Source organism: Hyperoodon ampullatus (assembly GCF_949752795.1).
Source record: "Hyperoodon ampullatus genome assembly, chromosome: 9".
NCBI lineage: Eukaryota > Metazoa > Chordata > Mammalia > Artiodactyla > Ziphiidae > Hyperoodon > Hyperoodon ampullatus.
In genome coordinates this window covers 49,106,481-49,350,273 of record NC_136922.1, presented here as the reverse complement: position 1 = coordinate 49,350,273, position 243,793 = coordinate 49,106,481, and the positions used below count along the sequence as shown (strand labels likewise).

Here is a 243,793-nt window from a genome sequence, read left to right as displayed (position 1 = left end):
CTCTTCGGGGCCATAATCCTAACCCTAAGGAGAACGGTTCTAATTTGTATTCAGACTTGCTTCTTCCTCCACATCAGGTTAGTGTTGACCAAATCCCAGCAAACGTCAGACACAAAGGTTTGTGAGCAGAGGCCCAGAGAATAATTATGAAAACTTTCACAATGATCTAGGTTAAGAAACCACACAGAAAATAAATGATTTCACCTTATAAAAAGCCTCGACTTGAATTTAAACAGGAGATGGAAGTGAAAGGAATGAAGTGTTGCTTCAATCCAAGATGGGGAGTTCTTCATTGCAGTAGCAATAAAGCCACAGCAATAGCCCAGGGACGGTCCTACGGGCCTCTACCAATGGCTTGTGAGGTAGATACTGACGGCTCGAAGAGAGGTAGGTAAAGCCCAAATTTGTTTTCAATCCCTGCAAACGTCGCAACTGCCAGTCTGTAGCCCCCAGCGTGATCGGGGTTGGGAGCAGGCAGTGTGACCCTGGACTTAGGAACTGGCTCGGCTCCCACGGGCTTCCTAAAAGGAGAGAAAATAGAGCGAGAATCTGAGTTTTTGTTTTGTTTTTTAACTTGGTAAAAACAACGTTCAAAAACTGCTAAAGTCTGGATCAGAGAGGAATTGTGGAATTCTAGTTAGCTGTATATTTCCTTTTGAAATGAGTCTGATAACGTGACTTCAGTATTTTCCTACATCTTTTCGACTTCATCATAGGGACTAAACAGACATACCTTTCTCAATGACAACAGAGTATCAGAAGCAGCTGAAATGTAGCAGGATACTTACACTCCTCCAAAATCAATGTAGAACCATCGCTGCAGCAATTCATAGGTCAGCAAAGTTACACCAAACTGGGGGGAGGAACGAAACACACGAGCTTTGAAAGAAATAAGAAATAACAGATGCAATGAGATTTTAAAAATTCACCTGATACCAAAGGTTTAGTTAAGAGCAAATTATTTCCATACCGCCAGCTCCTTTCCACAAAGCTTTTGGGCCTTCTTCCCGAAGGATCTTCCTAAAGCAGTCTATCACTCCGCTGTAAGTGGTCTGGCCGGCCCGGGCGGCCACCTGTAATCGAGTCTTGATAACATCAGCGGGGGTCACTAGAGATGCCGCAGGCATACCTGCAGGAAAGACAACACCTTCGCAGTCCAGTCACATTCTCCCTATATAAAAAGAACTGTGCTTTGAACTGCCGGCCGTGGAAAGAAAGTTAAGAATCGGATGAAATCAAATGCCTCTTTGCTGTCCCCTCTGGGAAGCACAGCTGTGACTCTCGTCCGCAGTGAAGGAGGCTCCAACACACCTAGAGGAGCACACGCCTCGTCTCCAGATCACCAACCTCCGTTTGTTATGCTTATATTCTTAAATAGTTTGAAGGAATTATTTATCAAGACGATGACTTCGAGTGGTTGAGAACGGAGAAAGATTTTGTTTGTTTGTTTTTTCTTTTGCTTTCCTGTGGAAATCAGAGTTACTAGGTCTGAGTTTTCAGAGGTGAAGCTTGTTATCCGTCTCCTCTTCCTGCTTTTCTGGCAGTCGGCGGTGCCTTGTCACATACACTCAACCACCCCCCACCTTCCAAACCCTCACCTCTTCATTTACATCAGAGAAAGACTTTACTGACAGCTAAACAAACTGTGTGTGTGTGTGTGTGTGTGTTGTGTGTGTGTGTGTGTGTGTGTGTGTGTGTGTGTGTGTGTGTAGTGACCTGAAGGGGAGGCGCCCACAGATAACACTTCAGGATTCCTCTTTCCTATGACTGACATCTCCAGAAAAAAATATGACAGAAAGCTTAAAATTTACATTGGCTGATAATCAATGAAAAAGAAACAACAACAACAACAACAAAAACCCTCCCAAAATTACCAATGGGAAATTTTTCAACAGTCATTTTATCCAAACTGGGGCAGCCCATGTTTAGATTTTTTAAAAGCGAGACTGTACTCAGAAGACACTGTCTCTTATGGTTTTATTACTTTTCCATTATGAACCTATTCCAAACCAAAATGGTCAAATGCAGATGCATAAATCTCCTTTGCTTTTTTTAAGGCTTAATAATTCTGTAAGAATTTCTGTCCAAACCAACGTGGTCTGGCTCACAACTCCATCTCATCCTTCTAACAGACAGCTTTAAAGTTACAGTGTGTGCGTATGTGCCCGGGGGGAAATCTGCAGAGTACACGTTTGCATTTATATCAGTAAGCTGTATCTTTTCCTCTTCCATCTATACTAAGCTCCTCAAACATTCATTTTAACAGTTTTTATTAAAATGCATCACGTTTTTGCATGTGAGAAAGCTCACTTTATATCCAGTGCTTTACTGGATAAGTCATACTGAATTTCCTATTAGCTTAGAGGAATTATTTCAACTTTGAGCCAGGAATTTATCCTCCAACATAATGGAAGGAAACATGAAAAATGCTTAGAAACCCACTGTGTTCACACCACCAATTTTGTTTCACTTCCTGGTTTAGAAAGAGTTTAGCAAGGCTGTCTGCTTTAGACACGCAATAAAATCCTCCTTACAACGGTGGGGAGGCATGTCAGAGTGTGAATGTGAAAGACATACAAGCAATAAAATGGGTAAAAAGTTTCCTTCAGTTAGGGCAGTTTTCATAAATAGCTACTTGTTATGAAAAAAGAGAGAAGTATTGGGGAGGGCAGGGAGGAAAGACATTTATCAGTGGAATAAAAATGCCAAGAGAAACGTGTAAGATGTTAAGCAAGTTGTCTGGTAAAAAGTGATTGGTGTGTGTGTTGGCGGGGGCGGGGTACTGGAAACATGGCGGCCTGCACACGACTCTCATCCTCTCCACCCCCTGCTCCCACCTCTCCTAGGAGGACAGCTGCCAGGGCCTCGGAGGGACTGTGGATATCCCTGTGGACAGGGGATTTCTGGTGTGGAGATTTGCTAAATTCACCTGGAGAATAGCATCAGGCTGCTCCAAAGCAAGGCCAGGAAGGCAGCATCCACCGGGAAGAGCTTGGCCACCAGAGATGTGTTGATTTGGGGGGTCAGGGATGGCAAAGACTCTCAGCCAATTTGCCTGGTCCCTCCCGGCTTGCAAAAGGGTAAAGACAATGCTGAGCAAGAGGTCAAGTCTTGGGACTACCCTGGTGGTGCAGTGGTTAAGATTCCGTGCTCCCAATGCAGGGGTCCCGGGTTTGATTCCCGGTCAGGGAACTAGATCCCACATGCATGCCGCAACTAAGAGTTCACATGCTACAAATAAGGAGCCCACGTACCATGACTAAGACCCGGTGCAACCAAATAAAAACAACAACAACAACAACAAAAAGAGGTCAAGTTTTCTCTCTTCCCAAAGATGGGAGAACAAGAGAAGGCTAGGCAACAGGGAGGCAGCTTTTAGGTTCCTCAACAGGAAGGGGACCACTGCCCAGCTGGTGCTTCAGAGATGAGACAAATGGTGAGAACTTGGGGCCACCTGCTACCTGTGTGACTGGAACAACTTGGGTGTTCTCCAGCCAATAAAATAATTATAACTCTTGGGCTTCCCTGGTGGTGCAGTGGTTGAGAGTCCGCCTGCCGATGCAGGGGACACGGGTTCGTGCCCCGGTCCGGGAAGATCCCACATGCCGCGGAGCGGCTAGGCCCGTGAGACATGGCTGTTGAGCCTGTGCGTCCAGAGCCTGTGCTCTGCAATGGGAGAGACCACAACAGTGAGAGGCCCACATACAGCAAAAATAAATAAATAAATAAAAATTAAAAAAAATTATAACTCTTTAAGGGGGTGCCCAGCAGCTAGAGAGTAGAAGGTCATTTACAACAAAAAGAAAGCATGATTGGCAAAACACAGCTTTGGTACAAGGATATGTTGTATAACACAGGGAATATAGCCAATATTTTACAATAACTACAAATGGAATATAACCTTTAAAAATTGTGAATCACTATACTGTACAACCGAAGCTTATATAATATTGTACCTCAACTCTACCTCAAAACACACACACACACACACACACACACAAAAACAACCCAGGGGCTTCCCTGGTGGCGCAGTGGTTGAGAGTCCGCCTGCCGATGCAGGGGACACAGGTTCGTGACACGGTCCAGGAAGATCCCACATGCCGCGGGGCGGCTGGGCCCGTGAGCCATGGCTGCTGGGCCTGTGCGTCCGGAGCCTGTGCTCCGTGACGGGAGAGGCCACAACAGTGAGAGGCCCGCGTACTGCAACAACAACAACAACAAAAACCCAGCAAGGACCAATGAAAAGATATCATATGACAAAAAATACGACTTTGGGGTAAGTCAGCCTTAATTTTCACAAATATCCCATTAGTATTTGTAAAAAAAAAAAAATGTGCTTCTCTGTTTATGGGATACAGTTAATATCTATGTATTTTGGATCAAGATTAAGTTTGCAGAACCCCTTTGCACCCTTATTTATATTATCTACTTGATGTATCAGTTTCGAAAAGTGTAAAGATTTTCATTTAGAAAGAGAAAATACCACATTCTCGTCATACTTTTAACTTGAGGTTTTATAAGACGATATTATGTTGATAATACAGAGAGGCTTCTTAGTGAACTTTACCTTTTCTAAGTGTAAAATATGCCTCTGTGCTTCTGAATGCTATTTTTAAACCCTGAATTCCATTTAGTTTGACATTAATATTGCTACACTTGCTTATTGTTGGTATTTGCCTGGTACATATTTTTCAATCCATTCTCTTTCCATCTTTCTATGTCACTGTTTTCTCGAATTTCAGATGACTAGATTTTCTTTCACAACTTGGCTAAAACTGTTTGTCTTTACTAGGGGCACTGAACGCATTCAGTTGTGGCTCGCAGACTGATTTCTGCCATCCTGGGTTAGTTACGGTTTTTATTTTCTCTGCTTCTAGGTGTTTCCCTTTTGATTTCCACCCTTTCCTGACTAATTCAATTTGTCTAAATATCATGAGCGTTTGTTACACAGGTGTGAGTTACAGTGTGTGCAACGAATGAGCACTGACATCTCTGCAAGCTGAGGAGGCGGTGCCCCCTCCCTTTGTCTCCCTTTCTATGTTACTTGCCTCCCAACGACGCTTCTGGTACAAAAACACATAAGCCAAGGTTAGCAGTCATTCAGACCGACTCTCGGGTTTAACTTTTATCTGCTCTGTTTCATATACCCCACAGTGTCCTCTTTCTTAAGTTCGCTTTTCATTTGGCCTCCGAGAGGTCTGTGAGGGGCACCTGTGAGTCCTGGCTGGGAGGGACTACCCTGGTTTGGCCTCTGCTCCTGAAGGCAAGCGTGCCTGCTGGGAACATAACTGCAGATCAAGACCTCCTCTCCTCGGCATTTTGACGGAAGCCAGCACCGCAGATGAGAAGCCAATCTTCCATTACTGATTGGTTTTCTGTCCGCTTTTCCTTATTGCTTCTCCCTGGATAACTCCTATTAAACAGATGTTAGACCTCTCAGATTCATCCTACATATCTCTTAAATTTTCTGTTATTTTTCATTTATGTATTTGTGATCCATATTCTAGAGTTTTTTGTTTGTTTTTTCCCATGACTTTATTTTCCATGTGTCAAATTTGGTGTGTGTTTTTTTTTATGGCTTTCTAAGTTTGGCAATCTTTTTATTAACTTTCAAGAAAGCCTCCCTACTGAGTGTTTCTTTCAAATCTGAGGACCCTAATTATAGTTCTTAAAAGTTCTCCTGTATTCCCTGAATTGCCTGTTTTCTCTGTAATTCTTCTGTTTACTTACCTTATTGCTCCTTGTTGTCTGAGGGGACCCCTGGCTGTCTACTGACATTCAAGTTCAAAGGACAGGCTGATTTGTGCTGTGGACAGCTTTCCGCTGCACTCTGGGCCAGCCTCACCCACAGGCCTCTCTCCTGAATGGAGAGAGTTTGTGAAATGGGTGAGGCCCGTAACTGCATGCAGGGGCTAAGATAGGCTGGCAGGGCAGGGACCTTCCGAATCCTGCAATGCGGGGTGCTTCACTCTGGAGGTAGAAGGAATTATTTTCTACCCCTCTTTGGAAGAGCTGCTGTTAGTTCATTTCTTTCCCCCCACCCCCCGCATCTGCGGTAAAGGTCTGGAATTACCGTTAAGCCTTGCCCTGCTTTCTTTCAGTTCTTTACAACCGCCCTCTCCAGGCAAGTGTTCCCTTCCTTTAGAATACAGCTCTGGGCTTTTAGCCTCCTTTCAAATGTTGCCTGAAGTTCCATATAAAAAGGAGAAGAGAGAGGAGCAAGCCGACCTCCCCACGGTAAATGCAGTTCCTTAACTCTTGTTAATGATTTACCCTAAAACCTCCCCCAACACTCAAAGCATTTTATCTATTGTTCACTCTGAGGTTAAAATTATCTGGTTTTGCTCTTAAATTAATAAAAGTAGTTTCTCCTGCTGGTGTTCTGGGCTGTGGCATTTTTCACTTGTTTCAGGTTTTGGTTCCTATCTTCTGAAGGCTGGTGCTAATAAGGAGTTTTTTTGTTTGTTTGTTTGTTTGTTTTGCGGTACGCGGGCCTCTCACTGTTGTGGCCTCTCCCGTTGCGGAGCACAGGCTCCGGATGTGCAGGCTCAGCGGCCATGGCTCATGGGCCCAGCCGCTCCGCGGCATGTGGGATCTTCTCGGACCGGGGCATGAACCCGTGTCCCCTGCATCGGCAGGCGGACACTCAACCACTGCGCCACCAGGGAAGCCCAATAAGGAGTTTTTTAACATGTATTTTCTAACATTTTAAGGTATTTGGGAGGAGAGATGGATCAACATGTTCAGTCCATTACCTTGATCCAACCTCTCCATTACTTTTTTTTTTTAAGGATCTAAGAATTGCTTTTAAATTATCTTAAGCTTTATGTCTACTTAATTAAAAAATTGTTAACATTTTATATAATTATGTGCCAATGGTACTTTTCTCCTAACTTAATTCTTCTAATACATTTGTAAAAGCATCATGATCAGTCACACACATAACTCTTCTAAAGATATTCCTGAATTACGACTTAGTCTAAAGCTAATTAATTCAAAGACAAGATCACAAGACCATCCCTGCAGTCTGACTTGTCCTCTACCTCACCACTCTGACAGGATCATCTGGGATGAGCGGTCACTCTATAACATTTGAGAAGTATTAGATATCCTTCATTTGATATTACCCATAAACCATAGTGAAATGCCCTTCACTAATCAAAAACGTAACACTTAATTAGAGTGAGTCAGAATTTGGTTCCTTAATTTCAGGCCCCTTGCTTCAACCCTCACCTTCTGACAACACATGAGGCACTTTGGCTAATGAACATAAATTCAAATATCTGTTGGTCTTAACTCGATCCTGTGAATTAATGGAGATGTTCCCAGTATCTAAATATCTTCCCAGTTTATCACTAGATACATAGACCTAAAAAAATTTAATATTCTCTACGTTTTAAGATACTAACAACCACCTGTTAAAAAGCTGTATATTGGGTTTCCCTGGTGGCGCAGTGGTTGGGAGTCTGCCTGCTAACGCAGGGGACGTGGGTTCGCGCCCTGGTCTGGGAAGATCCCACATGCCGCGGAGCAACTAGGCCCGTGAGCCACAATTACTGAGCCTGCGCGTCTGGAGCCTATGCTCCGCAACAAGAGAGGCCACGATAAGTGAGAGGCCCACGCACCACGATGAAGAGCGGCCCCCGCTCACCGCAACTAGAGAAAGCCCTTGCACAGAAATGAAGACCCAACACAGCTATAAATAAAAAAATAAAAAAATAAAAAGGCTGTATATTACTAAAGCAATCTAACTTTAAATCAAATCAAATTTTTGGAGAAAGTAAGGTAATACTTACTGAATAACTGAAATTCCTGTCAAAACATAAAAGGTAAAATCATGTTCACTAAACCCAGATCCATCTTATGTATAATAGTATTGTTCAACAAAAAATATACGTATCCTGTATAAGAGATAAATTGAAATATAAAATATAAAAATATTTTATATTAAAATGTGTATTTTACATAACATAAAAATAGCATTAAGACATTTCTTATAATAAATAAGTTAGTGGTCAATTACTGTTCCTCATAGCTTATTTTGAGATCAGCTTTTCTCCTTTCTCTTCATGACAACAAAGATCACTCTGGCCCTGGGACCTACTTCCTGGGCTTCTGTGCATACCCACCCCATCACTGTGTCCTCTCCTGAGGAAATGCCTTTCTTCCCCTGGTATCCACAAGAGGAACATGGGGTCTGAACTGGCTTGCAACCAACAGCCCACACACGTGTGGTGCATTTTGTGCTCACTGCCCTTCTTGATGGTATTGCACTGGGCACACTTCTGACCAGTCTTCTTGCCCTTTCCATACTGAATTCGGCTCCCCGGCCGAGCACACCTGCAAGGCTCTACACTCAGCAGATGGTGGCCCTGCTTCCTCCCAGGACATCAGTTAACTGCTTATCACTGGATATAGATTTTTATGTTTATCTTACTAAAAAAAAAAAAAATTACTAATCTTCCTTATTAATTCTGATATTTTTAGGCATTTTAATTTGGATTTTCAGGTAAACAATCATTTTCAAATAATGATAGATTCATTTCTTCTTTTCTAATATTTATGCCTCTTCCTTCCTTTTCATATTTACCACATTGACTGGAACCTCCAAATAAGGCTAAAAAACTGGATAACAGAAACATCCCTAACTTTAATGAGAATAGAGGTTATGACAGTTGCCATTGGCTTCTGATATCTGTTATGAAATTAAGAAAGTAGCTTAGTTCTCATTACATAGTTTATACAGGTTTGTGGAAGATAAAGACCATCAAGCTTTGTGGCTTATGTGTCCTTTCAAGAAAAAACCAGTGACACAGTCTGTCTTATATTGTCCTGTCTTACAGGGAAGGGGAAGATGGACAATAAAATGAAGGTAAACGTTCTATAGTCAGCGTGGCAGTTCACTCCCAAATGGGCCTCAGTGATCTTCACCTGCTGGTGCTCACACCTCTGCCTCTGCATGGTCTTCGTGCACGTTACGGAGGGCTGATCAGCAGGACTAATAGGACGGTGTGGAAATGAAGGAGTACGACTTAACAAGGCTTGGTCATAAACACACTGCAGCTTCGATTTGCTTCTTCTTCTTCTCACCTTCCTCCCCCAACTTCTCCTGCCCTGTCCCTCCCTTTCCCTCCTCCCTCTCTCTCTGGTCTTGCTCTGGGGGAAGCCAGCCGCTGTGTCACGAGGACATCCAAGGACCTATGGAGAGGCCCTATGGCAAGGAACTGACGGTCTGCCAATGCCGTGGGTCCTGCCAATGCCATGCGTGCGACTGAGCCGTCTTGAAAGCGCGTCCTCCGACCCCAGTCAGGCCTTCTAGAGCCCTGGCTAACATCTTGACTGCAACCTCCTGACAGACTCGAGCTACAGGTCCCCAGATAAGCTGCTCCCAACCCACAGAAACTGGGATAATAAACATTTGTTGTTTGAAGCTGCTAAGTTTGGGGTAACCTGTTATGTGGCAACAAGTAACTAATACAGAAGGTATGTGGAAAACAACTCTGAAAGACAACAGGATGGCTAGAGGGCTAAAATAATAGCAGAATGGGGATGTAAAGCAGTTCAAACTTTCAAGAAGGACATGGCAATGCCTTAAAAACAATCATAATTTTTTTTTTAAACCAGCAAACTCACATCAGAGAATTAATTTCTCCCAAGAAAACAATCCAGAATAGGGGGACAAGCCTTATGTACAAAGATGTTTTTTAACAATACCATGTATTTAAATTTTTTTTGAAAAAAAAGTTTGTTATCTAAGATTGAAGATGATGTAAGTATGCAGCAAATTAAAAATTTTGTTTACAAAGTTTTAAATGACATAAGAAAATTAATATTATTATTGAACATTTAAAAAATAATTATTATGTGCCGGGTGCTTTCCTGGATCTTTATATCCATTAATTCACTTAATCCTCATAATAATCTTATAAGACTAAGACTATTCTTATTTCCATATAGAGGTGGAGAAACAAGCCTAGAGGCATTAAGTAACTCATTCAGGTCATACAGTTCTCAGCAGGGAAACTGGAATTTGAACCCAGATAGTCTGACCCCACAGCACATGCCATGAACCATTTTGCTGTGATGGTGAACAACGCTTCCGAAACGATACTAAGTGAAAACCACATACCCATAACGTGATCACAGTTCTGTTAAAAACCATCCAAGGGGGGGAGAAATTAGCAAAAATATTAAATGGTGATTATCTTAGAGTCATGGAATAATGGATACTGTTATCTTATTTACGTGTTCCGATACTTTCCAAATATTTTACAATGGTCAATATTTTCATAATCCAACAAAAAATAGAAGACAATAAACTTTAAAAGAGAAAAAAAAATCCACTCGTAATTTCTACTGTAGAAATTACTGATCTGCAAGATCACCCAGGAAAACTTGTACCCAGAGACAAAAATTATGTCTGGGTAGCTATCTTCTCCAAGGGAAGAGTTAAAGGCAATATTTTTGTGGTTCAAAGAAAACAAAGCTTGGAGAATGTCCTAGACTTTGATCTGAGCTCTAATACTTATCTTCTGATGTTGCAGCTGATTTTTGGAGTGAGTTACAGACAGATTCTCTTGGATTCAACATAATGATGGCTAACACGTACTGAGTATTTACTCTCTGCCAGGCTACAGGCTAAGTCCTCCACATGGGTGCTCTCACTAGAGCCTCATAGCCACTCTCTCCCGTCAGTACAATTACCATCTCCCTTTATGGCTGAGGAAATCAAGCCCAGGGAGCTTAAGTAACTTGCCCGAGGTCACATACTACTAAGTGGTATGTCAGTTCTCCCCAGTAGGTCCTACCTTATTTCAAGTAAATAACTGGAAATAAATTGTATTATATACACCCTTTTGGTTCAAAAGATATTATCATTTATACATCTGTAAATGACATATAAAGGACACAGTGAGTGAGTCAACGGCCAAACTGGGATTAAAACAGGGAATCTATGGTTGAGTCTTGAGATCATGATTTTCTGATTTAGGTAGAGTGGTCCCACTGCTACTCATACAGTGAGGCTCCCTGAGCAGCCAGGAAAGGACAGCCCTGCCTCATACACCAACATCACCACCTTTGAAGAAAAGGGATTAACCAAGAATTACAGAGGAGCCCCATGGGTTCCCGCCTCCAGGGCTCCCCAGGCTACAGGCAGGACACGGGGCTCACAAAACAGCAAACAACTCCTCAAAGCAGGGGGTAATTCTCAAGAGGCTCAAGCCACATGTCTGATGAGAACAACACCTGTATCAAAATTGTTTGGACCCAGGCACCCCATGACTGCCTTAGGGTCTGTTAACTCATTAAATGTTTGTCACCACCTGGAGAGCTAATCCAGATTGTTCTAGCCTTTAGGGTCTCTAAACAAGGAGAAGCATCAAAGAATGAACTCATTCCTGCTGGGGCTATAATCAAATTTCCTCTAAGGATTTACACTGGGAATGTAGAAGCCAACGTCTGCGTCTATTTTCTTCTGTTGATACTTTCACTGTAGCACTATCGAAGACAGTCATTTCTCTCTGAGATTCAATACACGCCCCCCCGCCCCCAATCTTACAACCTTACACAGCTAGCAGGAATCAGGTATCTAATAGACCCAAGCTGTTTCTAGTTCTATTACATTTCTTTTCTCTCAATGACAATAACTACTGCTTAAATTTTGGACAAGTTTTAGGTACTGTTTTGGTTAGACACCTTTAAGGCACAAGTATTAACGTTTTAAAAAACTTCTGACTGAACAGTTCTTGTTCTTACACCATGAAGTGAAACTATGAAATGACACGGAACCTGAATTGGAATCCAACAATACTACAAATGCACCAATTTTTAACGAGCTTTTTTTGGAGTTGAGAAATTAAGCTTGTCTAATAGTCTAACCTGCCAGAAGTTAAGATTCATTTCTTTCCCTTTCATTTTAGTAGCTCTTCAAAGCAATCTAAAGCCATCTCACATGTACCCTGTCGAGAACTATAAGCAAAAATTCCAGTGCAGTGGCACAGTGGGAACAGAGCTCTGAGGACACTCACCGGCTATGGCGCCAGCTAAGAGCAGGCTTCCGGGGCTAATCTGCCCATCTTCATTTGCAAGGGAAGCCTTCACATGAGCATAGCATGGGAAGTAGATGGCCGAGAAAGGAATGTCCCGCAGAAAGCATGCTTTGGCACCCTGTACGTTTGAAAAGGAAGAAAAACCACATGAAACACATATCCCATTCAGAAGATCAAACTTCTTTGGAGCTTCCCTCAGAACAAAATATTCCTGGAGAAGACCAAATTTGTACTTAACAAGTTGAAAGGGGAACAGAAAAAAATATATATAACCCAAATTCTGCAAGTAATAAATCAGAATCTTGTATTTTAAAATAAAACATTTTACTGTGTGGTATAAGCGAGAGGGGAGAGTTCTTGTTTATTCTAATGGTAAGATTTCGATGAAAACATTTTCGGAACTCTGCCTGCCACATCCTTTTAAATCCCTAATTGATGGCAGGTCACTGGCATTTCAAGGAGGATCTGTTCTCAGAAGATGGGCAACAAAAACCAAGATACCTCTGTGTTTACACACTAGGAAGTGGACAAATTATAAAGATGGTAGGGGAAGGGGTTTTTCATATTGTTTGAGACTCCGATGAAAATGTTGGACTCTTTCCCAGAAAAAATTACACATATGTAAAAAATTAGACACCTTTTCAAGGGGTTCATGGATTCCCCCAATTTAGTCATATACTTAGCCCGACTGCCCCAGGGTTTATGAAACATTGATAAATGCCTGTCCTAAAGCCTTAAAATGTTTATAATAATTCCTATATATTTAAGAGCTCGGTGTAGAACAATTAGCAACTAAGGCAAAGTCTTCACCAAATAGTTTCTGGTGCCAAAATAATGCCATGGGGAGGCCTTGAAAATTGATGCATGCCCAGAAATACGATATAAAATTCTAATGAAAACCACAAGACATATACTGTGTTTTAGGTAGGGTAAACCTACCTACCTTCAGAAGCCCCCCCTTTTCAACACAATGATTTAATACCATTTCTTTCACAGATTTCTAATGCCCAAAAATGTTCATCAAATTTAGAGATTCTTCAAGGAAAATAATGAATCCATCCAGATTCCACAGATCTAGCCAAGCCCAGTGACATTTATTGAGGTCTAGTGATGTTGGCTCTCCGGTATTTGCCTGATGTCAGCCTCCAATCTGTCAAAGTTCCTTAACACTACACATCTGTTACTGCAGCCTTTGCTTTTCTGACACCCGCATTATACTCCTGACTCACACTGAGCTTGTGGGTAATAAAGCCCTTAGTCTTTTCCATATGAACCTCTATTAACCTAGGTCTACTGTAACTTAATTAGTTGTCCTAAACAAGTAACATAAGCAGGGCTTTGTGTTTAATCCTATTAAACTTCATCCGAGTTTGGCCCATCCTTCCAACCAGAACAAATGCTTGGAATCTGGATTCTGTCATGTTGGTTGTTCTTCAATCAACTCACCCATGGATGTGTTAAGCTGCTTCTGGCCACTTTGAGTACAGATCCCCCATCACGTATGGCCAATCAGCCCACACTTCTGTTAACACCCAAACTGTTAAATGCGTAACTGAAAAGAAGAACTACAAAATTCACCACACCCAAATTCCTCATTTTATACATGTGCAAATTGATGCCCAGGACAGTTAACCTATCAATCCCACGTTTATTAAGGGCCTTGCTGTTGGCTTGCTTAAGGGACCTCCTTGGAGGCAGTGCCAGAGACAGGTCCAAAACTCAGGAGGCTCAAGTTTTTTCCACCCCTCCCAGTTTTTTCAAGGGGAAAAAGTACAGTATAACACCAGTATCCATGTAGCGTCCAATCCTTTCCTGATGATTAGTTTTTCAAAAAGTTATAAGCCAGGGAGTTACTGTGTAAGGGTAATACTATCACTCATTTGTTTGTCTATTTTCACTTCCTTTTCCTTATTTTGCCTACAAACCTTCCCATAAGTTCTGTTCGCTATTTGCTCACATGCAGAGTCTGTCCAGGAGATATTCAAATTAAATACCAAATGACCAACTCATATTAAGATCAGTTAAATCTTCTTCATGTCTGGCTCCTTCAATATAGTAAAAAAATTGCCATATTACTGACTTACTAAACAAATCACTTTGGAGTAATTTTTAGGATGATAAAATTCCTCCTCGCACAAATTTTGTTTTTAACTAAATCTATTAGTTTTTACTATGGACCTCATCTCCCACATTTCTGCATCTATAGAACTTCAGTCTATATGCTCTGCTCATTTTTTTTTTCTTCTTTTGCTGGTAATATTTTCCCTTTAACATGTTTCCCCCCATTAGAAAATATTAAGTGCCTATCACAGACAAAGTAAAGTATTAAAAATTTAAATTGCCTTAATTTAAAGTATTAAAAATTTAATTTGCCCTTAATTTTCACCAGCAAGAGATAAACACTGCAACCACCATATATGTTTTGGAGCATCGCCTTCAAAAGTAATATTATCAACCGTTCCATAGTCGGGGTCATGCTTCTGTGGTTCAGTTATGCTTTTCTTCTCCTTAAATTCATGCTATCCAGTTTTTTGGTTTTCTTTTTTGTGGGAGAGTGAGGGGGCGGTATGGTCTAACATCTCCTCAGCCATACTGCCTAAATTTCTTTTCTATATGCTGTTTTAAAAACTCCACCATCATCATGGTCTTGGCTGCCCTGTGGATCAGGCCCAGTATTGTCACCCTTCTCAAAGCTTTGTAATGACTTCACTTTCCCATTTTCCTCTCCTGGTCAGCCTGATTCCTCTCAGGTAAAGCTACTCGATGCCCCATTCATCTGATCAATCCAGGCACACCTATCACTCTACATCGTCTTTGATGACTGCTAAGCTAGGCACATCAACCTCTTAAATACCTCCTCTTCATTCATTTAAACCCAAACACCACCCTTTCCAAGTAAGTAGAAGATAGACAAGGAGCAGATTCCACATGGCTCCACACTGTCTACACTTTCTCAGTGCTGTATATCTGCCTACGTCAGTGTTGCCTATTTCAGAGTGTAAGCAACCAGGAGCCAGAAACTACTGTCTGATTTAATTTAGAAAACAAGAAAATCTTGGGCTGTTAGGGCCTAAGACATGTTCCTGGTGACACTGATTTGGCTTTGCCAACTCCCACAGAAAACACCACAACTAAAGAGAGAAATGAGAGGCTTTGGGATATACTGATACGTGACCTGAAATTAGAAATATCCCTGTGACACAAGAAGAGTAAGGCCAAGTGAAGAAGCAGCTGGGTTCTCCCAAGAAGGAACTCTGCTTTCCTGAAATCATGACAGTAAATCATGTATCAGTGTGAGAATATGAGCCTAATAAGAGGTGTGATATGCTTTAAGAGATGTCTGAAAACAGTTCCAGATGACTAAGAAGAAAAATGACTTGATCAAAACACAGATGAACAAACAAACAAAGAAAGACCACATCTAAGGAAAAGGCGGAGCTACACTGTGAAACACTAAAGGAAAAATGGTCAGAAATATGCTGTATTTTTCCTACCAGGGATCAGACAATGTGCTTAAATAATTTATGCATGCTGGAGCCAAGGTGAGACTCTGTAAGACGTTTCAGTTTTCTGATTATCTGAAAAACAGGAAGGAAAGGGAAAGTGAAGGAAGAAAGTTACCTTGTGGAATGGCCACCATCTCTGCTTCACAGAGGCAGGACCATCTAGCCAGCAAGTGAAAACGTTTAGAAACTCTAATTTCCACTGAGCAAGGTATGAAGCAGCCCTGGGACCTGAGAGAGGTACCCTCCCCTCTATGGCTGTGTGGCTGTGTAATGAAAGAGCGCTGGGGGAAACAGAGCTCTGAACCTTCCTCTCCTGTCAAAATGGCCAAAGGTTGCCTTCTTCGGGGCAGAGAGGGGGACAGGGGTTTAGGAATACACAAGGAAATAATTATTAAAGTCCCATGTAAAGTATCGAGTCCAGGACAAGTGTGAGGGACGGTGGGGATGAGGAGGTCTGTGGTCCCTGCCTCTCCCGGAGCCTGCATCCTCCCACACCCCAGCACCTGCTCAGGCATCTCCCGGCAGCACATCACTTCTCCTGAGTCATGAGGTGTCTCTCACCTCTCTCACACCCCAGGCATCAAAGCCCAGTTCCCAAGGAAAGCTAACTTCGCAAAGGGTTGAAGAAAAAGGCACAGGCTTATTATATTTTCCTGGTCTCCTCCCCTCCTCCTCCCCCGCCCCCCGACTTCCTCCAGGCCTAAGACACAAAGGCAGGTGCCAGTTTGGCACAATGAAAAGGGAGACAGGATGTGAGAAAGGCATTTAAAGTTCCAACAGTGAGAATGTTCCCCAGATTCCTTGATAAATCCTTCACTTCTCAGTGAACACCCATCCTCCAGTCCTACATCAAAACATAAACCTGTTCGACTTGAATTCTACTTGCCCCACGTACCATTTTTACTAAGTGATCAGCCATTCTGAACAGGCAACTTTATAATAAAGGGAAACATTCCATGCTGCACAAGAGCCTGCGTCAGCAACACAGAAAGAAGTACTTTGGCCATTAAAAAATTAATAAATGACAAAGTGTGTACCACCTAAAATAAATCTTTAAATGTTCCTCCCCTTAAGAAAAATCCCCACATTTCCCTGCTCTAGGCAGCCCTGCCCTTGGACATTCCCTGGTTGGCCCTGAAGTTCCTTTGTACACACAGTAAAATCACTTGGGGGAAATTAATAAATGAAAAATGCAATCATCTGATCTCTTACTCTTCGTTAAAGCACTCTTTCTCCAAAAAAGGGAAATTATTATTATTTTTTTTCCTTTTTAATAAAAGGCCCACTAATAATAGACAGGAACAATAAAAGGCATCTCAGGGGAGACCTATATGTGAATAAACTAGAACCAAAACTCAGATCTAGTTTAATTATCAACTCTGGCTCCGTTCCAATTCCATATCCCTCCAAAGTCTCTCCGTCACCATTCTAGTTAAGGTCTAGGAACTTCATTTAACTTCAGTGGTCCATGATGCACACAGGCCAATTAGACAGGTTTAGAGACGCTGGCCACTGTATCGCCAAGGCAAAGGAAATATCTGTTTTACTTCTCATGCTTTTTTGGATGTGGACACTATGGTGAAAGCCCAAAGGAGCTTTCATCAATTCTTAAGTTGCTGGAATCATCCACCCAAGCTTACTCCGGCAGCTCTGTTTGGCATGAAACTGTCAAAAGATAAAACACAACAGGATTTGTATCTTACACACATACACTGCTATCTCCAGTGTCTTTTTCCTTCCTTTAAAGCTCTTCATCTTGGATGGTATCACACCTGCCCAATGAATCTGAGGGAAAAAAAACCATCCTGAATGATGGTGGTTGATAAAGAAGTCAGGGCCAGGGCAGGTCTTTTCACATGCTAATTCCTGCTTACTCTAGCTGTACCTGCAAATACAGCTTGAAACAGACTATTTCTAATACAGGGGAAGGTAATTACACTCACAAAGGCACCTCTGTGTCAGGGCTGGGCACCAGGAGCCAGCAGGTCTGGGAGACAGAGGCTTAACAGAGACTCCTGCAGTGAATGCACATTGTCTAGCATGGGGGAAAATGCCAGACCGGGGGGAACCTGCAGCATTCAAGACAACAGTGGTGCACCTTGTCTGGGAAGGTTATTTAATGCTTCTGGCACCTGTAGTCAGAGCCACCCCTCTTTTCCTACTTTACAGGTTTAGAATTTATTTGGCATGTATAATTGTATATTTTGATCCTGGAGCTACAAACAATGGGCAGCATGTCATGTCTTGATCCCTTAGCATTCCTCTTGGTTTCTCCCAAGCGAGTTAACCCTTGTATACACAGCCTGGCAGTACCTCTCCTGCCCAGTCAAGGGACAGTTAGGGATTTGAACAGGGTGCACTTCAGTATCTTGCTGAGAAACATTACTGGTGCCAAGCTCCGTTATGTTGTGTCACTGGCGTTAAAGCCAAATCAACCAGTCAACAATTGGAGACTCCATATAAGTGACACTGAAATTACTTCAATTTGAATATAAAATATCAATGCCTACTACTTGCTTTCTTTAGTCCAGGGACTTTAAGATTATTGGTGTCTCCCTAATTTCATTGCAATTCTAACAAAAGCACCCTGGTAACTCAAGGTTTTTTGTTAGGAAATGCCACTCGTGTGCCAGCTCTAATTCTCTACTGTTCTACTATTACATGTTGCTTTGCCATCAATGATGCTCCTCATTTAGATGGACTGGAAATCCAATAAGTGGCTCAGAGTTTTATTACATGGAATTTTGGTCTCTGAGAAGCTTTGTCCCCGTCACAAAGCTAATCTGTAAAAAAGTCCCATCTTTTCAATTTTTCTTTTCTTTCCCTTCTTGCTGTCTTTCCCCCCAACTTCTCCCTGCTACCTATTTGCAAGTTGCATGGTTTGTTTCTAGTCCCAAGGTTTAGACCCTGAAATTTTTACTATAAATACTTAACTTACAGTCTGTTATCTTTACCTTCCTCCTATATAATACTTGCACATTAGACTACTTAAATTATAAGCAACCCCTCCATCTTATCATTGTTATGGACTTTAATTCTAGCTCAGATAACATTAAGCATTGTAATTACCATCATACATGCATACGTATATATGTATGCGTATATATATATATACACACACACACATTTAAATTCAGACAATGTTATTTAGACTAAATATTTACCACTTTTCTTTGCTCTTCATCCCCTGTTCCACCTCCAAACTACCATCTGGAATCACTTTCCTCCACTTGAAGTACATTCTAGAATTTCCTTTGGTACGGTTCTACCAGTGATATGCTTTCTGAGTTTTGCTAGTCTAAAAATTGTCCTTATTTTACCTTTGTTCCTGGAAGACATTTTTACAGGGTATAGAATTCTATGTTGAAAGGTTTTTCCTCTACACACTGAAGATACCATTCAAATGACTTCTGGCTTCCACTGTTCCTGTTTCTAAGTTAGCCATCAGTTCAACTGTTCCCCTTTAAAGACAATCTGCTTTTCTCTCTAGCCACTTAAGAGCTTCTCTTCAGCTTTAGCGTTCAGCAGTCTCATTCTGATTGTCTAGTCTGAATTAATTTTATTTATCCTGCTTGGGATTTGCTGTACTTCTTGAATCTATGGATTGATAGCTTTCAATGGTTCTGGAGAATTTTCAGCCATCATTTCTCCTTTCCTCCTGGTTTTCTTTTATACCCATTAGACCTCCTCACACTTTCCTGTGTCTCACTCTCTGTCTCTCTATTCTGAGTAATTCTCTTACTAATTCTCTCTTCAGCTGTGTTTAATCTGCTGTTAAAGCAAGAATTTTTGAAATGCTGAATTTTAAATTTCAATCGTCATAAATATATTCACCTTTTTAATTTTTAAAACAAAAACATTCACTTTATAGCTATGATAATTTTTAAATTTTAAATCTTTGGAGGTTTAAAATGCTGTCAGTTGTTTTTGCCGTCTCTTTTTAAAGTGCCTTGTTTCCTTGTGTGATTTGAGACTTTTGTTTATGAGCTGCCCATTTTCCTTGGAACATTATCTATGAAAATTCTTTAACATCTGGGCTGAAGGTGGGTTCCTCTTAACGAAACTTGTGTTTGCTTCTGCCAGGTAGCTGGAGGCACTACCAATTCAAGATTATTTAAAATAAATTCCCAGCTTGAGAGTTTTCATATCCCTCAAGAAATATAAATTCAGTCTGCAAACTTATGTGAGACAAGCTTGGAGTTCCTGATTCTTAGGGGTGGGTTTTCCCCTCCCCCTTCTCTCTCCCTCCACTCAGAAACAAAGCAATTTTCGTTGCTGTCCAGATAGTATGAGGGAGCATTAAAAAAATTTTTTTTATTGAACTATATTTCATTTACAATATTGTATTAGCTTCAGGTGTACTGCAAAATGATTCAGTTTTATATATATATATATATACACACACACACACACACACATACACACACACACGTGTCAAAATGTATCATCTTAAATATGGATCTATATCTGAATTCCGCCACTCCACATCAACAGCAGGATACTGCAGGAGCAAGAATACAGACTTTGGAGTCAGAGACCTGGGCTCACATGACTGCTCTGCCACTTAGCTACCTGATGTTGAGCGAAGTTCTTAAAGTCTCTGTACCTCAAGTTCCTCTCCAAAAAAAACTGAGTAATATTTGTACTGACATAAGAATTAAATTTAAATTCAATGATTAATATAAAGTACCTAGTATAATACCTAGCACAAGGATCTTCAATAAAAAGTGGTGATATAAAGACAATTACTATTATCAACGAAAAGCACACTGTCCTGTCAGGAGGTGAAAACAGAATTAGCTGATATAGTCTTTAAACAACTGGCAGCTGGAGTGTGACTCCTATATGGTTTCATACCTGAATCACAGGAGAGCTCTACATTTATCAGGCTAAGAGCAAATCTTTTATTTGGCAGAAGACCTAATCCTATCAAGTAAGCTTAAACTAGTTTGCTAAATTGATCATACTCCACATGGGACTATGGCTGTCACAAGACATATCTCCTTAATTTTAGAGTAGATGAACATTTCTCAAATTAGCCATCTTTTAAATACAGAATTTGGTCACAATTAGAAACCAGAGAAATATAAGGATAGATTAGTAGAAATATATCTGTCACTTCTGGAAAATATATTCAGAGCCCTCTATGAACAGTGGACTAGTAGCATCACTTTCAATACTTCTAAATATAAAGAACAGCATATTATATTCCAAAAGATGAACTAAAATAAAAAAGAGCTGTTGAAACCAATCCTGCAGGCACTTAGCAAAAAACAACAACAACAACAACAAAACAAAACAAAACACTAACTGGATAAAAATGTTTGCCTCTAGAAGGTTACCCACAGCATGAGGCTAGGAGACTAATGTTTTATTATTACATACTTTTTTATATCTGAATTTTCTCCTTTTATAAGCTATACTACCTGTTAAAATTAATTTTTGAAAGAACTTTATGGCACTAGAATTATTCTCTCACCTCCCTTAATACTGATCACTTTGAAGGCAAAATGAGGCCATACTCATCTCTGTAACTCAGCACACCTCATAGAGTGTTAGTCCTCAACAAATATTTGGTGAGTGAATGATAAAAAATTAACCATTTTTTAATGTTTTAAAGAATATTTTCTAGCCCCCTTCAGCACACTCCATTTCTTCCAGCACTGTTCAATAGAAATAGTATTTTTCACGATGTCTCCTTTTATTTGCTGTTCCAAATGTAGGTATCATTACTATCCTCTTTTACTGATAATGCATTTGAAACACAGGGACAGAAAGGTTTTTTAAGTCTTTTTTTTTTTTCCAGTTTGTTTTTTTTTAATGCAAATTTCTAAGCAGAAATAGGGACAGTATTACATCATTTCCAATATTAGTTGCAAGTTCACACCATGTTAGATACAAAACCTGGCCCCTTGAGGTACCTGATACCCTCTCATTAATTTCTAAAATAACTGTCTTTTAATAAGACAAAATGCCCAAAATGTTCATTTTACAGCAGATATTTATGACAAAGTTATCAGGAAGGCACAAAATTATTTTTCAAAGAACACAAATAGCTATCATTTGGGTAGCAGCTTGGCTCACTGTCAGGTGATGTGGCTCTCTGCAGGGCACGTGGGGTTTGCACTGCTACGCTGGTTAATGCAAGAGTTAAGGAAACAGAAGGGCCCTCTTGCCTCGCAATGGATAAAATCATTTTAATTTCTATAATTTAAAGAGTTGATATCAGATCTAAGGTAACATGTGCTTTAAAAAACAAAACAAAGCAAAATTGAGCCATTCTAACTAACAGTTTTTAAAAGTATTGGGTACTAAAAGGAATGAGGAAAAAATGATCATATAACTACCCTGACCTAAGCTATCACACATTCGTGCTGTTTGGTGTCCTCTCAATTCTTTTCATCTCCATTTTCCTAGCACGCTCGCATCAACAATGACACCAAAACTGCCAACTGCTCCATATCCGTGTGTAGCATAGAACCTTGTCTTTGAACTTCCCTGAATTATCTATCAGACATATGCTCTCTCTCATCTGGCTCAAGATATCTCTAGGTGATAACTCATGTTTCAAAGAGAGATTGCATTGAGTTTGAAACCCAGCCTCCCACTTCCTTACAAGGTATATGACCTTAGAAAAATTACCTAAACCCATCAAGCCTTCTTTTCCTCAACTGTAACTTGGAGCTAAAAAAACAAAAAAAACCCTATCTGCATCAGTAGGCTGTAGTAGGGATTAAATGATGTAAAGTGTATACAGCTCTACACATGGGGCCTAGCACAAAGTGAGCCCTCATCAAACATTAGCTCTAACGAGCTTGCACGCACATGTGAACAAACACACACGCTTCTAAGCCTGGACCCTGCCTCTGTCCCTCCTGAAAGTCCTAGCACCATATCTGATCTTGCTATATCTTCAGATGTTTCAAATCCTTCCATTTTCAGTGACTCTTTTTTCTGTCTACAGACAGGCATGGTTCTTCCAACAAATTAAAACAAACCACAAATCTCTCAGCCTCTTCTCCCCTGTAACGTTATCCCTCGCCTCTACTTTTTCTTCCAGTTGCTGTATGCTTTCACTTTTGTTTCTTTCACAGTAAAATCTTTAGGTTGAATGGTCTGTATCTGCTAATATTTTCTCAACCAGGTTTCTACCTCTACCATTCTCCTTAAATGGACTTCTTAAGGATAACCAGTGGCCTCCATCTTTAAATTCAAAGGCCTTTTCTTGGACTTCAGTCCCCTTGGTCTGCAGCACTTGATACCACTCAACTTCTTCCTCTTCTGCTTACATCTCATCTCTCTACCAGCTCCCACAGCACTGTTTCTTCTGGTTCTCCACCTGATGGCTGCTTCTGCTATTTTCTCCCCCATACTCACTTAACTCCTGCCACCCTAATGAGGGTAGTTTTTGAGTTCCATCATTGGTGTCCCATCGGCTTGGGGATCTTACCCACTCCCATAGCTTCATGCTCGTGGATGACCCTCAGAAGACTGTCTAAAGTTCGCATCCCTCTGACAAGGCTCTAGTCCTACATTCAACAGGGTAGAGTAAGAAGAACACCAGACAGGGAGTCAGGAGGCAGTCTCAGGCCTAGCTGTGCCCTGCCTACCAAACACCTAGCTGATTCTCCTATGATTTCTGGGCTTCGATTCCTCAATTATAAAGGTAACACCAGATAGAAGGTCTTTGAAGGTTACTTGCAGCTTCTCAAATATTACGAAATTATAAAATTTACAGTATCACCGTCCATCCAGGTGCTCAGGCCAGAAATCTGGGCTGATTTAATCTTCTTTTACTTCTCACCTTTCATCAATTTCCAAGACTTTGTGAGTCTAACTCTCACACATCCTTTAAATATATCCCCCTACTGCCTCTCCCCTCCGTGAGGCCCTGGTTGAGGTCACGGTCATCCCTCCTCCTTGCCATCCCCAGTCTGTATCTTCCTAACTGGCCTCCCAGCTTTCTGTCTTGCTCTCCCATGTGGCACTCTCCACACTGACGCTGAATTACCCCTCCTTAAACACAAACCCTATCATGCCATTTGTCTTTGCCTTCTACCTGGTTAACTATGACTCATCTTTTAATGCCATCTCCCCTTCCAAAGCCCCCTGGCTTTCTTGCTATGAGTCAGCTCCATCTCTCTTAGAACTCTGTGTGCAGCACTCTGACAGCCCTTCTCAACTGCATGTGTTGTATTCCAAAGGTCTCTTTACTTGCCTGACCGCCCCCATGAGATGGTAAACTCTTTATAAAAACATGCGCTATGGGCTTCCCTGGTGGCGCAGTGGTTGAGAGTCCGCCTGCCGATGCAGGGGACACGGGTTCGTGCCCCGGTCTGGGAAGATCCCACATGCCGCAGAGCGGCTAGGCCCGTGAGCCATGGCCGCTGAGCCTGCGCGTCCGGAGCCTGTGCTCCGCAAGGGGAGAGGCCACAACAGTGAGAGGCCCGCCTACAGCAAAAAAAAAAAAAAAAAAAAAAAAAAAAAAAAAAAAAAAACATGCGCTATAATTCATTTTCATTTTCCCAGTGCCCAGGGCAGAGCTTGCCAGGTGAATAAATGGAGCCTTCGGAACCTGGGAAAGCGACCTTTCATCTAATTGGCTGTTTCCTTTACGTTTGACCTCCCCAGTATCCTGGTCTTCTGTGGTCATTACTTGTCAACTTATTCTCTCTCCATGCTTTCATATCATTGCTAGTAACTTGGAAACACCTGGCTTTTGCCTACTATTTATTTGCTCAACAAATATTTATCAAATGTCTACTTATGTGCCAGAAGCTGTTACAAGCAGCACTGAGCAAGCTAGGTCTTTGGTATCACAGTTCACTCTGGATGAGGGAGAGACAGAGACGGACAGAACTATCAGATGGTGATGGGTGCTATGTAGAGACCTGGAAGAGGGGGATGTGACAGCGAGTGACCTGGTGTCCTTCTGAACAGGCATCTGCTGAGCTAAGATGTGAGGGGAAGAGCCTTCAGGGAACTGAAAATGAGCAGATGAGCCTGGAGTATCTGAAAAGGAAAGGTGGCCAGCATAGCTCACAGAGTAGGCGGGCGGTACAGAATGGAGGGTCAAGAGGACGGGGCCAGCAGGGATGGAACTGGGGTTCTAGTCTAAGCGCAGTAGGTTCTAGTCTAACTGCTAGACAGTTTTTCACCAGAGACACAGTTTCTGTGTCTAGGGCACACTAGCTTCTTATTTCCTCTGGTTTCTACTCAAATATCATCTCCTCAGAGAGGCCTTCCCTGGCCACCCTATTAAAAGGCAACATCCCAATTCCATCCAGCCTGCGCCCTTCTCCATCCCCTCACCCTGCCTCCTTCTTCTTCAGGGTCCTTAGCTCCACCTGATGTCATATATTTGGTTTCTTGACGGCTGACTTCTACCCACCAAAGTGAGCAGTGGCTTGGCTTTTCACAGTGACATTCTAAATGGCTAGACCAGTGCCAGGCACACAGTCAGACCTCAAGAGACGTGTGTCGAGTGACTGAATTAACCTGACTTACATTTTAACTAGATCACTCAGGCTGCTGTGGGGACTACGGATTTGACGGAATCAAGAATCAAAATAGAGAAACCCATGAGGAGGCTTTCACAGAGGTCTGGGTGAAAGGGAAAGGTGGATGAATCAGAAGAGAACTGCCACTTGGGTGGTTGTAAAACCATGTAGTGTCCCTTAGTGTTAGAAAATTAGCATGGCACGATGTCCTCAAAGCCATGACTAAACAATTGTTTTCTTCATATGGGGCCATGAGCTCATAAAAGCAGGTATTTTTAAAAGCTGCTATCTTGAGAAATTATTCTTACGTACTTGTATGCTACCAAGATAAAAGTGATAAACTGATGAAATCTGACAAAATCTACTAACACTAAAAAATGCACATGCCCCTTGACCTAACAAGTTCATTGCTAAGAATTCATTGTATATACTCACAAAAGTATGTCACACTATATGCAGGGATGTTCACCCTGTCACTATAATGTTCCCAAACTAGAAACAACTTAAATACCCATCAATAGGAAACTGCTTTAAAAAAAAAAAAAAAGAAAAGAAACTTAAAAGAAACTTATATACAGTTATTAAATAAAATGAGAAAAGAGAATTAAGACATATTGCGTGTTTAGGAGGATTCTGTTTTTGTTAAAACACATAGATACACCATTGATGTGTGTGTCTGTACAATTTTTGATAGAGAAAAGGGAGAGAGGGAGGAGAGAAATAAATACAGATTTAAATAGAAAGGTTTTCTTTTCTTAACGATATATAAAAAACATAAGCAGTGGTAATCCTTTAAAGAGAGAATAGGGTGGTCAGGGGTAAAGAGAAAATTTTACTTTCTTAAAGTCATTTCTGAATTATATCATTTTTTTGAAACATAAACTTGTATTTTACTTTAAAAGACCAAACAATATCCCTTTGAGATAACTAGCAGAATAATCAAGAACATATGTCATCACTTGCTTTCTGATATTATGAACAGCAGCTCCAATGATTCATTTATATACACACGATGAATGAACACACATACACAACACGCATGTATGTGGATGAAAATACAACTGGATGTGAAGCCTGTGGATATGGAGGGTCAACTGTATTCATTGTACTACGCCATTTTATAGAAGGGACTTGAGCATCTGTCCCCCACGGGTACCAAGGGATGACTTTCTCTGTTAAATGCAGTGGGACAGAGGCCTTTGATTAGAAAACAGTAGATAGAGCTCATATTCCTTGGTGACTTTCCATGCTTTAGATGGAAATGTTTAATTTGTGATTACACAATCTGAAAACAATTTTCAACAAAGCTTGATGGATCTTTGCCACTATTGCTTCACTGACCATTTTTTGTTCTCAACAATAGCCATGAACTACTCCATTGCTTCATAAGCATGCATCTTTTAGTCTGTCTTAGCTGTGCTGCCAATTAATGTTAAATAAGTTCTATTCCATTCAGAAGGTATAATCTTTCTCCTCCTTAAAGCTCTGTTGGCTCCTAAGGAAAAGGTACCATTCAAAAGTAGATGTGTATCACTTTCTTAGATAAGAATTTATTTTACTTATACTCTAGGGGCTTATGTAATAAAACAAAAGTTACCTAGTGAAAGGGAAATACCACCTCACATATTCTTAAGTAGTACCTGTTGCAGATTTTTAAAAACTACATTATATCCAAACAGCTCTTTCAAAGGCAATTAATTATCCTGCCTTTACTTCAATCACCTACCTACTCTAGGTTATAACAATGTCTCTATAATGGGGGTTACTTTGTTTACAGAGTTCGCTCTTTCTGCTCTAAACTATTTCTAACGTTAGGAATGTGAAATGTTTACCACATCCACTTCTTTTTTTTCAGTTGTAAATGTATTTCTAAAGCAAGTATTCTAATTACCTTTTACTGGGAAGTTGCAGAATAGTTGGGTATTTTGCAAGTCAATTTAGGAGAAAAACAGAAAGCCTGGTTAAGTCCAATTAAGTGAGGTTGAGCACTGCAGGTCTAAACACACAGACAGAGCCTACACTCAACCCCTCCTGGGTCCCGCATTGTCATGTTAACAACAGGAAACAAAAGGTCCAAGGGAGGGAAAAGGAAGATTACCTGTCCCACCTTAAACTAGGATAGAAGTTCTCTTTTTCAAGACCCACCCAGAGGGACACATATCAGATTTAAAAGTATTAGTCACCACAGGTCATTTGCATTTTTCTACCCAACCAAGACTAGGAACAGAGAAAAGCTTTACCACTGAAGAGCGCTATCTGGAGGAAAACAAACAAACAAACAAACAACGTAGTAAACTACATAGCAATGTTAAAGCTGTGATGCCCCTAAAAGGTGGGATCTAGAACCACTAAAGTGATTTCTGACCATGGAGGGGTGTGAGGCAAGGTAGGTGAGCCTGGAGAAAGGAAACTTACAAGAAACAAAACCTGAGGTTAGAAGGTGGGATAAAACAGATGAGGATGAGCTAGGGTGATAACACAAGACCAATGAGACTGAGTGGAGAGGGGAACTCTGCTGAATCAAGTCCAGCCTCGCAGGTCTCAGGGAGTTTAGCTGATGATACCAACGGCCAGCAGAATGGAGGAGACCGCCTGCCAGGTCACTCTCTCGCAATGCAATCAAGTTTCCAGAAGCTCAAAGCTCAAATTGTTAGTGACTTCACCTGGTAATTACCAATACACCAAAAGCAGTGTTTTGAAAGGCAGCACCCAGGCCTGTGGAATGCCTCTGAACTAGATTAAACCACCAGGCTAGTAATTAAACTAACTTTATATGGGAGAGGTCTCTTGCTCAAACTTGAGCAATCCTGCTCATTTCAGGAAAGCCATTTTAGTACAAAAGTGGAAACAAGAAACTTCTGAGCCTCAATTTCAGCTCAGATACCACCGTTGGCACCTCTATTCTCCTAACTACTAAATTAGGAGACCAACTACTTCCAAGGGGTGTTAAAGGGGATTAAGATTATGAAACACTGTGAAGATGAAAAGGACTAAAACTCAGTCTTGTTTCACTTGCAGGTAGTTTAACAGTCTCTGTTTCTGTGTCAGCAAACAAGTTTTTACCATTTTATCCATATAGACATTTCGATAGCAGTCACTGCCATAGTACCTAAGTGCCTTTTACCAGACAACCCACTGAAAGACTGCTTGGCAGCTTGTCAAACTGACATGCTGCTACATCGTGTGATAGCCTGCAAGAGACTAAAAATTCAGAAGAGAAGATGATTTTTCTTCAAATTGATGAATGCTATGCCTCATGACAATACTGTTTATTTCTTACAGCTGGATAACAATTTGGTAAATGAAACAGCTATCATGTTGTGTTCCACTGCACAATCACCTCGAGCATTTTAAGTGCTACTTAAAAAAAATCAGCATGTTTATTCCTAAACACTACAAGATGCCTAAATATAAGGCAAGGTTCCCCCAAAAAACTAACCTCAGAGAAGAGGATGTTACATAATATTTGATCCTCACAAAGTCTCAGATCTTGGGGTACTCTTCCAACCACTTGACCTTGAGAAGTACAGAGCTCTATTTGTGGAAGGCAGATTTACCTGAAACAACCTCAATTATTACTAATACTGGATGTTTACCAAGGTCACCTAAAAAACTGAGTTAAAAAGAAAAGGGTAAAGAAGGATTCCTGGGGAATACTTTTACAAATGCTGTGCTGAATGTCAGAGCAAGGCATTTAAAGTTCACTCTAAAAAGCAATATATTACATATGGGACCACTATATATCCATTCAGGATAAATTGGGAATAGAAAAGAAAGAAAGCAACTGTCGTAATGTTATGTGCCTGTGGGACAAAATTTCTAGGGACAATATTGCACAGAGTCCAAAAGTGACTTCCTCTTGACAGCTTGGAACGAAAATGAAGACGATGGACTTTGCAAAACCATGTGAATGGCTGATTTAAAATGTGGTTAAGTGGTGATCAAGACGCTGATTCAAAATTCATATGAGAAACTTGAATAAAATATTTCTTGATATGTGTGTATAGAAAAAAGCAATATTAATTTTATGTAATGTGATTTTATATATCTATGTGTCAATAAATGAAAACCAACATTTTAAGTAGTTGTTTGACTTACCTTCCTATATCCCTAAAGGTTTACTTATTCAAGTTGGCCATGAAACATTTTTTTTTAATCTTCTCATTGAAAAACGGTGAACACCTTATATCTGATGAAGCCTTATAACAGGGCATATATGAAGCTAATTCTAGTTCATTACAACTTCTTTGGTAGAAGAGTGTAAATAACAAATTTCAAGAATTTTCTATAATTTTGGTTTTGCGATCATTCTGAAAAACTGTTTTCTGAATGATAAATGGTTAAGATGCAAAATAATTATGAAAAGGCACACATAGGGATAGGTTTGGAATGTACAGGATCAGAACATAAATTCCTGATCTGGTATGGGCTTCGCGCGCGTAGGTAAACTGAGCTCAGCCCATCTCCCGAAAGATGGTGCCCTGTGATCCTGGCAGCTATCTTTCATAGACAACAGCACTGAGAATTAGGTTTTTATATCAGTAACAGATCCAAACAAAACTCCACCCAGTGCTGCGGCAAAGAGCTGTGCACTGAACAGTGTCTGTGGGGGGTCATGACATCATACTCATCCTTGATTTATGTTTTCTAAGGACAGTTATTTGGCAGATGGCAGGAAAGGACACCTCCTTCTAACTGGCATGAAGGTACCCTATGAGCTCCAGCAGAAGATCTTCTCTATGTATAGAAATGTGAGCAATCAATTTCATGCCTATGAGCAGTTACTAGTTTAGGAGATGAGCATATACTCAAATAAATGACTGAAAAGAGTTACCTTGTAGATCCCAAAGAAGCCCAGGTCCCTTAGGACAGACAGAGCACTGACTCGGGGACCAGTGGTGATTTCTCCAGCCACCTGCAAACGGATCTTGACAATTTCCAAAGGATTTGTGAAAATCACCTGGGAGCCTCCTGCCTAAAAGGGAGAAAAAGAAAAGATTTAGTATAAAGCAAGGTGGCTCAGAAAGAGATGAGTGATTCTCTTCAAAGGAGCTCAGAACAGTCTATTCTCAATAGACTGTAGTTTCAATCCTTGTCCCATCAATTAAAACAGCGATTATGAGTTTGAATCAAAATATAGTTACTGCCTGGGAGGACCTGGGTCAGGCTCTATTTCCTTCATGTGGAGGGTGAAAGAGAGCAAAGACCAGAGACTTAGCCCAACACAGAGAGGCTTCTTTTGGCCTCACCCAAGTCCTCACACTAAAATGACAAGCATTCCTTGAAGCACAATCAACTGCCGCCACAGGACTCAAAGCCAAGCACACAAAGGCAGCCATAAAATGACAGTCAAGTGGTATCCAAATAAAGAGACACGAATCTGCCTGTCAGAACAGGAGGGGGGCAGAGAGGACACAGGCTCTCGCATGATGTACTTCATAATTCTGTCAATATTTCAACAATTGCCAGAGGACATGCAAACTTAGATGAAAGCTATTTTTTCTTCTCTTAAAAAATCAGATCGCTCATCAAACACCATTTTATGGACTTATGTATTATATTTACGTATTATCTGTGTATAGAATTGCTCTTTTCATACAAGATAAATGTCAAAGTAGTAAAAATATGCATTAAATCAATTACAGTCCAAACTTTGAACAATGTGTGTTCATTCCAGCAAATGGCTGGGTGCCTCACCTCTAAGATCATCAGTGGAAATCTCTAAAGTGCACACTATAAGGGGAATTTTAAGCTAGCTATTTTGAAGCTAAGCCTATATTTATTATAAGCAATTACATTCTTACTGTACTTCAACTTGTTATTCCTTGTCTCAAATATAGTTTTATATCATCCGAACTAACGCTGACATAGAATGTACTTCAGAATCTCCATTATACAGCGACGTCACCGAACCAGACCACAGACATGGTGCTGACATTTACAGCTTAGCAGATGCTATCATGGTAACATGCACAGTTTGGGTCAATATCATACCAAACTACTTCTTGCCAGATCCTCTGATCCTATCAACCAACGTGCGTGCCTTCACAAAATGGCTTGTGCTAATCAAAACCAGCTGTAAGGATGGTCTTTAAAGTACTGTTTAATACCTGGAAATAAAAATTAGAAACATAAACATGCACTGGGAAGGGATAGATTAAATGCATTTGAGTATGTTCCTGAAATGAGATATTATGCTGCCAATAAAAATAAGGTGAGAAATGTTCAATACACATTGTGAAGTAAAGACTCTCAGATGCGTAAATGCATGTATGCTTCTCCTGCTGCTATCCCTGACCATCATGTAGAAGAGACACACCAATGTAGTGCTTTTGAGGTGGTGGGTTACAGATTTCTTTTCTGCTGTGTTTTTTGTTTCTTCTGCATAGATCATGTGTTACTTCTATAAAGGAGTTATGTAGCAGTATGCATTTTTATCTAATATGAGCAGCAACGTTAACCAAAAAAAACAAAGAAAAATGTTCATCCTTTTAACTCTCTCAACCAAATCGTTTTTCCATTTTTACCAACTTGATACCATAGTCAAGATACATTTGTTCCTAAAAACAGACTAGGATTTTCCCTCTCTCCACACATTCAAACTATGGAGAAGGCAGTATTCCCCTGTGTTTAGACTGCCACAGGCTCCCTCTCTGTACTTGCTTAAATCATGTTTCACCCATCACCTTCGTCTCTCCTGAGTGACTCTACAGAAGTGGTAGGAAAAACCTGGGTTGTATTCACGAAAAGGCCCACAAAAGGCCCTTCTAAAGTGGGAGGGAGAGGCTGGTGTGTTCTTCTGGTCCACACGAAGCCATTCTGCTTCCACTGCTCCCAGGGCTCAGAAGAGCCATGCTTTGTTCCCAGGCTGTTGTGACCCGCAGGCAGGTGGGAAGACCAACCCCTGCAGCCCTTGAGTATTTTGTGAGTTGGCACCTGCATCTTTCCAAGCGACACGGAGGGGGTTGCTGACGGGAGGCAAAATGAAGAGATGAAAAGGACCTGGCCTAGTAACAGCACTGAGGGTACAGCAGGGATTATGTCTGTGCTTCTGGACCTGAGTTCTCATGTTGTGAAAATGAATACAATTTAAAAAATTGTTTCATGGGGCAGAAGTGCTGGGAAAGATTCGCTGAGTTGGAATTAACCTGAGGCTGACTTTTAAAAGCTCAGAAGTGGGTAAGACTGTGTCTACCATGGGTAGAATGGCGAGCAGTCAGCGTACATATACATGGATCTTCTTGAAGAACAGAACAGGAACGCGACGCACACTCACCAAGTGCTGCCAACAGCGGCAAAGGGGCGGTTGAGTATCACATGTGACAACTGATCCTCAGTCACTACTGGTCGTACCATCTCACTTGTTATGAGGATCAAAGAGATGGCGAATGTACAGCAGCCGGCACGGTGCTCAAACAGTGACTCCAAACACATTGGTTTCCTCTCCTCTAGCTCCTAAACTGATGGCTCTCCTCCCTGGTGGCATGTTACAACTGCTTGCAGAGCTTTTCAAACATAGTGACTTCTTGATCTTACTCCTGATAAATAAGATTTCTACATTTGCCCCTTCCTATGTGATTAAAATGTGTGGTGAGAGTTGAGAATCATTTCACTTCACTGCATCATCTCTAGACTGCCTTTCAACCCTGAGAGGCTGCTTAAAGGGCTTAAAGCTGTGATTTCTAATTCCAGTTTTCTACATTCTTTCAGAGAGTAACATTTATATGTTTTACATCTGATCTCATAACAAACCTTTTATACATCTCCAAGTGGTAGCATTATTAAAGGGTATGATTGTTAGGTATAGAATTGTTATCTTATTCATTATCTGATATCATAACTAATACCCACAAAAGTTAATATTATATGCAATAAAACAAGAAATTATACTCAACTCCCTTGACTCCAAGCCAACTGACAGATACCAATCTTTTAGCATCGCACAGTGAAGTCTGTCTAATCACTAAGGATGAAGCAAAAGCTCCCTTCAGAGAGCTGCAGGGAACAGAGGCAGTGGGAAGAAAGAGTGCAGTGATACTAGGAAAAAAATAATGTCGCACTAGTTACCTCTGGTGGGCTCAGAAAGAAAGAACCTACAGACTCAAAGTGGCACATTGTAGAGGGGCTGAAGATGAATCGGCTCTTTGGAGTCAAGCTGGAAGGAAATGAGAGACTCCAAGGCACCAAGAGAAGATGCTTATCATCGGATGCATGATGTCTGGGCACCATCACGACTTGATCGCTGAGCAGTGCACCACTGCTGCTCTTCAGCCTCCTGGTCTATTATCCATTCACAGTACCTTACCCACGTCCCTCCTCTGCAGAGATCAAAGCTGAATCTGCAGACAGTGGACAGGAACACCTATTGTGCACGTGATGTCTCTGTGTCCCTCATCACTTGAAGGCTCTGGCTGTGTGAAGACACTGCTTTTTGTATGTGGGCAATTTTGTCACAAATCATTTCCCTGTGGCTTTCTGGAGTCTGTGACAAGTAGGCCAGGTGACGATTTTCCATACAGGAACTGGCTCCGTGTGGCATATTATGTTTACAGTGGGGAGACTGACTTGTCTTCAGGTTTCTCAGTATCGTCTTTGTGACTGAAATCTTAGTTGCTATTCAGTATCTGGATCCATCTAAAGAGAAACACATATACCTATTGCAGGCTCACTTCTCCTACTTGATTGTTCATTCATATATTTATCCACCAAGTATTTATAAGCAATCATGTTCAAAGTTTGTCCTAGCAACAATAAAGACACAAGATGAGTGAGAAAGAATTCCTGTTCTCAAGGAGTTTGAAACAGGAGTAGAGATAATAAATATTCCTTAAGCATCCATCATAGGCTATTAGAGTGTTGCTTTGCATGTATACATATCTTCAGTCTACTCAAAACATATGTTTTTCCAGATTTTACATAAGAGGAAATTGAGGCATAGAAAGATTAAAGCAACTATTACGGGCTGCACTGTGTTCCACCAAAATTCATATACTGAAGTCTTAGCCCTCAGTACCTCAGAATGTGACTGTATTTGAAGATAGGACCTTTTAAGAGGTAATTAAGGTAAAATGAAATCCTATGAGTAAGCCCTAATTCAACGTGACTGGTGTCCTTACAACGAGAGGAAATTGAGATATACAGAGGAAGGACCATGTGAGGCAGAGTAAGAAGGCGGCCATCTTCAAGCCAAGAAAAGGAGCCTCAGAAGAAACCAACCCTGCTGACACCTTGGTCTTCAACTTCCAGCCTCCAGAAACGTGAGAAAATAAACTTATGTTAAGTCACCCAGTCTGTGGTATTCTGCTATGGCAGCTCTAGCAAACTAATACAGCAACTTACCCTTAGGGCTACACAACCAGCAAGCAGAGGAAAGACTGAGTCCAAGAAATATACTCCTTATGAATACAAAAAATGGCACGTGAGAAAAGATAAGTGAGATAAGAGCTGAAGTCCAGACACATTGCCATGGCAATTCAAAGGAGGGAGAGATTTCTGCTGACTGGGATAATCTGGGGAGGTGCTAAAACACATAAGAGAATGCATCAACTGGTGACTGAAGTGCAATTAGGATCTAGGTAATCCAGGCAAGGAATGACACAAAGCAACAGTGACAAGAGCTTGCTACACTTAGAGGGTAAAGAGACCCAGCACCACATCTGTCCGAAGAGATTTTAATTAGAATGATAATTATGAGGAGATCAACATTATTGTCCCGTAGCATTTACTGAGTAGTTACTATGTACCAGGAATCGTGCTAAGAGCTTTGTAAGAAATTTCTCTTTTGGTCCTCATAATGTCATAAGGTAGGTAATAATATTATTCCAGTTTTATAAGTGAGCAACCAAGGCTGAAAAGAGGTTACGTAACTTGCCTGAGGTCACACAGCTAGGAACGTGGAGCCTGGATTCAAAGCTAGACCTGCTGGATGCCAGAGCCTGAGCATTTATTTCCACTGCTTATCATGGCAGCATGGAAGAATCATTGCTTCAGATGGCCTGGAAGGGGTATGAAAGAGGATGGTGAAAAATAAGACTAATGGGGCCAAATCACGGAAGGCCTAGAATGTTACACTCGGGAATGGGGCTGCCTTCTGGGGAAGTGCCTTTGTGTGGGCCTGTGGTGGGAAGAGAGCTGGCAAATGACGCTTAGGAGCTGGAGGGTGCTGTGACTAGTATTTATGTCTCAGAAAGATGACCGGGCACAGAGGGGAGAGGTTATTAGGAGGGAGAGCCCTGGGGCAGGAGTAAAAGTTAGGGTTTTAGCAGACTAGGTGAGAGCGGAAAAAAGGCCAGAATTAGAACAATTACATTGGTAATGAAGTAGGGGGTGGGCGGATGCAACAGAGATCAGCAGGGCTTGGATGCTGAATGTGGGGCAAAAGGAGTGGGTAGGGTTGAAGAAAGGAACAGAGTTTTTGCATATATGTAAAAGGGGGGAACAAAAGAACCTAAAGAGATGATACATCCAGAAGGCAATAGAAGGGTGTGTTGGGAATTAAGGACTGAGACACAGATGAGGGCGTCACCCCACATATGTGCTAACTGAAGGCAGGAGCTTGTATGGGGTGGGAGGAAGACAAAACACCAAGAGTGGAGACCGAAGAAGTGATGACAATCTTCTGCTATACACCACAGTGCACACTGATGCAGGCTCAGAAGTCAAGAAAGTCAAGATTCCCAAAGGGAGAAGAAGGCCAACAGTGGCTGCTGACACGAGGAAGAGGAGGTGAAGTCCAGCACATGGGGTGCTCTGTGATAAGGGATGGGATGCTGAGGAATTAGAGAGCTCCTGTAAGCTACATTTCTCCAGGGAAGTGGAAAAGAGAGAATGATAGTCATTTATATGGAAGCAAGCAAAGTAGAATGAAAATTTAGGGAATTAAGGAGAAAAGATCTAGGGAGAGTGAAAAGATAGAACTGGGGATAATTGTGTTTCGCTTAAGCAAAACAGCACAAGTTCTGAGTGGAGGAGGAGGAAGAGTGGAAGGTAGTTTTGTAAAGCTGGCAGATTTGCTTTAATGACACATACAGAGTTGTGGGATGATTTTGTTTCAGAGCAGAAACTACTGGTCTTAAGTCTCACTATACAGGCTTCAAAGATAAAGAAAAGAGAATCAAATGGATCAGGATTTGGTATAAGGAACCACAACTAAAGTTCTGAAGCATAAACCAAATCAACAACAAAAGAGCCCTCAGAAGCAACAGTAAAATTATACTCTGGCTCTCAAGTAGAAGTTATGGTGAAGCCAGTCTGATTTGCAACACAGACAAGAGGATGAAGCAGCTAATGACGTCTAAGGATGAGCCCAATGCAACTGCTCATGCCTTCTGTCCCTCAACTCGAAACAGGCTGTTAGATGCAGCACACAGCCAGTGTTTAAACACTGAGTAGGGCTGTTTTATCTGTGCCCGCCCCAGGGTACCCAGAGCCATGGGCAGCTCCACAGTGGTTCTCTAGGTTCTCTATTAAGAGCCGACTGTATGCACAGGACTGTAGGTGAGGAATGATTCAGTTTGGTGCTATGTGGACTCTTACCCAGGCTATTATCAGGTACTGAACAAGAATATTTTATTGCCTACTTATATTGAATACCTGCATCAGTGTGACAAAAAATTCTGTAGCATTAAAAAAAAAAATAGAGCCCGACATTCAAAAACATTATATATCTTTAGAGGAGAAATATGAAACTGCTACACCAAAAAATAAAAACTTACACATTGGGCTTCCCTGGTGGCGCAGTGGTTGAGAGTCCGCCTGCCGATGCAGGGGACACAGGTTCGTGCCCCAGTCCGGGAAGATCCCACATGCCGCGGAGCGGCTGGGCCCGTGAGCCATGGCCGCTGAGCCTGCACGTCCGGAGCATGTGCCCCGCAACAGGAGAGGCCACAACAGTGAGAGGCCCGTGTACCGCAAAAAAAAACAAAACAAAACAAAACAAAACAAAAACTTACACATTAACTTTTTTCTTTTTTAACAAGTGGCATTAACAAGAAATAACCTAATATGAAATGTATAGAACTGAAATGAAGAAAAATATCGATTTTTAAAATACAAAGGGCATACAGATTGAATACTAGAGAAACAAGTATTGTTCTTAAACTGGGAGACTCAATGTTATAAAGGTGTCATTTGGTTTGTAAATTAATTTTAAATGCAAATGTAAAAAATGTCGATTTCCTATAAATGAATGTAATAGTCCAAGGTTGTAAAGGTGTCAATTTTTTCATAAACTAATTTAAAATTCAGAGCAGTCTTCCTAAATAAAATCCCAACCAGGTTTCATGAAGATGTTTGAAGACAGGAATATTCTGAACAAAAAGTCACGTGGAGAATCCTGTGCCACATTAACACACATTTATAGTGTCGGTAACTTTTAAAATTTAGCCAAGACTAGATAAATGAAAAGATCCAGATATGCAAATGCTTCAGAGACACTGAAGTCCATAAAGAAATATGGAAGAGAGGTTTTCTCCCAGGTACAATATCACTGATTTTCATCAGATGCATCAAGTTTTTCTCTGTAGATTAGTCAATAAATCATGAGGAAGCCCGGCCAATAGGAGGTAAAATCCCCCAATCATGCCAAATCTGCATCCTTGAGGAATATTTCAGACTCAGAAATGTATAACTAGTGATCTATTTTCCATTTTATTCAAATGGGCTCAGAAAATAATTACACTAGTGTGGGTTTTACCTAAATATAGCACAGTGGTTCAGCATAGGAGCAACTGAATCAGAGAAACCTGGATTTTAATTCAGGCTTCATAATTTCCTTGTATGTGACCTTGGACAAATTCTTCAAACTTACTAAGACTTAGATTCTTTATTTATATCAAAGAGATGAAAGCATTTCACAGACTCATTGTGAGGACTAAATAAAGTAGCGTGTACCACAGCTAGCACAGTGCCTGACACAGAGCAGCTGCTTGAGAAATGGGGGACACCGCTGGGAGTCAGTATGGCCCATGGTTGACAGCCTGGGCTCTGACAAACTTCTTAACCTACACACTCCAAACTTATTTCACCTGTAAAATGGGCACAGGGACATTAATGCTCTTCATGCTTTCAACGTGCCAACTCCAGAGGCAGGTATATAGGAGTGAACAAAACTGACAAAGATCCCCACCCTCAGGGAGCCCATATTCTAGCTGTTATTTATAGGATTATGTGAGGAGTAAATGGAAACAAGTATATAAAGCACTGAGTCCAGTGCCTAGCACACCACAGTGCTCAATCAGTGGTACTGATTACCATTAATAAATACATGACGAAACCCTGTTTAGGTGAATTTAGTTTAGCAAACTCCTTCAAAGCCAGGACAATTGAGTTTTCAAATTTTTCTTTCCCTAGAAACTTGCAAATTAAACTTTCTCTCTGAGGAAAGCACAGTCACACTGAAGACTGGTAGGAAGCAGCTATATCAGATAAAAAAGGAAAAAAAAGGAAGAAAAGAACTCACGTGGGACTTCTCTGGTGGCGCAGGGGTTAAGAATCTGCCTGCCAATGCAGGCGATAAGGGTTCGAGCCAGGGGAAGATCCCACATACCACGGAGCAACTAAGCCCATGCACCACAACTACTGGACCTGTGCTCTAGAGCCTGCAAGCCACAACTACTGATCCCACGCGCCACAAATACTGAAGCCTGCACACCTAGTGCCCGCGTTCCACAACAAAGACAAACCACTGCAATGAGAAGCCCGTGCACTGCAACAAAGAGTAGCCCCTGCTCGCTGCAACTAGAGAAAGCCCGTGTGCAGCAACAAAGACCCAACACAGCCAAAAATAAATAAATTAATTAAAAAAAAAAAGAACTCATGTGAGTGAGTGATGTCGTAGAGCTCGACATAACCAGATGGTTTTTATTTAACTTAAATTCATTCAATTTTATTTAATTAAATTCAAGATGACATTCAATAAATTGTGGGTATTTTAAATTCTGAAAATTTGTTACTGAGAAATGGTTAATAATCATGTCCCGGTAAAAATGACAACGGCCAGATAGATAACCCGCATCATTTACAACACCATGTTTGTGGACTGATCTCTGTTCCATTTAGGTGTGGGCTGCCCTCAACACTGGCAAGCCACTTTGGAAATGTGCACTGCTGATCACAAAAGGGACCAAGAGAGAGACTAGATAGGGTATAGTATAGAAGATTCCCCACTGCTGAAAATGACGCACCGTGCACTCCTTCTAACCAGGTAATACAACTGCTTGAAGGAAAAGGTAACAAAATCACCCTTAATGTTCCAGATCAAGTCCTAATATTTGGACTTTAAAACTATCCCAAGTGGATGCTAGGCACCTCATCTTGCCACCAGTACAAATGAAAGTGCCCATTCTCCGTATGACAGTTCTAGCTGCGTGAGTCCTGTCTAAAGTCCATGATCTTCATAAATTCACCTTTGCATTCAGGAGGGCTGAGAGCAACCAGAAAGGGAAGCAGGGCTGTGGAAGCTACAACTATGTCAGCATGAAGCCCGAGCACCAAGCTTCTCAGGTGAATGGCACTCTTATCAACACAAAGCATCACTCTTTCCAAATGCTCGAATTTTTCACATGATATGGTCCTCAGGGCTTGAAGTAAAATATAGGTTTTTTTCTTCTAATGCCCCCTTTCTGAAATGGGCTAGACAGATAGTCTGCAAAGAACCTGAAATGTGGCTTCTATCATAGCTTTTGCTCAGTGCCCAGGTGCTTCTGTAAGCTTGATTTTTTCTTCTCTATCTCCCACTTTTGTCACCCAAATTCCTTTTGCCATATTATGTAATGATTAACTTCATCGTTAACACTTCTGCATAGTTAACTTTATTGAGGGAAGTGATACTTCTTTCTTAAAAGTAGAATTTCAAGAAATCAAATATTTAGAAAGGCAACATAATCCAGAATCTTAATGTACTGCCCAATTTCTCTAAGTATTCCAAGAACAGTGATCTTCAAAAAAATGATCTTAACATACTTTAGGTCCAATGATTGTGAACAAGTAAGTTTTAAAGTTACATGGGATTAGGGAATTCCCTGGCGGTCTACTAGTTAGGAGTCTGCGCTTTCACTGCCAGGGCCAGGTTCAATCCCTGGCTGGGGAACTAAGATCCACAAGCCACGTGGCATGGCCCCCCAACAACAACAAAAAAGTTACAAGGAAATTAAAAATGACTTGCCAAGGTCGTCTGCTCACTATTACAATCACAGGACATATCAGCAGCCTAAGTACATGATCTAGAAGACCAGCTCAGGAACCCCAGTTCATATTTCCCTATAATCCATTTTTTCTCACCTGTTATGAACTAAACAAGCCTTTCTCTAATGCTTCTTTAGGGACTGGGTGGGGGTCGAGTCAAAAGAACTCACAAGATGAAAAAGCCCTTGTGACTCCTGCCCCTCCCCCCACCATTCTCGGCAACAGTCTTGAGAATATGCAGAGAATACTAACAGTCTTGCATGTAACAACAACAAAAAATCGATTCTGTCATCAATCTGCTGTCCACAGAAAACGTAGCAGTGTATTTTTTTTTAAATAGTGTTATTCCTGCTATATTTTAAACTAAAAGCATTAACTATAACTGTAATTTAATCACCTCCCTTTAATTTGAATTCACATGGTAGATACTTATAGCTACTTAAAAAATTAAGTGGCAAAATGTATATGAAGAATATGTATCTTGATATTCTAATTATGCTCAATTGAATGTACTTAGATTTAAAGTGCTTTTCACAAGTGACATGTGCTAAGAATATCTAATTGCACAGTGACATTCTAAAATGTGTTCTTAAATGTGTCAAAAATAGATTAATATGAAGATATGGAATTTAATTTTTTTAAACTAAAACCCAAGTACATTATTTTGATTATTTTGATACAAATAAAATTGTAACTACAAAAAAAGGTCTACACTAGTAAACGTCTAATGATTTACATTACATATAAAATGAATACTCAAGTGATAATGGAATGTGATATCTGAATAAATTGGAAAACAGATTTCTTAAGAAATCTAAGCTTCAACATATTTTCCATTTACTCTCTACTCCAATGTTAAATGGAGACATGAAAATAATTTGTACGCAGTGCGGGTATTATCACGGTCTATAAAGATCACATGTACAAAACAGATATTCTGCAAATAACAGTGGGTGAATTAAATTAAAATACAGTGCCCAATAGCACTCAGCTGCTGTTCACAAATACTGAAGACAGGCAGGTGCTCAGCAACCTCACAGAGAAGCTGGCAAACGTGAGAGGCATGAGGCCGAGATGCCACTCACTCTATCAAGCTCTGAAGGGAAAGTGTCAGACCCAGTGCCCTCACGAGGGGTCATCACCCTGCTTCAGTCAAGAACTTGAGTCCTTATTGCAGTTGAGAAAAGAATCTTTATCTTAACCCCTAGTGTTATGGGCTGCATTGTGTCCCTCCAAAATTCATATGCTGAAGACCTAACCCTGTACTTCTGATGTGACTGTATTTGGAGAGAGGCTTTAAAGAGGTAATTAAGGTAAAATGAGGTCATATGGGTGTGCCCTAATTCAACATGACTGGAGTCCTTAGAAGAAGAGATCAGGATAAAGACAACACACAGATTGAGGGGTAACCATGTGAGGACACAGTGAGAAAATGGCCACCTGCAAGCAAAGGAGAGAGGCTTCAGAAGAAAATCAAACCTGCAGACACCTTGATCTTGGACTTCCTGCTTTTATAAGTGTGAGAAAAAAAAATTCTGTTGTTTAAGCCATGCAGCCCGTGGCATTTTGTTATGGCAGCCCTAAAAACGAATACACCTAGTTAAACTGACTAAATGCATGCCTCTAACACAAAGCAGTATGGGATTTTCTCCTTTGATTTGATGTGTAAATTAAGCTCTTAAGTAAAAAAATTCTGTGACTTGACTGTTAAGAACTTTGAAAATAGATTCTCACCACTTAACTGTTTTTGAGACAGATACCAAATTGAAATTTCCTATTCTTAATTTCTTAACTACATGGTAAGAGAGAAAAAGGGTACTCTGTTTACATGTTTTACGAATACTAAGTTTCAAATTTTCAACTTCATAGGGTTTTAACAGGCCTATAGAAGCCTGGCCAAGAAACCAAAGTGGAATCTGTTCAACTGACATTAAAAAGTAATTAAGTTACAGAGCTGTCAAATACATTCACATTTGGGCTCTGCCTATTATACATGTCTATTTTGACTACTACTACCAGAATTTCTTAATGATTTACAGACCTTCAATGTCTAAAGTATCTTAACTGTATGAAAGCTGTGACCGAATCTTTGTTCATATCTTCATATCATAACAAACCCCTCCCCTATTTATTAGAAAACCAGAAGGATGGTTCAGCGTTTGAACTGTGTTGAGTCAAATAACTCCGAGACTTTCACAAAGAAGGGGAAGGGAGGAAAACAGAAGAGAGACATCTGGCTGGCTCAGTGTCTATCACGAGATGAACTTGCTTCTAGTAAGATGACATTTCTGAGCCATCAAAGGCAGCCCTTAGCCAGGTAGGCCAGTGCTATGAACCCTTACTGTCATCAGATACCTTTTATTTTTGCTCCAAGTTCAAGTAAAAGTATGGAGAAAGAACTTTTCATAGAAGGAGGCAGGCCATAGAATTCTTATCGCAGCCCAGTGCCTTAGTCCTATCCCCCAGAAGACTTACTGGGCAAACTGTGATGGAGCAAAATTATTTTCATAATCCTCCAAAATCCAGAGTTTAATTAAGGTTCACTCTTGGAGTTGCATCTTCTATGGGTTTAGAAAAATGTTTAACAACATATTACCATCATTATAATATCATACAGAGTATTTTCACTGCCCTAAAAATCCTCTGTGCTCTGCCTGTTCATCCCTCGCTCCCCCCCAACTCCTGGCAACAACTGATCCTTCTGCTGTCTCCATAGTTTTGCCTTTCCCAGAATGTCCTATAGTTAGAACCATACAGTTTGTAGCAGCTGTAAAGGTTTTTGCTGAAAACATAAGTTTTCAACTTCTTTGGGTAAATACCAAGGAATGCAATTATTGGATCTTACTATGAGAGTATGTTTAGTTTTGTAAGAAACTTCCAAACTGTCTTCCAAAGTGGCTGCACCATTTTGCATTCCTACCAGCAACAAATGAGAGTTCCTGTTGCTCCACATCCTCACCAGCCTTTGATACCGTCAGTGTTCTGGATTTCACCCATTCTAAAAGGCGTATAGTGGTATCTCACTGTTGTTAGTCTTTTTTTTAAAGCCACTCTTTTATATGATTCCTTCACGATTCTGACATAATTTCACATGTTAACCATTCGATAACGTCTTTTCTACTAAGACCATAAGCAATAATGAATAAGTTATACCAAGTGCCCCAAGTTGTTTATCTTCATCCTGTTCTTAAGGTTCTGCATATATTTGTGCGTTAGTTTATTTACCATTTTTAGAAATGAAGCCAAATAAAATAAATAGAAGCTTTTTGGCTCCTTTCCTGAGTGACCAATGAAAACATTACTTGTGAAACATCCTGGGTATGTACATATGTAGGCATGTTACAGCTATTCCTTAAGGTCCATCACTTCCTGTGCCCTGCTCCAATCTCTGGAGGCATTGTGTCTTCACTGCCCATCTATAAGGAAGGTAACAGCAACAGAGTGTATCAAATGACTACCCTATGTTTACTGCCCTCATCACCAACACCTTCTAGTCAAGCATTTATTCATTCCACAACTATTTTTAAGCTTCTCCCATGTGTCAGACACAAGGCTAGATACAGAGCATAACAGTGAGACAGGAGTCCTGTCCTGCACATTTATAGATGTCTCAGTTCCATCAACATTTACCCAAGGTCCCCAGGATACAATTAGCTGTCAGCACAGTTATAAAGGAAAAGCTCAAGTGGCAAAGCAGGACCACATTTGACAAAGACAACAGGTCATACATAATACCTGATATAGTCTCTAAGCCTTGCAGTCAGTAGAGCTGGAAGTCAGGGATAAAGCATTAAGTACAGATTAAGAAAACTTATGATATGAGAATTGAAGAATTATGGGCAGTTTCTTTTGCTTTGTTTTCTACCCTAGCTTTAATATGGTTATTTTTTTCTTAATAATCACAATTATAACATATGTTGAAAGACAGAAAATGTTTATGATATGAATTTGACTAAAATACGTATATTTGGGGACTTCCCTGATGGCACAGTGGTTAAGACTCCACACTCCCAATGCAGGGGACCCGGGTTCAATCCCTGGACAGGGAACTAGATCCCACATGCATGCTGCAACTAAGAGTTTGCATGCTGCAACTAAGGAGCCGGCAAGCCGCAACTAAGAAGCCCACGAACCGCAACTAACGAACTCATGTGCCGCAACTAAGGAGCTGGCGAGCCATAACTAAGGAGCCGGTGAGCTACAACTAAGGAGCCCACGAGCCACAGCTAAGACCTGGTGCAACCAAATAAATAAATAAATATTAAATAAATAAATAAAATAAAATATGGATGTTGGGTACTATTTTCATTTGTAAAAATACAGAAATGAATGAAAAGTATCTTAAATAATGTAAAGCTTATGAAACAAGGATAAGTTAATTCACTAGAATCGTGTTGGAAGTCATCTATTAAACTATAAATTACCATTGGGGGGAAAAAACCTTACAATATGATCTTACATTTTGGGGGTATGCAAAAAAATCTCCCAGAGATACTCCAAATAATAATAACAAAATTTGAAAACAATGTAACTAACCATTAGATTTTCATTAAACTACAAATAAATTATAATGATGTTAAGCATTAAAAAAATAATAACCTTATTTCCATAGCATCATTATAACACATAATAAATCATGGCTACCTGACACGTTACACAGCAGCCTCACAGAAATACAACTTAATGACTGAGCCTCATATCATTCTATATTTATTAAGTAGTATATGTGCACAGAGACTTTCAGAGAAAACTACACCATGAGGCCACATCTCCACAGAAAACCCTGGGAAGAGAAAGATCACAAAAGTATGACTTAAATCCACTTGAGGCACTCTGACTCAACCACTCTGATTGCCAGAGCATATGTGTTCATTACATGAGGAAATTTTCTTCCTGGTTTGATATGACTGGGTTTGAAATCTCAAGTGATTTCAAGCTCAGACATAAGGAATAAGGCTTTGGGTATATTTTATAACAAAAGTACCTAAACTACTATTCACAGGATACTTACAGAATTCAAGCTAAAACCAAAATGGTACAAGAAGGGTTTGAACACATTTATAAATAGTTGAAACAAATGGATTTGTTAAGCAAAGTTATTAATATCTGGGTGGGTCATGACTACTGCTCTACAACCGGGCACACAAAGATGAGGAATGCCAATCAAATTTCCTCTCAAAAATTAAATGAAAAACAAAACAAAATGGAGCAATTAGCTAGGGCTGAGGATGAAAAGAAGCTGAAGATCATACTGTAGGGTGAGCGCCCAGCTGGCCAGTAAAAGCATGACAGGAATTCTTGAGGAAGTGAACACCATGAGGACGAGAAGAAATGGATCAGTGAAGTAAAAAGATGCACAGAACACTGACAACACCAAATGCTGGCAAGGATGTGGAGCAACAGAACTCTCGTTCCTTGCTGGTAGGGATGCAAAATGGTACAGCCACTTCGGAAGACAGCTTGGAGGTTTCTTATAAAACTAAACATACTCTTACAGTAAGATCCAACAATTGCACTCCTTGGTATTTACCCAAAGGAGTTGAAAACTTACGTTTTCAACAAAAACCTGGCACAAGGTTCTTTACGGCAGTTTTATTTACAAGTGCCAAAACTTGGAAGAAACCAAGATGTCCTTCAGTAAGTGAACAGATAAATAAACTGTGGTACACTCAAAGAAATATTACTGAGTGCTGAAAAGAAATGAGCTATGAGGCCATGAAAAGACATGAAGGAACCTTAAATGCACATTACTAAGTGAAAGGAGTCAATCTGCAAGGACTACAAAACTGTATGGTTCCAAACATAAGACATTCTGGAAAAGGTAAAACCATGGAGACAGTACAAAGATCAACGGTTGCTAGGGGTGGGGCAGGGAGGCAGAGCACAGAGGATTTTCAGGGCAGTGAGAACACTCTGCATGGTATTATAATGATGGATATATGTCATACATTTGTCCAAGCCCGTAGAATGCATGACACCATGAATGGACCCTAAGGTAAACTATGGACTTTGAATGACTAATGTGCCAATGTAGATTCATCAACTGTAACAAATGTACCACTCTGGTGGGGATGCTGGTAATGGGGAGGCTATGCGCGTGTGGGGACAGGGGGTATATGGGAAATCTCTGTATCTTTCTCTCAAAATTGTGAATCAAAAACTGCTCTTCAGAAAGTAAAGTGTTAAAAAAATATGCAGAGAGATGCAAAGTCCCTGTGAGAGAGACCAAGAAGGCCCAGAGGAAATAGAGAAAGTTGCCAGTGCACAGAGCTGCCTCAATTCTCAAGCGCCTTTGATTTCATTTCAGGTACACCCTTCAGGGAGACTTTCATTTAGTTATTGCTTTTCTTTAGTGAGTTTCTGCTCCCTTCAACCAAGAGCAATGTGGGACAGGAATGGGTTCCAGAATCAGCAACAGGTCCTTGGAGAAGACATGTGATTAACTATGAAATCTTCATAAAGTGGAGGGCAATGAGGATGTTCCCATCCTACAACACTGCTTACTGAACCCTCCAGTGGTAGTTTAAGGATTCTTGGCTACTCTTCTCATTGAGAGGTAGAGTCTAATTTCTCTCCTCTTTTTTTTTTTTTTTTTTTTGTGGTACGCGGGCCTCTCACTGTTGTGGCCTCTCCCGTTGCGGAGCACAGGCTCCGGATGCGCAGGCTCAGCGGCCATGACTCACGGGCCCAGCCGCTCCGCGGCATGTGGGATCCTCCCAGACCGGGCCACGAACCCGTGTCCCCTGCATCAGCAGGCGGACTCTCAACCACTGCGCCACCAGGGAAGCCCTAATTTCTCTCCTCTTGAATCCAGGCTGGGCTAAGTGGCTTGTTTGACCAGTAGAATGCAGAAGAAGTGCTACTGAAAGCTAGGTCATAAGAAGTTTTGCAGTTTCTGCCCAGGACTCTTAGAATGCCTGCTTGTGGGAAGCTTTCTTAGAATCAAGCAGCCGAGGTTTGAAAAGTTCAAGGTACATAATAGAGGAACGCAGTAGGTGCTCTGGACCACAGCCCCAGCTGCTCCCAGGCAACAGTGAGCATCACCGCCAGCCCAAGTGTGAGCCATCCTGCACATCTATTCCAGTGGAGCCTTCAGATGATTCCAGCCCCAGCTGCTGTCTGCCTGTCACCACATGGAGATCACAAAGGAGAACTGCCCAGGTGAACCCAGTCAGCCCACAGAACCAGGAGAGATAATAATAAATTGCTGTTTGAAGCCACTAAGTTGTACGATGACTTGTTATACGATAGATAACTAGAACACCTCTCCTCCTCAGTGATAGAGAAACACTGAAATCATTCCCATTAGGGAGAAGAGGAGGAGCGGGGACAGTAAGGCAGGTAGGGAACGTGTGTATTGGCAGTGGGGAGGGTTACAATTTTAAATTTACTCAGTATTCGTCATGAGTTTAAATGGTAGGATTGAAGAAATGACTTTAGCGAAGAAACTCCAAGTTACATAACACTTGGTTAAATAAATATACCATTCCAACTATATTTATATAAAATCATATATATCCACACATCTATAAGACATACTCATTGTATGCCAGCCACATTATAGCATTTGAAAGTAATATTCCCATTTACTATTCTTTTCTTCCAAGCAAGGCATTAGTAAGAAAAAAATGCAAAGGCATCAGTATGGGAATCATTGGGTCTATGTTCCTGTAGCACTGGGTCAGAATGAAGCATCCAAAAGCAAACATTCATCTTGCTTAGGGATACACTCAGATGTCACAAAAAGTATAAAAAACAGGCATGGGAATGAAAAACACCAATTTCAGGATGGTTTTATCTCTTGGGAGATGAGGGAGGATAAAGCTATTGGGACAGGTAAATATAAGAGGGCCTCTGGGTGCATTTGTCAAGTTTGACATCTTAAACTAAGTGTCCGGCACATGGGTGTGTCTTTTTGTTTTACAATCATAAAAATTAACTGCAATTGAACGTAATGCAAAAAAAAAAAAAAAAAACCAGTTATAAAAACGTTCCTTAAGGGCTCCCCTGGTGGCGCAGTGGTTGAGAGTCCACCTGCCGATGCAGGGGCCAAGGGTTCGTGCCCCGGTCCGGGAAGATCCCACATGCCGCAGAGCGGCTGGGCCCGTGAGCCATGGCCGCTGAGCCTGCACGTCCGGAGCCTGTGCTCAATGGGAGAGGCCACAACAGTGAGAGGTCTGCGTACCGCGAAACAAAACAAAACAAAACAAAAATTCCTTAAAAATGGTATCTGGGGCTTCCCTGGTGGCGCAGTGGTTGAGAGTCTGCTTGCCGATGCAGGAAACACGGGTTCGTGCCCCAGTCCGGGAAGATCCCACATGCTGCGGAGCGGCTAGGCCCGTGAGCCATGGCCGCTGGGCCTGCGCATCCGGAGCCTGTGCTCCGCAACGGGAGAGGCCACAACAGTGAGAGGCCCGCGTACCACAAAAAAAAAAAAAAAAAATGGTATCTGATACATGGCTGTACAAACAAGCAAAAAATACCATGTATATGAGAATCACCACAATAATGGGAACATAGGCCACAATATTAGGGTCACACTTACTTGCAGGGAAGAGCAATTAAGATTGCTCTTCATGCCATGTTTTTCCATGGTGATATTCTCACCAATCCCTTTCAGAACCAGTGATGTGAGCATGTCAATTATTCTTCCCACTTAAAATGAATATAAGCTCCCATAAGCATTAGATATACTTACACATATACCCACACCCAAATGCACATGTATGTATCTCGACAGAAAAATTACCAATAGCATTTTTCACAGAACTAGAACAAAAAATCTTAAAATTTGTATGGCGACACAAAGGACCCCGAATAGCCACAGCAATCTTGAGAAAGAAAAACGGAGCTGGAGGAATCAGGCTCCCAGACTTCAGATTAAACTACAAAGCTATAGTCATCAAAACAGTATGGTACTGGCACAAAAAAAGAAATATAGATCAATGGAACAGGATAGAAAACTCAGAAATAAACCCAAGCACCTATGACCAATTAATCTATGACAAAGGTGGCAAGACCATACAATGGAGAAAAGACAGTCTCTTCAATAAATGGTGCTGGGAAAACTGGACAGCTACACGTAAAAACATGAAATTAGAACATTCTTTAACGCCATACACAAAAATAAACTCAATATGGATCAAAGACCTAAATTTAAGACCGGACACTATAAAACTCTAAGAGGAAAACGCAGGCAGAACACTCTTTGACATAAATTGCAGCAATATCTTTTTTGATACGTCTCCTAGAGTAATGGAAATAAAAACAAACAAATGGGACCTAATGAAACTCAAAAGCTTTTGCACAGCAAAGGAAACCATAAACAAAATGAAAAGACAATCCACAGAATGGGCGAAAATATTTGCAAACAATGCAACTGACAAGGGATTAATCTCCAAAATTTACAAACAGCTCATGCGGCTCAATATCAAAAAAACAAACAACTCAATCATAAAATGGGCAGAAGATCTAAACAGACATTTCTCCAGAGAAGACATACAGATGGCCAAGAGGCACATAAAAAGATGCTCAACACTGCTAATTAGTAGAGAAATGCAAATCTAAACTACAATGAAATATCAACTCACACTAGTCAGAATGGCCATCATCACAAAACCTACAGATAATAAATGCCGGATAGAGTGTGGAGAAGAGGGAACCTTCCTACACTGTTGGTGGGAATGTAAATTGGTACAGCCACTATGGAGAACAGTATGGAGGTTCCTTAAAAAACTAAAAATAGAGCAACCATATGATCTAGCAATCCCACTCCTGGGCATATATCCGGAGAAAAACATGGTTTGAAAGGATACATGCACCACAATGTTCACTGCAGTGCTGTTTACAATAGCCAAGACATGGAAGCAACCTAAATGTCCATCAACAGGTGAATGGATAAAGAAGATGTGGTACATATATACAATGGAATATTACTCAGTCATTAAAAGAATGAAATAATGCCATTTGCAGCAACATGGATGGACCTAGAGATAATCACACTAAGTGAAGTAAGTCAGAGAAAGACAAATATCATAGGATATCACTTATGTGTGGAATCTAAAAAAAAAAAAAAAAAAAAGATACAAATGAACTTACTCACAAAACAGAAACAGACTCACAGACTTAGAGAAGGAACTTATGGTTACCGGGGGGAGGAACAGATTGGGAATTGGGGATTGACATGTACACACTACTATATTTAAAATAGGTAACCAACAAGGACCTACTGTATAGCACAGGAAACTGTGCTTGATACTCTATAATAACCTAAATGGGAAAAGAATCTGAAAAAGAATAGATACATGTATATGTATAACTGAATCACTTTGCTGTATACCCGAAACTAACACCACATTGTTGATCAACTATATTCCAATATAAAATTAAAATAAAAAAGAAAGAAAAATACAGTGGATCCATTATCAAAGGACTATTGTTCAGGAAGCATGTTCACTTGTGTTTCCAAAAATTATTATGGAATACTATTAATTTTTATTGGTACACAAATAATTTTTACTAAATACAAGCTTTATAAGACAGAGGTTTATCCTTTTTTGACATATTTTCCCACCCAGTGAATATCATTTCTTTTCTTTTCATTTCAATGTAGATTTTCATGCCAAATAAATTAATCATATTTATATCTTCCCTGAAACCAGTCATGGCACCATTTGTATTTCCTTATCGGTCAAGCTTAAGATCAAAGGATCAAAAACTAAAGATCCCAGTGCCCCCAGGAGTTCAACCCTCTATTCCACTAGAGGCATAGAAGACTTACTTTGTAGAATTTAAGGACTGTAACCTACAGACCACATGGTATTACATATGTTATTTTTTCTTAAAGTAGCAGCAATACTGCAATCACAACAACGTACTCAGAGGTAACATGTCAGGTTTAAAGTCACTGGGAACCTAACTGGAGATGGGTAGTGGTGACAGGCCCTCTGTCCTCTGCCCCATTTACTGGGAGCCTCCACCGTTGCTGACAGTGACCTCCCTAAGTCACATCTCCCTCCAGGGCTGAGCTCCTGACCGAGGAAAGGAAAGAAAGGATGGAAAAAACAGAAGGTATATATCTTGTGCAGGAACACCTGAGGCTCCAGGTCTTTGTCAAAGACCTAAACTCCTACAACTTGTCAAAACTGTTGTCAAACAAGTTGTCAAAACTCCTAAAACTCCTAGTCTAATTCAGAAAGTAGAAAACCAACTTATGCAGAAAACACAAACCACAAGACACCTTTCAGAATGAGAGTTTATAAACCCCAGTCTTGGCACCTAGTGTAGCCTTGAGCCGTGCTGAATATATCACCACTGTTAAGTGTCAATCTACAAAAATGCTCAGAAAACTGGTCAAATTTTTAATAGTGCTCTAAACTAGTGCAAAAAGTAAGTTTAATGCTAGATTCATCCTTTTACATACACCAATGAAACAAGAGTATTTAAAAAGAGTTTTTTAAGCTCTTCAGTCACAGATTTCATTATATCAAAAATTAATGAATGAGATCAATTTTATTCTTTTTCCTCCAACATTTTCCTTCAAATTTACTATCAGTCTTGTTGTTTTTCTAAAGAAAAAAAATAATAAAATAAGCCTTAGTTTAGCTAGGAGACGATTAAGGTTAGCAGACAAGGACCTCCTTGCATCTTTTCCCTGTTTTTGTAGAAAACAGATTATAAAATAAACAAAAAAGCCATCTTCAAAGAAATCAGCAGTTGAGGTTTTAAATGCAAAAGTTAGCCATATTCCTAATTCTCGGTGATAATAAAGTAAGGTGACCTCCCCAGGGACTTAAAAGGCAATGCCTGGCAATGCTTGGGTGAACTAAGGGGAACTGCCCATGCAACACTACCTTTTAAACCCTCTGTAGTCCTAACTGGACAGTGAGGCAGAGGTACTCACAAGGACTCTCTAAGGAGGTGTGTGACTGGCTCTGAACGACAGGGACAACAACTCTGTCAGAGCCTGCAGAGAAAGATGCTGCTACTGCTTTAAAAACACATGCTGAAGTGGAACCAGCCATCCCACTACCCATATATCTAAAGGACCTGGATTGTTTGCCACCAACAGAATTACTTACCTGAGAAATAAACTCTTACTTCTCAAAGCAATGACTCGGGGGGAGGGAGGAGTAGGGGGGAGTCAAAACAGGAGACTTGAAACACTGAGGACCACTGTCTCCCCACCTTTGAGATGAAGGACGGCAAACCTCACTTCACAGATATTTTAAGTAGCTGTAAAGCCCCAGTGGCTCCAATTTTAAGCCTGTGTTTAGATCAGGTTTGAAAAGGGCTGCACCACTTTGCAATAACTAGGCACCATGTCTGATGCCAATCGGTGCTTTGTGTTTGAAATGGGCGACCACATACGAGAAAACAAGACCACCTACAGCAGACGATACGTGCCACGACCAATCTCCTTGGCACCCAGGCCTGTGTGCGGGCAAAATGCTTTCATTATAAAGAAAATAAACCTCAAGATTATTGCCAAAATCTTGAGTAGTATCACATAGTTAGTTTTCCATTTTAAATTCTTAGAGAGATATGTAATCATGTCTTCTCAGAAAGTTTAAAACCTGACTTCTAAAAAAACCCCAAACCCCCCTGACCTACTGAAATGCCCTACTCTCTCGGGACCCTTGTAATAGCTTCAAGGATGGACTTAGGTATAGCCCATGGTTATGCCTATAGAAAATTAGAAAATCTAGTTATTCAACTGGAAACTACAGTTGTTTTAAAGGACGAGTACTTACCGGCAAGAGCCATTTCTGCAACTCCTAATATTCTTTTTGATTTTTATTGTGTGCCCTTTTTATTTAGGACATTAAAGGCTCCCTTTTTCCATCCTGAATGCTCCTAAAGTTACAGGACAAGGGGATCTTACCTGGCCGTCTCTGACAGGTCAGTGATCAAACAGAAAGTCAGGCTGTAGCCAAATTCCGTCCATCTCTTAAGAATTACCAGGAGCTAGGACTCTGTAGCTCCTGCTATATTCAGGGAACCCCATTCAATGTTAGGACAATAAGCCCTCTCCAGGCAAAGGTTTAATATTCTCGGGTGTTTTCCCCAACTTCTAAACTCAAGGACTTTTCAAGAAAAGATCATTTTATGAACACCATTTCCTGCACAGAACAAGTGAATTAAAAAAAAAAAAAAAAGTGACCTCATCTTTTGTACAAGAAACACAGGTGTAGATGGAAAATATACCAATATTTATTGCCCTAGTGATCAAAGACCGTTTATTTAACCAACCTTATCTTTAAATAGCACCAGTCTTTGTATAAGAGTTTAACTTACTTAAGGCATTTACATTCACATGAACAAACCTGTATATGAAATAAAACAAGACATGATGTTTTGTTGAGCCCAAGAACAAGATGCAGGTTGTTCCTCCATATAAAGAAACACTAGTTCCAAGCATTTTTGACAATGCGGAGCGCACTCAGCCAGTCACCTCCCACATCCTTCTCCTGGAAGCACTGGGAAACTTGAAGAGTTGCTGGCATTTGTGAAGTAAAGCAAAGCAGAGAGCTATGGTTGCTGATTTCAAACTATAAATTTCAGTGCCTGACCCAGCAGAGGGTGCCATGAGGAAAGAATGTACGAAAAATAAACTCTAGAAAAGGTTAGCAAAGATCTGTTCAAAGGCCAAACACTTCTGCCACAAATGACTTCTCCTGCAAAACCAACTGCTAGCAATGGCGAATTTAACAGGCATGACTTAACAGGCAGTAAGACCAGAGACGTTTACCCTTCCACCTCAGGAGTGGTCCACCTGTCTAGGAGAAGCCGAGGTGCCCTAGTAGACCCTGCCCTTGAACGGGACCTGTGGTGAACAGAAGCCTTCGTCCACACTTGTGTAGCACGGTTGTGATATGCATGTGAAACAAGTCTTTTCAATGTAGAGATCCGCAAAAGGTACTTACACAGCTTCCAGCAAGAATTTCTGCTGCGAGTGGGACTGAGCCATCTTTGCGTGTAAATTTATCCCTCACAAAATCATTCACCTTGAAGAAAAATATTTATAGAAGCTGATGACAAATATAGAGAAAGCCATTAAACACATATAAATATACAACTGTAAATAAATGTTATTTTTCTCTGTCACTGTATTGGAGTAATCATAAACTGAATAAATGAAGTATCTTAAGAGTTTGCTCTTAATAGCATATACATAGTTATTGAAAGGTAAAATATATAAATACGTATTCCTGATGTTTCACGGAGAAACAATTAAGAGAGGTGGCTTACAAGCTTAATTCAAATATGTCCTGCAATTACAATAGCATAAAAAGAGAGACATATTAACAACAGAGACAAAATTAAAACATACATTTTATAACTTAAAAACTGTTTTATAGGATTTGATTAAAAAATCACTTTCAAGTCTTCCAACAAGATTTAATCTAAAACAGCATCATCGAGACAAATTTGGCTGAGCGGATCTTTTAGCTTAGTAGAAATTCAGTATTTAAAAAACTTCTCGGGGGGCCTCCCTGATGGCGCAGTGGTTGAGAGTCCCCCTGCCGATGCAGGGGACGCGGGTTCGTGCCCCGGTCTGGGAGGATCCCACATGCCGTGGAGCGGCTGGGCCCGTGAGCCATGGCCGCTGAGCCTGCGCGTCCGGAGCCTGTGCTCCGCAACGGGAGAGGCCACAACAGTGAGAGGCCCGCATAACACAAAATAAATAAATTAAAAAAAAAAAAAAAAAAAAAACTTCTTGGGGCTTCCCTGGTGGCGCAGTGGTTGAGAGTCCGCCTGCCGATGCAGGGGGACACGGGTTCGTGCCCCGGTCCGGGAAGATCCCACATGCCGCAGAGCGGCTGGGCCCGTGAGCCATGGCCGCTGAGCCTGCGCGTCCGGAGCCTGTGCTCTGCAGCGGGGAGAGGCCACAACAGTGAGAGGCCCACATATCGCAAAAAAAAAAACAAAACTTCTCAAGGATTCTCAGAGAACATCAAGAGCATTAATTAATTAATTAAGTATAACATTCTCAAAATGGTATGTACTACAAGCAATTTTAAGGATCAAAAGATTAGCTGTCCCAAGATCACATAATAAGATGGTAAAAGAAGAATTTCAGCACCAATGCTACACAGCCCAATCCAAAAGTAAAGTTTAACTTTCTGGGACTTTATGACCTTGGTGATTAAAATGCAAATTATTTATCCATTGCACAAATACATACTGAATACTTACCACCTGTCAGACAGGAGGCAGGCACTGGAGAACCAATATGATGGAGGATCAACTTAAACTAGAACTCAGACCCCTAAACATGTCACTTTGGCAAATGTGTACAGAATACACCCCGAACATGAATTCTGTAAATAGCATGTGTACTTGAACAATATGTTTTGGAGTCAGAAAAATCTGGTTTTGAATCCTCGTCTTCCTACTAATGACCTGTGCAAACACAGGTAAATACTTAATCCCCGTGGGCCTCACTTTCCTGACTTGTAAACTGTGGGTCACACCTTGCTTGAGATTAGAACAGTAACAGATAATACATGGAAAGCACCTAATATGGTAGGTACTGAAGGAAATTTAGCTGCTGTTGCTGCCACTACTATAGTGATGATGACAGTGATGATGGTGGTGGCAACCACCAAAAATCTTGTTCAAGTATATTATCACATTTTCAGATGTTCACTGTTAAATGGGGAACAATAAAAAGCTATGTGTGGTGAGCACCTCTATGTTCAAATCAGTTAGCGCCTCTGAGGAAACACAGACCTGCTGTTTCACATAAGAATCTCTGCTAGATTCCTGAGTGTGTGCAAACTCCCTTCATCTGAAGCATCAAATCAAAAGACTTACTGTAAGTTTTATGGCCTTCTCTGGAGCGACTCCCAATAACTGTGGCAACAGACCTGAAAAACAACAAAAAGTAGAAGCATATTAAATAAATTAACATTAACTAAACACATCAACAGCTCTAAAGACGGGGATCACAATGTAAAAACTGGGGCAATCTCTGCTGCCATTTTCTGCTCTTACCTTGAATGAGAATACTTGAAATGGAACGTTTAGCTACTAAGGTCTAAGAGCCACATCAGGCCTGAGTAAATTCCCCCTCACATTCTGGATCGTTTGCACATTGGGTAAATCAACAGTATTAGTGATACAGGAAATCTCATTATTCCACAGATTTGCTTTTTTCCCTCCCGCCTCTTAAATCAGTGGACTTTAGTGAAAATATTCTTTTTCTCTGACACCTTTCTCAGCTCCTCACCCCCCACTGCCCACGGTTCAGCCATTCATACATTCAGCAACTATGACTCTGTGACAAGCTCAAGACAAACGAGGCTCCCTCTGACTGGTCTCAGATGGAAGGAGGGGAGAGGCCTTGCTGAAAAAGTTGGGGAAACATGCATTGCATTTCGGGAAGGGGAACAGACGGGGCAAAGACAGCAGAGTGGGAACAAGCCTGGTGTGCTCCAAAATGAGGGAGAGTGTCAGTACATCACCTCGCAGGAGGCAGGCACAGGGAGAGGCACAGGTGGGGCCCGATACCACGCTGCAGACCAGGACCCCGAAGCCCGATACACTCCAAGTTAGGTAAGAAGGGTTTCCATTAGGAGGAGAGTGATGTGCTACTTCATATTTTCAAAAGACCACTCTGGATGTGGTGCAGAAAACAGGGTATAGTGATGGGTGTGTGTGGGGGTGTGTGTGGGTGTGTGTGTGGGTGTAACTGGCTCTGACTGCTAGAGCTCAGTTTTTAGCACTAACGCCTGGTACAGATGAAGACGGCCGAGCTCAGTTTTGGACACGATAGGTGGAGTGGAAAATTAAGAATCAGAGCACAAGGAGGAGGTGTGGTCTTTGACAGGAAAGGGTCACTTCTAGGAAAGGCAGTTATGACAGTAGTGGACCTACATATTTGAACTAAAAAAAAAAAGTTACCTTTTTCATCTGTTCTAAGAAAATCAAATCCAAGACAGATGCCTTTCCTTGGAAACACTCAGTAAGCTAACCCCAAGGATCAGACTATATTGTTGCCGTGTCATGCTGCTGTCCTTGGGAGGGTCTTCATGGTGTTATCCGTCACCAGTAAGTACACTTTCCTAATTCGCTATATTAAAAGGTCCACCCTCAGCCTCTTCGGAGAGACCAGCCCTGCCCACATCATCTTCTTAAAGAAACAGCCTACAGCCAAAAGTCACTAGCTTGAGGGATGTGTGCATCCAGCTTGCAGATGTGTTTTGCTGAGTAGCACAGGTTTTAAACATAATTTGAGATTATATAGATAGATAGATGGCTGAATGGATGACTAGATTGATCAATTGATTGATTAATGGATCTGGCAGCTCTGGGCCTCCTTCTGACATCACAGCAATCTATCTCCAGTTGGGCGAGGCTCTGCCCTTTAGACAGGACCCAAGCATCAATTCAGCAAGGTCTCCGCCATGCCCTAACGCCAGCATGGCAATGAGGACAGGTGCCAATGATCATTCATCATTTCTTGCTCCGTTGATATCCTCACAATAGAGAAATACCTCTCTGGGCTTATGGCTTTACAAAAAGGGAGAAACTAAATAGACCAAGACAGCTTCATGTTTTAGGCAGAATTGGAGAATGCTCATTTCATTGTAAAACTAAATGATAAGGATGCTGATGCTAATCAAAATTTCCTCTAAAAACAGCCAACATATTGTTTATTGTGTGTCAGGCATCATTTTAAGCACTTTACTAACTCATTTAATCCTTAAAACCACCCTGTAGAGTGGAAACTGAGGCATATAGAGATTAAGTAATTTGTTCTCAGTTACCCAGATGATAAATAGTGAGACTGGGATTCAAATTTAAGCCATCTTCCTCAAGAGTCTATGCCTTTAGACAACACCCAACTCTGTCCTCTGCCTGACAGGCGAATGTGTACTTGCCTTTCACATCCAGCCTCATTTGTTCACTGATATAACTAAGCTGCCTGGATCCTATAAACAGTTGGGTTTGCAACGTCTTCTCTAGGCAGCCGTTATTTTGAGCCTATTTCATCCCCAAGGGCAAGACACATAAAAGATGTACAGCCAATGAGTTCAGCACCCTGGGCCCTGTGACCTGGCACCAAGAATAGAGCTACCCAGTCAGGATCCTTCTCCCAGGAGCGTGACAGAGTTCTCAAAGGTGAGAGCCAGTCAGCACAAAGGCACAAACGGAGAAGGTGCCAGATGGAGTGGGGAAAGTGGCCAGTTGAAGACATGTGTGTGATAATGCCACAAGGAAGTAGCAACTATGATACGAAAAGGAAGAAGACTGGCAGGAGAAAATGTGTAGCAAATAGAATGGAGACACCAGAGAGAGAGAAAACACACAGCCCATGAAAGGTGCACAGGTGGGAGGGACGGCCTTGACCATCTTCCGGTCCCACTGAGGCCAGATTCCAGCGAAACTCCTGCCCTGGGATCCCTATGAGATCTCGGATTTCCTTCTCTCTCATGTGAACTCTTACCAAAAGTTCCCCTATGCTTCTGCTAGCTTGAGTATGGGCTATACTCTTTTTAATCTAAATGAACCGAAACAGCGAAGAAAATGTGAATATGGAACCATCTGGGCAAAGCAAACGCTCTTATTCAAAGTAAGAATTCTCTCCTCCTAAACTATGCTCACTTATTAATCCTTTACTTATACCATGAGATAACATCTATGAGGAGAAAGGCTTTATTATTACTTTATGAAAGTACAACATTAATTTCGACCAGTAAAATTCAGGGATAAGCTGGTTAAACTACATCTTAACATTTCCAATTTCCATTCTACTCTCTGCATTCAGGTCAAGTACCAAAATGTTTAGTTAAATATTTACTTGCTAGATGTGTTACTCTCATCATTAAATTGTAGACCAAGCCATGGATGGGTTGATAGCACTGTGATTTAAATGATGATCTCTTGTCTCTTTAACTACCCTGTGATGGTCTTTTCAAGTGACTAATAAAAAACAGCCCACAGAGCCACATGACTATAGCGTTAGATACAATCACTTCAGCCAGCCTTTTAAGCTATGGAGTTTTGTATTTCTCACTACAAATTTAGTAATGCACTGTGAACAGCAGAGAGCAAAACAAAACAATAGAGAAAACCCTGCTTTTAAAACTATATATAGGGCAGCAAATACTTATTTGGTCAGGAAACGTTTACCAAATGCTTTCTGTGCCTGGTACTGGAAGAAACCGGGATGAACATCGTAAGATCTGTGGCATCCCCTGGAGCCAGTGTCAGTTTAGAAGAAAAGGGAACCCTAGGGGTCTCGCCAGAAAGGAGACACACCACCTAAAAACAGAGTGCTGAGTATCACAGCCCCGGGGCACCAAAGTACTATGGGAACACAGTGGAGAGAACCAGTTATTCTGCCTGCAGGAGGGAGAAAAGCATCAAAGAAGAGGAGGTACTTAACTTGATTCTTTAAGGATAAGCAGAGGTTCACTGGAGAAGAGAGACATGAGTAGAACAGAGGGCAAGGTGATCCAGGCCGAGGGGACAGAGCGTAAAAAGGCACCAAAATTTCTCAAGACCATGGCCCAGTCAGGGTGAGGGCGAGGTCACTGGAGGCTGTGGTGAGATCACAGACATTGTAACAAACAATGGTAGCAGCGATAAGGACAACAGCCAGTACATGCCAGGCACTTCTCTATGCGCTTTGTGTGAATCAACACATTTAATCTACACCACAGGTAGTCAATAACAATAACTCAGCACATGTTATTTTTATCCCATCAACAGATGAGGAACTGAGGCAGACTTCTCGGAGCCCGCCCAAGGTTGCTCAGCTGTTAAGTGGGGCAGTGGGGTTCAACCCTAGGTGGTCTGGCTCTAAGGGGGTGCTCCTGGCCGGTATACTGCACTGCTTCTCCCCAGGCCACACTAAGGGGGTTGGAAAAAATTCAGTAGACACATGGGGTGGCTTTTAAAGAGTCAAGTTCAAAAAGTAAAAAGTTCTGGAGGCAGGTGAAGGACAGATGGTAAGGGCAGAGACCCAAGGCACGAAGAGTAATTAGGAGGTTAAAGTAATTTAATCTAAGGCCCTGAGTTCCACTGTATTAAATGAGTAACTTCAACCCGTAAGAACAAAACCAAAGTACAAATCCATTCCTAAGACCTGGGCCAGAGGCTGGCACTCAGTGAGGTACTGGCCAAGTACCATTCTTGTGGTGACAACCCTGGCAAACTAGGGAACAAAGGGTAGCTGTGGATGACAATCTGAGAGCCAGTAGAGATGTGGGCCTTGACACCATTAGTTGTGGGCAAATGCCTGTTGGGAGGGGAGGGGCCCTGACCTGCAGGACAAGGAAAGTCAGAGAGGTGGGAATTTCAATAAACCTCCCGGTTCCTTGACCTCAGAGGGAGGAAGGGTAGTGTGGCTCGGTAAAGTGTGGCTGGTGAAGGCACTTCGACGCCATCACACTGGAGTTTAAAGCACATGTATGTTTGACGTCTGGGTAACTCAGCAGAAAAATTAGGCTTCTAATACAAGATGTTTCTGTTGGATTCTGGAAATTCATTTTAACCATTAGAAACAGAGAATGGATGTGTGTGTTGTTTCTAACCTGTCAAAACAGCAGTCTGTTTTCCAACTGCCTCAAATGAAATTTATTAGTGTGGTTAGTTTTCTAATCTTCTCATTTTAGTTCAGCTCCATCAGCACATATGGCAATGCTTCCTTGGCAAACGTCACCAGAAGGCTGCTAATGCGAGAAAAGATTTACAGGGTACAATATTAATACAGTATTTTGCCTTGAGATTTCATGGGGTTGAGATATAGATCACACTATCCCCTCTGATTCCCATTCTTCATGCAACCCAATGAGAAAGAACTGAGCTGGAGGTGTGGGAACTAAGCCCATACCACGAACCTCCACTGTAGGCTTCACACAGAACCCCAAAAGGCAGTTCCCGAGGGCAGTGTGCTGATCAGAGGGCTACTAAGCGGTAGTCTTGCTCAAAAAGTTTTTAGAAATATAATTCTAGAATCTCAGAGTTAGACGGGACTACGAAAGAAACTCATTAATAATGCTGGCCTAATTAAAGCTATTTGTTTCCAGTGGCTCGACAGCAAAATGAATGGCTTGGAGCACGGGCCATGGAGGCAGACAGACCTGGGCGGGAATCCTAGGTCTGCACCTCTTTTGTGCTGAGTGATCTTGGGGACATTATTCTTTGAACTCTGAGTTCCTCATTAGTAAACCAAGGATGCCAATTATGACTCATTGGTTTATTATGATAATGATATCAGTAAATGTATACGAGGAGCCAGACACTGTTCACAATCTATATTATGTATTCAAAAAAGGTGATGAAAGTTTCTTTCTACCTATTTGTTCAAGGCATATTCTTGATTATCCTCTTGCTTACAAGAGGCAATTCATCCTGAATAATGCTCACAGTCCGGAATTAGGTGACTATGGGAGTATAGGAACTAGGGAAATAGGTTAGGAGTACAATGCTGTTTGCCATGGCATTATGCCCGTTCTTAGAAGAGCGGTCGCCAAGCAGCGAGGGCACACGCGGTCTGACAGTGTCTAGCAGCACCACTTACTTTGGGCAAAGATAAGGAAGCAGTACAGACATAACACCACATCTTCAACTACGTCTTTAAGCTAAAATAAAATGTTTCAGTTAAGAACTACAACAGTTCTCAACCTCTGATGATAAGCCACTTCGTACCATGTCATTTCTCCTGAGGAATAGAAGAGCCGGGCGATTGAAGAGCATGGAGTCTGGAGCCAGGCTGCTGGGTTTGAATTTTCACTGTTATTTAGTAGCTGTGTAATTGTGGTTAAGCTACCCAACCTCTCTGTACCTTAGTTTCCACATCTGTAAAATAGGGATAAACACAGTACCATGTGCATGGGGTAGTTTCGAAGATGAAACAAGTTAATATACACAAAACCCTCAGAAGAGTGCCAAGCACATAGTAAGTACTACAGAGGTGTTTTTTTGTTGTTCTTCACCTTCATCAGCATCACTATCCTCCCCTTTGTCCATGGAAACTGGGCTCTAGAGAGGCTAAGCAGCTCCTCCCAAGTCCCTCGCTATTTGGTGACCGTGCTGTGGCACTGAGTTGAATTCGGGTCCATGATGCCTCCCAAAGCAGGGCTCTTCGGCCCTGGAATGCTCAGCTTTTCCCTGTGCACTCTAGTGGATTTATGGCTCCAACAAAGGCATTTCTTTCCAGCCCAGAATGTCCTGAAACTTTTCTCTGGGTGCTGACTCACGCTGGGCTAGCAGGCTGCAGGGCTGGGCCCTTTCACACAGTAAGAGGAGGGCGGCTATGTGGTGGGCCCCTACATCTGCCTCCACGTCTCTCTCTGCAGAGAATATGAGGCTCTCACAGGAGAAGGCACTGACCTGCAGAGCTGAGCTGCAGACTATAACCTGGTGGACAAGTGGGAGTCAGGGCTCAACTGGGGAACGAGGCTCAGAGAAAGCAGCGGGTCAGGAGCCGGGCTGAGGGTCCACGAACAACTGTAACCGCCATGCGGCAGCTGTCCCAACAGACCACACTGGACAAGACACGGAGGGGCACAGATGATGTCGGGCCACAGCAAGGGAGAAACCCATCATTAAAGCAGCATTTCTGTCTCAGGTCAGACAGAAAACAAGTTCAAGAGTGGCCAGCCCAGCCCTGAGAAAGGTAGCTTAAAGCACGTAAGACAGCGTCCAAGGCATCCAGGGCAGAGACAGGCAGTAGAGCTTGGTAGGGGATATTAATGCATAAAATACTCCTATTGCTGTAGCTGAAACCACATCTAGCACTTTTCTGTGTTATCTAGTTTCAACCCAGAGGCGACCCCTCCGATGTTAAATTCTTAGCCTCCTGACCTCACCATGGAGGCCCCTACACTTATCCCCATCTTCCCAGAGAGCCCTCCTTGCTTTCAACATCAGATTAACCTTTATTCTGGAGCTATCAGCACTCTGTGTGCCCTGCCTCACAGCTTTTCTTCCTGCTCCTATTTCCATGGCCTTCTCTCTTCACTTGTTCAAGCTTTCTTCTTCCCCCCCAACCCCGCCCCTCTCCTGTGTCTGTCTGCTTTTGACTCACACAGCCCCCAGGCATGAGGCATGCCCCTCCTCTCCCAACTACACTATCCCCTTTCATGGCCCTCGTTACTATCCGGTTTTCCACCAGCTCTCAGGATATCACTCCAAGGTGAGTGTACAGTGGAGCTGGCGGCATGGCAGATATGAAGATATAAATGCTTGTTTATCTGGGTTAAATATTTTTGCTCAAAATGTCAAGAACCGGGCTTCCCTGGTGGCGCAGTGGTTGAGAGTCCACCTGCCGATGCAGGGGACACGGGTTCGTGCCCCGGTCCGGGAAGATCCCACATGCCGCGGAGCGGCTAGGCCCATGAGCCATGGCCGCTGAGCCTGCGCGTCCAGAGCCTGTGCTCCTCAACGGGAGAGGCCACCACAGTGAGAGGCCCGCATACCGCAAAAAAAAAAAAAAAAAATGTCAAGAACCATCTATTATTTTAGCTATGACTCAGGAGATGCCTTTGGGAGACTGATTGTTAAAGCATGACGGAATGATACTGTTATGGTCTAGAAAAACCTTGGTTCCTGTGACTCCTCCTCTATTTGGAGGATTTCTAGAAGTGAAGATCATTGGGAAGAAGAATCATACCCTCTCCTCCTTCAGGTTTTCACTCTAGTATATGGCAACTTTCAGGGTCTTGGTTATCTTCTCTTCTATCTAAATTTCCTTGCTGCTGAGGTTTAATCTATTTCCCTTGTCTCAGTCTCAGCATTGGCAGTAGCTGGTAATAAATTATCATTCTTGAGGCCTAGAACTAATTCGTTCACTAATTAATCTTCTCTTCTCCAGGTTATATCTAGTTCCATCTTTCCCAATTTTCTAAGCTCATCATTGTTCTCATCCGGCCCTCTCAAGCCTCTGACGATATTCCCACTCACTTTAGTTCCAAGTTTTTGTCACCTTAGTCTCCCCTTTCAATGCTTTGTGCTCAGGGTAGATTTCTGGAGATTTGATTACCCAGCTCAGGAACTGTCCAAGTCTTTTGTTCATTTTCACTTGATTTCCTATAAACAAATATCTGCTTTTTGATCTACTCACAACTTAACACCCTAAATGAAAATGTGCAGAAATTGGCCAAGAAAATAAGACTCAAACCAAACCATTCTGCACTCATTAGAAGCTTTGGTGGACATGAATGGACATCATGACTCATTGCAGTGTACAGATTCACTGTGGTTTGTGCCAAGATGCATGGCTTCTTAAGTTATGCAAATAGTTGTACAAATAGACTTGTACAACCTCCAATTGCTTTATTTTGGTGATCGAATTTTTAAACTTATTTTTATCTACAAGAATTAAGCAAGAAGGAATCTCACTGTGGATCCACATAATTTGGATACTGCCTTCTATAGAACCATTAACCACACAAGAGACATAGCTTAAACTAGCTATCTGACAAAACTTCCTGAGATATCACCACAATATCCTCTAGATGTCACCTTGAGAACATTCCAGGATGGAAGACGACTGCTTTTGCACCACGCAGACAACCCGAAATAGACACACTTAAAACTCTGCAAGCCTGGTCAATGGGCTGATTTTTAAAAAAAATTTTTTTTTTTTTTTTTTGCCAACTGCCTCAAAGACTAAGTAGTACTCCAAATTAAGTTTAATTCACAAAGTGATCTAATTTCCCTTTCTGGCAGATTTTCTTTTTTTCCCATGAACAGAAATAAAAACTAAAACCTTCCTTTAGGAAGTATTTCTCCTGAATCCATCTTTCTCCCCATGGTCCTCCCTCCCCATAACATTTTCCAATTTCTAAGGGTACTCATCTCATTACCTGAAGCATCTGAGAGAGGAGAGTGTAGCAAAAATTTAGAGGCAGAAATTAGTTATTCCTGGAATGTTAAGAGCATTTAATTATGGATGATTACCCAATCAATTGTTTCTCTTTGATATGCCAAGTCTACAGCTAGCCAATAACTGACTCGTTTTTGGTCACGTAGTTCATTCAAACCAAATGAGCTGTCAGGTAATTCATTAAGGATTTTAAACACCTGAGTGCATTAAATCAATCTGGAGACTGGGGAGGAAATAGAGGAAGACTTTTACAAGTGACTTCAGGGAGATCTGGATTTTCTTGGGTGTTATTTCCTGTGATACAGATAGACTTAGCCTAAAGGGTCTGAATTTCAAAAATTACAGAAAAACCTAGGAAAATCAATAATTTTCTTGTAAAGAAAGTAGTCTGCATTATAGAGAAGGGGTTGCAGAGTCAGTCTCATAGGATTTCTAAGGGCATCACTTCTAACAACCAAACTTACCCCCCAAAGACAAGAGGCTCTGAGAGACAAAGAAGCAGGGAGCTGCACAGAAACATGGAGAAAAGACCTCACCAACTCACAACACTAAAATTCCTAGGACTCAGCATCAACTGAAGACAGTGCTAAAAATCCCCATAGCTGTTATCAGTCACCTTTTGATGATGGGGCCGTGATTCAAATGTGGTCCCTGCTTATGATGGGATAACTTCCAGGACTGTGCACAGACACTGGCAACTGCCAGAGAAAGGACAGAGGAAAACAACCCACGCCGAATGAGTTCTTCAAAAAGAGGCTTCACTCTCAGAGCTCCACAGGGAACTATTTCTAAATACAAAACCGCTTCCTTTAGAGTTCTGTATTCTTGTTGTAAGAAGGAAAAAAAAAGAGGGAGAGCGATGCTACATTAACCTTGTAATAAGGATGCATGCTGCAAGCACCTTCTTTCAGGGCCAACTGCCAACTTTTCCTCTAAATATACATAAAGATAACTGTACAATAGGGGAGAGAACTTACTTATGCAACATTCCCAAATTATACTCTTCGGGAAATATTAGCAATTATATATGTCTTGATGCAGAAAAATTACATGTTAAGCAAAATTCCATAATAGGAAAAAATAGGCTCAATATTTTGAAACAAGTTTATAAATTAGAGATGTACTCTGTCACCTTCTCAAGTATTGCTAGGTGGAGTGTGAACAGCAGCAATTCTAAATTCTCAAAATTAAAATTTAACTGTTTTCCCCTGGAATATTAAAATTTTAAACAAAATTACATTTAATAAGAAATTTATAGTCAAAGAATCACATGTTGGGGCTTCCCTGGTGGCGCAGTGGTTGAGAGTCCGCCTGCCGATGCAGGGGACGCGGGTTCATGCCCGGGTCTGGGAGGATCCCGCATGCTGCGGAGCGGCTGGGCCCGTGAGCCATGGCCGCTGAGCCATGTGCGGTCGGAGCCTGTGCTCCGCAACGGGAGAGGCCACGGCAGTGAGAGGCCCGCGTACCGTAAAAAAAAAATAAAAAAGAATCACATGTTGGGTGTTTTATATCTTTTTTTTTTTTTTTTTTTTTTTTGTGGTATGCGGGCCTCTCACTGTTGTGGCCTCTCCCGTTGCGGAGCACAGGCTCCGGATGCGCAGGCTCAGCAGCCATGGCTCACGGGCCCAGCCGCTCCGCGGCATATGGGATCCTCCCAGACCGGGGCACGAACCCGTATCCCCTGCATCGGCAGGCGGACTCTCAACCACTGCGCCACCAGGGAGGCCCGGTGTTTTATATCTTGACCTTCTACACGAAGGTTAGAATACTGATTCTCAGAAATAGTTGGGGTCTTTTTTGTTTCTATTATAAGTTTTTGCTGGTAATGATAGTTTCCCCTTTTCATCTGATCCCTCTCTTGTCCAGTGATAAGCATTTAGAAATATACAGTTACACATAATTATTAATCAATGATTATGTGCAAGGTACTAAAGGGAATTAGTCCCCAACCAATCAAGAATAGGAATAATTCATTTATGAAGCAAGACTATATATCATTTTTTCAAAAACCTAAACTGCCAGTCACCTCTTTGCTCTCAAGATCCAAATTACGAAACAGAAACTAAACAAAGCTTTATAGTACATCTTTTGTACATCTAAAATTGTCTACTAGAAGAGGTAAGAAGTCAGGGAGAAATGAACACAGGTGACTCCTAGCACTAATCATCTTATATTCACACTCTACTTATCATCCTCTGACAAGAGAACCCCTTAGGGATCAGGCACCCAAAACAGGTTAGATAAATGGCTCTTTCTAAACCAGGAAAAGGATGAGGAGCTGCTTCTCTGGTGTTCAAAGGGAGCCTCCATGTCTGCCTAACAGGCCGGCTTACTCCCCTTCCCTGAGGAGTTAAAACCAGTTCCGCCAGTCTCACTGATATAACTGAAACAGCATGAGGTTTACGGGATGGCCCACAGTAGCTCACTACTCAGGTACGCTTTAAGCTGTTTTGTCCATGGGGTCAAAAGGATAGGTTGAGGAAGGAATTCCAGATGCAACCAAGAATCAAGACCTGCCAGGTGTGGTCAAAGAGGAAAGAGAAGGGACTCAAAATTCAAACAAACCAGGTCAACGCAAGCACATTAAAGGCATTCAGCGGGACAAAAATTATTTCTTACAATTCTAAAGGCACCCTTGACGTTTAATCCAACACCAAGGGAAGCCCATAAAAGTAGTTTGTGAAGCAATGCCAAGGCTGAGACATTTGTCGGGTTTGAGGCTCAAAGCTCTCCCCACAGAAAACAACCCACATGAACAGGTAGTAGTAGCCTTTGCCTGAATCACTGCAAAGCAGGAACTGTGACATTAACCTTGTACTACTCGGGGAGACATTTCGGGAGACATTTCATTTGCGAGGTTTGTTGTCACCAGGAGGGAAAAGTATTTCAAATGAAAGGCAGTGACCCTGTAAGGGTCATCATCAATCACCTGGGGTCAAAGACCTTCCCAATTGTGAGAAGACGCAGGGGGTGAGGGAAAGAGGGCAGAGGAAAGATCAAAAGGCCTTTGATGGAGGTTATCTCCCTCCACAAAAGAACCTGCAAAATGGAACTTCTCTGGAGTTTGAAACCTCCTCATTTCTAAGGTGAGAGATTTCAAGAGGGGCCTTTGTTGTTGTTTTATTTTTAACTTGGGTGCTTAAGAGGAAGACCAGAATCAGCAGATGGCAGAAGAGGCCTAGAGGCACAGGCTTACACGGCTGCTTACACGGCTTCAAGGTCTGTCTCTGCAGAGTACTAAATACGATCTCCTGGTAGGGGAAGGGAGGCAAGACCCCGTCAGCTTTGCAGTCGCCAAATGGCAAAGTGGCTCAGCTGGAACTGCCTCACGATACTGGATTTTAGCTGATGCAAATACAGTTACTTCTCTTCTCTCTGTAGAAGGCAATCACAGAGGGAGTGGCTGGGAAGTTAAGTCATGTCCTTTAGGCCAGTGCCAGTGGTCAAGCAGTCAGGGTCTGTGGGATCCTTTCCATTTGTGATGACATACTTCTTGCTACTGTTCTTGTTGATTAATGAGCCTTAGATGATTACAGAAGCAGCTGGATAGAGAAGGACTGCCTGGCTAGAGTGGTATGTGAATCAACTCCATTGGGTTCAGAGTCAGAGGAAGGGAAAGGGGCAATCTTAACTCAGAAGAGACAGTCAAGGAACGAGCGCTGCACTGAACCCCTGGGTACTCGCCTGACAGGCATTTTTGTGGAATATTCAAGGAGAATCATTAGTCCCAAGTAGGCTCTGTCCTGTCCCCCAGCCGCCTTTCCCTGTTAGGTGGTGAGTAGAGTTAGTTCAAGAACACAAACAATACAAGCCTTTTAAAAACTCACTAGAGATGGTTATGAAAATAATTACTTTTAAGAAATAAAACATATGGCAGAGCCATATAAATGGCTTTCAGATTATGGGCTGTTTTGATTAGCCATGCCCTAGATGCCTCCAGCCTACGCCCATTAGCATGGATAATTGAGAATCTGCTGTATTTCCATTTTAACACAGTCTCTCTAATACATTTCAGGCATTCAGATGGAAAAACCAAACCTCTGACTACTATTTCCCCTTTCATGAATTTAGCACATGGCACTAACCTCTATACAGTCCAAAGAAGCCTTCATAGCGTAGCACTTTCTTAAAACAGTCCAAGCTGTTTTTATACATAAGTTCTCCCACAAAAGAGCCAGTGGATCGCTGGTTCTGCATTCGAGTTTTTACCAGATCGATAGGGTACACAGCAGTGGCTCCAACAGCTAAAATCAAGGAATAACAATATTTCAGAAGAAATTAAGGTCGGAGGAAAGGGGGAGTTGGTTAACATCAAAGAGAAGATGTGGATGGAAGAAAAAAACAAATTTTGTATATACAAGTCTTAAAACTCTCTACACCCTTAATAAATAACTGTGGATTTTCATTCAAGTCTCTCCTGATAAAAGGATATCACACACAGTTCAAATTTTAAAAAGCACATCACTACAGCCTAACCTCATTATTAACCTGTCTCTAGAAAGCCTATCTGCAGACAAATAAGAGAAAAAAGTCACTTCTAAGTCCCTGATCAGATGTAGGTACGAGGAAAAGTTCCCTTTGCTATTATCCTATCTCACAGATACAGACTGGTAACTAGCTCAGGGAAAGACCAGAGGAGGCTTTGTCCTTCAATATTTCAAGGTGGAAAATCAGAGGAAAAAGAGGAATAACAAAAATGAAAAATTTGCACTCATCCATGACTCACCTCCAGCAACAGAACCCAGACCAAACCTGTAGGCCGACTCTGCAATTTGTAGGAGAATTGGTCGAGATGAATCGACTGAGGCCTTCTTCTTTGCACGCACAGGAATTGCAGAGTGAGAAAATAGGAGACAGAAAGGAAGACAGAACAAAAATGACCACATACTATTTTTTAAAAGTTACAACTGGGTTCTAAACTCATGATATAACTAAAATGTCAAAGAGGAAGGTATGATTAGATTTTTTAAGTTCTTATTAATAAAAAGTAATTATTGCTATTAATTTTTAAAATCAAGTTTGAATATAATGAAAGCTGTTATGTGCCCCCCAAAATGTTATGAATATGAACCCATTTTCAAATGTTCAATTCTCATTAGTGATCAAAGCGATACAAATTTAAAAACATTAATGAGACATCATTCTTCATCAATCAAATTGTTAAATTGGTAGGTTTGGGGGTTTTTTGTTTGTTTGTTTAATGGCAATATCCAACCTGGTAAGAGATGATAAAAAAAAACAGAGCTTCTCAAATCTGCCATTTAATCAAGCATAAACTGAAGGGAAACTTGGCAATACACACCCAAACCCTTAAAATGTACCTGAACTTTGACCGTGCAATTCTACTTATAAAAAGTTAGGCTAGAAAATAATCTTATATATAAACAAGGATCAAGCTACAAGAATATTAAAAAGCAGTACTGTTTTAAGAGCAAAAACTCTGAGAATACCTAAATGTCCAATAATGGAGGACTGGTTAAAAATAATGCTATAGCTTTAAAACAAAATTGTATGTCATTAAAAAGCAATATTGTAAAAGATATTTGATGCTCAGAAAAAGTGTTCATAAGGTATTATAAAGCAAAAACAGGCTAAAAAGAATACGGTGAGTAGACAGGTATTCATGGTATGATTTTCTTTACCTTTGTTTGAAATGTTTCATGATAATCTTTTAAAACCAATGTTAAAGACTGTGTGTGAAAATGCTATTTTTTAAAAAGTTATTTTGGTATGTATATGCATATAATAATAACACTAACATTTTGGCTATCTCATCACCCAGAGATATCCAAATGTTTACAGTGGCTACAACTAGGTGGTTGTACTACAGGTGATTTGATACTTTTTCCCCTTTTTTGTCCATCTTTTCTAAATTCATACTTCAGGCTAGTCAGTTGTCGTATTATGATTGTTCTTTTGACCTATTATTCTTACAGTGTTTTTGATGCCAGAACATTTCAGAGTATTTCCATTCTCTGTCTACATAAATAAAATAGTAATTTTATGTCACACAGAGCTGTCACATGAGGATGGCATATAGCTGGTGCTTAATAAATACCTGTTGAATGAATAAATACATTCAGTAACATTTGTTTTTTCAAAAGCCACGATAATTAAGATTGGTGAACAATGAAAATAATGACCAATCCCAGCTATCAACCCACTGAATTTTAGTTGCTGTCAATGTAGCACAATTCTAATACAATGAGATAATTTGGAATCTCCTTCAAAGTTATTTAACTGAAAACAGCTTTACATAAAAATATGCATCTTTAAGAAAGTAAAACACCTCTTCTGCAGATTCCATGGGGTGCATCCAATGCTATCTCCGTATAGATGGATGATTTCCATCTATATCTGTTAACCACAGTAACTTCGTTTTGACAGATGCATCCGTTAGAAAGGCAATGTTTTATTTACACGGATATAAATATGCACTACTTAGAAAGGTGCTGGCATCAAAATAATGAGTGAAAATACTTTGAAAATAATAGGTTGGTGGGGAGAGGAACCTACCACTATCACTAACTCATCCAAAGACAAAATAAATGAAATCCCAGACTTTCATTTAACTTTCCTAAAGCTAGACATTTGGCGTGCTCACAAAATGACACAAGACAGACTCCTCCACCTGCACTCCTCTGTGGAGGATAAATGTTGGCACCTAGCCTACCAGGTAGGTGACCTCCATTGCTTGAGTCTGTCGATGTTGTCAGGCCCACTGGGGTTCACATAGTAAAGAATATTCCAGGCAAGGCCCCAGTGAATTGCTCTAAACCTCTAAGCAGCAGCCAATCATTTCCTGCTATAAATCTCATCAATCTCGTCTAACCCTTTCATGGCCAGGATCCACAAGCACCCATCATCTGAAACTCCCCAAAGCTGCAGAGTGCGTAGAAGAAAACTTGTGGGATACCACTGCCAGCTGGAGAACAGGAGGAATCTTAAAAAAAAAATTCTCTGCTTTTTCTTAATCCCCAAATTTCTACAGGAGCTAGTAGCACAGAGACGAAGAGATAATCATCTGGTAAGCAGTGTTTAAAAATCAAAGCGGGGGGCGGGGTGGGGGAGAGCGGAGCTGCTTCCACCTCTGCACGTGATTATACAGTTCTCTCTCCTGCACTCGGGGAAATCGGCTTCCTCTTTTAACGGCAGCCAGCTGGTTTTCCAGAGGTGCCTAGTTAGGGTTTACTGAGCGCACACCCACCGTTCTGAGTTACACGCTGCACACAAAACCTGCCGCTGCCATCGGGTGGGAAAGAGCTGAAAGGAGGGCGTCCTGGCCCGAGGCCTGCCCGTCCTAAAAATGCAGCCCGCATCAACCCATTGTGGTCAAACTGGCGTCTCTGTACAGACCCGGAGCTCCCAGCCAAAAACTGTTCAGTCTCACAGGATTCAGAGATGGCTTTGCCTTAAAGGAGGTATTTTTCTAAAACGACGCTCGTCTGTGAGTGGATTTATTTTACAAACACCATGTAAGCACAACACATGCTCTGGAGGCTTTTATTCTCTAACCCTGACCTATAGAAAGCCGAGTAAGAGTTAAATGTAAGAGGTCCCAGGTCTTCGGTTTCTGACTTCCACAAATTCAAGAGGTCGGTTTCTGTTAACCATAAAATAAAATTTAGCATTCCTCAAATTGTTTCCACATAACTTATGAGTCCTTTCACAAAGAAAATAGGTCTAAAAGCCTTCAAACTATGACTCCAGACTAAACAAAATTATCTCATTTTGATATTCGGAAAACCGGCAGGCATGGCAGTTGGGCGATGCCCTGATGAAGTGCCTCTCTGTGGGGCAGAGCCCAGCTTTCATTTCACAACACGACGCTGGGACGGTGACACCAAAACGGGACTCCAGCCCCACCTCTCCCAGCACAAGATTGGGGGAAGAAGATCTTCTGCCTCTTTTGGGAGGGTTAGGCTTCTAAGGCGGCTAAGAAATCACCCCATCTTTCACAGGAAAAGCAAATGCCAATTATCTGTGTCTCAGAACATCTCTAAGTAATTTCTCTTTCCAGCCTTTTGAAATGGTCTGGATTTTTGGTGCAAAACAAAGAAATGGTAGGTTAGAGGCCAGTGTCCAAAAGGCAATTGCATGTGAAAAAGGGTTGGGTGACCCTATCAAAGAAACACAAGGAAGCAAGTGTGCTCCCTTTTACCCACCTGCCTCTGGGCCTCGGCCAAGTTGAAGGGCAGAGTTCCCTCTTCCAGAGGAGCGATCCGTTCAATGTCGGCTAAGGTCATACGTCTAGAGGGAAAAGCAAGCACAAGCAACAACAAAATACAAATTTATTAAAATTTACGTTATGGAATTTTAAAACATTTCTTTTCTTGTTTCCCATATTTCAGAGTCATCTTTAATATGGCTTCTTTTTCTCCAGGTTTGCTGCGGTCCTCCTACCCCACCTCCTAACCTCCCTTTATTAAGCTAATTAAAAAAAAAAAAAAAAAGAGCAACTTACCCCCGTGGCTCATATAAATCTGCTAACTGAAACAAGATGTCAACTTCCATGGGTGTAACCTGACCAAATTTCTGAGCTGCCAGAACAAACTCCTCTGTATGGAAAAAGAGTTAAAAGGGAAAGATTCAAGAAGGAATAGCCACTAAATGCAGCATTAACTCAAGGCACAGGAATGAGCGAACATCACCAAACTTTATTATTAACAGTCGTAGAATTCAAGTCAATCCAAATAGGGTAAGAATTTTTGCAGTTCTTTCATTTATCTGGAAAGAGTATGCAGAATAGTTTCTCTAATATTGACTCTAAAAGCTTGGTGTCATCCAAAGGCTTTGAATAAATGACACAGGAAGCCATTCAAATTGCGGGTCAGGGAAAACCAGGAAGGAGATATGAAACTCAATATGCATAGGTCCCAGGATGTAATATTAATGAAGCTGTGGAACTCCGAAGGGAATTCTCTGTTTAAAAAAAAAATCCCATTAAAATGCTGATATCTTGATCAGAGATTGTCAATCAACACACACTGTCAGCAGTGTAAGTTTATGGAATTCCTTGTGTACTTTTGAAGGTCACTTTAGAGGATGCCAATTTAGCTCAGGTTTTAGTAAGATTTGAAAACATTTAAGAAACTTTACATGGTTCCCTCATTCAAAGACTGTCTTGGGTTTATTTAAAATGTGCTGAAGATTGTTTTGTCTGATCTAAGGGTGGAGAACACACATGCACCATATGGTTAATATGTGTCAGTGGGACAGAAAAATTTATAACATAAACTCCTAGTTGCCTTCTTTACCCTAATAATAACTCACCAAGATAGTTGCAGGCAAGAATTCAGATTCTCACTCACCTTTAGTCACCTCTACATCTTTCCTGTTGCCAGCCAGAGTGCTGTAGATCTTTCTAATGAGTTCCATGTTGTTAAGGAGTGAATTAAATCCATTAAAATAGGAGAAACTAACTTGATGGGACGTGGTACCTCCAGCAGCCTTAAATAAGTTGAAAATAAGAGGGGGGAGAAGAAAAATAAACAAAGCATTTATAGAATGAAGAAGATTCAGAAGTATGTACATCAAATGCTAGTTTTGGAAGTAATCAAGAAAACATGTATAGAAAGAAATGTTTATAAGCATTTTTCTTTCACATTAAAAAAAAGCTATAAATGATTTTTAGAAGTAACTGCAACTAATCATGACCAGAACTTGTACTCTCCACAAAGTCCTAGAAAACTAAATACATGTGTAGGATTATAACAACAGAACCAGTAGTAATTTACAGAGTTCAAATTTCAATTGGAAATGTTTTATAAGTTTGTTTATTTCATCTAATGAGCAATCCTTAAAAGCTTAGACATGCAAAACTCTATTATACACATGCACACATGTGTATTCTTATACATGTAAAACTCTATTATACCAACACAAACATACTATGAAAAGTGGTCAATCTAACATTAATATCATGATTTGTCATGTTACTTATAAGTAATAATAAATCAGCATTTAAGTACAGACTTTGTATTGGTAGGATTTCTAGCAAACAAGCATATTATGGTAAAATTATGAGATGTCATACGCTTTGATGAGGGTTAAGACTGGTCAGAATTCTGATAATCAGAATTTGTAAGAAACCATATTTCTTCACGGGGACAAGGAAAACAGACAGCATGTCCATTATGAATGGAACTTCAGTTTGAGGTTTCAAATATTTTGCCTTCCCTAACAAGGCAAAATATTTTTTATTAGGAAAGCACTTCTTTATAAGGTAACAATCACATCAATCTTCACTTACTACTCATTTGAAATAGCTGATGTGAGAGCTGGGATAGCGAAGGGGGGCCAAGAAAAGGAGCGAGATTAACACAGTGCCGGAGTGGAAAAGGCCTTGTCAGATCACCGCATCTCCAAAGAGAGAGACCAGAAAGAAAAAGAGGAAAAATGAAAAGCTCCCCTGAGTTCTTCCTTATGGTAAGCATTGTGGCAAACTCAGGGAATGGTGAAAACACTCAAAAAGTCCTCTCCCTGGGATTAACAAAGGAAGAGTTACCATTGCATAAGGGTCCCAAATCTGGGGGATCATCACAATTACCTAGGAAGCCTCAGAAATTAGATTCTAGGACCTTCCCACCTGTGGATGATGAATGGGTAGGCCTGGAAGAGACCTCAGAATCTGCACTTTTAATAACTATCCCTGATGATTCTTAAGCTCCGTGACCAAGGCTTGGGAACCACCACCACGGAATGTTCCAGGACACCCTCAGGGTCCATGAAGGAGGAGAGTGGCTGGACATCCACTAGGAGGGAAGCTCCACGACACAGGACAGCAAGGCTCCACCCACTGCATGTGCCAGTGTCGCCTCCACACACATGCTGAATGAATGAGTGAATCCAAGGGTTAGAGTTCCTGTTCTGCTGACACCTCAAATACATCTATGCGCACTACTTGTTTAGAAAAGCCACTTTGCCTTGGAGAACAGGTAAAAGCAAAGATCAGCATCTGACATACCTCAAAATATAAAGCAAATTAATATGCGATTATATGTCTGTTTTTCCTTTTTAAAAAAGCCAGTTAATACATTTCTTTAAGATAGTCCACATCATCCAGGTAACAAGTTAACCTACGCACTAAAACTGGCAAAGCACTCTCTGTAAGTTTGGTGATGGATGCAATATCACTAAGAAAATTTAAAAATGTTAGTGTTTAAACAGAAGAAACTCTGCATAATCTGTAAGACTTGTTCTTACAATCCCTTATTTACTGAGCTTACACCAGGTAGAATAAGCTATTTCATTATGGCAAGTTACAACCTAGGAGGAGGGATAAATTGGGAGTTCGGAATTGACATATACACACTACTATATATAAAATAGATAACTAATAAGGACCTACTGTATAACACAGGGAACTCTACTCAGTACTTTGTAATGACCTATATGGGAAAAGAATCTAAAAAAGAGTGGATATATGTCTAACTGATTCACTTTGCTATACACCTGAAACAAACACAACATTGTAAATTAACTATACTCCAAGAGAAATTAAAAAACAACTTACAGCTACGAGACATTCTTCTACAAAAGGTGTCAAGACATGAGGGCGGATGGTGACCATAATGTCTCGGAAGTCAATGGCTGTGACTTTTCCGGTCCTGGCATTGTCCCTTTGAAGAAAGGCTTGCTTCGCATGCTCCAACTGTATTTCCTGCAAACAAAGAAGGTGAAATACTTCATTTATGTTTCCCATTTACTACAAATGACTGCTCAATTTCAAATCGGGGTGAAGAAATATATACATTATATCTTGATTTACTAAGCCCCACACTTGTTCAATAGCACTCCCAAGCTATCTCCTTCCAAAGAGAGAACTTTGTTCAGACTGGTGAACATGTCTTGAGAAAGTACATTCCTTAAATTTCTTACCCAAAGAAACCAAATCACTTCCATGTTCTGCTCTAGTCCAAAGACACAAGGAAAATAAAAACTAGAATGAAGCTTGGCAGGCTCAAAGATCTGGACAAACCCTGCTTAGGGGATGCAGATGATCAAAGGAAAAACACCTATAGGGACATTAACCTCTCTCCAAAGAACAGAGAAAAATTTTTAACGGTAACTTGGTTCACAAACGTGTGAGGTAACAGCAGATTGAAAAGGGTGGTTCTGCTCAGGAATATGCTATTCCTCTACACTATTGGTATTTGGGGTAGGTTAAGCCTTTGTTATGGGGGCTGTCCTATGCATCCCTACCCTCTTTCCACTGGATGCTGGTAGCCCCTTTTCCGCAAGGCCACTGCAATCAAAAATGTCTCCAGAGAGGACCACATGTCCCGACTGCGGACCAACACTCTAGAATTAGGGACTGGATGGTACATGCATCAGAGGTGGCAAAACTGTGGCAGTGCCATTGGATACATGTTTTAATTCATATGATCTAAGGACAGGAAGCTCAACCTTAGATTTCTATTGCTATTCTCAGGGGATAACTGTATCAAAAAATAAAACACGGTCTCCCGTCAAAACCCATCATGTGCTATGTAGGAGAAGCATCCCTTCTGCAGAGAGTATTATATTCTCTTCCTCAAGACACTCTGTCCATTTCCCAAATGGGCCCTTAGAGTGAGATCTAATCTCTATGAAATTAAAAGGCAACCCAGATGTGGCTTTCAAGGACTTTAAATTATTTAAATTTAAAAGTTTTATTAGATGATACTGAGGAATTAACTTTTTTTTTTTAACTTTGGTGGGATAATGACTTACAGTTTTATGAAAACTAACTGTCTTCATGAAGTAGTGCAAACTAAAGTGTGGGAGAAATGACATGAATCTGAAAATGCCTTGAAGTATCCTATCTCCCTTCTCCTCCCACAGAAAGGTGGGGAGATAAAGGAAGACTAATATTGATAATAATTGAAGCTGTATAGTGGGAACACGGTGGGTCATCATATCTTTATCCTTACTTTTATGGGGTTTGAAAGTGTCTACAATAAAACATTTTTAAAGACAAAACAATAATAAGAATCAGAGTTCTTATCCTATTCAAAAGCCTCTTCTCGGTTATAGCATCTGCCAGTGTTGATCCAGCCTATCCCTGCTGGAACTCTAGTCTGGGACCCTAATCTTTCTAGTGCTTCTTCCACTCACTCCTTAAATAGGAGGCACGTGTCAGCCCTCTGTCCTCAGGTCTTCTCACTCAACTCTCCTAGGCAAAGACCTCCCTTCCCTAGGTCTTCTTATAAGATTTCTTATAAGGCTTGACTCCCAGATCCAAGTCTCTCACTCTATCTGCTGCGCCAGAATTTCTAACTGCTTAGCGAATATACTCATGGGGGTATCTTGTAAAGGCCATAAAATTACACATTGCTAAATCCACTACTATATGTCTCCCACCCAGCCCTCAAACCTGGTCCTTCTCCCATGTTCAAAGCTTAATTATTAGCATGTTGTTTTCCAGGTCACTTACCCTAGAAACTTGTCATTTTCAATTCTTCCAGCTTCCTTTCCCCCAGAGTAAACCAGTTACTACGTTAAGCCACTTGGACCTTTGAAAGTTCAGTCAAATGTATCTTTCCCTTTTTTATTCCTGACCACTGGTTCAAGGCCTCCTCAGACCACGGCTGAATGGCCACCATGGGCCCAACTGTCAGTCTGGCACTCCTCTCTGACCTCTGTATCCACCTTGCACACATCAACAGCTGCCTTTCAGCATCTCAAATCTGACTTCAATCACCCTCAGCTGAAACCTTTCATCGTAAAGATCTATCTCCAAAGCAAGGCTCTCTAGACCCTACAAGGAGTTACTCTCAGCCTGGTCTAGGGCACCCCATGCCCAGCCTGGACAGACCTTCCACACATCCGGGCCTTTGTCCACACTCTTCCCTCCACCTGGCGGAGATTATAGCCTTCTGCTCTAGCTCTTGAAATCCTACCACTTGGTGGCTCAAATGCCACCACTTAGGTAAATATAACCAGGCCTCCTAACTGAAAATAACTGATCTGATCATGTGGCCTCCTGCTTGAACCTCAATTATAAGACTTGTCTTGGGCTTCCCTGGTGGCGCAGAGGTTGAGAGTCCGCCTGCCGATGCAGGGGACATGGGTTCGTGTTCCGGTCCGGGAAGATCCCACATGCCGCAGAGCGGCTGCGCCCATGAGCCATGGCCGCTGAGCCTGCGCGTCCGGAGCCTGTGCTCCGCAACGGGAGAGGCCACAGCAGTGAGAGGCCCGCGAAAAAAGACTTGTCTTACTCCATCCTACATTATAATCAGTTATTTACATTCCTGTCTTTCCCCCGCCTTGCCAGGAAAAAGAGACTGTGTCCTGCTCATCCTACTTACGGTGTGGGCAGAATGCTTTAGATATAGCAGGTACTCAATAAACCATGGACATAATCTTCAGTGACAGGTACTGTATAAAACCAACTGAGTGAACAAATTACAATGTATTGAACAAAAAGGGGTCCCCTGTACAAGTGTCTCCAATTTAAAAGGAAGGATGAAACCAACTGTTAAACACCCCGTAGTGAAAAATGACCACAGTATGTATTCAATTGAAAGTAAATGAACACAGTCTTCTTTGAATTGCTAGACCCACTGCTAAAGCTATCGTAAGCCAAGATTACTCTCAACAATACCAGAAAGTGCGTTCAGTTATTTACCACTTCCCCTAGTTTATAACTAAAATAGTCTCGGGGCTCCTCAGATCATTCTATCAAAAGCAGCATCAGTTTCCCCGGTCACTCCAACTCCTCAGAGAGCAGGAAGCCGGAACACTAATACCAATCCATCCAGAATGTCTAACTGGGACACAGACACCCAAGTGGGGTTGATGCTCCCACTGCAGGACAGGGGGTGCGTCTGTAATGAGGACAAGTGGCCTCACTATGCATTTCTGTGCACGATTAAACATTTAGTAGCGGGAATCCCGCAATCACAGTACAAGAAAGCACTTCTAACCCTAACAAAGAACAACTTGAGAACACGTTTCCAACAGTTCTTAAAGATTGGGGACACTAAATTCCATGAAAAGCAAGGTAGATCCAGGTAGTTCTCTAATAGTAGAGTATAGTAAAAACGTTTAGTTATGTGTTTCCCCAAACTTAAAAGTAGCTCACTGAAGATGGGGGTTGCCTTCTGAAGAACATCTGTTTATGTCATGACTACTTCCTCTTCTGGGTGAGGAAATGAAAACTATTACCTCAAATGATAAAACAGCCACGATAACAGCATTTTGTAAGCATACATTACCTGGCAGTGTTCTAAAGTGCTTTGTAGTGATAAACTGATTTAATGCTCACAGCAACCCTATGAGGTAGGAACTATTATTAACCCCACTGTAGCAGTTGAGGAAACGAACGTCTCACTGACAGGAAGCAGCAAAGCTGGAATTCAAACCCAGGCAGTCCCGCTGCACTGACCTTGCTCCTAATACCTCACTATACTGCATGGGAAGCCTGGATAAAGCTGCTGTCAGGAATTTGATTACAAAATATTATTTGAGGGCTTCCCTGGTGGCGCAGTGGTTGAGAGTCCCCGATGCAGGGGACACGGGTTCGTGCCCCGGTCCGGGAAGATCCCACATGCCGCGGAGCGGCTGGGCCCGTGAACCATGGCCGCTGAGCCTGCGCATCCGGAGCCTGTGCTCCGCAACGGGAGAGGCCACAACAGTGAGAGGCCCGCGTACCGCAAAAAAAAACCCCAAAAAACCCAAAATATTATTTGACACTTACGAGTCTTCATAGCTATAAGAAGATAAACATTCAATTTGCTTTTAAAGTATTCCAGTGCTCTAGATTTTTCTGTAGCCTATTTTCATGAGAAAACAATAAAATTCCCAAAACTTTTTCATTAAGGCAAAAGTCTTTGATGCGCTCTCAAACACCAGGATTGTCCTCCTAACAACAGCAGAGACCATGGAGGAGAGAAACCAAATCTAAAGGGCCTTCTCCCAGCCTTGCTCACAACCTCAAGAGATTGAGGAGGAGAAAGACCAATAAGGAGGCCTGGGGGGAGCTAACACACAGGTACTCTATAAATACTTAATTCAAGAATGAATGACCTTTGAAACAAATAGCCAGGCTCACTATTCAGGGTAGTTTGACTTAACATCAAAGCTCTCCATTGGCACCTCTACAGCTGTTTAAGGAAAACCTAACCCTATTCAGGGCTACCAAGATGGTGAAGCATCCTAGATCTGAGTCCAGAGGGGGTAAAGCTGGGACGGCGAGCTTTTGGTATGCATGGTGTCTAGAGCATGGGTAGTTACAATTCATTTCCAAAACGAAAGGGACCAGAATGGATAAACTCGTCCTTCGTGCAGGGGAGAGGAGAACAATGGGAGAAGCAATAGTTACGTTCAAATATTTAAAGGTTTAAAGGACTATCAGGTAAAAAAGAAGTTAGACTGGTCCTCTGTATTTCTTAAAGAAAAAAAAAAATCAATGGAGAGAAGATAGAGGGATCAGGTTTCAGCACAAAACACAGAAGTATTTAACCTGACTATTTAGCAATGAAATGGGCCACCTTGCAAAGTAGGGGGTTCCCAGTCACTGGAAATACCTGTTCAACTACCGGCTGAGAAACATACGTCAAGGAATTTTATTTTTTTATTTTTTCATATTCTATTTTATTTCATTTTATACAGGGGGTTGTGGAAGCAATCTGTTATAATGACAAATCTGAAGTTTGGGACAGGAATGGGCAGAGTTCAAGTATCAGTCATGGCGCTCCTAGCTGGGAGGGCTTAGGGAAGTGTGTTTATATCTCAGAGCCTCAGCAACACCTGACTGCACTGAGTGGTAAAAACTAGACATCACGTGTGACCGGCACTTAATATAAAGTAGCTTTGATTTTGGTCAAGGTGAATGGTTTAAAAACCTCTAAAGTCCGTTCCAATATAAGTTCTTGGAGTCTTTAAAAAAATCACCTAGTAAGTAAGGAACAGCAGTTCTGCTAAGTCATTCTGAACCAACAACAGGAACAGAGAGACGAAGACCAGTTAGGGTGGAGGATAACAGTAACAGCTGAGTGCCTGAACACTTCTACAGGCCAGGGGCTCTGCCAAGAACTTCAAAGACAGGACTTCATTCAAGCCTCACGATAATCCTGTGAAGTGATAACACCTTCATCTTCCAGAGACACCCAAAGCTTAGGGAGGTTAAGTAACTAGTCCAACGTCACACAGCCAGGAGGTGGGAGAGGCTGAGATCTCTACCAAAGTATTGTCGGATTCCAAACCTGAGAATTCCAACCACTAACTTATGCTGCCTTGGGTAAAACCATAAGTAAGGGGATCATAAGTGATCTGGACAGATAACTGGAAAAGAGATTTTAAGAAACGTTTGGGTGGTGATTTATATATAAAAATGGAACAAGAGGGGCTTCCCTGGTGGCGCAGTGGTTGAGAGTCCGCCTGCCGATGCAGGGGACACGGGTTCGTGCCCCAGTCCGGGAAGATCCCACATGCCACAGAGTGGCTGGGCCTATGAGCCATGGCCACTGAGCCTGCGTGTCCGGAGTCTGTGCTCCGCAATGGGAGAGGCCACAACAGTGAAAGGCCCTCGTACTGCAAAAAAAAAAAAAAAAAAAAAAGGAACAAGAGTTTCTTAAAGAATTCTCACCTTGGATGATGGGAGAGGTAGGAGAATCTACCACAAAGAAAATACTTAAGGGGAAAGAGATGAGGTAGTTGACCACGGGGAGAAACCTGGAGTGAGATGAGCTTTGCCTCCAGCTACAAACAAAAGAAAGCCAGAGGTACAGGTCGAAATGTAAATCTGAGAAATGCAGACAACAGGATTTTAGGGGGAAAAAAACCCCCAAAAGGCTAACATTTACTGTTGTTAAGCACAGGCTATGCTCCAGGGACAGCTGTATTTTCCTGCTTCATTTTTCAATAACCTTATAAGGTGGGATTACCCACCACCTCCATTTTGTAGATGGAAAAATTAGGTAAAGAGCAGCTGAGGGTCGCGTGACGCTAAGGATGAAACTGGATATGCAGCCGGGCGGTCTGGCTCCAGAGCCATATCCTTATCCTACGTGGACTGCCCGTTCCTTTTAGGGGAAGGCCTACCAAAAACCAGAAGGAAAAAAAAAATAAAGTTGTAAAAATGGATGAGATCATCCTACAATGCATAGAAAGAGCAGGCAGATGACAAAAATGGAAGCAATACCTAAATAAGTGAGTACAGACAATAAAATCGATGGCCTGAGACCCTGTGGAAAACCCAGAGAGCTGGGATGAAGGCACGGCTCTCCCGAGAGAGCTCTTATCAGTAACAGGCCACAGGGCGCTTCCTAAACGCTGTTGATGGAGCCAGGAAAGACTATAAAGAGAAAGGGCCCTCCTTCACCTAAGGCCAGAAGGTCACAGAGCAAGGAGCTGGACGGCCACCTCTAAGGCTCCAGCACGTGAAAGGAGGCCCAGTTTCTCTTTACATTTGCCAGTGAGCTGTTTTCTGTTCCCTCTATTCCAGTACGTGATGATTAATGGACTAGGCTTCTACTGTAGCAGTTTCCAACTACTTTAACACACCCATTCAGAATGCTGCAAGAGGGGAAAAAAAAAATCAAACTCTTCAGAGTTTGCTAGCTGTACAAACTCTTCAGAGTCGCTAGCTGTACAGAAATACACATATATAGGGGTTACACCACTTTTGGTTTAACATTCATGCTTCTAAGAGTTCCAGGCCTGTCATTTCCTTAATAATCTCCAATTTTCAAGGGGGTATATTCTGAATGCAAAAATTCTCTCCACCTCTATTCAGACGCACAAGTTTGTGCTTCAGCCTGAAAACAATTTATCAGGAACCAAAAAAAAAAAAAAAAAAAAAGACCAACAGACCCTCAAAACAAGCAGCAGATCCAGATGATTTATATTAGACTTATATTATAAAGCCAAGAACACCAAAAAACACCCCTGACTACTTTGCATTTTTGTGTTTTGTACAGTTTTGAAATTAAAAAATATATATCTAAAATTTTAATAACAACAGGTTATCAACAAAGATATAATTCAAAAGAATTTCTTTTTAGGGGTGGTGGTAGAAGAATTCTGGGGAAAATGCAGGTAATTATTTATGAAAATGAGGAATAAAAATGTATAAAGAAGGTTTGCTTATAAAATATGGTATTATATTTAGCCCTATTTCAAATAAATTCTATATTACATCAAGTATCAGGACCTCTACTATTTAATATATAAGTATCATTTTCATAATCCTATGCTAATTTAGAGGAAAAAATTCTAGTTAAAATAAAGATCCACATATTTTTAAACTGAGTGAAAAATGGAACTTGGCAATGGAATAGGTAGAGAGATAAGTAGTTCCCATTCTCAACATTTTTCTGTGCTCCCCACATTCAGCCTATGCAGTCAGACTTCCAGGGTTCAGCGTGAAATTTCATCTCCAATTCACTGGGTGGGGTCTCTAATTAAAAGGGTCTTTAGTAGCAGTGCTGCATGTGACACTGCACACACAGCAACACCTTGGCAACAACCAGTACAGAGCTTTTCTATCTCAATTTCCTTCCTCTTCTGATTCAACATTAAACTTCACAGTGGGTAACAGCTATATGGTGTGTTCATTTTCACCAGGATGTTACTGTAAAAGCCTGCACAACAGGCTACTCAACAAAACAGCAAGGTGATGAACACCATGGACACAACAGCACAATGAATTCTGATTTCCTTTGCCCAGAGAGCAGAAAGTGCAGCGCAAATGAAAAGAATCCTGCGTCTAATTCTCCAAGTGACCAGGCTATTCCCCCATCTCTGGTCACTCGGCGCCAAACTAGCAGTGGTTTCCATTTGGACACAAAACACAATCTCATCTCTTGAGAAGCTGAGGGCAAACAACATTAGCTGCCTTTACTCATTATTCCATTTTGGAACATCAAGTGGTACTGTATTTACGAAGCAGTACCAAAGCTGTATCACAGACCCCATCTGGTCCAACTTAAAATCAACATAAAAATCACACCCATGTTAAGAATGCAAATATAATCATGGTCTCTGGCTACTAAAGATCCAGGGTCTAGATATTTTAACTAATACAGATGGCAAGTTGGGGTACCCGAAGGGGGGCCACAAATGGCTTGGGTTACTCAATCCTAAGTAAGGATTTTGTTAGTGGTCCACTGACCTGTTTAAACAATTGTGGCTTCAGCAAGTTCTACTACAAAGGATTGTTTTTTGTTAACACCTGAAATGCTCTTTCAATTCCAAAGCTTGAGAATTTGATGTTGCCATGGTTGAAGGTTATGTTTTCTTTTGTTTGGTGGTGATGTTGGGCTGGCAGGGGGAACAATTTCTTTTTTAACAACACAGCCTTTTGTGCTGAAAGTTTTGCCTTAAACCAGGATACCTTGACATACATAGTCGCAACCCTATGACTCAAAACAGCTCACCAGGAGCAGCAAATCTCTGGCCTCCAGAGGGACGCACGGTTAACCACCAGAACCTGCGGCTGCTGACTTACACAACTCTGCTCTCTAGGGCACAGAACCTGAAAACCAATATGTCCATTTCACACAAAAGACTTAGGTTGGTCTGTATGCCACGTTGACCCATAAACCAAAATACTGGTTGGTTTGATTTAACGAAAAGAACCAAAACTGTCAGTTGCCTTATTTGCATGCATGTGCTCTGGCATCCAACAGGGCTAGCTTGGGGCTCACGTGATCTGATGACAAGGGTCCTAACAAATATGAACGGCTGGTCGGGACACCAGACACAGCTCTGAGTCCCAGGTTCTACTCCTAGCTCTCCCAACTACGATTCACCTCTCTGGGTCTCATCATCCATCTCCTGACAAAAGGAGGACCTGAATAAAGTTATGGTAAAACACTCACACCCTTGTGATGAGGACTTTCTGTTGGGTCAGGCAACTTCATTCTTTTTTTTTTTTTTATGCTGTAAGCGGGCCCCTCACTGTTGTGGCCTCTCCCATTGCGGAGCACAGGCTCCGGACACGCAGGCTCAGCGGCCATGGCTCACAGGCCCAGCAGCTCTGCGGCATGTGGGATCTTCCTGGACCGGGGCACGAACCCGCGTCCCCTGCATCGGCAGGCGGACTCTCAACCACTGCGCCACCAGGAAAGCCCTCATTCTTAAACTCTATTTGATGAGAAGATATTAGAGAGGATTTTTAGCCCCACTCCCTCCCAAGCCAGCTATCCCATTTCTTGGCTAACTAATGGAATCCCACCTTCAAAATCTGGCCTCGCCACCAATTTAGAGCACTGCTGATTTCTGCATGAGTCTTCTTCCTACAGTAATAGGAGGAAGGCCTCTGGAAACAGAAGAAATTTCCTGGCTCCATGAAATGATCAGTGGTGATTACATGCAAAGCACTCCTCACAGGCCTTCACCAACATGTCCTCCATCCCACCCCCCTGTGCTCCCAGTCTCGGTAAATCACCACCATCCTCCCACTTGCCCAAGCCTAAAATCCAGGAGTGAACCATGAGTTCTGCATATCCTTTACTGTCCCCATCCTAACAGATCACCAAGCCTGGTCAGGCCCATCTCTTGAACTTTTCTTGAACCCATTTTCTTTAGCTCATCACCATCACCATCCAACCCAGGCCATAGTCATTTCTCTCTTGGATTGGAAAATGGCCAGATGATCCCTGTCTCCCAGTCAGATCCCTCTCCATTTGACTGTCCACACAACAGGCAGAGCAGTCCTTCTGAAACACCAATCTGATCATGTTTGCCTCTCCTAGCTCCCCATCAGCCTTAGAATGAGACCTGAACACCAGATTCTTTGCTTTTAAACAGTCAGGGTTTTGTCATCTAGACCAATGTTTCTCAACATGTGGCCCTCGGACCATTTGGAACATCACAGTTCAGGACGCCTGTTTGAAAGGCAATTTCTTAGGCCCTATCCAGACCTACTGAATCAGACCCTTGGTGGGGACAGAGGCTCAGGGCACCGCCTTTTAAAATCACTTCAGAAGCATTTTACACAAAATTTGAAAACACTGCTACAGATTTAGGAAAATTAAAACCAACTTCTGTTCCACCTGTCTCATCTTGAACAAAAACTCCTCCAAGCTTCTACGTGCTCATCTTTCATACAGAAACAATAGCAACTGCTTAACACCTAAGGCAATTGTAAAGACCAACACAAGCCAAAGCACTTTCTAAGCAGGAAAATGCTACAGGAGAGGTAGTTAACAGCAACAGTTTTCCAGTTAACAAGCATATCGCATTGGGTAGTAATCTGAGACTTTTATATCCTGAGACCAGAGCCGTTAGAAACTCCTATGTGTAGATGATTTTTAAACTGTAATAATTATATGTGAAATATATACCCATGATTATAAACCATTACCAAGAAGTAACTGGAGGGGAATTCCCTGGCGGTCCAGTGGTTAGGACTCCACGCTTGGATCCCCGGTCGGGGAACTAAGATCCTGCAAGCCGTGCGGTGTGGCCAAAAAAAAAAAAAAAGTAACTGGATGGGCTTCCCTGGTGGTGCAGTGGTTGAGAGTCCACCTGCTGATGCAGGGGACACAGGTTCGTGCCCCGGTCCGGGAAGATCCCACATGTTGCGGAGCGGCTAGGCCCATGAGCCATGGCCGCTGAGCCTGCGTGTCCGGAGCCTGTGCTCCGCAATGGGAGAGGCCACAACAGTGAGAGGCCCGCGTACTGCAAAAAAAATAAAATAAAATAAAAATAACTGGAAACAACCATAACACATACCCCTACTACGGCTTTTTTATAATCATATCTGGCAATTAATGGCCGGGATCAGGAATGCTAAATGTCCAGTAATGCATGACTGTACATCCCCATTCAGAAACATGGCCCCTTCCAGGAAGAGAAACTAACTTCATAGCCATGGCCCTGGAGACAATATAGTGGAGTACAGTGGTAATGACATCATATTTTTTAATCCCTCACATGTCTGTGATCTTATGGAAGAAGTTAAGCTCTAGAACAGTGGGTCTGTACTCTTTGGGGGTACTCCTTTGGGACCCTATTGAAAGCCATGAGCATTTCCCCATAAAATTACCTGTAAATGCAAAATTTTACCCTAGAGTCTGTTTATTCTTTTGTATATAATAGGGAATAATTATAATTACCTCTCAGGGTATTGGGGGATGCTAGCATCAGAAACAGGATATTTAAAACCACTTTGTAAATTATAAAGGTTGTTGTTATTATTACTTCTTTTTTTGAGAGTGACTCTCAGTACCGACTTTACAGAATAATTTGGCAGAAAAACTTAAGAGGCCTTTCTTTCACTCTGTGCTCACAGTTGCCTACGACTCCCATCCAATAAGAAAAAGGTAATGGATTTGAACAGACACATCTCCAAAGAAAATGTACAAGTGGCAACAAGCACATGAAAAGATGCTCAACATCATCAGTCATTAGGGAAACGCAAATCAAAATCACAAATGAGATGCTGCTAAGAGACTCTAAAGTAAAAGGCCTCAGACTCTTCATCTGTAAAATGGGTCTGTTAAATAGACCTTATAGTAGTATCTGGCCCTTTAATTTTGTACTTTGGACGGCTGCTCTAACCACACTTTGAATGTTGGTTTCAGGTTTACACCTGCCATAAGGGTTTATGCTACAAACCCTTAAGGATTTTTGTTATAAAAGAGCATCCTCATAGGGTATACATTTTATATCTGTTTGCAGTTGTGCCTTTTGAGCTGTCAGGCGAATAAACATAGGAACACCCACCCAGACTTGTACATTGTAAGTATTTCAAAAGTTGTTACCTCTGCACCTCTGAGCCTTCTGCACAAGGCCTCTTGACAAAGCCTACATCCTCAGCAAACATTAGATGAATTGGGTGGCTTGCCTCATGCGAGTAACAATCACAAAAATACTTCAAAACAGGGTAGAGAGTTCTATGTTAATATCATTTATGAACAGGAGTTCCAGCAGGTATAGAATAGGAAAATTTCTCAGAACTGTTTTCTAAATATACTGTTTTCAGTATATTAAAATCCATTTTTCAACTAGTAACCATAAAATTAGAGCTTTGCCCTGAGAGCTGAGAGTACAGATATGTTGGAAAGGCTTACAGACTATTTTAAAATACATACACGTACACTGCAACATATAAAACTATATTCACATTCACATGTACACACCATCACTCATGCAGTTAAGTGGAGATGATAGAACCCAGCACAGAAAAGATAGCAGCAGTGGATGCAACAGTATTAAGGATGGGGTAACAAGACTGTGGCTCCACTCCCTTCTGCAATCCTTCCCTACCAAGACTCTACAAGGGAGGCTTTGCATCCCTGCTACTTGCTTCAACACTATCATTTAGATACAAAGTACAAACAAGGCAAATTTAGCTCCAAGTATATCAAGCTGATTCACCACTTTATGAATTTTATAACCAAAGCACAGAAAACAACATTCCAGCTCAGCATTCAATAGATGCCCACGACCGGCACCAACCACCTCAGACAGTACCCAGACAAACATGTGGAGCCCTCACAGCCACATGGTGGCTTTTAACAAACTCACACCAGCTTCCCTATGGTAAAATATTTTTTAGGACTTCCCTGGTGGCACAGTGGTTAAGAATCCACCTGCCAATGCAGGGGACACAGGTTCAATCCCTGGTCCGGGAAGATCCCACATGCCGCAGAGCAACTAAGCCCGTGCGCCACAACTGCTGAAGCCTGCACTCCAGAGCCCACGAGCCACAACTACTGAGCCCGTGTGCTGCAACTACTGAAGCCTGCGTGCCTAGAGCCCGTGCTCCGCAGCAAGAGAAGCCACCGCAATGAGGAGCCCATGCGCTGCGACGAAAAGTAGCCCCCCAACCACTGCAACTAGAGAAAATCCCGTGCGCGGCGACAAAGACCCAACAGAGCCAAATAAATAAATAAATAAAAATAAAATAAAATATTTTTTAAATGAAGGGGAAAAAAACTGACCTTGCAGAGAATTGCACTGCTCACCAGGCACAAACACGTGCACATACATAAGCACAGGTTAACACACAAGAGTGTGAGGCTGATACCTTCTAGGCCCTTCAGTGGGATTGACCGGTGTTTTCGACAACAGGCTCCTTGAGGTCACAAGCACTGTGAAGTTGACCCTACGGCTGGCTGCTCCTCTTCCTCCTCAGGTGACAGGCAAGTGGCATGCATGGTGGCAGTTCTTTCAGGACCTTGGCACCAGCCAGGGGGCCGGTGCCTGTGTTTCTGAGCCCTGCCCCACAGCAGAAAGGCGGGCACATGCTTGATAAAGCAAGAGCCCCAAACATAGGAGATTACATTTACTTACATCTTTAAGAAGGTCCCTGCATCCAGAAAAGAGCCCCAAAGAACAAAGTGTTTGAAGTTGAGGTCTGAGGCTCTACTTTCATTCAGAAAAGACTTCAAAGGAAGCAAAGGAAGCATTTGAATGGGGGCAGTGGGACAGTGACCCAACGGTAGACACCAAAACTGGCATTTCATTGGCATTCATTCATAGCAAGTCTATCATGATACATCTATTAATTCCTTTAACTCTGGGCCTGGAGTGGGACACAAAAGCAAAGCCCTAATTACCTACCAAGACCATTTTAATCTAGTAAAAGTTTAGCACTTGCATTCTGGCTACAAAGTCAAGACTGTCCCATGCAGGACACTGAGGGATGAGTGTATTCACCAGTATAGAATGGAGTCCAATACAAGTGAATGCCCCACAAACTGCAGCTGGAAACCTAATCAGTAATCCCTGAGTCATCTCATCTTTGCCTCTGGCTTGTCCATATCTTGAGGAAGGCCTAGAAGCAGCTGAGTGGATTACAGCTGACTCAATTCGGCATAATTGATATTTGCTTAAAGGGAAACCCGATCATCCTTACCACTGCTAACATCCCATTAAGACTAAAAGTTAATTAGGCTGTGTTCCATAAAGTCAACTGGAGGCATTTGTCTCAATAGCATTATTGTAATTATTCCTCATCAAAATGAATACCACCTCCTACTGCACGCGATGTCTTGTATAAACAACAGCACAAACCTAACAACTCACACTGCATTCTCCACCTGAGTTATTTAAGCAGGTTTATGTTTATATAGAACTGCAAACGGGAATTCATAGACATTAACACATTTTAAAATAAATACAAAGGCATGTTTAAGACATCTTGTTTTTTAAGTTTTCAAAGACTGGGAAAATAAAAGCAAACTACAAAGCGTGACATTTTAGTTATCATAACAATACCAGTGAAAGTCAAAAAGAGAAGCACCTATTAAAGTCAACCTATTACATACACTGTGCCTATGAATGGAGACCACAAAATGCTGAGTGAACGAGCACACGGCACGGTGCACGTGTGTCCCTGTACCCTCCACCTCCGCCCCACAGCTGTGCTTCCAACCACTCCTCAGAAGACTCTGGCAAGGTCACAGGCACACGAAGGATGCAGGGCCACCAAGATACCCACTGCTGATGTTACTAATAACGAAGAAGAGAAGGTGTTTAGGGTAGGCAGATGGGGGAGGGTGGGGCCAAAATAGGCAAAGGAAATGAAGAGCTATAAACCTACAGTAATAAACTAAAGAAGCCACAAGGATGTCATACACAACATTAGGAATATGGTCAATATTGTAATAACTCTGTATGGGGACAGATGGTTACCAGACTTATCATGGTGAACATGTCAGAATGTATGCAAATGTCAAACCACTATATAGTACACCTAAAACTAACACAATATTGAATATCAACGACATTTCAATTTTTAAAAAAAAGAAGAAAAAGATGGTTTCCTTGGCAAATTTTTCCTCAAGACCCACGACTTAAACACAGCAAACTAATTCCCTTAAACAAGTCTTTTAAATATTATATTTAATAAAATAAAATTGTTAGAGAAACAAAACAAATGCATAAAAATCTGAAAGAAAGAGTGGTTTATCACATAGACCTATACATTATCTAGATATTGATCTCTAGTGACTAAACAATATCTGAATCAACACAGTCTTAAAATTATGCTTCAGGAGGAAAACTAAACTGTGATCATATTTTGTTACTAGCCTTCTGTTAGTATCATCAGTGGCCTAGTGAAATTATCACGAAGCAGGGAGTGAAGAGAGGAAGTCAGGAGGGACTGGGCCAGGGGCGTCCCAGAAATGTAGATAACTCCCACAGAGCTGAACCCCGGATACCGACAGCTAGTGCTCTGAACAGTGATTCTCAAACTTGGCAACACGATAGAAGTGCCTGAAAAGCTTTAAATACCCCAAGGCCCAAGCAGTCCCTCCCTGCCCTCCATCACACACACACACAAAATCTAATCTCTAGCGATGGGGGACCCAAACAACAATAGTTTTTACAACTCCCCAGGTGATTCCGATATGCAGTCAAGGTCTAGATCCAGTGTCTTCTCTATAAAAAGGCCTCAGGTGAAATGATTCTATGGTTAGATGCTGATGATGACACCTGTCCATTTCCCAAGGAAAAACAAAATACTGGTAAGTAGTTGTGGAACCAGTCATAAGCCAAGAGTTCAGGTTCTGATTTTGTCCCTCCTGATTTATGTGACCTTTCAGCAAATCACTTGATTTCCTGGGTCCTCAATGTGTATTCCATTTAAGCAGGAAGGGGTTCTGCAGAGTCTGTAAGAGTCTATTTAATCCTATAGTTTCTACATACTAATAAAGAAATACTTCCAAATAGGATGGTTTGGCCAGGGTTAGCAAATGTGCATCATGATCCTAGTTTTACTTATTCACTCTTTTTAACTTTTTATAAGGGCTAGACCCACCAGTAAAAACTGAGTGAATTCCGCATATGTCAGGTGTCTTTTTCTTTCTTTTCCAAAGTGTAGTTGCACAAATTCTGAATCCCAGTTAAATGGAATATGTTGATGAATTGTGGTCTGTTCAAAAACTTGCTTAACGTCCTCTGAAAAGAGAAAAGAAAGGTTGATTAAAACAAAGCAAATCGGGTTCTTCCTTATAAAACCTGTTATTAAATGGATATTGCTACTTTCTTTGTATAAAAAGTAACTCAACTTTAAAAACACAGATTATAAAATCACGGCAGAAATAGAACTGGGAGTCTCATGAAGTCAAAGTTAATAATGCACCCAATAAAATAAAAGGAAAAAATCAAGAAGTCACACACACACAAAAAGCCCTAAAAGGCAGTCGCAAACCAAAGTAATAAGCTAAATCTCATATCATCATCTGTTTTTGTTTCAACAAATGTTATTTTCTAGGCACAGGGGATATAATTCAATCTTTAGTGGCAGGAAACACACATATACATACAGAAACACACAGAACACTACACAAGTCTTAAATATAGTCCTCTTTAACAAGCTATTAAAATGTTTTTGAGGATTTAGAAATCAGTTAGATATAAATCTTGAAGCATATATTCAACAGCACTAAGACTATTTAAGCTTTAAAAAGTTCCACTGTTCATCAGGCCACACTTAAAGGTAATGGGAGGAACAGCCAACAGCCCAATCCTTTAACTTTATCCTGCACACTCTGGCTTGACAGAAGTTCTCAAATGGTCCAAATAATCCCATTTTAAGATGGGCTACCAAATGTACTGTAGTATTGATTCTACCCCTCTTTTTAGCCTCTACCACAAAACTGTAAGAGGACTGACAGAGAACAGAAAACAACAGTATGAAAAACCTTACTTTTCTAAAGTTTCACGTTTTTATTTACTAGTCTCCCCGCCTCCCAACATGAGTGTATATTTGGAGGGTAAAGGGACACAAATTATATTAATGAATTTGTCCTGGCCTTCACATCTTTAAATATCTCTACCAAACCTGCTCACCTTTATGAGCAAACTGTGCCTGCTACCTTGTTTTTTTCCCTTTGCAACTATTTAAAAAAAGAAGTAAATTCTTTAATTCTCTAAAGGGTGCCAAAAATCTTGGCACATGTTTCCACTGTTTCCCCCAAATTTCCTACTTCCATCCACCCTTACACTCACAAGTTTTTATTCCATGCTTTTAAAGTTTCCAGAAATTTTAAAAGCCTTGCCATGAAGAAACAGTAGTGCTGCCATCAGTATAAGATTGTGTGTGTATCTTCACGAAGAAGGCAGTAAAATATCAGAATTATGCCAGGCATAAATTTTATAAAAGATGGCAGAAAACCTCAGGCTGGCCCTGATAAGGACAACAAAATGAGAAGTTTTTAAGCATAACCCTCAATTTCTTTGAATTTATTCTGTCTTCTCCACTTTTAGGAAAAAAGAGAAAAAAAAGAGACAAAGGGCATAAGAAAAATGAAGTGAATCAAGAATTGAGGATCTGAGTGGGGGGTGATGAATGAAATGAACTAAGTAGGAGGAGACTTGGCAAGTTTCTTTTTGGCTCTAAAACCTCTGAGAAGGAATTATTGAACTGAAAGTCAAATTACTTGGGTTTAAATTCTACTACTAATAGTAGCTAAAATTTCTTAGGCACTTACCATGTGCTAGGTATTATTCTAGTGGCTATATGTGATAGAATAGATATTAACCTAGATAATCTGTAGCTCCTTTCCCATTCTAAATTTCTATGCCTCTGTATGAAGCAGGCCCAGGATAGATTCAAGGAAGGCCCACAATCTTCTAATCAATCTTCTAATCAAGACCAATAAATGATCTAATGAGAAACGATGTTCAAATGACAAAGATGTGACCAAAAGAAAAAAAAAACAACACAATTTTTTACTCTATAAAAAATGTTTATATACTATAATAAAATTTTAGAGAAACATACAAACAAAAATGACTTTGTGGCCATTTTTCTGCCAAGCTGGTGAAATAAAGATTCCTCTCTGCCAAGCATTCTGGTAAAATAACTTTTCAATGCAATAACCATGGCATAGCTGTCAAAAACGAGGTCCTTCCTTTTCTTGACCTCTCCTTCAACGTCCTATAGAAAGTAACAGAAGGTATTAACCCAATATTGGAGACATGGGTGGATGGAAGGTTAAGTAAAAGTCATAAAGAAATGATGACTCTGGAGAACAAAAAGTCCAACACTGGAAATCTTGATGAAGTTAGTGATAGAGCTGGAAAGACAGAAGTTCATGATGAAAGTTTGGTATGCTGTAATAGAAGACTTCAGAGGTGACAGGACATGAGATCTACGTGCTGTGCTGCGTATGTATGTTGAAGCCATAGCCCCTAGGACCTTAAATATGAGTATATTTTGGAGACAAGTTCTTCAAAGAGATAAGTTAAAATGAGGTTGTTGGTGGGGGGGTGGCCTAATGTCATATGACTGCCATGCTTATAAGAAAAGTAGATTAGGACACGGACAGGCACAGAGGAAGACCATGTGAAGACACAAGGAGAAGACTGTCATTTACAAGCCAAGGAGAGAGGCCTCAAAAGACACCAATCCTGCCAACACCTGATCTTGGACTTCTCACCTCCAGAACCGTAAGAAAATTCATTTCTGTCGTTTAAGCCACCCAGTCTGTGGCACTTTGTTACGGCAACCCCAGCAAACTATTACAATGAGCAACAGGAACTCCCACAGCAGTGATGAGGAAGTTACCCAAAAAGACCCTCCATTATCTCCTGCTACCACCGTAAGCAAGATGAGAGACATTTACAAAAGCAGGCATGTTATAAAAAGGGTGTGTCAGCTGGATATTCAAATCAATTAAATGTAGTAAAAATGTGTTTTAGGCTAAATATATGCAAATTACATGTATTAATACAAAGAAAAGTAATAGAAGGTATTAACCCAATATTGGCATATAAAGCTAAGGCATTTATTATCCATTTTAATATTTATATGGTATAAAACTATAAATATATATAATAAATTTAGGTTACTCAAAACTTAGTAAATGAATTTAAAATGTGACTGACTCTAACCAACAATCTTATTTTTCCTATAATTAACTATCATTCACTGCTTACTAGAGCTCTGACTTTAATTCAAAACTGTGAACTTTGAACCTTAAGTCTAGAGCTTTCTCCACTATTCCATGAGAGCTTGTCTCTCTCATGCAAATGCCTGCCTGAAGTATTGAAATCTAGTCCCCCTGAAGTATAGAGCTATACGTGATCTCTAAAACATGTTTCAACTCTACAAACTGTCAATCCTACAGACCTGCACTACTGATGTGCTGATGTGTTTTAAAAAAGATATCTCTATATAGTATTGTACAGGTATGCAGATAGGTCTGCGTGAGTATACACATTAATTATACATCTTTTCTTTCTACATAGATTATTAGCACCTTCAGAAAAAAGGCCATATTTTTCACATCTGCTTGTCCCCTTGTGCCTGCACAATGGTGGGCATAGAGCAACTATTCACTAAGTTGTGGCTGAACTTAAATGAGGAAGAAAAGGTTTACAATAGTGCAACAGGTTAAGGACAGTGGTATTAACCCTTTGAGGCACTACAGTTTCCACCCTACTGAAAAGCCATTTCAACAATCATTTCCTAAGATTTTAGTGAAGTGCAAAGAATTGTCAGTCTTCCTTGTTAAAGTCTCCAGCCCCAGGCCTAGGCTGATTCAAGTGAACTAAAGAACCTGCATTTTAATTAGCCTCCCGGGTTTTTCTAATTCAAGGGTCCAGAACCTCATTTTGAAAAACGCTGTCCTAAAGAGTTATACAAGGGTTTTTAAACTCCCCATTGAAACAGACAAAAAAATATGAAAGGAAGGAGGTAGGAAAGATTCTCCAGAAGAGCTAATGTAATGCAGTAAGTGTACACACAGGCCACTTGTAGACCCAAGGGGACGTGCAAGTTGTACAATCCAGTGACTGACATTCACTTCATGGCCTATGTGACCAGTGCTCCCTAGAGTTGGACAGTTTACAAACTACACGACCCTGAGAATGAGGTCCATTTTCAGTTCTCAGCTGTTCTAACACACTGGCCACTGTAAGAATGCCAGTGCTTAGTTAGTCAGCACAGCTGGGAGCACTGTATTAGGTCCTGCGGGAAGCAGAAGGGCAGGAGAAGACACGGTGCTGAATCCAAGTCTAATCCACAAGAAATAACTAAACACATCCAAACAGTATACTTGATTAAGTGCTAAACAGCAACAGTTCCTCTTGGCAAGGAAACAGAAGTTTAAGGAAGGATGCATTTACAACAGTGGCAGAAAAAAAAGCTTTCTGGAGAAGGTAAAACTTGATCTGGGTCCTAAAGGCTGTGGAGGATTTATTCAGATGAATCTGTGAGGGAGTTTTCCAGTAAAGAGCAACAGCATGAAGAAGGGTTCATTTCTTTTTTTTTTTTTTTTTTTTTTTTGTGGTACGCGGGCCTCTCACTGTTGTGGCCTCTCCCATTGCGGAGCATAGGCTCCGGACACGCAGGCTCAGCAGCCATGGCTCACGGGCCCAGCCGCTCCGTGGCATGTGGGATCTCCCTGGACCGGGGCACGAACCCGTGTCCCCCGCATCGGCAGGTGGACTCCCAACCACTGCGCCACCAGGGAAGCCCAGGGTTCATTTCTTTTGAAGTGAATTAAGTGTCCAATCAAAACATATTGGACCAAAGCCACTGAGACAGGACAGATCCTGGTCTAGGCACTTACAGATGTTGGCATCACCTGCCAGCAGCAAATATTATTTTCAAACCCTAAGGACTTGATGCTACATTTGTGGTGAAGAAAAGGTTGCTACGGGAAGAACAGTTGGTCATGGAATTCTGCAGAAAAAAAGACCTGGAGTTTTTTTACCACTTGATACAATCTCTACAAAATTTATTTTTCACTCTCCTAACTTACCTAACAGAGGCTTGTGTACTCAAATATCATAAGATTACCAAGTCATTCTAATTGGACAAACCAAATGATATGAGCATTATTATTACTGATAAAGAGGAAAACTACCAATATTTCTATAGCCATTTTCAAGGCTAATCAACTCTTTTAAGAAATTAAAATATTAAATTTTGTCACTCTGGAAAACTCACATTTTTTCTCTGAAAATATTTTATAGATTCATAAGTCTGAATACTTCATCCTGCTACAAGAAGTCATTCTGGGGCACTGATTTTCTGAAATGCTTGGCCTCAACATTTTCCTGTACATTCATGAAAACAAACAGCTCTAAGCCCAATAGTCACAATGGGTTCTGGAATTTCCCCCCTCACTTTGGAAGACACTGTAATATCATCTCAGGTTAATATTCTCTTTTCCTTTTAGGAGGCTCAAATAGCTTTCTCACTTAACATTTGATTGTTTTAAGATTTCTCCATGCCTTGGTGAGACAATGAGAGGTAAGAGTACTCCTTCCATCATATAGCTGGAAAATCAGAAACTAAAAACCAAAGTGATTTTCAAAACTGCTCTGTACTCTCACTTTCATGGAAAATTCCATGAGCTTTACCATAAAAGACTCTAGGAGTCCATCTTAGGGTCATCCTATCACTAAATCTTTACCATTCCCTGAGATTTTCAAACCTAACTTCCTAACTTGCAGTCCTGGAGAGGACGCTTTTTGGTCCCTTGGTTCCATGAAATAAATAAATAAATAAATAAATAAATAAATAAATACGACTATAATTCATAACGCACCTGCTGATGGCTTTCAAATAAGCATCACTTAGCAGATTTATTACTAACTTAAAAAAAATTAGAAGGTCTCTCCTAGTCCAAAGCACAAGGTCTTAAAATCTTACCCCTAGGTTGAGGTCATGTAGGCAAAGAAGCAAAACTGAATTAGCAATGAAATATAAATGAAGCACTAGATATATATTTTGGATATTTAAAATCATAGTTTTCTTAGCTCAGCCACTCCTCCTGAAAGTAAAAACAACTTAGAGTGCTTATCTCAAAGTATAATCATTGTTATTTCAATATGTGCCAAACAAACTATGTTTGGAAGGTCTATAGTTCCCATAATATCGCCAAATAATGGTGATAGTATTTAAAGCAAGACTTCACCAAATAAGCTCAAAGAGCCTTTGGGTTTATTTTTGGGGACTTTGCTTTCTCCACAAATGTTTTTAGCCTGAAAGTCTGCTGCACTTTTTTTTTAAGATTATAAAAAGATAATTACAAAGTGGTAATTGTTTCTTACCTAAATATAACCTCAAAAAGTCAACTGATTTCCCCCAATAAGTTTCCCAGGCTACACAGTATGGTTGTAGTGGAAAGAGTTGTGATTTTTAAAAGCTGGGTCATAGATGACATGATCTTGTGTATTCAAGGTCCTAAGGAATCCACTTAAAAACCAGTAGAACTACTAAGTCCAGCACTGTTGAAGGATACAAGATCAATATACAAAAATCAACTGTATCTCTACACACTGGAAGTAAGCAACCCAAAAATGAAATTAAGAAAGCAATTCAATTTACAATAGCCTCAAAAAGAACAAAATACTTAGGAAAAAATTTAACAAAAGACATGCAAAACCTGTACTCTAAAAACTATAAAACACTGTTGAAAGAAATTAAAGAAAATCTAAATAAATGCAAAGACATTCCATGTTCATAGATGGGAGGTCTTAATACTGTTAAGATGGTAATACTCCCCAAAGTGATACACAGATTCAGTGTAATCCTTAACAAAATTCCAGCTGGTGTCTTTGCAGAAATTGACAAGCAGATGTTAAAATTCATCTGGAAATTCTAGGGACCCAGAATAACCAAACCAATCTCGAGAAAGAAGAACAAAGTTGTATTTCAAATTTACCTCAAAGCTACAGTAATCAAGACTGTGTGGTATGGGCATAAAGATAGACATATAAGACAAATGGAATAGAACTGAGAGTCAAGAAATAAACCCTTACATTTATGGTCAGTTAATTTTCAACAAGGGTGACAATTCAATAGGGAAAGATTAGTCTTTTCAACAAATGGTGCTGGGACAACCATGCAAAAGAAGTAAGGTGGGACCTTACCTCACACCATATACAAAAACTAACTCAAAAATGGAGCAAAGATCTAAATATAAGAGCTAAAACTGTGAAGCTTTTAAAGGAAAACTTAGGCATAAATCTTTACGACTCTGGATTGGAAAATAGTTTCTTAGATATAGTATCAAAAACACAAGCACGGCTTCCCTGGTGGCACAGTGGTTGAGAGTCCGCCTGCCGATGCAGGGGACACGGGTTCGTGTCCCGGTCCGGGAAGATCCCACATGCCATGGAGCAGCTGGGCCCGTGAGCCATGGCCGCTGAGCCTGCGCGTCCGGAGCCTGTGCTCCGCAACGGGAGAGGACACAACAGTGAGAGGCCCGCATACCGCCAAAAAAACAAAACAAAACAAAAAAACAACCCCAAAACACAAGCAACCAAGGACAATAATATATAAATTGGACATCTTCAAAATTGAAAACTTTTGTACTCCAAAGGATACCATCGACAAAGTGAAAAGACAGACTACAGAATGGGAGAAAAGTTTTGCAAATCACATATCTGATAAAGAACTCTAGAATATATAAAGAATTCTTGCAACTCAATAATAAAAAGACAATTCATCTAATTTTTAAAATGGGCAAAGGATTTGAACAGACATTTTTCCAAAGACAAAATGGCCAATAAGCACATGACAAGATGTTCCAATCATTAGCCTTTAAGGAAATGCAAATCAAATGAGATATCACAATGAAATCACTTTACCCCCACAAGTAGCAAGTGCTGGTGAGGATGTGAAGAAATCTGAAACCCTCATACACTGCTTGTGGGAATGTAAAAATGGTGCAGTCACTTTGGAAGAGTTTGGTAGTTCTTCAAAAAGTTAAACATAGTTACCATGTGACCCAGCAATTCCACTCCTAGGTATATATCCAAGAGAAATGAAAACATATGTTCACATAAAAACTTGTACACAAATTTCATAGCAGCATTATTCACAATAGCCAAAAAGTGGAAACAACCAGAATATCCATTAACTGAAGGATGGATAAACAGTATGTGGTATACCTATACCAATGTGACATCCTCAATAAAAGGAATACAGTACTATTACATGCTACAACATGGATGAACCTTGAAAACATTATACTAATAAGCTAGTCATGAAACACCACATGTTGTATGATTCCATGTATATGAAATGTCCAGAATAGGCAAATCCAGAGAGACAGAAAGTAGATTAGTGGTTGCTTAGTACTGGAGGGGCTAGGGGAAAATGGGAGTGGGGAGTGAGGACTGCTAAGGTACGGGGTTTCTTGTTGGGGTGATGAAAATACTCTAAAACTGATGATGGTTACACAAATATGTGAACAGACGAAAAAATATTGCATCACACACTTTAAATGGGTGCATTATATCTAAATAAAGCTGTGTTTAAAAAAAAAAAAAAACTGGAACCCTCAAATCTGTTTCCTACTAATGAGTGATATTAGGCAAATTACTTACTCTGACTCCATTCTCTCAATGTGTAAAATGGGAGTAAAATAACTCGAGGGTTGTAGCCAAGTGTGCCCAGTACAATGTTCTAAACATAGTAGGTGACCATTAAAATGGTAAAATTCCAAAATCTAAAGTCTTAATTATAATGAAGATTGTTATCGGGGCACCAAATATTTACAAAAGATACAAAAAAAAAAAATCAGGCACAGTGTGATTGGAAATATCATAGTTTATACATGTCTCAAAAAGCAATAATTTCCCTCAAATACTTAAAATCATCCTCTTTTAGCTCATATATTAAAATTTTGAATGAAAAGTGATAAAAAAACTAAGTAATTTCCCATTATGTTTCTGAAAGTATGAAATTAAGAAGGATTAAGAACCACCACTCTTTACTTTGAAGATCTTTCAGATACTAGAAATATTTAATTGGCAAATTACTTGCACATGCCATTAAGTGGTTAGACTGAATTTGTTTTTACAAATTCTATGGCCTCTTATTCCTTAACCTCTACCACACTATAATCTGAAATCATCGAGGTCTTCACTTATGCAAATTTTTACTTTCTATGTTTTTGTTTCCATACAGAATAACTAAATTAATGCACTTTAATTTCCAAAAGATTCACTCTTTGAAGCTGCAAATCAAGGAAAACAAGTTTCCCATTAAAATAAAAAAGGTTCATCAAGCTACATTATTTCAAACACTGAACCACAATCTCTCTCTCATGGATCCTAAAAATTTCATTAATACAATAAACACAAAAAGGATGTTTCAGTTAAACCCGAAAGTAATCCATCCCTCTCAGAGGCAAAGGGAGAGTTGCTGAACAGTGCCCTTTATTTCTCAGCAGCTTCACTGGGGTGCTTTTTCTAATGTGTGCTAAATGCTCAAAGAAAGTTGTGGTTTCGTTCGAAGGGAAATAATATTTCACCCTGCTGATATGGTTAACAACAGCTTATATGGCCATCGTCTTTTAAGCAGGGAGCACAAGACAAATTGTTGAATTCGGAAGTTAAATAGCATAATGGAGTAAGTGGATACAGACCTATCTCTACTGCCACATGGGCCAATATCAAGGTTTGCCATTTCAAACCCTTTTGACAAGTGCCTTTTTCTATTAATCACAGTTAAGGGTCTGAAGAGGAAAGAAGTATTCTGGCTACAATTCAGACTTGCTCAAGGAAGTTCTAGGGGGAAAATGGGTGCCATTAAAACAGTAAGTACAGAATAAGTACTTCACACACTCAGCTCTTCTCATTAAATTGAGATCTCTATAAGCCCCTGTAAACTTTGTATTATTATTACTATCATTCTGAACATGCGGGTACAGTGGTGATAAGTATCTTTCAAAAAATGAGCACACAGGCAGACGTAGCGCTTGCGTACACACACACAGTCAAGCTGAGCTGAATGTTATTTCGAAGTCATCTGTGGTGTTGGTACATGTAGAAATTAAGGCTAACTTAAACCTCTTCCAGTTCTGTACGTAGAGAGGGATGGGACTATCCTGATATGAGGTCATGTGGCATTCTAGAACAGAATATCACCCATCTAGTAGTGCTGGAAGACAAAGCTGTGGTTCCTACGATACCAGTCACCGTCCCCTCTCTGTGCCTGTTTCCACATCCATGAGATAAAGCCATAAATGACGCCAGCCGTTGTTTAGCTGCAGTGTGAAACGCGTTCCCTTGGAGAGCTTGTTCAAAACACATTCCCAAGCCCCACGCCCAAATACTCTGATTCAGCAGATTTGCGATGGAGCCAGGGAGCCTGCAGTTGTCATGAACAACTCCCCCCACGCTATTACAACGAGAACTCGTGCTCTGCCTTATTGATAAGAATCCTTCCTATTCTAAAGCCTAATGGATCTATAAATCCTCAAGATTAATTCACTATGTAACTCATCACAGTGAATGCTGGTTAACAATGAAAAATGTTAAAGGCTGGCAGCTATTTAGCATTCGATATTAATCTTCTATCACATGCACTATCTAAATCAAACAGCAAGAGAGGCCAACTGAGATGTTTTCAATCTATCTGCCAGAAAAAAGTTATTTTCAATTGGACAGAATAAATCATTAGCAGTCTTTCATAAAATCAAAAGTAGGTCAGTTAGGGGCTTCCCTGGTGGCACAGTGGTTGAGAGTCCGCCTGCCGATGCAGGGGACACGGGTTCGCGCCCCGGTCCGGGAAGATCCCACATGCCGCGGAGCAGCTGGGCCCGTGAGCCATGGCCGCTGAGCCTGCGCGTCCGGAGCCTATGCTCCTCAACGGGAGGGGCCGTTGTGAGAGGCCCGCATACCGCAAAAAAAACAAAAACAAAAACAAAAACAAAAACTAGGTCAGTTAAAATGGTGTTTGGAGGTATACAGCAGACTGTGGTCACTGTCCAGATGTGTAAGCTTGCTTTAATCATCTGTTGTATTAATTATTGTTAACTTTCCTTACCACTAGAGAGTAACACACCAAAAGACTCCAACTCTTTGAAATTTTTAAAGCAGTACAAAGAATCCTAATTCATTCCCTAAATGCAAGTATAATATCTCTATTGTTTAAAACACCAATTTCCTAAGCTAGTTTCCTTAGACGGATGTTATCAAAAATAATTTTCTTGCAAAAGCATTAACATACATTTAACCCTACTTAAATGCTCAAGAGCAAATGTACTACAAATGTACACCCACAGTGATCCCTTATTAGTATAAAACTGTTTTATTTCTATTAAAATGTCTAACTATCCACCCCCAACATATACCTAAACTGTAATTTTCTCTGAGAACTTCCAATACATTCTTGATTTTGTTTCCTTTATCAACCTATCAGAGCAAAAACAGCCTTGCAACTGTTGGAAGAAATCAGTCATTAGCAGCAAGATTACAGCAAATTTTCCAATTTAGAAAAACTATATTTTTATCTCCTCTTATACTGAAAGAATAATGGTATAATTTTACTATTTTTAAGTGAGCAGTACAGTTTAAAATAGTCAAATTTTCCCAGTGCTCCAAGTTTTAGGATTTACCGTTAGCTTTCTGTTCTCCACACCTTCTTTCCTATTCACAAGTTCTCTTCTCCCTTCATCTTACACACACACACACACACCCACACCCACACACACACACACACATACACCCAGGGGCAGACATCCCCTGATTCGACCTCTCCATACCGACAGTCTTCTAAAGAACGCTTAACCTTCAGGGTAATTCACTAAGGAGAGGCTTCACATGGTTATTGTGATTTTCTCTCCAATTGACATTCCTCCACCTTCTCAACAGGCCTTTTTTCCCCGCTCCCTATTTTTAAAATGGGGTGATGAAGTAGCAAAAAGTACAATATTTTAGCCATTTGAGCATAGATGATTCTCAAATTATCCCACCAACTGGAAGTGCTCTCTGATACCACTATCTTTCAAAATTGAAGCCATTATGGTCAATCGTGCAAATCCGTATTTAGCTTTTCGTAAGTAGTAGATTTTTGACCCAATGAACTGGAACAGCTTCTGCACAGTCTCTAGGATCTCATACAAGACACTCGGTCCCTGGGCACGCCACAGTCCTCATCAATCTTGAGGTTATTTCCTCTCAAAACTCACACTGCTCTTATTCAATATTCTCATTCTCTATTGGAATGTGTCTTAAGAAAATATACGTGGGTCCCCCCAAAATATGGAATAAAATCTACTATCGGGCAATAACGTCCTCTCGCCAAAATAACTTGTTGTTTTTGTGAAACATCAAAATCAGAATGAATATTAACAAAGAACTTTGCTCAGATAATTGGTCCTTCGGACTCTCAGAACCATTTTCCCCTCGGTTATCGTTTTGAATGTTTCATTTTCCCAGTGTCTTTGCAAAGGTATTAATAAGTGACCTTCTTTGCAGTGAGCTTGAAAAAACTATGGCTAAAGTTCTGTCCTCTTCTACCCCAGTACCTGCATTCCTCTAGTTTTTTACATTTATTATTAAATTTGAGTGTCTACCTTCAAAACTTATCTGCGCACTTCTAGCTCTCATCATTTTCTGCAACTTGAATCAGAATGACTGAAGCGGTTTGTTTCCACATAGTTCCTTGTGTCATCTAGCCTGTCCGTTTTCCCAGGGCATTCCAACTCACTTTCATCACAGCAGGTGTTCCTGCACAAAATCCAACTGTGAACCCAGGAAGGACCCCTCCGAACACCAACATACACGTCAAATAATTAACTAGAGAAGGACATTAGAAATCGCTTCATTAGTTCTGTGGATTCTGTTTACGTCTCACATACAAAAAGAAAGGTAGGTTCTGTTCAAATAGCTTGACAAAGTTAATTTACTTTTTCTGCAGGACTTCTCAGAGCCTTCGTAGATTAAAACTTTGGGGCCTTATGACTGTCTAATAGGAGAATCCTCTCTCACACAACGTTAACAGGAGACACCACTTTAAAGTACCCAAACTCACAATATCACTCAATAGTTAAGATTAAAGGACAAGAGGCCACAGCAGTTTATAATACAAAATCAATACTGTGCTAGTTTCTTTTGGATTCCAGGCCAACTGACAGAGCTGAAGCAGCAAGGCAGCCAAGTCTCCCAGTGTAGCTCAGGGCAAAGATTATTTTACAATTGAAGTTTTTAAACAGCAATGCTGGAAAAGTCTTAAATAAGATATATGTCTACTCATTCAGCTGTCCCTCTTTAAAAAGCAGTTCCTATCCTTTGGCAGGACTCCTTTCAGACTTGCTAAAGGCAAATGCTCATTTAGACAAAACACAACTAACAACTGTGGCCATTCATGGACTTCCTAACACTTATCCAGAACCAGAGAGTTGAGAATCCCTGTTGCTAAAGTTCAATGAAAAATTGCAGGTGGACACACACCCACACACACACACACACACACACACCCACCCACCCACCCACCCACCCACCACCACCATGATAATGAAACTGGGTGCTTATGTTCACATACTAAGAATGCAAGCTTTACAACTGCATATAAAACATTTCATGAAATTTTGTTCAAGAGTAATGAAAAAGATAAGTCAAAGGAAAAGAAAAATGTGATGGCATTAAGCAAATAAAAATTTTACATTTCAACTTGAGGAAGTATTCTGGTATACAATATACTCTGAATTTTCAGAAGGTCAATTGTGACTTACACTAGACAAAGGTAAGATTCAGGTCCTCCACTACTATTGAGTTAGGCTATTACTGGCATCTATTGCAGATACAACTACTGAACAAATATTCATAAATAGGAATAGTTAATGTTAGATTAGCATCATGAAAAAACCAATCACTGGTGGGTGCACTAAATATATCAGATTAACAGTTTCACTAAATACACACACACACACACACTCTCTTTCTTAAAATTCCTAACAATAATGCTTTGCTTTCCCAGCATCAACAAATAAGAAACTTGGGAAAATGAAAGTGTTGGAAAACCACCCTGTACCAACTTGCTCAGAGGGCAGGTAAGTCCTTTCGAACCCTGACTTTCAGTTCTTCCACTCACAAAATGGGAGTGATCATCCACTTGCCTGTTTCACAGTGGTATGGGAAGCTTACACAAGGATCACAGACACGTCTGCCTCCGGCTTCGCCCCACTCCAACCAATGTAACAAAACCCACCTTTTCCAAGCATCATTCGGATCCTGTCCCTGTCCTCTCAACAACCCTGCAGGACTCCCAATTGCCTCTCCTATCAAATTAAAACTCCTGCTTAGAGGGCTGTGGTGGGTGCACCATCACATGGGGCCCTGGCTCCCAGCACCCACATTTCAATCAAGGGTCTCCTCTACTATCCTCAATCTGCGCAAAGGCCAACTCTCCTTCCCCTCCCACCACTCTGTAATTCCCCCTCCACTCAAAATTCTGCTCACATCAAAAGATAAAGCCTCCTGGGTAAAGCTCACAACAAGTGCATTTCAACAAATTCCTTGGACGTCTCTGTAACCGAGGCAACTTTCTACATGTACTGAGAACTCTAATCCAGGTACATTCTTCCTTATAATTACTTTCCAGTATGGTCATATAAACAAAATCTTAATTCATTCGTGTATTGTTCTCTATTTCTTCATGAAAAAATATTAAATCCCTCTAACGTCTGATAAAGACTGAAACCACAAAGGATAAATCGGCACCTATCTAGATTATAAAGGCAGGCCGTCCTCACAGAGCATAGCCATCACCAGAGGGAGGCAGTGTGGCACAGTGAGTAATGCTTGGCCGTCCTCTGGCTGCTACCTTGGCTCCACCACAGGCAACTCCAGGACCACAGACAAGTTACTTAACCTCTCCAAGGCCATTTCCTTATCAGAAAAATGAGAATTATAATAGTACAGACCTCCTAGGTTCTGAGAGTTAAATAATCAATTACATATAAAGCACTTAGCTCAGGGCGAGTTCATAGTAAGTGATCAATAAACTTCAAGATTAAAATGACAGCTATATCCCTTCTCTCGAGAGATCATGTAAAACCACATGTCATTGGAACAGAACAAACTCAGTAGCTACTACTGGGTCCCTCTTCTTTCCTTTGATCTCCTTTTTACCACAGTCAGTCAGGAGCCAAGTCATAGGATTCATCCTCTGGAACGGCCCTGGTGGGGTCCAGTCCAGGCCTGCATTACCCCTGCCTAGACTGTCAAAGCACCTCTCAAGTGACCATCACCTCCAGACCCTGTAGCTCCATCTCTTCCTGCAATACACAGCCCGTATCACGTCACCTTGGTGCACAGACTCCTCCAGGTCTGCTTGGATAGCTTCTATCCCTCCTGTCTACCTAGCCTGCTTTACCTTGTAGATAGAGAATATAAAGTATGATGTCATGTTCTATTTGTTTACTGTCTCTCTCCCTAAAATATCTGATCAGGATTTTTTAGTCTTGCCACTGCTGTATCTCCAGTCCTACAACATAGTAAGCATTCAATAGACACCCCTATCTTTACTTATTCTTCTAACTCACTCATCCAGTTAAATGGCTTCAAACACTATCTATTTGCTGATAACTACCGAATTTCTATCTCCCAAATTCCACACTCAGATATCTAAGTGCCTACTTGACATCTTCACTTAAATATCCAAAGGCATCAAACTAACATATCCAAAAGTGAGCTCCTGTTCTTTCCCCGACCATCCCCAAGCCTGCAGTCCTCCAGGTTATCAGCTGATAACTCCACCCTTCCAGTTGATCTGGCCAAAGAGTTTAGAATCTTTCTTGCCTCTTCTCTCTTTCACAGGCCACGTCCAACCTATCAGAGAACCCTACTGATTCTCTCTTCAATATATCCCTAACCTCACTCCTGCCCAAGCCACCATGATGCCTCATTTGAATTATTGCAATAGTTTCCTAACTGTTCTCTCTCTTCCTGCTCTTGCCCTTCTATAGTTTATTCTCAACCAACAGCCAGAATGATGCTGTTAAAATATAAACCAGATCATGACACTCTCTTGCTAAACAAACAAACAAACAAACCCCCTGCAATGGTTTCCCTGTTCACTTACCATCAAAGTCAAGTCCTAACCTTGGCCTACAGGGCCTTCCTTGATCAGATCCATTACTTCTCTGAGTTCCTCTCCTACCAGGACCCCCTGTCTCACTCAATTCACATAAGTCCTCCTTGCTCTTCCTCAAATGTGTCAAGAACACTCCAGCCTTCCAACCCGGGCAAAGGCCATTCCTTTCACCTGGGACAGTCTCTTCCCCTCCTTCTTCCTTATTCTATATGATCAATTGCCTTACTTCTTTCTAATTTGTGTTCAAAAGTCACTTTCTCAATGAAGCTAACCAAATCATATTAGACACAAAGAAAAGAACCTTCTTTGTTTCATAGCTCATTGCAAATACCCAAATATCACCGCAACCTACCCATTCTACTAAGTGTCTTAATCCCTAGTCTTATCATCAACTTGTGTATGCTCCTGTTAATACTCTGGTGGAAGGGTCAGCAAACTATGTTCCACTGGCCACCAGCTGTCTTTGCAAATTAAGTTTTACCGGACCATAGCTACATGCATCCATAGGAACAGCAGAGTTGAGTAGTTGTGACAGAGATCCTATGGCCCACAAAGCCCAAAATATTTACTATTTGGCACTTTAAAGAACTTTGCTGTCCCTGATCTAGAGCCCACGCTCTGCGACAAGAGAAGCCAACTCAACGAGAAGCCCGCGCACCTCAACGAAGAGTAGCCCCCGTTTGCCGCAACTAAAGAAAGCCCGCACGAAGCAACGAAGACCCAACACAGCCAAAAATAAAATAATAAATAAATAAATTTATTATTTTTTTTAAAAAAGCACTACCAATAAAAGAAAATGCTGGTAATTTGTACTACATTAAAATTAAGAACTTATGTTCCTCAGGACTCCATGAAGTGGAATAAAAGTGCAAGTCACAGAGCAAAAACATCTGGAAATATACAACCCACAAAGCCCCTGTATCTAGAAAATAGACACATAGTAAAAAGGATACTCAAGTGGCCAATAAACAGTTTTTTAAAAGTTGTACAACCCATAAGTAATGAGAAAAATGCAAATTAAAGCCACAGCATGAGATATCACTAAAATGAAAGTAACTGATAACAGCAAGTGTTTGCAAGGAAGTAGAATAACTAGAACTCTCATACACTGATGGTATGAACGTAAACTGGTACAACCACTTCGGAAAACTGTTTGGTAAGATCTACTAAAAGCTAAATATATACATTTTCTAAGACCCAGCAATTCTTTTTTTTTTTTTCTTAATTTATTTTATTTATTTTTGGCTGTGTTGGGTCTTCATTGCTGCGCGTGGGCTTTCTCTAGTTGCTGCGAGTGGGGGCTACTCTTTGTTGTGGTGCACGGGCTTCTCATTGCAGTGGCTTCTCTTGTTGCAGAGCATGGGCTCTAGGCATGCGGGCTTCAGTAGTTGCAGCACACTGGCTCAGCAGTTGTGGCTCGCGGGCTCTAGAGCACAGTCTCAGTAGTTGTGGCACACGGGCTTAGTTGCTCCGCAGCATGTGGGATGTTCCTGGACCAGGGCTCGAACCCATGTCACCTGCATTGGCAGGTGGATTCTTAACCACTGCGCCACCAGGGAAGCTCTCTACAACCCAGCAATTCTACTCCTAGAAATGCCTACACATATGCACACCCCAAAATACATAAAAGAATGTTCAAAGCATATTAGTAGCAATCAAAACTGGAAATGGGGCTTCCCTGGTGGCGCAGTGGTTGAGAGTCCGCCTGCCGATGCAGGGGACACGGGTTCGTGCCCCGGTCAGGGAAGATCCCACATGCCGCAGAGCAGCTGGGCCCGTGAGCCATGGCCGCTGAGCCTGCGCGTCCGGAGCCTGTGCCCCGCAACGGGAGAGGCCACAACAGTGAGAAGCCCGCGTACCGCCAAAAAAAAAAAAAAAAAAAAAAAACTGGAAATGTGCAAGTGTCTATCAACTGTAGAATGAGTAAACGTATTAGGGTAAAGTTATACAATGGAATACTATACAGCAAAGGAAAAGAACAAAATTAAAATACACATAGCAAAAACATGGATGAATCTCACAAATAAAATTTGAGCAAAAGAAGTGAGAATGAAAGAATAAATCCTGTATCACTCCATTTTTATTAAGTTTAAAAGCAAGCAAAATCAATTGATGGTGATAAATATCCCTTGCTACCATTGGAACAGTAACTGGGAAGAGACCTACTGAGTGTTGGTACCACTCTCTTTCTGATCTGGATGGTGGTGAAACAAGTATGTATACTGTGCAAAGTCATCAAAATGTACACTTAGGATTCGTGCATCCTTCTGCATGTATGCTCTACTTCAATAAAGTACACTTGAAAAAATTAAGAGTAAAAAGTCACTATCATATAAAATAGGCTAAAAATGCAAATGAAAAGATTTAGAACAAAATACTTTTTTCTCCAATCACACAGAATTGCAAATTGTTAAGTAGAATTTTCTACTTATACTGATATCATGTTATACATCTGTTGGCATCATAAAATGCACTTACAAATATCGGGTATCAAAATAAGAAAACATGGTGAGAACAAGAATAGTGGAGATATGTTTTCCCTCAAAGGAAACAGGAGAACATAATGAACTAGATATCAAAGGAACAAAACTGGCCTCATCAAGATCTTTTCATTGTAGCAAACACAGGGAGTGATCTAGACATGAAAATATGGTAAACATAAACAAGGCCTCAGAGAACACGGGGCAAGGCTTCACTGAAATGCGACACTGAAACGCTCCATCTGATTTTTGTTTAGTGTGTATCAGAATCAGCATTAGTGGGAGCGTTAACACTGCCCGCTTGTTGACAAATACCGGTGCTTACTGGGCTTAGTCCTAGAAGCCCTGCTTCAAATGAGCTCTTATGTAGAAACCTAATATGTAAACAGATAAAGAGTGTAACTGCTCTCCTCTGGATGAAATGCAAAGCCGGGAGACATGGGGGATCTGAGGCCACTTGCCAGCCTTCCCTGCAGCCCACGGGAAGGCCCCAGATGACCCACTGTTTAGTGCAAGCGCCGTGCTCACCCCGTGACCACAGCTGACCATGCCAACCTGGGAGGTTAAAAAAGGAGCCCTTCCTCTCTCTCGCCATTCCATGCCTACTCCTCCCAAAGACGCACACTCAGGAGGGCAACCTTCTGATATACAGAAGGGTCACTCTTTTTTTTTTTTTTTTTTTTTTAAATTTTTTTTTTCTTTATTTATTTATGGCTGTGTTGGCTCTTTGTTTCTGTGCGAGGGCTTTCTCTAGTTGCGTCAAGTGGGGGCCACTCCTCATCGCGGTGCGCGGGCCTCTCACTATTGCGGCTTCTCCTGTTGCGGAGCACAGCTTCCAGACGCGCAGGCTCAGTAATTGTGGCTCACGGGACTAGTTGCTCCGCGGCATGTGGGCTCTTCCCAGACCGGGGCCCGAACCCGTGTCCCCTGCATCGGCAGGCAGACTCTCAACCACTGCGCCACCCGGGAAGCCCAGAAGGGTCACTCTTGAGCGAAGGATTTACAGGGAGCTGAGGAAGTAATCAGAGCAAAGAGTGCCACTGTGTGTCTCTCAAACAGCTTCATATGGACAGACAGCCAGGGCACAGATCTGGATTCCCTTATAATACTGTGGGCTATGAGATCAAGATTGACTCGGTAAGTCCACTTTTCTGCCCAGCTCCATTTTTTAAAAAATTTCTTGGGCTTCCCTGGTGGTGCAGTGGTTGAGAGTCCGCCTGCCGATGCAGGGGACGTGGGTTCGTGCCCCGGTCCGGGAGGATCCCACATGCCGCGGAGCGGCTGGGCCCGTGAGCCATGGTCGCTGGGCCTGCGCGTCTGGAGCCTGTGCTCCGCAACGGGAGAGGCCACAGCAGTGAGAAGCCCGCGTACCGCAAAAAAAAAAAAAAAAAAAATTTCTTCAACCCCATTACAAGTTTCCTGAAAAATGTACTTATTTGTTAGCTTCTTCTAAAGGTATCTGCTGACAAAACACTCCTAAGGCTGCCACACCTCCCATATGATTGTGTTTACTTGGCAAAAGCCTGTTGTACACAGCACCCACCTCCACTGAATGACTCTACCCGACCTCATGAAAAATGTTAAGTCAGCTATCATTTTGCAATTTGATGGTCATCTGAGTATCTTCTTTGTACTACGCATAGTTCTTTCAGTTTAATCCTAAATGGGGATTAGCAGCTCAGAAAAGCCCAGGCTACATTTTATTACACCCACAGGGTGAGGACGCCACTGGCTCCTCATAAATAGATACAGGACATACCCTGTTTGTGTTCTGTGAGACAGGCAGATTCTGGAACAAATTACCCGCAGAAGGCAGGGTATCGAGAGATGGGCTATGCACTCTTCCACCACAGTCATGTGCAGCCGAGGACAGAAGCAGAATCGTAGCCCCCTGGAAGCCCCGATTTCTTACGCACTCTCGTATGTCTTCAGAGATGGGACATTGTTCAACACAGCACAGATAGTAAGAAAAATTCCCAGCTACCTGACCAGTGGTTAAACTGCAAGTTAAAATAAAGGGCCTCTCAAAGAACAAAAAAAAGAAGAAGAAGAAAAAGAAGAAAATCCTCCTTTGTTCTCTCACATTATTTCTTTCAGTAATATTATTTTTATAAAGGCCTTTGTTTTCCACATGGCCCGTTTATGTGCAATAGTCCTGGAAGGTAGGTTATTACCCTGATTTTGTAGATAAGGAAAATAAGGCTCAGAAATCGGAAATGACTTGTCCATCAACAAACAGCTAGTGAGAAGCAGAAACAGTTGTTGTGCCACGTTCTTTCTACAATTCACAGATGACTCCCACCTCCCACATTCTGCTGCTTTACCCGTCATCATAACGTTCTCATCAAACTGACTTCCACTGGCTAAATCAACACCACCATGAGCTAGCTGCTCATTTATTATTTGGAGATTTTAATGGGAACATTTTTATTGGTGTTCCGTTGAAAAGCTGTGGCTAGAGGAACTGGGTGATGGGAGAGGAAAAAACTAAAATTATTCTAGGGATTTTTAAATATCAAATAATCCTCATGAAGTATTAACGGAAAGCATCTGAGCTTCTAGAATACATGAAACAAAACCAGGTAAATATATGTGTTTTTGCCTCTGCCCTGGCTGATCTAGCCTTAAATAACTGTCATGTCAAATGAACGTGGAGGAATGGGTGGGGGAGGGGAAGGCTGCCTTACCTATACTTTATGTAGTTATTATCTTCATTTCTGATAAGGAAAATAAAGACCTGAAAGGATAATTAACTTGACTCAGAGACAAAAGTGGCAGAGCTGGGAGGAGCTAAGTCTCTCCAATTCCAGAACCATCCAGAACAGATGGTGCTCTATTACACCATCTGTATTTCCCCCATCTGTACATTCCTCACAACGTACAAGTAAGACAAGACCAAGAAGTCTGAATAAATTAGAGACAAGGAACAAAGACATTTAAAATGGGTGCATTACCCATTTCCCCTGAATGCACAATCTGTGTGCCCCAAAAGGGCTCCAAAATTCTCCACGGCAATGCTTTCTACACCAGGTTCACATGCACAGATGACATACGCTGGACACGGCACAGTCCGAGGGAAACGTGGTGTCTTCTGTCCAATGTATCTTCAGTAACCAGTTTATTTTTAAACAAGAACGTACCACTGCCCCACCACGTCCTGGTTTTCCCTTTCTCCTAATGCTTAAGAGACTTCAGGGTTTTCTGCAGCTTGGCAGCTGAGCCCCATGAAGATGGTGCTGCGTCCCCAAATAAAGGCAGGGGCAGCACAGCAGACACGGCCAGCCCAGCCAGAGGGGAACGTGTTATTGAGAAGAACAGGGTTCCCCACGTACGGCTCCAAATTACCATCTCGCGTGCTGCCTCTGGACTCAAGCTACTCCATGAGGACAAGGTAAGGGCACAAGGTACTGGGAACATGAATCCCTTCTGTTCTTAGGCACTTTATTAACGTCTTCATTCTAACCATGGAAAGCACTACTGACTGTGAAGGGAAAGAAGTGGATGGTCAAGTCCTGTCTGCCTCTCACCTTCTATGACCCTGCGACTCAGTTGTGCTCCATCCTCCCTCACCTTACAACTAAAGCAGAGCATCAAAACTACTAAGCCAGAAACTTAAGTTTTCACGAAGGGAGACTTTTTTTCAAGAACTGGAGCCTCAAAACACCGAGATATCTTTGTTAAGAGGGATAGGCTAACTTCTTAAAACCATTTCCATACACTTCATTCTTGGGGGAAAAAAACCAAACCGCTCACACAGGTCTGCACTTCCTTAGGTGTGCACACACTCACGCCCCTTACCAAAAGTAACTTCTCCTTTGCCAGCTTTGTCAAACAGCTGGAAGGCCACCACGAACAAAGCATCTGGGGCACACAGGACAGATTCAAATGCCACAAATTCTTGAAAGGATATTAATCTGCAACACAAAACAAGTACAAAGCATAAAGTCAGTAGCTTGTGGAAGATAAAAGCATACGCAAATATACACTAAGGGAAAAAAATAAAACGTCACTGTCAAAAAATAAAATTCACACCTAAAAACACGTATAAACACTTAGCATTTCCTTTTACATAGAGTGGACTGAAATAACACACAGAATCTAAAAGACACAACAGATTTGAAGATATGGTGACACATTAATTCTAAAAATAAAGCTTAGACACTTTAGATTACTATATGGTTGTTAACAACAAAATAGACCAGCTCAGTCATTCATTAATACCTTCCTACACCATGTAAAAATGGTTCACAAAGATTCATTCATTACTGATATCCACTGACCACATGAGGATTGAACTAAAGGATGATATTGGGGCGGAGGATAAAATACAGATAAACTGGCCATGAAATATGACCCCAAGGCACTTTCAGTCTGGTAAGACAGATAACACTAGTCTAGAATACTATACTAGGAAAGACAAGCCATAAGACAGGAACCAAGATGATGATAACAGAATTTTGGTAGGAAACCAAAGAAAGCTTTGTGGCAGAGATGGAATGTGAGTTGGGTCTCGAAAAATTAGTGAAATTCAGGTATGCAGTAATGGGCATAGAAAGGGGGTCACCTTAGGCAGGGGAAATGCCTGCAGAAAGGCAGGTGCAAGAAAGCTACGGAGTGTACAAGGAAAATGTGAGGAACTAATTTTATCTGGACAGAAAAGTACATAAGAGAACACTGTGGAATGAGATCAGACGTTCAGAGATGCAAGTTTCTGAGCAGGGTCATGATATGATCACATCTATCCATTAGGAGGTGCAGAACAGGCCACAGATGCTTTGACTTCCAAGAAGTAAATAAATCCACAAAGGCTGTCTTAGAACTAAGTTCTTTGCCACTATTTTGTATTTTAAATGTACAAATATTTCAATGATACATTGGGATAGTCCAAGTCTCTAGGATATAGAAGGAGAAAGAAAACAGAAGTGCTTTCCCATGTTTCACAGAACACTTAATTACTTCTAAAATCTTATAGAGAGAACACATTTTTATACAAAGTAAGTGCTACAACATTAACTTAGCTATTTCCCAGAATGCCACCTGATTATAAGAATGCCACAAAGAAAGGAAAACTCTGGTGTGTTCATTACATGGTCTCTATGTCATTCACCATCCAAAAACACATCCTTCCGAACGCAGGGGAACATTCAGGAATGGCACGTATTACAGAAGAACACTTGCCCAGGACATTTTCTCCTCGACTATAGAGTCTGTCTCACTGAGAATCTTGTGTGTGTGAGCAGGACCAGGGGCAGGTGGGGATGGCAAGGGAAACACATATGAGTGGAAGCTTCCCAGCTGGCCTCAAGGAGCTGACAGCCTGCTGGGGGAAGGAGAGGTAGTCATGTGCATATAACCCCGACAGAATGCGAGCTGAGTATCAAAAGTAAAAGAAGAAATAAAGCATCAAGGGGCACAGAGGAGAAGTGATTTATTCTGCCTTAAGGAATAAATAAATAAATAATAAATTAAGGAATAAATCTAAGGAAATTAAGGAATGCTCCACGAATCTGTGGCATTTAAAGAACAAATTTTAAAGCTGAAAAGATCTTAGAGATCATCTCCTTCCACCTCCTCATTTTACTTTTGAGAAAACTATTAGAAGTTACGGCTCATGCACGGTGAAACAATTGGCTTCTGGCATTTTGGCCTGAAAACCAAGTGTCCTGGGTCCCATTTGACTGAGACAGAATTCCAATCGGTATGGGAGGATGGAGAGAGGAGAAAAGAGAGAAGGGTAGGGGGAGGACGATCCACACCGAGGAAAGAACTAAGTACAGAGGGGTGTGCTGTATTTACAGAAGGACAAAGGTGTTACTGACCCTGCATCTAATGGTCCTGCCGAGTAAAAGAGTGGTTGAGCTATCATGCCAGCCACCTGTAAAGGCCTTTAAAGGCCAGTTACAGCATCCTGACCTTTTTTTTTTTGCAGGCAGCGAGAAGTCACTGGAGGTTTTTAGGGTTAATAAATACCAGGTTCATATCTTTATTTTAGAAAAGGAACTGCTGTGGAAGATGAATTTAACAGAGGAAAGATGAGATGCGGGGAGACAGCCTGACAGCTAGACACAGCAGGGGTCTAAACCAGAGCTGGAGCACTAGCATCGGAGAAAGGGGAAAAGTGGAGAAATACAACTTAGATAATTGAGTGGGATGATGACACCACCACCAAAGATAAAAAATAAAAAAGGAAAAATAAGGGAATTGTGAGAGAGTAAGACCAATTCTAACTGTGTTAAACTGGAGATACCCATGGAACAGTGAAGTATGGTATCCAGCAGGAAACCAAAAGGACTAGTGTGGACCTCAGGAGAAAGGTGAATATGGGTTGAACTATGTCCCCCCCAAAAATCCACGTTGAAGTCCTAACCTCAGAATGCAATCGTTGCAAATGTAATTGGTTAAGATGAGATCCTACTGGAGTAGGGTGGGCACCCAATCCAAAATGACTATAGTCCTTATGAAAAGGGGAAATCTGGACCCAGACGTGCACACGGGGAGAGCGCCACATGAAGATGAAGGCAGAGATCAGGGTGATGCTTCTACAAACCCAGGAATGCCAAAGATTGCCAGCAAACCACCCAAATGAAGCTAGGGAAGAAACATGGAACAGGCCCTCAGAAGGAAGCAACCTTGCTAACACCTTGGTCTCAGCCTCTGGAACTGTGAGACAATAAAATTCTTTTCTTTTTTTTTTCTTTAAGCCACCTAGTTTGTGGTGCTTTGTTATGACAGCCCTAGCAAACTAATATTAATACATAGGCCAAGACTGGGAACACAGAACTAGGAGTTTTTAAACAAAGGCTACTTAAAGCTGTGAATGATACTGCCCAGAAGCATTTCACTTAGGGATGCATGCTCGCCTAGCTCCAGACCACTGAAGCAGCAGCACAGAGGAGAAATGTGTTTCTGATTGGCTGCTTTCTTCTCGCCACCACTCCTCACACCCCAGGACCTCCTCAGAGCAGCACCAACAACCATACAGCCACACACTCATCAGCTGAACTTGCTGGCAAGTTTGTCAAGGCAAAAAACAATCACATTCGATAAATTATCTCTGCATAGATGGTGGGTGAGTTAAGACGAATCACACAGTGTGTTATGTAGAAACAGGACATTTCTTAAATTTAATCATCTGAATAAAGAAAGGCTTAAATACCAGAAAAAGGATCTCATTTCTCTCAAAATGGTATGAGAAACTTGAAGGCCATCTATATCGGTGAACAAATCCTCCTCTGGCAATGTCAGTGTGGTTTCCAAACCATAACTGGCCAATGAATGCTCTGGTATTTTAGGCATGTTACAGATACCAAAAAGGTATGTAATTTGGTAATCCTGTTAGATACAAGTATTATACATCTATGTAGGAGGTATACAGATGAACTATGAAATCATAATGTTTTACTGTTCATCAAGATCATTTTGGATTTTCAAGGTAATCTAACTAGAAGGCTATCAGAATAATTATATAGTACTATATTCATTTACAGCGTGATCTCTAAAAACATTTATATATGTATATATATTTTTTGTGTAAACAGTATTCCAGTCTTGCTTTACAGATTTTATGGGTGTTAACGTAAGTTATAACAAAGGATACAAGCTTAATCAAGTTCAGACCTGGCTGGTGAGCTCACTTAGTTCCTTTTCTGCCCTCAACTTCCCAAACTTCTCTGACAATGTTAGATGCCCTCTAAAATAAATCACACAACTCTGATGAGCTCTGCAACTAGCATCTAAGAGGAACAGTCACGATATGACACTAATGCTCACCTGCAGCAACTAATAGCGCGATACGGGTCAGCTGACATGGAAGCAAACACAGAAGTCACATTTTCACAGGCTTACACCACTCAAGATTAGGGGACATACTGGCACAAAAACAGAAATATAGATCAATGGAACAGGATAGAAAGCCCAGAGATAAACCTATGCACATATGGTCACTTTATTTTTGATAAAGGAGGCAAGAATATACAATGGAGAAAAGACGGCCTCTTCAATAAGTGGTGCTGGGAAAACTGGACAGCTACATGTAAAAGAATGAAATTAGAACACTCCCTAACACCATACACAAAAATAAACTCAAAATGTATTAAAGACCTAGGGCTTCCCTGGTGGCGCAGTGGTTGAGAGTCAGCCTGCTGATGCAGGGGACATGGGTTCATGCCCTAGTCCGGGAAGATCCCACATGCCGCGGAGCGGCTGGGCCCGTGAGCCATGGCCGCTGAGCCTGCGCATCTGGAGCCTGTGCTCCGCAACGGGAGAGGCCACAACAGTGAGAGGCCTGCATACCAGAAAAAAAAAAAAAAAGTATTAAAGCCCTAAATGTAAGGCCAGACACTATAAAACTCTTAGAGGAAAAACATAGGCAGAACACTCTATGACATAAATCACAGCAAGATCCTTTTTGACCCACCTCCTACAGAAATGGAAATAAAAACAAAAATAAACAAATGGGACCTAATGAAACTGAAAAGCTTTTGCACAGCAAAGGAAACCATAAACAAGACAAAAAGACAACCTTCAGAGTGGGAGAAAATATTTGCAAATGAAGCAACTGACAAAGGATTAAACTCCAAAACTTACAAGCAGCTCATGCAGCTCAGTATCAAAAAAACAAACAACCCAATCCAAAAATGGCAAGAAGACCTAAATAGACATTTCTCCAAAGAAGACATACAGATTGCCAACAAACACATGAAAGGATGCTCAACATCACTAATCATTAGAGAAATGCAAAGAAAAACTACAATGAGATAACCTCTCACACCAGTCAGAATGGCCATCATCTAAAAATTTACAAACAATAAATGCTGGAGAGGGTGTAGAGAAAAGGGAACCCTCTTGCACTGTTGGTGGGAATGTAAATTGATACAGCCACTATGGAGAACAGTATGGAGGTTCCTTAAAACACTAAAAATAGAACTACCATACGACCCAGCAATCCCAATACTGGGCATATACTCTGAGAAAACCATAATTCAAAAACAGCACCACAATGTTCGCTGCAGCTCTATTTACAAGAGCCAGGACATGGAAGCAACCTAAGTGTCCATCAACAGATGAATGGATAAAGAAGACGTGGCACATACATACAATGGAATATTACTCAACCATAAAAAGAAACTAAACTGAGTTATTTGTAGTGAGGTGGATGGACCTAAAGTCTGTCATACAGAGTGAGGTAAGTCAGAAACAGAAAAATAAATACCATATGCTAATGCATATATATGGAATCTGAAAAAAAAAAAGGGTTCTGAAGAACCTAGGGGCAGGACAGGAATAAAGACGCAGATGTAGAGAATGGACTTGAGGACGCGGGGAGGGGGAAGGGTAGGCTGGGACTAAGTGAGAGAGTGGCATGGACATATATACACTACCAAATGTAAAACAGATAGCTAGTGGGAAGCAGCCACATAGCACAGGGAGATCAGCTCGGTGCTTTGTGACCACCTAGAGGGGTGGGATAGGGAGGGTGGGAGGGAGATGCAAGAAGGAGGAGATATGGGGATACATGTATATGTATGGCTGACTCACTTTGTTATAAAGCAGAAACTAACACACCATTGTAAAGCAATTATACTCCAATAAAGATGTTAAAAAAAAAAAAGTACATCTATGAGAAAGTGCACAAACCAGTGGAAAAAAAAAGATAAGGGGAGAGTAGGTTTCCAACTACTCTATTTCATGGTTCTGACACGAGCAGAGATTTTTTTAAGCAAGTCATTTTTGTTCTCCAAACCACCAGAGCTATTGTTCTTCTGAAAGCCATTTATAACAGCAGCTACGTTACAAGTCCTTTAAAGTCTCGGTAAAACAGCTACAGCACTACATACTGCAGTCATATACTGAGCCAAGGAGGAAAGGATTAAAAGTGGAGTGCCTCTGGACATTATGCTTAGGATGATGTAAGATTACATGTCTACTATAGACAGAGGAAGATACTAAAAGGATACATACCAAAATGATGTCAGTGCTTTTTACATTAGCATAACTGTAGGCTTCCTTCCCCGCCCCTTCTCAACTTTGCAAGGGATAGCTCTCAGCCTGGAAAGACTTATAATAGAGAATATAGATGGAAAATTATGATATTACAGAAAAAATGGTAGGTAATATACGAGAACTGGAGATAAATTACTCCACGAATTCAGAGGAGGGAAAGATTATTGTTATATTGAGAAAAAGGAGGAGATGGAGAAAGTCTGTGAAATTAGGAACACATGACATCAGAGGGAAGATGTGACCATGTGGTCATGTAACATCAGTCTTGTAAAAGAGGGGGAGATGATCAAGTAGAGATGGCAGGTGGGGAAAGGAAAGGCCATAGACTCCAATTCAGTGCCTGCTCTATGTGCTGAGTGCAGGCCAGTGCTGGGAACACATAGATGAAAAGTGCAATTTCTGCCCCAAACAACTGGAGGTCTGGGTGGGTAAACGGTGAGCCAGGAACCAAGGAAGGAAGGCTGGAGATGAAGAGCCACAAGAAGTGCAAGTGTGCTGGAGGGAGGGCAAGCACAAAGGAAGGTATGGAGTTCATAATGGCAGATAAAATCTGGAACTTTTAGTGACATGATGAATTTGTGCTTCAGACCCTTAAATCTGGCAGAGGAGAGTTAAATGAACTGGAGGGCGAAGAGCCTGGAGTTGGGTAGATTGTTGGTTGAATCCAGGGAAGAATCATGAAGATCTGAAGGAGAAAGAAAGGCTCCTTACGACAAGAAGATAGAAGTTTATGGCACTACACTCTCCAGAGGACAATCCAACAATACAGCAAGAGTCTTGATAATGCCCACACTCCTTGACACCACAATCGCTCTTCCAGGAATTTACCCTAAAACATAATCAATTAATGTGTGCAAACTTTTTTTGGGGGGGGGGCGGTACGCGGGCCTCTCACTGTTGTGGCCTCTCCCGTTGCGGCGCACAGCCTCCGGACGTGCAGGCTCAGCGGCCATGGCTCACGGGCCCAGCTGCTCCGCGGCACGTGCGATCTTCCCGGACCGGGGCACGAACTCGTGTCCCCTGCGTCAGCAGGCGGACTCTCAACCACTGCACCACCAGGGAAGCCCAATGTGTGCAAACTTTTATCTACAGGAAGGTTCAGGCAGCATTGTTGATAACAGTGAAAAAAGTGAAAACAACCTCAATATGCAACAATTCATGACTGATTAAATAAAGGACCATTCATACACTGAGAACTGTCCAACCACTACAAACTGCAATAAACAAATTCATGTTATTAAGTACAAAATCGGTTACACAAATGTATGTAGAAAACAAGCCCATTTTGTTAAGAACAGACAAAAATGGTATCTTATACACACACAAAAGGAGTTTGAAGGATGAACACCAAAGTGTTAGTCATGGGTGTATCTCCAGGTAGTTAAAATATTAGAAATTTAAGGTTTTTTCTTTTTGCTTGTCCATATTTTCTAATCTTTTCAATAACACACATATTGAATTATTTGCATAGTAAGGAAGAGAATAAAAATTTCTATGAAACAAAACAGCAAGCACCTAAATTTGGGTAGTGGCAGAGGGACTGAATAAAATGGGTGGGGGTGGGGAGAGCTGAAAAAAGAAGCAAACAATCGAAAGACTCACACTAACTCTGGCCATCCAAGGTGGATAAACTCTAGTTCTCTTCCTCCCTGCTGTTGCTTACTCTCGCTCAGCAATGGCTGGTACCCTGTGTGGTCCCTCTCATCTCTCGCCTGGCTCCTATCTCCAGGCCAACTCCGTGGCTATTAAAATTTAAGCAACTGCACGTAAGGAGCTGATCTGTTTAGACTTTAGGAAGTTTGGTAATAGACAATGCAGCATATCAAAATCCAATTACCACTTTTCCTTAAGGTTCCTAACCATAAGAGTGCTTCACAAAAATAACTTCTCCTTATAACCTTCTTGCGTGTGTTACAACAGAAGCCAAACAACTGTGCAGGATTAATGGCAGAGATAAAAGTAAAATCTAGCTCCAAAAACTGGGTTCCAACCACCAGACCACCCAGGTTCAAGTATCTGTGAATGTCAAGAGAAAAAACCAAAAAAACCAAAACAGGGCTTCCCTGGTAGCGCAGTGGTTGAGAGTCCGCCTGCCGATGCAGGGGACACGGGCTCGTGCCCCGGTCCAGGAAGATCCCACATGCCGCGAAGCAGCTGGGCCCGTGAGCCATGGCCGCTGAGCCTGTGCGTCCGGAGCCTGTGCTCCGCAACGGGAGAGGCCACAGCAGTGAGAGGCCCACATACCGCAAAAAAAAAAAAAAAAAAAAACAGAACTGGGCTCTCCTGTGATGGCCAGTTTATCAAAACAGTTTTGGCCTCCATGACTTTAACATCTTTAATAGCTTTGGGGGTTTTCCAGTTCTTTTATCTCCCTCCCAAATGCCCTGGAAATATACATTGTTCAGGCCCCCAAACATATACGTACCCCGCACTTATCATGTACCAGGCAATGCCCTAGGCACTAAGGGTACTATGAAAATGAATAAGATTGACAGAATCCATGTTCTCAAGGAGTTCCAGTCCAGTGGAGAAGGCAGGCAATGAGCTCAAACATAACATACCTACATAAAGATGAGATGGTTCTAGATCAGATAACTGCTGTGTAGAGGACAAAACTGAGAAATACATTAAGATAGTGCTTCGGGTTTCCCTGGTGGTGCAGTGGTTGAGAGTCCGCCTGCCGATGCAGGGGACATGGGTTCGTGCCCTGGTCCGGGAAGATCCCACATGCCGCGGTGCGGCTGGGCCCGTGAGCTGTGGCCGCTGAGCCTGCGTGTCCGGAGCCTGTGCTCCGCAACGGGAGAGGCCACAACAGTGAGAGGCCCGCGTACAGGAAAAAAATAAATAAAAAAGATAGTGCTTCTTAGCCCCAGCGAGCCTATTTAACGGGTATGAGGAGGGGTCAGAGCAACCATCTGCTTTTTGTTGTTGTTGTTTTTTTTAACTTCCCACCCAGCCAAGCTTGAGAATGATGGGGATAGGTGGTGAGGAAATGCCTCCTGGGGGGTGGCATTAAGATCTGAATGATGAAAAGGAGGAAGCACGGGAAGATCTGGAGTAAGGGTATTCTGGTGGAAGAAACCTCAGTGTGAGGGCTGGACCTACGACCAGCCAACCTTGCCAAGTTCCATGGCACAGGGAGACACCTGAGTGGCTGGAGAGTAGAGGGGTGGGGGGCAGGGAGAGAGATGGGGATGAAGGAGGGTGCAGGGCATACAGGCTGTGTGGATTTCATTCCAAGCACGCATGGGAAACAACCATGTTGGAGGGTTTTATGCAGGGGGGTGATGTGAGCTCCTGGAAAGAACACTCAGGAAACCCTGGAGCACGAGTCCAGTTAGAAGTGGCTGCAGTGGGCGGGACCGGGGTCATAGTAGGAGAGAGAAAAACAGAAGTGATCAAATCCAGGATACGCTCTCTATACAGAGCTGGGGGGCTTGTCCTAGAAGTCAAAGCACACAGCTTTTAAAGCCCAGGAGCACGTCAGGTGTGCCCTGGGGATGCCCGGTGGCCTGCAGCCGCCAGAGAAGCACAGACTCTGAGGCCCCGAAGTTATTGAGGTTACAAAAACCGCTACTTAGGCAGATGATGAAAGAGGTCATAAATAAAGATTTTATTTAATATTCCAGTTGATGGTCAGTGAGCAAACAAACTAAGCCTCAACGGCCCTAATTATGTAAATTTAACGTAACTGTTCTTAACACATTCTAGAAAGAGACAATGAGTTATTACCTCATTTTATATTCTAAAAACCATCAGTAATAAGGTAGAAAGAGGCTCGAGTTGTAGTTTTCCCTTGCCTGACGGGCAGCATGATCTTGCTGGGCAAGTTGGAACAGACCCTCTTTCCTGATCTCTTACAGGTGCTCTCTCCAGTGCTTTTCACGCTACAATCCCATTTTCTTCCGTCTTCAGTCAGAGGGAGGATCTGTGTCCAGCCTGGCTCCAGCACCGGCCTGGCATTCCCAGGAGTGCATCTGTCCTGAGGCCAGCTGGGTTCCTCAGCCCTACCGTGCATTCAGGTTCAAATCTCAGTGCAGCGTTCGCCAAGGGGCTATTTAAATTCATTGGCTCCAATGAAATCTGACAGATTGAATATTGTTCAAACAAGCAGGCTACTGCCTGGCTTTAAAAACCTAATAAAGATTTTATTAGCAATTTTACTGTATTGTTATCATGAACTTAGCTTATAAATACCACCTCTGCATATATCACTGCCCCCATATTGCCAAAAGAAGATAAATATATAGGCTCTCGTAATTACGAGCTTAACTCGGTGAGTGATATGCCCATGCTTCCAGATCTACCTGTCTGGCCCCTGCTTTGCAGTTCATTTCAAACAGTACTCGAGCTGCCCAGGGCGGACTGTGCCGACTGCTGGCATTTATACAGGGTGTTCTTCTACCTCTAACACTTTCTTCCTTATCAGCGGGATCAAACATGTCGACCAAGTATGATCCATCCCCGTGCTACTTCACTTTTGCTAATAGTTCTTTCAATTACACACTGAAAAGTGTCTTTCACCTACACATGCTCTACACCCCATTGCTTCTTTCCTTCCCTGTTAAATAATACCGCCCAATAACTTCAGGAGAATCTGTCCCTGTGTCCAGCCACCTCCCCCAACCTCCCATCTTTTAACCTTGAGTTATAAAAAAACTTTAATCATGAACAATCCCCACAAGAGTGAGGCTGCATCAAGGAAAAGAACCACCACAGGGTTTTTACAACTAGAGACAAATCATATTCTCTATCTCCATAAGACTCTATCCTGTTATTTCTTAAATATATCATTATTAAAAAAAAACCTTAAAAAAGCTATCTTATCATATTACATTGCTCCTATTCTGAATAATTACCAATAATGAGTTCAGTAATATGTCCCACAGATACTCTTTATTGCATTATGGGGTAAACAGCATTTTGATATCTATCCAAAGACTTGGGTTTTTGTTAATAGAAAAGTGTACTCTGTTGGTAGGAATGTAAATTGGTGCAGCCACTGTGGAAAACAGTACGGAGGTTTCTCAAAAAACTAAAAATAGAACTACCATGTGACCCAGCAATTCCACTCCTGGGTGTATATCTGAAGAAAAAGAAAACACTAATTCTAAAAGTTACATGCACCCCAATGTTCATAGCAGCATTATTTACAATTGCCAAGATATGGAAGCAACCTAAGTGTCCATCAACAGATGAATGGATAAAGAAGAGCTGAGATATATACACACACACACACACAAATATACATACACAGTATATTACTCAGCCATAAAAAAGAATGAAATTTTGCCATTTGCAGCAACATGGATGGACTTGGAGGGTATTATGTTAAGTGAAATAAATCAGACAAAGACAAATACTGTATGATATGACTTATATGTGGAATATAAAAAATACAACAAACTAGTGAATATAACAAAAAAGAAGGAGACTCAACAGATATAGAGAACAAACCAGTGGTTACCACTGGGGAGAAGGAAGGGGTGAGAGGCAATATAGGGGTAGGGGATTAAGAGGTACAAATTATCATGTAAAAATTAAGCTACACAGATATACTATACAACACAAGGAATATAGCCAATATTTTATAATAACTATAAAAATAAAATGCATACAAAGTTACTAAAAACACTATGAGCAACTCATTTTAAATTGGGGATTGCCTTTAATGGGGGAAACAGCTGAAAAGGAGAAAGACCAGTGGTGAAAAAAGGGAGAAGTAGTTATAAACCATACTGGAAAATCCACTTGGGTAAGCAAAGTAGATTTTTTTTTTTTTAATCTAGGTTTTCTAGATCTTCCCTTATTCTTTCAAGGCTGGATGAGAAGGCTTTCAACATTATTAAAATGGCAAATGCCAAAAAATAAAAATAAATTTTTTAAAAAGGGACTTCCCTGGTAGTCCCGTGGTTAAGACTCCATGCTTCCAGTGCCAGGGGGCATGGGTTTGATCCCTGGTCGGGGAACTAACATCCCACATGCTGCGCAGAGCAGCCAAAAACAAATAAATAAATAAAAATGAAAATAAATAAAATGGCAAATGAAGAAGGATAACGGGGAGATAAACTGCAGATAAGCCCAATAAATCAGTAACTGAAAAGCCAGCAGGGAAGTAAATTTGTTAACTAGCATTTTTTAAGGACCACTGTACACTGGCCTATCACTGCATAAAGTAGCAGGTTAGCTGTTAGATTGCCACTGGAAACCAGTTACATACTTTAAATGCTTCCAGTAGAGTACATGCTGCCAAATCCTTTGCATATCTGACTTCAGTCTCCAGTTTGATTAGTTTAGAGCCGAAAAACACAAAAGCACCCTGCACTCCAGAGACTATGTGAGTACCTACGGCACAGTAGACAGCTCAAGGAACAATCTTCGCAGGCCCATACTATCTATGGGTGTTCTTTGCCCAAATAACATTTTAAAACACCAAAAATTGATTGAGTTAAATCATTTTGTAATCAGAACACAATGCCTTTCTCAATGCGTTTTTCTGAAACTCTGAAGCAAGGTGACGATGATAAAAATGATATTCGGAAACAAGTAAGAAGCATCTAAATAAGCACAGACGCACAAAAAGTGACAAGAGCAAATGTGCTACTGTCTTGCATCTGCCAATGCAGTAACTGTCCAGCTAGGCACTCTGAATAAAAAGCAGTAAACTAAATTTTTAAAAAATATATGAAATCAAGTTTTACTGATTGCCCTTTGAAAAAACATTATCAGTTACTCAAATATTTTAACATTTTCTGTCACTTATAAAACTTACATTATGGATACACGCAAAAACCTTTTTTGATGTGATCAGAACATAAGCCCTTAGCAAAGCAAAAATTCAATGACTGAAATAGCCTTTATCATATTTTTTTAAATAAAATTATTCATGGTGTGGGCAAGAAGAAATAGAAGTACATAAGCTTGAGCCAGAATATCACACGCACACAAAAAAAGCCAACATTAATATCTGCTGTGCCAGCTGAATTCAAATTAACCCAATTTTACATGTTAATTAAACCAGCTATTTTCTTCTTATTGTATTTTTGCTTCTTAAATAGTAGAGTCTACAAGTGGTTCCCAACAGACTTGTTCCAATAACAATGACGTATTCATTTACTTCTATTATGACCATACAATACAGTAACTGAGCAGTAATTTTTCACAGTCAATTACATGTGTGGTTCTTTATGCTTAAAGATGCTGAAATAATGTATACTACAGAGCCATATGCCTGAATCTCTAGTCTGCCTGAGGCAGTTGCCTGGGTAACACATTTTTCTCTTTGGTTTAGCATAACCCTTCGTTGAATATCATTAGGTGTCATTAAATAGCAAACATGAACATGAACTTCAATACACTACTTAGATAGAGTCATTTTACACATGTAAACAAGTGCTCCATCATTTATAAGAAGCTTAAAATAGATTATGATTTTCTGTATTTAAGATCATGAAAAAGAAATCTTAAAAGGGCCCACATGTTGAATCCAAATTGAATTTGCAGAAATTTCTCTTATATTAACAAGAGAACTCAGACCAAGTTTCAGGGGCAACACTTCTCATCTATATGGTCATAATATTTCAGTGCAAACAAAGAAGGCTTAGGTTTTTTAATTTTACTTTAAATTTACTCAAAGTTGTAAAATAACTGCATCAATTCCATCTCAGACCATCAAATACTTTTACTCTCATTTCTAACAAGGAGAGAGAAAGCACTCAAGTTTGGTAACAAAATTAATTTAAAGAATAAGATCCTTAAAAATCAAGGCACATAGTAAGAAAGAAAAAGTATGGGATAAATCATGCACTATCTAAAATATTTTAAATTTAAATTTTTAATGAGGTGTTCTATAGTTTAGAAATGGTAATATGCAGTTTATGCAGGATGTTCTAGAGCAATGCCTGCATTATGAATGGCAGCTGTCCCCAATAATCTCCATCAGCCCTCCATCCCATGCCACCCCAAATACGCATCCTTGTCCAAGAAAAACAATGTACTTGGCCCCGCAAACATGATCTCAACACTTGGAGCCTCGTCCTCCCCACCCACAGTCCCAAGCAGATTATCGCTCCTAAACCATGGAATTACGATTTTCTGAGACACATCATAACTCCATGTAAGCCTAATCTCTCAGCCTGTAAACAATAACAACTGTCCTCTATCACCTGCATCACAAAGGGCCTCTAAATCTGCAATGTTAATTTTAAAGGACACATGCAAAAAGAAAACGAATCATCAAATGGCACAGCCATCTCTAAGGTGCTTTCTCACCTTTCCCAGGAAAGGAGAAAGGCAGGCTCCAAAACGCTGGAAGTGGGGCTGGGGGTACTGATCAAGTAAGGTTCAGGAGGCAGCCCCAGAGCTGTCCTCAGTCAACCTAAGAGTAAAGGGACAGCTCGGCCAAGAACAAATAAGTTCTTGGTTGTGAGGCTTGAGGTACCAGAAATAACTATGATGATGAACTGGGATCTTTTTTCTCCTTCCCACATCTGTTTTCTAATTCAAAATAAGGAAGAAATGGCCACACAAAATGGAATGACTTAGCCTCAGGTGCCATGCTTCCACCTCCCACTGCTCCACAAATACTCACGTAACTGAATAAAACCTCAACCACCATGTTCAGTCCAGGGGCTGAGATGTGGTTGGCAAGGAAAAAGTTATTTGATATTAAATGTATACCCCATTTTGGTTTCAACATTCTGCTCTGAAATGAGGTAAATCATGAGAAACAAACTGATAGCACAGATAAATCTTTAAGCAAAACATGTTCAAGGTATACTGGGATCAGTATAGACTCAGTCACATCTCTGATGCCTCTATAACGATTCATGTTCTAAATGATTATCTAAGACACTCTAGGATTTCAAATAAAACTTAAAAATTAAAACTAAATTGTATAAACTGTCATTGCTGAGAAAAGTAGCCTAAAAACTTAAGAAACATTACTAATGAGAATTGAAACAAAAAGTGATTTCTGCTTACAATATTCTGATTAAGTAGTATTTCTGGATTTTACCCAATACCTACAATAAACAGAATGCTATTTCCACCCCTATCCTCGATACAGATTAATTTAAATTTTACTACATGAACATAATTCACTTAAGAATTGGCACAAGATCTGGTAAAGAAAAATGTAAGTTTTTCATATTTAATTATGTTTTGCTATACAAATAATCACTAACAAAACACAATAAATACACCTATTAACACAGGCCACCCATGAACGTAGATTCTCATTAAAATAACCAAAAGCATTTATTATAGCTATGTAAGCCTGCTCTACTTAGGTTTATAGTTTATTTTACTCTCTGGAAGAACCTATATAAATTCCAAAAAAAGGCAAGAATAGAAAGATTTTCTGTCCAATATGTTTCCCCATCCTATTCCATACTATCTCGGCATTCATTAGCAAGTCCTATTTCTAAAGGTCTCATAATAATATCAAGTTTTTTTTAAGTAGGCAATTACATACAACACAGAATAGCAATTGTAAAAAAAATAATAATAATAAAAATTAGAAACTGTTGGGAGTACTTTTATATTTTTGCAAAAGCAAATTCAGCTACAAGACTTTTGAGACTCTTGCTTCTTCTAGGTACAATTACTGCTAATTGTGGAAAAGCAACATCAGTATTTTAATGCTTTTTCCTTAAGTTGGTAACTTTTATTTCCTGATTTAAATTAAAAAAAAAAAACTCTAGAAGAAAGCACTAGTCAGGAAATCATAAAGCCACAAAAAGAGGTTTTCCATGTTCAGCGAATCCCAGGTACTTTCAAGGGAGGTTTTCCCTAGATGGAAATGCAACCCCCTTAGTGAATTGTAAAAATTATATTCTAAGTTAATAACTGGAAGAATGGTGTGAACTAAAATCTATTAAAAGAGAAGAGACGTGGCCGCATTTATTCGACTCTGCTGAAGAAAGCTGTGACTCACCAGACCATAAGCAGGGAAGAGAGAGGCAGAGCCAAATGGTCCCCAGCTGGCCAACTCCTTGGCCTTCATAGGGTGCTGAAGGGGAGGGGCAGGAGTCTCAAAAGGATCAAGAACCTAATCATATGGGTGTTGAGTTCTCAATGGAAAGAATCGCTCACAGTTATTTTACAAAAACAAGAATGACCCCAGACTACCATGGTACCAGCCTATTTGGAGAAGATAAAAGTGAAAACAGGATAAGAAAAAAGATTAGCTAAAAGTTTCAGCACCTGTTACAGAGAGAGACTGCATAAAATATCATAGAGTTCCTAGGAAAAAATGAAAACCAGGGGTTTTAATATGTTGAATTTCAATATGGAACCAGAAGACAGCCTGAGGATCCCATCCCCTCATCACCTTGATAATCGTACCTCCCACACTCATAGCACTTTATGTGTCCAATCCATTCAAATTCATTCACTAAATACAGACAGAGTGCTCCTATGTGCCAGCCGCACTGTCTAGGATCTGTAGATTGAGCAGTGAGCCAAACAGACAAAAATCCCTGCCTTCTTGGAGCTTCAGCCAAGTGTGTGTGAGAAGGCAGAGGGGGAGACAATAAACCAATTAATAAAATCCTTATGTGACAAGATAACCACTATGAGATACACTGCCCTATAAGGAGAAAGGCATGTTGGGGGTACAATTTAAAACAACACGTTCAGGGAAAGCCTCCCTAAGAAGGTGTCATCAGCACAAAGACCTACTTCTTGGGGGAAGAGGAAGTGCACAGGCGTTGCGGTGAGACTGAGCATGGTGTGTTCAGGCAAGAAGGCCTCTGGGGCTGGAACAGACTAACTGGGGAGAGGAATGGTAGGAGATGAAGTAGAAGGGTAAGGGAAGGAGAGAGTGGGCACTGTAAGTCCTTGATGGCCACAGTAAGGGCTTTGGTTTTTACTTGGAGTGACATGGGGAGCCATAAAAGAGTGTGAGCCAGAGAGTAACACGACCCAACTTAGGTCTTAATAGGATCACTCTGGCTGCTGTGCTGAACAGACTGCAGGGAAGCAAGAATAGACGCAGGGAGACTTGTTAAGAGGCCATTACAATAATCTCAGTGAGAGATGGTCATGCCTCTCAGCAAAGGTGGTAAGAAGTGGTCACCTTCCGGATACAGAGTAACATCCCTCCATAATGCTACAAATGGAATCAAAAGAACTAAATCATGTAAAATGAAGAGTCACTTTATTGGGAGTTCAATTATTCACCAGGAATGAATCTACAGAACTAGCCACCTGGGGGCCATGTGCCAATCACCAGCTGTGTTGAGCCTGAATTTGCACCATTACAGGGTGAATTAGTGACACTTTTAATATTTTCCCTTTTTTCTTTTTGCTCATTTAATACAGTTTTCTTTTTGAAAATGTACATTTAGATGAACTTGCAGAGAAAATTCAAATGAAGCCGGGACTTCCCTGGTGGTCCAGTGGTAAAGAATCCACGTTCCAATGCAGGGGACGTGGGTTTGATCCCTGGACGGGGAACTAAGATCCCACATGCTGCGAACCACAACTAACTGAGCCCACGTGCCTCAACTAGAGAGCCTGCATGCTGCAACTACTGAGCCTGAGCACTATGAACCCTGCGCGCGACAACTAGAGAGGAGCCTGTACGCCACAACAAAGAGCCAATGCCGCAATGAAAATATCCCGAGCGCCGCAACTAAGACCCAATGCAGCCAAAAAATTAAGGAAAATAAATAAAATAAATATTTTAAAAATAAATAAATAAAAATAAAATGAAGCAGAACTACAGTGGTATGTAGATTTGCTATCCTGCTTCCCCTTTTAATCATCTTTACCAGCAGCTGGTTCATTGCCAACTTTTCTGGTGCAGGTTGAACATGGACTCTATGTTAGAAATCAATCTGATGAGTCTTCTACTAAGCACCTCTTGGTGGACTCCTGGATGGGAACTGGTTACCACAAAGGCCAAGGAATGATTAGAAGCTTGAAATTTTCAGGCCATCCCCTATTCTCTAGAAAGGGGAAAAGGTAGTATAGCCATTTTCAAAATGTTGATTCTTCCTATCCAAGAACATGGTATATCTCTCCATCTGTTTGTGCTGTCTTTGATTTCTTTCATCAGCATCTTATACTTTTCTGAGTACAGTTCTTTTGCCTCTTTAGGTAGGTTTATTCCTAGTTATTTTATTCTTTTTGTTGCCATGGTAAATGCGATTGTTTCCTTAATCTCTCTTTGTGATCTTTGTTGTTACTGTACAGCTACATGTGAAAGAATGAAACCAGAACACTCCCTAACACCACACACAAAAGTAAACTCAAAATGGATTAAAGACGTAAATATAAGGCCAGACACTATAAAGCTCTTAGAGGAAAACAAAGGCAGAACACTCTTTGAGATAAACTGCAGCAAGGGCTTTTTTGACCCACCTCCTAGAGTAATGAAAATAAAAACAAAAATAAATAAACAGGACCTAATGAAACTTAAAAGCAGGGCTTCCCTGGTGGCTCAGTGGTTAAGAATCTGCCTACCAATGCAGGGGACACAGGTTCAAGCCCTGGTCCGGGAAGATCCCACATGCCACAAAGCAACTAAGCCCATGCGCCAAAACTACTGAGCCTGCGCTCTAGAGCCCATGAGCCACAACTACTGAGCCTGCGTGCTACAACTGCTGGAACCCACATGCCTACAGCCCGTGCGCTACAACGAGAAGCCACCATGGTGAGAAGGCCGCGCACCACAATGGAGAGAGTAGCTCCCATTTGCCGCAACTAGAGAAAACCCACGCGCAGCAACAAAGACCCAATGCAGCCAAAAATAAATAAATTGAATAAATAAATTTATTTTAAAAAAGAAACTTAAAAGCTTTTGCATAGCAAAGGAAACCATAAACAAGAAGAAAAGACAACCCTCAGAATGGGAGAAAATATTGCAAACAAAGCAAATGACAAGGGATTAATCTTCCGAAATATACAAACAGCTCATGCAGCTCAATAACAGAAAAAAACCCAATCAGAAAATGGGTGGAAGACCTAAATAGACATATCTTCAAAGAAGACATATACATGGCCAACAAACACATGAAAAGATGCTTAACATCACTAAGTACTAGAGAAATGCAAATCAAAACTACAATGAGGTATTATCTCACACCAGTCAGAATGGCCATCATCAAAAAATCTACAAACAATAAATGCTAGAGAGGATGTGGAGAAAAGAGAACCCTCTTACACTGCTGGTGGGAATGTAAATTGATACAGCCACTGTGGAGAACAGTACGGCAGTTCCTTAAAAAACTAAAAATAGAACTACCATATGACCCAGCAATCCCACTCCTGGGCATATACCCAGAGAAAACCATAATTTGAAAAGATACATGCACCCCAATGTTCATTGCAGCACTATTTATAATAGCCAGGACATGGAAGCAACCTGAATGTCCATCAACAGAGGAATGGATAAAGAAGATGTAGTAAATATATACAATGGAATATTACTCATCCATAAAAAGGAACAAAACTGGGTCATTTGTAGAGGCATGGATGGACCTAGAGACTGTCATACAGAGTGAAGTCAGAAAGAGAAAAACGAATGTCATATATTAACGCATATATGTGGAATCTAGAAATATCATATAGATGAACTTATTTGCAAAGCAGACATAGAGACACAGACGTAGAGGATAAACATATGGATACCAAGGGGGGAAATGGGGGGGGTGGGATGGATTGTGAGACTGGGATTGAGATATATAAACTACTATGCATAAAACAGACAACTAATGAGAACAGACTGTATAGCATAGGGAGCTCTACTCAGTGCTTTGTGGTGACCTAAATGGGAAGGAAATCCAAGGAAAAAGGGACATATGTATACATGTGGCTGATCCACTTTGCTGTAGAGCAGAAACTAACGCAACACTGTAAAGCAACTATACTCCAATTTAAAAAAGGGGGGGAGGGGTTAGAAATGGAGTTAAATAACTGATCGTGAGGCCTCCATAAAAATTTCAAAAGTACAGGGTTCAGGCAGCTTCCAGATTGGTGAGCACATGACAGGGCTTGGAGGGTGGTGTGCCTGAAGAGGGCATGGACATTTTCAGATTCAGAATGAACTACACTACTGACTTTCCTGGGTCTCCAGCTTGTACATGGTGGACAGTGAGAGGTCTCAGCCTTCATAATTGCATGAGCCAATTCCTCCTAATAAATCTCTCCCTCTCTCCCCACCCCCAACTCCCCTCCCTTTCCTCCTCATCCCTCTATACAGTTGACCCTTCAACAACATGGGTTGAGAGGAGCCTAAACCAAGATGGCGGAGTAGAAGGACGTGCTCTCACTCCCTCTTGTGAGAACACCAGAATCACAACTAACTGCTGAACAATAATCGACAGGAAGACACTGGAACTCACCAAAAAAGATGCCCCACAACCAAAGACAAAGGAGAAGCCAAAATGAGACGATAGGAGGGGCGCAATCATAATAAAATCAAATCCCATAACTGCTGGGTGGGTGACTCACAAACTGGAGAACACTTATACCACATTAGTCCACCCACTGGAGTGAAGGTTCTGAGCCCCACGTCAGGCTTCCGAACCTGGGGGTCCAGCAACGGGAGGAGGAATTCCTAGAGAATCAGACTTTGAAGCCTAGCGGGATTTGACTGCAGGACTCTGACAGGACTGGGGGAAACATAGACGCCACTCTTGGAGGGCACACACAAAGTAGTGTGTACTGGGGGAAAGAGCAGTGACCCCAGGAGAGACTGAACCAGACCTACCTGCTAGTGTTGGAGGGTGACCTGCAGAAGAGGTGGGTGGCTGTGGCTCACCTTGAGGACAAGGACACTGGCAGCAGAAGTTCTGGGAAGTACTCATTGGAGTGAGCCCTCCCAGAGTCCGCCATTAGCCCCACCAAAAAGCCTGCAGGCTCCAGTGTCAGGTTGCTTCAGGCCAAACAACCAACAGGGAGGGAACCCAGCCCCGCTCATCAGCAGTCAAGTGGATTAAAGTTTTACTGAGCTCTGCCCACCAGAGCAAAAGCCAACTCTTCCCAACACCAGTCCCTCCCATCAGGAAACTTGCACAAGCCGCTTAGATAGCTTCATCCACCAGAGGGCAGAAAGCAGAAGCAAGAGGAACTACAGTTCTGCAGCCTGTGGAACAAAAACCACATTCACAGAAAGATAGACAAGATGAACAGGCAGAGGGTTATGTACCAGATGAAAGAACAAGATAAAACTTCAGAAAAACAAGTAAATGAAGTGGAGATAGGCAACCTTCCAGGAAAGAATTCAGAATAATGATAGTGAAGATGATCCAGGACCTTGGAAAAAGAATGGAGGCAAAGATCAAGAAGATGCAAGAAATGTTTAACAAAGACCTAGAAGAATTAAAGAACAAACAAACAGAAATGAATAACACAATAACTGAATTGAAAAATACACCAGAAGGAATCAATAGTACAATAACAGAGGCAGAAGAATGGATAAGTGACCTGGAAGACAGAATGGTGAACAGAATAAAGAACAGAATAAAGAAAAAAGAATGAAAAGAAATGAAGACAGCCTAAGAGACCTCTGGGACAACATTAAATGCAACAACATTGGCATTATAGGGGTCCTAGAAGGAGAAGAGAGAGAAAGGACCCAAGAAAATATTTGAAGAGATTATAGTTGAAAACTTCCCTAACATGGGAAAGGAAATAGCCACCCAAGTCCAGGAAGCGCAGAGAGTTCCATACAGGATAAACCCAAGGAGAAACAGGCTGAGACACATAATAATCAAATTGGCAAAAATTAAAGACAAAGAAAAATTATTGAAAGCAGCAAGGGAAAAATGACAAATAACATACAAGGGAACTCCCATAAGGTTAACAGCTGATTTCTCAGCAGAAACTCTACAGGCCAGAAGGGAGTGGCATGATATACTTAAAGTGATGAAAGGGAAGAACCTACAACCTAGATTACTCTACCCAGCAAGGATCTCATTCAGATTCGACAGAGAAATCAAAAGCTTTACAGACAAGCAAAAGCTAAGAGAATTCAGCACCACCAAACCAACTCTACTACCAATGCTAAAGGAACTTCTCTAAGTGGGAAACACAAGAGAAGAAAAGGACCTACAAAAACAAACCCAAAACAATTAAGAAAATGGTAATAGAAACATACATATCGATAATTATCTTAAACATGAAAGGATTAAATGCTCCACCCAAAAGACACAGGCTTGCTGAATGGATACAAAAACAAGACCCATATATATGCTGTCTACAAGAGGCCCACACTTCAGACCTAGGGACACATACAGACTGAAAGTGAGGGGATGGAAAAAGATATTCCATGCAAATGGAAATCAAAAGAAAGCTGGAGTAGCAATACTTATATCAGATAAAATAGACTTTAAAATAAAGAATGTTACAAGAAACAAGAAAGGACACTACATAATGATGAAGGGATCAATCCAAGAAGATGATATAACAATTATAAATATATATGCACCCAATATAAGAGCACCTCAATACATAAGGCAACTGCTAACAGCTATAAAAGGGGAAATTGACAGTAACACAATTAATAGTGGGGGACTTTAACACCTCACTTACACCAAAGGAAAGGTCATCCAAAATGAAAATAAATAAGGAAACAGAAGCTTTAAATGACACAATAGACCAGATAGATTTAATCGATATTTATAGGACATTCCATCCAAAAACAGCAGATTACACTTTCTTCTCAAGTGCGCAGGGAACACTCTCCAGGATAGATCACATCTTGGGTCACAACTCAAGCCTCAGTAAATTTAAGAAACTTGAAATCATATCAAGCATCATTTCTGGCCAAAACGCTATGAGATTAGAAATGAATTACAGGGGAAAAAACGTAAAAAACACAAACACATGGAGGCTAGACACTACGTTACTAAATAATCAAGAGATCACTGAAGAAATCAAAGAGGAAATCAAAAAATACCCAGAGACAAATGACAAAGAAAAGACGACAATCCAAAACCTATGGGAAGGGCTTCCCTGGTGGCGCAGTGGTTGAGAGTCCGCCTGCCAATGCAGGGGACACGGGTTCGTGCCCTGGTCCAGGAAGATTCCACATGCCGCAGAGTGGCTAGGCCCGAGAGCCATGGCCGCTGAGCCTGCACGTCCGGAGCCTGTGCTCCACAACAGGAGAGGCCACAACAGTGAGAGGCCCGCGTACCACAAAAAAAAAAAAAAAAAAAATACCAGTATAAACTGAACTTTTTCCTCCTTCTATCCACTGAAAAGGCCTCAAAGCACATCTCTATATACAGCTGCCCATGAAAAAGAATACAGCTCCACAGATGTGTGGCTGAGTCCAGGTCTGGAGCAGGAAATACACAGAATAACATCCTGCTTTGCCATAAAGCAAGGAAATACTCCAATACTGATGGAGCCTATCAAAAAGGACAAAGGAGAAAATATAAAAAGGTTCCCACTGGCCAAAGATGAGATACATACAATTGATTAAAACATGCCAAATACAACCCAACACAGGAGCACCGGAATATATATGGCAAATGTTAACAGACATAAAAGGAGAATTCAACAGTAACACAATAATAGTGGGGGACTTTAACACCCCAGTTACATCAATGGACAGATCATGCAGACAACAAATCTATTAGGAAACACAGGCCTTAAATGATACATTGGACCAGATGCACTTAACTGATATTTACAGAGCATTCCATTCAAAAGCAGCAGAATACACAGTCTCGTCAAGTGTACATGGAACATTCTCCAGGATGAATCATATGCTGGGCCACAAAGTAAGCCTCAGCAAATTTTAGAAAACTGAAATCATATCAAGCATCTTTTCTGAACACAATGCTATGAAGCTGGAAACAGGATTAAAAAAAAAACTGTAAAGAAACACAAACAAATGGAGGCTAAACAGTATGCTACTAAACAACCAATGGATCACTGAAGAAATGAAAGAGGAAGTCAGAACGTACCTAGAGACAACTGAAAATGAAAAGACGACAAACAGAAACCTATGGGATGTAGCAAAAGCAGGTCTAAGAGGAAAATTTATACTGATGTAAGCTTACCTCAGGAAATAAGAAAAATCTCAAATAAACAAACTAAACTTACGTCTAAAGCAACTAGAGAAAGAAGAACAAACAGAGCCCAAACTTAGTTTCTTTCTTAGGAAAGAAATCATAAAGATCAGAGCAAAAATAAACGAAATAGGGACTAAAAAAACAATAGCAGAGATCAATGAAACTAAAAGCTGGTTCTTTGTAAAGATAAACAAAATTGATAAATCTTTAGTCAGACTCATCAAGAAAAATAACTATTTTTTTATTCATGTGGGAGAGAGCCCACATGAATAAAATCAGAAATGAAAAATAAGTTACAACTGAAACCACAGAAATACAAAGGATCATAAGAGACTACTGCAAGCAACTATACACCAATAAAATGGACAACCTGGAAGAAATGGACAAATTCTTAGAAAGATACAATCTCCCAGGACTGAATCCAGGAAGAAATGGAAAATATGAACAGACCAATTACCAGTACCGAAACTGTATCAGTAATTTTATAACTCCCAAAAAGTAAAAGTCCAGGACCAAATGGCTTCACAGGTGATTTCTACCAAAAATTTAGAGAAGAGTTAACACCTATCCTTCTGAAACTATTCCAAAAAACTGCAGAGGAAAGAACACTTCCGAACTCATTCCATGAGGCCTCCATCACCCTGATACCAAAACCAGACAAACATATCACACAAAAAAAGAAGATTATAGACTAATATCACTGATGAACCCAGACACAGAAATCCTCAACAAAATTTTAGCAAACCAACTCCAACAATACATTAAAAGGATCATACACCTTGATTAGTGGGATTTATCCCAGGATGCAAGGATTTTTCAATATCTACAAGTCAATGTGATACACCACATTAACAAATTGAGGAATAAAAACCATATGATCATCTCAATGTATGGAGAAAAAAGCTTTTGATAAAATTCAACATCCGTTTATGATAAAAAATCTTCATAAAGTGGACACAGAGGAAACATACTTCAACATTTTATAAAGGCCATATGGGACAAACATCAGCTAACATCATTCTCAACTGTGAAAAGCTGAAAGCATTTCCTCTAAGATCAGGAACAAGACAAGGATGTCCACTCTTGCCACTATTATTCAACATAGTTTTGGAAGTCCTAGCCACAGCAATCAGAGAAGAAAAAGAAATAAAATGAATCCAAATTGGAAAAGAAGTAGTAACACTGTCACTGTTTGCAGATGACATGATACTATACATAGACAATCCTAAAGATGCCACCAGAAAACTACTAGAGCTCATCAATGAATTCGGTAAAGTTGCAGGATACAAAATTAATACACAGAAATCTGTTGCATTTCTATACACTAACAATGAAAGATCAGAAAGAGAAATTAAAGAAACAAGCCCACTTATCATCGCATCAAAAAGAATACAATACCTAGAAATAAACCTACCTAAGGAGGCAAAAGAACTATACTCTGAAAACTGTAAGAGGCTGATGAAAGCAATTGAGGACAACACAAACAGATGAAAAGATACATCGTGTTCTTGGATTGGAATAATCAGTATTGTTAAGATGACCACACTACCCTAGGCAATCTACAGATTCAATGCAATCCCTACCAAATTACCAATGGCATTTTTCACAGAACTAGAAAAAAATTTTTAAACTTGTATGGAAACAAAAGACCCTGAATAGCCAAAACAATCTTGAGAAAGAAGAATGGAGCTGGAGCAATCAGGCTCCCTGACTTCAGACTATACTACAAAGCTACAGTGATCAAAACAGTATGGTACTGTCACAAAAACAGACATATAGATCAACAGAACAGGATAGAAAGCCCAGAAATAAACCCACGCACGTATGATCAATTACTCTACAATGAAGCAGGCAAGAATATACAGCGGAGAAAAGACAGTCTCTTCAACAAGTGGTGCTGGGAAAACTGGACAGCTACATGTAAAAAAATGAAATTAAAACATTCTCTAACACCATATACAAAAATAAGCTCAAAATGGATTAAAGACCTAAATGTAAAACTATATACTTCATATATACTTATATATATATATATATATATAAACTTTTATATATATATATATATATATATAAAAGTATATACTTTTTTTTTTACCTTTTTTTTTTGCGGTATGCAGGCCTCTCACTGTTGTGGCCTCTCTGGTTGCAGAGCACAAGCTCTGGACATGCAGGCTCAGAGGCCATGGCTCACGGGCCTAGCCGCTTTGCGGCATGTGGGATCTTCCTGGACCGGGGCACGAACCCATGTCCCCTGCATCGGCAGGCGAACCCTCAACCACTGTGCCACCAGGGAAGCCCCTATATACATTTATATACTATAAAACTCTTAGAGCAGGGGTCCCCAACAGTTGAGCTGCACAGCAGGAGGTGAACGGCAGGTGAGCAAGTGAATCTTCATCTGCCGCTCCCCATCGCTCACATTCCCGTCTGAACCATACCCTCAGCCCCCACCCCCCATCTGTGGAAAAACTGTCTACCACGAAACCAGTCCCTGGTGCCAAAAAGGTTGGGGACCACTGTCTTAGAGGAAAACATAGGCAGAACACTCTTTGACACAAATCACAGCAGTATCTTTTTGGACCCATCTCCTAGAGTAATGGGGGAAAAAACCCAAAAATAAACAAATGGGACCTAATTAAACTTAAAAGCTTTTGCACAGCAAAGGAAGTCATAAACAAAATGAAAAGACAACCTACAGTCTGGGAGAAAATATTTCCAAAAAATGCTACTGACAATTGCCAAAATATACAAACATCTCATATAGTTTAATACCAAAACAACAACAACAACAAAAAAAGCCCAATTAAAAAATAGGCAGAAGACCTAAGTAGACATTTCTCCAAAGAAAACATACAGATGGCCAACAGGCACATGAAAAAATGCTCAATATCACTAATTATTAGAAAAATGCAAATCAAAACTACAGTGAGGTACCACCTCATACCAGTCAGAATGGCCATCATTAAAAAGTCTACAAATAATAAATGCTGGGGAGGGTGTGGAGAAAAAGGAACCCTTCTACACTGTTTGTGAGAATGTAAATTAGTGCAGCCACTATGGAGAATAGTATGGAGGTTCCTTAAAAAACTAAAAATAGAGTTACCATATGATCCAGCAATCTCACTCCTGGGCATATATCTGGAGAAAACTCTAATTCAAAAAGATACATGCACCTCAGTGTTCACTATTGTAAATAGCAGCACTATTTACAATAGCCAAGACGTGGAAGCAACCTAAATGTCCATCGACACATGAATGGATAAAGAAGATGTGGTGTACATATACAATGGAATATTACTCAGCCATTAAAAAGAATATAATAATGCCATTTGCAGCAACATGGATTGACCCAGAGATTATCATATTAAGTGAAGTAAGTCAGAGAAAGACAAATGCCATATGAAATCACTTATTTGTGGAATGTAAAAAAATGATACAAATGAACTTATTTACAACATAGAAATAGACTCTCAGACATAGAAAACAAACTTATGGTTACCAAAGGGGATAGTGTTGTGGGGGGAGGGCAGGGAAAGAGATAAATTAGGAGTTTGTGATTAACATATACGCACTACTAAACATGAAATAGTTAAACAATAAGTTCCAACAGTACAGCACAGGGAACTATACTCAATATCTTGTAATAACCTATAATGGAAAAGAATCTAAAAAATATATATATATATATATGCACATACATATGTATGTATAACTGAATTGCTTTGCTGTATACTTCAAACACAACATAGTAAATTAACTATACCTCAATTTTTAAAAAATACCAAATGCATAAAAGCCCTTTAAGCTCATAATACTCAATATAAAAAAAAGGCTCTCATTCCCACAAAAAAAAAATAACACACAACTCTTTGAACCTTCAGAAGTTATTACAACATTAACTTCTGATGCCGAAAATTGGCTCAGATGAAGGAAGTAATTTGGTTGACTCCCATTTCTAACCCAGACCTCTCCCCTAATATTAATCCAGATCCCAACATCTATCATTCTGTCTCCAATTACATGTTTAATAGGCACCTGAATATTACCATGTCCTAAAGAATGCTTAGTTTTGCTTCCAAACCTATTCCTCCCTCAGAATCCCCTCAGTCACTTAGATTGCTCTTTCCTATATCTCATATCCAATCTATCAAGAAAATCCCAAATCCAATCACTTTTATCATCTCCACAACTAGCCCTCTAGTCCGGCTATCTTTTTTCTTTCTTCCACTCTTGCCCACTTCATTCTATTCTTTGCAAATCAGCTAGGGAGATCCTTTCAAACTGTTATTCTGATCACGTCAGTCCAGTGCTCAAACCTCTCTCGTGACTTCTACCTACACTTGAAATAAAATACTACAGTACCTTTATAATCTGGCTCCTGCATACCTTTCTGACTTCTTCCACTTTCCTGCTCATTACCAGCCTCTAATCAAACTGGTTTCCTTGATTCATCTCAAAGATATCAAGCACACTTGGGCTTCCCTGGTGGCACAGTGGTTGAGAGTCTGCCTGCCAATGCAGGGGACGCGGGTTCGTGCCCCGGTCCGGGAAGATCCCACATGCCGCGGAGCGGCTGGGCCCGTGAGCCATGGCCGCTGAGCCTGCGTTTCTGGAGCCTGTGCTATGCAACGGTAGAGGCCACAACAGAGAGAGGCCCGCGTACCGCAAAAAAAAAAAAAAAAAAAATAGATATCAAGCACACTCTCATCTCTGCATCTGTCATTCCCTCTACCTGGAAAGCTCAACTCGTAGATTCTCACATGGCTCACTCTCACTGAGGTCTCTACCTACATGTCACTTCAAAGAGGTCTTCCCGACCACCCTATCGACTGTAGTATCCCAGAGCCCATGGCCACTCACCATCTCCTTCCCTTGTGCAAACAGATACAGCCACCTGCCTCTCTATCACTATGTCTATTGGTTTACACTGTCTATTTGCTATATAAGAGTGCAATGTTTATTTGTTTTGTTTAGAACAGTGCCTGGCACATAGTTGGTGTCAATAAATATTTGTTAAATGAATTAATAAATCTGAAATTGACATATTTAAAAAGTATCAGGTTCTCTCAGGTATAGAACACAAGGCCACGCTATCATATATCCTTTATTACAGAGACTCTATAATAAATAATATAAATAAATAATATAATAAAGTTTCTCTAGAATTTCTATGAAAGTTAAACAGTTATCTTCTTTCACCTCTTACTTTTCCAGACTGAAGATCCCCAAATCTCTACATCAGGTTGCTATGGAAGCTTTACCCTCCAAAACCTTCATTAAAGTCTGAGAATCTCACTCTGTTTATTAGGAAGTGACTCATTGACAATTATGCCACAATCAAAGGGAAAGTTAATAAGCATTATCTCCTCACATTTCACTTCAGGAATTCCTCACAGCTTAATGCAAGACTTAATTTAAGCAACTGCCACATCCTGTGCCAATGACACTGACATTTGTAGAGAAATATGTTTGCAAGTAGCCAGGAAACAGAGCTTACATTTGATTTCCTTTCCTTTAAAATCTTAGATTTGAATTTTAAACACCTATGGTACAGGTAAAGCAAAACCAGACAACAGAACAAGGCAAGGGGGAGGGAAGGAACAGTATTTGCTCTTCAAACATTTTCTGAGCATCCTGACATGCTGGGAAGAAGGGCTGGTATTTTCAGTTGGCCCAATAAAGGTGAGCCTTCTGAGAATACGGTGTGCAATGGTACTTTCAAGGTTCAGTCCATGAGGAGTAAAAGGGGAAGAGTATACCAGGATACTGGCCTAAAAAATAAAAATGTGAGGAATGTGAGGACAGTTTTCCCTAAGTTTGTGGGTGTGGATGATAGCTGGGATAGCTCTCATGAAGGTTTAAGGTCCACCTTAAGTTGGTCAAATAATCAGTCTTAGGGACTAAGAACTTTGCAAAGGGTATCACAACTTCTAAGCAAAGACATATGCAAAGTTCTCATTCAAAGCTCCATTTTTAATATTCTTCTCTAAACACACAAAGTTCCAGAGCAGATTGGGCACAAACCAAAGAGAACTGGGTCCAAACTCCAGTTCCAGCACTAGATATATGACTTCAAGAAAATTATTTAAACTTTATGATTCTGCACCTCTCTCTGTAAGGTTAGAGTTGGCAGAGTAAAAGTACCTATTTTAAGGACTTGTTATGAGGATTAAATAAGAGAAAGGGTGGAAATTGTTAGCACCAGATCTGGAACCCTATATGTGCTCGGTAACTCTTTGCTTCTTTCATCCTTTACTCTAAACATCTAGGATAAAAACATCAGCAGAGCTCTAATCCCACAGAATATTTTTGCTTTAAAAATTCTTCAAGGGCTTCCCTGGTGGCGCAGTGGGTGGGAGTCTGCCTGCTAATGCAGGGGACGCGGGTTCAAGCCCTGGTCTGGGAGGATCCCACGTGCCGCGGAGCAACTGGGCCCGTGAGCCACAGCTACTGAGCCTGCGCATCTGGAGCCTGTGCTCCACAACAGGAGAGGCCATGACAGTGAGAGGCCCGCGCACTGCGATGAGGAGTGGCTCCCGCTTGCCACAACTGGGGGAAGCCCTTGCACAGAGGCGAAGACCCAACACAGCCAAAAATAAAAATAAATAAATTAAAAGAAGGCTCAACATTAAAAAAAAAAAATCTTCAAGTAATAAGATTGCCCCTCCCCAAGCTTCCTTGCCTCTCTGCAAAGATCCCTGTCTCCCAGCAGGCACAATCTGGAGTTCATCAGCACTAATCTCATTGTGCCCTTTATCCTGTACATGTCAACAGCAGCCCGCCAGCAGCTCCAGATTCCCAGCTTAACCTTTAACACCCACATCTAATCTCCACAGGGGCTCTGCACTTTCCCTATTCTGTCACCCACCATCTCCCAGAAACCCCTTCCCACTGTGCCCTCTAGAATTCACAGCACATGGTGAGCAAAATCTCATCCTCAATCCCATCTCTAAAGGGAATTCCTTTCAGAGGAGTCCTCTAAATATCCCTTCACCTGTTTGCTGTAACCAACACCTGGCTCTTCCTTGAGGCCCATGCTTCTGAAGCAGCAAGGGGCTTTCCTCTGCAGTTCTGGGTTGCATCAAGCTTATAAGCAGGGGAGGTATACTTCCTTCCCACTGCCTCTCCCAGACCATCCCCCAATCCTTCCTTCCTAACCCCCAGTTTAAATACTCCCACCATATAACTAGCACTCAGCACCCCGACTTGTTTCTATCACCTAATAACTCCAGATTCACACCTCCTCCTCAACATGTTTTAACTCCTGATTCACTGACATGCTCTCCAACCCTACTCCTACCTTAATTCTCAATATTTTCAAACACCCAGGCCTCCCAATTACTTGAACTTGCCTCTTCCAATGATCTTTTCTCCATCCATTCTCGGTCACTCAGTCCCACGGTCAGACTCTAGACTTCTGCCATCACCAGTAACTGCAATACCTCCTTATTCTCAATTTCGTGCATCTCACTTCTTGGCCACTATCTTCTAGCCTTCCTGCTCACTCCCTTCTATACCCCAACTTCAACAATCTTCAATCTCACTGAAGTCAACAATTCACTGAGCCTACCACCTTCTCACTGCCTGCTATTCCGAAGTCCTTTCTTTGTCCCTTATCCAGATTAAATCTATAGTCAATCATTGTAATTGCTCCCCTGCATGCCCTTACCTACTCTGGGTTAATCAATGGCCAAGCCCCCAACCTCGGTCATAGCCAACACTTCCTGCTCCATGCCAGCAGATAAGCAGCTGGCCTCAGTAGCTAGAAAACAAACAGCCACACTAACTGGTCTCACTTTGAATTTCATGACCACAAGCCCTCAGGTGGGACCTCAAGTGGGTCCAACCCAGCAGCCATGCTGTGTTCCTTTATCCATTCACTTGTAAATGAATATGCAGTATATTCTCCTCTCTCCTCAAACTGCCAGTACCTCACCTGCATCCTCCCTCTCATCTATCTCCCAGAGAAAAACCAAGGAGATCAGAAGAAAACGTCCCCCAAATCCCACCACCACATCTATACAACACCTCTGCCCCATATAGTACCTTATCTTCCATTTCTCTAGCTCAGTGTTTGTCAAACTTTCAAGTCTCAGGACCCCTTTACATGCTTATGAATTATTGAGGATCCCAAAGGGCTTTTATTTATGTGGGTTGTACCTATCGTATTTACTGTGTGAGAAATTAACTGATAAATTCTTAAAATATTAATTCATTGAAAAGTGAATAAGCCTGTTGTATGGCAATATAAATAACATATTTATAGGAAAAATAACTATTTTCTAAAACAAAAAGATGTAGTGATAAAAAAGCAGTATTATGTCTTTGCAAATCTCTTAAATATCGGACTTCATGGAAGACAGCTGCATTCAATCTGCTGTAATATATTTTTCTGGTTGAAGGGTATGAAGGATTTCAGCCTCATACAGATTCACAGTTAGAAAAGGAAGGAGCATTTTAATAGCCTTTTTAGATACTTGTGGATATTCTATGATACAACACCAAATCCCAACAAGGGATAGCTTCTTTTTTTTTTTTTTTTTAAGGGATAGTTTCTTAAAGATTAGCTGCAATGTGGAATCTGAAACTGTATCCATGAACTTTTCCCACCTTGTTACATTAAAATCCATGGGTCTATCTTGCACTTTGAATAGACCTTGGACTCATACATGATTCTCTAACACCATGTACTGGTCGAATAGACCTTGGACTCATACATGATTCTCTAACACCATGTCGAATAGACCTTGGACTCATACATGATTCTCTAACACCATGTACTGGTCGAATAGACCTTGGACTCATACATGATTCTCTAACACCATGTACTGGTCGAATAGACCTTGGACTCATACATGATTCTCTAACACCATGTACTGGTCGAATAGACCTTGGACTCATACATGATTCTCTAACACCATGTACTGGTCGAATAGACCTTGGACTCATACATGATTCTCTAACACCATGTACTGGTCAACTGGAAAAGATGTTTCCCTAAGTTATACAGATCTTCCAAACGTTGGCACATTGCATTATACTACATTAAAAAACCACATTATTACTATCACCACTAATTACATCAGAAAAGGCTTTAAGTATCAGAAGGTTGTCACATGAAAATTTTAATTATCTCAAAAAGTGTGTTCCATTTAAAAAATGACTAGCTCAGCAAGCACCTGAGTTGCTTTTCCTCTGACAACCATCACAGGACAGTAACCAGCAGTCTTTATGGATGCTTCCCATTTAGTCACTCAGAATTTGTAAGTGACATGTATTCAAGGGTGAGATTTAATTTAAAAAATCAGTAATTTTTACTTCTTCAAGGACACGCTGAAACAGAATTGGCATCATCGTTACTACCATGATTGTGAACACGTGCGAGTGAAGACTACGATGACCACTCATACTGCTGGGCTTGGGGTCGCTGCTGAATCGGTGCTAACCAACAGTTCCATAAACCGTGGCTTTTAAGACCATCAGTTCAAATACAACAGGACAAAAAAAGGCAGATGATGTCTTAGTATTTTTATGTAAACAGTTTGGACCTCATGGACTCCTTAGAAAGGTCTCCGAGACCCCCGGAGGTCTACTGACCACACTCTGAGAGCAGCTGTTCTAGATGAACTTTCCGTGTTACCACAAGAGGCCACCTCCCTCTCAGAATGTATCAGAATTTCCTCCTTTTCTCTCCTACAGTGTCAATTCTCCACTCTCTGTAGTCATTCCCATCAGCATGCATTACACTGCCCTCTACCCATTTTAAAAAGACCCTCCCTTTCACCTCCCTTCCACCTCCAGCATGGCCCATTTCTCACCTTCCCTTGAAAGCAAAAGTCTCCAAATGAGGGCCTGGCTTGGTAAGTAGGAGAAGGGGGAAGAGAAGGAGGGCTATCCCTACATATGAATGAGGAGTGAAATCAGCACCTACTCATTAATCAATGCTTTCTGGAATTAAGAAGAAAAATAAACCCAGGCACCTGACACTCCTAAAGGTTTTCTAATATACCAGCGACATAATACAAACCTTTTTAAGAATTCTTTTTAACTTACTATGCACAGACAGCGTCTAGCCACCACATTGCACGCACCCCCCCCCCATGATTTCAGACATCAAATATTAACACAAAGTGAGTAATGCAAAAAGAAAGGGGGTTAATCAGACACTTTGAGAGAAAGAAAAAAAATGACACTGATTCAACGAGAGCTGCTAATGAGGCTTTTTGTTTTGGTAGATTAATTTGGGAGTCTGATGCCTAAGAAGAAAATTTAAGCTTCTCAGGTGACTGCTGTTGATTAGTACCAATTTTTTTTTAATTAAAGAAATGCCTTTGCTTAATTCTACAGTTTATGAATTTCAGGTGTTTATCTGAAATCTGTGTCCACCCCAGTAGTGTAGAAAACTTTCCTCATTAGCAAACTGAAAGACCTCCTCTTATTGATTCTGGATTGTATTTGACAGATGATGAGCATTTCAGACTGTGAACTGCTGATGTTTAAATACATTACCCTAATACTCTTTAAGCATTGACAATTGTAAACCTCATTAACTCCCAGCATGCGGCCAAGGCCTGGATTTCATCGCAACAGCCTCGCAGAGTGAAAACAGGTATATAAAAATGCTTTTATCATCAACAACATTATTATATCCTCCTTCACCTTGTGAAGTATTTAAAGGAGCTTTTTTTTTTCCTTCTCAGGAGGATAAATAGCGAACATAGGAAAGGCAGAGAACACACTTTATATAGCCACACATTTTAAAACCTGAGGTTTTTTTAATCTTTTCTTCTTTGACACCCTTATTCCTCATGCCTCAAAATGGGAATTGTCCCAGGATTGATTCTCTGTACTCTGAAAAGACTTATTTGTGGATGACGATTACATTATCATTTTGATTCAATGAGGAATAGGGGCTGACAAGGTATTAAGTTGAGTGCGTCAGCTTGTCACTAAGAAATCAGGATTTCACTTTTGTGTATGACTGAAATTTTTCATAATTAAAATGTCCGAGAAAAAGAACAAAGAAATCAGGATTTCTGAAATTCCCTTTTTCAAAAGAAGAACCAACTTTTGTTCTTGCGTGGAGTGCAAAGAGATTCCACACTTGAGATGGAAAATAACAATCCTAGCAAACAAATTAGATACCAGAGCTGCCCAGTGCCCACCCAACACAGACATGGGTAGGACCTGTAACAGGCAGAAAGCATCCTGAGCCCAAGAGGCCAGGCAGCCAACACCTCCGGCTTATTCAGGCCATGCTTAGTCTCCCCAAGTGAGGCCAGGTACTAGTCAAATAGGTTTTGAACCCCAGCCTCTCTAATGAGACTTCAGTTAATGAACATCAACTAGAAACATGTTGGCAAAGCTCAAAGGGACACACACACACAATTTATTTTTCCCTTGCTCTTAGTAGATAGCTATGTGAATGATGTATTAAAATTGCAGTTAAAAAAGCTTCATTCCCATTTTAAACAAAAACATAATGACAACCAAATGTAAAAGATATCTCAAAAATTATACAGACAAACCCAACATCTCCCTCCTCCGAGGCTCGGAAAACCCTCCTCACCAAAAGAGGCCCACCTACAAAAGGCTTCCAGGCCCGGGCACCCTCCAGGAACTTCACAAACTGATTCAACTCATCATTAAATCTATTAAAACAGTGGAATGCAGGGAAATCTAAACACAACAGAATATTAACGGCAAGGACCATGTTTAACAGAGGCAGATCAATCCCCAGACTCACACGATCCTTTGATGGCTCTCCATTGCTCTTACGACAAAGACTCCCAATCCTTAATATGAAGTACAAGTTCCCACACAGTCTGGCCACAGCCTACCACCAACCCCCGCCCCCCATCCCCTGCACTTTCCATGCTCCAGGCCTGCCAGCCTCTGCATTTCAAAATGTGACTTTGCAGCCACTGTTCCCTCTGTCTAAAATGTTGTCCTCTGTCCCCCACCTCTTGTCACCTTCCCAACTCCCATGGCTCAAATGTCACTCAGTGGAAGTCTTTCCTGACCTCCCAGTCGGCATGAAGCCCCCTTTGCTATCTCTCACACCATGTCTCTCCTACATAGCACCCATCACAACATCAGTTCACATTTATTTGTGGTTCTCTGATTAACACCTGTCTGCCCCACTAAATTAGAAGCACCAAGCAGGCAAGCACTCTTTTTCCCACTCAACATGGTATCCTGCACATACAGAACGGTGCCAGGCACAGAGATGAGGTTCTCAAACAGCTGCTGAATGACTGAGTGGACAGGCCTCCACAAGATGCTCCCAGCGTGGAAGGCTGACCAAGCCACAACCTCAAGAGTCATTAAATTAGCGTCAAGAGGGCTCCAGAAAAACAAGGTCCCTTTGCCAACAAGCCCATAAGTTCATGCAGTGCACAGGTGTTTAACTTCCATGCTAAAGCTCAGCCCAACCCTAAACAGAGCTGAAGCCTTCTGGAAAGGGCCATGCCCTCAAGGAGACAGTCTACAGCAGGGGTCTCTGCCTGGAAAATGCCTGGTTCTAGCCAAAAGCTACTATTGAAAAAAAATGCTCCTTTTCGGTATTAGGCTGGTTGGTCTCTGTCCCCCCAAAATTCTTTGCAACTACAGGCCTTCTCATTACCCAAAGAAAATATCTATGTGAGGGTACTCATTTCCTAGGGCTGCTACAATCACTGACCACAAAGTGGGTGGCTCAGCACAGCAGGAATTCGTCCTATCACAGTTCTGGGAACCAGACATCTAAAATCAAGGTGTCAGCAGAGCCACGCTCCGTCCAAAGGGAGGTTCTTTAGGGAAGAAGCATTCCTTGCCTCTTCCAGTTTCTGGTGGCCCCAGGTGTTCCCTGGCTCGTGACCCCATCACTCTATAATCTCTGCCTCTGTGGTCACAATGCCCCCTGCCCCTGCCAGTGTTGTGTCCTAATCTCTTCATCTCAAGATCCTCAATTTAACCACATCTGCAAAGACACTTTTTCCACAAGGTCACATTTCCAAATTCCAGGGATTATGGTATCTCAGTATCTTCAGGTGGCCATAATTGAGCCTCCAACAATGAGTAACCTAGAATTTGAACTAAAGCTTCCATTTCCCAACACTCCTGGGCTTTCATAACATAAGGGGGGCAAAAACTTCTTAGTACATTTACCTAAGTTTAGTCAACAAATTGATGCAAAACAGAGGCCAGATATTGCACTAGACACTGGAGATAGTAAAATATGCAGGACCTGGACCTTGGACTCAAGAAACCACAGCTGGGGGACCAGTACTTAACTAAAAATGAGTATTTCAAGTCACCATGACATCTGGGCCAGCACAGCTGTCATTATTTTTAAATCCTAAAGTTTTAAATCCTAAAGTTGTCAATTTACAAATAGCTTTTTAAATTTTAATAAAGTTATACACTAAAATCCCTCTGGCCAGTCAAGCTAGGTGATCACACCCCAAAAGAGCCTGACCAGATTAATGGCACCCCCTCCAGAACTTCCTCACTGTTCATTCAGCATGTGCGTTGTGCTTTTGTGGGCCATTGTGTGGCTTCTGTCATGTAATTTTTTCAAGGAACAGTAGTTGATTAGGGAGGATGATGTGTGACTTGTGGAAAGGTAAAGGAAGGGGAAATGAGGGCATTCACCATGTTACACTGAGAAAAGATGTACGATTATATCTATTTTTGAAGTAAATACTGTGGAGCTGTGTGTCAGGGTTAGGGAAAATAGCACAGGAACATCTGCATGGGTCTTAAACAGTGGTCCTATGCTACTAGCTCGGTCAGCTTAAATACCGGAGACAAGTTCTTCAATTGCTCAGTCCTTTTGGCAAGAATTATCACAATACATATGGTGAGCTATAAAATATTTCTACCCTTAGACCCAGGAATCCCTCTCTTAGTCCTTTCTAAGGAAGTAAGTAAACAGAAGGGGAAAATGTCATATACATGAAGATATTCACTCCAATAGCATCTATTATAGAAAAGTAGAAACTGAAATAACTCTATAAGGGCATGATTTCATAAAGTATCGTATATTAATCTGATAGAAAATGATGAAGCTATTTAACACCGTTCATATGAACAGCATATGGAAATACGAAAATTGATACAGTCGAAAAGATTATAAAAGAGAATTACAATTAAAATGAATTCAAATTATAAAAAAACATTGATACAGGTTAACAAATTATGGAAGATACTAAAAAATTCAAAATATTTGTGGCAAGCTGAGAAGGTTATGGGTGATGGTTTTCCCTTTTCCCTGAGCTATGCACTGTCAATACTGCAAAAAAAAAAAAAAGAAAAAAGAAAAAGAAAAGAAAAGTTAGTCATAGGGCAAAGGATTGAGACCATTTAAGATTTTCTCTGTCACAGTAAAATGCTAAGACTTAAGATAATAAAAAATCATAAAGAAAATGTCAAGTTAAAGAGGATTGTGAGATTATGAGAGAAGAGGCAGCTCAGAACAGTGGGAAGGAAGCCTGGGCACCTTTTGGTAGCAAATTGCTTGATCCCTCAGTTCTCATCTGGGAAATCAGGAAAAGAAAACCAACATTTCAGGTTTGTTATAAACTCTTGAAAAAACATACATGTTATGTTACTTTATATATGTTAAATGTATGTTACATTGTTGACATCTAATGAATCTAAGCCTCTATTTTTGAAGAGTATATGTAAAAAGAAATAGGAAAAGCATGTGTGTTAATGGGAGTGGGATGGAAAGGAAGCAAAGTACATGTTAAATGCATGTTACATTGTTGACGTCTAATGAATCTAAGCCTCTATTTTTGAAGAGTATATGTAAAAAGAAATAGGAAAAGCATGTGTGTTAATGGGAGTGGGATGGAAAGGAAGCAAAGTACATTACAAGATACTACAATTATACAAAATTAATGCACCTAGGAACCAAAATGTTCACTGAAAGAAAGAGGTACAAAATAGAAGAGAAGGAAAACTCCTGTAATGTTAAATTTAAATAGGAAATATCATTATGAACTTTTTAAAAGTATATTTCCCAGCTCTTTCCACTGAAAAGTTACCCTGGTAACAATGAGCCAGTGCCTAGCCCCTTGTTTCCAAGCACCAGTCCCAAACAAAAGGAACCAGGACTTCTTTGAGAAAAGGGTAATTTCCTGGCCAGAAGCAGGACAAATCCAAAGCGAGCCTGGAACATCCTATTTACCAAAAGCAAAGAGCACTCAAAGGCTGAGGGTACAAGCCAGCTTAAAGGGACTCCCACTGACCTCACTGGGACAATCTGAACAAGTCAGAGAACACAGTAATAGATTATAATGCACTGAATTTAAAATAAAGAATTCCATGAGTTTATACTGATATAAAAAATTAAGAGAGAAAGAAAAGGGAGTGGAGGGAAGAAAGCTTTTCTTTACCGAAGAATGGTAGACAATAAATAGAGGACAAATAAAGAGTTAGAAAAATCACTACTTTTCAAACATCAATGTAATAACTGAATCAGAAAAGGATCACCATGGATGCCAAAATGACTGGGTGAAAGGCTGCTTGGGAAACAGGATACCCATGGTGTCATCAATGCCGGGACGAGGTACCTCCTGAGGAGATAAAATAGGCAGTAGAATCTCTCCTAACCTGCACCCCAAAGTCTATCATGAATCCAAGTCATGAGGAAACAATCAGACAAGTCCAGAATGCGGGACCTTCAACGAAATAACTGGGCCTGGGTTTTAAGTCAATTTCATGAAAGAACAATAAAAGGCTCTGTTCTAGATTAAAAGATATACAACAACTAAATGTAATACAAGAACTTTGATTAGATCCTGGATTTAAAAAACAAAAGGCAATGAGCCATTTGAGGTGGGGAGTGAGGGGAGAGATCTGGTACACTTTGAAATAGACTGGATATTATATATTTCACATCATTGTTAATCCTCCTAAGTATGATAATGGTAAGAAGAACGCTCTTATTCTTAGAAGATAAACACTGAAGTATCTTTTTTTTTTTTTTTTTTTTTTTTTGCGTTACATGGGCCTCTCACTGTTGTGGCCTCTCCCGTTGCGGAGCACAGGCTCCGGACGTGCAGGCTCAATGGCCATGGCTCACAGGCCCAGCCACTCCGCGGCATGTGGGATCTTCCCGGACTGGGGCACGAACCCGTGTCACCTGCATCAGCAGGCGGACTCTCAACCACTGCGCCACCAGGGAAGCCCGACACTGAAGTATCTTGATGCCTGCAATTTATAGTTAAATGGTCCAGCCCAAAAAGGAAATGTGTGTGCATGTGTAAAAAAAAAAAAAAAAAGGCACACAGGTGTTAAAAATGTTAACAGTCAGGCTTCCCTGGTGGCGCAGTGGTTGAGAGTCCACCTGCCGATGCAGGGGACACGGGTTTGTGCCCCGGTCTGGGAAGATCCCATATGCCATGGAGCAGCTGGTCCCGTGAGCCATGGCCGCTGAGCCTGCACGTCCGGAGCCTGCGCTCCTCAACGCGAGAGGCCACAACAGTGAGAGGCCCGCATACCGCAAAAAAAAAAAAAAAAAAAAAATGTTAACAGTCAATCTAGATGAAAGGTATCTATTGGGCATTCACTGAATTCTTTCAATTTCCTGTAGCTTAAAAAATTTAACTATCAAATAAGAAAAAAATGATCTTAAACATTGAGTCTGATAATTCATATTGCACGTGAGCTTGGTCACACTTCTTCTGAATCTTGTAAGCACAGAGGATGTGGAAGCAACCAAACTTTCCTCAAAAAAAAAAAAATGTTTGCTAGAATAAATCTATGTTCTGTCTAGCTTTAGCCTGAATGGACTACTGTGAAATACACCTCTGCCTCACCCTGCACCTCCCCAGAGAGATCCTGTGAGGGAAGGAAGACCTGGTCATACATGACACTTTCCTATCAAGCAAAGACATTTTCCTACCTACCTTGGGGAGGTAGAAAACAGAAGTAGCCCAAGTAACCGCTACTGGAACAAACAGAGACAGTATAATCCAGCAATCTGCCAGCATATTACAAGACGTATAACTGCCAATTTCCTCCGCACTCCCCTCCCATCTGCAAGACTTTCACTTTAGAGGAGGTTACTTCCATGCATGATGGAACAACAGGTGCATGAGCAAGAAAAGGAAGGTGCTGGTAAAACTGAGAGCATTCGCACTGCAGCACTAGAGTTTACTCTGTTTGCATCTCAAACCCATGCATGTGGGAAAATCAGACACAGGACCGACAGAGAATGTTCAGAGCTAAAGAACACCACTCCAGAATGGCAGGTGGCTAATCTATCAAAGGGGGTGCTGGCACGTGGCAAGGCCAGATGGCTGGATCTACTACAGTTTATATAGAGAAGGCTACTTCTTATATATTATACTTGGTTATTAGGGGACACTGGCAGTCGTATTACCAATATTTTGGAGACCAAAATTCTGCACTTAATGGTAAAAGCCAACTGCATTCTTATACAACTTAGGAATGACTCATTTTTAAAAATGCAAACAGAAAAGACTGGTAAGGGAAAAAAAGTCCAAAGGCATTTTGCAAAGTGTCCTATTTAATTTTAGATGGTCCAGTGTCTCTCTTCCATCTTGGGCAGAATGCCCTTCTTGGCGATTTGGAATCATTATTCTGTCTGTTAGATTTAGAGCATTTAATCATATGTGACATTTAAAAGTTACTTAAGCAGAGAGAAAGACTGTAGAAAAGTTATGTTCACAGAGCTATGTTTTAAATTTGCTCACAATTTTTACAGTGGCCTTCAAAAATACCAATATACTACATACACTTGAGTACATCTTCACACCATTCAACTACAAGAGTTGTGAAACTATAAACAGTTGTTTAAACTATGTCAAGAAATACACCTATAGAATCCCCAACTGTGATAAGAACACTGAAGGAAATGTTAAGGGTATTATTTCTAAAATAATGTGTTAATTGTAATAGGGAGAGAAAATGCTCTTAAGAGATGGGAAGGTAAACACTGACTTCCTAATCATTAAAGCAACAGAAAGCTGTTTCAAACAAAAAACAATTAAACGAGATAATTAAAAATAAACATACCCATCTTTGGTCTGATCCACCACACCACTTAAAAGTTCCACAGTCTTTGGATTAGGCTGGCTTCCTCCAAAAATATTCAAATATCGAATGACGAAGTCATTGGGAGACATGAAAAATTCACCATTTTTTTCAATGTTTGCATACTGTTTAAAAAAAGAGAGAAAATATATTTTGTACTCAAAAGTATATAACCAATATGTGAAAAAGCTGAGAATATTCAATGGATAAAATATCAGACATGACAATATACTCTTCACAAGGACAGTTATTTCCCATCACTCCAAATAAAAAGCAAAACCCCATTAAGTTTCCCGAGTTTTATTTTTATTCCAGCGGTTCTCAACTGCAGGCAGCTTAGCCTGACTGTCCAGCTTAAAAACACCAATGTCCCCAATAGCCAAGCACAATGCACAAGGACTAGCCTTCTCTGTACGTTACCTGACTTTCTGGGGTGGAGTTCTCTAGCTCTGAGCGGCCTCTGTTTTCACGTTTCCCCACAGGGGACATCTGGCAGTGTCTGCTGACAATTGTGATTGTCATAACTTGGGGGGAGGGGCAGAAGCAGAAACTGGCATCTACTTGGTACAGGCCAGGGATGCTGCTAAATATCCACAATGCACAGGATGACCCTCCACCCCAATAACAGAGTCACCCAGCCAACTGTTGACAGCGCTGAGCTTGAGAAACCCAGGTTTACAGAAATTTGGAAGGACAAATTTTGTCTTGTTCTTTAGCAAGAACATATAGCTTTAAAAAAAAAAAAAAAAAAAAAGTAGGGCTTCCCTGGTGGTGCAAGTGGTTGAGAGTCCGCCTGCTGATGCAGGGGACGCGGGTTCATGCCCCGGTCCGGGAGGATCCCACGTGATGTGGAGCGGCTGGGCCCGTGAGCCATGGCCGCTGAGCCTGCGCATCCGGAGCCTGTGCTTCGCAATGGGAGAGGCCACAACAGTGAGAGGCCCGCGTACCACAAAAAAAAAAAAAAAAAGTAGAATTCTGAAATCATGAATGAAAACAACCCAATTCTTTTGCCCCCTTTCCTGTTTCAAAGGCAATAATGTTGAAAAAAAAAAAAAAAAGGATGACAAACAGGATAAGCTGGAGAGCAAACTGTTAACAGCATGGCTGCTGTGAGATTTTATGGAAGCAGGTAAGAAATGCTGCTGTGGTTAGTGTCCTCTCCATTCTAGAGCAGAAATGGTCAACAAGAATAAGGTGGTGGGATTTCCCTGGTGGTCCAGTGGTTAAGACTCCACACTTCCACTGCAGGGGGCACAGGTTCAATCCTGGTGAGAGAAGTTCCATGTGCCACGCAGTGTGGCCAAAAAAAAAGAGAATAAGGTGGCACGTGATGCTTTTTCACAGCGTTCCCCCAGGTCTTCCCTGTAAGACGTTCCAGTTCACATAAGTGGAACCTGCTCATTTCTGTTCTGTGGAGGACTGGGGGCTGTGGGAAATGCTGAGAAACAACATGGGGATCACACACATCCCCGTGGAGCAGGGGAGGGCCTCTTGATCCTTGGGATCAAACAGTGATTTGGGGGGTGGAGAGATGAGGACCATGAACTACAAGAAGAGAGCCAGCTCGGTGACAGGAGCCACAGTGATGGGAGAGCACAGTGAACAGAGGTGCAATGATAGCATCTCTGTTCCCTCTGTAACTGCAGTTAATCCCAGTTAAAACTGTTTTAAAAAGTCACTTGTCAGGGCTTCCTTGGTGGTGCAGTGGTTAAGAATCCGCCTGCCAATGCAGGGGACATGGGTTCGATCCCTGGTCTGGGAAGACCCCACATGCCACAGAGCAACTAAGCCCATGCGTCACAACTACTGAGCCTGCGCTCTAGAGCCCAAGAGCCACAACTACTGAAGCCCGCGCACCTAGAGCCCATGTTCCACAAGAAGAGAAGCCACTGCAATGAGAAGCCCGCGCGCCACAATTAGAGAAAACCCACGCACAGCAATGAAGAACCAACGCAGCCAAAAATAAACAAATAAAAATAAATTAATTAATTTTTTTAAAAGTCACTTGTCATTTCTACATTTCAGTCATTCCAATGTGGGATAAGCTCTTGGTTAGATACTCAGTTACGGGCTTTAGAGTCTGTCGGGCCTGGGCTGCAGAGAGCTCTGCTTCTGCCTCTGCCTCTAACCACCTGTAGGGCCTCAGGTAAGTAACTAAAGCTTCTGGGCCTCTGGTTCCTCACCTGTAAAATGGGGATAACAACACGACCTGCTCTTAAGGTTGATACTAGAAATAAATGAACAATCATGTAACGCACTTAGCACAATGCCCTACACACAACAGGTATTTTATAAATGTTCTAGATTATTGGGTTTTGTTTAACATTTTTTAGCACAGTACAAAAGAAAAGCTCAAAGACGGCCCACTAATCCTACTATTCTTCAGTTAGCAATGAATTTGGCTTTTTGCAAACATAGAAGGATTATACTTTGATTTTCCTAACTGAGGCAAAACAAGACTGAAATATAAAGGAAATGTCACTTCTAATTACAGCAATCCTATGATTTAGAATTATACCTATGTTCGCTTATAGTAGTGAATAATTCATTTATTTAAAAACACAGTTTAACTCTTCTCCCATCAGTAGACATTATTAGATTACTGGATTATCTCCAGTTTGGGGTATTTTTTTAAAAAGCTAAGGTAACCAGCTTTGTTTGTAACATTTGTCCAAATTCCTGGCAAATTTCAAAGGCTAGACTCAAGGAAGAGAAACTGTTGAGTCAAAGGAGAGCATCTTTAAGGCTCTTGATACTTAACACACTGCTCTCCAGAAAGATTGTATCAATTACAGTCTCACCAACAGTGTGAGAACATAGCCTTTTCCCCCTTTGTCTATCATACTTGTTGTAAATATTTTTCGAGTTTAATATTTTTATATAATTGAGGCTGTAGATTTTTATCTCCTTTGCAATTTCTTCCATTACTTCTAAGTTTAGAAACTAGTTCTTCCTCATCTCAAGACTAAATATTCACCCACGTTCTCTTAGCTTTTCTTGAATAGGTTTATCTTTTACCTTTAAGTTTCAGTACATTATTGGTACTTTGTTTTTCTATGTGGTCTGAAAAAGGATCCTCCACCTTGAGTCTTTTCTACTTACTCTCTTGGTTGTCCTAGGATCATACATCAAATCATTCTCTCTTCCCCCATTTAGGATGTAATGTTTACCACATACTAAATTATCATATGGTCACCAGGGAAAGGCTTGGCAAGCAAGTCCATCTTCAGTATCACTTCTGATCAGTCGTCAATGGCTTCCTAAGGTCAAGATGTACTCTGACCAAACTCCATGGGAGAATGCCAGGATGGGCTGACAGACAGCTCCTGTCATCACTGCAGCAGGAAATGTTTCAGGTCTATCCTAGGCACTGACCTGTCTACTCTTGCAAGATTACATGCATCTTAATTGCTATAACTAGAGGGAAAGCTCTGCCAGGACAGGACTGTTTTCCTTTCTCACTGCTGTATCCTCAAGTTCCAGACTGTTGCCTGGCAGATAATGAAGCATGTTCAATAAATATCCGCCAAATGAATGTGAACTTACTTACAAAACAGAAATAGAGTCATGGATGTAGAAAACAAACTTATGATTACCAAGGGGGGAACAGGGGCAGGGATAAATTGGGAGACTGGGATTGACATACACACACTACTATATATAAAACAGATAACTAATAAGGACCTACTGTATAGCACAGGGAACTCTACTCAGTACTCTGTAATGACCCACATGGGAAAAGAATCTAAAAAAAGAGTGGATATATGTATATGTATAACTGATTCATTTTGCTGTACAACTGAAACTAATACAACATTGTAAATCAACTATACTCCAATAAAAATAAAACAAAACATTGCATTACTTTTCTCTTGCAAGTCTTCTTGGCCATAATCACTCTTTGATTTTCCCCAAATGATCTTTAGAATCACTGTCAAGCTACCGACCCCTAAAAAAATTCCACCAAAAATGGAAATTAAAACTACAATGTGATACCACTACTCATACACAAGATAATTAAAAAGAAATAACCAATGTTTGCAAAATGTGAAGCAAATGTAACTGGTGAAGCACTTTAGAAAACTGCTTGGCAATATCTACTATAACTGAACATACACGTAAGCAGAGACCCAGCAATTTCACACCAAAAAAACAAAAGAACAAAACCCCCATGCTTTAGCATTTTAATGTCCACAGCAATATTATTTTGATAAGTATGTTGTCATTTTGTTACTTGTTTTCTGGTTGTTTTGTATTATAGTTGTTCTCTGTTCTTTTCTTCTTCTTTTAGTCTTGTCCCTTGTTGTCTGATGATTTTCTTTAGTGATATATTTGTGTTCCCTTCTCTCTAGTTTTTGTGTATCTACTGTAGGTTTTTTGATTTGTGGTTACCATGGAGTTCATATATGTTGACCTATATCTACTTGTTTTCAACTGATTAAGTCATATAAGTTCAAACACATTCTAAAAGATCTACATTTTCTATTCCTCCCTGCCACATTTTGTTTTTGAGGTTATATCTTACATCTTCATGTCTATCTCTTAACTGTTTATTGTAGTTTAGTTAATTTTACAATTTTTGGCTTCTAGCCTTTATACTAGCTTATTTAAGTGGCTGATCTACAGCCTTTACTATATACTTTACCAGTGGGATTTTTCCCTTCCTATAATTTCTTATTGGAGCTTTTTCTTTTTCACTTAAAGGAGACCCTTCAATGCTTCTTGTAAGGTCAGTTTAGTATTGATGAACTCTTTTAGTTTTTGCTTGTCTGAGCAGCTCTGTTTCTCCTTCAATTTTTAATGATAATCTTGCTGGGTAGAGTATCCCAGGTTGTAAGTTCTTCCCTTTCGGCACTTTAAATATATCATGCCACTCCCTTCTGGCCTGCAAAGTTTCTGCAGAAAAATCAGCTGACAGCCTTATGGCAGTTCCCTTGTATGTGACTTTGTTTTTCTCTTGCTGCGTTTAAAATTCTCTACCTTTACCTTTTGCCATTTTAAGTGTATGTCTTGGTGTGGGGCTCTTTGGGTTCATCTTGTTTGGAACCCTCTGTGCTTCCTGTACCTGGATATCTGGGAAGTTTTCAGCCATAATTTCATCAAATACCCTCTCTACTCCTTTCTCTTTTCTCCTTCTGGGACCCCTAAAATGCAAATGTTAGTACACCTGACGTTGTCCCAGAAGTTCCTTAAACTATCCTCAGTTTTTCCAGTGTTTTCCTTTTTGCTGTTCTTATTGGGCAATTTCCATTACCCTATCTTCCAGATCACTTATATGTTCTATATCACCTCATATCTTGTTAATTCCCTCCAGTGTATTTTTTTTCATTTCAGTTATTATATTCTCCAGTGCTGGCTGGTTCTTTTTTTTATATTTTCTAGTTCTTTATTAAAATTCTCACTGTGTTCATCTATTCTTTTCCCCAGTTAAGATTCTTAGTACTAATGCTTTGAACTCTTTATCAAGTAAATTACTTATCTCTGTTTCATTAGTGTTTTTTTCCAGGTTTTTTTCCCTTGTTCTTTCATTTGAAACATTTTCCTCTGTCTTCTCATTTTGTTTAACTTTCTCTATGAAATTAGGTAAAACAATTACCTCTCCTGGCCTTGAAGGCGTGTCCTTCGAGCATCCATATGCAGTCTGCACGTGCCCAGTGGCTTTGGTGGGAGAGACAGATCTGATGTGAGCACAGGCTGCATCTTCTCCAGGGTGTACTGGCAGCTATCGCCTTGGTAGGAGGTGGAGCTGGAGTTGGAGGGGCTAGAGCCAGAGCCATGTGCAAGCCAGGGCTTCTCTGCTCAGTGGTCATCACAGCTCTATTGGGGGTGGGAGCTGGGTTTCTCTTGGGTATGACAGCAGTCTCTGCCTTGGTTTGGGACATGGCCAGGGCCTGAGGGCTTTAGGGCTGCATTTCTGTGTGGGTTTCACTTCTTCTCCCATGTGTGTACCTTGGTTAGAGGCTGGATCAGGGCCAGGGGGTTGGATCGGGGCCACAGCACTAAGCTGGTCCCACCCCACAGCAGCATTATTTTGAATAGTGAAGAAATGGAAAATAACTCTAATGTCAACAGTAGAATACTTAAATGAACTGTGGTATATTCATACAATGGAATAAACTAACTACGCACGACAACATGGATGAATCTTACAAATAAAGCAAGAGTGAAAGAAACTAGACACATGAATACATATTGTATTATTCTATTTATATAAAGTTGAAAACCAGGCAAACTAATATATGGTGACAGAAGTCGGACAACTAGTTACTCTTGGAAGGAGCGGGTATTAACTAGAAAGAGCATCAGGGGGCTTCTGAGGTGCTGGGTACATGGGTGTACTCACTTTGTGAACATTCATGGAGCTGTACATTTACGATCTGTGCACTTCATTTAACCCTCAGTAAACAGTTTACATTTAAAAATCTCAGATATTTTATCTGCCTCATTTTTTTTAGAGGTGATAAATCATCTCCTAAATGTAAGAACATGTTAATTTGGACACAAAGAACACAGTTTTCTGCAGTTTTAAAAACCAGCTCATCACCAAGGCTGGGGTGGTCTGCCTGTGATTAAAGTAAACATGTCAAAGGTTTTCCTTAGATTGATGGACAGAGGGTCCCTGTCAGGGGAGTGGACTATACCTTACAGCTACCACATCTTTGAAATGTTATTTAATCCTTCTTTGGTAATACATTTTACAAATGACCTGAAGCTTCTCTCCCTTACAATTTTTGGAAGTTTTAATATGATTAAACATATATACTTATAAAATGGGAAGGCTTTTAGGATTCCTTGCACAACCTAGTATAATACTAATTGTGATGGTTAATTTTATGTGTCAACTTGACTGGCCAACAGGTGCCCAGATTAATCATTGTTTCTCGGTGTGTCTGTGAAGGTGTTTCTGGATGAGAGTGACATTTCAATCTGTGGCCTCAGTAAAGTGGATTTTCCTCCCCAATATGGATGAGCTTCATCCAATCCATTGGGGACCGAATAGAATAAAAGGTGGAGGAAAGAAAAATTCACACCTTTTTTCCTTCCCCATTGCTTGAGCTGGGACCTGTCTTCTCTGGCCCTCAGACTGGGATTTATGTCATCAGCTCCCCTGGTTCTCAGGCCTTCAGACTGGGGATGAATTACAACATGGGTTTTCCTGGGTCTCCAGCCTGCAGACAGTATATCATAGGACTCCTCAGCCTCTAAAATGGATGGTGTGAGCCAATTCCTCATTAGATAGATAAATAACTAGAGCTAGAGATGGAGATATCTCCTACTGGTTGTTTCTCTGGAGAACCCTGACTAATAAACCAACTGTCAACATGAAGACGCACCACCACACCCAAAGAATACAGTAGCAAAGGAAAGGAATGTGTCACTACACTGTATGCTCAGAGGCCAGGGGGCCTAACTGCCCTGCTCACCACTGGGTGAACAAAATAGTCTATCAACTGTGAACACACCAGAACTATAATCATCCAGCCACCCACTTTTGCCACAAATCATTCACATCTGATGGCTGAAGGGAAAATTCTCCTTGACTGTTTTCTAGCCACAGAGAAATGCTGTGCACACCTGATCACTACGTCTGACCATTCTTCACCCTGATTCTCTGTTATAGGCGTGGAATAAAGTATAATTAAGAATTTGCATATGGATCAAGTATTTTATGTTATTAAGGAATTACTATTAATTTCATTATGTGCACAGTGATATATATTATGGCCATGAGGGAAACTGTTCTTATTATTTGGAGCTGTATGCCAAAGTATTTCGGCTGAATCATGGTGACAGCTAACTTACACTGAAATATATCATTAAATATATATATGTGAAACTATATGACAGATATTAATTTAAATTAAGTGGTGGTTATGTGGGTGTTTACTGTACTACTCTATTTTCTGTATATTTGTAAATTATAACAAAAAATTTTAAATACAATTATCACAAAGTTAATACAGAAAAATATATTGCTGTTGATAAAAATTTAAAAGAAGATACAATTTTTCAACTAACAAGTTGGCAGAAAGGTTTTTTGTTGCTGCTGCTGTATTTTTTTTTAATAATCTGAGTTGACGTCATAATGTGGAGAAATGAAAACTCCCATACTCCCAAAAATGAGTACTGATACAATCTTCTTGAAAGGCAGTCTGCCAAGAACCAAAAGCCTTAAAGTGTTGTAAACCCACTCTTTAATCCAACGATGCCACTTCTATGAATTTATCCTAAGAAAATGCTAGCTATATGCAAAAATGTAGTTTCAAGGGTATTCATTACAGTGTTGTTAATGATAGCAGAGTGGAGAAGACAACTAAACATCCAATAATAGGGAGTGGCTAGATAAATTATGGTAAAACAGCCATATACAGTAATATGATAGCAGTAAAAATAATGCAGAAATGCTTTCAATTATAGGAAAAGGTATTCATAACATCTTAGGTGAGGGAAAAAATGGATACAAAATGGTATTTTTCCTCCTGTTATGGAAAATAATTATATTCATACACAGAGACAAAGAAACAGGGAGAGGGAAATGGATACATGTCTATATAAACATATAGACATAAATATATATGGATCACAAGTTACATTTCTTTACACACATCTGCCTTTTAAATTTTCAAAACATAGGAACTGTTTTGTCATAAGAAAAAAGTTTTTCAAAGAAGGAATTATTTTTCCAATTTTGCCTACAAACATTTTTTAAAGTATATATTATGTTTTTGTTGACAAAGAATAAAAGATTGGTCATTTTCAATCAAATGGTCCTTCAAAATGTCTTTAACTTGCCCGTTCTCCATTCTCCCTGCTACCAAAACCCTCATCAAGTTATTAGGGTCTCACACCACAATTATATCCATCACTGCCTAACTCATGGTCTTGCTGCACCAATCAAATCTCAGACCCACACTCCATGTCGCTGGATAACTCAGAAAACCTTCAATGGCTTCCTATTGTTTAGCAGAAATAGCAAACTCCCAATTCTCTTTCTAATTTTGTCACCCCCACACTGTAATACTTGGCAGACTCCTTGGCACAGAGTTGAATTTAAATAAACATTTGAAGAATGAACAGGAATCCTTCCATCTGGAGGCTGTTTGCTCCCAAACCCACCTCCAGGCCTTTCCTCCAACGTGGTCCTGTTTCCCAGAAGCCTCGGCTGCCCTCCTCAGTGCCTCCCCAGCTCCCATGCAACCCCGGGGCTCCTCAAGTTCCCTCTCCAAGGAGCCTTCTCTGACCTCTCCCCGCCACAGGGACTGCTCCCTCCTCCCATTTCCTGTGGCATTTGCTTTAACCACACAAGTGACCCTTGACTGTGCTGACTTAAGATTTTTTTTACCTTCTGTATGCCTGTAAATCTGGTCTCCTTTTTCTGCACATCCCACTCACTGCGAATTTCCATGGGGTTTTATTTAAACTGTAAGCACTCAAATACACACCTGTTTAACATGAAGCAGCACGGAAAGTGTTAGGCAGAGGAAAACCCCATGTCAACGTTTAGGTTAGAAACAAAACTGACTACACCTAGACCTCAACTTCTACATCCAGACAAAACATTACCCGCCACATATCACTAGAAAAGCCTGCATAAAAAAATTCAAACACCTTAGGCTGGGGATCCTTTATGCCAAGTTCCACCCTGCCTACCATTCTAGTACCATTGCCTAAGGCCCTATGCTGCAGGCCACTGCCACACCTGGCGCTCTTAGAGCTCTTTGCTTTGGTCATGCTATTGCCTTTGCCTGGAACGGTCTTCCTTTGCTCCACAACCCTCCTCCACCTTCTCCATCTGATAAATACCAGCTCAAATATCACCACCTGCTCCAACTTTTAATGACCCTCTCTAGGAAGATGTAATTAGCCCCACATCATCTCCCTGCTAATTAATGCTATATAATGCAGATCAACCATATTATTTTTTTACACTTAAACACACACAAGTGAGATAGTTAAGGGCAGGAGCCATGATTTAATGCATCTTTATAGTCCCAACACCTGACACTGTACTTAACATACAGTAAGCAGCTTCAAAAAACGAAGTGGAATTGATTTTAACTCTTTTCAAAAAACTAAAATAAGCCAGAATTGGGCCCAGTTTAGCCCTCCAGGACCCCTCTTTCCTTATCTGTTTTGGTTCTGCTAGCTCTCTCTGCTCTTCACAGCTGCCACTGCCCTGTTACCAGCACATCTGGTCCAAAGGGTACAGTGAAGCTTCTCTCCACCTCCCCTAAGCTACAGAAGAATCAGCTAACTAGTTTAGCAGAGAGAAGGTTGGGATATTTATAAATAAGGGAAGTCGGGAAAGAGTCGTAGAAAGTCAGCAAAGCAGTCAGGTTTACAGCATGCTCACTGCTGATCCATGCTTAACTGAAAAGCCCAGCCCCAGCAGAGACACTGCCTGGTCCAGCCCCCAGGCGCCTCGCTCCCTATTCTTCCCCCATGACAGCGTCTGCGGCAGAGAGTAAACAAGAGATCCTCAGCGTGTGGAGCCAAGGTGGATTTGTGTTGGTACCACACTACCCAAGCCTGATGAGATCACCCGAACCTCTGCCAGATCCACAATCCCTTCCAGAAACTGCTGACCACTATTTTCTTTGGGGACAGTTGCCCCACATCATCCTCTCGGACTCTAAGTCATATGGAACTCTCACTCAAAAGCCACATAGTCCCAGCCACGCCAAGAGAAGGCAGCACTCCCCTATCTGGTCCGAAAGATTCCAGCCCAGCCTTCAGGCCCACTGACACAGAAGCCCCACAGGTGGCTCTCCAGAACTCTGCATGGACTGCTACCCTCCTTGGGTCTACCTGACCAATCTCATTTGTCTCCGGTAAAGACTTGCCTGCTACTGAGATGTGGCAGCTGGAAAAGATACATTGTTCCAAAGCAGAATCTTAACCCAGCCTCACCAGCCACCACGTGCCATCAAAAAGTGGGCAGGGCTTTTACATGGAGCCTTTGCACTGGATCACATCAAAAGACCAGTAAGGGGGCTTCCCTGGTGGCGCAGTGGTTGGGATGTCCGCCTGCCGATGCAGGGGACACGGGTTCGTGCCCCGGCCCGGGAAGATCCCACATGCCGTGGAGCGGCTGGGCCCGTGAGCGATGGCCGCCGAGCCTGCGTGTCCAGAGCCTGTGCTCCGCAACGGGAGAGGCCACAACAGGGAAAGGCCACAACAGTGAGAGGCCCGCGTACCACAAAAAAAAAAAAAAAAAAAAGACCAGTAAGTATCCAAGATGCACCATCTACTGACACACTTTAAGTTGTTCCCATTTCCCATCAGAAGGATGCCCACAGCTATTGCTGGTTTAGAAAAGGGGAAGTACACAGATGCTGAGTTCAAGGAATGATTATGACTTTGCCAGCTAGAGTTAACAAGTTTCATGCATCTCTCTAGGCTCGTTAGCAACGCATTCACGTGCTCTTCTGCAAGTGGTCTTCCAGAATTACATCATAAGAGTAGACCTTAAATACACACCTTTAAAATGTCTATGGTTCACTCATACACACCTCAGCCCAATCATGGGGGGCCCAACGTGCACAGCAACAAACACTAGTCTAGGTGAGAAAGAAATGTGTTTCTGTTTTCTGGACTTTCGTTATCCAGAATTCTTTTCCACCTTAGAATCTCTACACTGTATTGACCTTTCTGGGCAAAAAACAAATTTATAAAGAATTCTGCTTTCTTATATATAATACAATCCACCTTATAAATGTTTTTTCTCATATTTTGCTCATATTTTTAACCATTTTCTCTTGGAGTCCATCTCTTTTTTTGAATTATTTAATTTCAAGCATTTACTGAATCAATATCTGATGCATATCACGTGCATATCTAATGCATATCACTTTCAAATAAGTTTTTTCATTGAATCTTTACAAATTTTTATGACATTATGAAAATGTTCATATATCAATATATACAAAGTAGATTGAATAGTATAATAAACCCAATATTCCATTTCCCAGTTGCAAAAATTATCATCATACTGCCCACTTATTTCTCCTACCTCACCAAAACTGGGTTATTTAAAAGCAAATCTCAGATATCATAATCTCATTTGTAAATATTTCAGTGTACACCTCTAAAAGAAAAAGACTCTATAGTTCCCATATTCGAAATACCATTACCTGGCCTAAAAAATCAATTAATAACAATTCTTTAATATCAAATAATCCTATCAGTATTCGAATTCCTTGATTCCTCAATTTTTTAACAGTGACACAGTTTGAAGAGGAAAGTGATGCTCACAGAATTGATAACTTCCTAAGCCATATATTTGATACATAGCAGTATAATAAGTTTCTCACTTGAAGGCTGGATCCTCTTTATATATAGCACAGCTACCTTTTCACCATGTTTAGAATAGGTCCACATATATATTTTTTTTAATTTTCTTTACAAAAGCGGCCTTTTCTTTCTTTTTTAAGTGTTTCATTGCCAGTTAAATAACCTTAAAAGTGGTCCAGTGTTTGGGACCTGAGGTAGGCTTTTACTAGAGTATTAATCACTCAGTGCCTAATGTCACAAAGTAGGTGCAAGCATAAGAAACTAAGGAAATAAACTTGTGTGCTGTCTGTTGTGATGTAGTATCTACTATTACTCATACTGGGGCCTCCTCAAGGGCACCACAGTTGAAATAAAATGATATGATGAAGATGATGATGATGACAGCAACAACAATGCTCTAAGGAGAGACAAGGCTGGTCCCCTTTGGATGAAAGAAGGATTACTAAAATGTTTACAAAGAGCTTTAAACTTCTTAGGAGGAAAAGCATTAGTATCATCAAACTGCACAAGTCAATCCTGGAAAGGTAAATGGGTTGTGAGACTAAATCCCCACCACCACCACCCGGCAACTCTGTTTCAATACCTAATACCATGTGAGACAAAAGAAAGTAAAACATAAACCATGCAGCCATCACAAACAATCGCCTACAAGTATCTGATACATTTTAAAAAATAGATGTAACTGTAAAGGATCTCTTTTATACATCTTAAGATAGTTTGGGGGATTTTTTTTTAAATATAACAATGAAATTAAGAGCTGCTCAAAAATAATCTTCAGAGTTACAGAACACAAATCAAACAAAAAACAAAATAGATTCTTTATACTGACCTTCAAAAATATTGTTCTAAGTTCGGCTGGATCTGCTCTCTTGGTTAAAGCCACCTATAAATAAACATAAAAATGTTTATATTATTAGAACAAAGCTGAGAAATCAAGCTAGCAGACTGAAAGAAAATAAACTCCAGGTTAGAAATCAGTGGATTTCATTTTTACACTTAAAGCACTAAATTTCCCCAGTGCATAAACTACTCTCTGGATTTTAAATTAGACTCCTTATGTGGTTTCTAGAATGATAACATTCCGTGCAAGAAACCAGGAAAGCTCCTAATATGTAGTGTTTAATATATACCATTGTTTTTCCAAAATGAATAAGAAAAAAAGAAAAGTTGAAACAGATTTGTAACCACCTGGCATTTTAAACTACACTCCAGAGTGACCCACACCTTTCATAGGCGAATATTAAAGTACAACTTGTTCATTAACTATGTAAGAGAACATAGTTCTGAGAGAAGTTAGTGAGTAAGGCAAACAATATTAATAGAAGGGAATTACTTCCCACAGTTCCACAATGGACAGGTGTGAATGCCCAGCTATCTGGTCATGCCAAGCAGTCTCCTCCTCTCCCCTACTTTTAAGAAACCAGAAGTCTCCAATTATACAGCACTGAGAAATATAACCATTGTTTTGTAATCACTTTAAACGGAGTATAATCTATAAAAAATATTGAATAGCAACGTTGTACACCTGAAACTAATAATGTAAATCAACTACACTTCAACGAAAAAAAAATCCTAAGTCTCCATATGTATGACTATTATTTACCACATTCTAGAATACAAAGGGCTATGGTTACCTTTCAGAGCAAAGTTTGACAGATTAGCTCAGAATAGGTGTTGTGCTTAATTCTCCAGCCCACAAAGTCCAAAAACATCATTGGGGAAAAAGAAGACAAACTTGAACATGGCTGCCCCAGGCCAACACAAAAGAGTCCTTATGTGGAACCAAACAGTAGGCTTATTCAGCGTCCCATCACCCCATCCTGCAGGCAAAAACTGTCAGGAGACTGAATTCTCACCAAGCACAGCGTCACCCCACGATACAGCCAAGGAGGGGTTCCTGGAACCACCCCAATACTGGAGCCATGTCGCTATCCATGGGGAGATTTATGCAAATTGTTCTAAATCCTTTCTATGTGTTTGCAAAGGCTCTTCTGAGACCTTTGGACAATGGGTTCTCTGTCTCGAAATATGTAACTGCCTGAGCTTCTTGGCCTGCCACTGTCAGGAATAATTTTATTAACTAATCACTGGAATAGGAGAGGTAGTTTTCCTGAAACCAGTTAGTTGGTCACCTTGTTTCCCAAAGCAAGACTGATAACTCTTAACTTCAGCTGAGTACTTGTAACCACCAATGCTATTTTTATCCTTAAGAATTTGTAATCTCTTTAAAATCCTCAATTAGTGAGTGTTCTTTGCTGTCAATTAACGAGAAGAAAACAGACTGCTGACCAACCTAAGATTGATGATAGTGCTAAGAGTCTCAGAAGATTCCCTCCCTTTGGGTCTATATTCTGAGAAAGGTGGCATAGGACAAACGCTATCGGAGAAGATGAGCCAGCATGAAATGCCTCTATATCCTCTCCTTTAAGAGCAAAGAAATTCCCTTCGAGTTCTACATCTCAAGACTGTAACAGTTTTTTAAAAGGCATATGGTGACCCTCAGCACTTAATTTGCTTACCTTTAAAAGCAAAGGTAAGTTTCCACAAAGTGAACTATTCTTGCTCCATCTGAATAACACATCCTTTAAAATCAAATTAATTCACCATGCCACACACTTCATAAAGCCTTCCCTGGGCAACACAGTTTCAGAGTGAACTTCCCCCCCAACCCCGCCCTAAATTCCCACAGGTTCTTCTACTTACTAATCCCAAAATGCACCACCAGGACTATATCTCTGTGAGAGAAAGAAAGCTTTCACTCTGTAACTCTCCCAGGGTGGAGGGCACAGGAGAAAACAATCCATATAGCGGCCCAGCACTTTTAAGTCAGGTCACCTAATGTGTACAGAACACTTCACAGTTACAGTTAAGTTACAGTTACACTTAAGTTACAGTTAGACATACCAGCGTTCTGAAGGTGTACTGAGATGGAGTCTACCTGATGGCAAAACCAGGCGCTAGCAAGTTCTGTGAACTGCAAAAAGGGAGCCAAGAAATGTAGCCTCCCTTTTTAAGCCAACTCAGAACACCTGCTCGGCAAGCGGCACGTTGCATCACCTGACAATCCTTAGTTCATTGGGCTTCTCAGAAGATGCATCAAACTCTAGAGTTTTTCCAAAGGGCTGATTTTCATTGTTTTATATACATGCATATATTTCTCATATACTAATAGCATGTAAATATTTACAGATACTATTCTTACAATCTGATTGCCTGATTTGCTTTATCATTACTCTTCTGAATTTGCATTTATAAGAATAGATGCCACCATTAAAACAAAATATTTATATCAAGAGATTTAAATAAAGTAATTTTCAAACATAGTTAGGGAGTAAATCACCAAGAAGAAAAAGGATTATTGGCAGATGACTGAATTATCACCATTTGCTACTTAATTCAATAGAGAATTTTATACACAAGCACATAACATTCACACCAAGTGGAGGTTAAGCGGGGGGGGAAACTGGAAAAACTATGCATTATATGTTTTTCCATAAACTGGGAGAAGTTAACCTTTGTTTAAAGACAGTATTGAAATTTCAGGTCAATTCCCCAAATCTATGTTCCACGGGGCAGAATTTGAGGAACACTGAATATGTAAAATTTTTGATAAACATTATAAATAACAGCAATAGCATTTGCAAGACACATATACCAGCTAGGTACATCCCAAATACAAATATAAAAACAGCCAAAAGTAACATAACTTCAATGACTGGTTTAAAAGGGGGGCAGTGGGAAGCACGGCAAGGAAAACCAGAAAGATAAAGTGTGAATTCTGTGCTCTGCAAGTGAACCTTGACTGATACAATCAGTAACTCTAAAAGAAATTCCCCCAAAACACAGTTACCATTAACTGGAGAAGAAAAAAAGAAAGAGAGGTCCCATCACATTTAAGAACAACAATTTTTCATTGACTTCACTGAGTCACTCATTCCTCATCCTACAGTTTCCCTACACTCTAATAAATGAAGAGCAGATCCGAGCTTCAAGATGGCAGAAGAGTAAGAAGTGGAGATCACCTTCCTCCCCACAAATACATCAGAAATACATCTACACGTGGAACAACTCCTACAAAACACCTCCTGAACGCTGGCAGGAGACCTCAGACCTCCCAAAAGGCAAGAAACTCCCCACGTACCTGGGTAGGGTAAAAGAAAAAACAGAGACCAAAGAATAGGGACGGGACCTGCACCAGCGGGAGGGAGCTGTGAAGGAGGAAAGGTTTCCACACACTAGAAGCCCCTTCGCGGGCGGAGACTTCGGGTGGTGGAGGAGGAGAGAAGCTTCGGAGCCACGGAGGAGAGCGCAGCAACAGGGGTGCGGAGGGCAAAGCGGAGAGATTCCCGCACAGAGGATCGGTACCGACCGGCACTCACCAGCCCCAGCGGCTTGTCTGCTCACCTGCCGGGACGGGCGGGGGCTGAGAGCTGAGGCTCGGGCTTCGGTCGGAGCTCAGCGAGAGGACTGGCGGCGTGAACACAGCCTGAAGGGGTTAGTGCACCACGCTAGCCGGGAGGGAGTCCGGGAAAAGGTCTGGAGCTGCCGAAGAGGCAAGAGACTTTTTCTTGCCTCTTTGTTTTGCAGTGAGCGGGGAGAGGGGATTAAGAGCGCTGCTTAAAGGAGCTCCAGAGACGGGCGCGAACCGTGGCTAAAAGCGCGGACCCCAGAGACAGGCATGAGACGCTAAGGCTGCTGCTGCCGCCACCAAGAAGCCTGTGTGCAAGCACAGGTCACTCTCCACACCTCCCCTCCCGGGAGCCTGTGCAGCCCGCCACTGCCAGGGTCCTGGGATCCAGGGACAACTTCCCCAGGAGAACGCACGGCACGCCTCAGGCTGGTGAAACGTCATGCCGGCCTCTGCCGCCGCAGGTTCGCCCCGCACTCCGTCCCCCTCCCTCCCCCCGGCCTGAGTGAGCCAGAGCCCCCGAATCAGCTGCTCCTTTAACCCCGTCCTGTGTGAGCGAAGAGCAGACGCCCTCCGGCGACCTACACGCAGAGGCGGGGCCAAATCCAAAGCTGAACGCCGGGAGCTGTGCGAACAAAGAGAAAGGGAAATCTCTCCCAGCAGCCTCAGGAGGAGCGAATTAAACCTCCACAATCAACTTGATGTACCTGCATCTGTGGAGTACCTGAATAGACAACCAATCATCCCAAATTGAGGAGGTGGACTTTGGGAGAAACGATATACATATTTTTTTCTCTTTTTCTCTTTTTGTGAGTATGTGAATGCTTCTGCATGTGATTCTGTCTGTATAGCTTTGCTTTTACCATTTGTCCTAGGGTTATGTCTGTCCATTTTTTTTTGGTTTTTCTTGGTTTCTTTAGTATAGTTTTTAGCATTTGTTACCATTGGGGGATTTGTTTTTTGGTTTGCTTGCTCTCTTCTTTCATTCTTTCTTTTATTACTTAAAAAATTTTTTAATAATTATCTTTTATTTTAATAACTTTATTTTATTTTTTCTTTCTTTCCTTTTTTCTGCCTTATATTCTGAGCCGTGTGGATGACAGGGTCTTGGTGCTCCGGCCGGGTCTCAGGCCTGTGCCTCTGAGGTGGGAGAGCTGACATTGGTCCACCACAGACCTCCCAGCTCCATGTAATATCAAATGGCAAAAGTCTCCCAGAGATCTCCATCTCAACCTAAGACCCAGCTCCACTCAATGACCAGCAAGCTACAGTGCTGGACACCCTATGCCAAACAGCCAGCAAGACAGGAACACAACCCCACCCGTTAGCAGAGAGACTGCCTAAAATCATAATAAGGTCACAGACACCCCAAAACACACCACCAGACACGGACCTGCCCACCAGAAAGAAAAGATCCAGCCTCAGCCACCAGAACACAGGCACTAGTCCCCTGCACCAGGAAGCCTACACAACCCACTGAACCAAACTTAGCCACTGGGGGCAGACACCAAAAACAACAGGAACTACAAACCTGCAGCCTGCAAAAAGGAGACCCCAAACAAAGTAAGTTAAGCAAAATGAGAAGACAGAGAAACACACGATGAAGAAGCAAGGTAAAAACCCACCAGACCAAACAAATGAAGAGGAAATAGGCAGTCTACCTGAAAAAGAATTCAGAATAATGATAGTAAAGATGATCCAAAATCTTGGAAATAGAATGGAGAAAATACAAGAAACGTTTAAAAAGGAACTAGAAGAACTAAAGAGCAAACAAAAAGTGATGAGCAACACAATAAATGCAATTAAAAATTCTCTAGAAGGAATCAATAGCAGAATAACTGAGGCAGAAGAACGGATAAGTGACCTGGAAGATAAAATAGTGGAAATAACTACTGCAGAGCAGAATAAAGAAAAAAGAATGAAGAGAATTGAGGACAGTCTCAGAGACCTCTGGGACAACATTAAACATACCAACATTCGAATTATAGGGGTCCCAGAAGAAGAAGAGAGAAAGAAAGGGACTGAGAAAATATCTGAAGAGATTATAGTTGAAAACTTCCCTAATATGGGAAAGGAAATAGTCAAGTCCAGGAAGCGCAGAGAGTCCCATACAGGATAAATCCAAGGAGAAACACGCCAAGACACATATTAATCAAACTATCCAAAATTAAATACAAAGAAAAAATATTAAAAGCAGCAAGGGAAAAACAAATAACATACAAGGGAATCACCATAAGGTTAACAGCTGATCTTTCAGCAGAAACTCTGCAAGCCAGAAAGGAGTGGCAGGACATATTTAAAGTGATGAAAGGGGAAAACCTACAACCAAGATTACTCCACCCAGCAAGGATCTCATTCAGATTCGATGGAGAAATTAAAACCTTTACAGACAAGCAAAAGCTAAGAGAACACAGCACCACCAAACCAGCTTTACAACAAATGCTAAAGGAACTTCTCTAGGCAGGAAACACAAGAGAAGGAAAAGACTTACAAAAACAAACCCCTAAAATTAAGAAAATGGTAATAGGAACATACATATCAATAATTACCTTAAATGTAAATGGATTAAATGCTCCAACCAAAAGACATAGACTGGCTGAATGGATACAAAAATAAGACCCATCTATATGCTGTCTACAAGAGACCCACTTCAGACCTAGGGACACATACAGACTGAAAGTGAGGGGATGGAAAAAGATATTCCATGCAAATGGAAATCAAAAGAAAGCTGGAGTAGCAATTCTCATATCAGACAAAATAGACTTTAAAATAAAGACTCTTACAAGAGACAAAGAGGGACACTAAATAATGATCAAGGGATCAATCCGAGAAGAAGATATAACAATTGTAAATATTTATGCACCCAACATAGGAGCACCTCAATACATAAGGCAGATGCTAACAGCCATAAAAGGGGAAATCGACAGTAACACAATCGTAGTAGGGGCCTTTTTTTTTAAATTACTCATTTATTTATTTTTGGCTGTGTTAGGTCTTCGTTTCTGTGTGAGGGATTTCTCTAGTTGTGGCGACTGGGGGCCACTCTTCATCGCGGTGTGTGTGCCTCTCACTGTCACGGCCTCTCGTTGCGGAGCACAGGCTCCAGACGTGCAGGCTCAGTAGTTGTCACTCAAGGGCCTACGTGCTCCGTGGCATGTGGGATCTTCCCAGACCAGGGCTCGAACCCATCTCCCCTGCACTGGCAGGCAGATTCTCAACCCATAGTAGGGGATTTTAACACCCCACTTTCACTAATGGACAGATCATCCAAAATGAAAATAAATAAGGAAACACAAGCTCTAAATGATACATTAAACAAAATGGACTTAATTGATATTTATAGGACCTTCCATCCAAAAACAACAGAATACACTTTCTTCTCAAGTGCTCATGGAACATTCTCCAGGATAGATCATATCTTGGGTCACAAATGAAGCCTTGGTAAATTTAAGAAAATTGAAATCATATCAAGTATCTTTTATGACCACAATGCTATGAGACTAAATATAAATTGCAGGAAAAAATCTGTAAAAAATACAAACACATGGAGGCTAAACAATACACTACTTAATAACCAAGAGATCATTGAAGAAATCAAAGAGGAAATAAAAAAATACCTAGAAACAACTGACAATGAAAACATGATGACCCAAAACCTATGGGATGCAGCAAAAGCAGTTCTAAGAGGGAAGTTTATAGCAATACAATCCTACCTTAAGACACAAGAAACATCTCAAATAAACAACCTAATCTTACACTTAAAGCAATTAAAGAAAGAAGAACAAAAGAACCCCAAAGTTAGCAGAAGGAAAGAAATCATAAAAATCAGATCAGAAATAAATGAAAATGAAATGAAGGAAATGATAGCAGAGATCAATAAAACTAAAAGCTGGTTCTTTGAGAAGATAAACAAAATTGATAAACCATTAGGCAGACTCATTAAGAAAAAAAGGGAGAAGACTCGAACCAATAGAATTAGAAATGAAAAAGTAACAACTGACACTGCAGAAATACAAAGGATCATGAGAGATTACTACAAGCAACTATATGCCAATAAAATGGACAACCTGGAAGAAATGCACAAATTCTTAGAAATGCACAACCTGCCCAGACTGAACAAGGAAGAAATAGAAAATATGAACAGACCAATCACAAGCACTGAAATTGAAACTGTGATTAAAAATGTTCCAACAAACAAAAGCCCAGGACCAGAAGGCTTCACAGGCGAATTCTATCAAACATTTAGGGAAGAGCTAACACCTATCCTTCTCAAACTCTCCCAAAATATAGCAGAGGGAGGAACAGTCCCAAACTCATTCTATGAGGCCACCATCACCCTGATATCAAAACCAGATGAAGATGTCACAAAGAAAGAAAACTACAGGCCAATATCACTGATGAACATAGATGCAAAAATCCTCAACAAAATACTAGCAAACAGAATGCACCAGCACATTAAAAGGATCATACACCATGATCAAGTGGGGTTTATTCCAGGAATGCAAGGATTCTTCAATATACGCAAATCAATCAATGTGATACACCATATTAACAAATTGAAGAAGAAAAACCATATGATCATCTCAATAGATGCAGAAAAAGCTTTCAACAAAATTCAACACCCATTTATGATAAAAATCCTCCAGAAAGTAGGTATAGAGGGAACTTACCTCAACATAATAAAGGCCATATATGACAAACTCACTGCGAACATTGTCCTCAGTGGTGAAAAACTGAAACCATTTCAACTAAGATCAGGATCAAGACAACGTTGCCCACTCTCACCACTATTATTTAACATTGTTTTGGAAGTTTTACCCACAGCAATCAGAGAAGAAAAAGAAATAAAAGGAATCCAAATCGGAAAAGAAGAAGTAAAGCTGTCACTGTTTGCAGATGACATGATACTATACATAGAGAATCCTAAAGATGCTACCAGAAAACTACTAGAGCTACTCAATAAATCTGGTAAAGTAGCAGCATACAAAATTAATGCACAGAAATCTCTTGCATTCCTATACACTAATGGTGAAAAATCTAAAAGTGAAATTAAAGAAACACTCCCATTTACCACTGCAACAAAAAGTATAAAATACCTAGGAATAAATAAGACACTGATGAAAGAAATTTAAGATGATACAAACAGATGGAGAGATATACCATGTTCTTGGATTGGAAGAATCAACATTGTGAAAATGACTCTACTACCCAAAGTGATCTACAGATTCAGTGCAATCCCTATCAAACTACCAAGGGCATTTTTCACAGAACTAGAACAAAATATTTCACAATTTGTATGGAAACACAAAAGACCCCAAATAGCCAAAGCAATCCTCAGAAACAAAAACGGAGCTGGAGGAATCAGACTCCCTGACTTCAGACTATACTACAAAGCTACAGTAATCAAGACAGTATGGTACCGGCACAAAAACAGAAATACAGATCAATGGAACAGGATAGAAAGCCCAGAGATAAACCCACGCACATATGGTCACCTTATTTTTGATAAAGCAGACAAGAATATACAATGGAGAAAGTACAGCCTCTTCAATAAGTGGTGCTGGGAAAACTGGACAGCTACATGTAAAAGAATGAAATTAGAACACTTCTTAACACCATACACAAAAATAAACTCAAAATGGATTAAAGATCTAAATGAAAGGCCAGACACTAGAAAACTCTTAGAGGAAAACATAGGCAGAACACTCTATGACATAAATCACAGCAAGATCCTTTTTGACCCACCTCCTAGAGAAATAGAAGTAAAAACAAAGTAAACAAATGGGACCTAATGAAACTTCAAAGCTTTTGCACAGCAAAGGAAACCATAAACAAAACGAAAAGACAACCCTCAGAATGTTAGAAAATATTTACAAATGAAGCAACTGACAAAGGATTAATATCCAAAATGTAGAAGCAGCTCATGCAGCTTAATATCAAAAAAACAAACAACCCACTCCAAAAATGGGCAGAAGACCTAAATAGACATTTCTCCAAAGAAGACATACAGATTGCCAATAAACACGTGAAAGAATGCTCAACATCATTAATCATTAGAGAAATGCCAATCAAAACTACAATGAGGGGCTTCCCTGGTGGTGCAGTGGTTAAAAATCCGCCTGCCGATGCAGGGGACACGGGTTCGTGACCCTGTCCGGGAAGATCCCACATGCCACGGAGCAACTAAGCCCGTGAGCCACAACTACTGAGCCTACGCGTCTGGAGCCTGTGCTCCACAACGGGAGAGGCCGCGACAGTGAGAGGCCCGCGCACCGCGATGAAGAGTGGCCCCCGCTCTCCGCAACTGGAGAAAGCCCTCGCACAGAAACAAAGACCCAACACAGCCATAAATAAATAAATAAATAAAATTAAAAAAAAAAAAAAAAAACTACAATGAGGTATCACCTCACACAAGTCAGAATGGCCATCATCAAAAAATCTACAAACAATAAATGCTGGAGAGGGTGTAGAGAAAAGGGAACCCTCTTGCACTGTTGGTTGGAATGTAGATTGATACAGCCACTATGGAGAACATTATGGAGGATCCTTAAAAAACTAAAAATAGAACTACCATATGATCCAGCAATCCCACTACTGGGCATATACCCTGAGTAAACCATAATTCAAAAAGAGTCATGTACCACAATGTTCATTGCAGCTATATTTACCGTAGCCAGGACATGGAAGGAACCTAAGTGTCCATCAACAGATGAATGGATAAAGAAGATGTGGCACATATATACAATGGAATATTACTCAGCCATAAAAAGAAACAAAACTGAGTTATTTGTAGTCAGTTGGATGGACCTAGAGTCTGTCATACAGAGTGAAGTAAGTCAGATAGAGAAAAACAAATACAGTATGCTAACACATATATATGGAATCTAAAAAAAAAAAAAAATGGTCATGAAGAACCTAAGAGCAGGATGGGAATAAAGACATAGACCTACTAGAGAATGGACTTGAGGACCCAGGGAGGGGAAAGTGTAAGCTGGGACAAAGTGAGAGAGTGGCATGGACATATATACACTATCAAACGTAAGGTAGATAGCTAGTGGGAAGCAGCCGCAGAGCACAGGGAGATCAGCTCGGTGCTTTGTGACCACCTAGAGGGGTGGGATAGGGAGGGTGGGAGGGAGGGAGATGCAAGAGGGAAGAGATATGGGTATATACGTATATGTATAGCTGATTCATTTTGTTATAAAGCAGAAACTAACACACCATTGTAAGCAATTATACTCCAATAAAGATGTTAAAAAATAAATGAAGAGCAGTCATTATAAAAATTACTGAAATACAAATTAATATACACACAAGATGCCATGTTAAGCATTCTTCTAACCACAACCTTACTGTGTAATCAACTCTCAAATGTTCATATCACTCAACAGTTGACTTATAAAGCACCAGACACCACAAATGTTAACCTGCTGAGTAATTATGCAAGTGGGTAATTTCAGGGATGCTGGAGATATTTATCAGAAGGATTCAGTAGCTTGTGAAATGTGCGGTAGACAAACATTAAACAGTAATAAAGCCATCACCATTAAAATTCTGTATGAAGAAGAGTACAGCAGTTAAGAAATGAATGGTGGTGTTTTAGCTGTGGGTTCTGTTAGGTCAAAATAACTTTAAATGCTCTAATTTTAGATTTTATTATTATTGTTATTAAGCTAAAGCTAACATTCCAGTAAATGTTCCCAAGACTAAAAATTTGACAAGAGACAATATAAGTCTCTTCTGAAATAGACATTTGTCTGTTTATATTTTCAACTCCTTATGGTGAAAGAGATGCTTGCTCACCCTGTCATAAGCAAGCATCACCACATTTAGAGTAAAGATTTGGGTTCCAATGTATTTCTAACTTGGTGATCTTGGACAAGTCAGTTAACATCTCCAAATTTTAGTTTCCTCATCTATAAAAAGGGCAAAATGACAAAATCTACTTATCTGTTTCATAAAGTTATCTTAAGGATTCATTAGAATGAAGAAAAAGTGCTCTGTGAATCCTAAAATGATACATAAGGTTGGTAGTGATTAATAGCTACTCTTAAAAAATGTAAGCTGTAAACACAGTTATATGATATTTCTAATCCCAAATACAAAAGGAAGACGAGGAGGTAGGTCCAACATGTATCCAACTTAGAAATAAGCAATAAAAGGTAACAGGCTAAGGAGAAAAACAGTGTATTAAAATTGTATTGGATGATCACAGTCATGTTGGGAAGCCTGGAGAATCAGCTTAAGGCTAAGGCACCACCAGTGATGCCCAAAACTATCCTAGAGTCACCTGGTGAGAAATGCACCTCTGATCCCACAACAAAAGCAGGTTGCCTAGGCTGCCTATCATCTCAGCCGAAATGGAAACTTCACACACAAGCTGCTTCCTTGTGTTGCCGTCTTCCAAGTCAAAGTCACACATGAGCATCCAATTGGCAAAGCTAGATGACATGCTTGTGCCCTGGCTGCAGGGAAAGATGGGAACTGAGTTCTGACTCATATGTTCTAGCAGGCAGGCCTTGTAATGTGGGGATTTTCTCCAATATAGGAAAGGTAGTCAAAAGATGATGGGGAGACTTCTGGTTTCCAGTCCAGCACGTAAGGGGCTTGGAAGTTGCCAGTCTGTCCTAAAAATAAGTAAAAAGCTTAAAAATTGAAAAATCAACTACTCTACCCAGATCCATCAGAGGAGTGATGTCACCAAGCAAACCACTGCCCCCCAAAATGGAGAAACAGAAAGGGAGAACCAGAGGATCACAATGACCAATTGCTGGAGGCTCAGTGTGGACAAGAAAAGACTTAAAAAACTCTAGGTGGACCTAGACATAGTGGATTCCCCACACTTTTGTGAATGTTACCTCCTGGAACTCAACCTGGTTCTCAGTGAATATCAGAGAAAAATCACCTGGCATTTCCAGTAGGAGGAAAGGAAAAGGAACCAAGTTGAAATGCATCAGAGCATTCTCTTCTTTATAAGAAGGTCTGCCTCAGAAGAAATTATTTCAGAGGAGTCTAACCCACTGGAGTAATACCAGAGCCAGCTGACCAGAGGGAAGGCAAATACCCAACTCCAGCCACCTCCAGCCATCCTCTCCCACCTGAGGGGAAGAAAAAATTGAGAAACACTTGTGAAGTACACTGTCCAGGGGCACAGGCTCTCTAATGGACTGAGACCTAGTCATAGGACTAGGAACACTTCCTTTCCCTCTACAACCTACGCCCACATTACCAAAGGACTAGTTACAGCAGTTCCTTTTATCCAGTACCTCATGTCTGGCTATCAAGAAAAAATTACAAAGCATACCAAAAGGCAAACATACACAATTTGAAGAGACAGAGCAAGCATCAAAACCAGACTCAAATATGTCTGGAATATTGAGATTATCAGACTAGGACTTTAAAACAACTATGATTAATATGCTAAGGGCTCTGATGGATAAGGTAGACAACATGCAAGAAGAGATCAGCAATGTAAGCAGAAAAATGGAAATTCTAAGGAAGAACTAAAAAAGAATGCTAGAGATCAAAAATACTGTAACAGTGATGAAGAATGCCTGTGCTGGGCTTATTAGTAGACTGGATACAACTGAGGAGAAAATCTCTGAGTCTGATGATATTTCAATAGAAATCTCCAAAACTGAAAAGCAAAGAGAAAAAAAACTGAAAGCAAACAAATAAACAAACAAAAAAAGAAAACAGAACAATATCCAAGACCATGGGACAACTACAAGAAGTGTAATATACATGTAATGGGAATACCAGAAGGAGAAGAAAGGACCAGAAGGAATATCTGAAATAATAATGATTCAGAATTTCCACCCAATCCATGTCAGATCCCAAACCACAGATACACAAAGATCAGATACACCAATGAAGATCATCAAAATCACTTTAAACATCAACGTACCAATTAATTAAAAGAGATTGTTAGAATGCATCAAAAGACAAGACCCAACTCTATGCCATCTACAAAAAAACCATTTTAAATATAAAGACACATATAGATCAAAATAAATGAACAGAAAAAGATACACCATGCACACACTAATCAAACGAGAGCAGAGGAGTTATATTACCTTCAGACAGAGCCCATGTTAAAGCAAGGAAAGTTAACAGGGATAAACAGGGACATTATACAATGATAAAAGGGTCAAGTCTCCAAAAAGACATAATAATCCTCAATCTAACAGAATAAAAAGCCTAGAAATAGACCTTCATAAATACAGTCAACTGATCTTTGACAAAGGATCAAAGATAGTCTCTTCAACAAATGGTACTGTACATCGATACGCAAAAAATGATTCTAGACACAGACCTTACACCGTTAACAAAAATTAACTCAAAACGGATCACAGACCTAAATGTAAAACTCTTAGAAGACAACAAAGGAGAAAACTTAGATGGCCTTGGGGCTTGATGATGACTTTTTGGATATAACAGCAAAGGCATGATCCATGATAGGCTGGACTTCAATAAAATGGACATTTCCACTCTGTGAAAGACACTGTCAAGAGAATGTAAAGATAAGCCAACACTTGGATAAAGTATTTGCACAAGAATAGCCAATAAATGACTGTTACCCAAGATATATAAAGAACTGTTAAAACTCAACAATCAGAAAACAAACAACTCAATTAAGATTAAAATATGGGCCAAAGACCTTAACAGACACCTCACCAAAGAAGTTCTACAGATACCAAATAAGCATATGAAAAGATGCTCCACATCTTTAGTCATCAGGAAAATACAAATTAAAACAACAATGAAATACCACTACATACCCACTAGAATGGCCAAAGTCCAGAACACTGACAATATCAAATGCTGGTGAAGATGTGCAGCAAAAGGAACTTGCATTGTTTGCTGATGAGAATGCAAAATGGCACAACCACTTTGGAAGACAAATTGGAGGTTTCTTACAAAACTAAACATACTCTTACCATACGATCCAGCATTCATGCTGCTAAGTATTCACCCAAAGGTGTTTAAAACTACATCCACACAAAAACCTGGATGGATGTATGTTTACAGCAGCTCTATTCCTAACTGTCAAAAGCTGGAAGCAACCAAGATGTCTTTCAGTCAGTGAACAGATAAACTGTGGTATACCGAGACAATGGAATATCATTAAGCACTAAAAAATGAGCTATCAACCCATGACAAGACATGAAGGAAACTTAAATGCATATTACTAAGTGAAAGAAGCCAATCTGAAAAGGCTACATACTGTATGATTCCAACTATATGACATTCTGGAACAGGAAAAACTATGGAGACAGTAAAAAGATCAGTAGTTGCCAGGGGTTGCCAAATAGGGAAGGAAAACAGGCAGAGCACAGACTTTTGGAGCAGTGAAAAGACTCTGTATGAAACTATAATGATGGATACATATCATTATAAAATGTGTTCACAGACTGTTCAACATCAAGAGTCAACTTTAATGTAAACCACGGACTTTGGGTGATAATGATATGTCACTGTAGGTTCATCAATTGTAACAAATGTACCATTCTGATGGGGGGATGATGGTAATGCGGGAGAGGTTATGCATGTGCGGGGGGCGGCCAGGAGGAGTACAGGAAATCTCTGAACCTTTCTTTAAATTTTGCTATGAACCTAAAACCATTCCAAAACAACAATAATAATAATAAAGTCTATTTTTAAAAAAGATCATGGGTAGGGCTTCCCTGGTGGCGCAGTGGTTGAGAGTCCGCCTGCCGATGCAGGGGACATGGGTTCGTGCCTCGGTCCGGGAAGATCCCACATGCCGTGGAGCGGCTGGGCCTGTGAGCCATGGCCGCTGAGCCTGCGCGTCCGGAGCCTGTGCTCCGCAACAGGAGAGGCCACAACAGTGAGAGGTCCGCGTACCGCAAAAAAAAAAAAAAAAAAAAAAAAAAAAGATCATGGGTAGCCAGGACCATCAAGATGAAACTAAGCAGGCAGGGTCACTAGGCACACATCTATATCATCTCCCTGTCTTTGAATCCTTGAAGTAGGTTGGATTCTTTTCCTTTGTAGTTGAGAAAACTGCAGGTCAAACAGCTGATGGGCCCCAGGCCCCATGACTTTCCCCCAGGGCCACAACCTAATACAGTCAAGTTGCCTTAGACCAGGGCTTCTCAACCTTGGCCGTACTGTTTTGGGTCAGATCATTCTTTGTTATAGAGGGCTGTCGGGCGCATCGTAGGATGTTTAGCAACATCCCTGGTCTGTAATCACTAGATGCCAGTAGCAACCCCTTCTCCCAGATGTGACAACCAACAGCGTCTCCAGACATTACCAAATCTCCCCTGGGGGCAAAACTACCCTGCCCCCAGAGGAGAACCACTGCCTGAGACAGCGCCACTCCACTTGTTCGTTCATGCAACACGATCGCCTATGGGAAGGCTCCCATGTACTGGGCACTAGGGGACAATGCCAAATAACCAGAGACCCTGCCCCCTGAGGGGGAACGACAGACTTATCAACGAGTGGTTGGTACAAAGTGTGTGATGCTACATGCTATCACAAATCAGAGTGCTAACTCTGGTAACTCTTGGAGTCACGGGGGGCAGAGGTAAGGTCCTGGAGCTGGGTTATTTATTACTGATTACAGCAGTTCACACTGACCAGTTAACTTTTACTGGGCCCTTAACTCTATGCTAGGCATGTGCTAAAGGCTTTATGCCTGCTCTCACTTAAAACATTACTAAAACTATTCAAGGTGAAAAGTCATTAACATCCCAGTCTCCAGATGAGGAAGTTGCGGCATGTAAGACACTTAGTCTTAAATGAGTAGTAGTAAATCACAATCACGGAGCCAAAAATGACCCTAGAGCCCAGGTCATCTTCATGCTAATTATACTACCTGGAGGATGTGCCAGGAATTTGGCAATCAAAGATGGGGACTTTAAGCTATCCTTATGAATGGTGCTACTGGACAACATTATAGGTGAAAGCCACTTAAAATAAGTCTTTCTGATTTGGCATTATCATACATAAATACCCGTGGTTCAGTGGAAGCCAGATTTACCTAATGGAGAATATCATTCTCAGTATTATGTGCTGAACTCAGTCTCAATTTTTTTTAAAGCATCAAGGTTACAGTGTAATTAGCAACCAGCTGCAATTGTAATTACCACTCCCAATATAATTTGTTACAGATTAGCAACTGTCAAATTACTACTGCTCCTTAAATGAATAAAAACTGATTGTGCTGTTCTGAAGACTGGGGTGTATGTTCCTGATGGGGAACAAAGGAATATAAAAAGTATATGACGTATTTATAAAGTGCTGAAAGGTTCTACTTAGGAGATCACAAGTTGCTGGAGCCCAGATAATGCCACAGAAAGGTAAAATGGCTGAGAGAATAGCTAACTTATTAGACACAGAGAAGAGAGAGCAGCAAATCAAAGGACAACAGAAAGTTGCTTTCACTAAATAATACCTTACCTGTTCAAAATTCTGCTGTGCATCAACATCATATAATTGAAGAACAGTCAAGAACCCAGGAGGAAGTTAAAAGAAAATGAACAGGAGCCCTCTGCACAGCCGGGATCCTCGTCCCAAAGACTGGGCACAATTTCACTGGAGCAACCCCTCCTCTTTCCTCTCCCACGATTTTCAACATGACTCTGAGCAAGTGCTCTGGTTCCAAACCCCTCTGAAAGCCCACACTTCTGTAAAGCTTACTATGTCCAGGCCTGGCTCTGAGCTTTAGAAACAAGAGCATATTGACCCTCCCAATAACCCAGGAAGTAAAAACAACCATGCCCTGTTTACAGATGAGGAAACTGAGGTACAGAGAGGTAGAGTAACTTGCCCAGAGCCATAATTTGAACAGAGTCCATGATTTTAATCATAAGTGATAATGACTTTCAGAAGGAAAAAAGAGAGAACAGGAGATTAAGAAAGCAGAGAACCTAGAGATCAAAGAAAATTAGGTCATATCAACCAATTGCAATGCCTGGGCCTTATTTAGATGACAATTCAAAAAACAAGTTTAAAAAATTGTAAGACAATAGGGGAAATATGTAAAATGTGTACAGAATAGATATTTGATCATATTGAGGAAGCACTAAAATTTTTTAGATGTGACAATGATATTTTGGTTGTGCATTTTAAAAATCTTTTTTAGAGATACACAGTGATATTTACAGATATGATGTTGGGGATCTGCTCTGAAAAACTCAGAGGGATGAGAGGACAAGAGAGGGTGTAGTATAAATTAAACAACATCTGCCATAAACTGATAATTACTGAAACTGGTTAGAAAGGGACATGGGAGTTTGTTACACTGTTCTAATTTTTTTATGGAAAATTTCCATAATGAGAAGTTTAAAAAATGCTACTATTTTTTTAAGGCTTAAGTCAAATGCCAATTCCTCCTGGAAGATTTTCCAGATTCTCTAACCAGATCTCCCTCATAGAATGCTATTTACACTTACTTTTATGGACTTTGCAAATGGACGTCTGAATTCTGACTCTATTGCTAACCAGCAATATGACTTCCTATTTTCTCACCTGTTAGAGAGAGAGTGAGTGAGAATCAGGATTGAATGAGAGTAGCATACGCTGGGACAGAATCTAGCAGTGCCTTGCTTGCCAGTTTGTTGTATCCTTTCCATATTCATAGCGGCCCAGCTGACTGAGTCATCAGTGGACAGCTGAGCCTTAAGGGAAGGCTCTCTTGGCTTTCTGAACTAGTCAGAGTTCCTCTTAAGAATCTGAGCCAGCAGAGGGTCTGGGCTGAGTTGGCAGTAGGTCATGCTGGCTGATGAAGTGGCACTAGTGAAGGTTCATGACCTCCTGGGATTGAACAACAACAACAAAAATTAAACTGGTTTCCTACCTTTCATCTGACATCAAACATAAGTGGTTTCTTATGTAATACTAAGTGGGAAAGCTGTGTTTAAACATGATAGACAAACCAGAATGCAGAAACCATAGGAAAAGATTAATAAATATGTAACATAAAAAGTTTTAAAAATCAAAAGTGTGTATGAACCCATTAAACATCAAACAACTGCAAAAAAAAAAAACATAAATAACGTGTAACAGGACAAAAAGGCCAAGGTTATTAATTTAAAAGCACTCTTAGAACAAGTCAATATGAGAAGGCAAATAACCCAATGGAAAGCTGGGCAAAGGTCAAGACCAGGCTCTTCTTAAACTGCTGGCGGACACCAAAAAGGGCTAACAAAAACCTCCAAGAAGCACCATAAGGAAACCAGGAGCTGAGCTTTTACTTTGGAACTGAGATGCCCATCTCAGTTCACAATGAAAAGAAAGTGGAATCTTGAATGCAGAGTCAACATCAACCTGCAATAAAATAAGTTCGTGAAGACCCACAAGGAATGAAAGTCCTTGCCAGTGGGCCTGGCAGAGTCAGATAAGAGACCGGATATATCACCAGCCTTTCCTGTCAAGCCACCTGGAGGGTGAAGTAGGCTATTGGGACCAGCTGGTCTGAATCAGCAGACATACTGTTTGGATCTGCTGGGAATGTCTCGCTATAATGCAGCTGGACCTCCTTAGTCAAAAGGAAGCACATTTCTCCAGGAGCCTCCTTCTGAAGCAGCTTCTCTGTAGTCATGGAGATTCATCTACCTTGAACAGCCCAACCCCTGCTGAGGTTTACTCTGCAGCTATGATTCTCCACCATGCGCTCTCCTGGAGGCTACCCATGCACAACTCCTCAAGTATTCCAAATTATTAGTTTTTTTAGTTTAGTGAGGGATGGAGGGGCTTGAGAAAATGGTTTATTAGAAAAAGAGAAGTTTCCAACAAACCACACGCATGCAGCAGAAATCTCCTGTTCCCCTTCACTTTGCCATGGGTGGCACCCCCAAGTAAGCGAACAATTCAACAAACGGTGTCTGAATGTTATGTAACAGGTACTTTGAGGTCCCTGTCATCAGTTTAAAATCTAGTGGAAAACATAAAATATACGAAACAGCAAGGACCATTTTCCTTCAGAACATCAATATCACTATCTCACCCAAGACACCTTAAAAATGATTTAATATCTGTTATGGGCTGAACTGTGTCCCCACAAAATTCATGTGTTGAAGCCCTAACATCCCAGTACCTCAGAATGAATCTGTATTTGGAGATAGGATATTGAAAGTAGTAATTAAGGTAAAATGAGGTCATTAAGGTGGGCCTTAATCCCTTAAGACTGGTGTCGTTATAAGAGGAGGAAATTAGGACACAGACACAGAGGGAAGACCATGTAAAGACACAAGGAGACAAAGGCCATCTATGAGTCAAGGAGAGAGGCCTCAGAAGAAACCAACCTTCTCAACACCTTGATCTTGGACTTTTAGCCTCTAGATTTGTGTGAAAATAAATTTCTGTTGTTTAGGCCACTCATTCTGTGGTACTTTGTTATGGCAGCCCTAGCCAACTATTACAGTATAATTTAATATAAACTCCTTATTCAAGTTGCTCCAACAGGGCCATTGTTTTATTTATTTTGGATCCACGTTCAAGCACTGCATTTGGTTGTCATGTCTCTTTGGGAGCCTCCTTTAATCTAGCCTTTTCATTCATAACATTGGCATTTTTAAAGTCAGACCAGAGGTCTAACAGAACGTCCTATTTTCCGGATTTGTCTAATTGTTTCCTCATGATTAGATTCAGATTCAACATTTTTGGCAAGAAATCTCTAAAGGTCACGTTGTATACTTCTCATCGCATCACACCAGTGGGTGCGCCATGCTAGCTTTTCCCTCCTTCTGATGATGTTAAATTGGATCACGGATTGAGGCCGAGCCCTCCCTTATAACGGTACTTTTTCCCCTTTATAGTTAGTAATTTATAGGGAGATACTTTGAGACAGGGAGAATTCCAACAATCTTTTACTGAAGGTTTTAGCATCCACTGAGGACACGTGCCTGAATCAATTACCTGCAGGTTGCCAAATAATCTGTCTTCTTTTTCTAATTCTATCATACCTTCTACCTGATTAGTTGGCATTCTTCAGTCAATAAGAATTTTACCTCCCCACCTCCATCTCACTTTGACTCTTTTTGGGAAAGAATAATAGTCATGGAATGATTAATTTTTTAAAAAAATTCAGTATGTTACAATCCAGTTTCAACTGATTTGTTTTTATTGTGATAAAACACATAAAATTTAACATTTTAACCATTTTTAAGTGTACAATTCAATGGCATTGAGGACATTCATAATGTTGTACAACCAGGAGCACTATCCACTTCATCATCCCAAACACAAACTCTGTACCCATTAATTAATATCCAGTTGATTTTAATAGCCACCATTTGTTGTAACTGTGATATACACTCATTGTAATATATATGTATATATACATACATATGTGTATACACACAGGCACACGTGTGTGTTTTTAAAGGATGAACATCACAGTGCACCACAAAGAACAATTGTGAATATGAAAACTTAGCCAACTAAAATAAACCATTATGCAAAATGCTGGTGGAGCAGGAAGGCAACATCCAAACCCACTCACCAAACATAACAACGTAGGAAACAACCAGGAATTACGTGCCTCCTGATGGGCGTATCCAGTACTAAGGATCCAGTAACCTGAGAGAGGCAGCCAGCAACTACCTAGGAAGTATTCTATCCAAAAACAAAAAATAAAAATAAATAAAACCTTAAACTTGATCAAGCATCCAGACCTAACTATCAATTGTCAGGAAACACTAGGGACAGACGAACATCAGAGGGGCGCAATCAGCAAATTCCAAATTGTGGGAAACTACAGGAAAGATGACCCAATTCACTCATCAAATAAACTGCAAGGAAACACAAAAAAAGATGGGTAGTCAAACCTATAGATTAACAAGAGTTAAAAGACATATCGACCAAATGCCATGTGCAGACTGTGTCTGAACCTTGATTAGAACAAACCAACTATAAAACCTAGGACATGGGATTTAACATCCTTACAGATACTTCAAGGAATGAGGAAATAAAACTAAGACCCCTTTCCCTAAAACTGAAGGAAAATACTAAAAAAACAAACAAAATCTGCCCACCAATATACAGGAATGACAAGAAACATCCTTGTCTCTGACTGAGCTCTAAGTGAAACAAACAAACAGGCTCCCTTTTTTCCTGCTACACTGTTGCCATAGACTTATGGCACGGAATCTGAACGGGGGTTGGACATGTCACATTTACAAACCTCTGTGAAGGATATGAGAAGGGAATGCGCATGAGGTAATACTGGAAAAGTTAGACAAGAGCCAAGACCAAGGAGGAATAAACTGACTAATGAGATTAAATATTATTCTTTAGGCATAATGAAGCCACACTGTGCAGCAAGGTAAATTAAAGAGGGCAATGTAGTACAGTGGTTATGTTCATGGACTCTGCAGCCAGGCTGCTTGTGTTCCAGTCATAGCTCTGCCACTTGAAAGGTGTGTGACCTTGGGCAAGTCTTGTAATCTCTCTGTGCCTCAAGAGACTTACCACTCTGTACAGATGAGTTTCCCCATCTGTATAATGGAGACAATAATAGCGCTTACATGCCGTGGGACTGTTGTGAAGATTAAATTACTTCACATACAGAGTGCCTAGAACAGTACCTGGCTTGTGTCAGCTGCTGTTGTCACTGTTACTTGCATAACCTTTCTGAACCTTAAGTTTCTCTGTCAAATGAGGTTATGACACCTTCCCTGCTATCTTGTAGATGATTATAAAGATCAAATAATGAAGCTTGGGTCTTCACATTATCTGGTCATTTTAATCACTGTAGACTGTAATTTCCTGAAAACAAGTCCAATAGCTTACTCATTTGGGGAAGCCCAGCACTCAATATAGGAGCTGGCATATAGTTGGAATCAATAACACACTTGAATGTACTTTTTAAAAACTGTTAAGTGCTGTGCTCTTGAACAAAGGACTGCTCTTAACAGGGACACAAGGGCCAATCTTAAAAGCTTCCTTTGACAGTTCTGGGCAGAATGAAGAGGAAAGTGCAGAGAAGAGACCAAAGGCAAAACCAGCTTGGAGCTATGGCAATGCTGGACCTAAAAAGGAATGAGGACCTGAACATAAATGGAGGAGATGGGACACACCTGCTCCAGGGAATGAGAAGGGTTTGACTGACCCATCTCTTTTCCCATATCCAAGTTCCTGCCAATGGTGTCTCTCCTGGTTGCCCACCCAAGTACTTAGCGAACTAACCAGAAACTTTAACTAGTAGGAAAGTTAAACTGCAGCTAAAAGTAAGGAAAGACCAAGAAGATGAATTCAATTCTAGTAAATAGAGTTTGGAAATATCCTTGAGACAAACCAGTTGAGATTTCCAACAAAAAGTCAAAAACGCAAGGCCAGTGCTTGAGAGAGCTGCCCCATGGGGAGTACCATGAAGTATCACCTGTCAGAAGGAAAAGGATCTGAGGCAGAAGCCTGGGGAACACCAACATTTCAGGGGAGAGCAAAAGGACAACAAGAAGCCGGCCAAGGAGAATAAGGGAGTTAAGGGACCAAGCAGGAGAGGGCACATCATGAAAGCTGACAGAAGGTGCTCCAGGAAGGAAGGAGTGGGACACGGGGTCCTGTGAGGCCAGAGATAAGGAGGACAGGCCAACAGTTTTAGAACAGAGGTCACTGGTGACCCAAAGGAGAGAATGTCAAAAAACAGAATAGGCATAAGTTCATTTTCAGGAATTTTAAGTACAGGTGGGTAGTAAAGAAATGGAGAAGAGTACAACCCTTAAATAATAATTCAGGGGCTTCCCTGGTGGCGCAGTGGTTGAGAATATGCCTGCCAGTGCAGGGGACACGGGTTTGAGCCCTGGTCTGGGAAGATCCCTCATGCCGCGGAGCAACTAGGCCCGTGAGCCACAACTACTGAGCCTGCGCGTCTGGAGCTTGTGCTCCACAACAAGAGACGCCGCGACAGTGAGAGGCCCGCGCACCGCGATGAAGAGTGGACCCCGCTCGCCGCAACAAGAGAAAGCCCACGCACAGAAACGAAGACCCAACACGGCCAAAATTAAAAAAATAATAATAATAATAATTCAGAGACGCCATCCAAAATAATACCCTGGCCCCAATGCAATCAAAATTAACCCAAAGAATCCTCAAATTTATACTGGGTTTTATCACTATGTATTTAATTCTGCAAAAAGTTGGACTGACTTACAACCAAATCAAAAAGTACTGTACCCTTAGTTTAGAAAGGCAGCTACATTTAATTACACAGTAATGAGAGTTCCAGACCAATATTCTTTAAACTTTAATGTGTATACAATCCCCTGGGGATCTATTTAAAATGCAGATTCTGATGCAACAGAATATTTGGGATGAGTCCACAGATGCTGCAATTCTAACAAGCTCCCGAGTAAAACCAATGCTCCTGGTCCTTGGACCATAAACCTCTAATAGCAAGGCTCCAGGAAGGGACCACTCAGAGAATCTGATTACTGAAGCAGCCAGACTGGCTAGCCATTATGGTGACTATTTAGTAGATCATGAGCTTAAGAAAAGCACACCATCTTTTGTTCAGGTAGGTCAAATAATACCTATGTCCCTAGTTTTCAGTTGGGTAGAAATGTCCCACAGTCTCCAACAGACATCACTTGACAGTCCCTATAGCACTTCATAATCCCCAAAGTGCTTTCCCATGTTATACCTCATTTGCTCATCACAGACATCACAGATAGGCCCTGTTTGCTGCAGGGGGATACTGAGCACCCAGAGAAGTCAGACTTGTCCACGTTCTCACCATCAGTGGAAGCAATGGACCTGTAATCTAGGTTCTCCTGCCTTCTAGTCCAGGGCTCTTTCACTAAACCAGAGCTACTAATTTAAAATTTAAAAAAAAAAAGTTCTTGAAGCATTTTCCCACATGAGAAAGTGGTGCTGACTGAGCAGTTGGGTGTCCTCTACATCTCAGACTACAACTGTGGCTGGGATCAGACAGACACAAATCACGTCTAACTCAGAAAAACTACTAAATATGCGCCCAGGTCTAAAAACCTGTTCAAATCAGGCTTATGACGAGGTTCAGGACATGCTACCCCAAAACGCGGCACCTTGGCACATTCAGTATCTTAAGTTGAAGGAGTTTAAGAAAACAGCAGAAACAGGAAAGTCACTCTGACCATCCCCACCCACAACCCCAACCTTCTTTCCTGAAACAGGTCATAAACTCCCCTACAAAGGGTACCGTCCCTGTTCCAGGAGGAGAGGAGACAATCTTATCACCAAAGATGGGGAAGTTGGGGCCGAAAAACCTGCACACACAAACCTTGTTAAACCCACCCTTATCTTCCTAGTTACTTCTTCACCATTTACTTCCCTAACCCAAACCCCTTTGTCTTGTCAATTCTTTACAAATTTATTTTTCATTGCCCAAAAGGTTTTAAAGCTTTCTGCTCTGGTCACTTTCATTCTGTTGCGAAGGTTCTCATGTACACATAAAAATTCAGCAAAAATTGTATACTTTTCTTTTGTTAATCTGTCTTTGTCATTTTAATTTTCAGACCCAGCCAGGGACCCTAAGAGAGTTGAGGGAAACTTTTTCCTCCCCTACACTTACTTAGACAATTTTCTTACAAATTTTACTATCTTATGTCTTATGCAAAAGACATTTTACCATAAAACAGTAAGCGTATATTGAAATATCTGACTTTCATATCAAGTCAACAGTTTTCATGGAAAACATGTGGAAACTGTGACTACATGTGGAAATCAAGACAAAGCTACCAGCCTAATAACAGCCATTAAATAGAGTGGTTTATTTACGTGAATTGCTAAGAATTTCAACACTGCCAATTTTGCTATGTTGTCAGCACCTAAAGTCAAAAGAAATCACCAGGCCTATATTCACTCATGCAACTACACAGCAAATTTCCAAAGGAAATGGTGAGTATGAGTACACTATCTTTTAAACGTTTCCAACCAACAAACTAGACCACCACTCTACAAATCAGCCACTGGGAATAATTCTGAGCTAAGAGACCAGAGCCACCATTGATGGGCTTGACTTGACCTAACAAGAGGGTCTGGTTAAATAGGCCATGAAAAAAAGGGTTTGCTCAGTTGCTATTAAGTACTTTGCCAAGGGAATTACATCACTGTGACAAGGGCACATCCCAAGCAGAAGCAACCACATCAGCAGATTCACACAAAGAGATCCAAGAAAACATGGTGGGAAGGATAAGTGCTATGAAGCAGCAAATGATGAGCAGGGTGAGTAGGAATGGACCATGCTCAGCAGAGCTAATCCTCACAGACAGTGGAGAACACAGGAAGGAATGCCTCCATCTAAGAACTCAACAAAAGCAGAGGCTGGGGCTTTCCTGGTGGTGCAGTGGTTAAGAATCCACCAGCCAATGCAGGAGACACGGGTTCGAGCCCTGGTCCGGGAAGATCCCACATGCTGCGGAGCAACTAAGCCCATGCACCACAACTACTGAGCCTGCGCTCTAGAGACTGCAAGCCACAACTACTGAGCCCACGCGACACAACTACTGAAGCCCACGTGCCTAGAGCCCATGCTCTGCAAAAAGAGAAGCCACTGCAATGAGAAGCCCGCGCACTGCAATGAAGAATAGCCCCGGGCTTCCCTGGTGGCGCAGTGGTTGAGAATCTGCCTGCCGATGCAGGGGACATGGGTTCGTGCCCCAGTCTGGGAAGATCCCACATGGCACAGAGCGCCTGGGCCCGTGAGCCATGGCCGCTGAGCCTGCGCATCCGGAGCCTACGCTCCGCAACGGGAGAGGCCACAACAGTGAGAGGCCCACGTACAGCAAAAAAAAAAAAAAAAAAAAAAAAGAATAGCCCCTACTCGCCGCAACTAGAGAAAGCCCGCATGCAGCAACGAAGACCCAAACGCAGCCAAAAATAAATAAATAAATAAATAAAAATTTTAAAAAATGTGTTTCCATTAAAAAAAAAAAAAAAAGCAGAGGCCAGTCGTAGGACAAAAGGTCAAAGAGGCAGAAGGAGTCTGAGCAACTCCAGCAATTATAAAAGAACTCGATATCCAAGAAGACCGGCTCCCTGACTTTCTTACCCTACAGGGCTTTCAACCCTTCCCATCCCTCTCCCCACCCCCAGTTCTCTATTTGCTAAACAACACTTGTAAAGCCCTGTGACCCAACTGGGGAACATTGACAACACATGGGCACCCTAGGCTGCAAGACCAGGGATACCTTGCTCTTTGCAACACTTCCCCCCTCAAGCACCTACACTGATAGAGAAAACCACTGAGACTTACAGGAGACAAAAGGAGCTTTCAATCAATTTGGTGATAAAACCCATATTCTAGGATAACTACAAAACTATATAAACTTGATGCCTAAGCACGAAGGTGAAACGGGGCAGAAGGACTGAAAAGAAATTGTCAAGAAAGAAGAGAACTTGTAGGGACCCGTATGTATCCTTCCTTTGAATTGACACACCAGAGACTTGCATTTATCTCACTGCATTCCTTCCTTATTCCAAAAAGGAACCATCAGAGGATCAGCTGAAGCAAAGAGCAGGAAAACCGCCTAGAGCAGTGGCTGGCAACCTCAGAAGAGATTTGATTCACTTGGGGAGCTTTCAAAAACCTTGAGGCTCAGGCCACACCTAAGTCCAACCTAATCAGAACCTCTGGGTGAGACCCAGGCACCAGCACTTTTATATCAGTCCAGAGGACTATAATGTGCTGAGAACCCCTGGACTACAATAGAGCGAAAAGCAAACGGGTTTCAAGGGAACTTGGACCAATTACAAACTTTTCTAGGACTCCATTTCTTCACCTGGTAAAAGGGAACAAGATTAACGAAGGGAGGAGTGAGGAACATTGTGCTTTGTAAACCCCAAAGCCTATCCAGCACCACCAATTTAAGAAACCCTAAATCCAAACATCAGTGGTAGCACAGAAACTTACCAGCATCATGGCTGCATAAAAACAACTCAAACATTCTTTCCTTCCTGTCCAGTAGAAAAAACTGATCTGTTTGATTATACTAGTATTATACCATCAAATACCTAGCAGTTTTTACCACATGGGAGAGAAAACCTTCAACCTGAAGAATATCCTTAATAAACTCAATCACATTGTATCCTCAGTAACAAACCTCTGAAGAGGGTATTTTATTGATGAGAAGCATGAAAAACATGGAGGTTAAATATATAGCCCAAGTCCTAATTAGTGAACACTGGGTTAAAATTTTTACAAAGGTGATGTTAGTTGCACAACTCTGTGAATATGCAAAAAACCACTGACGTGTACACTTTAAATGGGTGACTTGTATGGCATATGACCTATATCTCAATAAAGTTGTTTTAAAAAAAGTATATGACAATTTCTGGCCTGTTCAATCTGGTTCAAAAACCACTTAACAATGAAGCATATACTGAGTGCCAAAGCATTCTACAGATACAAACTACTGGACTGGAATGATCAGGAAATACACATGCCCATAACGGATAACATGTGAATTCTCACATGCACCTCTGCAAATGGAATTCCTTTTTAAGGCCTGGGCAGGTGAGGCAGAGACTCTGAGCACAGACTGGCAGGGTTCAAATCCAAGCTGTACTGCTTATTCTCTGTATAACCGTGAGGAAATTACTTAACCTCTCCAGACCTCAGTTTTCTCACCTGTAAAATGAGGACGAAAACAGACCACACCTACTTTTGGTATTATAAAAAATAAAGGAGTTATTATTTGTAAAGCACTTGGGAAAGTGCCTGGCACACAGTAAGCACTGTGTAAGTGGTTCTCAAAAATAAAAGTCTGGTTTACAGTTACAAGACCTAAATAAAAGTCTTAAATAAGAGGCATCTAATTTCCCCTCCCAAGCCATCTCCCCCTTCTCCCATAAACTCTACTCTCCATTATGCTAAACTACCAGGCAGACAATATGGTGGACAGGGTAAGAGCACAGACCCTGGAGCCAGACTGGCTGATTTGAAACCCAGCTTCTTCACTTTTTAATTATCAGATCTTAGGCCACTTACATCACCCCTTGGTGTCTCAGTCTTCATCTATAAACCAGAAATGATAGTATGTAACTCACAGGACTGTTAGGGGCATTAGGCGAGTTAATAATGAAAAGCATTTAGAACTGAATCTCACATCTAGTAAACAATAAGTGTTAGCTACTCTCCTATTTATTTTATTACCTGCTATCCCCTGAACGCAGCAGGTGCTCTCACCTCTCTTTCTTTCATTTGCTGTTTCCTATCACTGGAATGGTCTTCCCTCTTCCTCCGACTATTCCTTTTGAAATACCACTACCTTTCAGACGTTCCCTCCCCTCCCCTGACAGAAACGGGCTCCTTCCCTGATGCTCCCATAAGCCCTTGTTATGGCACTAACCCTACTTGGGGCACTTCCATGAGAGGATTTAGCCTGTGGTATGGTTGTGGTTTTCTTGAAGGTCCAAACGGAGTCCAGTTCATTTTCATATCCTTAGTTTATTCCCGTTTGCAACATTAGAAAGAACACAATACACACAATTCTAAATGACTCAACGATCATGGCAACAACTCAGCCAACAATGGAATAGCAATACTAAGTGTACTAGCACTACAGACCAAATTTTCATGATTATGAATGCTTTAGCTTGTCTCCAAATGTTCTTCTTTTAGTTCTAGGCTAATTTCACCCAAATTATTGGAGTCCAGTTTTATACCTGAACATCTCTCACACCTGAACTCCAGTGAGCAATCTCCAACTTTTAACAGTTTCGCCTAGTTTAATTTCGTCATTCTTAATGGATAAACTCAACCAGTGATGAAAAGGGAATGTTGACTACAACTACAAGAAAAGGATAACCTCTCTAATACTACTTTTTAAAAATGAATTTTTTTATGGAAATATATAAAATAGAATTTTAAAAACTCATTTTCATTTCAATACATGTAGGGCAGTGCTTTTAAAGAAATACTCAAAATAACACTAGTAGTACAGGCAGACCACTTATCATCTACCATCTACCAAAGGAACCCATAAGGATTATTCCTACAAAAGGCGGCAGCAAGAAAATTGAAGTTTTCTGAGTTCATCTCAAAAGACCAAGTTTCAGATCAATGTTACTTCATGAAAAAACAAATACCTTTTGCATTAAGTAGTAACCATCAAGCAGAAATCAAAATAAAAGCAGACCAAAGAACAGATTCTCAGCCTTCCTATTTATACTATTTAAAGGAAGAGGGACATGAAAAATTAGTTACATTTGAATAAATAAAAGGGAATTCCCTGGAGGTCCAGTGGTTAGGACTCTGCGCTTTCACTGCCGAGGGCCTGGGTTCAATCCCTGATCAGGGAACTAAGATTTCGTAAGCCACACAGTGTGGCCAGAAAAAAAAAGAATAAATAAAAGACCAGTTTCTGATTCTGGGCACTCCAGAATCTTAGACATTCCACTGAGATGGGATTCTCTTCTAGTCAGGCTCCTCAAGTTTTAAGAGGGGATGTCAATCCTACCCTCAGATTAAGATTGCTAAACCTATGGCTCTGTGTTCAATATGGAATATCTGTGCTCTAGGAAAAAGCAAAGAGCATGGCCTTTAATTGGGGCTGCCCAGCACTGCCTAATAGAGGACAGAATCACCTCACCCTAATAAGAGTCCAAAGGCAACTAAATAAGGGGTATTCTTGGACTAAGGTGGACCAGTACAGCCCATTTGGGGACCTACATTTACCGCCCTTGAGCTAAAATGAGAAACACTATAAGAAATGGCCTTATGGAATCCACAAACATACATTTGTGGTCATGAGGTAGTTTTGAATGCAGTTTGCTCACTGCATATAAAAAGAGATGGGGGCTTCCCTGGTGGCGCAGTGGTTGAAGAGTCCGCCTGCCGATGCGGGGTACACGGGTTCGTGCCCGGTCTGGGAGGGTCCCACATGCCGCGGAGCGGCTGGGCCCGTGAGCCATGGCCGCTGGGCCTGCGCGTCCAGAGCCTGTGCTCCGCAACAGGAGAGGCCACAACAGTGAGAGGCCCGCGTACCGAAAAAAAAAAAACAGATGGGGAGAAACTGCCCTCAGATAGCAGAAAAAGGAGACCTCTCTCCCAAGTGACTGACCTCAATGATCACTTCCTCTTTGCTTTGGCTGCTAGAAAATTCAGTCACCTCTAGCAAGTACATACATCCTGATTTTCCACTAACTTTAGTCCTGGCTTCATCTTATTTTCCCTTTATCCTGTTTTTCTCATCTACTTTGACTTGATTTTGATATGTCTTGTTGGTTTATAAATATATGTATATATGACATGAGCCATCAGAAATCCTGAAAAGAGGCAAGTTTAAATGAATAAATAAACAAAAACACAAGTTCCCAAAGAGTAAAAATGAAATGTTTCATTTTCCCTGACTCTCACTACTTGGCTAAAATTCAACTGCACTTATTGATATGAAGTGACAGTTTAATAAAAATACAACCAAAAAGTTAAACCTCCTTCCATGTCATTTATTTTATTTCAAACTAGTTAATCAGTCTTATACTCCATTTACATGCATACTCCTCAATTTAAGTTCCTCACTTTATCTCCAAATTAAGTAAAATTATTTAACTCATCTACAGACATAAAAATGACAGTAAAGTATGGGTATCTACTCCCACCTACTCTCCTGGAAGAAGTCACCTTTAGGGAACATAATTCATGCCTTGTACTCTGATTGCATGCAAATTCAATGCAAAGAAAAGATCAAGGGCTATTGGGTTTGAAAGGGCTAATGTAGGTTCCAAAAATGAATCCCAGTGATCCTCAGAGAATCTAACTAAAACAGTTATATACATACCCATGTGTCTGCACATGCATACCCAGAGCACACTCCTTAGGATGGAACTCAGAGTCATTAAGGAAAAGAGAAAGGGCACTTAGGCCACATCATCTAGGAACACTGAAAAGCCTGCAGATTTCGGGAAGCTTGGAGAAACTTAAGTCATAGAACAGCATTTAAATATATCTGTCTGCTTACAATTTCCATTGCAAATGTGATTAGTTTGCTCAAATAAATAGGAATATGATGTGTTGGCCATATTTTACTCTTGAGGGTTATCACAGAGTTTTGATTAAGGACAAATGTTTGAAATGTTGGGTATATTTAAGTTCACTGCGCTTAAAATGAGCTAAGAACTTGTATAGGCTTGATTAAAGGGCTGCCTTCATGAACTTAAAATTAAAAGCAATAAATTCCAATGATTCAAGTGATTGGGACTAAATATGGTATTCTGCCAGAAAAGTTGAAATGGAGTCCAAAGAAGCTGAAATGGTGTCCAGGTTTCAAGAAATGGAAAAAGAGGAAAGGTCAAGCTGTCGGAGCTGCCTTTCCTCTGGGTTAGTGAATGAGTCACCTTACGCAGAATTCCTTTTAAGTAGAACTTCACAGGAGTTACAGGCTCCCAAGTCAATCTGTTTTGTCATTTCTAAAAAGAAGCCTCTCAAACGCTTAGAGGCCGGTATGTAAGTGTTGTCAGATGCGGAGAGAAGGACGAGAAGCGGGGGGCTTGGGGGGATGGGGGTGATTTGGAGTTTTTACGCACACACGCGCAGGCCAACTCTCTCAAGCAGTCTCCAAAACGGAAGTCAAGGTGACTTCCCCACCCGTGGGAGGGCGGAGCCTCTGAAACCGAATGGGATTAGGCTTCTGCGCGGGCTGTGAACCCCAGGAAGCAGCTCGGGTCAACAACTACCAGGGTCAAGAGCTGGAGTCCGCTGGGGTGGCAGAGCGGACCTGCAGACCCCGAGCACTCCCCCGCCCCGGGACGCAATCGTGCCCGCTCCTCCTCACCGGGTTTGGCTCGGCCCGCCGGGCGCAGGCCAGGCACTGACTCCCCGCCCGGGCCAAGTGGGAGGGTCCAGCCAGCAAAGTTTCTGCTGCAAGGTCGGGCCCCGGTCCCCGTTCTCCGCACCGGCCGTCTGTGCTGCCCGGGAGGGGCGGGCACCTCCCTCCTCCCTCTGCTGCAAGGTGGAACAGCTGCCCCGCGCCCCTTTCTATCTGCTTTCCCGGTTGCACCAGCCCGGCACGTGAACGCCCGGGCCCCTCGCGCCCCCCGGGGCAGCCGGCCAACGGGCCGACGCTTACCTTGGAGGCCGCCATGCTTTGCACCGGGTGCGGGAGGCTGCGGGACGCTCTCACCGGCTCGCTGGCGCTGCGGGCCCGGGCCGCTCACTTCCAGTCCCGACGGCGGCGGGAGCGGCGATACAGCCTGGCAGCGTGCGCGCCCGGCCTGCCTCCCCACGCCCTCCCGCCGGCGCGGGTCATGCGGGCGCCGCCAGCCCATTGGCTGGGCCCGGCCCGGGCCGCCTGGGCGCGCGTGATCCGGATGGCCTCTGCCCTTCTGCCGGGGCGGGCCTGGGTCTGGGGGCGGTGGACTGGACCCGCGCACGTGACCCCGGCTCCTCTGTCCAGCAGCGGCGACTTCTGCGGCGGGGCCGAGGGCGGGTGGCGGGGTGCAAGCCTGTTTCTTGGGATCAGGTGGCCTCAAGAGGGAAGCTGTTGGCTTCGGCTGCTTTTAGGGGCTGCTCCAGGGCCCTCGAGACCCACAGGCGGGGCACACAGCCTGGGGAAGTTGAGAACTACACTTGGTGCCGTGTGTAGCCAGGTGTTCCCTTTCAAAGGGGCTCCTCTCTGCTATAAGGAATCCCGAAGCATTGACTAGTCTATCGGAAATAGCAAAATAATGGCTCTGGCAAGTCTACTTTTAGGTCAGATCTGGCAAACTCGAAGGACCAAACAGCTGTATGTAGTGAAGAACATGGAGCTACTTCATTTCAGACGTGCATAGTAGGGCTGTAGAAGTCAAAGACACACGCCCCAAAATAGGCCCTACTAAAATAAACACGTCAAAATTTTAATCGAAAAATCGAATGTATAATCCCCAGAGGTCTTCTTCCTCTTTATAAGAATTTCATTCATTTGTCCCTGCTACCAAAATTTATAATTAAGGCAATGGTGGTCAGTGAAAAGGGCTTTAAATGTTTTGTGGATTATGGATATGGATATAACCTATCAACAAAAGTGTTTGTTACTAATCATTTTAATTAATTAACACTGACTGAGTGCCTACTATATGCGAGGCACTGTGTTAGGATTTGGAACCCCAGAATGACTTGAGAGATGGTCCCAGCCCTTAAAGAGCTAGTGGGAAAGCAAGCACACAAACAGTTAATGTCCATATAAACTGTTAAGGCAACAACCTTTTCCCAGGGCACTATGGGAACGCTGAGGACTGGGGAAGCCTCTTAGAGTACATGATGCCTAAGCTGTGGATGGGCATCAGTCCAGTGAAGTGGAGGGGAATGGTTTTCCAGCCAGAGAAAATAAGGAGGGGAAGCAGGAGGTCCAGAAATTGCTGAGGAAACACAGCAAGTTATGAAAGTGATTGGTCATGAAAGGTAACAGGCTGTGGAACTGGTGGAAGTAGAGTCTGAGCAAGCAGGTTGGGACCATGTCTTGGAGGATGTTGGGTGCCATGTTGAAGGGTGTGCACCTTAACTGAAGGGCTTTAAGGGAGGTGGTGTAGCCAGGGTTACAGTATAGATGGATCCCTCTGCTTACAGTGTAGAGGATGGGGTAAGACCAAACTATTGGAATATTCAGATAAGACAGGCCGAGGGCCTGAAACCAGAGATGGGATAGGGTTAGAGGAACACATAAGAGGTAAAATTAGCGTGGTACCTGATTATATGTGGGGGTGGGAGAGAGAAAGGAACTCACCCAGTCTTGCACAGTGGCCTCTGGTGTAGATGTTAGAAAGACTCCAGCCATCAGTAATACAGGAGGAGTGTTTTGAAGTGTGTGCCTCTTCTCTGTAAGGAGAGTGTATGTGAAATATACAAATGACGTTGCAAAAGCCAAAGAAACATTTCAAAAAGGAGTGATTTATTAACATACTCTCAGGAAGTCTAACAAAGACCCAAAAGCCTCAAATGTGTTCACAGGCAGCAGAGAAAGACCATGAAAGGAGTGAAAGAATAAAGACAAAAGCAAAAACAGGAGAACTGATAAAAGGATAGCGCGGGACAAGTCTAAAGCTCACTTACAGGGTAGCCCTGGCTGCTGTAAAGGATTTTAAAAGGTGCAGAGAAAATACAACCTCATGCAACCAAGATCACATCGTATACTGCATATCTATTTTTAAGGGTATCACTGAAGCTCTCCTTTTGTAATATAAATGAACTTTAAAAAAAACTTTGAATGTTGATAAACTTATACATGACATAAAATCTATCTTAGCCAGTTTTAAGTGTACAGTTCAGTAGTGTTAAGCACATTCACACTGTAGTACAGAGAATCTCGAAAACTCTTCATCTTCCAAAGCTAACACTTTAAGCCTATTAAACAACCACTGTCATTCCTCCCTCCCCCCAGCCCCTGGCAGCCACCATTTTAGTTTCTGTCTCTATAAATTTGACTACTCTGGGTACCTCATAAAAATGGAATCATATAGTATTTGTCTTTTTGTGACTGGCTTATTTCATTTAGCATAGTGTTCTCAAGGTTCATCTGTTTTTAGCATGTGTCAGAATTGCAAGACTCTTAAAGACTGAATAATATTCCCTTAACTTTTAAAGAAAAAATTAGAAAAAGAATCAAGAATCTTAGATGTTTTCTAGAAATCTTGGAAAATTCAGGAAATCATAGCAATGACAAGAAAATCACTCACATTTCTTCCACCAGTTAGCTACTGTTAACATTTTCCTGTTGTTTTCTTCAAGTCTTGATGTCTTTATGTGTGTATGTAGAGAGAGTCATATTTGAATTTAAATACAAGGAATCACATTCTGTATGTAAGTTTTTTATGGCTGCTTCAACATAGTGACCACATACTTGGTGGCTTACAAAAACAGAAATTTATTCTCTTCCAATTATGGAGGTCAGAATTTCAGAGTGAGTCTTAAGAGGCTAAACCCAAGGTGTCAGCAGGGCTGTGCTCCCTCCAGAAGGTTTAGGGGAGTATCTGTTTCTTTGCCTTTTCCAGAGGCTCATGGCCCCCTCCTCCATCTTCAAGGCCAGCATACATAACAACTTCTCTCTCTGACTCTGCTTCGCTCACATTGCCTCTTCTGTCTGTGATAGCCCTCTGCCTCCTTCTCATAAGGACACTTACGATGGCATTTAGGGTCCACCCAGATAAGCCAGGATAATCTCTCCACCTCCATATCCTCAACATAGTCACATCTGCAAAAAAATTTCTGCCATATAAGGTAACATTCATAGGCTCTAGGGATTAGGATATGGACATTTGGGGGGAGCCATTAGTCCACCCACCAAACCTACCAAACTATGGATGCAAATGTAACCACATATGAATAAAAGTGTATTTCAACCTACATTTGGAGTCAGACTCAATTAAGCTTTCTTCTTCCTTCTAGAATTCCTCAAAATGTGAAATTTTTGAAAAGTTAAACTGTCACAAGCCCTGAAATAGGAAGGATGCTCCTTGACTTCCACATGACCTATAAACAATGTGAAACATCATCTGAAAGGATAAAGTATAAGTTGGCTGGGCACCTGCTACTTTGTCTTGTCCTGACAGGCTTAGGTGCCCTCCTAATAAGTGACTTATGTCATACTTGTCCCTCCTGTCTGTCCCCAGACCACCCTCTTCCCTACCATTTTAAAGTAGCTGGCACTGAATTTTGACTGAAGGGGCCATGTTATGGGTTGTGTCCCCCCCAAACACATCCCCATGACCTCAGAATGCGACTTATTTGGAGATTGAAGATGTAATTAGTTAAGATGAGGTCATACTGGAGTAGAATGGGCCCTTAATCCACTATGACTGGTGTCCCTATAAGAAGACACAGAAACACACCAGGAGAAGCCATGCAATAAAGGCAGTGATTAGAGTGACATAGCTGCAAACCAAAGGGCACCAAGGGTCAACAGGTACCACCAGAAGCTAAGAAGGATTCTTAACCACTGTGCCACGATGGAAGTCCCAACAGGAGAAGCCATCGCAATGAGAAGCCCACACACCGCAACAAAGAGTAGCCCCCACTCACCGCAACTAGAGAGAAAGCTCATGCACAGCAATGAAGACCCAATACAGCCAAAAAAAAAAAAAAAATTTAATGGGCTTCCCTGGTGGCGCAGTGGTTAAGAATACGCCTGCCAATGCAGGGGACACCAGTTTGAGCCCTGGTCTGGGAAGATCCCACATACCATGGAGCATCTAGGCCGGGGCGCCACAGCTACTGAGCCTGCGCTCTAGAGCCCGCGAGCCACATCTACTGAAGGCTGCGTGCCTAGAGCCCGTGCTCCGCAAAAAGGAAAGCCACCGCAATGAGAAGCCTGCACACCACAACAAAGAGTAGCCCCTACCCCCCACAGCTAGAGAAAGTCCATGCAGAGCAATGAAGACCCAACACAGCCAAAAATAAATAAATAAATTTATTTATTTATTTATTTATTTATTAAAAAAATAAACAGTTGTTAATCAGAGAAGGGAGGGAATGCAGAAACAAGGGAGGAGCAGTCAAGAAACAATAGTACAGCTTTGGAACACAGTCCTAGTTCTTCCTGAAGGAATATACATAACAATATCTTTGAGTTCTCCTGTAGGAACTAAGGCCTCCACCCAGGTGGAAGATGGTAACTTCAGGCTCACCACAAGATTCCTGGAGCACCTCCCTGTTACCTCACCATCAACCAGTCAGAAGAAAGTCACACACCCTGCAGCCCTCACCCCAAATTTGCCTTTAAAAACTTCTCCCACAAAACCATCAGGGAGTTAGGGGTTTTTGAGCATGAGCCACCCATTCTCCTTGCTTGGCCCTGAAATAAACCTTTCTCTGCTCCAAACACCAATGTTTTGGTTTGTTTGGCCTCACTGTGCATCAGGCACATGAACTTGTATTCAGTAACAGTATTAGTCTCTTATTGCTGATATAATAAGTTACCACAAACTCAGTGTTTAAACAACAAGGTCTTACTGTATAGCACAGAGAACTATATTCAATATTCTATGATAAACCATAATGGAAAAGTATATTTAAAAGAAAGAATATATATATATATATATATATATATATATATATATGTATATGTATCTGAATCACTTTGCTGTACAGGAGTAATTAACACAACATTGTAAATAAACAAAACTCAACTTAAAAAAAAACACAACAATATAAATTTATTATCTTACAGTTCTATATTTCACAAGCCCAAAAAGGGTAAAATAAAGGTATCAGCAGGGCTATGTTGCTTTCTGGAGACTATAGGAGAGAATCCATTTCCTTGCTCCTTCAGCTTCTAGAAGCCACCTATGTTTCTTGGCTCATGACCTTCCTTCACCATCTGCAAAACTGGCAACAGCAGGTCCAACTCTTCTTGAAACCTTGCAACTCAGATTGAGACCTGAACCCAGGGCCAGGACTCGAATCCAGCCAAAACCCAGATTGGGACTTGAACCCATGGGCCAGGACTTGAACCCAGCCAGAACCCAGATTGGGACTTGAACCACAGTCTTTTAACTAAGATCACACACCTGGTCTCAGGACTTAACGAAGCTCAGTTTCCTTCTTTCTTTTATTTTTTAATTTTTATTTATTTATGTATGTATGTATGTATGTATTTATTTTTGGCTGTGTTGGGTCTTCATTACTACGTGTGGGCTTTCTCTAGTTGTGGGCAGCAGGGGCTACTCTTCGTTGAGGTGCATGGGCTTCTCACTGTGGTGGTTTCTCTTGTCGCAGAGCACGGGCTCTAGGCATGTGGGCTTCAGTAGTTGCAGCATGCGGGCTCAATAGTTGTGGCATGTGGGCCCTAGAGCATGCGGGCTTCAGTAGTTGCAGCACACGGGCTCAGTAGTTGTGGCACGTGAGCCCTAGAGTTCAGGCTCAGTAGTTGTGGCGCACAGGCTTAGTTGCTCTGCAGCATGTGGGATCTTCCCAGGCCAAGGATTGAACCCATGTCCCTTGCATTGGCAGGCAGATTCTTAACCACTGGACCACCAGGGAAGTCCATGAAGCTCAGGTTCTTGATGTCTTGTCACAGAAAGAATTCAGTGAGGGACAAATTGATAGATAAGAAGTGGATTTATTTAGAGAGAAACACACTCCACAGACAGAGTGTGGGCCATCTCAGAAGGTGAGAGCGGCCCCAGGGTATGGGGCTGTCAGTTTTTATAGGGGTGGGTAATTTCATAGGCTAATGAATGAGAGGAGTATTCCAGTTATTTTGGGGAAGGGGCAGAGATTTCCAGAAATTGGGCCACCACCCACTTTTTGATCTTTGATGGTCAGCCTCAGAACTGTCATGGCACTGGTGGGTGTGTCATTTAGATGCTAATGTATTACAATGAGTGTATAATAAGGCTCAAGGTCCACTGGAATTCAAATTTTCCACCATTTTGGATCTAGTTAGTTTTAACCAGTTTTAGTCATGTCTTATGGCTATGTCATTCTTTTTTTTTTTTTTTTTTTTGGCTGCATTGGGTCTTCATTGCTGTGCACAGGCTTTCTCTAGTTGCAGTGAGCAGGGGTTACTCTTTGTTGCGGTGCACGGGCTTCTCATTGCGGTGGCTTCTCTTGTTGCAAAGCATGGGCTCTAGGCACATGGACTTCAGTAGTTGTGACGTGAGGGCTCAGTAGTTGTGGCACCTGGGCTTAGTTGCTGTGCAGCATGTGGGATCTTCTCGGACCAGGGATCGAACCCATGTCCCCTGCATTGGCAGGCAGATTCTTAACCATGGCACCACCATGGAAGTCCCTATGTCATTCTTTTAAAAGTTGTGCCCTGCCCGCTTCCCTCCTGTTTCATTCTCATGTCACATCACTCTGATTTCCTCTTCCGCCTTGCTTTTTTACATTTAAGGGCCCTTGTAATTACATCAGGCTTACCCAGATAATCCAGGATAACCTTCCAATATTAAGGTCAATTAATTAGTTTGTTGAGGCTGCCATAACAAAGTACCACAGACTGGGTGGCTTAAACAACAGAAACTTATTTTCTCACAGTTCTGGAGGCTGGAAGTCTGAGATCAGGGTATCAGCAGGGTCCATTTCTTCCAAGGCATATTTCCTTGGCTGTAGATGGCCATCTTCTGCCTGTGTGTTCATATGGTCTTCCCTGTGTGCATATCTTTGTCCTAATCTTCTCTTATAACGACACCAGTCATATTGGATTAGGGCCCACCCTAATGACCTCACTTAACGTTAATTACCAATTTAAATGCCACAGCCTCAGAATGTGGTTATTTCCAAATATAGCCACATTCTGAGGCACTAGAGGTTAGTATTTCAACATATGACTTTTAAGGGGAAGACAATTTAGCCCATAGCAATTATCAACTTTAATTCTGTCTGCTACCTTAAGTTTCCTTTGCCATGTAATGTAACATATTCACAGGTTCTGGGGATAGAGATGTGAACATCTTTGGGGAGCCATGATTCTGCCTAACACACCTTGTTCTGATAATGCTCTCACTGGTGTAGCAAATCTAGAGAAATGAGAGTTCTTAGAGTAGAATATTTGGTACCTTTTATCATAGTCCCACACAATCCCAGTAAAGCAAAACTGACTACTCAGGGGATTTACATCAAAAGTCTTTAAAGAGGATGAGCCCAGTTTCTATGGCGCAGAAGCAGAAAACCTCAGGGTCTTCCACCAAGTCCAAGACTGTGTTTGTGAATCTGGCTGAGGTTCTCTGGGCCCAGCAATCCACTCAAAGTAGTGGTGAATCAAGCTTAGGCCACCTTGGCCCCTCAGTGTATTCAGGAGGGACGTATCAGAAGAGGCAGGTGCTTCAGTCTGCCAGTGTCTGACCAGCAGGAAGGAGCAACAGCCAGCGATTCATACAATGAGTTCTTCGGGCCTGGCCACCTGCAGCATTGCTTCCAGTGCAGCAGTTTCTTTTGCAAGAATTCCTGAAACTATCAAGAGCTCTATAATTTTTGAAGAAATCAGATGCTCAGTAAGACAATCTTACCAAAACTGGTTTAATGAGACCTATGTTTTTATTTTAAAAATAAAGCAACAGCAATAACAGTAAAACTCTATACAGATGTTATTTCTCTTTTGTATTCTTCTTTACAGCTAATCACAATGTAAAAAAGTTGGAGTATGTAGATTCTACCACTGGCTCTTATTATTATTTCCTTATCAAACTCTCTCTCTATCTGTTTGTCTAACTAGCTTCAGCTAGCATGGTGAGTTAGAAATCAGATAGATGGGGCTTCCCTGGTGGCGCAGTGGGTAAGAATCCACCTGCCAGTGCAGGGGACACGTGTTTGAGCCCTAGTCTGGGAAGATCCCACATGCCGCGGAGCAACAAAGCCCGTGCACCACAACTACTGAGCCTGCGCTCTAGAGCCCGTGAGCCACAACTACTGAGTCCGCATGAACCAACTACTGAAGCCCGCGCACCTAGAGCCTGTGCTCCGCAACAAGAGAAGCCCACGCACTGCAACAAAGAGTAGCCCCCGCTTGCCACAACTACAGAAAGCTTGCGTGCAGCAACGAAGACCCAACACAACCAAAAATAAATAAATAAATACATTGAAAAAAAAAAAAGAAATCAGACAGACTATTTGAGTTCCAGCTCTGCCACTTATGGCCGTGCAACACTTGGTCAGTTATCAACCTCTCTGAGACTCAGTCTCCTGATCTGTAAAAGAGAAATAAAAACACCCATTTTGCAAGGTTGCTAAGATATTGAATTGAATGTATATAAATCATATGGCACATAGGAATATGTTACAAATAATAACAATAATAGAATGAGAGGGTCAGAGCAGCTGTCCTCTGAGATTCCTTCTAGCTCCAGTATTCTATAATTCTATTGTATGTTACTCCTTCTAAGAGCATTCTATCACACAAATGAAGACTATTTATGCCTAGGCTCACTGTCTCAGAATCTTTTAAAGGTAGGGAAGTATAGAGGTGGGGGAAAAGAGGGAGGTAAATCAATTTACAAAGACTGGAAAATCTACTTTCGAAGCTGGAGATTGAAACTCCAGTGAGGCAGAGAACATGAAAGCACTTGAGTATTTAAGAACAACCTATTAGTGTTAGTTCTCAGTTTCCAATTTGAAGAGATTGGATCAAATCGTTCATGTCTGAACTTGTTTGTCAGTTGGACACAATCACAAGTCCAGCTTCAGGGCCACTAGCCTTTGTGGTGCTTTATCTTCTTTCCTGCCACTACCGCCTGAATCCATTAGGGATCCACTGCTAGAAATAGAGGCCCTCACATTCAGTCCCCAAGGATTCTTGCAGGTGGCAGAGATAATTCTCTTAAGGTCATAATGCAGCAAAGAAGATCTTTAAACATCAACATTTAAAATTAAAATGAAACTCACCATATATCAAAAGAGGCAGGAGAATCCAATTCTAACTGAATTTCTAGCTTTTCTATGTAAGACTCCATGTAACACAGCCCCCCCTTCCTCTTAGGTCCTCCCATCCCTCACTTCCTGACTGCCATTGGTTCCTCTACAGGCTGTTTTCTTGCCCCAGGGCCTCTGCACTTGCTTTTCCCTCTGTCTGGAGCTCTGCCAGCCCTTCTTCCAGACCTTCTTTCTCATCCCTCAGGTCCTTAGGGACCTGCCCTGACCTCCCTTCTGAAGCAGGAAACGCCTTGTTATTCTCTATCTCTGCATCCTGTTTCTGGCCCTTTTGGCACCTATCATGGTGAGTAATTATTTCTGTTTGTTTGTTTTCTTAACTTTGGTGTGAAAAGCTGACTTGGGAAAGGGAAACTGACCTAGATGGGACAGGTAAATGGCCTATAGTTCTGGGGTAGATCCTGGAATTTCTGCTAGTAAGTGACCTTATTCATTAGCTCTATCAACATTGTGCAAACAAGTGACCTGAGGCCTGATGTAATGGACTGAGTGTCAGGAGATCTGTAGTTCCAATCCAATTCTGCCACTTAGCAGCCGTGCCAACGTGGGCAAATCACTTCTCCTCTCCAGGACTCAGTTGCTTCACCAATGAAATGAGCTCACTTGATTTCGAAGAGGTTCAATCAATTAACATTCTCCTTGTCCTGATCTGCTCAGACAGCCAGCCAGTAAGCCAGCCAGCCAAGCTCAGGCATGAGGTAGAAGAGGAATCTTCTTACTCTGGAGAGGGTGGGATGGGTGGTATCGATTAAGAACAGTGATGGCCTCTGTACTTAAGTTCCAAAGTGTCCTTTAATAAGGGAACAGACCTCCACTTGATCCATTCCCCACCCTGGCAAGATTCATAGGTCAGATAGGTGACTGCCTACTCTGGGTGGCAGAACCACAAAAGGCCCCAATTTCCCTCGGGGTGTATGTCACAATCTGTGACAGGAAATTTCCTCTAAAGCCCCAGGTTAACTGTAGATAGCTGTCCTAGTGGAGCCAGTCTCAAAAGCTACCACAAGGCATTTACACTTTTGGAAGCCCCCGGCTAAGGGACATGGGACAGAAGTTGTAGAGGGAAAAGATCTCTCCAGATCTTTGCTGTCCAATACTATAACCACAAGACACATGTGGCTACTGAGCACTTGAGACATGGCTGGTGTGAATTGAGATGTGCTGAAAATATAAAATACACATTGGATTGCAGAGATTTGAGTATGGAAAAGCACATATAAAATGTCTCATTAAATAATTTTTAAATTTATGACATGTTGAAATAGTAATAATTTAGACATGGGTTAAATAAAATATATTCTTAAGATTCATTTCATATGTTTCTTTTGATATCTTTAATGTGGCTAATAGATAAATTTTAATTAGTTAGGGGCTCACATTATATTGCTCTTGAATCGTGCTGTTCTAGAGCTAGAGTTACGTGTGTGTGTGTGTGTGTGTGGAGAGAGAGAGAGTAGGTGGAGGAGTTGATGCAGCAAAGATTGATGGAGGAGATGGGAGTGAGTCACAAAGACATTTTGCCTAGTATACCCCCAATTTGCACTCATTTGCACCATTAGGCAGCCAGCTTAGAAAAATTTGGCAATGCCAGGGCACAGGCTGGAGGTCCCAGGGGTAGGAATTCCAGGGATTTTCCATATATATGACTTCACATGAGGGTAGGGTATGATGAATTGGGTAGGAGGGGCAGGCTGGAGTAGGAGGCCAAGGAATCAGTTAGATGGTGTTACTCCCCCCACACCCCTAAAAACTGCACTGCCCAGTGCACTTCACACTGTGAGGAGAGTTACAAATGGAAAGGAGAAAGGCTACAATGAGCCCCATGGTGGATTAAACAAAGATTGAACTTTAGTGTAAGTTATTTATCCCAGAATAAGATTCTGATTTTGATTCTATTGTATAAGGGAAATTAAAAAATATATATTTGATTAGACTATAAGGGATTTTTGACAACATAGAAGACCACAAAGAAAAAAAATCATCCATATTCCCCTAACCCAGTTTTAACTACTTTAATATTTTAAAGTAATTTTCTTCCCATTATTTTCTTTGTATGCATGAGTGTGTGTTATAACGATGTGTTATGTTACTGGGGTAACATAATTTGTGTATCTTACTGTCTCACTTAACAATATGTCATAAAAACTTTATCATGCTATTAAGTATTCTCGAAAAACATAATTATGAATGGCTCCCTATTATTATATCATAAGAACTTACCAGCATCTCAACCACTCTCTAATGGGTGGGTGTTTTAAGTCATTTATCACTTTTATCTAGCCTAAGTAGAATGTGATAAATACATTTGTACATCAAATTTTTAAGTTTCTAAGGAAAATTGAGGAAGTTTAAAAGCCATTATGGAGAATGCAAAGGAAGAAAATGAGAGTTAGTCTTTTTGTTTTTAAATGGAGGGCGTCAGTGAATCAACTTTCTAAGTTCTTTTCCTACTCTGAACTTTTATGGCTGACTCTTTAGAAAAATATTCGTCTATTTTTTTCATTCTTTGGGTTTTTTTTTTTTTTTTTTGTCAAAGACAATATAGACAAGTATTTCTAATTTTCTATACTGTGGATGATTTAGAACATACTTTGACTATTTGGCTTTCCACGTCTCTTTCAGAAATATCTTTCCTTTCTACTGCCTGCAGATCAATTCTTGGTGTCCTAAATTTCATTTTAGAAGGACTGGAACACACAAAGGCAAAATTTTAAGGTACATTAAAACTGAAAATGACTCATATTAAATATTAGACATGGTGAAATCTAGTGTTAAGAACTGTAAAGGGTCTGAGATTTTAGTCTGCTTGCAAGCTAGCAAGTTTCATGGATGCTGGCAGAAGACATGAGACTCCTGGGTCAGAGACAAAGAACAGTTTATTACTCACAGTAAAGCAACAGCCAGAATATCAGCTTTGGTTTCCCTATACCTGAACTCCCACAGGGCAATGCAAAGAGGCTACATGATACCTGCACAAGTAGAGGGTTGCATTACAGGAGGGGAACCCTAGTTAGGGAAATTGACTCTTTTTATAAGCGACAGTAAGTATGCTGTTCGGTGTCCAGGAGCTTCCAAGGCCCTTTGTTAAACAAATGTCCTGATAAGATAATTTGGAGCAAGGCCATCAGAGCCTCTGCTCATAAGATGTGCAAAAATGCAAGAGACCTGTGGAGAATGTTCTTTAAAATGAGCAAGAAGATGGTATTAGGAACTAGTTAGAGTGTATGTGTACATTTAATTCATGGGGCTGTTGTTATTTTCTTCAGGGCCAAGCTGAGGTCTCTTTTTGTCTGGCACAATCTACTTTCTTTCCATATTCCTTAGCCACAGAAGTGAATGCCTTTGCAGCTTATGCAGAGATTTCTCAGTAGGGCCATCTGCTTGCATCTGGATACAATAGTTGTGGTGTCCACGTCCATGAGTGCAGTTAGGGCAAACCATCCCAGCTCTGCCAGCAGGACTTCAAGAGTTTGTGAAACATATTAAGGGGCCCACTCTCTGCCTCCTGGAGAACAGAGTGGACTAGCACCCCAGAACCCCCTTATGATCCTTACATTTACCTACATCCTGTGGATATGGCTGAAATGATCAGCAGAAACAGTCTAAAAGAAGGTCTCACCAAAAAGATTTTGTTCCCTAAGGGAAAACTCTTCATAACATTGGCATGAATAAGTTATGAAAAGCCTTCACAACTGAGAGAGACATAATCATCATTCATGTATAGCAGATTTGTTTATTCTGTAAAGATTCATTTCAGTTGATTAATTATCAGTATCTGGTGGGGGTAACAAGGCTGCTCTGATGAGAGAATTATTGAAGTACATGCTTAGAATATTTATCACTGAGTACATATTGTATAAACTTAGCATATTTATCATTTTCTTTCTGGATGGGCCTATTCCTCCCCAAAATATATCAAACAGTACTGCCATGTTGTTGGAACTTTGCCCTCCAGATATAGACCCTATTCTTTCTAGAGAAATTTACTGTTTTTATATATAATACCAACTTTTTCCTTCTGTTTATTGGACATGATAGTAAGATTATTTGTTGATTCCCTACTATATGTCAAACACTGAGATAGATGCTTTAGAAATGCTTTTTCCTTTAATCTCCAGCACCTTTGTGGCTGATATTATTATTATCTCCTGACCATAACTTAAGAAAGTAAGGTTTAAAGAGACTAGGTCACTTGCCTAATATCATTTGGTTTATGTGTAGCCAGGCTGGGATTCAAACTACTCTCTCTGCTTCCTGACTTGGGGCTCTCAACTACCATGTCGGGCTGTTCTCCCACCTGGTTCTTAGGCAAGACCACTCTACTGGGAGTCCGAAGACCCGGGCTGTGATCCCAGGTCCTATAATGTTATCTCTGTGACATTTTTACCCTCTTTAGGTCCCAGATTCCCTACAGTCTTGTCTCATCTCATTTACCTCTGTAGCTTCGACGTCTGATTCTCAAATCTTTACCTCTTTCTTTATCTCTCTTCCTGAGCCTCAGACTCATAATAATTACTTATGTATTTGCCTTCTGGTCATTAATACTTTAATATGTCCAAATTGGACACTACCCCAACCAATTCCTCCCCTCTGATCTCTGCCTCAATGAATGGCACCATCAGCCACCTTACTCCCCAAGCCAGAAAAATGGAGGTCATCTGTGACTCCTCTCCTTCCCTCACCCTCTGCACCCGTTCAGCCACTGTAGGTTCAAGTGCTGTAGATTCCTTCATATAATTACCTCTGCTCTCTACACCACCACTGTGGTAGTGCGAGCAAGACCACCTCTTCCAGGGAATTTCTACAGAATCTCTTATCTGGGCTCCCTGCCTCCAACTTCACTCTCCTCTACACTGTTCTCCACCCTGTGCCCAAAGGGAAACTAAAAATCTAAACCTCATCAGGCCACTCCTTTACTCAGAATTTTTTAACAGTTCCCCAATGTCCTCAAATAAATTCCTAGGACCTTAACACGGCTTACTGGCTCCTGTCTACCACTTCAGCCTCATCTTTTGCCACTTTCCTTACTGCAACCTCTGCTTTAGTCAAGCTGAACTAATTTCAGTTTCTTAAACTCTTCCCCCACTCTCTTGCCTTGGTTCTTACCATGGGGAAGATGTTCTTCACACCATGGGGAAGATGTTCCTCTATCTTACTACTCTTTCACTTTCTTCTAAAATGATTGCCTTCTAATGCCACATGGAAAGGAGATAGTAGAGTTTCAGAATCTAGTCCCATTTGGGACTACTCTTTGTTTCTTGCTTTCCTCACATGATGCCTTAATTTGCAGTATTGATTACACCTACCCTGCTCAAAGGAACCAAGTCCTTTATTTTCCCTCTCTACTGAGCATCTCAAATATTTGAAAATATGATTGGATCATAACAAACATATAAAGTAGCCCTGAACATTTAAATAAGCAGTTTCCCTACAGGAAAAAAATTGATCTCTTATTGATTATGTTGACTGTTGATTTATGGTTGGGGCATAGTAGGCTCAGCAGTTGCCGGCAGGCCTAAGTCGCCAAGGATTCATGATATCAAGTGTTACAACAAGCTTGACACCCATGTACATATTAAATATGAGGCTACTATTTGCTTATTGCTATTAAACCTAGACATTTATCATGGTCTTAAAACTTGTCAGAGACTCTCAGACATCATGAGTCTTGATGTAGCCACATGGAGCTATATGAAGCCCCATTGTTTATGGATCACTTTCTTTTCCATTTTCTCCCTCTTGTGACTTTTTCCATCCTTTTTTCAGCATCAGAAAAATGTATTCAAAAAATTATAAACAGCAGTTGGTAATCAGTGCATAGCAGCTTTCTGTGTATAATACAATCATTAGGTGTACATTAGACATTTGGCATAATCAGAATACTGTCACTGTAACAGAACTCTGTCAAAGTACCAGTGCCTCCCACATTGAAAATACACAGATCAATTTTGCAACCCTTATGAATGGGGAACAGTATAACAGCTTCATGATGTTTCTCTAGGACAAAGTTTAACTGATTTTGCTTATCAAATTCTAAAGGAAGAGAGTATACATGCAAATGTGTTAATACCAATTTCTCTTACATGGTGTTAATATACTTTAATCTTCTCCCTATTGAAACTGTATTCTTGATGCCTTTAAGCTAAATTTAAGCATGATTTAAAATCATGTCCATAGCTGGTACTAGAGCATTAGTGAAAGAAACTTTGTATTGTTGGGTATTGAGCATGTCCCAATTAAAGCTAAAATTTGTTACTTAAATGAAATATCCAGGAAAGACAAATCTATAGAGACAAAAGTACATTAGTGGTTGCCTAGGGCTACGGGTGGAAACAGGGAGCTACTAAAAATGGGCAGGAGGTATCTTTCAGGGGTGATAGAAATGTTCTAAAATTGGATTTTAGTTATGGTTGTATGACTCTGTAAATTACTAAAAAATCACTGACTTGTATATTTTAAATGAGCTGATTTTATGGTACATAAATTATAGCTCAATAAAGTTTCCTTTTTAAAAAACCAACTATACTATAATGAACATCCTTATACTCATATCCACACCCATTCGCTTTTGTATTGTCTAATTTATGGCTGGTTTCATGTTACAATGGCAGAGTTGAGTAGTCGTGACAGTGACCACTGTCATGATGAGGTTATAAAACCATAGAGAGGGAGGGCCCTGCCTTGACTTCTCCCAGAAAAGTCTCACCCACCTTGCTGCCCTGGCTGCTTGGTTTGTTGGACTTCTTCCCATAGTTCAGTGGAATTTCCTTTACTTAAAATCTTATTTTCCTTTGCTAAGTGAGAGATCTTGAGCATCTTAAATCTCTACCATAAATGATTTCCATCGCAACGTTATTTCCCTTTACATAAAGGATACAGAACTTATTGTGGAAAGGCATACTTCTGGCATTTCAGGGCTCTATTCTTGCAGGAATAGCTTAACCAAAAGCCTAAAGCGACTATGGTGCAGTACAGCAGAGAGGCAGTATAGTATAGTGAAGTTGTGGATCTTAGGAAGGTTATTTGACCTGTATGAATCTCAGCTTCATAACTGTAAAATGAGAATCATTATAATTACCTATGTTCCACAATATCTTTTGCCTTTTCTCTCATGTAAATGAATTTCTGCTTTTTAGCCTGGCCTGAGACTGCCCATAATGAAGTCTATATTACACAGGTAGATTTAGCCATGAGGCTAATCTTTGGCAAACAGGCTGTGAGCAGAACCGATGTATGCGAGGGGTGGGAATGTAGATGGGGTGGACATCCATTTTGGACCGTGGATGAAAGTAACACCCTAGAGATGGCTGAGCAACAAGTAGAAAGTGTCTGGGTCCCTGGAACAGAACCATCATACCAGTGCTGGAGCACCTACTTCTGGACTCTGACATTGAAAAAAGAGAAATATCTACTTTATTTAACTCCCTGTAATTTTGACCCTCTATTACATGAGTCTGGACCTTTCATCTAAACTGCCCAGCCTTTCACTGTTGTTGTGAGAAAAATTCTTTTTAATTAAAGCAGATACATAGAATGAACTCTGTAAATATGACTTTCCTTTCCTTCTGTCTTCATTACTCATTTCTGTATTTGCCACAAAATAATGTGCAGAGCTATACACACGAAAAGCTTTCAATACATAGTTATGATGAATTGAATTGAATTTAGTAGCCTGAGATAGGAACAGATTCCAGTCTTCACACACACTTACACACTTGGCAAAATATATACCACGGTTTATATTTCTAAATGAGAGAGGCTGACATTCATTCACCCGCCTCCATTGGAAGATCCCCACTGTTAAACAGCCTGAATTCTTTTGCAAGCGTTTGAAGTTGGTTTCCATTGCCTTCTGAGAGACCAGGAATTACATACCACCTACTGCGCCTACTGAGGTTCCACGTGGGTCTCAGCAGGCGAGCCAGAAAGGCTGACTGAAGAGTCACTGTGTTCTCCGGGGGCGGCTGTGCCACGGTTAACCGTAGCCCCCGGCCACTGCCCATCATAAATTACGAGAGCTCTTCAAGGGGTCTATCCTTCCAAGCATGAATCCACAGACTACTCTCCTCAAATTTCCCACCTCTCCAAAAGGAAAATGACCCTATTATAGATTTCTGGGTAGCTGCCAAAATAAATGGGGGAGATATGCCATATTTACTGAGACCCTTCACTCAATGGGAAGGTTGGATTTTCTGAAAGACTCCAGCATATGAGGAGATTACAGATGATAACTCCCATTGCACAGCTCTGGCTTTAGGACTGGGACTGCTACCTGATTTCTTCATATTTGGGAAACAAAAGGAGATACATCTGCCCCCACATGTAATAACAGCGTTTAAACCCTCTAAGAATCAAGGGATTTGATCATTCTTTTTCCCCTCAGTTTTATTAAGAAATAACTGACATACCTCACTGTATAAATTTAAGGCATACAACATGATCATTTTGATTTACATATATTATGAAATGATTACAGTAGGTTTAGTTAACATCCATCATCTCATATAGATACAATAAAAAGAAAAGAAAAAAATTTTGTGATGAGAACTCAAGATATACTCTCTTAACAACTTTCCTATGTTCATACAGCAGTGTTAATTATATTTATCATGTTGTACATCACATTCCTAGTACTTATTTATATTATAACTGGAAGTTTGTACCTTTTGACCACCTTCCTTCAATTCCCCCTCCCTGACCCTCACCTCTGATAAGGACAAATCTGATTTCTTTTTCTCTGAGTTTGGTGTGAGTTTTTCTTGTTTGTTCATTTTTGCTTGTTTGTTTTGTTTTATTTAGATTCCACATGTAGGTAAGATCTTACAGTGTTTGTCTTTCTCTGTTGACTTATTCCACTTAGCGTAATGCTGTCAAGGTCCATCCATGTTGTCAAATGGCAGGATTGCCTCTCTCTTTATGGTTGAATAATATTCCATTGTGTGTGTGTGTATGTACACACACTACAATTTCTTTATCCATTCATCCATCAATGGACACTTAGGTTGTTTCCACATCTTGGCTATTGTAAATAATGCTGCTATGAATATGGGGATGCAGATATCTTTTCATGTTAGTGTTTTCATTTCCTTTGAATATATTCCCAGAGCTGGAATTGCTGGATCATAGGGTAGATCTATATTTAATTTTTTGAGGAAACTCCATACTGTTTCCCTAGTGGCTGTACAAATTACAATCCCACCAACAGTGCACAATGGTTCCCTTTTCTCCACATCCACACCAGCATTTGTTATCTCATCTTTTTATGATGGCCATTCTAACAGGCATGAGGTGATATCTCATTGTGGTTTTAATTTGCATTTCCCTAATGACAAATGATGTTGAGAATCTTTTGATGTATCTGTTGGTCATTTTTATATCTTCTTTGGAGAAATATCTATTCAAGTCCTTTGCCCATTTTTTAATTGGATTATTTGATTTTTTGCCATTGAGATGTGAATTCTTTATATATTTTGGAGATTGACCCCTTATCAGACACATGGTTTGCAAATATTTTTTCATATTTCACAGGTTGTTTTTTCACTTTGTTGATGGTTTCTTTTGCTGTGCAGAAGCTTTTTAGTTTCATGTAGCTCCATCTATTTATTTTTTATTTTGTTGCTTGTGCTTTAGGTGTGATTTCCAAAAAAATCATTACCAAGACCAATGTCAAGGAGATTTTTCCTATGTTTTCTTCTAGGAGTTTCATGGTCTCAGGTCTTAACATCTATGTCTTTAATCCACTTAAGTTAGTTTTCGTGAGTGGTGTAAGATAGGGGTTAAGTTTCATTCTTTTACGTGTGAATATCCAATTTTCCCAGCATCATGTTTTGAAGAGACTGTCTTTTCTCCATTCAGTATTTTGGCTTCCTTGTCAAATATTAGTTGACCATATATGCTTGGGTTTATTTCTGGGCTCTTGATTCTGTTCCATAGGTCTATTTGTCTGTTGATCATTCCTAATTATTCCTTTCATTAGCTGGTGAGAATTCAGAATATGAGATTGAGTATTTTTATGTGTTGGGTTAGATGGAAGAGAAATAAAACAAGGCATTTTTATGTGTTAAAGAGAAAATCTTGCATATATGTGTTAAAGAGAAAATCTTTTGCAGTTAAAAACTGTTTAACTGCACAGTTTAACCTTTGAGAGGTAGAATCAGCTGCCTTTCTAATCATCTTGGCAGTGAGGGGTTGGAAAGAAAACAGTGAAAGTTATATTGAGAAAGGTCCAGTAGAAAATGAACAATGAGGGATATTATACTGATATACAGCATAAAAAAAAAGAACATAGGCAAACAAAATTGCCCTAACAAATATAGCTCATCCATCTTGACCACAAAGAAAGAATCATTGTGTCTTATATTTCTGCCTTCTTATGGTACCCTCCCCAAACCACATTTGTGTTTTTAGTTGGAGAGTCTCCTAACTAACCTCCAAAACCCTTTTTCTGGCTGGAGTCCATCTCTTGAAGGAAAATAGGCAAAGGGAAACTCTAACTGACAGAATCTGGTTTGGCAAATCATTTCAGCACTGTGCAGAAATTATGGATTTAGGAGTGGGGAAAGGAGTGGGGAGATGTGGGAAGGAAGGAGAGCTCTTCAAAATAAGATAACTCAGCTCTAGAGGATCCTGATGAGGAAATGTTGAGAAACCATCTAGTTCCGTAAAAATTGCTCTTGAATATTGAGAAATGAATCAGACTTTTAAGTTATGATTTATTGAGCTATTATTTTATGCCAGGCATTACACTAAAGACTCTTTTATACATTTTCTCATTTATAATAATTATCGCAACAACCTGTGGCATGGATCTCATCGTCCCGATTTTACTAACAAGGATATCAGGCTGGAGAAATTAAGTACCCCAGGTCACCCTGGGGAAAGAAGTGACAGGATTCTCAACTAAATGCCTGGAGTCTAAAGCCACTGCTCTTCACCACTATGCCCCATCATGCCTTTCTTTTAAACCACAGACTTCTAAAATATTGCTATTCTATTTGCATTTTAGTTGCTCAAACAAATCCTACATCACTATTACCTTGTTACTTCATGTGATTGGACTGGTATCTCCTGGGTATCAGGAGCTGTTTATATCTCTCTTCATCTGGATGCTTCCCATGTCCCTGGACACAGTAGATTCCCAAGAACACATCAGAATGAATACCATGTTCCTGCTCTCTGGTGTTAGTAAGTAATGTCAAACGATTTTGACATCATTAATAATCCTTTGACTCCATGGGACAGGCAGTGGGCTCAGTCTGAGGGCTACCCCTCCTCACCTTGTGGAGTTTATATTCCTGAGGGAGTGGAGTGGTGTGGAAACAACTAACAAACCAATCAACTGCACAACAAAGTTTCAGCTAGGGAGAAGTATGAGAAGGAAATAACATAAGTGAATTGGTGTATTAGTTTCTAACTGCTGCTATAAGAAATTACCACATATTTAGTAACATAAAACAACACAAAGTTATCATCACTCAGTTCTGGAATTCAGAAGAGCCCAAACTGGATCTTGCTGGGCTAAAATCAAGGTGTTGGCAGGACTGTGTTCCTTCTGGAGGCTCCAGCAGAGAATCTGTTTCTTTGCCTTTTCCAGCTTCTAGAGGCCATCTGTGTTCCTTGGCTCATAGTTCCTTTTTCTAATGTTTTTTAAACCAGCAGCACAGCAGCTTCAAATCTCTTCCCTGACTCTCACTCTCTTACCTCCACTTATAAGGACTTTATGATTATCCTGGGTAATCCAGGATAATCGCTCCATCTCCTTAATTTAATCACATCTGCAAATTCCTTTTTGCCATGTAAGGTCAGGGATTTGGATGAGGACATGTTTGGGGAGCCATTATTCTGCCTACTGTACTTGGTGAGGAGTTTCATAGTTGAGATGGATAGGACAGATGTTAACTTGGAGGCAAATATTACTCTTCTATTTTGGATTTTAATTAGCTACAAGACTCCTACTAAGACAGATCTTTAAAGACCTTTCATGACTTTTTTTCCTGGTCTGGTGAGAGACAAACACAGATGTTTTGGTCAAGGACCATAACTGTGAAAAGAATGTATACGTATGGAATACTTAAGGATGAGAAACAAGGCCAGCAATTCATTGGAAGACTTATTAAACATTGTCAGTACATATCCTTATAAACTTCTGCCAACTCCCTACATATCCTCATTTTCATGAAAATAAATAAAATGAATTCCTCACAATCTTTAAAGGAATATGTATAATACTCTTTTACCTCTTCTTAGTCTAGCAAAAGTCTGAGTGATGAAACTACTCAGTAGGGGATCCAGAAGTGAATTCTGGCAGCTCGGCTCTATAGCCTGCATCTCTAATCTCAAAGTTATTTATTTTTATTATTGTTGTTGTTGTTTTGTATTTCATGGACCATTTGGACCATCCCATTTAACTGCATGATTTCAACTAATATGTGTATCTAAAGATGATGGGCCTGAAGAAGGGGGAGACAGTTACAAAAAGCTTCCAGCAAAAAGTGAGCCCAGACTCATGTCCTAAAGAATGAGGAGGGTTGAGGTCAGGGAAGAGGAGATACAGGGCATTTCAGGAAGAGTGTTTAGATGACTCAAAGACCTGTTGGCTTCCATGAATTAGTTCCCCTTCCTGCTACAATTGTGCCTGATCAAATGCTTCATTTACAAACCATAATCATAAACTTTCATTGACAAGCACTTTATTCACCAGAATTCCAAGGGGAGTTGGGACTGGGAGGTTGGCTGGGCCTGGCTGGTCCACTAGAGAGATACAATTGAAGCCTAGAATTTGACTGCACTTCTGAGTGTAAGCACACATCTGCAGTGTCACAGGGTGGGGACACACATTTTTGGAAATCAGTGAAATGTGAAAGAGGAGGACAGTGGAAGGCTTGGCAATGCCCAGTGAAGGTGGTTCCACCACTCTTCAAGCCTTTACTCAAGTTACTCAATTCTAAACCATGAATGTGCCAGGATTCCTCATAAAAGGCAGCAGAGCAACTCTAGGCAGCAACAAGGTGGCTCTTGATGGAGGAGCAGAGAAAAACAGGATCTGAAGGTCGGGAATTAGTAGAAATCATGGGGAAGCTTGGATTTTCAGAAGCCAGAAAATTGTGGGTACAGAATAATTTACCTAAACATTTGAAGTCCTAAATAACAGTTGCTTTGTCAATGATTGGTGATAATTCTGCTTCCTGCCACAGTGAGATCCTAGGCAAAAGGCAAAAGTGACAAATTCTAGTTTTTCTAATTTTTATATTTGCAGCAGGAGAAATGCTCTGCTTCTCTCTTTCAAAACCACTCCCTTCTTATTGGGTCACAAATTCTAACAGTGATATTTGGCTTTCAAATTTTAATAGTATCATTTATTAACCACCTTAAATTAAATATTCAATTAGAAAAGCAATCATCATTTTAAAAATTCAAAGGGGAAAGAAAGTTTTGGAGAGAAAATTACAATTGGACTCTTCAGAGGTAATCACTGTTTAAATTATTTTTGTATCTTTTCAGACATTAACTGAGCATAACTAGTGTGTGTGTGTGTGTGTGTGTGTGTGTGTGTGTCTGTGTGATTTTTTTTTTTTTTTTTTTTTTTTTTGCAGTACGCGGGCCTCTCACTGTTGTGGCCTCTCCCCTCGCGGAGCACAGGCTCCAGACATGCAGGCTCAGCAGCCATGGCTCAGGGGCCCAGCCGCTCCGTGGCACGTGGGATCTTCCCGGACCGGGGCACGAACCCGTGTCCCCTGCATCGGCAGGCGGACTCCCAACCACTGAGCCACCGGGGAAGCCCTGTGTGATGTTTTTTTTAACCAAAGGGGTTCAAGTCAAGGATCTACAATTTCCTGTGTCACCTAACAACATTTCCATGTAAATTCAGACATTTACACATTCCTCATTATTTTTTATTTTGTTGTTGTGAAATTTGCCACATATATAAAAGAATATATAAAATGTATGTGAAAGAAAAATTGTCCCAAAACTGATCTGGGAAAGAAGATTTTTGCATGAAGTGATTAACAGCATATTCCAGGGATATTTTTAACTTTCTATTTTGAAAACATTTCAAAATTAAAAAGTTGCAAGAATAATACAGAAATACCCCTTATCCAACTTTTAACATTTTGTCACTTTTGTTTTTCGTTTTCTCTCTCTCCATTCTATATATAATTACTTTTAATGATTGTTACTCTGATGTGCCTTAGTGCTATTTCCTAAATCAAGGATATTCTCATAGACATCCATGCACAATTATCAAATTCAGGGCATTTAACATTACTAACATATTAAAAATACATATTCAAATATATAGTCCATATTTCATTTTTGTCCCTATTATGTCCTTCAGAGCAGCCTCCTTTTCTCCAATAGCACTCCAGGATCAAGTCCAGGGTCACATATCATATTTATTTGTCATGTCTGTTTATTCTCCTTTAATCTAGAACAGTTTCTAAGCCTTTCTTTGTTTTCATGAAATGAAGAACATGGAGAACATTAGGCAATTATTTTGTGAATATTCCTCAGTTTGGGATTTTTAGTTTTAGAAGCCAAGTTAAAAGTTTAGCAAGGGACACATGGTTGGGACCTGAATAATTAGAAAGAGGGAGAAATGTGGAGTTGGATCACCAAGGATGAATTTCATAGAGTCCAAAATATATTATAGGCTCTGTCCATATTCCTACCCATTACATTGACCTCAACAACTATGCCATTTAATAACAAAGAGAAACCTAACATTTATTGAGTGCCTACTGTTTGTTAGGAACAGTGATAGGAGTTTTATTTCCATTATTCCTCATAGCAACAGAATGAGATAGCTAGTATTGCTTCTACCTTATAGTCGCAGGAACCTGGGATTGAAATGTTTAGATGACTCTTCCAGATCACACAGCCAATAAGTGGTGAAGCTGGTCCTCAAATCCATGTTTCCATCTTTCATCCTTCCATTATACCATGGCCTCTACACTTGATCTTAGTCAGAAGGTCAAGAAGTGATACCATAGTCTCTAAAATGCTTTTCTTCTGGCATAACTGTTATGGATCGTTAATCCCTGGAACAGACACTATCCATTTTTTTCTGAGAAATAACTGGCCTCAAGCACAATCATTCTCAGCTGCATTTGACTTACCACAAACTGATCATGTCCTTTTTCTTGAAACTTGTTATTCACTTGGTTTCCAGGAATGTGCTCTCTCTTGGTTTTCCCCATTTCCCTGTATGTAGATGGGACCCAGGGCTCTCCTTGGGTCTCTGCTTTTACCTAGTGTCACTTGCTCCTTGTTGCTCCTACCTGGCCTCTTGGATTTACATGTCATCTCTGTGCTCCCAACTCCCCAACTTTTTATCTCTAGCTCATACTACTCCCTTGAACTCCCAACGAGTATATTCAGTGTCAAATCAACATTTCTACTTTGGTAGAGGATAGGCACCTCAGACTTAGCATAGTGAAAAATGAGCTCTCAATTCTGTCTACCTCAAATCTTCTTTTCCCATAGTGTTCCTTATTTTAGAAAATGACAACTCCAATTTTCTAGTTGCTCAATTGGAAACTTTGAGTCACTGTCGACTCTTTCTCTTAAAACCCTCATTCAATCCATAAGCAAATCCTGTTTGCCCCACCTTCAAAATATATCCAGAGGTTATCTACTTCTCACTACCTTCATTCTTGCCATCCTGGTTCAAGCCACCAACACCACTTGCGGAGGTCTTGCAGTGGTCCTCAGTCTGTCTCCCCCTGCCTGTTTTTGCTTGCCTTTAATCTATGCTTACCGCAACAGCCAAAGTGATCCAAAAACATAGGTCAGATCACATTCCTTTCCTGCTGATGGCATCTCCTACTCTTCTCCCTGTTGCTCATGGTCCTCCAGACACTCTGGCTACCTTGCTGTTTCTAGAACATGCTAAGCACAGTCCTGCGCTGTGCCTTTGTACTTGCTGCTCTCTCGACCTGGATTTCTCTCCCTCCAGAAACCCATTGGCTCACTACCTCATCTCTTTCAGGTCACCTTCTCAGTCACACCTTCCATGAATACCCTTATCCAAAATGCCCTTACCCCAAGTACTCCATTCTCCTTTCCTGCTTAATTTTTCTTCTAATCATTTAGCACCATTTAACATATTCTATGAAACTCATCTTTTTTGGGGGTATCTGTCTCTCCCTCTAAAATGGAAGGTCCTTGAAGGCAAGAATTTTTATCCGTTTTGTTCAGTGCTATATTCCCAGTCCCACTACAATGTGCCATATGCTAGGCACATTGTAGTGCTCAATAAATATCTTTTAGATAAGAATGAATGAATGCCTGAATGAATTCTTTAGCTTACTCACAGATTGATTTTTTTTTTTGAAGGGTGTTCATTTGTTGGGAGAGTTTCCAAATGTCTGTCCATCCAAGTATCCAGCTTAAGAAAGTTTAATTTTCTTTCCCTTTTTGAATAGGTTGGGAATCATATATAGCTATAGATGAATTATATAATTTCTGATTATAAAAGTTACAATTATTGTAGGAAATGTGGAAAATGCAGAAAAAGAAAATGAAATTAACTTGTAATCCAACCACCCAGAGACTGGTAACATTTTGGTAAACTTCTTTCCAGACACATTTAATTTCAGTAATATTTTATTTTCAAGTTTCCTTATCCCCGTGACAAGAAATGGAACAAACAAACCGAGGAACTCAAAGCTGACTGTGGTTTCATGCTTCTAGCAAAACGCCATCCTCACAGTTCATTAAGAGCCACAAGTACTTCCATGGAATTTTTGGGTGCTACTATTTTCCTTTTCCAAGAAAGCATGCTATTATTTGGATATTTAGGTTACCCAAACTTCCACTGAAGGATCTCCCTTCTAAAGTAACCTCAGAATTCCCAGAAAACTAAATGTTTGGAATTTTGGAAATTCAGGTTGATTAATATTACGACCAACTCATTGGACTAAAGGCCAGAAGCCTGGGATTCTAGAACCGGTTCTACACCTTTCTGGCTGTGAGGCTTTGGGTAAGTCACCCAGTCTTAGCTACAGATTTTAAATTAGAAAATGGAGATAATAATCTCTGTGTCACATTTTACTGTAAGAATCAGATACAGTAATGGAGACATATTTTTAAACCTGAAAAGGGCCACAGAAGTTTAAGGGATTATAATTGTAATTAAAATGTGGTAAAAAAAAAAAAATGTGGTAGATCTTGGGGCAAAAACGACATGAGCCAGACATTCCACCACTCCTAACAGGCCCAGGGGAGAAAACTAATCAGTCCTAGCAAGATTCCCCATTCTTGCTCTAATGCTTTTCTAATCAAGTGTATGTGTTTTTCCCACCAGAACATGGACTCCTGAAAGAGAGAAACTTTCCCCCTCATTCATTGGTGTATCCCTGTTATTTATCACAGTGATTCTCAAAATAAAAGATTTTTTAAATGTCAATTAAAAAAATAATACACCACAGTAAACTTATTAGCTAGTGTTGTGAGTGCTTTTACATATATTAATACAGACACAGTAAAATATAGTAGAAAGTAACCTAGGTTGAGAGCCAGGAAAACTGTATCCTAGTTCAGCCTGTTGGTAACCAAATATGAATTGGCCATGTCAGTTTTCTCAGCTGCTGGTGGATTTGCTGATGGATGGGGAGATACCTAATGTCTCTCTCAGCTCCAAAATTGCATGAACTTTGACCCTTGCAATGATAAATGTAGTCTTTGGTGAAACTACTTTTTGAGAAGAGGAATTGAGTAAATCATTAGCTTAATCTATACTTGCCTTAAAAAAACAAGGTCAGTTCTCTGCTCTGTGGGTTAGTGTTTGGAAGTAGTTAAATCATTAACAGTAGGTTGTTTACTGTTTAGAATTTAACAATACTTTTTGATGTTCCCTAATTATCATGCATGTTTTAAAATGAGTTCTGAACCATTTCTCTGCCTAATTAACCCTCATTGAAAATTTGTTGAATTTTAAAGAAACATTTGATTTGCAAAAACAATTCATCACCCAGTAACCTTCAGTATTTCACATACAAAAAAGCACAAAACATTTTTAAAAACAATAAGGTAATGTGAATGAGAGATGAGCCTTGAATTAAATATGGGGAACATTTGGAAAACATCATTTTTTTCAAACTACTCTCTTTTTTCCTCACAAATTCCTGCTGGTGGTATTTATTCTGTTATTTTCAATGGTCATTTATTCTCTTATGTGAAAGTCTATGAAATATCTGTAACCCCACAAAATTAAGGAAATCACTTTGCTTATTTCTCATTACATCATATTATAAACAAGTATTTCTTGAGCCTTAGTCAGAAGACCAGATACTGTGGCTTTAAAACTACACTACACTTTAGATAACAGAATAAATATTTTCAACTAATTTGTTTAAAAATTTAAATAATTTTTAACTAATTATTTTTAAAGCAAATTGAAATCTAGGATCATTAACTTATGAAAACTACTCAGTATCTTTACATCATCTACCTATTGTTACAAATAAATAAATTGAGCAGGAGCAATATCTGACAAGGAGATAACATACATAGTAATTGATTAATGTCTGGACAAGAATAAATATTTTAGCCAAGTAAAACAAAAGAACCAAAATTAGCTGAGTTGTCAAAAGGCATGGGAAACTTGGTTAAAGTAATATTTGTTGCCTTTCTTAGGCAATATGCAATTACACTCAGATCATTGCTTACCCTAGGTTAAAATTTTACATATTTTTACCTTTTCTCTGTTTCTACTGAGAACATGTAAGTGGACATTTTTATAAATAAAAGACATAAGAATGTATTTTGTCCTATGCAGTTGGTGCCCTTTTCATTTTGTTGATAGTTTCCTTTGCTGTGCAAAAGTTTTTTAGTTTGATGTAGTCTCATTTGTTTTAGTTTTGCTTTTGTTTCCCTTACCTGAGGAGACATATCCAAAAAAAATATTACTAAGACTGATGTCAAAGAGCTTACTGCCTATGTTTTCTTCTAGGAGTTTTATGGTTTCAGGTCTTACATTTAAGTCTTTATGACATTTTGAATTTATTTTTGTGCATGGTGTGAAAAAGTAGTCTAGTTTCATTCTTTTGCATGTAGCTGTCCAGTTTTCCCAACACCATTTATTGAAGAGTCTGTCTTTTCTCCATTGTATATTCTTGCCTCCTTTGTCATAGATTAATTACCCATGTAAGTATGGGTTCATTTCTGGGCTCTCTATTCTGTTCCATGGATCTATGTGTCTGTTTTTATGCCAGTACTATACTGTTTTGATAATTGCAGCTTTGTAATATAGTTTGAAATCAAGGAGCATGATACCTCCAGCTTTTTTCTTCTTTCTCAAAATTGTTTTGGCTATTCAAGGTCTTTTGTGTTACCATATAAATTTTGGAATTATTTGTTCTACTTCTGTGAAGAATGCCACTGGTATTTTGATAGGGATTGTACTGAATCTGTAGATTGCCTTGGGTAGTATAATCATTTTAACAATATTAATTCTTCCAATCCAGGAACATGGTATATCTTTCCATCTGTTTGTGTCATCTTCAGTTTCTTTCACCAGTGTCTTACAGTTTTCTGAGTACATGTCTTTTACCTTCTCAGTTAGATTTATTCCTAGGTATTTTATTCTTCCTGATGAGATTGTAAATGGGATTGTTTTCTTTTTTAATCTTTTTGATAGCTCATTGTTAGTGTATAGAGATGCAAAATGATATATCCAATAAGGGGTTAATATCCAAAATATACAAAGAACTCATACAACTTAACATCAAAAAACAAACAAAAAAACCCCAAACAACCCAATTAAAAAATGGGCAGAAGACCTGAATAGACATTTTTCCAAAGAAGACATACAGATGGTCAACAGGCATATGAAAGGATGTTCGACATCATTAATCATCAGGGAAATACAAATTAAAACCACAATGAGATATCACCTCACATCTGTCAGAATGTCTATTACCCAAAAGACAACAAATAACAAGTTTTGGCAAGGATGTGGAGGAAAGGGTACCCTTGTACACTGTTGGTGGCAATGTAAATTGGTGTAGCCACTCTGGAAAACAGTATGGAAATTCCTCAAAAAATTAAAAATAGAACTACCATATGTCCCAGGAATTACACTCCTAGGCATTTATCCAAACAAAATGAAAACACTATATAAGAAAGATACATGCACCCCAATGTTTTTAGCAGCATTATTTACAATAGCCAAGATATGGAAACAACATAAGTGCCCACCAATAAATGAACGGATAAAGAAGATGTGGTATATATGTATACAATGGACTATTACTCAGCCATAAAAAATAATGGAATCTTGCCATTTGTGACCTCATGGATGGACCTAGAGGGTATTCTGCTAAATGAAATAAGTCAGACAGAGAAAGACAAATACTGTATGATTTCACTTATATGTGGAATCTAAAAGACAAAACAAATGAACAAATATAATTGAACAGAAACAGAGTCATAGATACAGAGAACAAGCAGGCAGTTGCCAGAGGGGAGGGGAGTAGGAAGAGGAGAGAAATAGGTGAGGGAGATTAAGAGGTACAAACTTCCAGTTACAAAATAAATGAGTCATAGGGATGAAGTGTACATTGTGGGAAATATAGTCTATAACTATGTAATATGTTTGTATGGTGACATATTATAACTAGACTTACCATGGTGATCATTTTGAAATGTATAGACATATCAAATCACTATGTTGTATACCAAGAACTAACAGAGTATTGTATAATAAAAAGGAAATGGTAATAGAGAAATCATGGCAGAAACAGAGGAAATTAAAAGAAAAGTAAGAGCACACTCAGCTCTGTGAAAATATATTTGCAAATTTGGATGAACAGAATAACTTTCATTTAGGAAAATATAATAGCAAAACTGATCAGAAGATATAGAAAAACCTAAAAAAAAAAATGATGCCTTAGAAGAAATAGAGAAAATCAACTAAGAAAAACTCCTGGGCCATTTGACTCTATGGAAAGTTATACCAAAACTTTAAAGGAAATACAATAACAGTGCTATTTAGATAGCCACAACATTAAGAAAAAAAAAAGCTCTATTCCAAATTATTTTTACGAAGTGATACTGATTCCAAAATCTGACAGATTATATAAAAAAAGGCCTATTAACCAATTTCACTTATAAATATTGTACTAAATTCTAAAATAAACTCTAGCAACAAAATTTAAGATTAAAACATCATTAACAAGGGGAGTTTATTTCATGAATCAATAACATTTATATATTAAAAAACTATTAAATTGAAAGAACTAATTAGAAATATCACATGATCATCTCCATAAATATTCAACAGGTACCTGACAGAATCCAGCAATGATTTTTTTTTTCTTTTTTTTTTGCGGTACGCGGGCCTCTCACCGCTGTGGCCCCTCCCACCGCGGAGCGCAGGCCCAGCGGCCATGGCTCACGGGCCCAGCCGCTCCGCGGCATGTGGGATCCTCCCGGACCGGGGCACGAACCCGCGTCCCCCGCAGCAGCAGGCGGACCCCCAACCACTGCGCCACCAGGGAAGCCCTCCAGCAATGATTTTTGACAAAAACATTCAATTAAGAATAGACGAATATTTCCTTAACATGATATAAATATATATTTGAGCCCCAAAGCCAGCACCACAATTAAGGGGAAACACTGCAGCCATGCTACTCAAGTTAGGAAGAACTGACTTTAAAAAGTCAGCTCTGCATCATCATTTTAGGGTAACCTTGTAATGGAGGTAATAGTACAATCAAATAAGGAGGTGCAAAATTTGGAAAGAGAGATAAAATATCCATCGACACAAGAAGTGATAAATAAATCTTGGAGTATGGGTACAAATGAATACTAATCCTGCAGTGAAAGTGAATGGATTACTGCTGTACCTATCTTTATGGCTGAATCTCAAAAACATAAAGTTGTAAGCAGCAACAACTACACAGAAGAATGACTATGGTATGAGTCTGCTTATATAAATATCAAAATAGACAAAACTATAGTGTTAGGCAGCAAAATTATGTAATACAGCAAAGGAATAATTAGCACAAAATTCAGCATAGTGGTTACTTTCAGGGGAGGTGATTTAGATGGGGGCACACAGGGATCTTCTAGGGGTACTGATAATATCCTATTTCTTAAGCTGGGTGGTTGATGCACAGGTTTTCATTTGTTATCCTTTAAGCTCTATGTTCATCATACACGCTTTATATTTGATATTTTCACAATAAAACTAAACTTAATTTTTGATATTTTTGCTTGTAATTAAAATAGAACTTATATTGATTATGGGTGTACTTGTTGTTTTAGTATTTTGACATTTAAGAATGTCAAAATTACGAGGAAATCAATACATGTGTACCATAGATTAGCAAAGAGAATTTAGCTGTGAAAATAATTGTGATGGCTATCTCAGATTTCCAAGAGCTGAGTCACCAGCAGGGGAAAGGAAGGTAGAAAAGGGCTAAATAGGAATATTAAAGATGAAACAAGCAGGATAAAAATACTCTTGCCGGAGAATAAAAATCAGTGAAGTTACTGAGAATTATAGATTTGTTCCCTTTATTTATGTTTTTAAACTTTTTTCCCCTCTAACTTTTTCATTCGTGAATATTTTAATATGTATATCTGAGAAATAAGAACTCTCTTTTAAAAAAATACCAATAATACACCTAAAACATTAACCATAATTCATTCAGTCAATAGTCAAATTTTTAAACATCATAAATGTAATAAATACTTAAAAATGCAGTTAAATAAGAATCCAAGTAAAAATTTACATATTGCAATTGATTGGTATATCTTTTAACCTGTACGTTCCCCTTCATCTTTATTTAAATTGCAATTGATTTATTTAAGAAACAGTGTTTTTTCCTTTACTTACCCACAGTCTGGTTTTGTTGATAGCATCTCCATGATATTATTTGACATGTTCCTCTGTCATTTGTAGCTCCTGTAAATTAGTATGTTGATCTAGAGAAGTTCTTCTCAAAGGGTGGTCTTGGACCACAGCCTCAGCTTTACCCAGTGACCTGTTAGAACTGCAAATTATTGAACTTTACCCCAGGCCCACAGAATCAGAAACCCTGGGCTTTCAATCCCACAGTCAGGGCTTAACAAGCGTTTCAGGTGATTCTGATTCTGCTGCTGTTTTAGACCAGCTGACCTAGAGGGTTAGTCAGTTTCAGGTTTGATATTTTTTCTCAAAGCCACTTTATAAATTGTGGTTCTTTTAAAAGGCATTTAATATCTGATTGCTTTTCCTTTTATGACCATTGATGCTCAATGCTTAGATATATGAGTGTATTAAATATTACAAAATGGAGACAGTCTAATTCTATCATTTCTTCATTTATTACCTGAAAGCTTTCTAAAGAGAAATAGCCTTCATCTATGATTTAGTAACCCAGTGTCTTTAAGCAATTTCAAACCCACTGAATTTGAAAGAACTGAAAGAATAGTACAATATACTCTTTAGTTGGATTCACTAATTCTTAATATTTTACAGCATTTGCTTTTACCTCACTCTCTCTCCACACACACACACACACACACACACACACACACATCTGTATATACACTTGAAAGCAACTTGCAGACATGACCCTTTACCCCTAAACACTTCAACATGTATTTCTTAAGAATGTATTTCTTATTTCTTCTACAAAACCACCCAAGATATTTAATAACGATCTATACAATATAGAGTCCATATTCAAATTTCTCCAGTTGTTTACAAAATAATCTTTATTGTAGTTATTTTTGATCCGGGATCCAGTCAATGATTATGCATTTACATATGGTTGCCATATCACTTTAGTTTCCTTTAATCTAGAATAGTCCCGTCTCCTGTTTGTCTTTTATGGCATTAACTTTTTTTTAAGGGTCGGAGCCAATTCTTTTAGAGAATGTCCTGTAGTCTAGATTTGGTTGTTTTCTTGTGAATATGTTCAGGTTAAACATTTTGGTGAGAATACCATGTAGGTTGTATTATGTACTTCCAATAGCATCCCATCAAGAGTAACATCATGACGATTTGTCCCATTACTAGGGATGCTACATTTGACCACTTTGTTAAGGGGTAACTGCTAGATTTTCCTATTGTAAGATGTTGGGGGTAGGAGTTTATTAATTTATTTATTTATTTTTGCTGTGTTGCATCTTTGTTTCTGTGCAAGGGCTTTCTCCAGTTGTGGCAAGCGGGGGCCACTCTTCAACACGGTGCGCGGGCCTCTCACTATGGCGGCCTCTCTTGTTGCAGAGCACATGCTCCAGATGCGCAGGCTCAGTAGTTGTGGCTCACGGGCCTAGTTGCTCCATGGCATGTGGGATTTTCCCAGACCAGGGCTCGAACCCGTGTCCCCTGCATTAGCAGGCAGATTCTCAACCACTGCGCCACCAGGGAAGCCCTAGATTTTCCTATTTTAAAAGAAGGAAACTTCAGTTTACGATTTAATTTAAATAATTATATTTAACTTAACAGCATATAATGACAATACTTAAAGTGACTTATTATTATCATAAAATGGATTTAAAATCCAGCCTATAACTTTCCAAAGAGCATTAATGTACAGAATACAGCCTACTCTATTTTTCTAAGCGTCATGAAAATTCAATCAGATATTTTCTTGGCAGAAATTCCTCAGCTGAAATTTTTGTTCTTTTCTACCCACTAAATATATATTTAATAATGTGAATGTTTACAGTCTGTTTTCTAAAAAAAAAATTACAAAAAGATTAAATTATTTCAGACTCTCAAGGGAAAGGAGAAAAAGATTTTACTTATAGTCACAGAATATATATATATATATATATATATATATATGGTAAATTTTCAGCCTTTAGAGGAAATAACTTCTCTCTTCTTGAATTCTCAGTATTCAAAACCGAAATTCTTTCCTTCACTCTGTATATGTTTCAGGTAATTTTTGTTATGACTAGTAAGGAGGACCAGTGTCGTGTATATTGTAATTCATACAGTGAAATGATTCCCTTATTCAACAAAGGAGCTTTGGAAAACATCCCTGTTCTTGCATTACTTTGATGTTTGAGGGCCACATCATTTAATTAATCACATCATTTCAGATGTAAGTTTGTTTTGATTCCAATTCTGCCTCACATTTTCCTTAGTTGTTTTTCTATACTCATCTTTCTCTTTTCAGTCCTTCCTTGAGCATTCTGCATGTGTGTACACATGCTAGTGCACATGTGGGCACAGGTTACAGAAGAAGAGGTGACTGCTTTCCAACTGAATTACCTGACAAGAATATTTTGCATTGGGCTTCCCCGGTGGTGCAGTGGTTAAGAATCTGCTTGCCAATGCAGGGGACCCGGGTTCGAGCCCTGGTCTGGGAAGATCCCACATGCCACGGAGCAACTAAGCCTGTGTGCCACAACTACTGAGCCTGTGCTCTAGAGCACGTGAGCCACAACTACTGAGACCACGTGCTGCAACTACTGAAGCCTGCGTGCCTAGGGCCTGTGCTCCGCAACAAGAGAAGCCACAGCAACAAGAAGCCCGCACACCACAACGAAGAGTAGCCCCCGCTCTCCACAACTAGAGAAAGCCTGCGTGCAGCAACGAAGACCCAACCCAGCCAAAAATAAATAAAGTAAATAAATTTTTTAAAAAAGAATATTTTGCATTGATTGTGTATTCATATATTAGATAACCTTAGTTTGTAACTATTTCTATTAATATTGGATTCACTACAAGATTTCAGGCTGCATCATCATTGTCTTTAATAATACAAACTAGGGAACTTCCCTGGTGGTCCAGTGGGTAAGACTCTGTGCTCCCAATGCAGGGGGCCTGGGTTCTATCTGTGGTCAGGGAATTAGATCCCCCATGCGTGCTGCAACTAAGAGTCCACATGCCGCAACTACAGATCATGCACGCCGCAACGAAGATCTTGTATGCCGCAACTAAGACCCAGTACAGCCAAAATAAGTAAGTAAGTAAGTAAATAAATAAACAAATAAATAAATAAACTTTTAAAAAAAGATTAAAAGCTACACTGGTATAATTAACTTTCACGAATTTAATAGAAGATTATATGTATAACTAACTTTGTCTCACACTTTTGTGTCATGGGAAGGCCTTGGTTACAGCTGAATGCCTTCAAAGCCCAACACAGCAGCCACATTTTCTAATTATCCACATTTTCCCCAGGCTCTTATGATATCTCCCTTTTCTGTTCTCTACCTCACTGTAGTCTATACCACCTCATCCTGTGGTCTTTTGGGTTTCTTGCAAGTTTGTAGACTGGCATTTGAGATTAGAAGCAAAATTATTTTTTATTTAAGGATACCAGGCCAGTCATTTCAAATAGAGTATATAATTTGGCTTGCAATACTATTTTTCATGCCCCATCACACTTTTCTACATGGCAGTGGAGAAAGGAAATGTAGCAGGAACAAATCTGGGCCAAAACTACTGTGGGACAGCCGTGGGAGGGCGGAGAAGCAGTTTGCTGGGACTTAGCACCAAGTGCCGTTGGCTGTCTGACACAGGCAAGCAGGGGTCCCCAGACTTTATCTGATCTCAGGGGTCTGTGAGAATGGGACCTTGCTGATCTGGGAATCTCAACACCTTGGCATTCAGTCCAGAGCAGGCTTCTGATGCCCCAAGACCACCTCATTCTCAGAAACCTCTCCCTCAGATTCCACAGGGTGGCTGCCTTCCACTCCTCCAGCAGCCCTTGCGCTGATCTTGAGCGACATAAAGCTCCAGAGTGTTTGCTCAGCTGCTGTGGGTCTACTTGCCTAAGAGATCTAGGCCAGCAGGGAAACCATACGGCAGTTGTATCCAATAAAATATCTTGTCTCTCCATGGCAGTAAACAAACTTGTATTCTATCAATGTGAATAGCATAACTTTTTTAATTTTCTGGGTTTTGGTAAATATGCTCATTTATAAGCTGATTTATTTTCTTGACTTTCTATTTATCCCTATTTATCTTGACTATCTGTTTATCAGAGGTGAATGCTGATCATCCTTCAAGTCATTCTTTAAAAGGGAGCCAGAGACCTTTAGAAGTATTTATTCTTAGTATTCTTTCAAATTTTTTTTGTTAAATGTCTTTCACAATGCACTATAAAAATACAAACAGTCACCACTCTCTCCTGGCATTTGCCAACACATTGCTGTCTTTTTATTTTTCCTTTCTGGTCAATTTAAAGTCACTACTTATGAGAAAAAAAAGGGCTTTATTTTTGTTCAGAAGGAAAATTCAGTGTCAACAAAAATGGAACACAAAGGAACTCACTCCTTTGTTTATATTTTGACGTTTAGTTCCTTCTATAGAAAGGACAGCCTGACATTGGCATATTAACATGATTGCAAAAACAGACATTAAAAAACACAGACTTTATTACCAATTTTGACATTTTTTATTGAACAGAAGAAGAATCGTATATATAATAAATAAGCCTCCAGATTCATTTATTTGGTTGTCAATGGAGCTAATAAAAATGGAAATTCTCTATGTTTTATCAACAGTTTGCCTGCTACACCTGAAGCGTTAAATTAGTCACTATGCCATGATTTTTTTTTTAAAAAGAGGCAAATTTTAGGGACTTCTCTAGTGGCACAGTGGTTGAGAATCCGCCTGCAGGGGACACAGGTTCGAGCCCTGGTCCGGGAAAATCCCACATGCTGCGGAACAACTAAGCCCGTGTGCCACAACTACTGAGCCTGCGCTCTAGAGCCTGCGAGCCACAACTACTGAGCCCATGTGCCACAACTACTGAAGCCCGTGTGCCACAACTACTGAAGCCCGTGTGCCTAGAGCCCGAGCTCTGCAACAAGAGAAGCCACCGCAATGAGAAGCCCACGCACCACAACGAAGAGTAGCCCCCGCTCACCGCAACTAGAGAAAGACCGTGTGCAGCAACGAAGACCCAACAATGAAGACCCAATGCAGCCAAAAATAAATAAATAATTTTTTTTTTTAAAGGCAAATTTTAGGTGGAGATAAGTAGATTTATGTGTCACATTTTAAACTACAAAGTGATAAAATTATCAGTTTGTGGTCTATTTTTAAGCTCATAAATGGAATTTGGGGTGTTACTTGGAGGCAAATACTGAAGATAGCTGAGTCACTGTTAGCCTGGGTTTCTGAATGATCATCATGTAAGCAAATTCACCAGCTGGCAATACTTACTTCAGGCTGGTACATGATCGAGAAGGCAATTTGTTTCTTTAAGCCACTAATTCTTTTTTTGTGTGTGTGGGGGGGTCTCTTTGATGCAGAAATTTAGCCTTACTCTCACTAACATAAATGTGTATATGTGCCTACACTAGGCAGGACACAAAGCAACTGAATAATAGCATTCCAAGCTCTTCAGGCATAAAATATGACAGGCATATTTAATGATATTAAATAGGAAGTATGGTGCTATCCATGCTTTTGCATATTGAAGGAATCTCAAGTAGAAAGTAATTCCTCCACAACAAATGTGAATTTAGACCTTTCTGTCCCATTGATGGGTAGTGAAGATGATAATCCTGATGAGACTGAAGACTCAGACAGCTCAGGCTAGACATACTGAAACCTGCACAGAGCTATGTGACCAGTAGTAATTGGCCTGAAGAACCGTTCTGAGTGTCACAAGATTCTGAAAGTGGGGGAAGTAAAAACAGTTATGAGAACACGACGTGAGGTATATACTTTCTAGTTCAGTAAATTTATACAGTTCTCTTTGCAGAATGTGAGTTTGGTCATTGTTCAAAGATCAAAAATCATTTTTTGTCTTCTTATCACTTTGATATATGTATGTGTGTGTGTGTGTATATGTATCATATCTTTGGCTCCTGAATTACTCTATTTCATTAAGGGTGTGATGCCAAGTGAAGGTGAGAAAAACAGCAGCATCTCTTATAAATTTCTCTTTTAACCTGATTTATTTCATCTGAAGCATAGTACAGATAACCCCAGAATTATTGCTCCTTTAGGTGCAGACAGGACTAGATTATCTGGGGCACTCTCCTCCTCCCTTTTCAATTTCTAGATGAAGTAGCTCAGGCAGAGAGAGAGGGGGGCAATTCGCCCAAGTCTCCCAGTGTACCAGGGCAGAGCAGAGGCAAAATAAGCCTCAATGTGTGTTACCCAGTTGGATCTATGCACAGATAAAATAGGTATGACAATGTGGGCCAATGCAGTATAACATTAAATGATCTTGAAAAGCCAATATTCTCCCACCATTTTGCCAGGATAGCTGAAGTATCTGATCCTAATGAAAGACATGTGCACCACCCAAGATATCACATTAAACAGAAACCTGCTGATGACACACTGATACACATTAAGGATTTCAGGTTAGCTTTGTAATGCTGAGAAAGAATAGCACATGGAAACAAAAGTTTTGATGGTGATGCGGCGATGCTAAGAAATGTTGTGCCTGTTATAAGGATAGAAGTATCTTCAAAACTAATTATGTCAAATGCACAAGGTTTTGGGAGTCCCTGTACCCCTGGAAGTTGGGGGCTCCCCCAAAGTCTTGATAAAAGGAGACTGGAATGGCAGCATGCCATTATACAGTTTTGCTTAGGGACAGACTTTTATATAACCAAAAGACTCTTATACAACCAAAAGTTAGTATAAATGTATTTTCTGCATTTCTCGTTGGACTTAACATGAAAGGAGGGGATGAGGTTAACCATGGTTTATGGCACTAGTGAATTCAATTTACTCACTTATATAGGACTTAGGAGCTTATGAAGGTTTTAACATGGTATCTTAAATAATCCTTTCAATAACCTCTGAAGGAAGCATTGTAACTATAAGTATTTGTGTTGCATTGATTCATTTATTTACTAAACTAATACTTTTTGAACACCTATCAGTGTGCCAGGCAGAGATGCCACAATGAACAAAGGAGACAAATATCTGCCTTTAGGAACCATAGACAGGTATGGAGACCCTCTTGTTTATAATTTTGGGAGCATTCAGCTACCTGCAACAAAAAATGTCAAGACATTTGCAAACAGAGGTTGATAGGAATGACTTCCTTTTAGAGGACTATTGGAGACTAGCGGAGAGCGTACACCATTTAAGTGATCTGGAAAGCTTCAAAGTTAGAGGAAGTGGATGTGGGAAATGCCAGCGAGGCTGAGGTCTTGAATTCAATTCTGTCCAAACTAAGATTATTACCCTTGAAACAGATTTGTTGCAATATGGTTTAATTCACATGCCAGTACTAATAATCTCTGATAGCTCCCTATTTCTGTTTTATTATTATTACCAAACTTATGTTACCATTCAGGAGCTAATGTTACACCATAGGATCATTTGTAAAGCCAAACTGAAGGTCTTCAGACACACGAGACCTAGGAATGTGAAAAGCCAACGCCAGTCTCCTGGAACTAAATAAACCCACAGCTGAGCTCAGATTTGCAAAACCAAAGCAAGCAGAGCAGACAGCCCAGAATGGAGTAGGCCAAACACATTTCCCAGACCTGCAAAGCAGCCAGCCATCATCCACCAGCATAGAGAGGCTTTGGTTAAACAGGATGCAAGCAAACACTCAGTAGCTCCTCAGCCCAGCAAGCCCTAAACAAAAAATCTTCATGTCTAACTACATGACGTTCCTGTGCAACCTATTAACTGAACAAGATGCTATTACTTTAATAATAGAGCTTAACAACAGCAGGCTTCAGTTTCCACCAAGACTCAAGTCACTCCTGGTAGCTGAAATTAGACTTAACTGCAGTACCTGCGAAGCCTGAAAGAGTTAATGTCACTGCCTCAGTGACAGAGATTGACAAGTGCCCCCTGGGCACATACCAGCATTTTATCAAAGTGTAAACTAAGCTGGACAGTTGTGAGTGTTGGCTTTGAGTCGTATTTCTCCTTGCCTTTTTCCTTCATTCCCCTCATTTGGCTCAAGGGTGTGTGTGTGTGTGTGTTTGTGTGTGTGTGTGTTGCACGTGCCATGGACTCCTTTGCAGTCTGGTGAAGCATATGGAACTCTTCTCAGAATAATCTTCCTAAATATATAAAATAAAACAGCATGGTAAAAGTAACCAAATATGATGAAATACAGTTATCAAAATATTTAAATAAAAGCAAATTTGTGATGTGGTATTATATGTGCTGCTTTATTAATACATTAAACAAGTAGATCTAGGATGGATCTACAAATTGCCATAATTTCAAAGTAGTGGTGAGCACAGAAGATATTTTGAGATGTTGCAACACTGTAATGTAACATAAAAGTGTTTGTAATTTCCATGGGTGATAGCTACAGGTATTCCTAATACTACTGTGGTTTGTTGCTGATATTCATAAAAAAGGAGATGCTAAATTTCTATTAGAGGTTAGTAAAAACTAAAGCATATAATTTATTTTCTATTATTTAATATAAAGATATTTAAACAGATATTTAAAAGATATGTAAGTCGTGTTATATAAATAAAAATGGAGATATATTTTTTCCACATTCAGGCTCCTGGCCTCCTGA

At 40.8% G+C, this 243,793-nt stretch overlaps 1 protein-coding gene across 1 annotated transcript; it reads right to left on the bottom strand.

The window, feature by feature from the left end:
• Positions 1–334: 334 nt before the first annotated feature.
• SLC25A13 (solute carrier family 25 member 13) lies at positions 335–203,299 on the bottom strand (the record flags this gene model as incomplete). The annotated part of the gene is given in 19 exon segments (XM_079712019.1): positions 335–521; positions 789–879; positions 971–1,129; positions 12,030–12,168; positions 29,891–30,031; positions 54,165–54,245; positions 56,059–56,111; positions 69,169–69,327; positions 69,810–69,897; positions 73,249–73,333; positions 73,548–73,641; positions 74,395–74,533; positions 76,599–76,745; positions 92,787–92,926; positions 115,097–115,212; positions 157,363–157,505; positions 170,504–170,557; positions 203,101–203,181; positions 203,183–203,299. Coding segments are annotated over 19 exon segments (2,214 nt in total).
• Between the last annotated feature and the right edge of the window lie 40,494 nt (positions 203,300–243,793).